We start from the raw sequence: 204,172 nt of genomic DNA, 5'->3' as shown, positions 1-204,172 counted from the left end.
GCTATTTCAGTGTTCATGTTTTGTTGATGCATCACATGCAACTACAATGCAAAGGAATTCAAAATGTGCAAACTACTTTTTCTAGCAGTTTTCAAAGACAGAGGGAGAAGTCCACTTTCGCAACAGAGCTTGCTCAAAGAAATGAATAAATAAAACGCTATTTCAACCTTACTGGCCTGATTTACTATGATAGGAATCTATCAAATCTTTGTGAGAGCTCAAGCAGCTTTACTTGTATGTTGTAACGCTTACACCCAGGGTACATTACTCAGTACTTGGAAGAGAAATTGGTGGCATCCAGAGACCAATTTATTTCTTTTTGCAAAGAATGCAGCTTCATACCAGCTTTGATGCTCAGTTTTACATAGCGCAGCATCTGCCAAATGACAGCAATCTCCAAGCACAGGTAAGAAACCCATGCCAAGAAAACACAGCAGTTATTTCTTCAACAGTTTTTAACAAACATGTCTTAGCTTTCCAACTTATCTATTAATATTATACAGTCCATTACTCTGCGTGAGCTCTACAACTTGAAAGGTCTGTCAGATTTGAGATATTTTAATCCATTTTCTTCCAACTCTCTTTTTGACATTTTGAAAAAAATACATTGGTGTCTTTCTTCATATATTATATATTAGTAGTTAATTGCGGAATAACCTACTGTAGCCTAGAAAATATTATTATTGTTCACTGTTTCCCCAAATGTTCCTCGCCCAGGACACTCCTTTAACTGTGATAAAGCAAGCACCAAAGAACTGCAGTGATCCAGAAAGTGCTTGCCAACTCACATGAGGGCCAGATTCTCATCTTTATTATAATATTATTTCTTTCCAAACTTATGTGTGAGACGAGTCTTTTGATATTCAGTAACCTGTTTACGGGAAATGACTTTACACAAAACATCAAATGAGTTGACAGCAAATTGAATTAAAAATATGATTTTTTAAAATGCTCATGAAATTCATATTGCTTTAAATATAAATTAGCAACAGTGCCAGAAGGGATGAATGTATTTCACTACTTGACTGCAGATAATTTAAATGTACAGTTTTACCTATGTTCCCTGTATTCATTGTACTTTCCTATGAAAGGGTGGAGAGACTTCTTAGCTGCTTTGCTGCCTGGTCCCACACATTCCTGGGAATGTCAGGAGGCAAAGGGGTGCAAGGAGAAGCCTTTGGACAGGCACACTGCCATACCAGTGCCAGACCAAACCTGACTATCCTGAAACCTCAGGATCTCAAAAGAAAACCGCCAACTGCACAAGATTAGGGGTATCATTTTGCTTTCCCAGCCAGCTCATCACCTTGGTATCCAGAACATCAACTGCACTACTGAACAGGCACGTATGCAAATTAAAAATGAAACTACATCCTTATATCCTCTGATCAACATTCACCCTATAGTATTTTCCACTCAAGGCAGTATCATGCACGCCGGTCAAATTCCAAATCTAATAATTACATTCTTCCAACATAAATTCTTCCCACAGTTTTAAACAGAGTCAATATTCTTTATTTTCTGCCCATAAGTACTCAGTGCTTTTAAAGATTTGCTGCCTGCTACCCCCAAAGTGAAGCTGAAGTGATACACGCAAATTATTTTGAAAGGCCTCTATGCTGCCAAGAGGAAATACACTCAACTTCAGAATCTTACCATCATTAATAAATTCATACAGGAAATAATAACAACACACATTTGATGGTTCACACTACTCTGATAGTCGCCTTAATAATCATATTCTCACAGATGAACAGGCTTGCATAGAATTATATCCAAAATTTCACTTAATATTTGAACTCAACCTCTTACATGAGAAATAAACTTCCCCTTTGCTTCCTTACTTTCCCACGCACACAACCAAATGCTTCTGGACCTCCTGTTTTTGCAGTGGAAGCAAACCATGAGGCAAGCCAGCGTGATCAACCAAGGAGCAACCTGACTGATCTCCACAGCCAGACCCCCTGCACTTGGGACAGAGTCCTCGACATCCCAGTACCCACACAGCCACGTGCTACCCACACATCGGCTCTTGTTTCACCCTAACTACAAAGTATTTAAAGACGTGGTAAAGTGCCACAGATGTGTAAAGTTTAAGAGTGCTTCAACATAGAGTGACAACTAAAATAAACCTCTCTGCATAAAATAAGCTCTGTGTATTTTTCTGCCCTCTATCAAATTACAGCATCTTCAAATTATGTTAGGAGAAGCCCTGTCTAAAATGCAAGTTGCTGTATTTCATCAGCTATCAGAGATGACTCGGGATTACGAGTACTGAAATAAAATGAACATCCTGTTCCAGTTCCTTTTAACTGAATTCTCTCCCTCAAACAGCATCAACAAGTGACTCGGTACAATGTCATAACAAACAGTACTTTTGCTGCAGCAATGTACTTGGCAAACAGCAACTCTCACAAATAAATCAGTCACGTTTTACTGTTGCTGCTAATCAAAAGATCTTCATTTTATCTTGAGGAGGGGAGTATAATAAAGGCAAGTAAACAATGTTATTTCTGTAATAATTGGGAAAACTATTCATCTGCATTTAGATGAACCAATAAATGATGTTTAGGCCTAAATCTGGCTTCAAGTTGGTGACACCAGTGTTCTAGTGAGAGTGTATCACTGACACAGATGCTATAGAGAGAGCATATCACTCTCTGATCTCACTGAGCCTAGCAAAAAGGACATCCTTCTCTCTTTCAGATTTTGGTTGAAGTAGCCCAAGTGCTAATGCCAGCCAGGGGAGGGATAAAATGGTTTATGGCACAGCAGCACCAGCCTGCTCTAGATCAGAACAACTGTGCAATGAATTAACATCATTTGGGGGCTGCTCACAAGCTGCACCTGTACCCTGTTCTAGGGGGGGTTTAACACACTAGATAAATATGGTGCATCTCCTCTAGGTGCTGAGGTTCCAAGCAGTGAATTTATTGCCACATCTCTGCACTACAAGTTTCTTACATTCGGGAATCCTAGCAAAATGCTCAAAGCCTCTTCACACGTAGCACCCTTTACTCCTGAGCAGTCAAGCAAGTTACCACATATTACGTTTTGCATCATATTTGGGGAAAAAAAAAAGAAAACAAAACGCAACCCATATCACTTCAACATCCAGTTCTTCGTAAATAATTCTGGATGAAAGGACATGCCATTTGGAGAATCCATTCATTTCCATCAAACAAAAATCTCATTAAAAATAAGCTCCTTCTCACCTGTAGCTAACTCAATAATTAGGTGTAGCTACATTAATTAGTTATAATCCAGAGATTACATGGGATAATAGCATGGTCTAATAAGGAAAAATGATGTTCAGCTTTTGAACATGTGGGTTTGTGGCAATTTCTTTAGAGGGGAGCTTGCTTTATAAGAACTATGGACACAAGATTGCAATTTTAATTCTTACCTGTGAGAAGTGAATGTGAAAACAGTTCTTAGAAGCCCAGGAAACCAACCTTGCTGTTTCTTTGGCCACTCTTTTCCAAACATCGGGTAGTCATTTTGAAGCTTGGGTTTGCACTGAGTAGCGGGAGCCCCGGCAGCCCTCGCTCAGCGAGGAGAGCAGCTCCAGCCCCTGGGGGAGTGCGGGGCACTGCTGACGCAGGGTTTTAATAGCCCACAGGTGAGACGCGGGCAGCCAGCACTGTATGGCAGATCATGGTCAGAGGGTTCATTTTCCCATCAGGAGTGATGCAAGCAAGGTGGCAGGGCCGTGACTGGATCAGCAGAGGTGAAGGTTTTCTTTCTTGTTGCAAACCAGGAGAATCAAAAAAATTAGCTTGTGTCCTTAACAACCTTCCCTATGACCCCTCACACACCACCACCCCCACCCCTCCCCGATCACTCCAGCTGCCCACTTGCCTACCAGTTCATCCTCCTGATCTGCACATTGGGGTTAGCCTAGTCATATACACAAAAATCAAGCAATACACAAAACCTCCCATTATTTAACACCTTGTTTCACCCTGACAAACAAAAGCAACATCTGTACTGCTTCCCCATGTGACCTGCCAGTTTTCTGCTAGATTTTTCAGCATCAGAGTTTCATCACATGAGACAGACTGCACAGCGGTCTCCCTCAAAAATTAAACAGGCACCAGGGCATTGGATTTCACCACAAAACAAACATTGAAGTGCTAGCAATGAAAAGCCAGCACAGAATTTTGGGAGTGTGATGCCATGTTTGAAGGTTTTAGTGGATAGAGTTGCTTTTGTTGTTGCAAGTTGTGACTATACCTATGTGCCAGTGGAAAGCAGATTCCCCCCTTAGCTCCCCCAGATTTGCAACACGTTTCTTTCTTACATCTAAAATCATGTGGTGGTGGTTCAGGCATTCCCATGGATAAGCACTCAGTTTTCAGCCCTCTCTTTTCAGCTTAAGAAACAAGGTTGTAGTCTCCCAAATAGTTTTACAGTGACTTCATATTTAACTCGCAGCCCAGCAGGTCAGCATACTTTTGATCATCTTTAATACGCTTACTCACGCGGTGCAGATATGACCATATCAAAGCAAAGGCATACTTGCAGAATGCCTTCTTTAGATCACATAGAAGTGAGTTATTTTGTCTCAAACAAATTATTCATTCAAAGCCTAACAAACTTCATGCTGCGGAACTATCCACAGAAACATGATAAACATACACCAAGTGATTTGAAAACACTTACTCTACAATGACGCTACCAAAGTTAGGTGTCATCTTAAGCAATTGTAGAAAGGCAGATGCTTGGAAACGAATGTGGTTTTATCCTGTAAAACTAAACATTTTTCCGCTGAAGAGAAAGACATACTGGTTTTAATTTAGATCTGTTTTGAAAAGGACACAGCTGTTGCTCATTCACTTACCCCACTGCTGCTGTAGTCTCCAACAGCCTCTTAGTGCAAATTCAGGCTGTCTTGGGATATCCAGATTTTGCCCAGGACCCTTGAATGGGAACCCCGTGAAGTGGGCTTCATGCCACCGGGGCAGTTAGCACGCTGGGATGCCGCTGTCTCACCCGAGACTCCCACATCAAATGCAGAGTCCGACTTTTTGATAGTTTGGAGGTTTCAACCTGTCCTAGAGCAGTAGTTGAGATCCTAAATGCTGCCATCAGCCCGAAGTGCTGTTCCTGAGCACTCACCCATCTGCCCACCCCCAGGAGAGCCTGGGAACGGCTCCCTGCTCTGCTGAAGAGTCCTGTTTTAATGGGTTTCTTCAACAGTTCCTTCTGTCACTGCTGAGTAGATTAAAAAAAAAAAAAAAAAAGATCAAACTGAGATTAATGACAGTAATAACGAACAGCTGACCTGCCGGCAGTTAAGCCAGACATCTTGCTTTCTGAAGGAGCCTGTCCTGCAGGTGCAAGGGACAGTTCTGGTGCTGTAGTTCTTCCCATTGAGTTACTCTTCACCCATTTACACATGTGCAGTTTGCTTTATTTTATAAATCACTGCCTCAAAACAAGACCAAACACCACAAACCGCTCTTATTTTCCATTTACAAGACTCAGTGTTTCTGCAGAGAGCAGAAAAATATTTATTTTTGTGGTAGAGGGAGAGCAGACTTCATTTTCTCCAGTACTAATCACTCTGGTCCTTGCATACAGAGATACAAATCTAGATTCTAGAAATAACCAGGAGAGACAAAACTTACGCACTCTACATTTAATGTAATTATTTTATAGCGCAGATTAGTAAAACATCCCTTTTAAAATCGGTTGAGCTAGCCTGGAGTTAAAACAAGAGACCGACATCCCAACTTCCCAGCAGAGTCTGGTCCCCTGGGCACGGTGAGGAGGAAGGACAGCAGGCAACCCAACCCGCTGCCTCCTCCACCCCAGCTGCACACTGCCTTTGCTCCACAGGGCCTTGGCCACGATACGTACCATGAGAACATCCAAGAACCCCCTAAATATCCAGCAGCAGAGCACTATCTCGCCTTCTGGAGAGCAAACAGCCACCGGCATGAGCCACAGGTCCAGCAGCTGCTCCATCACCTCCCTCCAGCATCGGTGTAGCCATAGGCACTTCCAAACCCAGACAGCCTGGTGAGACAGACCCTGGGCTTTGGTACTTGGAAACACTGTAGTCTTGGTTTAAGCAGGTATTTTCTTATTTGTTCAGCTCTTTTCCCCTCATCTTGGCACCTCATTGAAACGGGCTTTACTAGGCACTTACAGAGCAGAGCTGTAAAGAAACCAGATGGTTAATTTAAAAGCACGCCGCCCTCACAGCATTCCCCTCTGGGAATTTCTTGAAGTACACAAAAAAAAAAAAATTAAGTTGTATCACTTTTTCTACTACATCATTAGTTTTATTTCCAAATCCATATTCTGAGGGGGAAAACAAGTTTTGATATCCCTTCTGCATTCAGCTACAAACTTTGCAGGGGCCAAGGGGGCTACTACGTTACAAAAAGAAACATAAAGGCAGAGTTACAGTCCCACTTGCAATCCAAAGCCACTAAGATGCTACTGTCCCTGCCAGGAGTACATTTTGTCCCTAAAATAGTTGCTGCTGCAGGCCAGCGTTAGCCCAGATGGACCACACAGCAATAGAGGAGATCTCACATAGACCTGTACCAGTCTCAGCTGCAGCGCCCTGGAAGGGACAGCGACCGGCGGTGCCAAGAAGCTTCCATGGGGCTGGCAAGGGATGGGCTGAGGAAGGGGCAAGGTGCCGAGCCTGCGAAGCCGATACAGGGCAGAAGGAGTGGAGAGAAGGTCCTGAAAGCCCCTGGAGGTGGCAGGGGCAGCAGCTGAACTTGCTGAGCAGCAAGAGTTCGGACGAGCCACAAAGCAAGGCTAGAGGCAAAGGAAGGCAACAATCACCTATGAGCCTACCTGAGCTGAAGACATGGGAGCAAGAAGAATGTGGAGGAAGGATGGGACATATTTCCCCGTGGGAACGATGCATATGTAGACACAGAGCTATCTCAGTGACCCCCTTTCAGTAGGATCAGGTACTGTTTAGACAGTCTGAACAGCAAATCCTTTTAAGGCCACGAAGCCAACCGACAAACCATTATCCAACCCTTGTCTCCAGAAACTACCCATTAAAAGGGTACTCCACAGCTGTCACTCAGCATCCCGTGCCCCATCTCCCAGTGCTTGCATGATGGTGACATTCGAAAGAAATCCAGCTCCACACAGCACCGACCCACCAGATGTCAGAGCTACTCCAGCAAGTCTGCGGAATATTTACAAAGCAGTTTGCTAAATTATACAAAGGGAATAATTTGCAATGTAGTGGTGTGTTTGCATTCTGAATATCTGATTTCCTGTTCGACAAATAACCTAAACACTCCCAACCAAATGAAATGTAGACAAGACTTAAAATGTTTGAAGAAAAGCACTCATCCAGAAAATTAAGGTCAACACGGAACAGATGGTGCCTCTGAAAAATGTGGCTTCAACATTTATCTTTATGTAAAATAAAAATCTTTTAAAAACCTCCGGCTGTTTGGTGACAGTCCTACTTGAAATATTGAATCTCGCACTCCATGGATAATAAAGAAGCACTAAAAAATTATTTCAAAATACTAAATCTAAATAAAGTTCTCGCAGCTACTGTGCAATAAGATTTTTGTGGGCATGTAAATACATATCAATAAAAGATAGATTCAATCGCTTCTGTAACCACTATAAATATTGAAAGTGCTCTCCTCATTTCCATAAATATGACCCACGACTCCCAAGTGAAAAGCTTTTTCATTTGCAGCAGCTAGGAAAAAAATGATCCTTTCTTCTTTATCAAAGTCCTTTGAAAGGCTGAATTTGAAGCCCAGCACACAGGGAGTTGTGAACAACTTGTTACAAAGATGCATGAAATGCCTTCTCCAGCCTGGGAGGATTTGATCAATGGCATTGCAGGCGGATCTCTGCTACCCTGGAGGGCAGGCAATGTCACCCCGACCTGGGGAGGGAGGTGGGGGCTCTAACTGGGCAGGCCTGCAAATGGCTTCGGTCGTACGGAAATGAGCTGGAACAAGCAGAAATAATAAGAGACAGACCTGTCAAACACCCAATAAGTAGTGACACATTAGAAGCAAATCAGAATTGTGATAAAGCAGCTGAATATTGGCATAAGCAGCCGCGCAAGTGATGACACGGCAAGGTGAGCACCAGGCAGGGGAAGGCTCAGCAGGACAGCAGGTAAAGAGAGGGTAGTCAGAGAAAACACAGAGCTGCACACCAGGATCTTTCAAGTTCACCTGCAACTTGACAAAAATCAAACCCAAAGTCCGCACACTGTGAACCAAACATTTTTGGAGGAAGAAGAAACATCTGCAGTACCTAAAAATACAATCCCAAGGAGACCTCCTCTCACGCGTCCCTGGCAGAGCACCCTGATGACAGCGGGGCCCTCTGCCAGGCTCGTAGGTCACATCAACTGCAGCCTCAAGTTGCGCCAGGGGAGGTTTAGATCAGGTATTAGGAAACATTTCTTCACCGAAAGGGTGATCAGGCACGGGAACAGGCTGCCCAGGGAGGTGGTGACATCACCATCCCTTGGAGGTGTTTAAAAAATGTGTAGATGCGGTGCTTAGGGACATGGTTCAGTGGTGGCCTTGGCAATGCTGCATTAATGGTTGGACCTGATGATCTTAAAGGTCTTTTCCAACCTGAATGATTCTATGATCACAGGCTACACACATCACCCAAATTGCTGCACATACCACCTGAGTCCCTGAAGTTAATTCCTAAGGGGCCACCTCAACACCTGGACCAACAACAACGCCTGTGGTAACAACTACAGCTCACCAGCTGTGGACATCAAAGCAGCCATGGGCAGAGGAGGAGCTATCTACTCATACCACCACACACACACACAACCCCCCTAGAAAAATCAGAATTAGTACAGTGAAAACAGATTCCTGAAGCCTGTCCACAAAAACGTCAGGTCATTGCAGATCTACTACCACTTTTTGTTTGACAGTCACTAGACATCCAATAAAACAACCGTCATCAATGGTTCTCTTTCTTCCAACGTAGCTTCCAGCTGTTTGCATCGACTAGAAAGACCCAGATTTTTGTGACTCACGCCTTCAGCTACAACACCGATGAAGTTGCACAGAAAGCTTCTGCAAATCCACTTTGCTAAGAAAGCTACCAGGAGCTTATTGCAGCAATTTTCCCAAGCTGACATGCCCTCCTTACTGGCTTCCTGGTACTGACTTACGGATGTTTTGGGTCCCGCTTCCTCTAGAAATCACGTCTGATTCCCAGCACCACTGGGGAAAAGAAGCTCAGCAAGAACGTTTAGACTCACTGTCCCTAGCAATGGGCCCCCCCACCAGTAAAGCAGAGGCAAAATGAAACTAGGTTGCGCGTACCAGGGAAAGGCTTTCAAGACTGGCTTTTGCACAGGGGTCTCCGGCTTCAAGGTCGTCCCAAACCACATCACAAACAGCTCTGATAAGCAACAGCACAACTACAGCTCACCGGAGTCTTACAACTAGTAGAGGGCAGATCAAGTTCTCTTTCTCCCTCCCCCTACCTAGAGTTTTTTTAAACTTAGATCTTTCCTTTTTCTGTTAACAGAAGGTTGTGTTGATTTTGTCAGTCCTCTTGCATAGCCAAGTGCTGCTGCTGCACATCAAAATGTCTATCTGCATCAGGCTTCAACGCACTATTTCTAAAAATAAAATAAGTTGTATTAATTTGTTCCCCCAGCATCTGGTGCTTAAAATTATTTCTTGGCAACTTCTGTTCTTGGCTTTTAAACATTTTTCATATTCAGCTTAAGTCTGACAGCACTCTTGGTTATCCTTCTCTGCCTCGCTAATAATTTGGTTGATGGCATGCAGGTGGGTTTCTCATAATTAAAAAACCCATTTGCAAAGTTTGCATTAGGTGATCGGAAAAAATAGAGCACTCCACTCAAAGGTTAAATATAAGTAGGCTGCAGAGCTCCATGAAAATAGTGCATAATTTAGGGATAAAAATAGTTTTGCTTTATTCAAGCTAGGCTGGATAGGTAGATTTTTTACTGCAATCAGCCTAAACCTCATGTCTCCAAGTTACATGCTCAAGTTGATTACAGAAAATTAAATTTAGTATTAATCAACCTAGGAAGGAGGAAATTACAAAAATTAAGCTAATGCATAAATCATAGAAAATAATGGTGGAAATGGCTACAAAAGATCATTTAATGCATCTTCATGCTTGTTCCACACCAGAATCAACACATCCCCCTCCCCCAAGCCGCTCCTGACAGGTATTTGTCCAATTGTTTTAAAAATTTAACAACACCACAGGTCCCAGAAGCCACCAGGCACAGTCCTCCAGGGCTCCACCAGCCCCTCTGCCACAGACCTCTGCCCGGCACCCTCCAGCCCCCCGGATTTGGGATACACCACCCCGCCCTGCTGAGAACGTGCGGCAGGACCCAACCGAACCAAACGCACCAGCTCTGACAGGTCTGCCAATGGCTGCCCTTCCCACCTGGGAGGATGGGTTTTTTTCCTTTTCTTCAGCAATAAATAACCCCAAGCTTCACCGGCAGGTCCTGCACAGACGGCTGTGCACGGCACGCAGCCGGTGCTGCCACGGCCAGAGCCACAGCCTTTCCACCATGCAGTCAGGCACCGGTAACTGGCACGGGGGTGGAAGGGACAGCCTCGCCCCACCTGCTTTGGGGCACACAGGCACCCACAGACCCCACACAAGGAACTGGCACCGCAAGAGCCCGAGCCGTGCAACCGCAGCACAAAGCACTCCTTGAGGCAGCACTGGCAGGCAGTTCCCAAGGAAGTGGCAGCCTCTCCCAGTCACACCAGCAAGCTCTCCATGACTGGTGGGTTGTTTCCAGTTTTGGGCACAGAACTACAGCCCTTGGCATCTCTGGAAAAAGAGCAAACCCGACCACCTAACTATAAAGAATTTGAGCTTAGGAGTATATATTCTTAAACTTGAGGTAGAAAGAAACATCTGCACGTTGGCTGTGGCTTCCAGCTTTTCCACAGCATTCAGCATCTTCATAAATTATGAATTTAGCACCCAATAGATCTGCTCTACCACCTTAATCTGGTTTTCCAGATGAGAATCTACCACCTGCACAGGACTTGATCCAAATCATGCTTCAAGTCAGTGGGATCTCCTGGCTGTCCCAACAGGCATACAGCAGAGCTGGGCAGGCGTGCTTGCAAACCTCCCAGATAGCTGTCCAGTACTTTGCAAGGCCATTTTACCCTCTGGCTATGAACCTGAAGAAAGCTTAGTAGAGGGCTCTGCCCTACAACACAAAACTGCACGCCTGGGGAGTCTCAGTCAGTGATGTAGTAAGCCAATGTTGTCTTTTATATGTCAGTTTGACACGTAGCAGCTACTCAGCCCTGCAGTGACTGCACTCCTCTGCAGAGCCGATACGGTCCCATTTACACTTGTCTAATTAGGAAACGTTTAGCTCTGAAGGTATGTTTACAGTACAAAGACTTCCTTTTCTGAGCTAAATCCTGATGCTTCACTCCTTTCCCTAATCTTGCTCCCTAGGAAATGTACAAATCCGGACAGTCTTTAACAGAAGGGGCTGTGGGAATACAGTTTTAGATGAGGATCTTATAACTGCATTGCTTTCTTCCTCAGAAAAAAACATTAGCAATTTAAAGAAATTAAAAGCTAAAGGAAGTCCTGAAGTATTCCCCTTAGTTATTTCCAAACTTTTTTTCTAATCTCTTTGAACTACATCCTCTGAATTTTAGTCAACAGCTTGTTTAGGATTATTTTTTTTCCATTCCAATTTACAAGATGCTGTGTGTGTTTATAGATATTATGTATACACACACACAAATGTCCATCACAGAATAAATCAAAAAGCATAATCCTTGTAAAGAGGCATAACAACTTCAAATTCTCCGGAATCGAGAATAAAGGAATTAGTAGCATGATTAAGGCTGAAGTCAGAAAGTGCATCTCTGAATGAATTCCTGAAGGACTTTGCTGAAAACATCAGTCTCAGTTTTCAGGCAATTCCCCCTGGTTTGGTACGTGTCTTCCAGTGGGAACACAAGGGCTTTTTGTTTATTTGTTTTAATTGAAGCCACGTCCCCATGAGCAGTTCCCCCTTCAGCCAGCTCCAATCTCCCCACCTATGCAGAAGCAAACAAAAGCACACCAGAGGAGAGGCTGCTAAATCAGCCCGGCACAGCCCTGCGAGGTCTGGGTGCTTCCACGGGTGGGAGCAACCCTCTCCCCCCACACCAACCGGAGCCAGCTGGGAACTCCGAGCAGCAGCCAAGCCACGGCGGCAGGCAGAGCCCCCCAAGCTCCCGGGCCACAGCACCCGGAGCCCCCGCAGCCGTGCGAGGCTGGGGGTGTTCAGCCTGAAGAGCAGGCTCCGCGGAGACCTCGGCGCCTTCCAGTGCCTAAAAGGGCCAACAAGACAGCTGGAGAGGGGCTTTTTACAAGGGCACGTAGCAGTAGGACAAGGGGTAATGGTTTTAAGCTGAAAGAGGGTAGATTTAGATTAAATATCAGGAAGAACTTCTTCCCCATGAGGGCGTGAGGTGCTGGCACAGGCTGCCCAGACCAGCTGTGGTGCCCCAGCCCTGGAAGGGCTCAAGTCCAGGTGGGACAGGGCTGGGAGCACCCTGCTCTAGTGGAAGATGCCCCTGCCCAGGGCAGGGAGTTGAGACTAGATGTCTCTGAGGTCCCTTCCAACTCAAACCGTGCTATGCCTCTGAGACGGCCGAGCAAACACAGCAGCCTGAAGCAGGAGCCTTGCAGAGCCCAGCACCTCCAGCACCCGTGCACTGCCCTGGACCAGCTACAGACCCCAAGCCCCTCACTCCACCTACAGCATGGAGGGGTTGGGGTTACTGGAGAGCCCACCCTTGGGGGTGCTCCGGGCCAGCCCAGGCTGGCCAGGGATCCCCTGGCATCCCTACGCTCCCCAGCAGCAAGGGCCAAGCTCACCCCACAGCATCAAATGACAGGGGCAGCATCTGGCCAAGACACAGCAATCCATGGCTCTACCGGAATCATCAACAGAGCATCATCAGACCAGCAACAGGGAGCCACAGCCCTGCCACCTCCTCAGTGCCATGCACTGGTGCTGAACTAAGGGGAAATCCCTCAAATGGGCCAGCTCTAGCTCCAGAGCTGGCTGCTAGCGAGCACTGCGGCGAGAAAGCTGGGCACCTCCCCAGATCCCCCTCAGAAGCACTGCCAGAGACCACACTCAGCTCTGCAAATAACTGCTCAGCTCAAGGGTTAAAAATGAACAGCACATCTGAAAGGGCAAATCTATAGACACAGGAGAGAAGCAGGGGAACAACCTGGCAGCTGAGAATGCACGGGCCATGACACAGCCCAGGAAACTTCCTCAGAAACACTCAAAACCTCATTGTTTTTACCAATTCCTAGTCCTAACAGAGCACTTAAGAAGCTGCTGATGAAAATTGCTTTGTAGAACAGGAAAGGATCCTTTGTTTTGGGGGTACGGACACAAGTTGCAGAGGATGACCATAGCACAGCCAGGTCATTACCAAAACACAAGCAGTTACGCCTGTGAAAAATGCAAAGTCCCAAAGGGCTAGAAGAAAGCATTTGTCTAGTAAACAATCCCCTGTTGAGAGAAATCCAGGACATGGCTGACATCTCTGCAGTGCTGCTAAGGGTGTCATCTGTGCAGACTGCACCGATGTAGAAACACGGTTTCATCACAAGCAGCACTAGCTGCAGATCTCCTTACCAGAATCCACGTGATGCTGAGGGACAGCATTACTGGAGCACACAGGACTGCAACCTCCCAGGTTCGAGTTAAGGCTAAAGCTAATGGAGTTGTGAAAGCAGATTCTATCTGGCATGCCTTGGTCCAGCATTTATGTTTATTGTTACGGCACCTCCCCTTTTCCACTGTGGACATAGGGTGCATGACTACCGCGCATCCACGGTTGAGAGTATTTCATGGTACAGGACTGCTTTTCCACTTTTGGGACCAAGGTGAAAGATTCACGCTGACGACTGGCAGCAGGAACACCCGGAGGACTGCAGCAGAGGTACAGCAACACTCGCCGCTGCCACACTGCTGCAGCCTGCCATCAGCCCTTTGAGATGAGCTCGTGGGGAAAGGAAAGCAGGGCTGCCGGTGACTGGGGGGGTATTAGGACTGCTCAGCTGCAGTTTGGCACCGCACAGTTTGTGTCTGGGCACCTCAACGCCTTCCAGAGGGTTGGGTTTGGTTCTCCCCGCCTTGGCAATCTGTACTATCTAGCATGAGACTACCCTAGCTGCAAGCCTTACCTTTATCTCAGTAAGACATCTGTACAGAGACTCCCCAGTGACCTAACCGCTGGGCACCTATGAACTGCCTGGTTGTGTCAGAGTAATGCGTGACAACTGCTTGTTTACACTGAGAAATGCACCATCTCTGTCTCTCTGTACACAGAGGTGGTACGATCCAAACAGATGTAAGCAGGCTTCCAGATTCCTCTGCAAGCTGAGAACTTGCCATCTTGACACCGATACCTCTGAGGTAGTCAGAGGTATTGTCTTAGGTTCACTGGAAGATCAGAAGACCTTGAAAAATTACTATCGTTAAATTTACTTTAAGTCCACGCGACTTTTCAGGGCACAGATTTCCCCTGCAAAGAAGTAAAAATTCATTAATAAACCAAAATAGTTTCACATCAGAAACAGGGAGGCAGGAATGCTACTAACCTTGAACATGAAGACCAGCCTCTTGCTTCTTTCCTCTCAACTGCAAACCAGTCATCCACTTGACAGCAAGTTTTTAATCTTACGCCACTTACGAGCAGTAATCATCTCACTTACTTGGAATTTGTGAACAAGCATTCAGTTTATTAGCTTCAAAAAAGCTCAAATGCATAGAGCTACAAACATCAGGCACCTCAGCACACACCAACACAGGATTCTCCCCCTATTTCAACCTTCTTTATGCTGTAGACAAGACCACCAGGATTTGAGATCCGTGGTGGAGACACCCCAATGAACATTAAGTCCCCCCCACACCATCACTTCACTTGCTACCTTTACAGCTACTACCGGAAAGCATGTCTCACACCGTACTTACATCTCATTTACCTCTGGAACATGCCATATACACACTTGACAGGTTTGGAAGTCCTCTTGGCTTCCTTCTCACAAGTATATCAAGTGTCTTAATGCAGCACAGCATTAAGAGGTTGTCCATGCATCTAGACTATACATGACTTATTTAAATAGGTAAGCAATTTAAAGTCCCTGAGCTACACATCGCCACCTTACACCATTTCCCCAGAAGTCGCAGCACGCTTTCTGGTTCACCCATTAGCACTGTTCTTCCATAACAGCACCCATGGGTGATCTCGCAAGGTGTGCCACTCTCTTCTGTCCAAGACAAGTTTTCCTAGTTCTGTCTGGAAGCAGGTACCAAGACAGCACTTGACCCAGACTGGAGGCAAATAGCCCTCGGGTGTCTGGGCACACGGGGCTTTGTAAACCTCCCTTCAGAAGTCTGTTGTTACTGCTGCTTGCATTTAAAAGGAAGTTCATTATTTCAGACTAAGCAAGGAACTTCTGCCACTTAGAAGCAATTTTCAACAAGTCCTCATGATAGAGTACCAAAAGCAGAAGTATCAAATGTAAATAACTTGTAAACATTAGTGACACAGTAGTAAATTCAATTAACATGAACAACCACAGAAACAACTCACAATTTAGAAAGAGCCTTTTGTCAATGAAGTCTTTATGGCTTGACAGAAAGAAAGTTAGATTTGTTTTTGAAATGGTTAGTGCAATTTTTTATTTGAGAGGTCAGCTATAAGAGAAGTTAAACAGATGAATCCAGTATGACACCTCAGCTTCCGAGTTGTTTTTGAACCTGATCTGAAATATGGCACTGGACCCTTACCTAGAGTCAAGGCATTTGTGATCTTGGAAATCAAACCACAGCTATCTTCCCCCAGGAGATGGTGGTGGTGGTGTTCTTGAAGGGATAATTCCTATTTCATGTGACACAGAGGAAGGGAAGCTTAGCAGCTTAACAGCATCAGAAGTGCAGCTGTGCGCTTGGCCAGTACCTCTGCAATCCACACATATATATAGCTTCACCTAATACATAATTCATTTGGAAAAGTGAATCAAGGAAGGAGAAATAGGCAGCCTCATTGAAGGGATGGGTAATACAGCATTTGAAATTAGTTCTTTCCTGGAAACTGAGACTCCTGCAAAGTAACCTTGGGCTTTTAAATGAGTGGCTACAAACAGCGTATTCCCCAATATTGTCTGAATTTAGATTCTCCTCTCCTGCTATGTCATGCACAGCAAGAACAAATATCCAAGCTTCTATCAAAAGCAAAAAAAATCAGTGTCTTGTCACTTTCCTTGACAGTGATAATGGTGTTCATAGAGAATTTTTGAGCAGCGCACACCTTTCTGGAATCAGAAGTCAAGGTACAAGACACTCACTATGTCTTCCACTTTCATCCAAGCTATCCATTCTCCGATTCAGGAAACACCACTAGTTGCTGGCACCACCATTTCCTTATACTTATTGCTTTTGCAAGCTATATTCATTCCAAGGACACCTAGTTCACTAAAGCATCTTTGCTCTTCCCGCTCATTCCCCTTCCAATACGAAGAACTCCCATTAACCCTAATGGAAGCCAACATATGCACGCACAGGACATAATAGACCTGTTAAGGCTATATGGCTGACCAACAGAAACAAAAAATACAGACATGTAACTGAAATTTTCTTCCATTTAGCAAAGGGCACCGAGTTTTAAATGAGACTCTTCAACCCGTTACCCTTACTTTCTTACATCCACCTTCTCCCCCTACCCCCTTAACATATGGGGAAGACTCACTGTGCTTCCCTAAGCAAAACAAGAAATCGATCACATTGCTCCATAGACCAAAAGGTAAAAAAAAACAGCAAAGGACAAACTGGTTCACAGTTAACTATAAATAAAAGTGCAATAAGTGTTCAAGTAGAGTTTAGAGTTTAAGCAAGCTGTACAACCACATTTGGCATAGTCATCTTTTAAAGGCTCTGCGTGGGTCCCTCCCATTACTGACAGCAGGGAGAACAGGCTGAACACTGTTAGCTGGGGCTGGATTTACAGGTCCTCGTCCATTGCCTCTCCCACTACCTGCATAACTGTGGCCATGATTATACGTAAATGGAAATCCACTTGATTCAGGTCCAGTTTGTAAACCATTTCCTAAAAAGACAGGAAAAAAGGTTATCACGAGCTCCATGGGCTGAAATCACTGCTCCCTTACATAAGTTTAGCAAGCGGGAACGCATGGAGTTTACAGCAAACCCTGAACACCAGCAGCCACTCTGGCACCACAAGACCCCAAACCACAGCTTGCCTTTTCCCCTGCTCCCAAGTTAACCCCACTCCATTCCTACACTTCACTCTACTAAAGCAAGAAGGGTCAGAGTTGCGTGCCGATTCTTTCCCCAGGACAAAGACTGGAATCTCATGAAACTAAACTGGTGCTTTCAGAAACATGCACTGGCTTGTAGGTCACACACACACCAAGATTTTCTAGAGACAGCAGGGCAGAAGTCAAGGAGAAATCAGCAAAAGAGCAGGCTACACAGAGCTCCTTGCATCATTCCCCACTACCACGTAAACAGAAACAGAAAGCTGCCTTGGGAAGTCCAGCCACAGAAGCAACTCAGCTAGCACCAAGTTCTCATTCTCTGTTCACATTTTACTGGTAGAAAGAGAGGCAGAATGACGACAGGAAGGAAGAGACAAAATTAAATCATTGCATTTAAAGACTATGAAGCAGGAAGAGACAAAAAAAGACATTTAAGAAGATGTGCACAATCTCAGTGAAAGCAGCTGTCCACCACCCAAAGCAACACCACCAAGGAAGTACCTACACACTGAAAGCCTCACCCTGGCACTGAGGGAAGACTGGCCCAAAAGCACTGCCCTTCTTTGTTCAGAATAATTTATTTTCAAGGGAACAGACAGGTCTCGTAAGAGAAGTGAAAGAAAAGAAATTAAAATCATGGTGTTCAAGAGGAAGCAGCCAGTCACTGAAGTGACAGAGAGCTTTTGAACAGCAAATTACAGAATCAGTTTGTTGCCATCCACCAGCAGGGCTCAGCTATACAATGCCAGGTATCATGTAGGCAGGCCATAACTAAGGCTCCCTCTCAGCTCACACCCAGTCGAGTCCTTGAAGCATCTTCTCATTTAAGCTTCATTGTTTAAATACATCACAAAATGATCCAGCCAGGTCAAATATTGGAATTCAGATTACCACCACTTCTATTTTGGAAAGCTAACCCGGCAAGACAGCCGTGGTGACTGGCAAGACTAACAGAAGTAATCTTAAAAGCTAAGGTCTCAGGTGGTTTCAAAAACAGGATTTCAAGTGCTGCAAAAACTCTACAAGTATCACATCAGTTTAGGATGAAAAAAGAAGTCCCTTTATGTGATACAGGCACCTTGAATATTCTAATGTCTCCCTCTTCTAGGAAAGAAATCTTGAAACCATTATTCAGGAAATGTTCACATTTCTGTGCTTGCAGGTTCATGCCCCAATCTAAAAGACTTTTTAGACCATAGTACACTGTTGCCCCAGAACAAAGAATCCTTAGCAAGATAAATTTCTTTCTACCCCCGTTACGTGTTTCTCATCCTTTCATTTCTACAAAACAAAAAAACTTACCCAGTGGCCCGAAAGTACAAGAACCCATATTACTTGATGCAGAACTATTATTCTGTTCACCCTGTACCTTCGGAGAAATTTAAATGAAACAAAAAACAAGGATCAGAGAAAATTCACATTTTTACAGAAAACCGCTGATTTCCCACACCCCCCCCCACGTTCTTAAAGTCATTCCACAGCAAATTTATTTGCTACTCTAATTATTGGCTCATTTTTATCTATGTATCACTTCAAGTCCACTTTTCCAGAAGAGTCACATCTGATCACTGCCTAACGCGAAGTGTTCAGAACAAGGAGCACTATGACAGAAGCCTCAGACAAGTTTAACATACCAGTTTGTTCTGCCCAGTGTGTTCCAAGTTAGGCTCACTGAAGTTTGGCACTTCTGAGTACACCATGCAGAACCTGGGGAGAAATTAAGATTATGAGGAAGTTCTAAAAGCTGTTTAACAGACTTCTCAACTCCACAGCTCAAAGAGCATGTGTCTTTGACATATCCCATCACCTAGAAGTAACTTATCCAGACCCCAAAGTTCAGAGAGCATTCATAGGTATTAAAAGGCTCTTTGATCCCTTTACAGCTTGCGGTGAACCTGTCACATCTTCCTGGCAAGGGTGTTTCAGTCAAGCAGAGGCAAGTACATATTTACTCTAAAGGGTAAAATGGCCTAAAGAAAACAAAAGGTGATGAAAGGGCTCCCTCTGCCTCTCTTCCAGCTGTGCAATCTTGTCCAACGCCCACTCACAAGGTCACCTGAGGCACAGAGTCACCCAGCCTGCTCGCAGACTGGACTGCTTTAGCTCTCTAGGGACAGCTTGAATGCTCCTACACGCTCCCAAGTTACGGAGTGCCCTATTAACATCACAGCATCCAAAACAGGGAATGAAACTCAAAGCACCTTTTTCCATTCAAAGGGACCATGGGAGGAAAAGGCCCCACCAACTCACCACATGGAAACGATGGCAGAGGGGAAGAAAGATCTGAATGATTAAGCAGCTTGGTTAAGCAGAAGCAGAGCTCCCAGCCCAGGTGAGGGCTCACCTCAATCCAGCCTGCTGCAGAGTAAGCCAACACTTTTGAGGTGGTGGCTTTACACCGAAAAAACCCAAATCATGAAAACCGAAAAAAACAGGTCATCCCTCACAAACTCCAGCTGGACACTGGGCATTTCTGAACTATCCAAGATGAGAGGTGGCCACCCCAGAACCCCACTTTCCTGATGACTGCAAGGCCTCCCACGGCATTTGTGCAACAGCGGAAGTGCTCTTCTGGTTAGAAAACGTTGCTGTTTTTCCTGTTGCATGTCAAGTATGTTACTTATGTTTGTTCTTAGTCAGGAGTCGCCACTGCTTCAGTTTGTGGGAAGGTTAAAGAAGGTTAATGAGGCTTCCTTCTGTTTATATATGATTCACTGGAGTTACCTTTGTCTTCCTTCTTTGCACTGCCTCTCTCTCAAACATGATACACACACAGGGCTTCCACCAAAATAAACTGAGTTTATTTAGTCAGTCAAGCTGAGGCCTAGGTAAGCAATGCAGATTAAATCTCTTGTCATTTAAACTCTTCCTCCTTAAGTAAAACTCAGACCTGTGCCAGTGTTGGAGGCTGGTTTTCCTCAACATACCTAGAATCCAGAGAGGGTCTGAGCTCATTAACACAACAGCATGTGTAAACACACATCACAGTTGTCTGTACTGTACCTACCCATGACCAATCAACACAGTTTTTTGCTGCCCTAGCTTCCATTTACTAAGAGCCACCATGTCTCATACTTACCATGATGCTCTGCTGAGGACATCACACTGCAACTATGAACACTCAATACTTACTCCCCAATTTTATGCAGCTCGCCTCCTCGTCCTGTGTAAAGTGTCAGGCATCCTTTCCACAGAGATGCATACCTGGCCAAAGGAAGAAGCAAAGCAGTCTCTTAGCAAATAAGAAATACCACTGTTGAAAAAAAGTAGAAGCATGCTTTCTTCTAAGAGTTAGTAAGTATCAGCATGAAAGGACTGAAGAAATTCCCAGGGACCCCAAGTTCACCACACAAAGTTCCCCACATTTTGCTTCTAGCAAAAGGTACTGGAAGCTCAGCTGACTCCTTTGGGAATTCCAGGAAAGCAGCCAATCATTTTGAGATTGGATGCTCTTCCCTTGGCTGGAGCAACCCTTATGACTGGTCCTGCAGAGGAAAGGCATTTTGCCGAAAGCAGTATCTGTGTTACCATTCAGTGACAATTCTCAGTGCAGGAGCCAGGAAGAATTACCTTTGTTCACTGCATAATACAGATACTGCTATTGAATGTGTAAAATAGGAAGCGCTCGCTGTTTTAGTATAGGTCCTTACCAGATTTTCTTTTTTAAAGGCACGAGTTTGATCATCGTGTTCCAATTGACATAGAAATGCAGTGAAATAATTTTCTGATGGCGGAAACATTCACTTACAAGACAGCACGAGTGCACTCCAGTCTTTATAGTGGCACTTGACTTCAAGCATTGGGATTCGGGTTATGCAAAACTTTCTGCATAATCGCTTCTTTCAGTGAGGGGCATCATGTATGTGAAAAAAATAATGAAAATACAGTCCAGAAACCCAGGTGCAGTGCAAGAGTTAACAGGAATATGGGTGTCTTCTAGCAAAGGAACAGGGAGCCCCAGCAACTGCACTCTCAGGAGTCACCGATAACCTAAGACAAGTCACCACTTCCTTATGCTCCAGGTCTATCTCTGGAACATAGATAACAAACCTTCCTCTTGCCCTTTACTTTATCTGCTGAGCCTGGGAGCCATCCAGCCACACACAGTGCCTCAAACAGAGGCACCGGGGAGGAGTTCGGTTGGCAGAACAGGACCATCGTGCCAATGCAAAGATAACCTTCCCCGCACTTCAGCACAAGCAGTACAGCACAGTATCTACAGCTTGGGTACCCATCTCAGCAGCACTCCATCCAGAAGCAGGATTAATGCACTTCATAACACCACCTTTTACTTTAAAGTATGCTTTAACTCCATGCTTAACCTTTAATAACCAGCTAGTGGGACACTCTTGTAGCAGAGCACAAAGGACAAGAGCTACGAAATGATAAATGTAAGTCAAACATAAATTTCCTGGGACAAGACCCAGCAAATCATGCGACTGATAACCTCCAGCACAAAGTTATTCCACGTATGCAAGCCCTTGTTTTTGTCTCGGAAAGAGCCAGCCAAAAAAGCACTAAACTCCAGAACTAACATCCCGCCAATGACAAAAATCAGCAAGTGTCTGCTTTTGCAAAGGAATGCATCTACAGCTTGAAATTCAGCAGAAAGACATGCTTATATGGGGGGCCCAGCCAAGCCTTTCTGCTATTAACAGCGAGCACCCTGCACTGAAGTCAGAGTAGCCTACAGAGCTGCAACTTACCTGCCTTGCACTGGCAACATCACACACCCAAACTAATCCTGTCTAAGTATAAAATGGTGTTTTGAGAACCTCGTATGCCAGCATGAGGGCATTTCTCTTAATGTGAGAGCCAACCAGAATGTCTTTAGCTTTTGCCATTTCACTCACTAAGCAGTCCTAAGTGAGCATGCGATTCACGCAAATGAGGGCATGACTTAGCCACCCACCAGGAACAGCAATGAGAGCTCATAAATTTAATTTATACTAGCCAAACTGACTTTTGGACATGAAGGGATGCAGTGACCCTCCCATCTGTTGCACTGAAACACCAGCGCAACTACAGCCAGCTGGTCAGAGCAGAGCACAGTAACGCCGCTGAACAGTATCGCTATTAATTTGTTTCAATGTCGTCTGTGCACAGGGCTTTGTAGTGGCCCAGAGCTGTTCAGTTCCACCCAGCGCAGCGTTCCACGTGCTCTCCACGCAAGCAGGCTTCCCCAGAACCACCCCTGCTGAGGAGACAGCTCATTTCGTGTAAAAGGACATTTGCATAGGAGGAAGCAGCTGTAGTTTTGGTGGCAAGGGTGAGCCCATTTCACGCCAAAACCAAGAATTACACTCAAATGAGCAACTTAAGACCAGCTCAGTCAGCAGCACCACCCAGTCACCTTTTACCTACTTCTTCATAAGAAGAAATTAAGAGGACCTTACACACCATCTCTTGGAGTGCTGTGGGCCAGTGTAATGGATTTCTAAGTATAACTGAAATGGCATGAAGAACTCAAATGAAAGTGACTATTGTTTTGCTACTGACAAGTTAAGTGACATGAAAGAGGATTTTCAAACTGAATCTAGTCCCTTTCTCACTTAATAAACATGTTTAGGGGTGTGTGTGTGTTTTTTTAATTAAACCACCTCTGAGATAAATCAATTGCACCTAACCAAGCTAACATGCTCTGCAGTGAAGCCCTTGCATGAATTTTCAGAGTGAAGCTGACAAGGTTCTCCTCCTCTGCCCATCACTTCTCTTAAACCCACTGCAATGAAAAGCAACTTTTTCTGCACCAGACACATTAATCATCCCTTTCTTTCATTAAGGAGCTGCCTGCTAGAGTAAAGAACTGGCTGTAAAAATAACATGCTTGATTTACAGACCAGGACAGTCTGTTGCATTCGCCCCCCACACAACCCTCCCCCCAAAAGAAGTCTTTCCTAAGGAGCTGTGTTGTTTTTTTTTTAAAAAAAAAAAAAGCCAGGTCTCTTAACACCACCTCCTCATTAAAAATACAAGCCCCTCCTAGCCACGCTGCTGCTAGGCGGGGGAGGGGGGGGGAGGCGGTTTTAATGTGGCAGTGACCTGCGGGTGCCGCCGCGCCGGGGCCAGCCGTGCTCCCCGCGCCCCCGCCCGCCGCCACGGGGCCCCCGGGCAGCGGGGGGGGCGGGCCCGGCCCCATACGCACCCTTTGGTCAGGCGGATGATGTCCCCCGGCTGGATGAGGCCGCCGATCTCGTCCCACACGGAGATGGTGATGCTGCCCGTCTTGTCCGCCACCTTGCAGGACCTCACCTCGTGCCCGTCCTTGGTCTTGGTGACTCGCCCTGCGGGGAGAAGCGCGGCTCAGGGGGGGCACGGGACGGCCCCTGCGTGACACGCGTGGGCGGCCCGGGGGTGGGGCGTGCCGGACGCCACTTACCGATCTCCAGCACAATAAAGATGACATTTAAGTTTTTCAGTCCGGGTTTTATGTCTTTTATGAGGAAGTACGTATCGCTCGCCGCGCTCATGCTGCGGCCGGCTAGGGGGGCAGGACTGGCGGGGCGGGCCAAGCCCGCATCCCGCGGGGGAGCGGCGGCAGCGCAGGGCCGGGCAGGGGGGCACCGGCAACCCTCACAGGGGACGGGGACACAAGCACCGAGGGGCTGCGCGGTGAGTGTGCGGCACGCCCGACCCCCACCGCCCCCTCTCCCGACCAACCCAGACCCCACCGCCCTCCCGCTCCCGCCGGCACTGAGGAGCACATGTGCGCTGCGCTCCGCTTTATAGCGACCGGGCGGGCCCACCCCGGGCGCCGGGCGGGGGGGGAGGGTGCTGAATGGAACCGTCCGGGGCACGCGGAGCGCCGGGAGTGGGCAAAAGGCGGGCGCGAACAGGCGCGGCGCGCTGATTGGGCTGTGCCGCCGCCATCTTGCTCTTCTCAGGGCGCTGGCGGATCGGGACCGGTCCCCGTGCTGGGCGCGGTGCCTCAGCGCCCTCAGTCCCTCGCTTTCCCCCCCTCAGAAAAACAGCCGCGAGCGCGGCAGGGGGACAGAGGAGAGTTAGGGAACGATTTGCCGCCTTTACGCGTCATTTTAGGAGCCAGTTATAACGCCGAGAGGGGTCTTGTCACAGAGATCTTTTTTTTCCCGGAGAGCTGTCTCCTAGCAGTTCGGCCTCCTTCGCTGAGGAAAAAAAATACACTTTTAGGAGGAGGAGGCATCCATTGGGATGTCGGCTGGAGGGTGAAGTCTGATTTGGTCTCCAGCAGGCAGAAACTGCCGTTGCCTGGGCGGGAGGGCGGTGGTGCTGCATAGTACCTCAGAGCTTTGGGGGCTGCACCACGGCCTCACGCTCCTGGCACCAAATGTGCAGTAGATGGAAAGCCTAGGGGTAGGTATGCAGTACCAAGCTTTGAAGGTTTCAGTGCCAATGATGTGAGCCTAAATCCTGCTGAGAACTAAAAAGGCTGTCAAAGCGCACTGAACTCTTGACAGGACCTTCCTGTGGGGAGATGTTAAGTGTCTGAGCGAGGCTACAGGCAGGGTCAGGCATGAGGGGAGGGTAGTTTCCCCAAGGGGAAAGCCATCAAAGTGGTGGACCAGCCACAAGCCGCATCAGCCTTGTGACATCCTTGGCTGGCAGGTCCTCAGGAAACTGCTGCCTGGCAGAGAACAGCCCAAAGACATGCAGATGGTTCTGTAATTCAGCTCTCTCCCTTAGGAAAGGTAGCAGAGCAGTATATGTGCACTTTGTTCCTCCTTTTGAGAGCCAGACTTGGCTAGCTGGGGTTTCCTGTGCTATTTCTGTAAGCAGAAATCCATAGATGACAGTTGTGAAATGCTTGGCTATGCATTCCGCCACACTGGAGCTCTGCTCCAACAAATGTTGTGCAATGTTTATCTGTAGGCAGTGGAGCAGCCCTGCTGGGTGAAACTCATTAATAAAATGGGTGGTCAGAATAAAATGTGCTGTTTGTAGGAATCTGAGAGGAAGGCAGCCTGAGCCACAAGAGAATTTACTTAAAGCCCCCAAGAGCTTAATCCACTTCTGTCCCAAATCCTTGTTGGTGCAGATGGCGGGGATGACAGACTCCCTTGGTGGCTTCTCTCCAGACTAGCTCTATAACTTTAATCTGGTAATGTTGAAACCTTTAGGGTGATCAACTGTACATGAATGGCTTTAATTTAGTCACCTGGGGAAGAGTTCAAACTCCAGGAATGACAATGTCCCTGGCAAAGGTTGGACAAAAACACTTTTATCCATAGAACTGGTAGAATTTTTCCGTACAGATGTTTTGGGGTTTTTCTGCCATCCCCTCTACCTTTTGTCTGGTCCATCAATTTAGAGTCCTTGGGAAAGAATAATTTTTTATCCTGTGTTTTCAGCCCCAAGCACAGTAGCACCCTGTGCCTGGATCATTCACCAGGCTCAATTAAAACAAAACATGATTCTCAGTACTACGGTGTCTGGGACAGAGCAGCCAAAGGCCGTATGCTGCTCTGCCTAGTGGAGAGCAACCCCATGGAAAATCTCCAGTCCCGGCTCTTGCATTCTGACTTATTAGGAGAGACAAAAGGAGAAAGTGGATCATACAGCAAATCTCATTGGAGATTTGAGGACAATCCTTCCTTTAGCCAGAAAAAGCAGTTAAAAAAAAAAGAATCCTCACCTCTTAGGCAGAGAGGAAGTCACGAGGGTGATTAGCTCAAAAGAAGAAAACACTAAGAACCGCTTCACCGCAGATGTGCTTCTAGTGATGTGTCACTACTAAGTTTCAAGTGAACATCTGTCCTGGAAGGCAGGTGTCGGCGCTGCAGCTGGAAGAGGTGCAAAGGATCTGGGCTACTGGGCCGCCTTGCCGCTGTAGCCAGTGTATTTGCAAACATGCAGATGGACTACCTTTGCGCCAGTGTGTGTGACCGCTTCTCTGCAACACATTACGCCCGGGCCACCTGGTGCTCATCGGCTAGCATGGAGCCACCAGGCCTGCAGCAGGGAGTGCAGGGACCAACAGTGAGCCCAGAAGGAGATGGATGTATTTTATGCTAAGGTTAAGCTTAGAGCCGGTAGGACGAGGTTTAAACTAGAAGTGACAACACAGCGGGGTCCAAGCAATCTAGGAGAGTTCAAGAGTACACTGACACCAACTCCCTAGCACAGGTGATCAGGGAGCTAGTAAGGAAGACCTCATACTTACAAACAAGGAACAACTGGTTGGAGACATGAAGGCGGGGTCAACGTTGGGTGCAGTGGCCATGAGATGGTGGAGTTCAGGATGATAAGAGGGGAGAGTTAAGGCAAACGGCAGGACCACAACTCTGATTTTGAAGAGCAGACTTTGGCCTCTTCAGAGAGCTGCTTGTGATACAGTCGTGGAGAGCATAGGGGTCCTCTGAGCTGGCTTTCAGAGATCACCTCCTCCAGGCTCACGGAAGGTCCATCCCAACAAGCAGGAGATGAAGCACAGCCAGCAGGAGGGAGGCAGGCTCTTTTCAGTAGTGCTCAATGACAGCGTAAGAGGCACAAACTGAAACACATCAGATTCCATCTGAACATAGTAAATTTTATTTACTCTGTGAGGGTGCTGAAAAACTGGAGTAGGTTGCCCAGAGAGGCTGTGGAGTCTCCCTCCATGGAGGCATTCAAAACCCAACTGGACACTGTCCTTGGCAACTTGCTTTAGCTCACCCGGCTTGACGGAGGTTGGACTAGATGATCACAAGAGGTCCCAGACAACTTCATTGATTCTGTGAAATATTTCCTATCTGTCTTCTCAAATGCAAAAAGAGACATGGAGCTTCAGAAAGCTCGACACGTGGAGTAGGAAGGCAAGGTCACAGACTCCCTCTGTATCCATAAGGGGTTGGGACTGTGCTGGGAAGACAGAGCTGATCATCTTCTCTGTTGTTTCTGCAGAGATACGCGTTCCTTCCAGATTTGTTTTAAGACAGTGTTTACAGTATCTGTTCCGCCACTGATGAACAATTTTGCTCTGTTTGTTTCACAAAGAGACACTTAAAATCTTGCTCATATTTTTTTAATCGTCATTCCAGTTGCCAGCCCCTGAGAGTGCCCTTAGTATTATCCAGCAGTGATTGAACAATTCCTATTTACTGTGAAGGTGACCTGCAAAGCAAACCATTTTTTTTCTCCCTTGCTTCTTTATAATGTATAAAGAAATCAGAATTATTATTAATTTATTTTGGTTTTCTAGCATCTTCTTTCCTCCTCCTTTTTAAACCTCAGAACCATAAGGCTATCAAGTCTCTGCTGTGGGTGATGGAAGCACCAACTTTCTGACCTCCTTGCTGGAGGTGTAGTCAGTCTTCCGCAAACAGGAAGAGCACAGAGAGGGCTTTGATGCAGGTGTTATCTTCAGCCACAAGAACTTCCAAAAGACTCGCAAATACCCTGTAACAATGCATAAGCCTAAAAAAAAGTCTGGAAGCTGCAACAGCAGTATGCAATGGAAAGACAGAAGAGAGATGCATTGTCAGTATCAAGGGTTCCTGGTCTTAAAAAAATGTTAATGAGCACTGACTGCACGAGTGGGTCTCATTGAGAGGCAGCACCAACACTTTGCTTATGCAGTTCACAGGAGCGACAGGGAGCATGTCAAATAAACTGTGACTGCAGCCAAAGCAGGAGCCTTTCCATCACTGAGGGAGCTGAATGTCTGTGTGCCACTCAGTGTCTTACCACAGAAGCCAAATTTAGCCCTCAATGAATGTCTACAGCAAGGGTTCCACTGACAAAGTTAAATCTGTTTCCAAGCTCATTTGCTTGCTGCAGAGCATTTTTCTTCTGTATGGGAGATGCAAGTGTTTATAGGCCAAGACTCAAATGGAGGTTTCAGTCCAAAGCAAAATCAGGGTTGAGTTGTTAAAAGAGTTCTCAGCAGTCATAAGCCTGGCAGAAGTCCCAGGGCTGGGATTCCACCCTCCGGCTGTCATGGAGTTACGCCAGCAGAGACATTGGTCCAAACTCCCCTTTTTCTGTCAGTTGCTCAGTATTCAGTGCTAAAGAAGTCCCAGAGTAGATCTTCCCGCAAGAAATCCGCCAGTAAGAGCAAGAGCTGATGTTTAATATTTTATTATACAGAGATTAAAAATGTACAGAAGCCTGCAAACACCACCTTTAACCAAGCCTAATCAGGCCATTACCATACATCTGACAAGCTCCTAAATTAAGCTACAGGTTTGGTCAGCTATGTTTTAGTGTTAATGACACCTCAGCTCCCTGATGACACTTCAGTGCCCATTTAACGAGCTGGCAGCCAGACTGGCATTCTGGAGACCCCAGAAAACAGTGGTTTGGTACCTTCAGCATCTCTTGAGGACACCATATGTGGCCATCAGGGTCAGGATTTCACTCAGGAAATATGAATGACCCCAGGGGAAGCCACAGAGGCCTGAGAGGAACTTCAGCAAGAAGTCAGTGGGAAAGATGCAGTGGGGAATCCCCACTCTGTTGGGGTCCTGCTCCTGATCAGGGACACAGATCCGAGCTGCCTGTTGCCCCCCACCCCACCTCAGGGCAGTGTACCTGCAAGTTGCCTGAAGCAGGAAGGACTGCCAGGTGCCCGTCGCCAGGATTCCAGGCAGCTTTGTGCCTACCTAGCTGTTAGCTAAGAAAGCCAACTGAGTACCAGGGCACTGTAATGTACCACAGAAAAAAACCCCAAACGCTAAGTAAACGTCCTGAATTCACGGCATTCTCTCCAAGAGGAGCCACCTGTGCGTCCTGCAGCACCGACATAGCCTTTTCTTCCTGGGCTCCATGCATTTTAGCAGATTTTTTTCACCTGAGAGCCCAGTCCTGCAAGGTGTTTCTGAAAGTTCTTTACTTCCCTCTTTTGATTAATCCTGTGCACACCGGTAGGATGATTTACATGAAATCCCTGATGTGGGGCAATTCTAGGGCACCTTTCCTGCTCAGCTGTGAATTTGGGCTTGGACCAGAGGAATCTGGATCTAAATTTGCCCTGTACAGATGGAGGGCATAGCAGCTGGTGCCTCCTCATGTTTTCCATCAGAGATCCAAAGGACTATGCACAATAAACCTCAAAGATTTGTGGGCAGAAAGCCCACTAACACTCACAGTTGCTGTTTCTGGGGTCTCCAGCGAGTGCTGTAGCAAACCCCAGACCTCACAACCTTGCTTCTTCATCTGAGGGATCTTTACTCAAAAGGTTTAACAAGTGCAGATGGGGGGGGGGGGGGGGGGGCGGGGATTAGCACTGTCCCACTGTAGCTATGCCAGAATAACCCCCACTCTGTCACAATCACCTAAACCGGTTCAGTAACCGCTGTTTACATAGGGAAAATAGATACCAGCTTTACACCAACAAAACCTGCAGTGATCCCTTAAACTAGCCCTGCTGCAATCTTTGGTTGGCTGATACAAGAGGCAAATGCTTCAAGTCACAGAAGAAAGCAGTCCCTGTGGGGCGCAGAGCTTTGCCTTTCCCCTCAGTGGGCTGACTAACTTGCTTCATTCACATGGCTCAGCGCAGGGCTGTGAGCACTAGGGAGGTGTCTGATGTGGCTCAGAAACCCTTAAAATACCAGCAAGGCAAGCCCTTTCCTATTGGTTTTACCCAGGGGAGGCAACATTTCAAAAACACTTTGCAAGTGCCTTCTCCTTTTGCCAGCCCTGTCTCTGCCAGGGGTGATTCCTGTAGGCTAGCCCACCGGTTTGTCCCATGACGCCCCCAGGGCTGTAACAGACCCCCTTAGAGAAGAGGATCTCTTAACTGTTCCCACCCCAGGAAGGGTTTTGCTTCTGACTTCTCCAGTGCCTGGGGAAAAATGCAGACATACCACATCACCCTGTCTGCCGGCTGCCTGGCTCTGCAGAGGCTAATGGGCTGGAAGTTCAGCGTTGGTTTTGCATCATCTAATGCTGACCTTCAAAAGAAAAATAGAGGATTTATGTCCAGGAAGGGAGGCTTTGAAAATTTAATTTGGTTTGGATTTATTTTTTTGTAATGGGGATTTGCATTTCTTTTCGATGTTTGGTGTTTGGTGTTTTTTTTTTTGTTTTTGTTGTTTTTGGGGTGGTGGGGGGGTGGAGGTGGTTTTTTTTTTCTGTAGCAGTGTCTGCTTTTTCCTGAAAGTTTGTTGGTGGTCTTAACAAGATGGACTTCTACCTTTCTCAAATCTTAATAAGCAACAGGGCGTGTTAAAAGATGGAAAAACAGACGATCCCACAAGTCTGTTCCCTAGGCAGAGGAACCACATTTTGTTCGCACTGTCACAGAGCTGGATGACGATGTGATGGCCCCCACCCTGCCCAGGGTAGTCACCACCCCTGCTCCCTGACCTCCCTGCAGCGCTCCATGTGTGACCGCTGCATTCCTGTTAGGCAGACACACGGTGTGCCTGCCGTTTCGCTAACAAGTCAGAAGCGGCTGCAACACCTGGTGGAGAAAAGGGAGGTGCGGTGCTGGGATGAGTAACTGTGGGAATATTAGCCCTACCCTCCATGCTGTGCAAACAGCGCGGCCGTGCTGCCAGTGATGTGGCTTATAGCTGGCAGGCACAGGGCACAGAGCAAGCTCATATCTGCAGAAGAGCATGTAGACACAGTCTCAGTTGTTTAGTTCTGTGTTAACAGTGAAAAACAAATCCTAAGTGGACTAAACAAATCTCATTGTGGCAAAGTGCTTCATAAATTACTAATTCAGCCTCCGGCAGACTAATAGGGAATCAAGCTGTTTACCTCAAAGTATGACACATTTTTCTTCCTTGCCTTCTCCCTGTGGCACCTGTAGATAGATTCTAATGTGCAAAGCTTTGTGTCAGTGACTAATGAGTACCTAACAGTTGCTGCAGATTTCCATAGGCTGCATATTATCGCTGCCCTTTACGATATCAGGACAGGACCTAAGGACCATCCACCCGGGCCCAAAAGGGCCAGCAGATGAAAAAACATTCTTTCCAAACATCAAACCCCCAGTGCAGCACATTTCCAGTGCCACTGGCAATGAGAAGAGGTTTTGTACCCCAGGTTTTCCATTTCCACTTCCATTTTCTGACCATATATAACATCAACATTCCTGTCCAGATAGGAAGACAAAGGAAATTATTCCTTCTGAAAGTCACCAATGAATTTTGAAATCAAATGGGTACTCTGAGTGGTCCTTTGTGATGAGCGCCTCTGGGAAGGCACTGTTTGAAACCAAGTTGTAGTTTGGGATATTTTTAAACAAACAAAAAAAAAACCCAAAAAACAACAACAGAAAAAAAAAGCCTAACTCCTTGTGGTAACATGTTTCTAGGAACCATTATATGGCAGCCTGTGTTGTCACCTGGTGTTGTGTTAGGGTATGGGGAGAATGGAAAAATAAATGGAGGACAGCGAAAGCTTCCTAGGGCTTCCCAGGTTTTGGATGACTGACAGGTAGGAACAAATGTACCCAGATATTCCTGAATAATCCAGGCAGAGCAGCTCAGAATAGGACCATCCAATTTGGGAGTTACTCTGAATAGGTGTTGCACTTTGAATTCAGACACAGCTGAAAGGCATACACTCAGGAGGGCAACACAGGCGAGCTGCTCGGGCATTGCACAAACAGGGACTGAGCCGTCCAGCTCCTTATGATCCCACAGCAGCTCCGGGGCCCAAAAGCTGTGCAACAGGCTCTCAGGTTACTGGCCTCACGAGTCATCTGCCCCAGACCAGCTGGGTGATCATTCCCTCCTGGCATTTTACACCTACCAGCAGGTTAACCTTTAGAGGCCTGATTTAGTCCTCAGGAGCTCTGCAGAGAAGGCAGTGCCAGAGGAAGGCAGCACCTAGTCAAAGGGGATTTTACCCAGGCTTAAAAAAACCCAAACCCCATCCGTATCAGATGTCTCGGTGAATGCAGCGTCACTTTAGGAAAGAGTGGCATCATTCCTCACTAGCACTGCTGGAGAAATGGTAATCCCAAGGCATGAGATACCTTCGCTGCTCTTATTTGAAGGGGTTTACCAATTGTCTGCATTTCTGCTACCGTAAAACTTGTTCTCCTATAAAATAACTATAGTCTCTGTTCTGCTGGGTCTCCTTGACCAATAAAAGGCTTTAATAATAGTAAAATATCAGATACTGTCTTCACATTGTGTACCAAGGCATTCTATTCCCTTCCTATTACTTTTGTATATATATAAAGGACAGTTAAAATTTGGTTATTGCATGGACTGAATTTTTCTGTGTTTTTAACCGTGAAGACACCAGTGATGCCAATATACATCTACCTGTTGAGGTTACATTTGAAGATTATTTCTAAGAGGCTCATCTTTGCTGCAGGGTAGTATTAGATAGTACTTAATAAAATATATTTTCTGCAAAAGCGTAATTAATTATTGGAATTAAGCTTAACAAGCAAATGAAAATAAAAAGTGTTACGTAGCCGGAGGACCAAAAATTCCTCTAGGTTGTTCAGTTTGCAGTTGCATTATCTACTAATGCCATAGTTTCATTAAATTCTCCAGGCAAGCCAGACAATACCAAAATCGTACAAGAAAACTATTTTGTATTACAGATATTCCAAGCTTCTTTTATAATTTATAAAGAAATACAAGAGTATCAGTCCAATTGTTTTATGTAAGTCATCTTTACTGTATGTGGATGTTGACCTCCACCTGATACAATCTGGAGGGTTGTGTCTGGCACCTTGAACTCCAGGAGGAGCCAATCCTTAGAAATTCCACCCAGCCATTGCAGAAAAAATACCCTTAGCGTTTGCTCTGGAGGCTGAATGCGACGGCAAGAAAAATCTGGATGACCTTACTTCAAATTTGAAACTTGGTCCTTTTTTTCTCTCACATCTCTGGAACGATTAGACTAACTGTGGAGAGCAAGCAGTGTCAATGACAACAGAGAAAAAAGGGGTGTTCCTAAAGTGGCAGCCACCTGGAGGCAGCTCATAAAAGACTCCAGATGATGGCTGAGTAGCAGAGCTTTTGCTGGGCCGGTGACCGTGAGCCTAGAGCATGGGTCTTGCTGTGTTGATTTACTTCATATGATGAAGGCTCTAGTGTAATTGAAGTCTTTCATCTGTTGGGCCTGTTTGTACCCTGGTCTTTAGTGTGAAAGATTAAAGCCAGTACACATTTATTACCAAAGTTTTCTCTTCCTCCTTCTACAGCAGTGTTTTAGCTTCTGCTGCATTCTTTGATTTTTCCTGTGCAAAGAGGGACTTTTTCCAATAAATTAGACTGCAGGTTTGTTAAACTGCTGTTTCATACACTGGTAACATATTGTGAGGTAAACTAAAACAAAATCCTAGAAGAACAGCCCACTTATCTTGCAATACTGATGAAATGAATAAATTTTATACCTGTCTGGCATTCTTCCATTGGATAGAACCCAGACACGGTACATTAATTTAACCTCTTGAAATGATTGTAAATTAATGGATATTGTATTCGGTTAACAGATGAGGAGATATTACGGAAAGTGGGTAGCTGCTCAGTTTGGGACTTGCATCTCTATCTCCCCAGTTGTATTGCAATGTCTGCTATTTCTTTCCAAAGGAAGCAAACAGCAAACTATCAAAACGATCTCACCACTGACATGAGCAGTAGTACTTCATTCTCTGATGAAAAGTATTTTCCTGTGATATCCTTAGCACATTTTACAGGCGTGGGTAAAGTTACTCTGCCTCTCCCTCCCACGTGGGCTCACACACAGAGAGTCCAACTGAGAAGGTACTTTCTGGGACGTATCTGTGTGCCCAGAAGATCTTCTGTTTTGTCCAGTAGCTTACTGCCCATAGGATCATTAGGAGGCTTATCATCCGCTCGTCATTTCGTCATCCGTCTCTTATGACTGAGCTTCAGCTGCTGTGATGCAGAACTGAGAGACATGAGTACCTCAATAACAGGGTTCAGTAACCCCCTAAGTAAGTTAGATCCTGCTCATCATCAGATGCTACATGAAAGAAGGTGCATAATGATGTGCATCATGAATATTTTTTTATAGGTTTTCCATATTCAAGCTTATTTTTATCTCGTGTTACAAGAGTTTTTAAAATGTTTGTATAAGCTGGCCTTTAACCAGATGTTAATTTCAGAAGCTTGATGGCACCTTTCTGGTTTTGAAAGCTAGAAAGCCAGCCAACCTATAGTGGAACTATAGCGAAACTGCAACATTCACATTATATGAAGAAAAGTCTTCATGACATTCGCCAGCCTAGCAACCAAGGTGAAATCATGGCCAGTCCAGCATAACAGAGAGGTATGCGTCTCATCATCCCTGCCCATCTGCAATGCGCAGGGACCATCACGTAATACCAAGAAGACATTGCAGAGATGGAGGGGTTTGTTTAGCCTGACAGAAACCCTCTCAGCGCAGCCCCTGCCATGGCTGCCACTCCCAGAGAACGCCACTGAATTCCCAGCACCGGGAGCCACTCCTGCCGTTCCCCTCAGCCTTCTCTGAAGCCTGCAGAGCAAGGGAGCTCCCTCCTCTGATGGCCCTTCCGCAAACCCGCAGAGCCACGGTGTTGTTTCTCTCCCTGCTGTTTATTTTTCCAAAACGTGCCAACACGACCGGGTTTCTCTTCCAACCAGATAAGAAGAAATGGTTTTTCCTACCAGGTAGTGTTCACTTCCCTAGAGTTAGGAACTGTGACATTTACGTACATTTATCCCAATCAATACTGCTATATTTCTGAACAGGAATATCAGTACATCCTGAAGAAGATTAAAAAACCCCAAACAATAAACCAACCAACCGCTATTGGATAAGCCATTCCAGGTTCTCTCTCTATTAAAATTTTTATCCTTCACCTCCCCATTCACTGAATTTGGTGGTCACTACCCCAGAGAACACACTTGTCAACTTTGCAGCCTTCCTTAATCAGCCAGTATTAGAGCAACACATAATTAGCAATAAGTATTGTCTATTTTCAGCCAAATGATGCACCAGGGGAGGGTGCAGAGAGCTCACGTGGAGCATATGTCACACGGCCACACCAACCATCACTCCCCTCATCCAAGCAGCACGAGGTGTAACAGTGGCAGGAACCCCATCGCTAAAGGCACATCAAGCAGCTGAAATCAGCTGTGGTGGGTCCTGCAAAACACTTGCTTTCTTTAATGTCAAGACCTAAGAGTGGGAAATGCTAATTTTTACCAAAGCATGAGTAAAGATACGGCAAAACAGTTTCAGGTCCGTGGAATTCAATCACACTGCTTCATTTTTTCAAATGAAATAAAAAAAACCAGTTAGTTTTGGTTCAGCTTGGCATTAACAGGTATCTACCCAAGCTGCCAGAGTACTTCATAGGTATTACAATTCAATTATTTCATGTGCCCATTCTCTTACATAGACCATGTTCCCCCATTCGGTTTTCCATCCTGCTGTCCCCTCTTCAGCAGTGACGGGGCCTCATGTGGTTTCCCTGGCCAGGACGCAGCACAGGGGATGCTGCCCTGTTGGTGACCAGGGTCATGGAGGAGAACTGAGAACACGGGGCATCCAAGCTGCAGATCCCACGGGCACTGCCATGGCTCAGGCAGGGAGCTTCTCTGGCCGGCTGACCTGGCAAACACAGCTTCAGCATTTCAGACTCATGATCTTTTTCAGCAAGGAAAATGACTGTCATTGTCCCTTCCCTGGGGGAAGATAAGTGTCAAAGCACCAGAGCTCTCCATGGGACAAAATTAGTTGTTATCAGCTCTCCTGCCACAAGCGCAGAGCCGCTCAGCCCTGCCTGGAGGTCAGCACACGCCCTGCCAGCAGCCAAAGGGAACGGGCATCAGCAGTCACTGGGAAAGCGGGGTAAAAACAGAAACCCAAAACACAATCTGACACTGAATGCCAGAACACCATCAGTGAAGCTTCAGCAGGCTTCCTTTTCAAGACTGACAATTTTGCATGAATGCCACCAGACTGCGCGCAGCAGCGCAGTCCCTCCTGGGACTGCCTCCCCGCCACTACACACAGCTGTGCTAGGAGGCCCAGAACGCACCTGAAGCCAGCACCCAAAGGGTTAATTCTGCTCAGGGAAGTATCACTTATTTGAAGACTCCGTCACTAGACACCAAATACTTTCCAGGGCTGGTAATTAAACCAATTTGGACATCCAACAGGCAGTTCTCTTGCCAAGGTGCAGCAGCTCCTGGCAGACAGCCCTCCCAGCTCTCCTGCATCCCGCCGTTGCCATGGTAGCACAGAAGATGAGCACCTTAGGGCTTATTAGGCTCCAAGAAGCATTTCCCATGTGAATCAGGCTGCACAATCACAGGCACAGAACTGTTAAACCATCATGGTATGCAAATTAGCAATGGCCACAATTACACAAAACTTGAAAAGCTGGAAGAGCGCTCCTCATCTTTGCAGTTGGCTGTCCCTGTTTAGGGCTTTATCTTTTGGCTTCCAAAACACTCCAATAAGCAGTGTCTGCTGTGTGGGGACATCAGGTAAACAGACAAAGGCGCTCTCCTCCCTTTCCACTCTGTTACAGTAATTCCTTTCATATTTACACCCCATCCAATGTTTATTCTGAAGTCAGAAAGGAAATCCATCTGCTGTGCCTGTGCTAGGAACCCCATGGAATTGCCAGCAGGAAATGTAAACTCCAGCATGACCTCCTGGGTCTATAAAGCCCATTGCCCTGGATCACGCTCTGCTGTTTTAGTTTTTTAGAATTCCACAGATGCCAAAAGTAGTCTTAGTTTACATTAAATACAGGCAGGTCAAAGACACTCCACTGAAGCCAAGAGCACCACGAGTAGGGCCTACTCACAGGAAAAGGATTACTGGTAGAAATAGGGATTAAAAAACTGAAGTTGCTGGACTGTGAGTGTCTTTTTTGCTGTGTCAGACCTTGACTATGTAAACGGATCACTGGAGCTGAAAGAATCCCAGGATGACGTTGCCTGGAGATCACAGCCCCACCTACATTCCCCGAAGGTTACACTTGGGGCTTTTGAAGTTTCTGCCATTTTGGAAGACACCCAAGCCTAATTACAGCGGCGACTGGGTGCTGCCAAAAGCACAGAAGCTGCTGAAAACGTCTTCATACTCTTAATACTGCAAAAGTGGCTCAGCAAAGCTGGGCAGTTGCTCCAGGCTCTGGCTCCCAGCAGAGCAGTGTACGAAGGAGTAAGGCAGTGGCAGGCTGTGACGAAGCACCCGTGGCAGTCACCCTTTCAGGGCTGTCACAACACTCTGCACCAGAACAGAGCATGCACTGTTCTGTGCCTACCAGAGCTGGCTGGCATGAGGGCCTCCCAAAGCATGCAAGGGGTGCAACCTTTGGCAAGGTCGGTTTAGGATGACCCAGTGTGTTAATCTGAGATGTTTGCAGCAGAGGGGGGACCCTGCAATGTTGACTCATGTCACACAGCCACTACTTTGGGCCAATGACTTGCCTACAGCCTGGGATGCTGCCCTGCCCTCCACTTGTTAGCTGTGGAACGGAGAAGGGACTTGAGAGCGTGAGACAAAGTGGCGCTGGTCTCTCTCTCCTACTTTGAACTAAAATAAAGGCACCCTTTTACAATGCACCCACCACCAGTAAAGTCAGAAGTCTTCTGTGATGCCTCGTAGTCGTGGACACCACAGCACGGAGGTCTTTGCAGGATGGGGGCTAACTCTGGTTAGAACTTCCCTATGCATGTCACCTTGGTGCCAGCTTCTCTCTGACCGTACACAATGCACACCTCCTAGGGAGCGTGGCTTGCAGCTTGCTACAAACCGCCGTGCTGACAAGAGCACCAGTCTCAAAGGGGTGGGTAGGAGCAATGAGGAGAACACCAACACAGGGACAAAGCAGAGAGCCTTTCCCTAGCAGCCTCCAGTAGCAGCAGTGTTTCAAACCCCCACGCATGTGCAAGCTGATATTTCAATGCCTTCAGGTTGCTATGGACAACCAAAGATTTCTAAACTCTCTTACGAAGCAGAGCTCTGTCACACTATACACAGCAACAACGCTTGGCATTTTTATTACCGAGAGCTCTGTGTCAGAAGGTAAAAAACATTGTCATTGCTTTGCAACTGGGGGATGCTGACGGTATGATCACTCGTAGGTAAAAATGATCCCTCGGGCAAACCCCACCCGTTTAAATGCTCTAGTACCTGAAATGACCTACTCAAACATGCAGCCCCTTCAGATAAGCCACACAACATCTGGGGCTGAAGCACAGGTGAACCTTACAGAAGCAAGTCACTGGTGTAAGAAGAGGCTGTAGAAAATTACAGGGGGATTACTGGGAAGAAAGGCCCCTGGAGTGAAGTTTCCCCATACATGTAAACTGAGCTGCAGCAAAACTGCACATTTATTTACAAAGCAGCCTGCTGATTACACGGCTGCTGAGTGGCCTTTCCAAGGACAAGGACGTAAGAGCTGTGAAGAGAAGGCCAGGGACAGGGATGCAGACCCTTAACACCTCCCATCCAGCCATCTGACATCTACCACGTGCAGCTCATCCTCATCTCACACAGCTTCAGAAACCTGAATATTAAAAAAAAACCCATACCCACAAGTTCTTTCTTTGGCGCTATCTCATGAACATTAACATGGCATTGTTATTGCTGTGCCTTCTGCATGCAGGGAGTGCTGTTACCTGCATTTCAGACAGGGGAAATGAGGTAGAGCAAAATGAAGTGACCTACCCAGCGTCATGCAAGAGGTCCGTGGCGGAGCCGTGGCAGACGTAGGTCTCCAGAGTCTGCTGACAGTGTTGCAGTCTCTATCAGGACCAAGACAACTGTGACATTTGGTAGTGTTACTCCTATTTTAAGGTGGTGGAAAATGCCTGTACGGTCTGCAGAGTTACAGAAACTCACCCCCTGCAACCTGTTGCCTTAAGGATAGAAATACACTTTCATTTGCTCTAAAATGAAAACTGTGATAGCAAACAATGCAGGATGGTTAATGAGATTACCGTCTCTGAACCATTCTTTGGCTTGGCATGGAGGAAATGTCAAGGAAGAAGACCTAGGAGTAGATTTTGCTTATCCTTTTCCATCTATACTCAATGCATGTCCTCCTGTCGTTCAGCAGATCTGCAAAATGCCACCTAATTTATCTTCCCACCAACACAGGCACAGAGAGCACACCTCCGTGATTAATGGAGTTTTATACCCGAGGAGTTGGTTACACTGTAGCAGACAATGAGAAATTTGATTACCTCTAATACAGTATTGACACAAATGTCAATGCTGTAAGGCAAGCAATATTGTTTTGAATCAAGGATCCCTTTCATCATTATTATTTTTGTTTGCTTCTTCCATTTTAATAAGCTGTTGCTCTGTGTATTACCCAAATACTCCCGACTAAAACTGTCTGGGGACAATTTAGTTTTTATGTAACAATTAAGTAGGAGGTACCTTTAACCAAAAGGTGTTCACATAGCCCTATTATTATTTAAACACGCAATACTCCAGCCAAAAATTCCGGTCAGCTGATGCCTTTACCACACTGATAACTAATGGTTGTTTTATCAAAGTCAAATACAGCAGGAGTGGCAGTAATGGCTTTGCTTTGTCCCTGGAGAATTGCGCCGATCAAATCACTCAAATCTTGACCAGTCACAAATGAAATTAAACTTGGTGATCGCATGACTCAGGGAACGAGAGGGAGTCTGATCTGCAGGTGGGGATTGTCCTTTGCAAAGGGCCCACTACAACATGGACAGGAGGCTTCAGCCAGCCAAGGCGTGCGCTCCCGCGGCCACCCCTTCGCTTGGCAAGGGGACCGTCCCACCCAGCTGGGCGAGGGTGTCACAGGGCTGCTCTGCCGGGTTGTCTGGTGGGAGCAGCAGCTCGGTGAGGGGCTGAAGGGCTTTGCACTCATATGCCATTCCTGGTTCTGGACTTCCTTGGCCAGGCTGCCCATTTCAGACTGCAGTGCCTGACCTGGCCCTTACCTCCTGCTGCGCTCCCCACACTCATCCCTTCCTCCCTGCTGTGAAGGTCTATCCTCCCATGAAGGACGATGGTTTTGGCAGTGATCCCTGTCTACCTTTTCATGAGTGAATCTCTGTATCAGCTCAAACTGATAAAGAAAAAAAATTATCACAGGATTGGAGCGCTTTCATTGAAATGGTATTTCTCCTGCTGTTACTAGTTTGCTTACTGTTACGCCTGAAAATCGGGAGCGCCTTAGCTGAAAACAAAGCATGCCAGTAATGGAAAGCTGAACTGTTTGAACAAGCGGGTGAATTGCTCGTGCTGCAGGTATCAACCTGGTCAAAACAACCATCCTTTTTTCTTCTTTGGACATGATGGCCTCTGACTTGTTTCATCTGATAAACATGTTACACCTTCTGGTCAGCAGTTACTTAGGTGGCCATTTCTTCCTCAAGACCTAGATGTTCTCACAAACCGGTGTTATCCTGGATTTATTATTTACTGGTGACAGCAGATTTAAAAGCCAAAATGAAGGAACTGAGTCGCGAACTAGAACAATTTGGTACTACTTCAAGCTTGGGAGAGAATCAATTCTATAAATAAAGGAATACAGCCCAATAAACTAGATAGAAAAAGACTTATTTTGAGTCTGCCCAGGTGCTCTCCAGCCATGAGAAGTCAAGAGGACAGCTCTGCTCTTTAGCACCTCCTAAGCACTACATGACTGTATTCCGACTCCCACATTAAAAGGTGACAAAGATCACTACCCAAATAGTTGGTCATTAGTGTAATCTATCAAATAACCAGAGAGATGAGCTACGATCACACCAGTGAATATAAAAATTGCATGGAAATGCCAGCCTTTTCACGCTGCAGGCTACGAAACAGCCGACAGCTGCGACAAGGAAAAACATTCCCTTCCCCATCACTGGAGATGTTAAAAACCGAGTTTGACAAACACCTGCCTGGTGAAGGTAAAGCCAGTCATGGCCTGGGGGGAAGGGGGAGCCTAGATGACTTTGAAAATGTTATCCAAGCCCTGTTTGCTACAGTCATGCATGTGCAACACCTCACAACTGCAGTACTGACTGTTCAGAAGTCGGTGTCTGCTGGCAGATGAGATCACGGTTACTACAGTAACCACAGTGATTTTCTTTTTTAAGGGATAGACAGAGGAGGTTTTTCCCTTCAAACTGCAAGTATGCTCAGCTCACATGCTTTAAACACCTGCCGCTGCCAGGCTCTACAAACTAGCCCTGAAACGAAGAGTGGCAGCAGTGTTTGGTCCACGCGTGGGCAGTGGTGGCACCCCCCAGGACCCATGTCTGACATCGCAGGGCTGCCACAGAGCTTAAAAAAAAACAACAAAAAAACTCTCCACAAATCTCTTCCAGATGCAATGCTCAAGTTTAAAAGACTGCAAATGAAACCCTAACTGAAATAGCTACAGAAAAGGAGAACAGTAATAACCACGGAATTTAGGGTTCTCATTGGTAGGCCAGGAGCAAGCTTGGTGTGGGACTGGAAATTGCCGTGCACCCTGTAAACAAGATACATGGACTGCCCTCTACAGTGTATCATTAGACTGCGCTTAGTTGGCACGTTCCTAAGTCGCTAGGACTATTTCAAAATTCAAGTTGTACATTTAATTTATCCTCCCACTTACCCATACCACTTGACTTGACACTTGAAGTGTGAAAGCCTGTTCTGCCACATTTATCTTTCTTTACTTCAGCCATTTCTCCATTGCTTTACCTTTACTTTCCCTAACAGAGAAATAAATGTTATTTTTCCTTCAGTAATCTCCTAACTTCCCCCTCTATTGGTACTTATATTGCTGATAGGGATATTCTCTGATGCTTCTAATCCTCCAGTCAGGGAGTCATTACCTGGGAAAAACTTCCTCTGAGCCATCACACTTGGCCTAAAATTGAACTGATGGAGCCTTTATTCACCCCAGATGGAGCACGATGAGCATTGCATGCTGACCAATAAGCGCAAAGGCTTTCTAAACTGGTCCTCACGTGTGCGAGTGGGACTTCACACCTCCCACCACAGCACTGATCAACTGCAGAGATTGTCCTAAGCCTGTTTCTGATGCTGTGTAAGTCTGATGTTTCGTATGAATTTGTTGATGCCTAGCTTCATGCCTTGTATTCCATTTTCATTGCTTTATGTAAAACTCCGTGTTTTTCCCTCTCTATGAAAATCTTCCACTGGGATCTGCTTCTCTGTAGTGGGCACTTTTAACAGGATCACAAACTCCTTTTCCTCAACACATGGTTTCCCATCCTGTTATATTTATGTCTCTGCGTGACTTTCTCTGCCAGCACATTTGTTGAGAAAAAAACAGCCCTTGGGGGCAGATATTTCTTACATTTTCTTCATCCCTAAAATAATTGTACCTGCTTATTAAAAACCTCACTGACAGTATGATACAATAACCTTTGTGATTTATTTATCTTTCAGCAAGCTTTAAAGAGAGCTACTGCCTCTTCCCCAACTTTGTACTGTATAGCCCATCAAATGCAGCTCTGCGCTCTGATGTTTGTAACATACTACAACAAGAAATTGGTCTTTGAATTACATTTATTCTACCCTTATCTAGTTGATTTACTGGTTCCTCAAATATTTGCTTCCTTTTACTACCTTAATTGAACATTCCTCCTGCCTATATTTTCTTTCACCACTGTTCTGCACAGAACAACACTCTCCTAACAGCACTTTCATGCTGTCTTCCCCATTCTCTCTGTACATCACCACACCTATTTTTTTCCATCACTTCAGTTTTTTATAAAGCCAACTAAAAGATTTCAAGGGCATTAAAACCATCTGGGCTCCATGATGCTTTTTTTTTTTTTCCACCCAAGGAAGGTCTGCCTTCTGAAGGCACAAGCAAAACAGTTACAGGAGGTATCAGCATCCTTAAGGAACCTTCTTAAGGTCCCTTGCCCTTGTCTTCTCTATGCCCAGTATTTTTCTGATAACTTGGCACGCAAGGCAAAGGACCTATTAGTTGCTTGTGTCTTCTGGTGGATATGTCTTGAAACATGGCCAAAAACCTTACCCGTTTTTGGTCTGTTCCTGCTGTTCTAGCTTGGAGTAACTCAACTGTAATCAACATTCACTGGTGTAAGGGAGATCAGCATCTGGCCCACAACCTGCCCAAAGCAATGTTTGGTACACCCAAAATCAAGAAGTTTAGCCTTCCAGTGGTGTCACCGAAGTATTCGTGGGTCCCCTTGTATGGGGTATGACAGACATACTGACTGATGACACTGCTGCATAGGGTTCAATGCAAAGCAGCTCCTTCACTCTATGCCTTGCTAATGAGAGGCGATATCGTAGTGAATTTATTCCTTGACCAACGCAGTGCACTGATCCTGGCATTCCTCCACATCTGTCTGAACCAGCCTCAGGGGGCACCAGTACTTTTTTAGAAGAGGCTGCTGAATTCAAACCTCTGCCCTGTGGAGGAAGCTCTCAGCTTTGTGCTGAGGCTCCCGCAGAGACCAGCTTGGAAAGTGGGGAGAGTCCCCGGCAGGCTGGAACAGCAGAGACGTGGTTTTTCCAAACAAACAATGAAGCTTTGCTAGCTCAGCCTCACTATCAGGTGGATCTGTACCTATGAATAAAAAGCAGATGAAAAGATTTACATATTTAATCTGTTGGGTAGTGTTTGGTTGTGTTGTGGTTGGTTTGTTTGTTTGTTTTTTTAAATCAGGTAACTGGAGTGTGGGAACTCTTACCACAGACTAACAACCCAAAATTGTAAGCGAGCAGTAGCAACTGCTTGGATTGAAACAAAAAATAAAGGTAACAGGTTCTTCCACAAAAATACCAAACAGAAAAGGCAATTCTTAAATATATTAGAGAAGAGGCAGGCATGTCACAGGGCTGGTACAACTCAACAGCAAGAACTTCACTTGACGCTCTCTCCTGCACCATACCAACCTCTTTGATAAGTGGTACTTAGTGGCTTGCTTGGTTTAACTCTTCCCAGTTTTCCTATCTTTGAATGTCCCCTGTTTACCCTTAAAAGAGAAAATGGACATGGAGCACCTGCTTATCTCCTCACAATATCGCAGAGCGTGGCATGGCATGTGGTGGCACTCCTTATTCTATTCTAGTACATTACAAAGTTTCCCAGGGCTATTAACAAATCTGTAGCCCAATTTTGAAACCTCCTTTTAAAAAAATAAAAATAAAATAAAAAAAAAAAATCATCCAGTTAGAAGGGAGTTTAGCCCTGGAGAGCAAAAGAAAAGTTTTTCCTTTCCTGCTCTGTGCTGAAACAGAGCTGTATCTTGTCTTTTCTCTTTTTAATTTGATCCAAAGAGGGCAACTAATAATGACCACAAATAGGAAGGCTTTGCCTGAAGTTGCTAATAATATTCTATCACCTTATCTTTAAATTATTTTTCATGGATTATAACGTTTATAATTATGAATCCCCCCAGCGTCATTTTATCTAGTACAGTAACATAATCAAAATCATCCTGCTCTAAACTCTCTCTAGCAAATCCTCTTTTTACAGCCCTTGTTCAACGTCCTCCCTCATTTTCATTTTTTTGCTGCTGCTTATTATACTGAAGCCTGGCATCTGTAAATTGAACTGCAGCGTTAACCATTTTTTCAACACAGACCGTACCTATTCTTTCTGGATGTTAATGCTGTAAGTGTATTTCAAAACACTGGGCTGCCTGCAGTGAAATGCCTTGCATTCCCATTGTGTTACTGTAAATGCCATTATTACAAAGAAATGATTGACTTTGTTTAACGCACTGTTCAAATAGTCTGCAGAGATGTCTGCAGTGCCAGTATTGTTCCTGTGCTTTAATTATAATTTTAATCAATGACAATCTTCCATTTGTTTGTGCTATAAGCTAATGATTTTTTTTTCTATCACAGAGCACTGGAACAAAGTCTTAGTATTAATAATTTTTATTATTAAGTAGATGTGCACTTCAATCCTGCTCACTTACTCCGCTAGATACCCAGTTTCCAAAGCTGCTCCTAAAAACCCACAATACATCTAATTTCTTCTGCACATAACTGGGGCATCTGATGACTCATTTAGATTTGGACTTGCATCAGCGGAGAGTCACAGCACAGGGTTAATACAGGTCTATACCTTCGGGGCAGCGGAACCACCCAGTACACCCACAGCCAGGGTCCCACAGCTCTGGGCACCTCTCACACCCTTGTCCTTGCCCTGCGGTCAATAATCTACATCAGATGTCCTTCACAGCTTGTGGCAGAGTATACCCTTTTATCTCAGGTCTTCAGATTCCCACGAGAGGCAATAACAGTGGGAATAATAAGAATATAATAAGAATGAGGAACCCACCTCCTGTGCTTTTACCACTACTCCGTTACTATCAGAGGCAGATAGAGGAGGACTTGCTCTGCTCTGCCACCTGGACACACTGTAGTCACATAACATGGCACCAAACCTGAGACAGTAACTCCAGATGAGCAGCGGATCCTACTTGTTTGGGACAAAGCACTCAACTAACAGCACTGCACCTCTTCCATCACGCAGCAAGCTCATCTTAGGCTGCAGCAGAGTTCATGAGACTTGGTTGCCAAGGAGCAACGCATTGCTCAGTTTCTGAGGTCACTTCAACCCCACCAAAAGCTCTGCCAGGAGCTGGAAGCACTCTCATCCTGAAAGCAGCGCAGGAGGCATCTTACCCAGGGGCTTGCAGCAGGGAGGGGACCTACCTCATTAATCAAGTGTAGCCTAATATAAGGTTATGGCTTTAGTTCTCAATTGATGTCTAGGCATGCAAGGAGAAACACTGAAGCCTTATTAGCAACTACCTTCTGTGAAGCAGAAGCCCCTGTAGCAGCCTGCTGTATCTACTTAGAAGCCACTGAACCATGGAACGCCAAAAACAACAGAAAACACTTGTTTTGTAGGATTTACTGTATTAGTTTCTCAGAAGGAGATTCACCGTGTGTTTTGACAAAAAACTGTCTTTACCTGAAAATAAATATCAGGATCCAATTGATAGACCCCCTTCTATCGCAGGCTTAGGGGAGCAGGTAGGCAGCCGCTGAAGGTTCACTGCAAAGGCACGTTACAGTAATCTGCAGCAGCTCTAGCCTGACGTTTGTGGGCTAAATGTTCAAAGTGCCTGTACACATGTGCACAAACACAAACAGGTATGTGTTCCTCTGCAATTTGGAAAAAAACATTCAGGTAGATTAAAAACCAGCGTCGTAAAAACCTGCCTCAAGTCCGAATATAAAAAATCTGGGAAAGGACTTGAAACTCAGGCTGGGCTGACCAAGCCTTCAGCCTCACACAGCCTTAACTCTAGCAGGGATCTGAAGGACTCACAAGCCCTTTACCACATCTCCCCTCCGATGCAGCAGGCTACCGGGCAGGCTGCAGCTTGGCAAGAGAAAGCATGAAGGAAACCACTACTGATTTTAGAAAGCGATACCAGGGCTGCAAAACCTGGCCCCCACCGTCTGCTTGGTTGCTTGGCCACCTGTGAGAAGTACCAGCTCACCTGCCCCTGTTCATCTGAGAAGTCAGAGGGAAAAAAAGCCCTCTCTGCCTGGTTTTCTTCATCACTCTTCTTGGGATGCCTGCACACACTAGAGAGCCTGCAGGTTGGCTCCAGCAGCAAGCAAAGAAATATTACTTAGAAAAAAATTAAAAAGAGAGGCTCAAGCTGTGATGCTGGATTTGCCTTTTAAAAAATCCCTCAGCATGGCAGGTATTTGGATATTGGTTGTTCCTGTGCACACCTGGAAACGCAACAAATCTGCGTTACTTTTCTGCTTCTGTAATTCCAGCGAGCAGGTGTTAGACATGCTGCGAGGTCATTTGGTATTCTGTTTTTCTGCTTTTAGCTGGCTTGTGTATTTACGTTTCTTACCTGTGCATGAAGGGTTTTTCATTTCCCAGGGGGCTGCAGGCAGCTGCCTGTGCAGGGCCGGACCTGCTGAGCCTGCCTGGTACTGGGGAGGAAAGAAGGGACTTGCCTGTCAGGAGCCCATTTCGAGCAGAGAAAGTGTCCCAAAGTGGATTCACATGAAGGTTTTTCACCGGCTGCAGTGGGTGCTAGAGTTTTCCCACGGTGGATTTAATCTTCCTGTATGAGCTGTGCCAAAATGCTATGCTTTCAAATGTATCAAAAATAACATAAACATCACAGCAGCTGTAAAGCACAAAAAGGGGGAATCAGAACAAGGGGAGAGGGGCCTCTCTGAATTAAGTGAAGAACTATCATTTGTCTTCCCATCAAGCTTTTTTGGTCAGTAGCTCATGTATTTTACATTTGATAGCAAACATGGTAGTCATTTCCACCACAGCCATATCACAGACATAAATACACCAAGTCGAATACACTCACCAGAGGTAGGTACACTCACCAAACAGCTACAAGGCGAGCATTAAACTAGGGCTAAACCTGTCTGACATCGGGACGTGGAGAGCAGGCACCACAGTGACCTGAAAAAAGCAGAAGCTGCAGGGTGGGTGGGTAAGATCTTGGTGCCACCAAAACCTGGCGGGAGGTTGTAGTGGACCTCCTTAGCCAGCAGCTGGCCAGGCTTTCTGATCTCTGCCCTGCTCCTCTGCCCGGAGGGGCTGAGCTGGCTCCCTTCTGCAGCAATGGAAATGCAACCTGCTGATGCAAACAGGGCTGGGTGGCTTCCCGGCAGCCGGAGTGCAGTCTGGGGCACCCATTGCCCCCCTCACGTTACCCAGGACTAGCACAGAGCTCACGGGGAGCCTGCCAGGCAGCAGAAACAGGTCTTGAAAGCCAGGAGCCCCCTGTGGGGGCTCGGCACGGGCTGCCTCGCTGCCCGCCGGCAGTGCATCTCAGCCCGACAGCAGTGGCAGGAGATGCAGCCAGCGCTCCGGGCTGCGCGCCTGGGGCAGCCGTGCAGCACTCTATCACGGCTTGTCGCAGCTCGTGCCGTGCTGCTGCACAGCTGTGTTGCAGCATATGCCTATACTCAGTTCTGCATTATGCAGGGTTTTACGCGTCTATTCAGCTCTGCTTTACCCCCACGCAAGTCTCCTACTGGAACGGCTCCCTGGAGCACTACGCAGAGGTGGCTGCCACCAAGCCAGTTCCTCAGTACGTCTGCGGTGGTTTTGCACGCCGAGGAGCAGCCCCACCAGCCTCGGCCAAGGGCCTCCTTCACAACTTTCTTGCTAAAGTCTGCCTGGAGCAGAGATCGGCCCTGCTGGAGCGGGTGGCTTCAGACTCCCTTAGTAGCTCTTTCTAACCAAGCTTTCCTGGGAGAGGCTGCTCTCCTGCATTCCTTCCAAGTGATAGCAAAGCTGAATCAGATGTGACTTACAGGGATGACTATTAGCTTCCTAACAGCCCTACTGTTCTTTTTAAAGGCCACCCCAAACAACCATCTCCTTTTTTAGGAAGAGCAATTAGCACCTAAACCACTAACCGTACCCTGACTGCTATGGGTGCCAGAGCTGTGTGCTCGTGGGCTCCCATTTCACGCTGCCTATCCAGACAGATGAAATCGTTCTCGCTGCACAGTCACATTCCCCTATCGTTCTCAATTAGTTTGACTTCACTTCGATATTGGCAGAGAACAGCCCGTGCTTCTCGACTGCTACTAGGGCCGGAGCAGAAAGATGCTGATCTGATCTAGAACAACCACTGTGCCAGTCTTCTGCATTGCACTGCCTTTGTTTCCTGCAGAGGCTGTGCTCTTGCATTAAATACTGTCTTCCTTTTAATGTTGCTTAGCTGGGTTTAGCTCTGTGTAAAATGATTACTGCCTTAAAAATAATTTTACAAAAAGCAGCAGCAGCCAATGCTTAGAAGTGATACCTCACCTTCCTCTTTTCTCCTCAGTGAGACATGAATTAAAAGCCAACTCAGGCACACATAAAGGGCTCAGATCGTTTTCCCGGTGGAGAGAGGAGAAGATGCTCACCTGGAACCAGCGCAGCACACGGTTTTTGTGGGGATGGAGCAGAGCACCGCTCAAGTATTGCCTTCTGCGCTTTGCCTGTGCCAGCCCAACAGCACCAAAACATCACCCTCTACTTTTGTGGTGGCTGTCAGCCGAGGAGACGATGGTGATAAGCTCCTGCTGCTGCTGCCGAAGCCACTTATTGCTCACTCGAGTGAGAGGCATCACAGGACCTCATTTACCGGTGGGTAAGGTGCATCGGGAGCCCCACTCTGTTCCCGCGCACTTCAGGGAGTAGCTCAGACTCAAGTCCCTGAGCCCTGTCTTTCACATAAGAGTGTTCACAGCCTCGGGAAAGAAGAAACCAGTAAGAAATATTACGCTTTAGAACTTGAATAGGGTTCAGCTGGCTGAAGACAAGCTTCAGAGCCTGCTCCAAAGTCTGTGAAGCTGGTGGTAACGCAGAGACTCCCCGTGACTTCAGAGGGATGAAGTCCCAAGGGAAGAGCGAATCGGTAGCTGACCTGCTTGGCTCACAGCGCTGGCTGAGAAAGGGAGCTGTAGCACAAATCTCTTTGGTGCCTCAAGTTTCAAGCAAGTCCCCCGACACTGCAGATGCTACAGCAAAGATGAACATGAGGTCCGGGTCTCCCAGGGTTTTTTTGTTGTTTTGCTGAAAGCTGCTCTTACGGGGAGGGGAGCCTCCTCTGCTGATCTGATTTTGCCAAGTGTTTGTGCTTCAGAGTCACTTCATTTAGTTAACAAACAAATTACAAACTCATACAGAATCTTGGCATTTCAGAGCATCCCCCTGCTCATCTATACTCTCCTTGCTAATATTTGCCCATTCCCTTCCCTCTATCCCCAGCCACTCCAATGCTATCAAACCTTCCTCGTCAGACTCTTTTCTTCGACTTTAGGCTGACAAGCAGCATCCTTTGTTGTTCCCCCCTGCAGAATACCAGGATATAAGGGACAAACCACAGCGCTGATACAAATATCAAATTAGCAACAACAAACAGGAGCAGAACCCTTCACACAGGAGTTTCCACAGAAAAGAACAGGGACAAAACAACACGATGTGTTTCTTACTTGCACCAACACACACACACACACACCCCGGCTTTGTTAGCAGCGTTATTTTTACAGTCCTCAACCAAGGAACTGAAGCCCCCGAGCACACTGGTGATTTGTGCTGAGGGCAGAGAACAGCAAAGCAGGAGATCACACACCATCGAGACACTGAGGACAGGCAGAGCAAGCACTTTTGCCATCCAAAGTCTAACAGTTATCTAAGTGAAGGGGCTCTCCTTCACTGCTGGGATGGGCTAAGGGGGTTCACACAGCCTGGTTTGCTCAGCTGGTGTGAGGTATGGTTGTCCCTTCATGCCCTAACACCTTGTTCTGCACAAGCACTGAGCTGTGCCTTCAAAATACACATGGTAGAGGTAGGAAAAACGGTGTAAATTAACCCATTTCTTTTAAAAAGCCAAACAAAACTCTCATTGAAAAAAAAAACAAACCCTACAAAAAACCCTGTTCACAGAATATTATACATGATAGTAACATGATTTGTTACTTTTTAAGTAGGAGTTTGAAGAAGGTTGTCAGCTTACGGTTATCCTTTATTAAAATCCTGTAGGTCAATATGGGAACCACTACCCTTTATTGAACAGATAAATTATACATACCAACAAAAATTCATCAGAAACGAAAAGTCAAGGGCTTTTTTCTCCAGCTCTCCCAAGATCTTTGAGCATACTGTGTAATACACAGTATATGTGGTTTCCATTATGGAAAAAATGGTTTGTTGACTGTGGCAGGCTGTGATTAGGCTGTGATATAAAGCAGGGCCAGTGTAACACTCCGTGTTCGTACACCGTGCATCACAATGGGACCTCAGCCTGGGTTGCCTGTTTCTTGTGCCTGCTGTAATAACCATCATTAACAACAAGAGTGGAGTGGATAGAAAAGCTCGTTTCTTTGCATATAGTATACAAAGTCAGCCTATGAGTTCCATAAAAAGAAAGTGATGTTACACTGACCCATACTAAACATGAATGGAACTAACGAATGAGCTTCTCTCCAACACTGTATTTGATCAGTGAAATCTAAAAGCATCACAAACAATTCAACCTGGATAAACGGCAGACCTCTGTATAAATAAAATTGGTTTTGAAGATGCTCCATCACAACGCTTCTAGTACTTTCAGAAACCAGGTAGAGCATGTTTTTTCCAGGGTTTAGAATTAAACACAGTTCCATAAATCTGTAAGCTAGTTGAGCTTGCAAAAATGCAAGTTCATTTTTATTTTACCTCAACTGGTTTCTACTTTAATGCTGGACTGGCCTCAAATCCCTGAAAGCACTGAAGATACAATCAGCTGCTCTATCTGAGGAAGGCCAGGGACACTTCTAGATGGTGGAGGTTGCAAGAGACTGCTGCCAAACTATCTAAAGGACAGAGTAGTATAGCAGGTACAATGGGAATGGGAAGAAAAAAAATAAAAATAATCAGAGATGCTGTGTAGATGCTGTAGAAAGAGGGACAATGTTGGATCACAGGAGAGCTCATAGAAAAAAAAAAACCAAAGATGAGTAGACTCGTGAAAGATCTTGACATTGAAAAGAAGCATTCCTTGGTCATGCAGGAATTCAAAGAGAGAAGAAGTTACAAGGTCACTGCAGAAAGCTCAATGTAACTGTGTGTTCTCTGGATTGGAGGGAGGTTTTGTGCATACTAGGATGCAAGAGGAAAAGAGGCTGCAGCAGCCAGCACAGGAGATGTTGAAAGAGATCTTTAGGTGGAAGGAAAGAAAAGAAACATGGTGTTATCTGAGCAGAGCTGTTCTGATCTCTTCTGAAGAACTGGTGAGGAAGCTGGCAAGGAAAGGACTCTGCTGGGCTTGTCGCAGTGGCCACACCAGTGAATAGCCCCCAGTGACAGAGAGCCACTTGTCACCAGGGTGAAAGCTTTGGAAGGTCACAGAACCACAGCCTGGCTGGTGGGAAGGTGTGGATAACTGGCTAGCTGAAAAGGGTCACATAGACATAGTCCAGCTGGCTGGACAAAAATGCACATCGCTCTCAGCTTATCTGAAGTAAAGCAAAATACACTGTCTTTGGCTGTTCTTGTTACACAATAACAGGAAGATTTCGGTGGGAAAAGAATGTTGCAGGTGGGAACAGAAAACTACAGAAGAGAAACTAGGGGCGGGCTTGATATTTAGGCAACTAACCAATAATGAGCTTAACTTTTGTAATATGTATGAGCTAATTATAACAAGGCATAAAAGGTGACTGTAAGGTACAATAAACGAAGTCTGCTGATCACTCATATTGAGTGACTGTGTCTTCCCTCCATCGCAACAGGAAGGGACCTCCCAGACCATGTAGTCCCAACCCCCTGCCCTGGGCAGGGCCACCAGCCACGAGAGCAGGGTGCTCCCAGCCCCGGCCCACCTGGCCGTGAACCCCCCCAGGGCCGGGGCAGCCACCACTGCTCGGGGCAGCCTGCCCCAGCGCCTCACGCCCTCACCGGGAAGTTTCCCATCTCTGGCTTTCTTTGCTTTTCCTTTGTGAGCAGCTCCCATTCAGATGCTGTGATAAAGCAGGTTTCTCATTTGCATTTTCCAAAATGGGCCGACGTTTTGTTTGCTTTTATTTAAAATTCTTTCCTATGACCTTGGCTGGAGAAAGCCCACAAATTACTTCTGCTATTTGACTTGACTGCTCAGAGGAAGCAGAGGGAGGAACATTTCAGTGGTTCTCAGCCCGCACACGTCAGCAGCAGCTGCCCGGTGTCTCCCAGGTTTCAGCTTCAAGAACTCAGCCTTCCCAGCAAGCCAGTTGGATAAGAAAAAACACAGTATAGATAGGAAATAGAACATCGCGTGTATCTAATTACTGTTCCTCTGCTGCCCTAACAATTAAGAGCAATACAAAACGATCTGTGGGCTGTCACCCTTGCACCCTGACTCTGTGTGTATTCTGAAGGGTTGATTTCACACTCAGGGGGGCACACGGCACACGAGAAAACAAAGACCCCTATTTTTTCCAAAGCAGCAACTGATTGTGAAGGCCCTTGCAGCAGTTTGTTACAGCCTGTGTCACTGAAAATGCTGCCAAACATTCAAAAGAGACAAGCAAAGATCTGAAAGACCTGCAGAAAATAAAGCCAATCATCAGGGCTGGGATTTTCCAAGGGAAATTAAGTGGGACAACCTTACTGAAAAGCGGACCTAAAACGCTGTTAATATTGCTGTCTTGCTGTGACCAAATTAACTTTTGTGTGACTTAGAATAGACCTGACAACTCCATATGTGATCCGAAATAGTTTTGTAGAATGCCAGACTCTTTCATTCGCATCCATTAAGAAGGTTTTCTGCCTTCTGCAGCCTAACCACAGGCAAGGGGCAACGCTAATGAGGGAGGGGCTGAGCGAGGGGCTGAGGCTCCCAAGCACAGACGTCAGGTGTGAAAAAGCAAGGCTGGGTGTCACGGATGCAGTGCTTCATAGGAAGATGTACAAGATATATTTTCTATTGAAAACCCTACCCTCTTTGTTCAAGGAAGTCTAAGTGGTTTCACCTCTCTGTTGCAAACAATTCACTTCCTCCTCCTCCTGCTCCTCCTCCTCCTCCTCCTCCTCGCAGGAGGAAGCTGCGGGGATTTTAGGCAGAACGTTAACCCCAGAGAGGCCACCTCTGAAATACACCTACGTGCACGAGTCACTCACGGCTGCCTCAGAAACACCGGTTTGCTGGCTGACCTATTTCTGGCTTTGGCAAAGGAGAAGAAGAAAAACAACCCACCACTGATTTTGCAAGTAGTTGTTCTGTGGAATAAACCAGACAAAACCTGGTGTTTATTTTGCTTTCTGGGGATCTGTCAGAGAGGTCAGTGGAGAAGTTACAGAGATTTAGAACACGACATAAAGAGAACTTGCTTTCAGTTCAAGAGGTTGATACTTCCTAAAGCTACCCACCTGCCCCAGATTTCCCCTTCCTGCAAGAGTTTGATAGAAAAATAAATCTTATAAAGGCCAAACCCTGTGAATTACAAAGTGCCTTTGATTCCCCAGAGGAGGGGTTTAGAGCAGGCTCTCGAAGACTGACGATAAGTGATAACCCTCTGTGCAGGCTCCCAGCATGAAAGGTGGCCACAAGCATCCTCGAGCATCCTCTCTCAATGGCACTGTCTTCCTCCTTTCACAGCCCCTGCCCTTGCCTCCGCTCAGCTCGCTCCCACTCCTGCTGCCACACAGCAACGAGCCCTATCTTAGCCCATCCTGAAGCAGCTGGGGTGTCCTCTCCTGGAAAGCTGCTCTGTGCTAACCAGTTAGAGAAAAGCTGCTCCCGAGCCCCTGGATGGGCAACTGAGCTGATCTCTCCTGCAGCAACCATGGCTTTGCCCCGCTGGAGGCTCCGTGGAGGCAGAAATGCTGGGCTGGAAGCAGATGGGTACCTCTGGCCCCTGCAGACCCTCCATGCCACACCAGTGCTGGGTGCAGGACTCCAGGGAGGCACCGGCACAAAGGGGCTGGGGCAGGCAGAGGGGAGCAGACATCATTTCTGCCAGGTTTCAAAGGCTCTGACTTTTAATACTTGGTTTTGTGAAGGGTGGAGGCAGAAAAGCAGAGGTTGTTTGTAAGATGTAGTTTCCCAGACAGGTGCAGCGCTGCTGGGGATTACATTTACCTCAGGTATAAGTCATTAGGCTTAGCAAATGGAAACACTGAGGGTCTTGTGCATTAACCGAGAATCACGGCACTGGCTGCAGTCATCTTAGAAAGAAGAAAACAAGTGACATCTGCCCACGCAGAGCAAAGTTAAATGGGAAGCAGGAGACAACACCATGACAACACCCAGCAGCTAATTTATGGGTTTTTTATCAGGACAAGATGAATGCAAGAGCAGCCAGGCTGGGTGAGAGGAGAGGTCTTTCCAGTGCTCTTCCCTGTCCCTGGCAGTAGCCACCGTGTGGGGACTGGGAAAGCATGTAGCAAAACTTCCCCAGAAGATTTTAACTGAGGGTTTGAGGAGCTGACGCCTCCCTCTGAGCCTATAAGCAGAGGGCTGGAAATGCCAACGTGCTGACTCAAGTCCTGTGCTGGGAAGCATGGAAGTAAAATGCCCTTTGAGGCCAATCCGAGAGGAAAAGCTGAGGTTTAGGACTACAACGAAGCCTTGTGCAGTGGCCCTGTGGCAAGGAGGCATGCAGAAGGGGCAGGCACCAGGGCAAGTGCAATCATTGCCCAGCCCATGCTTTGCTCAGCAAGTGTCTCGGCCACAGCTGATGCAGCTGAGTGCGTGTCTCGGGGGGTAGGCGCAGGAGAGGGGCTCGCAGGACACCCTGCTCCTATTCCTGTGTCTGCCTCAGGAAGCCAAGCCCAGCCACCGTGACCTCCCCATGGTTAACACAAGAAAGCTCAAACGGAGCAGGAAAAAGTTGATCAATTTGTGGTGAAAGAGAGGCACGTCACTCACACAAGAAAAACCATGATGGGACAATCAGTTGTCATTAATGAAGCCCTGGATAAAAGAGATGAGGAAGCAGAACAGCATGCTCTCACCTGGCTCCTGCAATTACGCAGCCAGAAATATTAAGCATAATTAGGCAGAGACACCTATTTCTGGAGGTAGGAAAATGCAGCGGAGTGCCTAAAGTCAGCTCCTCTAAGAGAGCGGGGAGAGGGGCTCCGGAGAGCGAGCGCACTGCCTGGGAGGCACTCGCGATGGCTTGCCACGCTCTCCTCGTGGCCCCCAGGGAGCACGTCTTGCATCCAGGGGGCACAGCGATGCAGGAGAATCCACAAGCTTTGGCAGCAGAATTATTGAAGATTTCATAACCCAGGGCCTTTTCCCATGCCTGGGGGGAAAATGCTTGCTCAGCACCTAGCAATCAAGCCTGCCAGCCGGACCTGTCAGGTATGTTTGGTATTCGGAGAGGTGAGGAGGGAGTTCAGAGGGGCTGCAGAAACAGCAGTTTCTCCCTAGCCAGAGGCTGTGTCTGCCAGTGAGATGATGAAAGAACATCCAAGCTGAAAACAAAGGCGGCTAGGTGGGAAATTCCCCCCATTGTAAGTGTAAAGAGCATTTTCCTAGTAGGAAAAGGCAGGGAAAGGAGATACAAAAAAGTTCTCATCACCTCCTAAGCAGACTTTTTCTCAGCAATTCAGACCCAGAAACTCCCCTTCAAATATTCCCTCTTGGAAACTGGAGCTGTACAACCTGCAAAGGAATTATGCATCTCACCTAGGAATGCAAGGAACCTGTGGAGCGGGATGCTGGGAGGAAAGAGAGACCGCCCAGGCCATCTGTGCCATCACCAGGTGCCTCCCTGTCCTAAAGCTGCCTGTGAAGAACCCACCCGGCACGAGGCAGATCTGAGTAGAGGCTTCTGCACACAGCGAATGGAGATATCCCAAGGATCAGCATCCCTGACCGTCCTGTATCCTCTTACACGTGCTTCTCTTAGGAGAAGCCTACCTCTGCCATGGCATTTTCCCCCTCAAAGAACTACCTCTCCTTAGATCAGCACTGGCATTATAGTGCTGTGAAATACGGGACGTATCTGAAGGGTCCCCTCTGCTCCATGTTGGTTCCGAGTGCTGAGGACCGAGCACGGCATTCTCTGCCTGCTGGGGCCAGATCCGTCACCTGCGGCTGGATCCCGGCTGTCAGTCCCAGGGGGTGCAGTGCTGCTCCACCACCCCCCTGACCAAACCTTTCAGGAAGGTCTTGGTCGCTGGTGGTGTCTGCTTACTCACTGGCCCTCAGGGGCTTTCTGAGCTGATGTCAAACCAAATTCTCATATATATGTCACGCAGGAAATTAATCTGACCGCATCAGTGATTTAGTTTGGTCATTGCTGCCATGCAACAAACATGGGAAGCTGCTTGAGGAAGGGGTAGATGACCAAGATTTGAAGCATCTCGGGATTGGTACTGCCATATATCCTTTGTGACCGGCCAGCCTGTCCTGGCACACGCCTGCATCTACTGGCTGCGGGTGCAAGCTGGATAAAAAGACACTGGAAAGACAGATGAGGGTCATTTTGACAGAGGCTTGGTTTAGGCCTTACTGCTTCCTTTTGCTGCCACCATTTCTAGTCTGACCCACCAAAAAATGGACTATTGAAGACAATAAATGTACCACAGCCAAGCAGGGTATGGATCTGGGAAGGCAGAGGGACGAGCATTTGATTATGGTGGAATCAGAGAGATGTGGCCCTGCAAATATTCCTGCACAAAACCTGCTCCTGCAAGAATAAAAATCAGTATTTGCAGAAAACTCCTATGCTCTACATACATCACAAGCACATTGTGCTGGTCCTTTTCGTGGACCTTTTCCCCCACTCCCCCAAACACCCTTGTGCTTACTGTAGGGTGCAGTCCGAGGCTGATGAGTAGTTGAAGTCTGGCCCTCTCTTGGGTCTTCATACCATAGCGGCCAGCATGAGTCGGCTACCACAGGGCAATCCAAATCCCAGTCTGGATGGAGAAGGAGTCACAAGGGTCATTAGGACTGCTGCCTCCAGGTCATCCTGGGGCCTGGACACCCGTGCTGGCTCAGCCCCATACCATGGAGAAGTGTGGGATCACCACAGTCATGGCCCAGATGTACAAGTTATGCATGGGGTAGTAATTCACTTCACACTTACATGGGTGAAATCAAACACAGGGGTGCCTGGGGACCCTTCATGCTGTGGGTGTAAGTCACCCCACATACTACCCCTTCCACGTCCTCAGATGTTCTCACCCCCCCGTTCCCGTGCCCTTGTGCCTCCCTACAACCTCATCACTCAACCAAGTCTTACCCAGCGACTAAGACAACCCATTTCTCAGATTGTGCCATTCCCATGTAGGGCAGAAGGACCCTACAGACTGTTTCATGTCTGCATCCTATGGCAAAAACCTATCTGAGAAGTGATAAGATGAGAAAGTTCTTATCAGTTGTTTCCGTGACTGCAGATACCGCCTGCCCAGCACTGTGGTTGCTTTTCCTCTAGAGCTCACAAAGGGTCTAAAGCTATTTTTTTTCCCCCTTGGGAATGAAAATAAATCACTCTGATCAGTTGCTTTTCTTGAGGTGCTACAAAACAAACTACAGTGGAAATGTTATCACTGGTAACAGATTTGGCCTGCAGGACCGTGTGTTCATTTAGATTTTAACATTTAAAAATAGTTTCCTGTGGCACCATGTAAATACAAGGTATGGCCAGCACAAGCAGATACAAATTGTGTGAAGTTATATTACTTGAAGTTACTTATTTCTGCATTTGACAGCTACTGATAAAACCCTGCCTCATTACTCCTCCGTGCATTCAGGACACCAAAGCGACTGAGAGAAGGAAGGGCAAGCAAGAGACATCACCATCTTAATGATTACACCCATGCCTCTATCACACCTACCCGCCCTCCAAATATCTGGGAGGAATAAAACATTTACTATCTTGACAAACCAGTTGCTCCTGATTCAAGCACTGCCAGAATACATCAGTCCCTAAGAGCCCAGAGATGCCACCACTGCGATCCCGCTTACCATGCTGCTGTCCCAACCTGCTGACACAGGCTTGATGGGACAGCAAAATGGGGTCTGAATCCATTCTCTTCTTAAAAAAACCCAAAACACAACCAACCAAAAAAGTTCACCTTTTTCTCTGGAAGCTGTGAACTAGAAGGGGGAACCTGCAAATATTTTGTGTCATCCTCCAAAAAAAAAAAAGATTTAATACACCTGCTCAGCTGTATAAATAAGCTAATAATAAACTGGGGAGGAGAGGGGGGAGATGCACCAGAAAGGCTCGTGTCTGCTCAAAATTCAAAGCTTGGGGCAGAGAGCCTGCCTACCGGAGCAGAGGCACCCTGAAGAGCAGCCGGCCTCCCTGCCTTGCTTTCCACGTGCTGTGGCAGCGGCCGGCGGGATGGGGCCAGTGCCGCAGGAGCAGGTCCTGCTCCCACTCACCGCAGTCCCTGCGCCTGGCACCACTGCCCGCACGGCACCGGCGGGGCTCTGCTAGTCGCATGCTTGCTCGGCTTGCGGGCTGGCAAAACCGGAGCAGATTTAAGCCATATCCCTAGCAGAAGCTATCATTCCTCCAGATGCCACGTCCTTGCCCTGTAAGGCTATCACAGCTTCTCAAATAATAGGTTTTTCTCCTCTTCCCTCGTCTACCGAAACAATGCTTTCCTAAAATACAGATACTTTCCTAAAATAGTCAGCTTTAGCCTTGCCTGACACAAACCAGCTCTGGCCATGCAGTTAAACCTTGCTGGACTTGCAACAAACTGAGAGCCGGATCCAGCAAGTAGTAATCAAACAACTTGCCCCCTTAAAACAGAGCCACTAAATAGCAAAATGAAAGCAGCCGATGCTGTTAGAGAAGCTGAGGACAAGCGAGAACCAAGGAAACAAAGACAGCACAGCAGAGATGCTGTGCCCTACCTCGTGAGAGCCTAGAAAGCAAAGCAGGGAGCTGGAGAGGCCAAGAGTTGTCTTTGCAAGGAAAAAGCCTTCAGCACACAAAGCAAGGTGCGCTCAGAAATACAGGGATTTCTCCCTGTGCCCAGCCTGATCAAAGGGCAAAGGCGTGCCTGATCAAGGAAAAGAGGAGAGCTATTCTAGCATTTCCCAACAGCACCTAGTTGGCTTGTGTTCCTCACACCATGATTTTCTTGCCCATGCTCTGTCTCCCCAACTGATGGTGCTGCCTGGTATAGCTGGATGACATCCAGGGGCTGCTGCCTTGTAACAGCATCATTATCTTTAGGGAGATAATGGTACGAGAAGAGGGAAGGGGAGAAGCAGCAACATGAAAGACTGACAGTCAGAGCCCAGAACACATTTTCAGGCCTGGCATTTAGGAAAACTCTATCTATGATATGAAGTAAACTGGATCTAGAAATAGAAAAAGAGAAGATACGGAAGCCCGCATCATCAATCTTTGAGACTAGCTTTTCAGAGAAACTAGCTTTTAGGGTCATGGACTTATCTGCCAGGTGGCACATCTTTTTCAACTGAATCCTTACCACAGATGGGCTTTTAGCTGAACTTGTTAAAAAAAACCCCAACAAAACAAAACAAAAAGAAAAAACAAAACGAAACCCCAAAACCACACATGCAGTCTCTTACGTGTGCGTGCAGGAAGAACTGTCAGAGGCTTGTCGCTTCATCTCTTCTCTAAAATAGAGGTTCTTTCGTAGCCCTACAAGGAATCATGGTAACGATAGGACTATCTTACAACAAAAGTTTCTGTTAGTTTGCCTGTTTTTTCGTCTGTCTTACAACAATAGTGTCTTTTAGTTTGTTTGCCTTTTTTGTGTGTATTTTACTTACTTGTTTTGTGAATCAGAGTGGCTACCGAAAAACAGGGGAAGGGTTTGGTCTGAAGTATCCTACATTCAGAGCAGCAATGGCAATGGTAGGGCATCAAGAGCCCGATCACCGGTTGTCCTGGTTTTGGCTGGGATAGAGTTAATTTTCTTCTCAGCAGCTGGCACAATGCGGTGTTTTGGATTTAGTTTGAGAATAGTATTGGTAACACACTGATCATTTTAATTATTGCTAAGTAATGTTTATATTAAGTCAAGGACACTTCAGTTTCTCAGGCCCTGCCAGCGAGGAGGGGCACAAGAAGCCAGGAGGGAGCAGAGCCAGGGCAGCTGACCCGAACTATCAAAGGGCTACTCCATGCCATAGAACATCATGCCCAGTATGTAAACTGGTGGGAGTTGGCCAGGGGATGCTGATCGCTGCTCAGGGACTGGGCAGGCACTGCTCAGCAGGTGGTGGGCGACTGTGTTGTGCATCACGGTTTTTTTCCCTTTTGGGTTTTATTCCTCTCTCTCCTTTTCATTACGATTGCTGTTATTTTATATTTTATTTCAATTATTAAATTGTTCTTATCTCAGCCCACAAGCGTTACCTTTTTCCCCAATTCTTCTCCCCATCTCATGGGGGCAGTGAGCGAGCGGCTGCATGGTACCTAGTTGCCAGCTGGGGTTAAACCCCAACAGCTGTGATATACTCGTGGTTCCACAGGATCATCCCAAATACTTGCTGGAAGCTGCTTTTTTATTCACATTCTGTTTCTTTTTAGCATTTGACAAAAGACAGTACTGCAAAAACTAAAGGTGAAGAGAGAGCGGTCACACTCCTGGCCTCCAGGCTGTCCCCGCAGTCGGCAGGGAATCGCTGTACCTACCTGCTCCTTAGTTAATGCCTCAGTCATTCTTCACACTCCTTTGCAGGAGACGCCCGGGCTTTGAGACAGGTCTGCCAGCAGGTGCACCGGGACTCAAGCACACTGTGAAGGAATACAAACACCAACTAATTAGGTCTATTGTTAAAACGATTTGTTTCTTGCTGGGGCTGAGTCATCTGAAAGTGTTTAAAGGAGAGGTTTCATTTCTGAGGGCAGACTGCCATCTGCACTCGGGAGCTCCTCACCCTCCTCACTCCTCTTTAGATTTAAAGTACAGATCGGCAGCAGAGAAATAATAATAAAGTAAATATCCAAGGCCAAAACTCTGAACTCTTCCTTAGAAAGAGCAGCGTTGGGTGAGATAATCCATGATTTAGCTAGGCGGCATGAGCTCCTAGAATAAACGGCAGCAACGAGATCTGCAGCACACAGATCATAAAGGTTTATTTCCAAGGAACACCTGCCCCCAAGAGGGCACTGTGATATTAGAGATATTTCATGGCTTGTGAGCACGGGCCCCCGCGCAGCAGGGCGCAGGATGCCCATCGCTCCAGCCCGGCTGGCCTGCCTCGCTCCGCAGCGGTAAGTCAAGGGGAACACCTGGTTCCTGCTTTCGACGGATTTATTTCCCTTTTAGGGGAACAAGCAGGCAGGAAAGCAGCAAAGAGCTCAGTTTTCTGGAAAGCAAAGCAATAAATAGCATGCAAGGTCTTCTGCTAGTGGTGTGAGCAGACCCGTCCCGCTGCCCGCCCAGACTGCCCGTCCTTTTGTCTCTGCATGTGATGAGCCTCCGTTTGCTTTGGCCGTTTTCCTCTCAGTGTCCCGGCTAGGTTCTTGCTTGGTTTCTCAGGCAATTACTTCAGACCCCACAAAAGCCTGTCCCCTTAGATGCTGGATGGGGCCTATTCAGCAAAGAGACCTTTGGACTCTGTTAGCTGCCTCCAGCCTTGCTCCCAAAGGGCCTGCCCACCTTCTGCTTCAATACACACGTACCTGCACTAACTATCTGCTCCAAGGTTACCTCCTCCTGCCACTTAGAATCTGTCTTTGCTGTCTTTCAAATCTCAGCCTAAACTGTCTTGACAGCTCTGAGGCTTTTTGGCCTGCATGCCTAGCCTGACCTCTCCTTCAGCTCCAGCCCTGCCAGGCTCCATATGGGACTGGCTTGTCCAGGGCCAACCAGACCTGTGGGAGAAGCCATCTCAGTCATTAGTTGATCACCTTCAGGAAGTGTTTTAGCACACGGCTCTAGAGCAGCTCCTGAAATCAGCCTCTGACAATGTCTATACCATCTAAAGGCATTTAAACATCTGCTCCACAGCCGTAACACTTTGCCATCAACTTACTTTCCAACTCCATGTACCATAGGTTGTCGTATCCTAATTACAGGCCCAATTCTGCAGTCCTTAATTGGCCACAAATTAGTTACAATAGGTGCCAGACAACTAAATTGCTTTCTGAATACATAATGCTCCACGATGAGGTTCTCCACAGGCAGGTGAGTAAATCAGTGTAAGGAATAAATTTAACTATCTTTCGCTTGGGATAGTTAACCACAAAACACTTACCTGCTCTTCTAAGTTAAATATTTGGATTTAGCGAACGTATCTTGATGTGGTAAGAAAAGCTTCTAATTTCCCAACTTTTCCTTTGAGCCTCATCGCCACCCAATTCCAACTCCATTCCCACTAACCCAAGAGGCACTTGCTGCAGCTTTTGAAATCCCTGCCTTGCTTAAAGCCTCACGCAAAGCCCTCTCCCTCCCGTTTGACAGCCGACCATGGCGAAACGCCGGCTGGCTCTGCCTGGGAACAGAGGCAGCAGGCACGCAAATGCAGTAAGCAAGTCAAGGGGCAGTGGTAGGCGTTTCATCTCTCAGCTACGCAAAGAGATATGTTGATGTGGAGCAACAAGGAGAGCAGACGAACAGCCCCTGGTCTCAGGAGATGCACAGCATGGAGCCGCAGGTCCTTCCTTACCGGCTGCCCCGTGCCAGGGGAGTATCTCGGCAGCTTGCTGGGCTCTTTCCCTGGCCTCAAGGAGCGGCAGGAAGAGCAAGCTGAGGCACTTCGCGCAACCCAGCAGCCTGTCAACACCGCACAGCCCTCCCCTTTGGCTCGCGAGGAGGTTTGGAGGATGTCCCGGGGAAGCGCGCAGGAATCAGCCACTTGAAGACCAAGCCAAACGTCTGCAGCATGGGCCAAGGAAGAAAAAGCTTCCCAGCTTTTGGAAGGGAGGTGGTGGGCAGGAGCCATCTGAATGAAGACATTATGGAGACTAACAACTCCGGCCAGGAAAGGGGGGTGGCGAGCTGCCGAGCTGAGTCCCCGCTGTGCCCCAGCTCTCCCCAGCCATGCCTCCCCCTGCGGCTCAGCAGGCATGCCAGCACCAAAAAGGAAAGCTTGCTTCCCTGCACAGCCGCTTTTCCTTAGCCCTGGCACGCCAGGCACAACTTTTCACTTACCACGAGGATGGAGGCAGGAGATGTCACTCTTCTTCCTCCCTCTTTCCAAAAGAGTTTTGGTGCAAAGCCTCTCAGTGGCAGACCGCCTGCCAAGGCCTGCTTAGCCCCTTTTGTCTCCCACTCCACTCTAGTTTATTGCCTTCAGGTTTGAGTTTCTTGGCAGGTGCAGCCTGGCGATGCCAGCTGCAGAATCATGTTTGCAGACCAGCCTATTAGCCCTTTCCATCCTTCATCGCCTTTGGCACCTACTGAGGCACTCACAGGCTGTTCCAAGAGGTGCTGGTATGGCCAGTTGCCATTTATCCGTTCTCTCCCATGGCTTACAAGCCCATTTTGTGTCCCTCATGTGGTTTAAATTCTCATTTACGTGAAGAGATGTTTCTGGCACACAAGGCATGCTGGCCTCAGGTTTCTCTTTGGTGTCTGAACAACCTCGGTTGATCAAATGAACCTCCACAGAGCTTTCTGGTCTGTGTTCCTCTCATCCTGCTGGATCTCTAGGAGACCTCTGGGAGCCCCATAACCAGCTTCACCAGTTTATTCTGTTTGAGCAAGAGGCTAAGGGCAAGATCTGGTGGCAAACAGCTGCAACGATCACAGCTGCTTCTGAACACCGGGAGCGTGAGGTCCCGGATCTCCTTATCTGCAGAAGGGATAAAACCCCCAAGATCACAAGAGTAGTTTAAACCAACACCAACCCTTGAAACACAAAAGAAAGAAAGAAAAAGGAAAATCAGCACATTACCAAGCACAGCTTTCTGACTACGTGTGGCTTTGCCTTTCCCCATTGCCAATGCTGCTGTTGCCACCGGTGAGGAGCCATGAGACCATGGCCAAACCCAGGCTGCAGCTGCACGCACGCATGCTGAGCTTTCCTCAAATGTTCAGAGACAAGCCTTTGCGACTGGTTTTGTACCTTTGACTTTCCAGGTCAGTTTAACAGCAGTGCCTAAAATAACCTCGCAGACAGCTTGATTTTGCAGGAAGGGATCTGGGGCAATGACAGCAGTTCCGCTCCTGAGGCCGCTTGGATTCACATGCTTTTCAAGGGATCTGCCCCATTTTTCCAGCCGCACAGCTACTACACAGGCCAGCAATCAATTACCTTTAAAGAGCTCACTGAATGGGTACTTGGCAAGTAAGGGGCAAATAACATCACCAGAAAAACGGGAGTACTTGCCAATAGTGTCATTTTCTTTCCTGGCTCTGCCCTACCCCACAAGTGACCGTACCTGTTACAAGTGAGCTTCCCCTTGGCTTGTTCCCTCCGGTACTAACACCTACAGCGTGGCATAGCTCCCTGAGACTACAGAAGAGTCCTTGTCTGCAAAATTTTCACCAGCCTTCAGCACCTGCAGCATCCAGATGGATGGAAAACAGTGCTACAAGCAGCAGGTTCCTTTCCAGGCCAGCGCTCTCTCTGAAAGTAAAACAACCATATAAAAAAGAAATCACAAATCAAATGCAGGATAAAACATGGAAAGCTTTTGTTTCAAGAGCTTTCTTTAGCCATCGCTGTCAGGAAGAGTCTTGGTAACTTCAGCATCTGCTAGGAAAAGTTGTGGTTACCCTTCACGCTATCTACAACTAGGTAGTCAAGCAAAAATATTACTGTTAGTTATTTCTACTTCTCATGCAGCTGTTGCACACATTCACAGGGTGCTAAGTAATAAGGTCTGGCCATAGACTGGCCACGAAGTGGGGAACTGAGGGATTCCTTGCCTGGTCTTGAAAGTTACAACTCCTGGGCAAAAATATTCCTGCTTGTATAGAAACAGAGGTATTTAGAGAAATCTCGAGGCCTCTGTGCAAGTACAGAGGTTGTTCTACACATTGTAACTTACAGCTTCATGGCATAAGGTATAAAACTATGGTTTGTTTTGGCTTCTGGAACATTGGCATTAGCGTGAGTTATATTTTGGTACGCTCGTGCCGGTGGGACCCACATTACACTCAATGGCGTTCGCTCACACGTGAAATCCCTGCCCCAGGGGTCTCAGTCTGCCATCAGATCAGTGACAGGCACGCCGAGCCCCTGTGGCCGCTCTGCCCTGTCTGCCCCGAGCCAGCAGGGCTCCCCGCAGCCCTGCCCTGATGGATCAGGTCCCGGAATGCGGGATTTTGGGGGCGATGGGGTCGCAGGGGAGAGGGAGAAGTTCCCAAAGCGCACAGGCGCTAATGGCCCTCCTGTTAGCTCAGCTGTCTGCAGCGCTGTGTGACCGCCGGTATCTCAGTCCAATGATTGCACCCACGTACCACCGCACGGAGGTTCAGCAGGAGGGCAGCCACCCAGAAAGGCACCACGCAGATAGGTTTGGTTAACCCCTATGTCCAGAGGGCAGACTGGTGATGTCCCAGCTACCAGCCGCCGCGCAGCCAGGATTTTCCAGCAAGAGAAGACCTAATTATTAGTGAAAAAACCTACGGGATGACACAGAAAGTAAAAAAAAAAAATCCTTCTCTGTTACACCTCACGACTTATTTTTCTCCGAGCAAAGGTAGAGTATATGGTGTGTTCTATATGTGGTGCAGAAGGTTGGAGACCTTCAGCTGCATTAGCTTCTCAGCAAGGCTGAGCTGCCCCCAGGGGACACGGTACTGCGCAATTGCGTTGCACCCAGGACCCAGGCGAGGTTAACTGGGAGCTCCTCCTGGTTCTGGTGTGAGGTGTTGCCCAGCACAGCCTGGTCTCTGGTGAGCAGTCCAGCCCTGGGCAAGGCAGGGCTCACCCTGGCTGAACTCACCCGGAGCAGTTCGTTAGCTTATGCTGACTGTGAAACAGGGGAGTTTGCCTCTGGGGCACCTGGCAGCTCCCTGGTGTCCCTGTACCACACCGCAGTGAATTTCAGGAGCTGCCCACCCCCTTGGCAGAGGAACTAACCGTGTGTCAGGCTGATGCACGACCATGCCACCAGCACTGGAAAACGTCCCCATAATGAAAACCCTGACGGTGAGCTCCAGTAACTCATACCTCTGCAGACCCGCTCCTCCTGCTCACCTACCAGATTTAACAAACCAGTAATTGACGCCTGGTTTCTAATTACTCTCATTTACAAAAGCCATGGAACAGGTCAGTTCTAAAACACAGTTTTGATGCAAAAAAACGCACCAGAAAGCTCAGAAGCCTTTATATAAACGGGTGGTAACTGCGTACCCTGCTAAAGTGTATTGGTGTGACCTAAATATTTATACCACGGGTAGCAGTACTTGCGGTGGAGGGATGGAAAGCACAGGAGATTTTTTGGTGCATTTTTATACCAATAATTGTTGAGCCAGCAGCTAACAAGGCAAAAATCTGTTTCTCAGAGATCTAAGCACAGCACAAAAAGCTGAGCTCAGATATTTTTCCTCCTCCTCTGCCTGACAGCGTCCTGCCCAACCGAAACCTCTCATTCATGCCTTTTGCTGTCTGCCTTTGGAGTCCTCTGCTGCAGTCCCAGGCCGTGCTGCGAGCTGGGGGTCGGGAGCACAGAGATGCACAGTAACCATGTCTGCAGCCCTGGCAGCCGAGCCAGCTCACAGAAGTTTAGCCTTGGAGCATACGAGACAAGGAGTGTTTGCTAGGATAGCTGCTCCGTCCCCGTTTTCCCCAGGGCTTTCTTCCCTGTCTCCTTCCAGGCACTGCTCAAGCCCTTCAGCCCCAAGGATGCTCCCGCAGCATCTAGCTGCACAGTGCTTTTTCTGGGCTGAGGGGAGGGCTTACCGAGTCTGGAACTGTCCGCCTCAGCCAAACTGGCTGAAAACCTCCCAAAAGCAGCAAGCTCTCCCCCGGCAGACGGAGAGCCCCCAGCAATGCGGGACTCCACGACATTACTTCCTCACCAGCGCAACATGGTTCATAGCTGCTGCTTCGGTTTTTCCTCTCTGGTTTGGACATCACCTCTTCTGGTTATGTTATTACAGGGGGCTTTAAATTCCTGTAAATCAGGATTTTACCTATAGGCTTTGGGAACACTTCTATAACATGAAATCCTGTTCCTGTTTTAAAAGATACACAGAGCACAGCCATGCCCCTATAGATAGCACACACCTCTGTCTGCCGGAGCGTGTCCGGACAGCGTTTTCGAGAGGTGCTCCAGCAGTCAGCAGGGAAGGGATGCCTGCTTTAAGCATCTTCCTTTGTAAAAATGCCCACATCGGTTCAGTTATGTTCAGCCACCTCAAAGTCGCCAGCTCCTGTGAAAAGTCCAGCTGCTGAAGTCACTGTGGTTATGACTCACAGGCTAAACAGAAGTGCCAGGAAACCACATGTATCCAGCAAAATGGGCTGCATCTGGCCCACTGATTGCTCGGAGGGATTTTTTTTTGTTTAAGTAACAGCAGTTTCAGTATGGGAACTTCTGGAAATAGCTTCTTTCTGATCCATTTCAGAAGTAAGAAATCTGGGAGCATTTATGTGATGGCCCAAAGAGAAAGAGAGCTTCGATGGGCCACCTCTGTGTGCGTGTGGGATTCCCTCCGCTCACGGTCCATGCAGGCATCAGCCCCAGGCAAAGTCTTGGCCATCAAACGGGGCCTCCACTCTCCTCGGAGGAGGTAAGGGTGGACTGAGAATGTTCCTCAGTGACCAGCATAGAATCATAGAATAGCTGGGGTCAGAAGGGACCTTTAAATGTGACCTCGTCCAACCTCCCTGCAATAAGCAGGGACGTTTTCAACTAGATGAGGTTGCTCAGAGCCCCATCCAACCTGACTGTGGGTGGTTCCAGGCAGGGCAGCCTCTGTGCAGGAGCAAATCCTCCATCACGTAACGTACGTGCCGCCTGCCTGGCCTTTTGACAGCAGCCCTGACAGTACGTACCTGATGGAACATACCTGATGGCTCACACCTGGCAGCCGTGCTTCCACGGCACGTTGAATTCCCATCCTTCCAACTGGCCTGTAGAAATAGCATCTGGAGTGGGAAAAATGGTTTGGTTGTGACCCACAGCTTCTACAGCAGATAAAACTGGACATGATGACTATGTTCCTCGCTGCTAGGAGTCAGGGCAAAGCACTCCCACAGCACATATAGACCTATGTTTGCGTTTTTTCATTAAATTAATTTCCTAAAGTAACTTCAGAACACTGACAAGATGGACTCACGAGAATGATTTTCTTCTCTCTTCAGTTGAGTGTTATTCCTGTTTAGAACCAATTTGCAAAATGAAATGTGTATTCAAAAATTAAAAACAGCATTTGGGTTGGTTCATAGGAAGATGGACATTTTGTGGTCCTAGGCTCCTTTGTGCAGCTGGAAAGGAAATGTGGGCTCCACAGGGAGGACAGGATCCGCGAGCAGCTTGAAAAGCCAGCACAAACCAGAAACGACTGCTTGTGAGAGCCAAGGATGCAGCACCTGCAGGAAGGAGCCTGCGCTGGCCTGAGATGCAGCACGCAATGGGAGGGATGCTTTGCTCTGGGAGTGGACGTTGTGACCCAGCCCATCTGCCCTCTGCTCCTGCCCTGTGCTTAATTCAACTGTCACCTTATGGCCACTAAAACTGACTAAAAGCATTTAAATGTAAATTACAGAAGCTCTCCGAAGGACCTCTGGTCTCACTTCTCTGTGAGTCTCCAGAATAACATTTTGATAAAAATAGGGGGAGAGCAACTCCAAGTTCAAGCAACTGAAAAGCTGTTTCTTCTGAAAGATGCGTTTAAAGTTCCCTGTCTGCACCACACAAAGGCAGAGAGCCTACCTAGCAAAACAGCTCCCTGCACCATCACGATAATAAAGTAAATATTTACAGCCAGCCCAGGTGGTTTGCAGTTAGGGAGAGTAGAAAGCACGCCCTTGCACCACTCCATGCAGTTCTGATTTTAATATTACCAATACCTGGCAGAAAATGGGTATAGGTCCCCAAATGTGTTCCTCATCCCAGAAAGCTGACATTTAAACTCTCATCCTCCAAAAAGCCCCACTTTGAAAACTTAAATGAGCAGGCAGAAAAGGTAAAAACTCTAGAATATCCACCCATGGGAGTTCTCTGGCATGTGCCTGGGCCACCCATGGGCAGAGGGGACCCACCAGACACCCTTGTCATCTCACAAAGGCATTGCCATGCAACACTCCACACCATCACAATAGCTGGGTGAGCCCTGGAGCCCAGGGAGGCACCATGGGGGAGAACAGCGGCCACGCACCATTAACGCTTTCTGATCCTGGAGCAAAACACCCGCTTCGATTAAGCCCATCAGGATCACACATCATGCCAAAAACCGACGGAGGAAAGAAGCTACTTTGTGAGTTGGGCTACAGTCTGGGTCACACATTAGGAGAGGGCAGCTTCTCCAAGGTGAAAGCAGCCACCTCCAACAAACATAAGGGCCCGCTAGCCATCAAGGTGGTGGACCGGCAACGAGCACCCCCAGCCTTCATGTACAAGTTTCTGCCTCGGGAGCTCTCCATCCTGCGCAAGATCCGGCACCCCAACATCGTGCGCACCTTCGATGTTATCGAGATCAGCAATGGGAAGCTCTACATCGTGATGGAGGCAGCAGCCAGTGACCTGCTGCAGCTGGTGCAGGAGCTGGGGAGGCTGCCCTGCGTCCCCAAGGCCCGGGACATCTTTGCACAGGTTGTGTCGGCCATGCGCTACCTGCACAGCCGCAACTTGGTGCACCGGGATCTCAAGTGTGAGAACGTGCTGCTCACCGCCGAGGGCCACCGGGCCAAACTCACCGGCTTTGGCTTTAGCAAGGAGGCCAACAGCTACCCAGACCTGAGCACCACGTTCTGCGGGTCACCAGCCTACGCTTCCCCGGAGGTGCTGATGAGCATCCCCTACGATGCCAAGAAGTACGACATGTGGAGCCTGGGGGTGATGCTCTATGTGATGGTGACTGGCTGCCTGCCCTTTGACCATACCCACATCTGCCGCATGTCCCAGCAGCAGAAGAAAGGGGTGCAGTACCCAGAGGGGCTGCCCCCACTGCCAGAGCCCTGCCGAGCCCTCATCACCAAGCTGCTCCAGTTCAGCCCAGCCTCCCGGCCTGGCGTGGAGCAGGTGGCCAAGAACAGCTGGCTGAAGAGGGACATCTGAATGGGGAAGCCCTCCCCCGAGAGCCCAGGAGAGCAGTAACACTTCAGTGTAATCAATGCTGCGCTGGAAAAACCTTTTGGTGTTTTATTGATTATTTTGAGCCCTGGGGCACCTGTATGTGGGAGCTGATTGAACTTTGAGCACCAACAAGACCGTGTGCTCTCAGAAGTTGGTCAGATCCCTCCACGCAGGGGATACGCGAGCCTGCTGAGCCCTGTGTTTCAAGGCACAATGACCATGCTGAGTCAGTGGTAAGAGCAAAGCATGGGGCTGCTTACACCAGAGCAGCTGCCTGGCCGCAGGGGGGACCTGCACCCCCCATCAAGCAGGTCAGGGCTCTCCTGAGGAGCTGGCATGGCCAGGGCAGGGTGGCAAGGTGCAATGTGCAGCAACACTGTCCTTTAGGTTGCCTGGTCCCTGGCACATGGAATGAGCACTGTAACTCCAGCAGAGTTACCCCTCTCTGCTGCCCCTCTCCATCAGCCACCGTATGCACAGGGCTGCAGGAGGAAAGCCATCCTCATGCAACTCTTGGCTTGTCCTTATTTGCCACCAAACTGTGTTCCAGCTGGTGGGAGGGGAGAAGCAGTAGACACCAAATCACTACTGCAGAGCAAACATCACATTTTTTGTACCCCGCTGTTTAGATCTTGCAGTGATATTCACAGCAGGATCTTTGCAGGCAACTGGACGGTGTCACCGAGCCAAAAGTTTTGGTGTGGGTTTGAGATCCACACCTCACGTTCAGCTACATCTTTCAGATTTTGATGCTTACCAACATCTGAATTCTCTTCCAAAAGATATTTGATGAGAAAGACATGCCACTGGCCATGGAGAACCTGCAATGGGAAAGAGATAACAAGATATAAAGGAGAACGGCTTTGCTAACACCTCTAGTTTCAACACAGAAAGTTATCAATTATTCTTAGTGCAACCCCCAAAATCCTCTGCAGGTCCCTACTGGCAAATCCCATTTTCAAAGCGTTAATCAAAGGTAGGAGCTGACATCTGAAACATGCCTTCATTTCAAATCCCCTTTAAACAACCTCCAGTCTAGCGTCCACCGAACCTGCAGCCGAACCGGACCTCCAGCTGGGTGCCCTGCCAGCCTGTGGCGCGGGCGCCACGTGAGCCAACACAGCACGGGGCTGGCAGCGGCTCCCGCAGCCCGGCTACCTCGTACATGTGCATGTGGTCCTGCTGGAGAAAGAAGGAAACATCTTTGGCAAAGCAAACATTTTGGGTCTATTAAAAGCAGCAGTTTAAGTAGAACAAGATGTGGCAGCACAGCCAGCCCAAGGCTTTTCAGCATGTGGGCTACAGTGGATTTTGCCACCCCCAGACTGAAGATTTATTTTGTTCTTTTCCTTGTAGCTGCAAAATGAAACCTCATAGCAGTAGCAAAGTCCAAAGCATACAGACCAAAGGACAGGAGGGATGACTTGGGGTTCTCCATGGCTGGGGAAGCAGGCTTGGGAAGGGTCAGGAGGATGCTGGGTGTGGAAAAGGAGAGAGGTCGTAAGGATGTAGGAAATGAGGAGGTTGGCTGTCAGGGTAGTGAGGTTTTCAGCAAGGCTCAGCTCCCCGTTTCCTACTCGCCTTCCAACCACCCTGTCAGCCTCATTCCTCTCCAAATCCACCCCCTTCCTTTGGGAGGGCTCTCCAGTCCATGCCACAGGGTACCTTTGCATCAACATCCGCCGCCTCACTCCAGCCCTTGCTCACATCCAAGTACCTCCCCACAACCTGGAAGCACAAACCTGATGCCAGACCTGGTGCTACCACATTGCCTCTCCTTTTGCCTTCTTTTAATTTTCTTTTGTTAAAGACAAAGCTAGTATTAAATGAGTCGTTCTAAAGCCCAGATGCTATTAATCTCCCCTCAGCACCACGTTCTAACAATTGCATCGGCTGAGGACATGAGTTGGGCCACAAAACTAATGTTTTGCAAGGACATACCCCCTCGAGCAGTGTATTGGGTTTGCCTGGCAAGGGTTTGGTAGTGGGGGGGCTGCAGAGGGGCTTCTGTGAGAAGGTACCAGAAGCTGCCCCTGTGCCCGACGGAGCCCGGGCCACCGGCTCCAAGAGGGACCCGCCGCTGGCCAGGGCCGAGCCCATCGGTGAGGGCAGCAGCACCGCTGGGGTCCCGGGTTGAGGAAGGGGGGAAACTGCACCAGTGCAGCGGGATCGAGGAGGGGGAACGTGTGAGAGGAGCAGCCCTGCAGCCCGCAGGCCGGGGCAGGAGGAGGCAGGAGGGGCTCCCGGCGCGGAGCAGGGGCTCCCGGCAGCCCGTGGGGAAGCCCACGGCCAGGCAGGCTGCGCCCCCAGCCCATGGAGCCCGGGGGGGAGCAGACCCCCACCCGCAGCCCAGGAGGCCCCCGGCGGGGCAGGGCAGGGGGTGAGGAAGGGGCAGCAGGGACAGCGGGTGATGGACTGACCGCAGCCCCCTGCCCCGGCCCCGTGGCGGGGGGAGAAACCGGGAGTGACGCTGAGCCTGGGAACAGGGGACAGGTGGGGGGAACGTGTACTAAGATTTGGGTTTATTATCCAATTACCCTACTCTGCTTCGATTGGTAACACATTAAGGTAATTTCCCCAAGTCGAGTGGTTTTTGCCCATGTGGGTAACTGGTGAGCGATCTCCCTGTCCCGGGTAACTGGTGAGCGATCTCCCTGTCCTGATCCTGACCACGAGCCTTTCCTTGTATTTTCTCCCCCTGCCCAGCTGAAGAGGGCAGCGGCAGAGCGGCTGCGGTGGGTGCCTGGCACCCACCCAGAGTCAGCCCACCACAAGTGGCTTAGGAAAGAAGCCAGGGTACAAGTGACAAGTGATTTGAACGAGCCACGGGGCTCAGAAGGCTGCCCCACAGCCCTTGCCTTCGCCACGCAGGTGGCCATCACAGAATCATAGAAGAGCTGGGGTCACAAGGGACCTCCAGAGATCATCTAGTGCAAGCCCCTCTGCAGTGAGCAGGGATGTCTTCCACATCACACAGCACTAATGATCTCCAAGCAGTCGCAAGACTGTGAAAATAGTCCAAGTATAATTATGCAGATTAAAAATAAAAATTGCAATTAAAGACTCCAAACTAATTCTTACCTAATTTGCACCAATGGGAAATCAGGTTTGCAGGAGAGCAGAACCAGGGGCGGTGAGCAGGCTGGGGAGGAGGCTGCTCGGCTGTGCTCTGCAGGCATCCCTCCCCTCCTCGCTCTGCGCCAGAGGGACTCCCGAGGGGTCTGTGTGTGCTAAGCCCAGCTCTTCCCTGGCCTTACTTCCTCCTCAGGAAGGCAGAAATACTTTTTAATCTTCCTGGGACGTGCACAGTCGATGGCAGTGCCCCGGCACTGCCGTCTGGCAGACAAGCCCTGCTATCCTGGCCATCAATCACAATGCCCTGCATTTATGGGAGAGCCCTTGAACTTTGAACAAGCACCCGTGGGAGGCATAAACATCCACGCAGGGTCATCAATATCCTGATCAGTCCCACCGGCGTCACTCTGCAATGTGACTCCGTCCTCCTCAGGCTGCTTGTAGCATACTGGTGTGGCATGATCTGCAAGTGAAGGGTCCTGTCTAACACCAGAATAAATAACTTTCTGTGGGGGAGCCGATCACCGTGCAGCACAGGCGAGACACAACGCATATATTCTATTTAATCTTTCTTCAAGGACAAGAAGAGAAACGCGCAGAGACGGTGCGAGGCAGCTCGGTGGTGTGCCACCATCCTGCTGGCTTGCTGCGTGGGCTGAGCACGACCCCGAGCACGGTCCTGTCGTCATGCCCCATGTCACCCGACAGGCTCACCGGGAAGTCTTCCGTGTTTTCAGATGCGTCTTGAAATCAGTTTGAGGGACTCTGAGAAGGATACTCAGCAGAATAGAGCGTTTAGTATTTTCCTGAGATATTTTCTAAGCATCTTGAAGCAATTTTACCCCATTTAATCTGAGAAAAGAGTTAATAATTTCAAAGACATCTTCCAGACTTTTAGTATAGCTTTCCTCTCACTGCTTTTTTGTCCAAATTCAGCATCACCTTGCCTGAACCACAGTCTTTATTTCAGGCTAATGAAAGGAAGCGAGATAATTCATTGCATGTTGACATTAAAGCTCCCTTTTCAGCTAAGCAAAATTTGCTTTCAAGGGTTTGGGTCATAGCTGATGTGTGTGATAAGCTTTAGGACTCAGCTATTTAAAAGCCTACATGTCCCAAAGCTCTGGCGGATAAGTATATTCGCGAATGGTGGGAAACCACGGCTGGGTAACCGAACACCTGACGTATTCCTGCAGGAGCCGCGGGGCCAGCGCTGGCAGGGCTGGGTGCGAGGCGTACCCCAGCGCCCTGCCTCGCGGGGAAGGCAAAGCTTTCAACAGGCAATTCAGCAAATCAAGATACCTCACTCTGCTTGAATACTTGAACCTCGCCGTAATTGCAGCCTTTAGTGCTTAGCAGCCTTCGATCCAGCTGCCTAGCGTCCTCCCCTCTCTTTTCAGACCCCACGCTGCACCAGGTGATGGATCTCCGCGCTTTTGTGTGCCTCTGAAACCTTCTTCAGTGTAAGATCTCCTCCTCTTTTCATAGTCCATTGCTCTGTGGGTCTTTGCATTTGTCAGTTGGAAGAGATAGGGAGGGAGAAAGGGGGCAAACATTTCCCTGTCTTGAGCCATTTGATTGTATTAAGCATCATCATCATCATAACGATGATAAAAAAAGTTATGAGGTTCTTGCCAAAGGACAGGATCCAGAGGCTCTTTGTGCACATAATTTTCGTTGCAGACAAGAAGCTTTCTGTGAGTAATATTTTCATTTTCACAGCACTGAGCAAACATTAATCCTCGCGCTAGCACCAAGGGGTAAATATTATTCACCCCACGTTACAGCAAGTGGACTAAGTGGCTTACCTCAGGCCAGGAGGGTTTCATTTTACATGACAGTTCAAAACTTCCCTGGCCTCCAGTCTACCGGTCAGATCATGGCTTTTGTCTTGAAGTGATAATAAATTCAACAATATTTGATGGGCTGGAAAGACATGTGAATTCCCTCTTCCAAAACTGCTTCCAAATCAATCTCATTTTATCTCATGAATGAATGAAAGGAAATGTACTACAGAAGCAGATGGCTGAGCTTCTCTTCCAGGCTCTGAATAAGGAATCCAAATTTCTTAACCACATTTAACACCCCTGTTCAACACTCCGGGCAGCACGGGGTGTAAGGTGAGCCCAGGCTGCCTGGAGACCTCCACCCCTCGGGGGTCTCAAGGCTGGCTGGACAAAGCCCCAGGCAGCCGGGTCTGACCTCATGGCTGGAGCCTGGAGCAGGACACCAGACTGGCGACCTCCCAGGTCCCCTCCCACCCCAGTTACCCTGTGCTCCCACAAAACCAGAATTCTGCTATGAGGTGATGGCCATTCCTTCTCTCACAGGTACCCAGACTTCATGATTTTGACTGCAAGGGTGATCAATAACTATTTTCTAGAGCTGTGAGCACGTGGGACGGCAAGCCATGCCTGCCTCTGCCAATTACATTTTGGTTATTATTGATGTCTCTTACAGGTGACAACACAACATCAGGACCTAAAAAGACGGAGCATGGGTAGGAGCATGGTTGTTAGGTGTTTCCCTGTGAAGCTAAAGAGCTGCAGAAGGGTGGGTGGGACATCTGTTCTCCTTCCTTCCTTCTCATGTTATTAACAGCCACAGCAGCCACCGACAGATTCCTTGAAGGACTTAGGTGGTGTTATTTCTTCCTCTCAGCTGACAGATGTTCATTATATTCAGGCAGCACCTAAATGTCACAGGAACCCTGTTGGAAGAGGTCCTGTGTACAGATGTTGTTATCGATCATCCCTGCCTCGGAAGAACTCACCTCTTAGATGAGAGGCTGGCCACAGGAGAGGACCTTCCGTTGGACCACGCAATCCGTAGGTGGCCTCACAAGGAACAGACAGTAGGACACCATGGTGATCCCTGTGCCTCGTGCATCACCTAGCATCGGAGAAGCGTGTCTGGGCAGCGCAGCTCACAGTGTGCTTTACAATACAGGTGATTCCTGCTTAAAAAATAGGAAACTAATTGAATGCTTCTTAGCAAACCAGTTTGACACCAATAATGAGACAAGGTCAACAGCAGCAGCAGAGTCGGCATGGTAGCTGACAGGTTTGCAGATCATCTTGTGCCCTCGTAGGAGTCTCTTTACAAAGGGGCCAGATCCCTTCAGATGCTGAGAGCTCCCAAGTCCTACTAAATGGTTTTAAAGTAAACAGCAGCCGAGGGAACTGAGCACCACCAGACAACCCCATAAGAAATCCCTGACCACTCTTCCTCCACATGGTCGCTTTGCTTATCCTCCATGTACCATATTGATCCGCTGGAAGTGTAACTGCCAGCATTGGGGGTTTTTTTCTTTTCTTTTCTTTTTTTTTTTTTTAATAAGACTCTGCACAACACTGTCACATCAGTACGTTCTCCAGAGAGAGATAAAAGTGCCATTACCATTAAAACCTTAATTGAACAAATAAAAAAGCCTTTACTGCAGCTGACATGGCCTTAGCTTCAAGTCGGACATTGGGATCCCCAGCCTGCAGTAAGAAGCTGGAGTTCCACCATGTATGAGGCAGGGCTCGGCGGGCAGAGGCAAAAGGGAGTTTGCAAAAAGGAGAGGTGAGATTTACACAGCGCACTGCCTGCTACCTCCTCCACAGCAGAGCGAACAAATAACCTCACCTGGGGGACACCAACCAACCAGGCAACCTTCTCATTAATTACAAGCGAAAAAACCAAAACATACATTACTGTCTCAAATATAATGATACTCTTTGGCTCCTCATTTGCATGCTCATTAGCTTATTAATAGCATACTTATTATGGAAGCCCCAAAACACTGAGTCATGCACACATGAACCCAGTCATTCATCACAACAATAGCTTCCCCTCCATTCGACATATTTCTCCCCTGTCCAGAAAATGGCTCAGACTGTGCCATCCAGGGCAAACTATAATTGATGAATAAATCTTGAGGAAAGCAATTTTGCTTTATGTGCATTATACAGCCAATTATCTTTTCCAACACTGAGAGCTATGTTTATTTACTCGTGTTGGATCCGGGGAACTGCTGGAGGAAGGACCCATGGGAGGGCTGGACCTACTAGCAACCTTCAAATAAACACACATCGCCTTCACATATATACATATATTCCTTAAATAGGGGGAGAAATACCAAGAGCAAGTAACGGGTCTTTAAACCGCTGCATCAGAGTAGAAGGAAGCTATGGTTGGTGAAGGACCTAGCGGTGGGGTGGCCCAGGACAGACCTGAGGCCGGGGGCGATGCGCTGGGATGCAGCGTGGCACCAGGCAGGGCAGCGGCGGTGGCACGGAGCAGCTGGGAGCAGCGAGGCAGGGCTCAGCCCGCCTGGGTAAGCAGGCCAGTGGCTCGTGGGCATCTTGAGCTGATCAGGGAATAGTTTCTGATTCAGCGCCGTGGTTAACTATGAAGGTGTGAGTGAGACAGCTTACTCAGGGCAGAAAAATATCTAGGACATCCTGTGGAGGAAATCCCACGTGGTGACTGCTGCCTTTCCTGTAGCCACCGTGTATTCCATTTCATCTTCATGGCAGGAAAAGCAACTTCAGTTTTCTATCTTTGTTAGACTCTTCCGAGCGGCGCCTGGCAGGGAGATATTCAGTGGAGACAACTGTGCTGGTGGTTTTGGGACAGAGCATCAGTCTGTCAGCAGATTTAAATCTGTTACGAATGCTATTCTCAAGACATCACGCAGGATCTAAACTTCAGACCAACAGCTCAGCACAAAATTTCATTGTGAAACCAGAGCCTTTTCATATTTCGCCTATAACACTCCTAAAACATTTGCATTTTCCATTGCACCCCGCTCCGTTTCTTTGGTTTTACTCTACCCCTAAATTTGCTGCGTGTCTCAGATTTTCACATGGGGAAGGAACAGCTGCACCTCAGATGCTTTGCCAGCAAAACTCCACAGCCACACAGCCCCACAGCAGCCAGGGAGAACACAAAAATGAGCATCAGCTGATGAGCTGCCTGATGGCAGTGGAGCCACAGCGGTTCTGGTCAGTGGGTCGGTGGGTGTGTGGAGTTCCCCATCAAGCAAAAGGCTTCAGAGGAGACTCTGGCACTCAGGACTGGGACTTAAACCGAGTGCGTACGTTAAAGTGCTGACCACCTCAACTCTGCTGAAAGTTTAAATATTGCTGGTCTCCAGAATGAATGGTCAGATAAAAGAAATTGCCATATTAAGGTTGAAATCATCGCCCATAAAATGACCATCACAATGCTTAAGTTGAGCTCATGTTTCCAAGATCTTCCCCTAAATTTGCTGGCAAGAAAATCTTAAGTCAGTATACATGCCTGCAGAGCTGCACTTCGTGCCAGAATAGGATAGAATCTATCGCTAATTCAAGAGAAATACGAACAAATAGCACACAGAAGGGTAGATTTTGTAACGATGACATTTCTTCCAGTAGTAGACAGACTCAGGTCACTTTTACATATTTAGTGTCTGTCAAATGCGAAGGGCTGTTGCCAGCTAGCAAAGCGCACGCGTTCTTACTCCGGGCACGCCAAACATTTCCACAGCCTGTCATTACCCGCAGCTTTTATCATCTCTGCCACCAGATTTGCAATTCATTGCTGCAGCATAAGCAGACTGTAACAAATCACCTCCTCTCACCACCAAAAACCCCACTTCCACTCATAACATAATGACAGGACAAGAGGAAACTGCCTCCAGTTGCGCCAGGGGAGGTTTACGTTAGATATTAGGGAATATTTCTTCACCAAAAGCGCGGTGAAGCCCTGGGACAGGCTGCCCAGGGAGGTGGTGGCATCATCATCCCTGCAGGTGTTCAGAAACCACATAGATGCGACGCTTAGGGAGATGGTTCAGCGGTGGGCTTGGCAGAGCTGGGTTAACAGCTGGACTTGATGGTCTTTAAAGGTCTTTTCCAACCTGAATGATTCTATGATTAAACTACGGAGCTCTCAAGAGGGACCTGACCTCGCCAAGCATTGCGGCGGAGGAGAGTCCTGGGACATTCACTTGCCCCAAGCCTTCTGCCTAGGAGACAACACACAGAGTACCAAACCCCTGTGTGGTGGTTGCCCCCGGTTGCCCCCACGTTGAGGAAGGAGGGTCAGTACTGCACCTTGCAGCACCACGAGCAGACGTTGGAAAAATCAATGGTGGCACAGGCTAAGCATGGCCAGTAGAGAACTGCTGCTGTCAAGGATGGTCTATTGTGGTAAAGAGCTCTTGGTGTTACTGCTGTGTGTTTGTGAGCTAGCTTTCCCCATGGTTAAAAAAAAAAAAAAAGGTCTACAAAGACAAACTTGCAACAACCAGTGACACCAGGGAACAAACTATGAGGTTCAGGGCGTGCAGGAGGCAGTTTTTCACGTCGATGGCTGGTGGTCAGCTCAGCTGGTGCTGGGGCTGGGGAGGCTGGAAACGTGGTTGCTCGGAGCTCTTAGGAGGAGGAAGGGTCATAAGAAAAAAGCCTGGAGACCCATGGAAGGTTGGAGAACACACACGCGAAAAAAGAGCATGTTGCGTCCAAAGGAAGTTCAGCAATTTTCCCAGCTCATTGGATTGTGGGAACTTTGCTTTTCCAGGGAATAACTACGCTATTTTTAACATTTTTATTATTCAATTTGTCACGAGCCGTCTCAGGAGACTATCAACAATCGTTTTCAAGCAGCATCTGACCACAAACACTTTTCCACATGTGATTTAGAACATCTGGAGTGCAGCAGTTGGCTTTCGGAGCATGCCAGCACTGTGCTGCCTCCCCACATTTCTCCTTCCTTCCATCTTCACGTGCATCGTCAGGCTGTGCTCAGGGGGCTCCAGCAGCCAGGCTCCGGGGCCCTGGCGATACCTCGTCACGCCGCATTCGCTGTGAAGTGCGTGGGGAGAGCGGCCACCGCTGGCTTTGCGCAGAAGCATGGCCAGGGATCGCCGGCAGCGCATTCCCCGCGTCACTGAGCTGCATGACTTGCACGTTTTGCATCCCACCAGGACCGGAGATGCGACCCTTGGCCTGGAGGTGGGCCAGGCAAGGGGTCCTGCCAGAGCGTGCACTGCCCACCACAGCCGCAGACCGGGAAGGGGAGGCGCGCGCCTCGCGCCGCACCGGCTGTAGGCACTAGCTCTGCGTTTGGTGCACAGATTTCTCCCACAACCTGGAGAGACCTTTTTACCGGATTTATCTGGCAGGTAAATTGTGAATTCAGAAAGCGGTTCTTCAGCAAGCCTGAGGAGGGAATGGGAAGAGATGAAAAAGGAATCCAGGCAAATAGCAGAGGAAATGACATTATGATCCCAGCTGGAAGCTCTGTAATGATCTGCTTGGTGTCTGCACAGAAACCTGCATGAGAACGGGGAGAGGTTCTGGCCCCCGTGGAGCCGGTGAGACGTTTACCATCAGCTCGGGAGCAGGCAAAGGTTTCACACAGTCATTAATTTTGTGTTCCTCTTTAATTTCTCTGAACGATCCACACGGATGCGGTGCAATCATACAGTAGCCTGCAGGCACACAGTGCTGATGGACATGGCTCAGCGGTGGGCTTGGCAGAGCTGGGTTAACGATTGGACCTGATGATCTTAAAGGTCTTTTCCAACCTCAGTGACTCTATGATTCACCCCGCCTTTTGCCTTGCACGTCTGGCTTCCCCACACGCCTTCCAGAAGCTGTGCTCATTAGGACACACACGGCGGTGCCCCCAGTGCTCCCCCACCACATGCCACGCAAATCCCTGTTTGGAACAATAAAGTCAGCACCAGCGGAGAGAGAAACCTTGAGCTGCACTTTGTAAAAAGCGTGACATTAGAGCCAGATCTGTACCTACCACTTCTCCTTTCTGTTTTCAAAGAACAGCTGGAAAATTTGGGGGACATTTGTCTGTCTTATGCTGGAAAACCTGGGGTTTTTTTGGCACATGGTGCCTTTTAAGAGAGCTCACCCAGTCCTTGGAACCCGTCGTGACCGCGGAAAGCGCAGCAGCTCTCCTGGCGTGTGGTTTTGCATCACGCCCGAGCTGGAGTCACAATCCCAACGTCTTCTCCCCTGTCCAGCCTGGTGGGGCTGCGCAGGGACCCGCACCCCCCAGGGACCGTCTTATCAGCCCTGTGGCACATGGCCCCGGCGACACGGCTGGGGCTGCGGGCAGGGGACCGAGGACCAGACCGGTGCCGCGGGGGCAGGAAACGCGCTGGTTTGGCTGATGCCAAAACACGGAACCACAGCCTCAGTTTTACTTTTCCAGCCATTTTGGGGAAAGAAACAGTTATAAATACAGGTCTCATTTGTAGTTGCTAGGATCCATTTTGGGGGTTTGGGGTGGGGTTTTTTTGGCTTGGTTTTGCTTGGTTTTGGTTTTTTTTTTCCCAATACTGAGAACTGTTTTCAACTCCATTACTAGTCAGTTCACTCAAAAAAAAAAAAAAAAAAAAAAAAAAAGAAGAAAAAAGGAAATCTGTCCCTCTGTGTAAAATTGCATTTTTTCATAAGGAAAAAGACGCATCCTTAAAGGCACAGTGACCTTTGTGTCACATTGCAAGTGCAACAACCAAAAAAAAGAAGAAAAAACCCAAACTCCAACCACCCAAATTAAGGTCTCTCCACAACAGACCAAGCACTATCTCCAAAGTGGCCAGATCCCTTAGATGACAAGGAATTGCATCTAGTGCATGTGCCATGCCAAAGCTGTTTGCACATCACGCACATTTCTGTTTCTCTGAAGCACATACCAATGCACACCCTGGCTGAGGACACCAAAAGCAGCTTCCCAGGTGCCATGGTGAGAGCAGCGTTTCCTCAGTGCTGCCCTGCCACGTCCCAGCAGACACATTTCCCACTGATTAAAACTGTCATCAGTATTGAATTTGGCAATGACAAGCTCCAAAAGCCGCACGCTGGACCTCACAAGCCACCCGTGAAGCACAGGATGCCATGCTGACCGATCCTCTGGGTTTGGAGCCCAGGTCTTCCAGATGGAAGAGGCAAAGCAGCTAAAACCTGAGGCAGGCGGCTGCAGTTCAGCAGTCACTAGCAAACCCCTGATGCCTGGTAGCTCAAGAGCCTTTTCCAGATGCTTCTGACCCAAAACACTGCTTTTGATTTGGTCTTCCACCAGAAAAGATTTCCCACTCCTCCTTACCTCCCACCAGTTTCCAGAAATCCTCCCACCAGCATGACCCAACCCTAGCAGAGGTGGGCAGAGAGGTCTCGGGGGGGCTGTAGGACATGCTGAGGTAATGACTGAGAAGACATCCAGCACTGCCAAACTGAGCGCAAGGAGAAAGCCGCACGGAGGGAAGCCTCTAAGTAACACCATGGACCAGGATTAGCACAGCAACACAAAAATAGATCAAATCTACAAAAGGCTTCACTCCACCCTGGCTGAAGGAAGACATACGTCCCCACCTGCCGCATCCTGGGGTCTGGCAGCTGGAGAAGATGCTCTCCTCTCTTCAGAAAGGGTTTCCTCACCCCCCTTGTACAGAAGAGTCTGAAGATGGGACTGAAACTTGAAGCACTGATCTGGCTCACGGTTTCCCTTCATTTTCCAATTTCATCTTTTGTTTGTTTGCTTTATCCAGAGAAATCCTACCTCCGCCTCAACAGAAGGGAGCAAACCACCCAGGCAGGATCCAAACCCACATCCCAGGGGCACGCGTGTGGTGCTCGGGAGCCAAGCACGTGTGGGACATCCCGTGATGTCAATAACTCAATAGCATTCAAATCAAGGATGGCCGGGGAGAACAGCTCGGTGCCAGTGACGGGCTGACCGTGAGCTGGAAACAAGCCTGCTTCTATCTTGCAATGAGTTTGTGGTTGGTTTAAAACAAATGCCTCTTTCCTGTATCAGAAACAGCTGAAATCTTCTGTTTCCTGCATTATCCCCAGAACAGCTCATGACAACTCAAGAACCTGCCATCACAGGGCCACAATCCCCATATAATATTAAGATTTTTGGGATGCAATCAACACTTGGACTCTACCATTGCAAGCTCATCCACAACCTTTGGATGTTAACATTTAATTTTTAATAACAATCAATGGCTTATGGTGATTTTGATCAGACAGCATTGCTTTGAACACCTCCAGCTGGAGTCTCCATGGTTAAACTTACGCCAAGGTCCCTTCCCATAGCTACAGCAGCATACAGGCAGTAAAAACACACCTAACTGTATTTGCAGCTATTTCATGCTCCTTTGCATCTGAATGTACACAAGCTCCCCCTCCTTTTGGCACCACAGTTTGAAACTCCCTACTTTGTATTCTGATGGATTCCTTTTTTCAGGCTACGAGAAGCACGTACAGCAGGCTTGAAGGCTGCGTGCCGCGAACCAAGCCAGCAGGGACTTCATCACTTCAAGTGGATTTCTCGTCTAACAGGAAGAGACAGAGCACACAGCAACATCTGCTTTTCATGTTCCAGGCTTCCGTTTTGCTTTTTGTTAAGAGTTTTGGGAAAGACCGGTGGTACCGATACAGCCAGCAAGTCAACTCGAACGGGAACAAAGCATCTTTCATTAAAAACCATTCTTGGTTAGAAGGGAAATGAAATGTTTCCTGTATGTTCAGCTGAAACCAAGGTGCCAAGATGCAGTGGTAGATAATGGAAGGAAATAACCTAAAGGAATACATTGCTGCTTTACCCTGGAGACATCTGCCTCCCTCTACCACCGCAAAGGACATCAAGGGGCAGGAGGAAACCAGAACGTGCTGAGAACCAGAGTGGGAAACGGCACCCAGCACCTCAGGGGCACCCAGCATCGAGATACTGGTGGGGAACAGATTTGTAACGTCCAGAAGGGTTTTGCCAGCCCAGTAAAAATCACCCTTCACTGTGCAAACAGCATAATCTCCGGCTGCCGGGGAGCAGCCCAAAAGGCACGCGATGATTCTGAGGGTGGAGGCGAGACTGGCACCCAAGTCCCAGGTCTGGGCAAGGGCTGCTACAGAAGGAATCCCCACAGATCCCCAGTACTTTGCCATGTTTCCAGGGAAGAAAATTCCCTGGCCAGAGGAATATTTAGTTTTTATCTTTTTTCCAATAATTAAAAGACCATAAACAGTAGCAAAGAGATCCTTACCTTGGGTTAAGTGCAGAGTGCAGCCTTCGAAATCAGTTGAATTATTAAGAAGAGATACTCAGGTTCTTCAGATTTTCCTTTTCACTCACATATAAAGCCTTTTGTGTTTCATACTTCAAAATTTTGCTTAGTTCATCCACAATCAGTTGTCAATGTCCTAAAAGTTCAGGATGAAGGAGAGAGGGAGTCTGTTCCTAAAAATTTTATGACTCTATTCATCAATTGATCATAATGCAAATGAAAACTGCAATAGCCTCAAACTGTCCTGATCCCATTTGAACTAAGTTAAAGCCTGAATACCCAACTCACCCCTGGACGTGAGGGAACAGGAGCAGAACTGGTTCTAGCTGATAACCAGATTAAGCTGATATTCCCCTCAGCCCTAACCCTTTAAATAGCACTAGCTGACCACAGACAAATACCGCCAGCCATGAAATAGTGATGTGTTTCCTTAAAAACAACAAATTCATAGGAGCACTTCTTTTCCTCTTTGCATTACAGCTATTTTTTTGAGACCGGCCAATGCAAATCTGCCCAAACCTTATGTCAATACATTCTTACAATTATTTACAGCAACTATAAATTTACCACAATCCTTCACCCTCTATATACTCTGCTTCAAAAGAGCAGAAGAACTGAGAGATTCAGTGCTGCTGAGCTTTTCCGTGCAGGGTGTGTGGGTATATTTTATATATATATATATATGGTGTGCTTAAAGCAGCGACCGCTGGTACCTACGATGCTGCAGCAGAAGCAAGTGCTGCTCTGCCAATGCATTTTTTTCTTCCCATACACTAAACCTCCCTTTAGCTACATCTCTAGAAGGAAAGACTCCAGTTAGTCATAAAATGGGAAGTCTCACTGTAACTGGGACTGACATGCAAATACTGTTCTCTTTGAGGGAGGATGCCATTGCCTGAATTAAGTCTTTAGAAACTACTTAACAGACAATTTCAGACAGACAGGTCTGCAGGGCAAATTAGCAAATATCGTGCTGGAAGGGCTACAAGATCGTGCAACATGCCAACAACCTTTAGTCACATTTAACTGGAAGGTCACGGGGCAGTGACATAACACACAATTCTTTTAAACCGCAGGATTAAAAGCAGGATCCAGAGAATTCTGATCACTTTGAGGGGTTTTATGAACGTCAGTAAAGAACTGTCCCTCCCACTCACAGTCATATGTCTATGTAAGCTACAAAATACTCTGATCAGGATGGCTAGGATAGCCAGAACTCATCCGTTAGCGACGCTCAGGATCACTTCACATTCATGCTCGTCTATATCGCTGTAAGTTGGCAGCACCTCCATAAAACACTTCCAGTTGTCTTCGAAACGTGTGTTTGTTGGAATGATCTCATTTTGTATCAAAATTTTGCATGATTTTTTCCATTATTTTCCCAGAACGGTTTAGAAAAAGGCTCTCATTTTGGTAATTAAAACAAACCTAGATTAAAATGAAAGGATGCATTTTCTGAATTTTTATTTTAGCTTCTTTCTTCCCTAATTTGTACAACAAACATTGACATCAATGAATCAGGATTAAAATTGTTAAGGATAAAAAGAAAAAGATCACAAGACAAAATGTATGAAGTGTGATAGGTTTGGGGCTCAAAGCCGTTTTTTAAAAATCAGGTTAACCTGGCTATTAATACTGTTCTTAGGGAATCAGTCCAAATCCTAATGTCAGGAAAGCTGAGTTTGCAGAATTGTCAGAGACAACTATGTCAAGGAAAGGACTTGCACTGAAGAATTGCCCCGGAAAAGGTTGCGGTGAATCACTGAGGAAGACATGCTGCCTCTTACAGAATCACACACCAAATACAAATTTCTTCTCTCTCCACATCACACACCAGAGCTGCGCATATTTAATTGCAACCCAGCCACCTGCTCTTTTTAGATTTGACGACAGTAAGGAAGATACAGATATAGAGAAAGTATAGGTCTAGGAACAGAATTTTATTTAATTCTAGAAAGTATCATGCAACAAATATCTTTTTTTTTTTTTAAATGATCCTTGCCCAGCTTTCGGATAACAAAATTTACAAGTGAAAGGATGTGTAAGGTTAGCACCATAGGAGAAATAGTCTTCTCTTTACAACTCCATTCAATAGACAGTTATAAAAGAAAACAGAGGAGAAGAAAAAAAACAACTAGGTGACCTTGCGTTTTCATTTTCCACATCCTAGATACTTAAATTTAAACACCAAGATACCAAGACTCTCCTAGCATATCTAAATAATACACATTAAGCAAAACTTGTTCTGTACATTGGGAAATATTTGTGTCGAATGGTAACGATCACAAAGGACCAGCTAATATGCAAGGTGAAAACTGCAAATGTTCCAGGGAAAGAAAAGAAACAACAGAACCCGAAGTGAGGAATTTGTCCCTCTTACAGTCTTTTGCAGATATGGCTATCATGACTTGCAAACACCAAAATAAAAAATAATAATTTAAAAGGTATGTGTACTGGCTCTCGTTGGGACAGATCAAACATCCTAACGTTATCCCATAATACCCTAATTTCACAGGCCAAATATACAGCTGTACTTAATCTGAACTCTCCCATTTCTGACCTGCAAGCAACTACAGGAGTACATTAGACTTCCCATTTTTCCTTACTTTGGTCTGCATTTTCAAAATTCGCTCCTTGTGGTTCTTACTATAAGGTTTTCAAGATAGTGAACAGTTTTTCAAACCCTCCAATCTTTACCGAGCAGGAATTCTAACATGGGATTTAGGAGTTTTACATGCCACAGTGTTATGTGCTGTCTTCTTAAGGCGATGGAACAATTCCTGTGGAGCAACTGAATCCTGCATTACAAATCCGTACTAACATTGCCTTCATAAGCATCTCTAATTACAATACATGTAAAACCATTTCTCTGTTATTGAGCTGTTATAAGCTGACTCAGTTATTAAAGGAAGGCTTCAAGCTGAGACAATAAGGAGGAGGCAACCTTTTGTCATCTCTCGGGAGATACATCTTTTGATTACTCCCACCTTTCAAGGTCACACACGTGGACTTTTATCGGCAACGTTCAAACAACCGATTGAAACAATCGTTTATATGCAACTCATAGCAAAACAGTTTACTTTAATCCCAAAGCACAATGTGGTACAACCCAAGCCAGCTGGTTTTTTTCAGCCTGATAACCATTAGCACTAGAACATCTATGGCAGTAAATGCCGTTTGAATGCAGAGCGCCAACATCAGTGTCAAACTACCCAGAGGAGCCTTCGCAGCCATGAGTGCTACATCACTTCACCACCCGGAGAGTAACGAGACTCTGAACTTTTCTTTATCTTTCCTTTATTTATGCTTGGACTTCCAGCACTGCACATCAGATACCCAGGGACTTAATCTGTCCTATATCAGACTGCAAAAATACAATGCTTTCTCAACTGTCCTTGCATCAAACAAATCAAACGGTCACATCCAACAAACCCTTCACTTGAGTAGTTGCTTCTACCTAAAAATGCGTCTCTCCTCTTAAGGATTTCAACTAATGCTTCTGGCTTATAAAAGATTAAGTGCAATCAGTTACACTGGAAAGTTTATCATGCAGCTCTTGATTGTATTTTCTGTGCACGCATTTACATCAGGCACACGAGTTATATAAAATAGTTTGGAGTACAAAAATATGGTTATAACATAGGAGTACCAAACAGCACAGAATTAGAACAGTTTTATTACCATAATACCAATTTATATACAGACCCTCATTTTTTTTTTTTAATTTTAAGTATTCTTCCCGAACTGACAACTGTAGTGTACACTCTAAAAAACTGCAAATTAACAACACAAATCTATTTTAACCCCTACACTATGCAGTCTGCACCAATCTTCTCTCTTGCACACAAAAATGTATTATAAATAATTTTTCACAAAATGTCACGTATGTTTTATTGCACATTGTACATGCCAATATCTAAAGGAAAGGCTCAAACCTCTTGCTTGATAACTAACTGTTTAAATACCTAGCATTTACTTGTGTTATGAATACTACTGCATTTTTCAGGCTCTAATCTTAACTGATAATTTAAAAGGAAAAATAGCAGAACAGAAAATATGCCTCAAACTGTATAGCTTTTGCAAAAGAAACGTGCTTTTTTAATTTTACTGATTCCTACTGTATAAAGTCATTAAAAACATCTGACCTAATTAAGAATCCTGTGTCAAAACTTCTGCGGTTTTTACTACAAAATTATGCATAGAGCTGCTTGTATCATCATATATTCCTTCTCTTTTGCAGAATGAGGTGCTCCTGTGCTGCAGCGACTTACAGATGGAGTCACACAGGTCGTAGTGCTACCTACAGGGGTCCATGTGTCAGCCTCCACCTGCCGGGGGCCACCGCAGAGCCGTCAGAGCACCACAACAGGTCAGTACAAAAAGACACTGGGCACAAGTGGCCATCAAGCATCAAGGCCATGTATAGTTCCTGTTAAGCGGATCTCTAGACTAAGGAGTATGAGTAATTTATCATTAATATGCGGGGTTATGGTATGCTGCACTAAAATACGACCGCTAAACAAAAAGAACGATTTGTGTATGACAGAAATGGGCCAGCTGGTAAAAATGCCTCACTGGGTAAAAATCTGCATGTTGAGGGTTAGAACTCTGGCATGAACAAAAAGATTAAAAAATCGATCGATCAAATGTTTTGCCAAGGGTTTCTATAGCTATTAGCCATCAACAGCTCCAGAAAGGGATAAAACCAGCAAAACCAAACAACTAAAATTGCACTATTACAAAGAAACAAGTCCGTGAAAGGGAGAGCCACCAGCCGCCGTTACGGGACAGCCACTTCGAGAAGCCGATTGTTTTTTCGCTTGCAAGTTGGGATGTTGCCGTTTTTCTGGCTGCCTTGTATGAACTTCACACACACTTTGTCTTGCCTGAACTGGACCAGAAACCTAGAAGAGGGAACATGATACAATTTAAGTTAAAGGCGGAAAAAAACCACACGAGAAGGAGAAGTCTTTCCCTGATGGTTCTGAGCATCACCCCAAAAGGATGTCATTTTCAGGTCTGCATTAGTAATAAGAGTAGAGGAATTAAAAAAAAAAGAAAAAAGCCATAGGTTGTGGCATGGCTTGAGTGTCCTTCAGGTAGTATCTCTTAATTATTGTCTTCTGCTCGTAACTGTGGGCCTTTTACAGTAGTTAGCTACTCCTTTAGAAAGCAGGCAGATGAAAACAGAATTTCTAATGTACCAGGAATGCAGCAAAGACTATTTCCAACTGCTTCACCATCATCCAAAGGGACTTTGCTGTTTTCATGGACGGAAGCTGAATACTTCTACAGGAACATCAGGAGCGCTTGCCTTCTGGTTTACACTTAATATATCTGGTATTTTAGCAGCTCTCGCATTTCTGATCTGCAGTCAGCCTTTACAGCCCCCTGCTCGGCAGCTGGGGAAGTTCTCTTCCTTGCCAGCAATCTCCAAATTTAGCTATTTCCTACAGTCCAGAATAAATTAATGTGGATTTGACTCTTCACTTTTTACTGGAAGAGAAATTCCACTGAATGTGGAGAACTGCTTTAAAAAAAAACCCCAAACCAACAGGCTCCTGGGGAGCCTCAAGCTTCTCACTGGCGAGCAAGATCAGAAGCAACAAACAGGGCAGCACTGCCTTTTGGCTCACACGCAGCGGCCGCTGACCTAAAAAGTCCTTTGTAATACAGCAGATTTTCCCTTTTAGGATCCTTAAAAAGTCCTTCAGCAGAGGCCAAAAACTTCAAAGAATGTGTCCTGCCGCCGGAAGCCACAAATCAAGCTGCGGCCGAGCTCAGGGGAGGAAGCGCCCGCCGCGCAGAGCTGCCCTTCGCTCCCGCCCTCCTGCTGCGCGGCCCAGGCGCCCCATGGTTTAACTTGTCTGGTGCTGCTGGCCATGCCAGCACCCAAAAAATCCTCCGCAGGTCTCAGCGCCATCATCTCTTGTCACCAGCGCTGCGTTTTCCTCATCACATTGTTCCAGTATTACATATATAAACAGTACGCATGTGTGTATATATATCTATATGAAAAAATGTCTTATTAGACATAGCCCTGCACCAACAGTATTTTTGCTTATATCAACTCTCCTCCCAAAAAGCAGTGTACAGCAGTCAAAATAAGGTCACATTTTCTCATCAGTCCCTAGTTGTGCTTGTACCTAAACTCTAGCGGGGAGACGAGAGTCCCGCTTCACCACCAGCAGAGACGGAACTGCTAACAGCTTCAAATTATTTAGTCTGAATAAACTCAATAGCAATACACACTTCAATGTTTTTAATCTGCAAGACAAGAAACAAAACCACATCCCAAAATACAAGCCGCCTCCCAGAAGGCAGACCGCTTCCAGACCTAAGGCAGGCCAGACTAGTGCAATGCACGCTTAAACCTCATTTTAGTAGTTTATTCCTTTGTAGCCATCATTAAACTAGAAACTGACTGGGGACAGCCCCACTCTTTTAGAGGCTACAACAGACACCCTTCAGCAAATTAAATCCCAGCTGGTAACAGAACACCGGGAAAAGGCAGATATCATTTTCAAGGAAGGAGCAAAATCAGCCTTAAAATAAAAATCCAGGCAGATATAAACTGTACTCGCCATGGTGACTCTAGAACACAAGCAGTGCGCTGCAGCCAGCTAACAGGTTCAGGTTGTGCCTACAGAAATTTTATTTCACTGCGGTCAAAGGGTTCCAAATTTTCTTCTTTATTCAGAATGAATAAGGCCACCAAATCAACAGCGCTGAAATCTGGGGGCACTTCACACAGCAAACGAGCATGTAGCAGTGGTGGGTGAAGCGAGGGACTCTTACTCAGCAGGCTTTAGGGGCTCACACGCACGGTTTTATTCCACAGCTATAACCGCTGCAAGTGCAGTCCTTACCTAAGGCCAAAATATGAAACTGCACCAAGCAGAAGGAAGTACTAATTTGAGACACCAGCTTTTTATCAAACAAAGCTTTTTAACAACCAAAGAAGCCACAACGACGATAGGTGGATCAACCACCACCAGCAGGAATTTTCAGAATATGTTTTGCACCTTCACAAAAGAGAAGGCAGAGTTTTAAAGACCTGCAATACCAGCACCAGTGACACATGTACTCGGGGAGGAGCTTTTCATTCTGTTTTCACTAGAGTCCACTCTAACCAATAAACATCTCACAGGAATACGTGGGCTTTTCAGTCACACGCAGAACAATTCTCTCAGACCTAGTATCTCTGAATTAGTTCTCTGGCAGCAATTCTGCTTCATAGCCCTGTTTGAAACTACCTTCGGAAGAGCACATTTTCTCCAATGGCTTTCACAGAAATAAGAGCCAAATAAATGCTAGAAATAAGTACGCATTGACAATTGGGATCCTTATTTACAAGAATGGTGTTAAGAGAAAAGAAGCATTAGCTACACAACAGGGTTCTGTTTTTCTAACATTTTTAGCACGTTGCATTGAAGGAAATGCACTTTTAAGCAAACAAGAAACATACTCATCGGATATCTCAATGTTGAGCTTCTGTTTGGTTTGGCTGAGAGTCGTGCGGTAAAGTTTGGTGGCCATTTCAATCAGGTGGTCGCTGCTGAGCAGGAAATCTCCTTTACCAGCTGCTCCCGAACCCTGAAACAGACAGGAAAGTAGTTAGGACCACCAAAACCTAGAATACAAAAAACAATAAATGCCAGCCAAGCCGGAGGTTTTACAAGGAGCCTTCTCTTCCCAGTGCAATGGAACAAGAGCCTTTAAACTTGGAAATTAAATAGGGATGTGGTGCACTGTATAGGATCCAAATGCAATTCACTCTCGAAGACACCACAAACCTGTTGAAAAAATTATAAACCCCTTCCCACCCTACAGAAGGGTCACCCTCATCTGTCCTACACAAGGGCAGCGTTTCTGTATCCCCCTTTTGGCTACACTGCAGCACGCTTGCAAGATTTTCCAATAGGAACAGAAACCAGTTACCCACACCAGTACAAGGATGAAGGCGGCCAGTACAGACACTAATATGAAGTTCTTCAAATTCATTTAAACTAGAGTAGAAATTCTAGCAGAGCCGTGGTAAGAGTGCAGTGAAGCAAGTATAGCACTGAACTAAGTAACCAAATGAGCTGTGCCATAGTGTGGATTTCTGGGCATCCCATAAAGAGAGAAATATTCTGCCAGTGTGTTGGGAAGAATTGTGTGAGCAGCTAAAACGGAAAACGGTGCCACAAGGCATCTGAACCAGATTAAAGGCCCGTATTACAAACTGAAAACTCCCATCCTGAAGAGGTTACAGTGAAATACAAAGTTTGATTTTCACAAGTAAATCATCGTTCGTAACATAAAAACTGTTCTTACTTGGCTGCAGTAGTTTTAAATCAAAGTTTCTGCAGATACGGCAAAGTTCAATGAACTTCTAAACCCACAGGCTAATGATATTTATGCTTTAATGCTACAAGATAATTAATAAACAATTTTTACATCACTGCATGCAAAACAGTCGTATTATTGTATTATAAAGCCGTAACCAACCTCCTTGAGGTGCACTGCGAAGAAGCCATCATTTTGGGAGCTCATGGACACTTTGGTAACATCTCCCAGTGGAACCTCTGACTTGATATTCCCAGATTTTTGATCCGCGAGGAGAACGTTATTTTTGGTTAGTAAGAAAATCCTGGACGTAGCCTGTGAAAATACAAAAATGCAAATCATTATCCACGCAAAGAGAGAACTGGTCTTTACTGGGCACCTACTGAGACTCCAAGCAGTTCACAGAGTTAATAAGTTTGGCGCACATCAGTAATCATCAACATCTGATGCTCAGTAAAAGCTGCAGATCAGTTAAAATCAGGTCAAATTTATTTACGTGTCTAATTACAGATTGAGAAGCTTAACTCACTCTGGCACATATACTTAGGTATAAACAGTACCTTTAATGACTAGCTTACAGTTATAAAACTCGGAAACTGAAACGCAGAAACTATGCAAATCAGGATAACCTCATTTCTCGGGCTTTGTCAATCCCAGGAGACTCAACGCACCTTTCCAGTGAGAGGTAACTCGGGGCCAAGCCTCACTGCTCACTGTCACCCACCGAAACCGCGTCACGGAACACCACAGATCCAGTAGGTATTTTCAGTGCTATGTTCTCCTCCCTTTCGCTATTGAAATTATTCTTTAGGAGGATAAACATATTTTCCAACAACAAATATTTTTAATGCATGTTCTTAAATTCATCTTAGAAAATAATAATAAAGAGAAACAAGAACTTAAATCTACCTATAGTTGTTTCTCCTGTAAAATTTTAAATAATAAAATCTTAATTTTTTTTTTTTTTTAATCTTGAGAGCTGTAGCCTATGCAAGTACAGGAAAGATACTGTCTTCATTTAATTAGTTTTTTCTAAACCGGAAAATTAACTTGGCATCAACAACAGGCAACCTAATTTCCCTTTTACAAATGCATAAATGACTTCTGCATTTGAGAAGCTGAGATCTACTACTTCTAATATTTAGACAGATACAGTGAAAACAATGACATTTACTAAGGGAGGATAATACGCCCTGTTCTAATGAGTATAATTTAAATGCAAAACAAGTTCTGTGCTGGCAGAGTAAAAAAGTACCCAGCACATTTAACAGCTTTATTCAAATGATACGAGAAACTTGCCTCTTCATTCCAAAAAGCTTTTGGTATCAGTCAGAAGACAGGCAAAGCTAGCAGAGTATGGTACTCAGAGTTTTAAAACCTAATGAAATGTGATGATCAGGAGCTTGAAGAACAGTGTGAACCTTGAAAGGTTAAGTTTTCTAAATACTTGAACAAGAATAATATTCTCTAAATATTTATTTTCTTCAGTTGGCAAACAGGAGATCTGAGTTTGGTGCAGAGACTACATTTAGTTGTGAATCATTACGGTCCTGTTACCAGTTGGTGAGATGACGTTTTAGTTTGGAAAAGTTGCTGAAAACTACAAACCCAAACAAAACATTAGTAATCCTTCTGTAAATTTAAACCAGGTGTTTAAACTTAGGTAATTTTTAGCACATTACATTGAAGGAAATGCATTTTTAAGCAAACAAGGAGGTGTTTAAAATCACCAGTTTACATGGATCCAACATTTCCAGTCTTGTCCTTAAAAAAAAAAGCATTTTGAAAAATCCTCAGACTGTTTAGATGACAAAAAGAAAGTCTCCCACAGTTGATTTATAACAAACATGATCTACCTTTCCAGATAAAACAATTCCATCTTATTACCTTCCCATTGGCTCTATTGATCTTATTCACAACTTCGGCAATAATGATCTTTTCGTCCACAGCATCTTTAAGTTTTTTGTACTTGGGGTTCTTGCTGATTTCCAAGTAAGCCCCTTGGAATGGCTGCCCAACACTGCCCAAGAAAAAGACAAAAAAACCACGAATTAAATATGAATCTCAGGGAAAAAGCAAGCCTCCTGAAACAGCCACAGTCTGCTTCAGGCTTTGTGGGGCCAGGAGATGCACCAAACACCATCTTCAATGACTCTATAGTGCCAGAAGCTTCCTGAAGCTTTGATACACCCTCTGCCACGGAAAGCTGTTTGCTGCTTCATTTTTAACAATAGAACATGACCCAGAAACCGCTACTTACAATTTCCACCTGTTTCAATCGACAGCAATGCTGTTATTATTAGGTATTATATATCTAATATAGCAGTACTATTTTATAAGATTATTATATAGTATTGTGTAGAATTATTAATGATAATTAGACAACTGAATAATCATATAAGCGAATGCAAATGGGGCTTTTAACACAGCGTGCTTCACGCAGTGCGCTCTGTCCCCGGACCCCTGGTCGGCACCACCGTGCAGCCGTGTCGGTGTTCACCGGTGCCGTGCCGGCAAACCACGTCAGCTGAAAATAACTTGGGAACTGCTACAGAGTAGCACAGATATATCTCCCAGCACATTATCCCTGAGGAAAGGCAAAAAAAGAGGAGCAGTAAGAAAGAGTACGTGTATTAGAGACAGAATCCTGTATATATTAACAGCATGATGATGGCGCCTAAAGAGAAATTTATCACCGAAGACAGTAATAGGATTTTTTTTTTCCCTTGCTCTGGGAACGTTTTCCAATTAAACGGGCCAAATTGCTACGGATGTCTGACACAAGTACATCCTTGCATATACAATCAATTTTGATTTAAAATCACCAGTAACAGTCTCTGAAGTTTTCTTTCCTGTTTCCACAGTCGGACGCACTTTGACAGCGTTCCGCAGTGACAGACAGGAGCCTGCCCTCGGGACCTGCCGCGTTCCTTAGCCGTGACCCAGGCCTGCCTCCGGACCTTGCCTGCCCATCGCTCCATCTTCACCCACCTCAGGGGGGGACAGCAAGAGCTTCGCCAGCAGTTAACAACTGGCACGCACAGTTGCTGCTTGCTTTGTTTGGAAGCCACTTTAACTAATCGCTTTGATCAAATTACAGTCAAAGTAGTCAATGCAAAGCTTTGCCAAGGGGAGAGCCCAGGAGGAACCAGCGTCTTACGCAGACCAGCCCTCCCTGACTTTAGAGGTGTACCTCTGGCACGTGGGGCAGGGGGGAGAAAAGGAAGGGTACTGGTCTTTTAGTACTCAAAAGAAGTCCCTTTCTGTTCTTTAATTATATTAGCACAGAAAATTAGCCACATCCAATGACTCATTATCATAGTAACTAATCACAAACTTTATACAGTCGTTTCCTCCACCCTTAGGCCGATAAAAAGCCTGACAGGAGCTAATCAGCTCTGAATGCAAGACAAAACCAGATGGAAATGTTTCTAAATGAGTGCAGGGTGGGGAAAGCTCATGTTGGAGCTGGCGTTTTTGTTTGTTTTTATTAATTAACATTATGAAACCATAGTCACCAAAACAGTAGATTCCCTGTGGACTTTGTCCCTAATCAAATGATGATGACTTAGGAGCTAAAACTAAAGGAATCAACAGTTACCCCCTATCGCATGTTACCCCACTTAAGAATGTCTTGGATAAAAGTAACTCGGATACATATTTTGCTGTATATTATTCCATTGTTCGGTCTTGGTGTGAAAAGTACTAAAGCAGGGATATAAATAAAATTCTTTCCTTCCCAAGGAGCAATACGTTGATCAGATGTATAACGACTCAGAGCAAAAACCCCTGCTTGCTCCTAGAAAAGTCCAAAGGCAGTATCCTCTTTTCCCAGCAGGATAAAAAGACATCCTAAAGCAAATAAGGATCAAACCACAAACTAACATACCCAGCCGTTAAATAAGTGATCTACTGAAGGGAAGAAAGAAAAACATCTACTGAGCCTGTTACAGGAAAAAAGGAAACGTCTCAATAACAAATGACACCAAAGCAAACCAGTAAAGCACAGGAACAGCCGGCAGAGCTCGCCCCTGCATGGAGCCGCGCTCATCCACTCCTGCAGACTCCTGCCTCTCCCTCCAGCGAGCCTCGCTTCACAGTGCCTCACTCCTGCTCACCTCAAACGACGCCTTCTCAAGAAAACTCTCCCGAGATGGACAAGACCTTTGTTTTCAAGAAAAATACAATTTCTAAGCTCATATTTACTTTAAATGTCCAATTCAACTCCCTTTGAGGACATCGGATCTCCCTCGTCAGCCTTATTGCATGCAAAATTTGAAAAAATGTGCACTCCTGAAGTAAAATCAGATACCACTGCACCTTTCTGAAGAACGCTAGCTCCACAGATAGTAATGACAAGAATTTATCAGGTTTTAAGAACTCAATAATCCGAGACACCAAAAAGCTTATTTGCAGAGATTTCACATTTTGAAAAAGTCTCCAATTAAAAAATAAAGTTTAAATGGAAATTAACTTCTAAGCACTTTTTTTTTAAAGCATCCTTTCAAAAAGATATATACCGATGTACCTAACTCTTAAATTACCTAGTCTTCATATGAAAGTGTGACGCTGAATGTACCGAGTCCAAACATAGAAGAGCTCCCCAGCACGCCTCAACTTACAGTTCACTCGACAGTTATCGGCTGCAGGAACCAGCGTGATGGAAACTAGGGGAAAGGGTGAGAGTTATTCCCTTCTATGAGCTCTCCAAACTTTTACGATGTGAACAGGTCACGAGGGGTTAGAACAACACCATATTGTGTATCCTGGACAGAAGCGCTCAGCATCGCGGGATCAGCGGGCTGCAACAACCTCTGTGTTAGAAGCAAACTGAGCTGAGTTTCCAGGATTGTAAAGTAAAACGGTGGAGGGACATTGTCCAGCAAGGAAAATGCACCTTCCTGCTTAAGATAAAAAGCAAAATCTTGCTTAGTTTCCTAAATCTCTGTAAGGATACTGAACGTGTTGTACAGTAAAAGCGGTGGAGTCAGTCATTACCTGGCTGGATATAAAGCCTTCTTGTCCTTGAAAAGTTCACTTGCTTCCAGTTTTTCTTCATATATAAGCTTCTGCTGATCTGTGAACTGGTCTCTGTACTTCTTACACTACAAAACACGATTTATTACACACACCAAAACATTATCCTTCCCAATCTGATCTGAAGCAACAGCACCACAGGCTAATGTTTGCTTATCGCTCAAAATGCACATTCTTTGTATACTTCTGAAGTGACTCAGCACCATCCTACGTGCCACTGTGGCACACTAACAAGCAGCAGAGGTGTTTATCTCCCCACCCATTCTAGATACCGGTTTTGGTGTAATTCAGAAGTATCAAAAACATCTCACTTAAGCATGTTGCATTTGGACATGAGCTTAATCCATCAGATACCGGTCTCTGGAAGACTGTGCTAAAAGGGTTCACAGAAACGTAAGTATAGTTCCACGATTGTGGAAGTTTCTGTAAGCAGGGAAAAAGAACAAAACACAGCTGAGAGGATGAGTTTTGCAGGCTCAGAAAGAAAATCTGTTCCTCGACAACTCACAGAAAACACAGCCCACAAGGTTAAAACGTCTCATCAGCACTTACACAGGTTCTCACCATTCTCTCCATCCGCGGATCCAAACCAAATTTCAGCTAATCACAGTTCACAAGTAAAAAATTCCACCCCGTGTTTCCAATGGTTGTCTAAGAGCTAGTCCCAGCCCTGGCCACGGACACAAGTATTATAAGCTGCCAATTAACAGGCAACAGGCATACTGCTTTAGAGTCGAGTTAAAAGCTGATGTCAGGAAGCAATCTTCTCTCCCTAGCCCCAGGAAGGGGCAGGCAGGACAGCTGTACCCCTCGTAGGCCAAAGACAATAATCAAACCCCTACTTCTTCCAAAGAAATAAAACCATCCTGGCCGGAACGGGAAGAAATACATTCTAAAAATAGGCCCTTCATGAACAAAACTACTGGAAATGATGTGATGAAGCTCTGTACAGACTGGACCAGAATGTGTCCTACCCTCCACAAGTGGAAAATCCTCTTTAGCTCCTTGTGAGTTGAATCCAAGAAAAGGTAAGGTCTTGCTGGCCAGTTTTTATCTATCGGTGATAAAGAAGGCATCTTATTCTTCATTTCCAGGAAGTATTTTTGCATCTGTGATAAAATTGAAGCAAGATGTTTTATTAATGTTCAAATACCAGAGTTATGTCAACCAGCAAGGAAAAGCAGATGCTCTGTGATTAAAAGCACAGTTACCAAACCACAACGCTAAGCTTTCCTAAACCTGAATATGGATTTTAAAAGCCAGGTATATCGAGAAACACAGATTTAGATATCACAGAAGTGTGGCAAATGCTTAGTTAGCACCATTCCCACACCTTCAAAACACTATCACCATCCTTTCCTCACATCAGAATATTTAAGTTGCCAATTTTCCGTATGTTGAGCTTGGACCTTTCCTTACAAAGATGATCAAGGCCAAACTACAGCTGTTACTTTGCTATAAAACAATTTTAAACACAGAAAATCTACATGTGCTTTGTACAGATGTATACATACAAGTCTCTGAAGGGTAAATTCATAAATTTTTCTTCCAGCATTGGCTCTGAAGAATTTCCTGTACTCTCTACGGACCTGAAAAGTAAAACAAACCCTCAAAGTGGGTATGGAGAACAGATTTGTTTGCACAGGTACATTTTTATAAAGCTCTATGGAAGAAAATAGTATAAAAGCATACAAACATGCAAAGTGTTCCCTGAAACAGAAACACGAACTGGGCACACTTAAAATACATGAACCAGACCATGAACCAAGAGGTCAGAAAATTACCTCGCCTGACCTGAGAACAGTCATTTGCAAATTTCACAGAGAACTTGAAACACTTTCCTCTGAAAAGGCAAGCTATTCAAATATGGCTGAATTCACAGCATGACTCCATTTTCACAAGGCTTTTGCATAAAGTCAGACTGGAAAAAGTGAGGTATCGTCAGAGACACACGTTTTATTGTGTCTGAAGAGACACTGAACTGATGTTAATTACACAGTTAAGTGATGAACTGTTTCTAATTTTTCTCTTTGAAGATTCTTAATACACAGAGTTTTCTATAATAACAAAGGGATTTCCTTCCCCCCCCCCCCCCCCCCCCCCAAAACAGCCTTATGCATGAAAAAACTCTTTTCACACAAGCAGTCTTCATTCCAAAAGGAAAAAAAGGGTTTTGGTGCTTGGTAAGAGCAGAGAATCAACACAAAGGTCACTTAATGTCAGCAAGCTTGGTATTTGTTTCTAGAATTGGGGGGGGGGGAGGGGGGAAATATATAGAAAAAGTGATCACTGAAAACCATTTTTTGTGGGTGATACTAATTTTTAATACATGCATGTAAATGCAGGTTTCAGAGTACTGGTTTTGCCCTTCCTGTTTCTATCAGTGCTAATTAGCACAGTATTGAAATTCCTCCCTTTGGCAAACGCAGTCTGAGGGAGAGCACAACTGGTCTGCTGTTCGATGTGAAGCCCAGGCTCACATCACCTTAGCTGAAACATCCCCCAGCTTTCCTCAAACTTTGGCACAGTTTGCAACACACCTGCTACAAGTTTGGAACAAAAAATCAGAGAAAACATCGTGGCTTTGCATAATTTACCCCAGAGCAAATTTTGTGGTTTTAGCTCGTTCGCTGTGTGTTACCGAGCTCACTGTAACCAGCAAATCGAGGGAAACCCATAGAGGGAAAACCCCACATCGACTTATAAAGAAAAAGGTCCCTCGGCTTACCCTGGCACACCTTCTGCCCCATACTGAGGGTGATGCATTTTAAAATCAGCCAGCATTATGAAAGCAAGAATCTGTCACTGTTCTGGGATTAAAAAATCCCCCAGAGATAAATCGGTTTTGCTTAATTACACATTAAGATGCATCAACAAAACTGACAGCATTCATCTGTCACCATTGTATGCACATAACTTTTTCCGCTTCACTTTGTAAGAAAAAGTATTCTTCTTCACGGGTTTTCTGTAAAGTTTAGTGCTCTGTAATTAACGTACATCCTTTATTTATTATTCAGGGATGGAAATTAACACACTCAAAGCCACTCCAACCACAATCAATCCCAAATCTCACCACGTTCTCATAGACTCTCTTTAATGATGTTGCTTTACATAATTCTTCGTGAGCTGCAAGGTGTGCAAATTAATTTGGAACAAAGGGACTAACACCCCCACCCCACATCCTACTGGCGCTGCAGGGAAGCTGCAAAGCAAGCACTGGGAAACGCAAGCCGTTCCAGAAAAGCCTAAATCTCGGAAGTACCACAAACGCTATTAACATCTACTTCTTGTACAATCAAAAAAAAAAAAAAAAAAAGACACAGGAATTAATGGTTTAATCTTGATCACTTGTATCGACTTTAAATCTTCACCTGGAAATGTTATGGGTGAAAATACTTTGCCATCAAATGAGAACTGCCTGTGGCAGCAGTGATATATTGCAATCACAGCCTATGACCTTATTCAGAAAAAACTGCGCCTGCCAGGCGAGATGGAAGTGCTGTTTACACTATTTAAAAAAATACTTTGAAAAGCCACAGCACAGACAGGTGGAAACATACTCCTGCTGTAATGTGCCTTAAAGATTTTTGGATTCACCAGTTTTCATTGAAATGCTGCTGTTTGATATAAAACAGCCTCTGAGTTCTCTCAGGAGGGACATGTTCTTGTTTTGAAATCCTAAAAACAGACCTGCTTTGGCAGTAGTACCTAAAGTGTGATTCTGTTCTGCAGAAGGACTTCTTAAAATGGCTCCTTTGGATTTCCAGCTCTCGTTTCCATGTGGGTATTGTAATGGAATTTTTTATATACATAATATATTATATAGAATGATATGCTTTGTAACTATTTTCCCCATTTCATCACTGTTAGGGTAAGTATACGAGAATACGAAGTTGGACTTTGCATTATCAAGCGAAATGCTCCCTTTTACACGCCCGTAGCCTGCGCTATCCCTGTTAGCAGAAGTGCCACCCAGCCACACAGAAGGGATTCAGATTCCGCAGCTCTTCAGGACTGCGTCTGCACAATGATGTTTGGAAGCTGGATCATGTAAATCGTTTGGGCACAGACCCGAAACATCTCAAGATGCCATTTTCATCGTCTATTTACAGAGCAGAACTACATTCTTCCAGATTACAAATGTGTTTTCTCTTGCCAACCAGTCCTTGAAAGCAAGGGACAGAAACCAAAAGACCCTTGGACATCTCAATTTTCTGGAATTCATGGCTGCCACAAGCCATAGGCAAGTGCATGCAATGCTGTGGCCTAGAAAGGCTGACGGAGGCAAGAGGACGTTAGTTTTTGTTAGCTTTGCGCCGTGCCCTCGACGCTGGGCAGGGGTTGAGCGTGAGCAGCAGTGGAGGCACACAGCTGCACCCCGCTTCCCATTCAAACAAGCAGAGGTCACAAGAAGAAAATACATCCTTGTAATCTTTCGGGATAGGATCTTTGCCAACGTAGGTCAGGTTTTTAAGCCAACAACCGTCACACAGTCCCTTTAATCTGACATTTGCCTTTTGCTTCAAATTCCCAATAGGACAAAAAACACCTGGTGCCTCAATACTGCTGTAAATGAGGCGTTTTCAGCTCAGGAATGTTTCAGTAAAATCCATGACAAAATCAAGCAACGCAATTCTGTGTAAAAACCATCCCTGCTAGTGAGCCCACACAACCGCTTGTTTATTAAGTGTTAGTAAGATGCCACACTTTATTGAGTTCATGTTGACAGATGAGAGGGTTTGAGAAAGTACCTTCAGTCCAAGCCAGTAAGCCCAAATGACTGCAACAGCATGCTTACGCCTAGCCTCCTCCTTCAAGCGTTTCAACTCCCTTCGAGCCTAAAAGGTTCAGATAGTGAACAAAAGAGACAGCCCGATGCAGACAGCACAACGACCAGGAAAAGGCTTCTCCTAAACAGGACAGCCAACTTACAATCAAGACACGGAAAGGTGGAAGAACAGCATTTAACCTTGAAAACCCAACGTGTCAGTGTGGATTGGTGTGAAGCCACAGAGGAGGTCAAAAAAAGCCTCCAATGCTGCGTAAGGGGCACACAGAGGTCAGAATTTTGTCAGCCCCATTATTCACTGCCAACGTTTCCATCTCCTCGTCCGAGCACAGCTCGCAGCCAGCGGTAGGTATCTCCTAATCCGATTCTAACGGAGACCTTTGCGCAGCTGTGTGACCAAAAGGATGCGTATGAAAATCAAGACCTACTAAAATCTCCCTATCGAGTCACTTCTTCCACTCGTGAGTGCCTGGCCAGGGCAGAATCAATTCTGAAAGCAGGTATGTAAGGATGAATTACCGGCACTGTGGTGAGGGCTTTCATTCCCGAGGGTGTTTTTTATTTTGATCTTTATGTACCTTAAAAAAAAATTCTCTAGCCTGGTTAATAATCTTCTCCAGTCTGTCTTTATGGAATGAAGGGGTAACCCCCCCACCCCCCCCAAACCCAGTGCCTTCCTCATGGGCAAAGAGACAGGCACCCACCTACATTTCATCAATCCTTCCCGGTTTAGGCAAGCAATTTGCAATTCTAAACACAAAGGCAAGCGTGGGCAACTTCACAGCATCTCCCATTTGAGGAGATACCAGGACATTTGTTATTCAGTTATCTGATGATAAAAGCCAAGTAAAACCAAGAGTTCCAGTCTGACAGCACCGGTGACCGCAGCTCTAGCCACGCATCTGCCCGTGTCGGGATACATGCCATCAGCAGCGGTGCAACAGCGGTGCCAGCCTGTGCCAGCGGCGCTTCCCCGGCACAGCTGGGCGGGTTAAAACCTGGGTCAGGTGCGGGGGTTAACCTGGGTCAGGTGCGGGGGTTAACCTGGACTCACAGAATGTGCTCTCACTGCTCTGCCTGGGACAAACGCTCCTACTGCACAGTGCTGTGAAAACAAGGGCTCTGCAAAGCTAAGTTTGTCTGTCTTGTGAAAAGGAAGGAGTACTTCAGGTCTAGAGCTTTTCTTTTTTTTCTTTCTTTTTTTTTTTTTTTTTGGTAATGCAAGTTATCTGACAATAAATTTCAGAAACTTTTGTTTTCAGCATTCCCCTGGGAAAAGAGAAAACATCACACCAATTCTCCCTCTTATCGAATACTGTAATTCTTTTTCTAATCTTAATTCAATTTAGATTATTATCTTTTTAGATTATTATCTTTAGATATATATTATTCTATTTTGATTACTTATAATAATTTAAGGAATAAAGATGTAATTTTTGCCTGAAATTCCTGTGAGTCAACTGGTAAAAATAACTACTAAAATATGTTAAAAACTATCCAAATCTACTAAATATTTAAACGAGGAGCTCTAAGACAGGTAACACTATTGCATCCACTTCCCAGATGTGTCCTTTTTAATTCTGAAGGATATCTTAAACCTAGGAAAGAAAGTACCACTTCTGCAGTGCTGAGCGATTTTGGGGGTGAAAGGACCTCTGGTTAAAAATAAAATAACTTACCGATGTATTGCATTGAAACAACCACAGGGGAAACAGTGAGTCTGTCCAGTTACACAGCTACCTAAATATCAAGCTAGAACTGAAAAGTTCCAGAGTGTCTCTAGTACAAGGGAAATTCCATACATGTTTGTGTGGATTCCCAGGGCTGCCATTTCATTAGAAATCTAATAGATTTATATCAAAATAGCAAAGGTCAAACTCAGCACTATACTCCAGATGTAATTTGAGCACATTTCTCCATCTAGTTGGCAAGGTGTTCTGACAACATCCTACCACCACCCCTCCAACCTAAATAACAACTGGAAAACATTTTCAACTTAATGTATTTACTGAATATGGTTTTCAACTAGATTACAAATTTATTAATTAAAGCCAATATATTTTCGGCCTCTAGTGAACAGCATTTCCTATGTTCACATAACCCACAACAGCAGGCTGGGGATTAGTAAGAATCTTTCAGTGGGACTTTGCTTCTGAAAACAAACAGCTGATGCTCGAATTCCTGGGATTTTTCTAGGGCTGGAAGTTTAGAATTGCAAACTACCATCATTTACTGCTAAAAGATCAGGTCATAAAACTGCGCTTTACTTTTACTTACGGAAATTTTCTTACTGGTTCAAATCACAGCCAGTGAATCAATTAAACCAATTAAAATTAATATTTAGTAGAACTTACTAGCCTTGGTTTGAACTTGTAAATGAAGACTGTCCAGGGTGCAGAATACACAGCCTGGGGAAAACCTCAGCTGGATCACTAACACAGTGTCACTGAAAGCACTTCTTGGGAGGGGGGCGGGGGGTGGGAAACACAGCAAACCCCCCCAACCTCCTTTCCCCCTGCAAACCATGCTTTGCATATTTACATTTAGTTAAATGCATTTCCTATTTTGAGAATACGGCAGTCTAGTCGTTTTTAATCTAGTCTAATGGCTTGTTAGTGCAAATCACTAGTTGGTTGCCATGCAGAGAATTTCCTACCCTACAAAAAACTGACGTACAAGACATTGTCAGATTTATTAAGTGTGGCATGAATGGAAATGGAAGGAATCAATGATCATGCTCTATTACCTAAAAGTCAATTGTATTAGTCATCACATCTCACTATGTACTACCGATTAAACGTTGATACTGTTGGGTAATGAAGGGGGGCATGTGATATATGCATGAAGTACCTTATATCCAAGCCAGTAAGCCCAAATAACAGCAATAGCATGTTTATTTCTAGCCTCCTCCTTCAGTCGTCTCAGTTCCCTTCGCGCCTGTGATGCATTTGAAAATGGGATATAGAAAAGCTTAGGAAAGAAAAGGTTACTGCAAGTCCCCAATGGTGCGAGAAAGAAAGAAAGAAACAAGTCACTACAAACAGCAAATACTAAAGCATGTCCCAGCTTCCCAGACTGCACCAGCAAAAGAATGTTAGCAGCAAGAGAAACAAACAACCAAAACAATTTAAATAATTAAAGAAAAAAATCAGCAGTTTAAGCCACTGAAAATATGCCCAGATAACTTTATCCTGATGGGCCTTCTTCATTCTATGTAGGGACAACTAAGTGCACAATTTGTTGCCATTCTCTTACCTGGGTACCATGCCAATAAGCAGCAATTACTGTGGCAGCCTCGTTACAACGTTTCTGATGTTTAAGTTCCCGAAGAAGTTTCCGAGCCTGTAAACCATTGAAAAAGATTGTTTTATTAAAAAAAAAATTACTATCATTTCTTAATGATTTTCAACTAAGGCACTGCAACCTATAAATCTAGGCAAAACCAAAAAAACCAACAATGCCTCCAAATCTCCAAGCAAATAAATTCATAAATGCTGCGCAGCCTAACGTCCGCTGGTCCCGGGAGGATTCTGCACGCAGTGAGAGCTCGGGATGGGCAGTGCAGGGGATCTCAGCTCAATGGTTAGTTGTCTCCCAGATTTGCTGCATCACCCAAGATACCTATGTGTCTGTCTGTACAACGGCAACAATGCTTTTGCTCCACACGGTGTACGTCTTAGCCATTTGCACTGCAATAAAGAATAAATTGCCTGGCTTCAGGTCACACTTGAGGTCACACCAGGCTTTTACCCAGGGCAGCACTACCACAAACAAGCGTGTTCTCCAGTGAGAAATGGAAAACCGTAACTCAAGATGAGATGATGCTTTTACCCAGTTTTCTTCAAATAATGCTCATGGGAAAAGACAGCGTGTCAACAGTTGGACTGGAAGGGTATTTTTAACTCATTTAAACAAAATAAAGACAAAGTAAAAAAAAAAAATCAAGAAAAATAGCACTGTCAAATGATGCTAGCTTATTGCTGGCAAACTTTAAAACCCTCTGGGCAGGAGAGGGCTGTTCACACCTACAGCTAGTAACTGCAGCCCCCTCCTTCCCCACCTGAGAGCAAGGGAACTGACTCTAGAATTAAAGGCAGTCCTCTCTTCCCTGAACAGAGCAAAAAGCCACATTTTGTGAGGTGGCGGATGGTTAACAAGAAAACATTTTTCTCTGAAGCTGGACAGCAGTAGTTTCTTTAAGCACTGTGGCCACTTTCCTGTGAGCTGTTAACTGCATTTTCACCTGGTAGTTCAGCATCACTCCTTAAGCCTCTACTACAGGTGCAGGATTACCCCTTCATGAAGTACAAAGCTCTCAGAGAAGCAGCCAAGCCGTAGCCAGCTGAGGCAGAGGACAGGCACACAGCACAAGGTACTCGCCCAGCACAGGCTGAGCACAGGGCGCTGCCACCCCTCCGCCAAGCACACACAGCATCGAGGGCTTCACCCCAGCAACATACTGCCCAGGTGACCTAAACTATTGTCAACCTGCTTTCAATCTTGTTCATTCTTTGAGCATCCTGTTTACCATAAAATAACCTCCAACCACAACTTAGTTCTTCCACATCAGTCCCACGTCACAGTTTCCCTAAGCCCAGCGGCAGAACCCCGCTCCAGAGCTGCTGGGCTGCCCGCTTGCGTGTACCTCCATCTGCTGTGAACATCAGGCTCCCTCATTGACACACGTGAAGCGGGCACCTCTGGCCAAATTCTCCGGCAGAAGACGGCCCAAGCACAACCCAGAAGCTAGCACGGTCCCAGCCACCCACGGGCACCATCTGCAGGGACATGCAGCCAGCCCAGGCTGCACACAGATGTCCCAAACCCACCTCTTCATGGCAAACGCAAGCATTTAACAGCAGCCGTGGCACAGCCCCAGCTCGGTGGGAGCTGGCGTGGAAGTCGGGAGGCTCAGTGCATTTGGAATGTGTTTCCTGACCCGCTCCTTACCTCCCCGTGCAGACACAGCTGCAACAGAAAACTCACCTTCCATCCTCTGATGTAAGACTGAACTATAATAGCCGAACTCTTTATCTTCTGATACTTTTTTTGTTGCTGTATTGGAAGTAAATATGTGATACTTAGAACATTTGCAACTGCAAAATACTGTGTAATAAAACATTCATTACTAACATTTGAAAATACGATTAAGGATACAAGCACTAAACGTAAAAATTGAACAATTTTTCATCATGCAGATGAGAGTGTAGATTCTGTACTCAACCAGAGGGGAAACAAAGCACATCAACAACGCTGCACGGACAATGTCACCCTCTGTGTACAGAAACACTAAGTTCATGGTCAGCAGCAGCACAAAAGTGACATGGATTAAACACTAACAGTAGCAGCTTTATTTGTCTGTCCCACCGACAGGGTAGCATACAAACCATCACAAATGCTCAGGTTCGTTGGCTAAGCTTTTTGCCATCTTTTCATAAGACTTGTGCTGTTCCTATTACCCACAGTCCCTTCATAATACCAAATGCTGATGATAACTTAGGAACAGGAAAAAAGAGAACCCATGGATTCCAGAATAACATGCTGGAATTCAAGTATGCCAGTCAGAACGTTAAATTTCCCAGAGAGCCGAGCATTTTCCTCCTAAAAAGTCAGACCTCCAGTAGACCAGTGCCTAGTATACTGCTAAGTGAACAACAGCTGACAGACTTTGCAACAAGGCTTTTAGACCGCACAGTCAGCCCACTCAATGGCAGTGAACATCTCTGCAAGCCAGCATCCCCCCAAGGCCACCTTCATGCCATGGCTGACATCCGTCATGCCTTGCAAGGGAAAAGACAGGCAAGTGTCTGCAGATCCTTTGGCCAAGCCTCCAGCAGAAGGAGTTGTCAAAAAAGCTTGGTTCCTTAGGAAGGAATTCCTTAGGAAACACTCCAAATCACAGTGCCTAACAGTCACGTTGGGTTAGGAGAATAGTGCCCTCCATCTACAGGAGGAGGCTGAGGGAGTATTTTTATTGTCACCCGTAAGGAATTCTGAGAGTTTTGCTATGGTTTCATCCTCCATTCAAAGACAACTGCTGCCACAGTTCACCAGTGAACCAATAAAGGGCTACAGTTAATGATGTAAATATGGTCACAAATTTGTTTTCCTTTCTTCACATTAAACGTTGTGCCAATCTAGCTGTGGCAACTCTATTTTCAAATCATTAAGATTGTCTGAGATCATAATGAAGCCATGTGGGCACGATGCAATTCTGTAATCATGTTGTTTGTAGAAGCGGTGCATTCGGTCATGGAAGTTCAGAGAGAAGAGTTTTCACAGTAAAAAAGCATTTATTCATATTTCTTCCAAATGACCTGTACTTCTAATTATCCAAGACAACTGAACCAAACACTGATGGCTTTCAAGACGCTAAACAGAAGCGCTCATTGACTAAAAACCAGTGATTGTCATTCTACAACTTGCAGTTTAAGAAGATGCTTTCTTTCCGTATCCTATATTTCATCAAGCTTTCGGATATGCACACACTAGTAAAATGCAGCTGTGTAGTAATTGTTTTAAAACTTAGAAAAGATTTACTGTTTTTAGGTCAATGTTATTTACTAACTGAGGAAAAGAAACACGAGCCATCTAACAGTACCGTTCAGTTCATGACATGGAATACGCAGTCTACAAACAGATTTGGAACTGTTTTAGAACTGTTTCAGCATCAATACTGAACTATACGACTTATGAGCTATCATTAAAACAAATCCCTGGGATGCTCCCAAGCAGCATTGTTGAGCCTCAGATGCAAAGGTTCCAAAAAAGGCAAAAATACAAAAAGCCTTAGGAATGACTGAATTCCACAGAATCGCACATGTATATTACTGAACATTTTTTTTTCACACATTAACCATCTGTTTTGAAAGCCCTGTAACTGCCAGGCAGCATACCGCTCCAGCTGAATGAAACAGACTCTTCCCAGCTGGGCCACCAAGTCCTGCTCTCCTGGAGCTAACGGACTCTGGTGAGCTTTTTAATATTTTAAGCAGAAGCAGAATGTAAACGCTTAATAGTGCTCTACAGAATTGTCTTTATGCATGTTATTGGTACTGAAATACTAACATAAAATTGAATTCTTTCAGCACTTCTCCATATATATCAAGGAAAAATATTGTATGAAGGTTGCATGAAATACCGCAGCAAGGTTCTACGAAAAAATGTATTAAATGATGAAGACACAACCCCACACCCATTTAATAAGGACAGTATCTTACCGCGTATCTCCTGTACCAGGAAGCAATCACAATCTGGCTTTTTTTCATCAACAAGAAGTGTGTGCGGCACTTCCAACCTCTATAAATCTTCTCGATTAGAGTAGCCAGGTCCTCCAGCCGCTGCTTTCTCAGATCTTCTAGTTTGAAGAGCTGGGTGTGGGGGTTTGTAGGGTTTTGTTTGACATTGGAAGAAAAACAGCGAGGGAGAAGAGAGCAGAAAAAAACCCATAAGCAGTGCTATTGCAAGAGAAATCTCTCTGTCATTCAAGCCCCCCTTCAGATGCCTTTTGCTTTATTCATCTCCAGAGCTACAGGCAGCTACATCAGCAACGTTTGTGGCACAGATGCCGTTTGTTGCACAGAAGTTACATTAAATTCAGGCTGACAGCTACTGCAAAGCCTTAATTCACACCAATTGTACCAGGTCTAATATTAAAAAGTGCCTTTTTCAATGCTATCTTTCAAGGCAACACAGCAAAACACCATATCTAGAAAAATCTGTAGTAACCAGCTAGTGAATTACGCAGTTTGTAACAGGCCATCCTCATGAAAGACAGCTTGATTTTGCAGAAGACATTGCTCACTTACTGTTCTTGGGTTGCGGATGAATATCTTTGATCTGCCAAATGAAAATTCTTCTTCAGGGATTTCCAATTCATTAAACAGTACCTCTACTCCAGCCCTAGTAAGAAGTAAACGAGCTTAACAAACATGACCCCCAGCTCTAAAACTTCTTAGTTTACATATTCACAGATTAATTTACAGGAAGTATATGAAAGCATATTTTAAATTCTTAAATAGTGCTTGACATAAGAAGATTGAAAACCTAACTCATTTACTCACTGGTTATTTAGCTAAAAGCAAGAATAATCACTGTAAAGACTCAGAATAATATGATGAAAAAAGAGCAATTTTTATTTAACAGAATCAGCAATGGCTTATCTTTTCCTCCCACATCTATAATGAGCTTACTTAAAAAAAAAAAAAAAAAAGGAAGGAAAAAGGAAGAGCTCTCGCGCTAATGTCAAAATGTGAAAAAAGATCAATGAGTTTGACATATGCTAACGTTCTACACGCCACCAATTCTATTTTATAAATTTTACAAATTTTATAGATGTCAACAAAAAAGGAGTCACACAGATCTTTGCTATGACTGTAACAACACTGTTGCTGTCAATACTGCACTCCCACTGCTATCTCAATAACCTAAAGATTTAAATTGTAGCTAAAGATATTAATCTATTATGAAAGAAATTTAAATCATGCTATTGGTGGCCATGTGCAAAAAGGATTTAGAGAAGCTCATTTGCTGACCCAAGATGTCATCTATTTTTATACACGTGAATACTATGCAATTGAAAATTATATATTTAACACAGTTGATTTGCAAGAGGTATCATCTCATAGCTCTTCTCCAATCATTATGTAAAATTATTCTTGAAAGGACAGAGGAAGATTGCATGCCTGTCTTCAAAGAAGTGGGTGTTCCTATACTTTGAAAGTCGGTTATTAAAGATAAGCGTTCTTTTGATCTCTCCAGACCTCCTAGTCATTTTGATCCCACTCCAGCATCTCTCTCACCCTTTCTTTCAGGCCCGGATGAGTAAAGGCTGCAATATATTCCAAACCCAACGCGACTTCCTTGCTCACACACAAAATCTTTTCCATTAGTAGATCAGTTCATCACTAAAATCACCTCCTTTGCCAAGGAACTGTAATTTTTAGCCTACGGAAAATTACGTTTGCCAGTGAACGAACTCATCCAAAATCCAGAACAAGATGCTAAAGAACAATATACAGGTAAAACACTTGAGCTGCACTAGCCTACTTCTAAATTTACTTTTAAAATAACTGAAAGTTCAATAAATTAAAAAAAAAAAAATCAGAATAGGAGGAAGGCAGTAATTTCCCTCACTGGAACAGGACAGGTCAGAACACCGCTGTTTTCCTACCTGGCTGGCCCTCTCCAGTGGGGCCACGTCTGCTTGCACAGCATTTTGTACCGTTCCAGGCACGGCTCGTACGCCTGCCTGAAGGCATAACCTGCCCTCCTGACCCGCACATTCTCCAGAAGACCGAGGTAGCGGATCTGGTGGCACACCAGGGCGTCATTGAAAACATGCGCAGCCTTCTTGTCGTTGGGTTTGATGCATCTGGAAAAGGAAATGAACAGGGATGCTTGTTTGCAGCACTATGTGTCAACAACTATTATTGTGAGTTTAAACCATAGATTTCAATAGTTTATCCTTGGAAATCAAGAATTTTTAGTTATTATTATATTTAACGTCACCGAATATAAATTCACAAAAGCTTTGCCACAGGGTAACTGACCTGATATAGTTTGGATTTTTGGTCTGAAGATTTTTCATCAGGGTGGCAACCGAAGCCTTGAACTGTGAACCTGCTGTTGGTGGTCTCTTTAGATTGATCTTAGCGGGGTTACCTTCTGGGAACAAGGCTTTAATAAGGGAGTGATTGGCCTTCCACATGGCCTGGGAGAGGTCGCGGTACAGAAGATCATTATTTTTGTCAACAAATCCTTCCACCTGGTACATAACCTGAACAAGACAGAAGAGTCTCGTCAGAGCACATTTTGAACTGCAACACAGGCCAGTTCAAAATTGACCCAAGAAATTGATTTATCCTGCCTTCTCACGATCCAAAACAAACAAAAGATGTTTCAGCTTTCATTTCAGATTTGACATCTGGAAGACTTTTTGCCGGATAAAATTTCTGTGAACATGCTACCTGAGAAAGATGCATTTTCTCACACCACTAACAGTTCCTTGTGCTGATCAAGTCTGGTTTCTGTAATGGAAAAAATCCCTTCTCCCGTGTTAGCTCCAATGCACCACCACTTGACAATACTCCAAAACAACCTTTTTTTGGCTGACAAATGCTTTCCTCCCTCTATTTTGAATCACAGCAGCAAAAAACCCTTTTCCTTTCAAAGTACTAATGCTTACATTATTTGCCTAACTAATACAAGATATGAAGTATCACCTCCTGATACCACAGCAGCAAGCAGCTTCTGCAGACCTCAAGGGACTTATTTTAAAGGACTTTTAGCAGGAAAACGGCCCAACAACAAGAAGCACGAATGCAAAGCTCTCCGCTGGAGACCCAGGAGGCATCCAGGGGAACTTCAAGTAGATCTCAGGTTGCCACTAGCTTTTTGAATTTTTGAGGGTAGGGAATCTAGTTTGATTAACTGTGACAAGTCATCCAGCTGGTAACACGGATTCCTCAGCTTCATGATTTCTCAGTTCTGTGTAGATATGTACTATGTACACAGAATATTGAATACAGCTAATACTGACATAGCCATGTTTTACACAACAGCAAGCAACTGGGAACTCGGGCAGCGTTTTCCTTTGGAGCATGCGTCTCCGTTCCTGCAGGTGTGGCAAATGCCGCTACTGAAATAACAATTCATGTGAACTTGCTTATATTTCATAAAAGGAGGGTCAGACTTTTGTTGTCCAGTGACTAGATCAAAATGTTCTCCGCTGAGGATGGAAAAACAACATTCCTCCCAAAATAGGAGGAATTCACTGACTGCTCTGCTGGGTCAGTGAATGCCCATAACAATCATAGACCCTCACCGCCTGCTAAGGCACCATCTGTTCACAGTCTTCTCGAAGTACCGGGGCATTTCCAGTTTGCTTTGAATTTCTGACAGCCAAAGAAACCTAAGTATTAATCCCCAATAGATTATATGCAGTTACAAAATCTTCTTGGCAAATGCATATAACAAAGTTACTGAACGGCTGCCTCAAAGGCTGCAAGTATGGTGTTTCCAGGACTATTCTGAGTGAGCAAATTATTGAGCTATTCAAAATTGTACGACTGAGAAAATGTTAAAACCTAGGGAAACATTAAACAGTCCTAGGAAAATGAAACACTTCCCAAATATTCTTTATTGTGTGAAATTAACGGTTCAGCAGATTCGAACAAGAAGAATAGTTTCAGCCCCTACACTTGCTTTTACATTGGTTTTGTCTTCTTTAAAAGAATTTAATTATTTTCATTTTAATAAATAAAAAGTCATACTGAATCACACATCAAAAACTATAAGACTGTTATCTATTCATATTGCTTATGTCGCAAAAAGCAAACACATTTGCAAGCCCCCTGTATAGCTTTCTCTTCCATCTCTTTAAATGCAGACTGTCAGAATAAATTCAGTTCCTTCACATGTAAAGAAGCTCCACTTTCTCACCAACATGGCTAAGGACTTCAGCTAGTTCGGTGACAAAAACCTCATCTTCCAAAATACCTTGCCTTCATATGTGTGCAAAATTTGTCATTCTAAACAACGCTTCATTTCCAGAGACCTAGCAGGAGGAGATGTTCACCACCAAAGCACACGGGACATCCTCTCCCACTGATGGAAAGCGAACTGCCCTCGATTTCAGCTAGAGTACTGTGATCTCGGAAAACCTTCCACCCCAAATCATGAATCTCAGGCTTAAGACTGAGAAGATCAGGACAGACCTGAATTTATTATTATTTTTTTTAATCAGCTACTGACTCAAGGAATTCTCCTCCATTTCTGTAACCTCACTGAGCGGATGAAGAGCCTCCCTGCTGTACCATCGCTGGGCTTCCCGGGGTACAAGGCTCCCCACACACCGCGCACTCCCAGTTCCACCAGGTACCTTCCCAGCGTAATGCTGAATCCTGAAGCAGCTGTGAGGCAAGGAGGTGTCGTTGAGGAATCGGGAGCACTTGCTCATCCTGCTCTCAAAATGCTGGTGAGTGGCACAGACTTGGTTCAGTTTTTCTAAAAAGGTGTCATCGGTAACGGTTCCTGGTCTCAGGCACTCTTCGTCTAGCATGGCCAGGATTCCAGTCTGGTTCTGAAGTTTCAGGACAAGAGCTTTAGTGTCTGTTTCCATCAAGGCTGCTCACCTGTTTGACTTCTGCTACCCAGAAAAACGTTCCACGAGCCACCTCGAAGTGTGGCTCTTTTCCTCATCCCTGTTTCTAACGGATTTTTCATATCTGCATTTTTAAAAGACCGCTTCTCTGATCTTGAACTTCATGTTGGAGCTTCACATCATTTATTCAGACTCTAGAAACTCCAACTTAACAAAGTAGGCAGTTTATGGGAAAAAACAGCATATGTCTTCTGTTAATGGCTAAAAACTATTCTTTAAGGAATTCTACCTTCCTTGCAGCGCTAAGTCCATAGGAAGTCCTCTTATTAGATGCAAGTACTTTCCGTACTCAGTACTCGGCATTCAGTTACAAGCCATTGAGTTTTCTAGCGTCATTATAAAAAGAAATGTTTACAATGCTGCATGTGTATCTGCTATTGAAAACAGCACTAAATGTAAACATTTAAGAGTTGTTTGGGTATTTTTCTTTTTGTTGTTTTGCACGGGTGCTACTGAACATTCCTAACAAAGTAACATATAGCCTTATATATTAGTTTTTTGAAGTAAAATCAACTTTTACCATAAAAAAATCAGATGACTAATACAATGAGTGACTTGCTTTACAAAACCAAAGTGCATAAGGCTGCGTACAGACTCTACAGGTAAATTTAATCCACACATTAAAAAATTATTCAGATAAATTCTTGAATGCAACTTACATTTTCTATTAGGTCACAAATTATAGCGTTGTTGAAATACTCAATATGAGTCCATTCAATCCCCTGTAAGAAAAAAATAAAGAAATGTGTGAACAGGAGAAGGATGAACAGGGAGCTTTTCCTTTAGGCAATTATATTCCACTTACCTAAGATACTACTTTCAGATTTAATTCTATAGGCTTACCAACCTTTTATTTATTAAGAAAGAAATGCAATCATCTACTACTAACATGATCTGTGCAAAATGACCGCCCTTGAGCAGCTGCCAAACTTGCTCTCCATTCCTTTCCCCCACCCGTGTCAGCTTCCCATGCACTCCCCTGGCGCCTCGCCACGCTCCCCCGCCCCAGCACCCTCTGCCCACGCTCCCGCTGCCTGCAAGGGAACCGGCCCATTGCCCTGCAAGCAGCCGAGAGCAACATTTCTAAGCTCTTAGTTGTTGTTTTGTTTTGTTTTTTAATGGGAGGAAGAAAGAGGGCTAAATTTAGCTGAGACCATCTGAAAAATCCAAAGGTTGGCTGTTGTTCAGATATTCCTAATACCCTATTTTTTTTTTCAAATATCAGTGATAAAATTTCCAAGATGAGATGCCAAATGCATCAGGGGGTAACACTGGTAGGGCAAAGGACTGGAAAAAGAAAGGACAAATTTACTTTTTCATTTGCGTTCTGTGCTATACTTCTCGCAGTTAAGTTTTATCAGAGCATTTGAAATATCATTCAAGAACCAAATTGCAGTAACGATGTTTCAAGAGTTTCACCACTGAATGCAAAAAGAAAAAAAGACACGCCCAAATATTATCCTCAGGATTGTAAGGCAGGAACTTTATTTACATTTTTAGGAATGTTTATATAGCGAAGTGGTATCTTCCAATTTGAGTACAGACAGCATACACCAGTTTTCTACAGCTGTGATCCGATATTTCATCTGAGCTCTGTAGATCATGGGGGTAATCCTAAAATCCACTAAAACTTTAACTTGATGTTCACTTACAGGGTAACATCAAACACCAGAGTCTGGGTTCCAAAGTGCATCTCAAATTTACCCATAAAGCTCACACAGCTCCCTCTAATACTTAATTGAAAGAAAACTAGAACCAAAAATATATTTGCCGTTTCTTTCCTCTCACGTGCTCTTGTTTTACCTACCCAGTCCCCCTCTGGCACAGGATTAGCTGTGGCTGCTGTTGGGGTGTATCCTAGGTACCGCTGCGTAACCCAAAACACAGGCTGTAGGGTAACGGCACTAATACCAGGATGTCAGATTAGCCTCCTAATAAATTAATTAGCCTTTGCTCAGAACCACGAGCCACTGTGGCAAATGGACGAGCACTCGGTCTGGTTTTTACCTGGAGGACTCATCATGTGAAACAAACCCCAAGCCAACCGTTCCTGCTCAGTGTAACTACCACAGGGTCCTACACAAACATGCTCCACGCCAGGTCAGCAAAGCGACGGTTCCCTAAAAAGAGGTTCCAGCTTGGATGCCTGTGTACCTCACAGGGACAATGGGAAGAGGAGAGGACAAGGAAAGACCCGTTCACGTTTTACCTCTCGGATGTACTCCTCCTGCTCTTCCTTGAGGGTCAGCTCAATGAAGATCTGCTGCAGCTTCTCATTACAGTAGTTAATAATGAATTGCTCAAAGCTGTTGTCCTGTCAGATAAAACAAGTTTGCATTGGCTGTTGTGTAGACACCCAGGAACTCGGCTGGAGTGAGTTACTGCAGCAGCTGCAATTCCACAAGCCGCTCCATTAACTACTCCTTCCAGTTTTGCCAAGTGATGGCTGGAGTTGTATTTTATTGAGATTAGTTTGGAAATTCTAGACCAAATCCTTCCCTGCAGCTTTCTTCCTTGGGAGGGACAAACCCTCTGTGAGTGATATCCATGATGCCTCTGTATCAACTCCTTGGGATAAGCCATAAGGGCACCTGTGGTGTCAGGGAATAAAAAACAGTTTTGTCTGCACTTATCGATCCCCATATGTCCAAAGTAGCCTGCTGCAGCTTCGGATAAATAAAATTGTATCAGCAGCATTAGCTCTTTTCCACTCAAAGAATCCTGTTTCACTAGTGATCGAGGCTCGAGCTGCTATTCTGGCCACAGCTGAGCGGGGGTTTAGGGATTATTGGCTCCAGAGGTCACCCCACACCCTCCCTGCCAACAAACTGCTCGTGTAATTGCCTGCTGAAACGATGGGAATTAAAAAAGAACTTTATCAACTAAAAAATCCTGCAAAAGGCTAATTCATATAAAAGTGGGTTAGGGAGCAAGCACGGGCGTGACGCTTTGGAGCAGGGGCTGGAGCAGAGCCCAGGAGAGGGGGGCTGCAGCCCCAGCAGCCCACGCTGTCACGGCCACGTGGCAGGGGCACATAAATCACTACACCTTTGCACATGACCAAGTAAGTCTGCTATATAACACCTGTCAATACCTGTGAAGCTCAAGGTATGGTGACAGAATTTTTATGACTTAAGAGAAACTGCAATCACTTACATGGTTAAATTAAGGAGATCTGTTTGCTAAATGGTATTAAGAACACACAAGCAGATTAGAAAATATTGAGGCAGCACAGATTTCTGTTATCATTTTAGTTGTAGGTAAAGCAAAATCACCAAAGCTGATCACCAAACTTTCTCAGCCACATCAATCTCTGCCCCTCGCACCAATCACAACTGTCAATCGGAGACTGCAAGACTTGCATAGCTCTAGATGAGAAAGCTAAAATTTGGCATGCATCAAACCCAGCACGGCAAACAAGTCATACTTACTGCGTTCTGTTGCAAAAAGAAATAATTACATAAACTGCAGTCAGTATTTACAGCACTTCCACAACAACACAGGATGTATCTAGTTACATTTATTTAGTGTACTGAGCAGATCAGTCTTTTTATCAGGCCTGTATTTGTATGTCATTGAAAATATGAAGTACTACATAAACGTAACGTATTGCTTCTTTGTAGATGAGCATATCTTTAGGCACCGTCAAATAAACCACGGGATTGGGGCACATCACGGCGTAACACAGGGGAGCATTCCTGCATTGCCACGTCTCTAAATCACCCTCTATCTTTTGTCTCAAAAAGCCACATATATAACCTTCGGCAGACAAATCTCATTAAAGGGAGAGGAGAATGGGGAAGGGAAGAGGGTACTGGGGGAAGAATGAGGAAAAGTTTATTTGACACGCTCAGATAAAGCCATCGCTTTAGATACACTGAGTTTGAAGTAAAAGGACCCCAACTGACTCATCACCTTGACAAAGAGGAAGGGTAAAACACACTCCGTACCCTCCTGCCAGGCACACGCCACCCGGCGCAGCAAGACTGTTCCTCCGACAGCCCATGTTATTCCGATCGCAAGGACCGCAGGACTTTTCGCTCACGCATTATACGCAGGCTTTGTCTTCAAAAGAGGATGGAAACTGAACTGCAAATCCAGCTAAACCATCTAACTAAAAGGTCGTTAACAATATATTAAAGTAATTGCTAGATGCTTTCCCGATTTGCTAGGTATTTGCAATATTTATGGTTTGCCAAAGAAAGGCAAACCAAAATCCACAGAGTTCTTCACAAATCACTCCAAGCTATGAAATTCTACTTGCCATTGCCAAGCCACTGAAAATTGCTATTCCAGGAAAAAAGTCGTTGAAGAGCAGTAGCAATTTTGTTCTTTATGTACAATACAGAGCAAAAGGCTAACAGTTAATTACAGCCAGGGAAATGGGGAAAAACATTCGGAATTACTGAAATTCTCAAAACGCTTAACTCCAAACAGACCAGAAGATGTTCAGTGAATTAAATACACTTCAGAAAGAGGCATTTTTTTTTAAAGGTTTTAAGAAATATTGTATGAAAAACCAATTAAAGTGTTTATCTCTGGGAAAATCTGAGTAAGGCAACAGAGACTGAGAATTTATCTTCCCTTATTGTATACCTGTAATTTTGAATTATGTGAGGGCTTCACAAAGCATAGATGCATGCTCACAAATGAGTCGTCCCCAATATTTTAACGAAGGCTCCTAGGAATTAATATGACAGAACTAGAAGGGATCTAAAGGACTTTTGACATTGTTTTTGAGAAGGCAATAGAGAATGAATAGTGTCAGTGACAGCACATCACTAAATCTGTTCAGGAGAAACGGGCTGGAAGGACTCAGCCATCAGATACTCTCCTTGCTCTTTACGCTAACCATTTGCATTAAGCCACAGAAAGGGTTTTGACCCACACAGCAGCAGCACTGTCCGACCCAAAATTTCAGGAAGAGTTAGTAAATTCAAATATCCTTAGGAAATTTTAGGAAAAAAAAGTAATAGTTAAGACCAGCACTTCTCAAAGTGTCAGCTTCCTTTCCAGGCTGTGATTCTGCTACTTTAATTTTGAGAGCATCACTTCAATCCCTGCATTTTTATAGCAGCATTTCAAACTATCCCTTTGAAATCCCTGTGGAATACAAAGTATAACCTTTGGGGAAGAAAAAACCACTCAGTTTCTCAAATTAAATTCAAGGTGCTGCAAAACAGAATGTCACTTGAGATAGGCTTAATGTCATGTCAAATTTACAGATACAGACAAAGCAACCTCCCTCAGCTTATCCTCACAATCTTTTATCAGGTGCAACAATAAATTTAGACGAAGTGGAAAAATTCACTGACAAAAATCAAAGCCTACTTCACCATGTTTTTCACTTCACAAGTAACAGTGTCTTGCTCATGCAGCTTTACTCTTTACCAGTCTTCAAACTACTAGACATCAGGGTGGCAATTCATGAACAGCAAGTTTTCGAACTCTAAAAAATGCGGCTCCATGCAAAAATATAGTGCTTATATACACAAGCAGATCATGATGTTGCACCTACTCAGGTTATTAAAAGTTGACCATGAAAAGATAAAAAAGTTCTAGTTTTGAACCGCTGCAATGTATTGCATAAAGATGCTTGAAAGTCTAAGGGAAATATTTTTTGTCCCTTAATGTTACTTAATTTCTTCTTTGGAAGACTCCAATCATGCATATCATGGAATCATCAGAAAAAACACAGATGGGTGTTCCTGATCTTATACATTGTTATACTAGCAAATACCACCAGCAAAAAGACAAAATATTTTTTTGTTTGTTTAAAAAAAAAATTTGGCTAAAAGTCTCTTACTGATCTCAAGCAGAAACGTCTCCACATGCTGATGCTGAGGGCCATGTCTGGCATTAGATTTATGAACACAAAATACAACGGGCATTTCCCCATTAAAACCAGCTACCTCCTTCTAACCTCTCCCCATAGAGAATTCAGATTCACTTCTGAGCACCCAGGTGCCAGCGATTTCCAGAAATACTGAGGCAACTAGGATACCTACTCAAAACTGAAACCTGGGCACTCTTCCATACTAGTAGGTAGGAATAAATTCTTACCTTCCACCTGCCTACTAGAGTCCTAGTTTTAAGTGTTCTGTTCTCTTGTGTCCTCTCCACTTCACTGTTTTCCCCAAATCAAGCATATGTTGTTAATTCATATCCACAGACTCAGCTGTATCACCAGCATCACACCTACACAAAGTGTTTCTCAATATTTCTGCTTAATCTTTCATCACACCAGCTCTTGCTGACAGCCAATTCAAAAATCTACATGTTGTTCAGTCTACAAGCACACTGACAGAGGTATGCAGTAACACCTTTTCAAATACCTTGTATGAACATACCTAGAACCAAAAAAAATACATGAGAAGTATTTAAAGGAAAAGCATAATTTAAAACAAAACCCAAACATTGCGTGCTGTGAGACTGACAGTTGAAATCAACAAAACTAATGCCATTAAAATTATTTTTTTGACCAGTATGGGGAGGGGAAACATAGAGAGACTGATGCTTTTGTTCCAACACCTATAGCCCTAGAAAGTAACTTTTCTGCAGGCAGCAGAAGTCTCTGACCCCCTCCTAAGACAGGCAGGCGATCCCAGGTAGTTCTACCAGGCTACCAGGCTCCTGCTGGGGCTCTAGAGAAAAAGCCAGACGGCAAAAGCAATGGAGATGGACAACACACGTCGCTGACATGAGTGGTGGAATGAATGGTGAAACCAACCAGCAAATTTAATTTATATTCTACTGTGGTGTCTGGGAATAAGAATTTTTATGTATGACCACAGACACATACAAGTTTATGAGATGAAACCAAGAAATATAAACGCTAGAAAGTGAAAATCGGCAAAAGGGAGAGCGTGCATTTAAAGAAAAATTTAAAAGACACTTATTTCACCTTAGAAAGCAATAAGCTACTTGTGACAAGTTCTAACAATTTCTTTTTATTTGTTTGCGAAGTTAATGAAGATATGTTATCAATATCCCTTTTCTGTTTACATACATAAACATTTCAGTAATCAAACTTGTTGAAATCAAACTTAATTGAAAAATATCTAAACTAGAATAAGCTCTTGCTTTTGTGTAAGTATCTCCATAGGCAAAGAACCAGAGAAGTGTATCATTTAACAATACGTATTCCATGTATATGTAATCGAACTAAGTTTCAGTGTATCTAATGGAAGCAACGATAAATGCCGAAGCTTCAGGGATTACCCTTTTTCTGCATTTGTGTAGCACAACCAGCCCCAGCCCCCAGTGATGCTGCCAGCACATGCAGAGAACCAGGCTCTCCGCACCCCATCCTGCTCTCGGCCCAGGTGCCCAGGCACACAATCTCACCCAAATCTGGAAATGAGAAATGAGGGTGAATCCAGCGCGCACGGCGTGTGTGCGATCCACGGGGAAACCCAGGCACAACCGCTTCAACAAATCAGCCTGACAAATTCCAGACCTGGGACAAGAGGCATTACAAACGGGCGGGCACCTACCCTCTCATCACATCCACTCCGGCACGAAGGCAGAGGAGCTGCTGCAGGGCAACACATCACTCCCACCACCCGAAGCAGAGCATTTTTTGTGCACTTGCTCTAGCATTTCGAATGTTTCCTCTGTTGGAAACTGCCAGCCGAGGGGGTTTACGTCCTTTCGCAAAATAAGCCTCTCTAAATACTTAAATTAGAATGTGATTAATTACATGATGATTAACTTCCTGGGGTGCACCTCTGCTGCTGAGCATTCTAGCGCTTAAGGAAATTACTGCTTTAAGTGTTATTTTAAAATTTCCTCTCTATCTGTACATATATATATACACACATATAAAAATAGCACCTAGGAGCCCAACTAGAGGTCCTTCTCTGTAAAGCTCCCCTCTTTCATAACCCTTGCCAGCAGAGACAGCTGATCAATTACAGATTGAAAATTCTGTTCTCTTCCTTCACACTGGACCAGGCTTTGCCCTGCGCCACCAGAGTGAACAGAGGGGGAGGTACGCGCAGCACGCGTTGTGCTGATGGGCAGCAGAAACGGGTTGAACAATTTGGAAAAGCAAATCTATCGCAAGGTAGAGTGCCTAGAAAAGGTGGCTGGAAATTGTGGTCTGGAGATTAAGGGAACTCCCAAAGCAACAGACATCCATGGCTGAGTTAGAGCCAAAGTCAAGACATGAAAAAAGGGTCCCCAGAGGCTAAAAGAATTAAAAAAAAAAAAAAAAAAAAAAAAAAGAAGAAGATGAAAAGATCCTGATAAGCCAGTTTGTGTGCTTTTTTTTCCCTCCCCCTCCAACTCTTCTTTCTAGCAAACAACCAGACCCTTCCCCAGTAGAATCTTCCTTGAGGTGGGACAGGGCAGGAATTCTCGAGCCAGCAGCAATCCCTCAGAGCTCAGCTTGCTCTGAAACAAACGGTCAACAAGAAACAAGCTAACTGCCATAAAAAAATAGAAGTGCTATCCAACTGCATCACAGACTGAGAAATGGACCTGGCTTCACTGCTGGGTGGCTCACTTGGCTCTTTTATTAGTATTTTTATTTACTGCTCGGTTTTATGCAGAATGTAATGGATGCTGCCACATTTTTGCATGTCCTTGGGTACCTGGAGCAAAAGGAGTTGGCCAGATGCTCTGCCCAAAGAGAAGACATTCACATTACCTCAGGTCAACCTTCAGCAGGGGTCTGCGGGCCAAATGAGAACAGTCCCTCTGCTTTTGCAGCCTTTACTTTTGCAGCTCTATCCCCGGTGCATCCCTGCTTCTCACCAGGCTAAAACATGTGAACAAATTGCTCTGCCAAGGGACAGAGCAGAGGGCATTCACGCTCCTGAACCGCCAGCTCAGGGCCGGGCACATCTCAAGAATAAGCCTTGTTTGGCAGCCTTAACTTTCATAAAAGTGCACTCCAAGCCATTAGCTTGGTCACAGGGACCAGCTACACAGCGGCACCTGAAAATTCAGAATAAAGCCTTTAAGGTGACTAGTGCAGGCAGACATTCCCATCTCCAAAGGCTAGGCAGGATGAAATATTCACGCTTGCTCCATGACATCCATTTTTACATACCCCAGCCCTTGACTACACAGGACACACACACAACCACAACAGAAAATTAAATGTCCAAAGCGAGCAGAATGAGCCTTGTACCCTCATCTCTGTTGAAACCTGCCAGCCCTCATTTCTTTTTCATAAACCCCACTCTGACATTCCACAGAGATGCAAAAACCACTTCTGCCCCAAAATACAGAAATGGAATACATGGAATACACCGGGGCCAGCCCTAACCCTACCCCGAAGTCTGCCATCCAGCTGGTTCTGAAACTCCCAGTGCCACCAACCACAATCCCTACCCCACCTCAAATCACAGTCTAGACGGCAGACCGATGACGTATGCAGCCGCTCAGAATCACGGATAAACATCCTTGGAGCAATTAGTGTCAGGCTTCGAACCCATTGCTCAGGCTCCAGCAGCATTACACAACCCACCCGGTCCTGGAGCCTGCATTTTCACACTGATCCTAGTCCCTAAAGCCTTGCCCACAGACAATTCACACAAGACACCCCCCAAAATTTCAGCCTTTTGCTTTCAAAACACCCAGTCCTAGCATACAGCTTACCACAAAGAGCACAGCAGGAGTCAAAAATAAAGAGCTTCACAGCACCTATTTTGTGGATTGTGTAGCCAAGCTTGCTGTTGGCATCCGCCAAACCCACAAAGGCTGAGGATTGTCGATAGATTTAAATTCCCTAATGTGAATTTTTTGGACAGCCAAGCCCTTAAATCTGCTTTCTTGGATAGCTTTTGGGCTTGTCTGAAAAATGGGGTTTGTGCTTGATAAAAAGGCTAGCTGAAACCAAATCCCAAAGCACATATGCCAGCATTATCAATACTCCAGCACCTTTCCTTTGTTAAGTGTCGAGAAACCTCCAGTTACTTGGTAAATTAACTTCATCTTAAAGTACAGACAACTGCAGAAATTACAGTGGACAGTAAATAATCTTTCAAAAACTGATGAAAAAATCTCAATTATAGAAGCGTTGATTTGCATATAATAGAACAAGACTGCTATTGCCATCAGAAGATGAAGTGTAGGGTCTTTCAGGATGGTAAATCTGGATTTCTTTACTCTTCTTACAGGAGAAATTGTAGGATGTTCTAAGAAACCAGGAATAAGACCCAAGAAATATTGTCTGCCCTGCCCATTATGAAAGAAAAACATCAAAAATCCATGGCAAACTAATGTTTTGCCAGTGGAAGCAGACTATTCTGTAATGTATTCCAATAACTTTTAAGTGAGAAACTCAGGACAAATGAGGTAAACTAGAATATCGTTATTTTATTCTTTCAGCGATCGTGATGGGTAAGTGTAATACTAAACGGAAAAAAAAAATCACCCTTCAATAAACACACATCTTGCTACTTATTCCAACTGTATTAAGCATCACAAGTAAATATTTAGTACGTATATTAAAACCTGCTACTACACACACTTTCTATGTTTTTTGGCATGTTCCGGCTCCAAGGTACAAGGACGCTTCGGGTCAAAGAACATGCACTAATGATAAACCCACCTGATCCCTGACTAGAAACACGATGGAAGCAGGCCTTTTTACCTTCAGCATACCAAATGGCTTACGTATTTTAAATGCTCAAGTTTAAAGATGACAAAGGCTTTCAAATGCATTTTTGCCAAAAAACATTCTTTGTAGAGATGACGTTAGTTCTAACCTTCAAGAACAGACACGGAAATCAAAATCTGACTTAAGGATTAGGTTCAAAAGGGAACTGCCCATTTTTAGCCAGAGGTTTTAAGTAGTTTGTACTTAGATGGACATAGTTACTGCCATCAGCTGCACCTCAGCTAATACTTCAAATGTCTAGCCATCATGTTTACAAATGTACCATGCAGCAAAACGCTCCAAATTCCACTATACTTGTTATGCTATAAATCTTAAGACATTATTGATTTTTCCTTGAGTTACAGCATGATCCAATGTTAAATTTTCATTCACTTATTGATTGTTTTAATATAATTAACTCTAAGCAACATATTTTCTCTGAAGCCATTACTTAAATTCCCAATAATAACTGGGTTTTTGTAAGCATTTTCTCAAAGTCTTTAACAATTTTTGTGAGATTCAATCATTTGTTACAAAACTTGACATAAAAATGTTTGGCAGGCGTCCTCTTAACTGACCTTACTACATGACGTTCATTCAAGCAACCACAAGATGAGTTACACACTGCTTACACAGTGTTCATTACAGAATTATTTTACTCAATACAAGGATTGTGATGTAACATAACCCAACTACAACTAAGCAGAAAGTTAATTCTGTTTTGCCTTGGAAGAACGTTCTCAATTGAATCAAAAGCAAAGATAAACCAGTGGTTTCTGGTTATGAAATTAACCTGCCTGGAAGCACAGGGATGGCTAAGTGGGTGGTATGGCAAATCCAGCTGATTCAGGATTTTTTAATGGATTGTTTTTCTATCATTCACCCTCCGAATTACAGTACTGCCACACAGTCCCCAAACCAGTAACTGTACTAGTTACCTCTAGAAACCTAAACCAACCCAGTGACTTTTTCAAACATCTTTACATTAACACACGGCACGGTACAAGCCACGTATGCTGCTGGCATACTACCTGGCTCCCATTTGGAATGTTCAGAAACAATTCCGTTATTTCTGTGATGCCGCACCAAGCTGCTTGGCTAGCTCGCTCACTACAGGGCTTAACTCGGGAGGGGAAGAGTCTGTCTTGTATGAATGTACCGATAAATCTGATCCTCAAGTCACAAGGCAAACCCTTCCCACCTCTTCCAGTGGAAACAACACTCAGCATTTAAAGGAGCGAACAATAACCACCCATATTATTTCAGAGTTCTTGAGTTTGTATGAATTGGGAAAGCTACACTGTCATTCAGTATGCAAGGTAAGTGGAAAGAGCCCTGGTTTTTCATTTTTCTTCCGCAAAACTACCCCTCCTATGCTCAATACTTACTTACGACCTTCTAAGATGTTGAACTCCTACAACAAAAGCAAATTACATGCAAGAAACAACCAAGTCCCTGGAACACCATCCCACAAACCCAGTTACTCAGTTGGCTTGTCTGCTAGCACAAGCTTCTGTCTCCCACCTCACCCTACGTGTAATCAAACATGAAGGAAAGAGCAGGTGAAAACAGGACTCCTGCCCGAAGATGCCAGCAGTACCATTCCAGCGTCCAGCTTGGAATACAAAGGACATACTAAAGGTATGGCAAGGACCAGCTCCAAAGTGGTCTGGCACCAACCTCCATTCAGCCACCTGACTGCTTGCACTGTATTTTCATAAATACGCTCTGGTGTTTAATGCAAACAACACAGCGTAGCTCAGTAAGCCCTCAAAGCAAGTATTAGCTTTGGTTTTCCTCTTCATAGAGGTATTTTCATCTGCACAAACTTTGATGTTAGGCTTCTGAAATAAAACTTACACCACCCTCCCATGTATAATTACTCTTTTCTGGGTTATTTGTATCTTCTACATGGTTTGAACACACTCCCTGGATTTTCAAGAGGCATGTAGGGAAGTGGGTAAGAACTGCAAGTTTTCTACTGACTTTTCTCCCTAGCTAAGTTTCTATTTTAAACACTACACAGATTCCCAACCAAGACCTATAAATCTCTCGAAAAAACCCCTGTCAGAGTAAGATTTATGAAAATGCCCTCTCCCTGGTGTTTTCTAACCCGATTAAAAACTCCTTGTTGATTGTTTTTGTTTCAAAACCCCACCAGTCTGAAAATACTATGGTAAACAGCAGTGAGCCACAGATCGCTAGCTAGGAATCGGTTTGGAATATTTATGTAAGTGAATTGAGATGAAATGGAATATAATTCCTTGCTTAATCTTGACAGAAAAAAGATGTATAGTTTTTGTTGTGTTCTTTGAAGGATAGAAAGCTTGTTCAAAGACATGCACAAAAAGCCTCAAGGGCAGAAATGACACTGCCAGAGTTTCTCTTATGCTCAGAACGTATGTCACAACAAAATATATTTAGTTTACCCATTATAAACATTTATTTACCTATGCTGTAAACCCAAAAGTTTGCCTTTCATAAATTTTTGTTTCAATTGCCAGACATGCTAAGACTTCTCTCTGGCTTACTCTTCTACTGTTGGGGTTTTTTTTGTGTCAGGAATAACAGACTTCATTCAAATTACATGTATTCTGACTACAAGTTAATGAACTACTCTATGAAGCTTTAATAACAGCTCTCATGTTAAACATTTGCAATTATAAAGATCTTACCTCAAAAATTTCAAAGCCATAGATGTCCAGCACCCCCATTACCTTCTTTCTCACTTTTGTCTGTGCCTTAAAAAAAATATTAAACGTCCAGTCGGTCATCTGTACACTTCATACTTGGGAATCAAGAAAACAAATGTATCTCATAAATAGGCTGTCAAATTCTGTAAACCGTTACGCACAGTTAAAATGAATATTTTTATAAGCTCAAAAACAAGAGCAGACAGCCATTTGTTGAGCTGTGATACAGTTATTCACCTGTACCACATGTAGCAGCATACAGAAAAATGAAACGGGCAAACACAGTTTTACCGTCCACTTTAATTTAAAGGATTTCTATTGATTTTTTTAGTTGCAAACCAACAATACCTTAATGCTCTCATTGATTCTGGTGACCAGCCAAGAGAAGAGACGACTGTATAAATTCTTAGCCAGAGCATCACGGGCGTAATAAGCCTCAACAGAAGAAAGAAGAAGAATGTTATAAATGCTGAGCTAATCCTGAAGTTTTTGTATTACTGAACACAGTGAGAGCGGCTGGGACAGCAATGCCTCTGCCTCGGCAGGCACCGAGCCGGTGTAGGGGTGCCAGGGCACACGGGCAGCGCTGGCAGCTGGAACAGCAGCCACAAGCAGGGCACCTCAGCCCTCCTCCTGCTCATCCCTGTGTCCTCTGAAGACTCACCCCCCCCCTTCCTAACCCTACGCGAAGGGGCTTGAGCAGCTGCGGCTGGGGGAACGACACTGCTGCGAGCCTGCGCTGCTGAGGCACGGGTGGCAATGGCACAAGGGGACAGGCGCTGGCGGCAGCGGGCTTTCAGCAGCCCGGGGAATACAACTCACATGAAATTACACCAGTTGCTCTAAATGAAAACAGTCTGCCACAATACTTTCAGCACGCATTTTCTGCAGAACTGTTTGATTTTTTTCATTCTCTGCAACATTTTCTTATCCTTTATCTTTTTGAGGCAATTCGCACCCACCCCCAAAACAGCCGGTGTATCTGAACACTCAGACACTGCTGAAGCAAAAACACACATGCTAGCGATATGCTTTACTCAGCCTATCGTCGTCTTTATTTGGGCAGTTACGGATTAGTCACATAGAATAAATTGCCATTTAAAACTATATTTTCCTTTAAAATCAGGACCTCTTCTTACCTGAGCCACATTCAGCGTTGTGGAAACTTTCTCTTGCTTGGCTTCAACCGTTCGGAAGCTGAAAGCTCTCTCCAGTACAGACTGGTCTATACCCGTCAGCTCGCAGATTTCCTTGAGTTCTAGCAGAGTATAAATAAATTGAATCCTTCCCTATCATTGCCTTTTCTTCCCCAACACTATTAGCTTTTGAGTAGTTCAGGATTCTCCCAAAGGAGGTTTTCTTCAACTGAAGCGGCCCTCCACCCTCTCTCCCCACCGCCCCGCCAAGCAAAGATTTTAAAAATCTGCACAGCCAGAGGAAACCCAGTTATTGGTTTTGAAAGCACTTTCTATCTGGTTATTTCTGTGAAGAAACTTTTCTTCCACTTGCCACAGACTAGTTTTCAGGAAGAAAAACTTCCAAATGAAAATAAATGAACTTTGAAAATGTATGAACTGCAAAAACACAACCAAATGGATTTTTGGTGGCAGGCAGAGATACCCTACTCCAAAGGAACAAAACGCCTCCACTGCAGAATAACCAAGCACTTGCAGCAATGCACAGCACCATTTAACACTGCAGAAGAAAGCATTAACAAAGTGGAATAATCATTTTTGGAATTTCAAGCACAGCGACTGAAACTGCACAGAATTCGACCCATATTTGCATGCAGGTGAGTTTTAGAAACAATCATTGATTCATCTGTAAGGATACTGTATGTCTACAAAAACAATAAAATTAATATTGACTTGAGACAAATTAGTGGTTTTCCTCTCATTGTTAATCTTGTCTTACCGTTCTTATCTTTGATTTTACTTTCATCTAGGCCATTCACGCGAGATTCGGGCTTAAATTCAATATTTCCCAATTTCAGAACGGCTGCCACCACTTCAAAAACAGACTGTGTTTCATGATCCATAAAGCCAACAATCTGCATTGCATTCTGTGAAGGGATGGATAAAATTATGAGATGAAAGCATCTACACTTAAAGAGACCATAAACCTCACCATTTATCTGTTTTAGCATCAATTAGAAACGTCTTATGAATGCTTTTGCTACAGAACATGGTAAGATTACTATGCTTAGATAAGCGAGTTCTTCAATACAAAAGACAGGTTAAAGAAGAGCTGGTAATCGAGCTGGCATGCCAGTCCAGTCCGCTTCCAGGATTCATTGTTTATGGGTTCCTAAAATGCTGTACTTTTTTTTCAGCCACCGAATTTAGTTTATCATCAATCCAATTTTTCACCGTCAAACCAGCAGGTACTGCCAGCCTCTCAGCCCGCTCTGCTGCTCCAGCGCCAGGTAATGTTTACAATCTAAATCTGCATACATGGGGTAACAGGGTCCCCTATCCTTCTGGACCCGGAGCCCAATCAAGCAAAAACATCACGGTAAATCACCCTGAGAACCATCCCAGCCCTGCTTTTTTCTTTCAACTCGGTCAGCATCACCTGGCTCATGAAGCTCAGTCACTGCCATCATAAGCAACTACACAATATAACCTTTTCCATGAGCTGATCAAGGGGTCTGGGCTTTTTTTTCCCCCTTCCTTTTCTTTTTTCTCCTTTCATTTGTTTGCTGTCATTGCTATATTCCTACTAGAATACCCCAAAATCTTGGTTCTTTGCATTTTCTAGCTATAGCTAAGCTTCCCTGTGCCAGCATGCTACAGCCTGGCACAGAGAGAGCGCCCAGCCCAGCGCCCTGACCGAGGGTACGAGAGCCCTGCATCGGTGCTGAGCCCTGCATTGGTGCTGAGCCCTTCGGGCCTTGCACCCAGCCCCTGCTACTCCTTACCCTGACTGTTCTGAAGTTTGCAGCATCGTCCACTCCATTCACTTTGGCAGAATCAAGGCCCAGGTAGTTGTATCGGCTGAAGTCCCGCTCCAGTTTGAGTTTGCCTAATAAATCAAACAAAAATATCACTAGCAACAGCATTCTCGTTAGCAGCTCTTTTATCCCAGAACCAGTATTGTCAAGCACTCCTGTTATCAGTAGGATTAAACTTTCTCTTTTTATTTAGTTCTTTTAATTACAAGCAATAAGAGCAGGCTTCCCTTTTTTGTTTATAAAGATTGCAAAGCCAATTCTGACACAGGTATCTGGATAATACCAAACTATATAGTTACTTCAGGTATTTACTATAGCCACTACCACCAATCATTTGAAAAAATGAATCCGTATCCCACTTCCCACGAAAGAAGATCTGTGTGGAACAGCACAATAAGACTCACACCTGAAAATGGCACAAGGCCAACACTTACAGAGGAAGTCTTCCGATGCACCAGACAGTATCTGGTAGAAAATGTGGAAGTTTCTTTCACCTCTTGGCTGCTTAACAACACGAGACTTCTCCAGCAGATCTGAACAAACAAACAAAATCTCTCAGGTCCGGGAAAGCTTGTTGGAGCAAAACTCTTTAATATGAATATAATGCCCCATCGTTTTCTACTTCATTGCTTTGTATCATCAGCAGCAAATTGGATGATGATAAATAGTAGGCACAAACCTTATCACAACTTATTACATTAGTACATATTTCTCAAATAAGTTATTTGAGCAAGCCCAGTAGACTTCTAAACGCTGCAGTCTATGAGCTGCAAAGAAAATTCAGGTCAGGGAGGCAACGTGCTCAAAAGATGCCAGCTGATACACAGCACCACCACAGAATTAAGGTTTGGTGAGAATGATTACACAGGCGAAGGTTTGAAAAGAACGGAAATGTTAACAGGCTAAGCACATGAAAGGGGGAATCTGAATAAAGAAAGAATTTAAACTGAATAATCATGTAGCGTTTTGTGATCCTCAGGTGCATCAGACTATGAAATAATTCCCAGTGGGACTGAGAAAAGCTCCATCACCAGAGTGAGGAAGAGCAGCGCTCTGAAAAGCACCACTGCACTGACCGAGCAGTTTGATAAGAGGATTGCTCCATCCACCGCCGCTAGTGACGGGCACATTTCTAAGCCTTACCAACAAGGGCAGGCATCCAGGCAGACAGCCGAAGCGGACTGACTCGTAACACATGCAAACACTTCACACCCTGCATCATATCTCCCATGGAGGTGACAATACAAAGGTTGTTCAGCCTGCACCGCACTGACAGGCTGTGGTCCCAGCATGCCGGGAGAGGGATGTGGCAAGAACCTCAAGTGTCACTCGCTGCTTTGGTAAAAAAGACATTTTTCCTTTTTTTTCTCACTGGCACACAAGCGCTCCACACCATTTTTCTCAACAGCAAACCCACGGTTCCCAGTACAGAGTTTTCCTTAAGCTACAGATACTCATCGACATGAAGCTGAAGACGTTCAGTGCCTCACCCCAAGTGCATAGCAAAGGGGTCCCCCCCACGCCCACCACTAAGTACCCCCCCCGCAGCTCACCCGGACCGGGGGGCAGTTCTCTTTAAGCTGTGCCCATGCAAGAAGAATGCTCCGAAAGGGAAACTACCACAGCTGGGCTGTCACTCTTCAGAACTGCCACGTCATGCCCTTGGTGCCCACTGCCATTGCCTCAGCTTACAGCCCTTCCCATGGAACAGGAACCAAAGAGAAAACTTTGACGCACAAAATCACACACAAGCCTCCAGAGACCCTCCTCCAAACAAACTGCAGCAAGACAGCTTCAAAAATTATTTTCTGCTCTAATAATTAGCCAATGACAACAATGATAAAATTCAGACACTATAATTAATCTTCTGATTGGCTTATACTAGGACAAGTTTCAAATATTTTTACAGACCAGCTGAACCACATTATGCCATAAACCTGCAATTGCCTGAGAGAAGAACTGTAACCAGCGCTGGAGGCGACAGGGAATGGTGCTCCCAGCAACCAGAGCATGTGGCCGGCTGAAGGCGAACACCTCCTCCACATCTAATGTGTTGTGTGACCACAGCAGAGCTTTAGCCTTGTTTAAATAGACATCTGTGTTTTCATAACTCAACAACCCCACAGTCTCCTTCCTCCCAAAGGTGGCCCTGTGTCAGTAAGGGGAAGTTTTGCACACCCTGATGACAAAGGACACCCAAGATAAACCCAAACAAGTAGCTGTCACATAGTGCCAGCAGCTCATCTTTACATTAGGATGGGGCAGGTTACAGATTTCCACTTTTGTTTTTTCCACTTTACTGGCATCTTTCCTTTAATTTATTTTTTTTTTAAACACAGATAACCAACATCTGATGGTTGATGCTCTGTCAGAAAGGCACAGAACAGAAGGTACAGTTTTCACTGGCAGCCTAGTGGGCAACCTCTAACTTCACCGAAGGTGTGGGCTCTCCCTCTTGAGCTGTGGTTCAAACTGGTTAGTTAGCCTAACTATCAGATTACCTGATCCTCTCTAGTTCTTAAATCCTCACTGAAAGGGAGAGGCTGCGTGACCGTCCGAGTGTTAATACTTGGGCCAAGGGAGCAAGGTGAGCACCGGGTGGTTCAGAGCTGCGCTGGCTGCGAAGGCTCTCCAGTTAAAGTGTTGGAATGGATCGCAGCCAAATTTAATCTCAAAGAAATAAACAACTCCAGCTCCCGCAGCGGCTACACACACTTCAGGAAGTGGCTGTATCCAAAGGATGTTGAAGCAATGCGGTTTGGCTTATTTGGGTTTAAAAATCTTCTACATATAAATTTACTCAAATGCTGTCGTAAAAGCTCAGCTACACATCCTGGCAAAGCATTATATGTAAGCCTTCTAATTACATGCATGCCTTCAGCAGATTTAACAAACAGTTTCTTGCATGCATGTCAAATTAGTTATGTTAGAAGGATAACAGTCTTGGATTTTTTCACTGCGGTTTATCTTATTTATATATTTTTAGAAGCAACAAGGTTAAGTAATTAACAGTCAGATTTCCAAAGTCCCAACTTTCCATGTTCTGTCAGCCTTTGTAATAGAGGAAAACAGCTCCAGAAAGAACTTACAGAAAACCTGGTATCTACCTTAACAAAGCAGCTGCTAACAATTCTTTTTAAAGCTGTATTCATTCTCTGGGCTTTTTCTTTTCTTTCTGTTCACATGCAGGGTGAAATCAGATGGGTAGAAAACACCCCGACCATCTGCCCTACTCCTAAGAAAACTTCCTGCCTTTGTTTGCCCTAATTAGCATTTTAATAAATCAACCAAAATTTTTTTTCCTAAAGCAACTACTGCACAACCATTAGCTTTCGCGTTAACTCTCACATGATGACAAATCCTGTGAATCAGTCAGTAAAAAGAGACGACACAAAGATGCGCACCAGGTTTCTGCACGCATCCGCTGGGCAATTCTTTTTACAGTGGCCTGTGTGGACAGATGGTGCTTATCTATATGAAAACCCACACAAGGAAAAACCCCAAAACTCTAACCATATTACATTTTGTTATATAGTCTATGCAAATTATGTATAGGGACAACACAGAATTGTCTAGAGAGACCGTACAGACCTCCATATGGTGTATTTATGGGTTAGATACTCTTTTCTGCATTATCTGATAATGCTTCTGCTTGAACTGAAACATTTAACATGTTGTGTGTATCAAAACAACTGTAAAAAATAAATTGCTTTGGCGAGGTCCACCCTGGAAACACTTCTTAAATCATATTGTTTAAATATCCATCGCTTCAGAGACTCAAAATCCAGCTGTGCTCCTCAGGTTCTGAAGTTTGTTATCCCTAAATGCAAGAGATTTGTGTAAGCATCCTGCTAAACCATTTGACTGAACCCAACATGAAATAAAAAAAAATAAAAATTGATGCTGAATACTTCTGCAAACTCCAATGTCCAAATTTACATTATTTCTTTTCGGTTACTTGACCCATGAACTTGACCAATGCAGAAAAATTTAGGATATTTGCATTTCTGTAAATACACTAGAAATTGAATTAACATTCAAGAAAGGAATAAGTAAACACTGAGGCCAAAAATGATACTACCTTGGTACATTCCGAATAATCCAGCAAAAGGTTATTTTAGACAGAGTCTGTTCAGCTGGCCGTGACCAAGGACCATTTTAGATATTCACCCAAATTTACAGAACATTTTCTAGTCACAGAAGCTTATCTCTACAGCCCCATCACACTAAATTACGTTTTCTGTTTTCCTACCTTGGTTCTTCAGCTGTCATCAAAAAAAGGCACTGATGAAAAAGAAAATACAGTAGCGGTTTCTCAGGAACTTTTCCCCATTATCCCCCCAAGTGTATAATCACACTCTCTTGAATTAAATGTTTTATCATACAAAAGGTAATTGTATCAAATGAAAACTACTACCTGGGCAGTAAGTGCAGTGAAAATATAATGATCACACAATTTTAAGAGTATTAAACCCTGATTGCTCAAGTGATAAATGATGTTGAAAAACGAGCTAATCAAAACGTTTAGTATTGGGTTTTGGTTGTTTTTTTAAACACCTCCTGATTTAGCCAAGGCAGTTGCCTGAAGGGTGGCAGCTGTGCTAACAGGAACACCAAGGGGGATGTTGGAACAAGTTATTTTTTATTTTTTAAATCAATGAGTATCTCCTTCCATAATATTTCATTGCAAAATTTGTATAACATTTCCCTAAGCAGAGGAGCTCACTAACAGCATCCCATAACTGAAATCAACAGCCTGAGTTGCTGATTTCTCAGTAAGCGGGTAATTACCTTTCCCTTTTAAAAGGAACAAACAAGTTGTAAAGTGATGGCTATCACTTTGCAAACTTCAAAAAGTCGTTGCCTTCGCTAAACATCACAGACTTTTTTCATGTTGCTGCTGGAAAAGACAGCAAAACAGACTTTAAGTACACTGTGCTGGTTAAAAATGGCTTTTCCAAAGCAGGCATCACATCTACTGTACTTCACCTGCATTACCGCTGTCTCCTAGTTAATCATTAAATCACCAAAGGGATCGGGCAGATGAGGAAAGCTCACCTAATGCTAAAAGCTAGCTATCTTTCAGCAGGAAATTCCAGGTGAAAAGTGAAAATTTAAGGCTTACAAATACTCTGGGAAAGATACCGCAAGTTCCCCACTTTTGAAAAGGTCTGAACGACCGCAAGCATGAAACATTTTGGACTGTACTACGCAAAACCATTTCAACCATAAAATTACAGCGTACACAAAACCAGTCACAAAACTAACAAACCAAGCACGCACACAAATATTGCCTCCAGTACAAAACAGATGCAGCATCTGTGGACAGAGAGTCGTATTTTAGAGCCGCACAAGCTATTGCAATTAGCACCTATTACTTCAAAAACAAACATAGCTATTTTTACATAAAATACATATTATTCTGTAATTACATGGAATTAAAAGGTGGAAAAAACCCTACTATTCTCCTTTCTCCTGCTCTCATCCCCACTAACACAGCAGTTACAATAAATGGAAAACTACAGATAGTATAGACAGTTTCTGTAACTTGTTTCCACAATATTACACCCAGGTGAAAGCAAGTGAATTACTCCACACCCCAACTGCCTTTTCCTCACCAGTGCTCTAGAAAAAAAAAAAAAATCTCTGAGCACACAGGTGCTAACAAGACTCTTCACTGGAACGCCAGCAACCATAAGCACCCCACGGGAGGGCACAAAACGCAGGTACACCTCAATTCGGGGACAGAAAAGGTCAAGGCAATTCACCGGTTTGTAAACGCATTTACAAGCAGCAGCATACCTGTAAGCTGGGACCGGTGTTTGTTACAAGAGTGATGTGATGCCTGCAGTCACAGATGACAATACAGCAAGGGTTTAGCGTTTGGAAATGCTCACAAGAGTCACTTGGGGTTCCTAACCCCGCACACGTGGCAGAGGACAGCCCCTGAATGGGTGGGCTGGCTGCTAGCTAGCGCCAGGACGTGCACCTCACTCTACAGGGATTCCAGCATCTCCCGCCCATTAGGAGAACAAGCTGGGACCTTTGCAGAAAACTAACAAAAAGGGCTTACTTACGCACCTCAGCTTACCCAGCCTTCTCCACCCTCCCGCTCACCCCCACGCCTCAGTTGCCACCAATGCAAGATCAAACAAATGCAACACATGCTACCTGAAATAATTTTTCTTTTCTAGCCTAAAGCAAAAAAAATCCTGACTGAAGTAATATACTTAAAGTTTGCATAAATCACGTTTATCTCAAATTTTCCACTCTCGCATTTCTTTTTATGACTGTCCAGGATGACACAGCAACATGTCAAACGCCTTAGAAATCAGCGCAGTCAGAAGCTCGGAGCAGCCATGTAACACACACAGCAACGACTCGATATGTATTTTACGCTGCGCAAACATAAAATTATCTTCAGTTTAGCAACATACCAGTTCTGACCTAACCAGTATTACAAACTCCTTCCACTGCAACCCCTTCCATTTTATTATTCCCATTCTGTTTTACTCCAAAGATTCACCCTTCCGTTTACTTCTGTTTAAGGACGGGGCCAGGCTCTTCTCGGTGGTGCCCAACGGCAGGACAAGGGGCCACGGGCCCAAACTGCAGCACAAGAAGTTCCATCTGAACGTGAGGCAGAACTTCTTTCCCTGGAGGGTGGCAGAGCCCTGGCACAGCTGCCCGGAGAGGCTGTGGGGTCTCCTTCCCTGCAGACATTCACATCCCGCCTGGACGTGACTCTGTGCGACCTGCTCTGGGTGACGCTGCTTTGGCAGGGGAGGGACCAGATGGGCTCCAGAGGTACCTTCGACCCCGACCAGTCCGACATTCTGTGGTTCACGCAGCTTCATAGCATTTCAGAGTAGGACAGACCAGATCATTTCAAACGAGACCTTTCAGCCTAACAGGTCTCTGCTGATCTTTACCAGTCTGATAAAATTATTAGCTTGTCTTCGTTACCCTTCTTGCCACCAAAGTACACTGGATGTTCACCATGCCTGCTTCCAGCCACTCACAGTATGAAATCCAGCTTGGTGACACAGGCTGTGATCCAAAAAGCCCACTAACTTCATTGATGTTTGGAAATCAAGCTTGTCAGATACAACTATTAAATTTTAATCCGTATATTAGGATATCATATCAACACCAAACCAACAGATGGTCAGAAATTAAAGAATATTTATGCAGAAAGTAATCACACTTTCCCTTTTAAGGATAGGAAACTTCAGCTCTACTTGGCTTCCTACTTGATGAATTAAGACAATAAATCCCGAATTTGACTAACCAGGGTACATTTTAAGTGGTGTAAAAGAATTTAAGCCACCGGTATCTCCAGAATGGTGATGCCTCACAACAGAAACGTTTCTGTTGCAGTGCAACGCTGCAGACATGTGGGAAAGACCTAAGGCAGGACAACTTCCTTTAGAACTGTACAGAATTCAAACTCTCCTTCAAAGGGAGATGGGCGGGCTACCAAATTTTGTGAGCACTAAATCAAAGTTGATATATATTAATAGGCAGCTGCAGGAACTCAGTATTTACCTGTGACATACCCTGTCAAGCGTGGGATGCTTCACAGTCCAACAAGTAACACCTTTTCCACAACAGGGTTTATACATAAGGTCTTTATTCTTAAATTTAAATTCAGCTGCTTGCTATTAGATATTTCTTAATTGTGAGAAGACAGGGAGAATGCCTAAAATAGATGTCTTTTAGGAAGATCTAAAAATGTGTCTGCCCTTGACTACATATGTCATCACATCATCGTAATTACATATAATGTTATAATTAGAACATGCGAAGATTTATACAGCAGATAAACTATAGAGTAACTATTTGGATCCCCTTTATATATGACATAATATTTTAGTTAGATGACTCAGGAGAGTACTTTCAAAGTCAAACTGTTGAATATCCACTCTACAAAGGAGGGTTCATTTTTATGCATCTACTTTGAATGTGAAATAAAAGCAAACAAACAAACACAGCTAGCTTGCTAGAACCTTTTTGTTCACATTTAATTATTGATGAATACCCTGAGTACATTTGGACCCTAGTTTTGTTGACTGCCAAATGTCAAAGTTAATACATAGCCATAAACACTTAAATAGTGACTGCTGTGACTGTCAAGATCTACTCTGTCACAAAAATCATGTTCCTTCAGGCACGGTTCCAAAAGGTGACCTGGGCCAGAAAAAATGTTTGCCTACAAAAAAAACCCCCAAACCTTTATTTATGCATAAAATTCTTCACAGTTTTTTAAAATGTCTATACTATATATGGAAAGTACAGTTCACCTTGGATTATTCTCATTATTTCACAACTAGTAAAATGCCGATGGAGTCAAAAGTCAGTTTCAAGAAACAGCGTTGAATTTGGCTGCGTGGGCAGAGAGGTCAAGGCTAGGTCAGTGACACCTAGCATAGTCACTCACTGCCCTCCAACCCGTTTTAAAAATAAGAAAACCAAACAAACAGAGCTTTATATAGCACAGAAGAGCAATTTATTTAAAGCTGCATTTAAACCCTTGAAAAAAAAAAGCAAGTCAAAGCATCCTGGGCCGGCATTCAGTTCACAGCCTCTTTTTTCCCAACACTGAGCTGGTTAAACTTTCTGAATTGCTATGGATTTCATCACAGCATCTTCATGTCAAGGAACTACCTCCAAGGCCACCTCTGCCTCCCTGAACTCAACAGCCGTCCATCCCCTCGCAGCATAAGCCTTTTCCTCCACTGCCAGGCATGTTAAAACCAGTACAGAATGCTCTGAGTCCCAGCAAGCATACCCACCTGGTGGTGACCTCCGGCGTACTTCCTATCACCCTGACAAATCACAGAACAGCGATCTCAGACATCACCTACCATAAATCAAGTGATACAACTGACCCCAGGGACTCGAGTCAAAAAAGAGCCTGAGATTCCCTTACTCAGCTGCTGCCAGCCCCAGGGACAATGCACGAACCCACACACTTTATCAGCATCTTTCAAACACCACAGCACGTTCACCATTCATGCTTACTTCAAGTCAGTTTTCACTTACTCCAACATATGCTGAATAGCACCAAAATAACAGAATTAAAAAGCAGAATTTATTACATAGTACAGAGAGATTTGGTTAGACAAACACAGCTGATGTTTTCAACAATTTAACCATCCTCCTTTCTGAACAAAACATTTAAAGCTGTCGATATGCTGAAACCAAAAGCAATACTCACAGTTGCTTATAACTCCTCCAAGTGGGTCCCCCTTGAAGTCAAACTCAATATCCATGTATTTTCCCTGTGAAAGCAGCATGTTTTAAGACTGTAAGTTCCGTTTAAGAAACAGTGACTAAGACATTTCTTAACAAGTTAGTCGGTGGTTTTTACAGGCTAAAAGAGCAACCTGGCAAGTGACTATACACTTTGTCAAATTGTGAGAAACAGAAAATTATTCAAATTTCTCAAGACAATCGCACTATCAGAGCCAGAGATTTTCACGAGAATAGCTTTAATCAGGTTTGTAAGGCAACCCAACAATTTGCTCAGTTCCTAAGGTTATATGAAGAAAATGCACGTTATACCAGCTTTCACTAGAATGCCACGACCACCACCACAACCACTCACGGCCGTGCAGGTATTGCCATGCTTATTGACAGAAGAAAGCAGGAAGAAATGATCTTCCATGCAGATGTGTCTCCTCAGCGTACGATCTCCTCGGAGCGGGAATCAGGGCAGTTGAAGGACAGCCACTAGCTTTGGCTCGAGGGACCGGCTGGCAGTGCTTGCTGCTGGAAACCGTGGAGCGCCTGTCCCTAAGCGCGTGTCTGCTTGTAAAAGTGACGGATTTTCCCCTCTGAACTCTCCTTCATAACTCAGGAGACCAGAGGCAACAATTAACAGACTGCCACCACAAAACGGATTTCATTTGCAGCCGTACTGGCACAGCATGCTTCCTTAACTTCTGTTTGACTTTTCCACACCACAGAAGACCGCTCTGGTCTTTGCACCATTTTCATTTAGATGACAAGTGCTTAATGGAGTCACAGCTACGTTTAACAGTGACAAAACAGACAGAGCCGTACTGTGTAGAAAAGGCAAAAGCAGCGCAGCTCACTTTGGCAAGGAAATTTAGGAAGATAAAAACTGCTGGTAGGAAGTCAACCAAATCCCACAAGCCACACACAGGAATGATCTCACCACCCTCTGGTGCTTACTTAACAGTGGACAAAACCAACCTATTGATAAGAGAAGCCTTGTGTTTACGCTTCTTTATTCACTGCTTTTAGGAAGAGTTTTCTTCTTTTTCTTTCTCTTTTAATTACAGAACATAAAACCCAAGCACTTTACACCGAGTCCCTCAAAGCTACTTTCTGCTTTACTGGGTGTTTTGTCAAGATTGGCTTGACTCTGCTTAAAATCTCTTCTCCTTGCTGGCTCCTGAGGCAGGCTAGACAGGACAGTTCTTGTACTTTTTTGGTCGCAATTAATTCTGAGCAGAGTCAAATCTCTGAGATAAAGAATTAGACCAGATAATTAAATTTTAATTTCCTAAGGACTTGGCCAGCTGGATGTTTCCAAAAGTATTTTTAGCTTTGTGTTTACAAGCAAGGACTTGAAAGGCAAAATAGTAGCTGGTCACACTTTGTCCTGGAAAGACTTCTGTTTACAAACAGCACCTCTTCTCCTCTTCGCTGGCTCCTCCTCCTCCTTTCTGTAGCACGCCATCTCTGATAGTTGCATTTTTTCTACCCTTTCTACCCCAAAAAATTTTCTACAACGCCTCGAATTTTGGCCCTGACCTTGCGATGAGGAGCCTCTGCTCTGCTCACAAGCAGGGGCAACGACAGCCGCAGAAGGAGCATTCACAGCCATGCAGAACAGCATCAAGCACCCTCGAGAACCAGAACGGAAGGGGAGAGGAGTCTCCCATGAGGCAAAAAGCTGCTCTCCACCTTTTATCCATTTTCTTACACTCACAACACACCATTTTCCCAGTGTACTGGTTTCTTCTGTGGTCTGCGCTACACATCTCACTAAAACTGCTCTCCTGTGCACAAGTGAGCAAATGACAGAGTTGCATTCAGTCTGCTGACATTAGCAGGAGAAACCGGGATGAGTACTCACACTTCTGAATCTCCCAGCTCTAGCGTCAACTATTTTTTTTTTTTGGTTTGTTTTTATCCAATTGTCAATTCCTGGAATTTCACATTCAGTTTTGTGCTAAGAAAGCCCGAATTCAACCACTATGATTATAAAGAATATAAGCAAAAAAGTAACATTACAAATGTTGAAATGAAAACTGAAGTTGCAAACGCACAGAAATGTAAACATCCTAGAAAGAAAGTAAGAACCTAAAGTAGCAGTTTTAACAAAAAAATGCATACATATGGATGGAAAACGAGATCATGCAGGAAGATCGCCTTGCTAAGCAGGCCAGTTGCTAGGCACATGGCTGCTGACATTAAAGCCACCAGTGCCAGAAAATTAAAAGAATCCAGCTGCGCTGTAATTATGTTTTCATCCGGTCACAGACTGTCACATCCTAATTTGATTTTTTTTGTTGTTTTGTTTTTGCTTTGTTTTGGTTTTAGCCTCTACTTTGATTCTCAGTAGAAGTCTATGCCCACATCAGAAACCAACCAGATTCCTGACAAGCAGGCAAAACACCTTTTAAAAAGAGGGGGGTGACTGCTAATAACGCACTCCCCACACACTGGGGCAGGGGAACATGCTTGAGTGTACAGAATGAAATACCGATTGCTGCTGAAGGTGTCTGCCTGCCCCAAACACCACCGCCAACAGCTACAAGAAAGTTGTCTCCAAATGATTCATTCCCTCCTTACAGATGCCTTGCCGGCTGATACAAGGTAAAACAGAAACAGCCAACACACTCCCCTAAAAGGAATTCAAATCCAGCCTTGCAGAAAATACTTACAAATCTAGAGGAGTTGTCATTCCTCACCGTTTTGGCATTTCCAAAAGCTGGAGAAAGAGAAGAACAAATATGACAACCAAATCGATAAGTAAAAAAAATATTTAAATGCTAAAATATCTATGACTCTTTATATACTTAAAGGAATCACAGGCTTCTGGGGAACAACGCCCTGTTCAGCGTATGGGTATCAGTCCCTGGGGACAGACAGAGTGTGACAGGTGTGATCACAGATGAGAAGACACCCAAGGAAATCCAAACAAGTTTCTTCTCAACACTTGCTTTGTTTAAAAAAGTGAAAGAAAAACATACAAGGGGAAATGGTGCCAAGACAAAACCACACCTGGACTGAGCATATATCCTTAGGGTTCAAATGACATTTAAGATGTTATTACCCATATAACTTTAAAGATAGGAAATACTTCTTTCTTTTCAATTCACAGAAAGAAATACATCTCAGTTCCCAGAACTGAAGGTGGTAAAAGATGGAGGCCAGAACTGAAGAAATTACGGAATGACACTTAAAAATTGTTTGCATGGGACAGTTTATCCAATGCTTCAAAACTGATTTATTTACGCTATTCCACCACGTTTATCCTAGCTTAGGCTGAATATTCTTCAGCTGAAAGAAGCCTGACTTACAGTGAAAGTTTCACACACTCCCCCCTCAGCCTGACCTAAATTAGGTTGCTGAATAGTTTGGGTTTAATTTCTTTTGCTCAAGTTTTCTGACAGTATAAACTCTCCAAGAACAGACTTCCCAGGGCCACGTTCAGGTGGGCAGCCACCAGCTCAGAACATCAGCAGGACCAGAACGCAGACTGGAGGACAACTCAACTCTAAACTTCACACATTGTCAAAGCACATGGAGCCAAAGAGGAGTGTCCCCTACATTATTAAGTATAGCACTCCTACTCCAACAGGAGACTTTATTTATCCCAGTATTTATTTATATAGCATACATATTTTCAAAGATCAAGTCAAGTCAATGTTTTTTTGGACAGAAATAAATACATGCTTGTAGGGCTTCAACAAACTTGCATGAGTAGACTTACTCTTGATCAAAGAACTGAGGCCAAAAGGAAACGTTTGTTGCTCCTGAAGGCCCAGGATAAGTGAAAGAATTGTTTTTAAAATCTTTATGCCCTGCAATAAATCATCTTTTCAACAACCAAATCTCTGAGCTGCATTTTCTTAAACACAGTGCTGAACAGTAAAGTCATTTATAACTGCACAGAACCAAGCACAAACGTTCTATTATAAAGCACGAGACACATTCCTCAGTTTTCCCTGAAGCTCATTGTTTCTAAAAGTTAATTTACAGTAGCAACTGTAGTTAAAAAAAAATAATCCCATAAGATAAATTATGCATATGTAACATTTATGTCATTTTCTTGCACTGCAGCTCGACTGAAACAGAACTATATAACCAAAGACAAATAAATCTAACCACAAATGCTTAATTTCTGTCTAAAATGTATATAAGCAGCCAGGCTTGCTCAGCAGCCTCATGGAATAATTCAGTACCCCACCTTCCAAAAAGCTACATAGGCAGTTACCAGTGCACCGAGTAGAACAAATAACACCTTAGAGCGATAAGGCACTCTTCTGTAAGCTTAGTCTATTCCTCCTGCATTAAAACAAAGATTCGCAAACCAACAAGAAATCCAATACATTTGGCAGTCCCTGGGGAACAATCTAGCTTTGGCAAGAAAAACCTCCGTACTTCCCATACTATTGGTCTACAATTGTTATCTGCCTTCCAGAACAGCGATAAAAGCAACACAGCTCTTCTCTGTAAATCCCAAACAATGGATGATCGCAATCCCTCCATTCAGCTTGTAAGTGGAACGTATCTGATCATCAAAGGAAGGCTTATCCAGCACTTCTATTATTCTTAAATTTTAACATTTCATCCTCTCTTTACAAGTCTTCTCTGACATTTTTTTTGTGTGCAGTCAATGACCCCATTTCACCCATCCAGTTCACCACTGCTCTCGGCCCACTTTTGCTTTCCCTTCCCTTTTTTCTATTTTCCCCGCTCCGTTCTCATTGGTAGAGTGCTTGCTCCCTACAGACTCCAAATCATCACACAGACATACAGATAGCTAGGCAATAAATAAAATGTTGACACTCAACAGTCTTGCAAACACTGCTTATCATCTGGCCATAATACAAAATTATTGTACAGCAGTCATGAGAATTCGTCTCAGCACCACAACAGCTTAAGGAACTGTGGGAAAGACCAAGTCAGGAATCAACACAATAGATCTAAATAAGTCAACGCTAACCAAGGCACTTCTGAAGGCAATTATTAGACAATGGGACAAAAGTGCAAGCTTTGAGGATCATATATCCTATCTCCAGGAAAAAAATAAGATCCTGTTTCTGGCAGCCAACAGCTTTGAATTAAAATGACTAATAAAAAAAAAGTCTTTCATGGGAGAGCAGGAAAGGCAGTTGTCAGGAAGACGGGCCAACAGAGTCACCAGACCCAGGGAACAATAAGTCTCAGGAACCAACAGGCATGCATATGGATTGGCTTAAGGTTTTGCTAAGATCCATTTCTTCACCCTTTTTTTTTTTTTTTTCTAAAAGAAAAATAATGCTTTACAGAGCTTGTTTGTTTACTAGAGACAACCATAATACAATTTGGAAGGAAATGAATCAGAGGGGCTGGACTGAAGTTAAGTCTTTTGATACAGTCCAGCATCATCAAGGCAGGGATAAGAAAGGGTTCGTCCTCTGAGAGCAGCAGCAGAAGGAGGCTGGGCAGTATGACCTAACTTAGTAAGCTCTCCCTTCACGAGGGAAACAGTTTCCTTCTCAAGAAAACCTCCCCAAAACCGAATAAAATCTTGTAGCTGCCTTCACAGAAAGCATCTCCTGCAGTTTTGGACATGAAATAGCAGCAATACAACAGATACAGTTTTCCAAACCAGCTCAGCAGGAATGCTGATACGCACAGAGGCAATACGCACCTACGTGCTCTGCAAGATTCTTACCTTCAAGAACTGGATTTGACTGCAGAAGTTGTTCTTTTACTTGATTAACCTCTGCCCCTTTTCCGCACACAGCAGCTACATACGACATGACAAGTTTGCTCGCCTCTGTGGGGGGGAGAGCAAAATAAAACAGTGGTAAGTGTTGGCAAATAGGCCATAAAATGATTTGCAGACTTGATCTCCATCACATTTTCAGCACACCAGACAGGAACCATAAGCGCATTACATTCCAGTTTTCTTCTGCATCGTTGCACCACCTGGAAGTGAGGAAGGCGCATCCCTGCTATGAGACCCATAACAGCCCCACTGACCTAAATACCTAGAGCCTTCCCGAGCCAAAGCAGCCACCAGCAGACACGGCACGTTGCATGCTTTTTCATCTAGCCTCGCTAAGAGGCATTCCATAGGGAAAGGACGTTATCCCTAGCTGACAGGTCAGAAATGTTTTAATCTAGCCTGAAAAAATAGGCCCAAGCAGATTCAAGACTCAAAATTCAATCAGCTTTTATCAGCAGATACACAGTAACAGAAGCGTAAACATACAATACACGGAACTCCAAAGTACACGACAAGTAACTGAGTAATGGCAACAGCCGGTAACGTTATGCAGTCTGTTTCAAAGGACACCAACTAGAGAAAGTGAAGCATTCATTTAAACAATGAAATCAATCTGAAGGTATAACTTCTAACAAATTCTGGAATAATATCTGGACTCTCAAAGCTGGCTTCCTATGGGAGTCAATCACCCATATACAGACAGAAATATATATTAAATAATCCATCCAACCCTTATGTTTTTGCTGGCCAGGACAAAGAGAAGCTGAGAGAGGATTCTGTTTATAAACAGAGTCTGTGATGTTTAGTATGATGCAAAAGAGTGAAATTTGAGGCAAAATTGGTTGATATACAATGTAATTACTAACAGCTGGAACCCCTATCAACTCAAGCCAGTGGTCATAAAAAAACCATTACTTACTCTTCAGAGATCTGTTGCAAACTTAAGGGTTTCATTTCAGGAAAGAACAAAGAAGAAGTTATCCTTTGGATTTTGATTCTTTCCTATTTAAGCAAATTTGTCTGCTACTGTTAAATAATTAATATTAAATTAATTAAAAATTATATTTAAAATATTTTTTAAAATACTTGTATTAAAATATGCTAGAGAAAACCAAGCAAACCTGCCACAGAGGAAGCAAGGAAGGAGCAAGCACCATGGGCATGCCCATAGGGCCTCCCATCTCTCTTAACTGCGCCCTGAACCCAGCTCTTGTCTTGAAGAATCCATTCCCTTCGCAGCCGGCAATTGCTAAATTATTTGGAGTATTTCTTAAAACAGTCAACGCCTTTAAAATAGAGCTACTCAACCACTGAGAGAAGCGCACACTGAAGCAGCAAATAAGCTATTACAACATGCAGTAAGACAACGCACAATGACTTCAAGATAGAACATCGCTGAAAGAAAACAAAGGCCCTTTCTTTTATCAGCAACTCTTGTTGAGTCCAATAAAGACACCAGGAAGGGAATCATTACCTTAACATCTGAAAACATTTAAATACACCACTCACTCTGATAATGTACCATGTTTTCTTGCACAGTTACTATCGATTAGCAATATAAACGTGCAGCGGAACAAGAACAAAATTGGAAGCAAATAAAAAAGCCCAACTGATGCCACTTCAGTTTCAATTCTTCCAGCCCAAACGTGCTACATGTTCTGGCTACCAAAAATTTAAACCAGAGTCATACAGTACTAAGAACTTTGTTTCCCCCAACTCCAGGAACTTGCTCTTCATTTCTCACCCCCCTTGGGGTTTTTTGCAATGAGAATCTGACTCCTCAGCTAACAGCTCCATTTCAGCAACAGTAGTTCCATCAAATGTTGGGGGGAGAACAGCACCGATTCCAAGTCAATTGTTGACTTGAATCTCAAACCCTGCATTATTCTGTACTTACCTTTATAAAGCAGTAATTCATATTCTGTTCCATACAGCTACGAAAATTACAGATCAGCCAAAAATCTCTGTACAAACCTAAAACTACCAGAATATTCTCTACAAACAGGAGTTCAGAAACTCAAGCACTGCTACCCCTTTCAACTGAATAAATAAATGAATAAAAGGTGGACCTCGATTGTATGAGGTGCTTGGTAATTCACAGGTCCTGAGGAAGTCAAGACATTAGGTAATACCGGTACAGAACTCCTTGCTGAAGTCTGAACTCCTAGACAGACTCTCTAACAACCGTATTAATAAGAAGCTGATTATTTTAATGTACACTTTTATTGAATACACATGTGTTTTCACATTACTGAACTGAAAAGAAGGATTGTATTACAAGATTTCAAGACCTCTCAATTGGCTGCCACTAATCAGGCAAAGGAAAACAAAGACGAAACCTACACTTCACATTTTCACAAAGGGCTTGGAAAGCAACTTCTTGTTACTCACCTTCAGTCTTGCTCAGTACATGCATACAAAGCTCCACATTTTCTCAGATTCAGAGAACAAAATCTCTTAAATTACATGGAAACAGATGCATGCGTTCCTATCCCCTGCCTCTTTTGCAAGTCACCTCGGTTTTAAATTGTTATTTCAGAAAATAACTGGCTTTTTTTTCTTTTGTAAGATCTATCTAAAACATTCCGCAGTTATGCAAACCTCACTTGATTTCTGCCATTCCAGTTTACAAATTAGCAGTCATTTTCAAGGCAATTTCAGCTTTGCCTGAGAAGCAGAGTGTTCTGGTACACAGGCCAATCTTAGAACTGCAGCTGAGCGCAGCATGCAAAAGACTGATAAAATTTCCAAAGTAATTAGCTCTTATTATTTATTTTCCTTGGATAAATAGCATAATCCAGTGTAAAGGCACACATTTAATAAAAGACATGCAAAAGTATTAAAGGATTGTCTTCTACTCTAGAAGACCAAGAACATTCAGTTTTCTCCATCTTCACGTTTCCCACAGGGAGAGCCGCAATGTTTTCCAGCCCTTGCAATACTCCATCACAAACCAGCACTACTTTAGCATGACTTTGCATACTGATGAGGACACTGTGTCAACATGCCATAGGACTGCACCATGGTGACCACGTGAAAAAACACTGGTTTGTGTAAGTTCACACCAGCAGCAACAAGCACGACAGCATCCACCTTCTGCAATCACCAGACACAAAACGATACCGGTGTCTCTCAGCTCTCAGACTCTAGCATCACTTTGCAAGACTCCGAATAACTCTGAATGTTTTTCAGTAAGATCAAAGCTGCTTGTTACCTGTTTTTCCGGCTCCACTCTCTCCTGTGATAAGGATGCACTGGTCTTTGTCCTGGTCCCTTAAAGATCTGTATGCTTCATCTGACAGGGCAAAGCTGCAAAGTAAGAAAGAGTCAATTGAGAATTAGATAAAACAAATCCCAACAATAACTACAATCAGACGTTCACATCCAGGCAGGAAAACAAACGAAAAACCCCACACACATTCCCCCCTCCAAGTGCTACCATTCTGTGAGTGGTGAAGCATTCACTTTTCAGAACATAAAGACCGACAGAAGCGAGATGGATATTTCTTCTCAGTGACTTATTTGGACTTTCTCCAGGAACAAGCAAGCACAATCTCCAGATTTTTCTAAAGACAGCAAGGTCAAAACAAATTCACAAAATTTTGGGGAAATTCAGGTAGCTTTCTTCATTGAAAAAAACATCATATTCTTTATTGAACATAACATCAATGCAACGAGTTCTGTCTGAAGACATTTAAGAAAAAGGAAACGGGAGAATCCTGAGCATTAACAATACCAGAAGCTGCAATTTCTACTCTAAAAAGCATGAAGAAATATCAGAACCTTATAAAATATTGAGCAATTTAAGCATTTTTAAGCATTCAGGTATTGCTGAACAATAAATACGAAGAGGTGTTTCCCAATAGCTGTGTTCTTAACTCAGTAAGGGTGATGTTAAGTAGCAAAAGTATCTTATAGTAAGTATCTTATAGTAAGAATCAGCAACTTCCCTGTTGCTGCACCAAATTGTACAAAAATGGTACAAAAGAAGGTACCAAATCCTGTACCAAAAGTCTATTCATGGAGCTGAGAACATCATGACCCTGAAACTACTGGGCTGCAATCTGATTCCAGATGTGCTTTGTAGCCATGCAGCAATATATATTTTGGAGAACTGCAGATGTGTTACTTATATTTAGTTTTCTTTAGTAGCAATTTTGAGGCACAGCAAGAGTAGCATTGACTTTTATTTCAACTGCATTTTTCAGTTTGTGGAATCAAGGACTCTGAAAACTGAGCATTAGGACCCCTTGAAAAAACTTAAGCATGTAGTATCTGAAAAAAGACATCAAAGCAAAATCCAAATAAAAAGGCACACTTGCATGACACAACTTAGAAAAAAACGTCATAGCTAAACACGGCACATTTTTGTGTGAAATAAACATTCATCCAACAGACCAAGAACTTTGTTAGATTACTGCCCCTAGTAAAATATTTAGTGTTTGTATGTACTTAGAAGTGGATACTGTTGATTATTTAAAGAAACCATGTATGAAAAATGGAAATGAACTCTCAGGTCAACATAAAACACATAATCATTGCAGGTTCAATGTAACTTTTAGAAACTGATTATCTACAACAGTTCAGGAGCTTTGCATTCAGCTGATAACTACAAATAGATCAAGTACTTGTTTTGAATAACGTAGCCATATAGTGCTCTCACAGGCAACCACAGCCCCTTTATAGGTAAGAAAGCTCTAATGAGCCCAGTTAGGGGTAGCACGGACAACACACAACGCAAGTGGTGAGAGCCACACAGAGCCTTTCCTAAAAGCTCCTATTGCCATATATTGAAAGCTTCAAATATTAAACCTACATATAGCCAGATCAGTTCATACTTATTGCTACCACTGTCCCTTAGCTCAGGCATTTCTTCCTGGCTTCTTTCCCCCAGAAAGTTTATGGAGAGCATGTCATATTGTCCCAAATTCATCACCATGTGCACACACAACACCATTTATACTTGCTCATCAGTATTAGACTCATCTCGTATCACTTATTTGGAGTTTGATTTTCTTTGCTTGCTTCTTTTTACGGTTGCACCACGTTACCAGCTCAGCCATCCTGCAAGAGACCAGTGTACCAAGCAAGTGGCATTCAGAAAAGGTTGGAAAACAGGTAAATGAAATGCCTTTCGGCTCCTTCACTACTGAATACTCACACCTCCCCCTTCATCCCTAGTTCTTGCCAAGGATGCTCCTGTCACCGGCTCCCCCCTTTCGGTGTCCCTCTCCTGCAGCACCTGCCCACGTGGCTGGACCACCAGCCCCAGGCCCCTGGGCTCTCTCCTGTCCCGCCAGCTTACATCGTCTAAGGCGCTGCAGCACAAGATGGCTGGGCCAAACCACCGCGGTCTGAGGTCATTAACTCCTTCTGATACATACACTATTGAACTCAAATTAAGATTGATCTCTCAAAACTTAACGCTGCTATGGCAATGGAAGCATTTGAACTCAGTAGTTCAGCTGGAGGTGAAAATGTGTTTACGAGAAAGTAGCAGGCTGTAATGTTTTTAGCATTACAACAAAGTCTATTTGTGATGTGGCCAACACACTGAAGAACTAGCAAGAAAAAATAAGATTCTGCTGCTGCTGAGAGACTATGACACAATTTCTGGCATCCACTTCACTGTCCGGAATCCAAACTACAGCAGCAGTAACACTCTACCAGACTCTCTTACAGGACATATTTAGGAAATTAATGATATTTGTTGAACGCTGCTGCAGATATACTTGTAAATTGAAGAGTACGATATGCGGCACTCAGAAGAGCTTATTCCAGTACATATTAACATTCCTTTTTGCAAGGGAAAAAAAAAAAGTAATAGGATGAAAAGGAAAGAAATAAAACTGCACTAAGCATTCACCGGCCACGTGAGACAATATCAATAATGTTGTGGTTTCCATGGGTTTGATTCAGAACACTGTCTCAGCAGGAAGGTAAGACTCTCAGATGCCTTTCAGACTTACAGGCTAGATGGCTCACTCTGTGCCTGCTGTCCTTCAAACAATCTCAGCCATCAACTAGCATTTCACTGTTGAAACAACTTTCTTGGCAGAAGTTTCAAGCTGGAAAATGAAGTCAGCATCAAGCACAGAGAAAGTATTCTCTCTGTTGATATACTGAGTTATGAGTTAATCAGCTTAGTAACCATTCATCTTTTCTAATGCACTGAATGTTGGTTTCCCAACAGCCCCTGTCAGAATATGTTTTACTGTTTGATGTATTTATTAACTCTGCCTGCAGAGCATAGTTAAAACCACCAGATCCTGCTTTTTCTCCCTCCTCTGCAGAGAAACTAAGAGTCTAATACTGCAATGAGACCTTGACAGTTGGAGAAGAGAGTGGGATTTCATGCAGTTCTGGGTTTACCCAATCTAAACTTGGCATACAATTTCTTTTCCTCCAGTCTACACAATCCAGCAAAGCCTAATACTTCGTAAGTCTTGTATTATCTACTACATCAAGTATTATCTACTACAGACAAAAGAAAAAACAAGCTGACTCATTTCAAAAGAAGTTTGGCGTACGCATTTATCAAAAGCTACCTAGTAAAAGTGTTCTAAAATCTACCTCTGATGTTTCAACCACTGCTCCAACAATTCAAGCAGAGGAGGCATAACCAAAAGCGTATTTAAGAAGTAAGATTTCTTTGTCTTTCTGGCTTTGCATAAACAGCATTAGACACGTTTATGTCAGAGCCTGAACAAAGGCCTTTATCTCAAAGAAAAAGATCTATTCATTTGTCATGTTGACTTTCATGGCACAACGTCACACCTTGCAGTCCTTCCCATCCATTAGCACTTTCTATCTTTGCAACAACAACAAAAAAAAAACAACAACCAAACTTCGAGTCTTTTGGTTCACTCTACTCGATCCAAAAGTATAATTTCATGCTATTTCCTATTTGTTACAAACATGTAAAAGAATCTCATTTAAGATCATTTTAGTTTAACACATTTTAATGATCTCTACACCACAAGGATTCCTTCTATCCCTTTCCTTTCAGCAACGTTAAGAGACACAGCTCTGTAAAGTCAACATTTGCAACTATAGGTTTAAACCACATATCCCTCTTTGAGCCACCTCACAATTACAGAGCCTAAGTAAAATTTTAGAATAGTTTGTAGTTTAAAAACCAGTTATAAACCATGTGTTTTGAATTAGCTGGTGAGTGTGTCAGCAGTGTCATTGACCATACCTTATAATAAGCTCTCCTTTGATTTTTAGGTTTTCATGGAAGATGACATTCTTCTACCACAACAAACACAGAACTATTTACTGGCATTCTGTTTTAGCGAAGACTTAAGTATAGAAGCAATTTGAAGTCAAAACGCCACCCACACCTAGCTCAGTAAGAAGGTTCTGCTTTTTTTTTATAGCACAGCTCCAGATAGCTCCAGATGGCCAGATCTGTCACAAAGTCCTAACCCAAAATTTCTAACAAAGGGAAACAGCAAACAGGCCTCCAAGGGGGACTTCCAAAGAGCTCCAGTAATTTTCAGCAGCACAACAGCATCTCCACGCTCTGGCAAAACACTGGGGTCAGGAAGAAGCAGGAACAAGGTTCCCACCCATTCACCCCAAAACGAGCATCAACTGCTAGCACTTCATTTGGATGCTCAGGACAGCACCCACAATTACACTAGGGGTAAAAAACTTGCTCTTGTTGTCATAAATTCAGCTCACAGGAGCAGCTCTTCCCTTCTACCACCTTCTTCCTTTAAGCCAAAATCACGAGGATCAGTATTCGCCAGCTACTGGGTCTTCTTTCCACCATCATTTGCATCCTTCCCCTCCTTTCCCTTAGCACTCTCAATTAACAGTAATTAGTTAATACTATCTTCAGCTTCCTCCGATTGTTTTTCTCATGCACTAATAGAGTCAATTCCCTTCATCCCATCTTCACTGGCTGTTGCTTTGATACCAAGAGTCTTGGTCCCCATTTTAAAACATCTATTGCTTAATCGTGGCTTGCAGCTGTCAACTCATTTGCTACTTTCACAGGAAATTAAGAACACCTCTCTTCTTGACTGTTCCAACTCCTCACGAAGCACAGCCCTGGTACCACTTCATCTCTACTCAACTGTGTCTAAACACGCCGGCAGAATACTAGAAGTCAGTGCTTATCACAGACTATATATCACACCAGACTAAAAAGAACGGTACTAAAATGCAAATTGTACCTACGTTTTTAATGGAAATTTTACAGAAAATCTCATTTATAGTAATTCTTTCAAGTTTAATTAAAAGCATCATTTAAGTTCGTTCCTTCTTTTTCTGAATGCATAGAGGCGCTCAGTAACAGCATAACAGCAAAGAAATGAATTCTTCCTCTCACAACATGCAGTAGGAAAACATCAGAATCACAGTTTGGTATAAAAATTCCTAATAACCTGAGCTCAGAACAGTGGAAGCACATTTTATAAATGCTTTGAGGCTTTATGTTGTAAATCATCATCACTATTTGCCATTACGTTCCCCCCCACCCACTGAAGCTCAGTGGAACATTCACCATTCAGGAAAAAAAAAACCTGGAAGTGATTATTTATAGTATTAGCTCATAGTGCAGAATCATTTCATCTAATTGCCCTAAGGATAGAAAGCGTACTCCCATTTTCCGTAATTACAAACTGTCTCATGTTCAGCACTTTGACACACTTGAAAAGAAAAGGTTGATTAGCCTGCCATCGGAGTGAATAAAGTAACAGCTAAATTGATGAGCATCGGCTAGGATAGACCTTCACAGGCAAGCAGCTGCTCTTTGAAAAATGCCCATCAGGAAAAAAATGAAACAAGTTTAAACATCAGGATAAAGAGGTGTGCTAAAGCAGATGGAAAGCCTTTTCTCCTATTCACGTTCTGCAATTTTATTTTCCTGGTGTGCATAGAAACCTGTTTTATCAACAATACTCTGTGGCTAACAGCCACAGCAGAAGGGTACCTCCTGCACTGTGTTATTCACGTTAGCAACTGTGACATTATTAGATGCAGAATAAAGCCCAAAGCTGTGTAAATCAGCCATAATTTATGGAGGGAAAGGGAGAGAGGGAAAGGGAGGGGGAAGACGACAGACAAAGCCACTCTTGATTTTCTCAATTTACCACATTAGAACACAGGCTAATATTAAGCCAGAAGACATTTGTTTTCTGTTCCAGGAGACTGGGAACATAATATACCCTCCGATGCTTGTATACACACGGCAGGTTTAGCAGAAGATTTTGAGGCCAATATTTTGAGGTCTAGACAAAAAGAAGAGAATGTTCTTTCTGAAAATCTTGTCTTTCTCAGGATGAAGCAGATTTCAGACATTTTCAATGGACTTCGCCTCAAAAATCTCCCTACAGGGCAGCCCAGCCAATGCTCCTTCCCCAAACCCTGAGCTTGCACAGCCTGGTCTGTCCCCCAGCCTTTTCCTTCCCGCAGGAGGGCACACGTGTCCCCTCCAACCAAGTGGGAGGCTTTATCAGTTTGGAACGCTTCCTTTTTACCAACAGTCCAAAAAACTGTGATTTTTTTGAAAAACCAACAGTGGTCCTTCCCCAGCACTGCACACAAAGCCAAAAACGCAGCTTGTGATTTTCTGCCTATTTCAACATCTAAGGCATCTGTTTAGAGCTGCGCATTAGTGGGATGGAAAACAAGAAACGCCTTTTACCAGGAGCCTATGACCAGCTGTTGCATTATTTTCTTTCAACCAGTGCAAAACAGGATCTCTGAAGCTGAGGATGACCGGGCCACTTTCTAATCCAGACTACAAAAGAAGTTCTTCTTCTAAATTTTAGCAAATGCTACCAACCCCAGCAAGCGTGTCCACATCACATTCAGCGGCTCAGCCTCGTACGGCAGTGAAATACGCCCAGCAGACTGTCAGAAGAGGGAGCTGGGCATGGGTCCAAAGCTGGGTCCTCCAAAGTAATGCCATATGGTGGCAGAGCTTGGGCTGCTGCAGATCACCAAGCCACCAGCTCCGTGCCCCTGTCCCAGTAACACGTTAACCATGGAAAGCACGCTCGGGCATACCAAACTGAACCGACGTGGACCGGTACCAGCTGTGCACACCATAAACACCAGCAGCTGCAGGCAAACAGCAGGTAGAACTCGTGACTTAGTTTGCCTAAAGGAGGGAATGAAAATAGCAAACTCTTATTTGAGGCTGGTTCCTGTTGTCGGCTGAAGTGAACATATACATACACCGAGGCGGGGTGTGGGAAGCCAGTATCTCCAAGTTGTGAGCTTTTTGGAAGAGCAGCTTGGCTTGGATTCCCCCTTGACTAGCCCCACCCCTTGAAATTACATCAGCCCGCTGGATGCCACGTAACCATCACCTCCTCACCCGTACCAATGCTCAGCACGTGGCTCTAGCATCACCGACTAACTCCCATTTCCAAGGAGCAGCATTAACCAGATGGGTTTGTAACCTGAACAACCCCTCACCCCCTGTGCCGGGCTGCGTTACCCCAGGCCACCCACCAGCTCCGACACAATGACACAGGGCACAGCGGGTCCTCTCACAGGCTTTACAGCAAGTCAGTCTGCTGTCACGTGCACTGAAAGGACGTTAAGTTTCCTGGGGGAGAAGGCATTTCTGTTTACAAAAATAATAATTTTACTGGTCTATGACATCCTCGAAGGGAAGTACAGGAAATCTTCTCCATTGTTTTATTAAAAACCGTACTTAATTAGATGCAGTTTATTATCTAAGATAAATCAGCACTTGCACGCTTAATTTAATGACTGCCTAAACCAGCCAAACCCTTAGGCTCAGTGGTTTGACTGCAGAAGTATACGGTGACCCTTTCTGGTGGCCGTGGCTGTGTCAGAAGCTGCAGGCTCCCCCCTGAACTGCCAGCCCACGAGGAAAGCCCCTCCACCGCACGGCAGAAACGCCGGCGGTGAGAGCCATGTTTCTCCAAGGACCTTCTGCAGCTTTGCAGTCCCTGAGGTTGGGCTGGTAACATTCAGGATTTGTCCCGTCAGCAAGCGCATTCCCCACTTCAAATGGAATATCAAGGGGTCACAGCTGACAGTAAGGCCAGAGAGGTGCAAACCCATTCGCCATGCCCAGCCTCTCCCACAGTTTCACTCCAGGGCACACAACTTTTTTAAAATCCTGGTTTACTATTTCATCTGGATACCAGCGGATTTGAATTGCACCTCTGAGCTCTTGCATATATGTGGAAATGAAGGGTTGGTGGGACAGGGAGGAAAAGGGGGAGCAGGGGATCACAGTCGTTCCCTTTCTGTGCTGAAACAGCCAGACTCAATAATTTACTTACTTTTTTTTTTTTTTTTTTTTTTTTTTTTTTTTACAGAAATGGAATTAATTTCTGCACCCAATATAGCATGTGTCTGAAAAACAGGGAAGTTTACTGGTCAAACACGGGTTCAGTTCACATCAGCTTTGACCAAATTTTACGTAAAAGAAATCTTTTTCTGCAGAACAAGGCATGCTTTGAGTGTGCTGCTGCACCATGTAAATAGCACGTGAAAAGTTAACTCCCCCAAGAAAACTGTAAATTCATCGTGGCTTACATTACTAAGCATAATACGTATTCCATCAAAACAAAATGCTGAGAAACCACTATTCCTCATTTTTAAAACACTGATCCTGGCTAAACACAGGTCCTTACAACTACCCGTAACTATTTCAGAAAAAACAGGCTCAGAGTACAGGTTAAGTGAAATGCTTAGAAGACAAGACTCTTAATCTTAATCCTATTAGGGGAACAACAGCCATTATAGCTTGGCTCTTCCTGTACAGATGGGAACATATGTTATTTGCTTTTTTTTTTCCCTTTTTTTTTTTTTTTTTCCAAAAAGGATGTATCTTTGGCTCTTATAGTCTGAGCTTCTCCAAATCAGCGGCAGACCACAGACGGTCCATGTGAAAATGCGACTTCTAGAGAGCACGCAGACGAAACCACAATAGGGCTGTACTGGTTGCGGGGCTTTTCCAAGGCAGAGGGGAGGGGAGTGCTGCTCTGATTTCACATGGAAAAACACTTAGCAAACAGGCAGCGTTCCATGTTGCTGCCTCAAATACTGTACTCCCGCTTAGCAAAGAGAAAACTTTGCTTTTATTTGCAGCCTTAAGAAGCATCACCCTGAAGGCAGAAATAAGTAATTTCCCCCCGATGTGGTGGGAGCAGAGATACAGCAAGGCAAGTTTTGGCTTCCACAAGAAGCCTGCATTGCTACCACGTGCTCACCCAGGGACGTCTCTCGCTGCAAATAATTTTATTGCAGAAATATCACTACTCTCAGACAAGCTTACCTTACTCTGCTTCGTGAAAATGAAACATAAATTTATTCTTTCATTCTAAAGTAAGCAAACATGCCCCAGTCCTCAGGGGAAGACGAACAGTGAAATGAGGTGCCCAGTTGCACATACTCACTTCACAGAAAGGGACGTGCTTTCACAGGCCTCATCTCACAGAGCAACAGCATACCGCAGCACAACTGAACTCCCGAAAGCTCCATGTACCTCGGAGCTACAGCATCTCATGCGAAAAGACGCATCTTGGAGTGACTTCACATCTCTATTGCCCGGCGGGATGGGCAGAGAAACGTCACCACGCACTAGTGCAATAGGCTGCAATGGAAGGCCACAGTTTGCCGTCAGAAAAAATGGCAAGTACACCACCAAATCCATACTACAATCCTGGAGAAACAGGAGTATTCCTCATGGCTGTTCGTAAGCTAAAGTACGTTGCTAATCATCAGGTTTGAAATCCAGGCTCTGTAACACAAAAGCTAGCACGCGCAGTGTCCGCAAGTTTATCAGAGACAACAGTGACCAAACTGCAAATAAAAGTACTGCAGTTATCTGGAGAACATCTGGTGGGCAACATCCACGCCGTGTAATGGCAGAGGTATGTTGCTACTTCACTCAGAGGAGTTACTGAACCTTTTAATCGTGCAAGTCACTCTTGAGTCCTCTTAACAAACCAAGTAGTTTGTTAAGAAGAAGCCGTACACAACTTATTTTTTTGCCTCCCAGAACTCTTTTCCAACTGAAGTACGTCTTGTGAACCCCTGGATAAAGTCAGCACCAAAGCTTATCTGAGTTCCCGAGAGCTTGTTAGCTCAGGTAGAACGTCAAGCCAACGTGTCTACTCACTCTGTAAAATGGCTTTTGCTCAAGTCTGTGCGTGGAAATTTGTGGATATAAACCCCAAGTTTTCTTTCCATGAATGGTGAAAGCAACAAACAAAAAGCCTTCTCCAGCCTGCTCAAAAACTATGCTCCAGTGCAGCCCACGTGGACTGTTTCCAGGGACAATGTATTTCATCTGCGTCCACGGTTGTTCTGCTGATACTCAAGGAGGATGCCAACAGCACACATTTTTTTGGCCTGTGGATACATCCTCACTAGCAATTCTCTTGGAGTAACTATGACCAGTTGCAATTTGAACTCCACAAGGTTTAGCAACTAAAAAATAATTTCTGTAGTATATAAAAAGGAAATTGTATCTACAAGAAAAATGCAGATTTGAACTAATTTACTGAAACAACCACAATTAAACTGTCTTTGTAGTTCAGACCTTTGCAAACCCCAGTCCCAGCTCTGTTATCTATTCAAAACATAAGTAAAAGATTATACAGTGTGCTAGACAGTAAATATTAAGACTGTGTATTTCCTGATTCATAACACAAAAAAGTTTATCTTTAATAACCCAAACTGCATTAACCGTGATGTACCCAGAGTTGAAGAAGTCAGAGCCTTTTGCATAAAGCTGCTGACAAAAAGAGATTGAATGGAAAATGTTCTGCCGCTAAAGGTGGTACAAGAGCTGGAATTTTACTGATGATTCTTTAAGGCTTTAAACATTAGCCTTGTTCACGCTGTCTCTCAAATCATGACAAAAGCTCCTAGCATAGCGGATGGGCATTTCCTGGTGTGTTATAAATTGCTAAAAAAATAAAAAGAGAAAAAGACAACCATTAAACACAATGAGACACTTCCAATGAAAGGACGACAACCATTCTTAACCACAATTTGAAATCCCAGATCTTCAGAGAGTACCACGCTGCCAATTTGGGACAGGCATAATGAAAATTCTGGTCCACGAACACACAATGCTTAATCGGGATTTCTCTCATTTCTGACAGGGCTTCTACCTGCCCTCACTTTTCAGTCCGCCTTTAAGAAGTGAAACCACGGCTCCTTTATAAGCGCTTCTCATTCTTTTCAGTGTGCAAAAAGTCCCAAAATTCTAAAGAAAAGAAAAATGAAGCTGTTGGATCCTTTTGTAAAAAAAATCAAGTTACATTTAAAACCGCGTGAAATGTTCAAAAATGCTTTTATTTCCAAGTCCTACCATAACACCAGTCAATTTTCTAATCAGAAGAACTTCATTTTGTTAAGCAGCACAAAAAAGACTAGTCTTAGCACTAGCCTAGAGGTACAAATGAAGAGCTGGAAGGAGAACTATTTGAAATGTTGAGAAGAGACAAAGAGCAGTTATGCATTGACAAATCTGGAGAACTGCACTAGCAAACTGGAAAATTACTGCAGGTCCTTTCCTTTATTTAATTAAACGCCCACTTCATTCAGAAAAGTCAGTCATAGTGAATGGATTCCCAAGCTGTTTGTGTATATTAGAGGGATACTACTTAATGTAGACAATGTGAATTGATTTTTTTTTTTTTAAATCAGCATTTTATGTCCTAAAAATATCGATGGCATAATACGAACACTAGCCTGAACAGTCCAGTTCCAGGAAAATGAGAGAAATGGGACCTGGCAAAAAAGCTGCCATTAGTTTAGACTACAGGAGCGTTAACACGTTAATACACATCTCCAACTACCCAACATATATTAAAGTTAGGGTTTTTTTGGCTTTTTTAATCATTATTGTTATTATCTTTGCTCTAACAATCTAACCAATCCCCAAATTTTTTTATGCTTACAAATAAACACAGACTGTAACAAATACACTCACAAGCAAAAAACAGAAGAGCAAGAGATCGTCACAGATAACTGAAAACATTTGACTCTCCATCCCAGACATGACTGAAGTCAAATGTGAAAGTATGTGTGTACAGAGGTATGAGTAAATATTTGAAAACAGTTCTGAAAACAAAGTTATTTTGTTGAGGTTCTAAGCCAGCAGTTAATTCATGAAGGATGCCCCAAGATTATTTTCCTTCGTACACCATGACGACAATTACAGACTTAACAGAAGCATCTGGAACCGATCTCGAGCTAAGCGCTTCCCTTCCAAACTCGCTGTGTTTTAAAAGGCACCCAATTCTTGCATTTTTGCAAGCTTCTTAAAAAAGTCCCCTGGACACGTGAGTGTTGGCTGGGAGCACCCACAGCTCTCCAAACCAGAGACTGATGGATGAGCAGGCGCTGCCGGAGCCAGGTGGGTCCTGCCCGGGGGGCTCCGGGGGCTGTGACTGACGGCACTGCCAACAGGTACAGCCAGGGGCACCGAGATCCTGTGGGAGCTGGTGGATCTGGGGCTTCTGAATAATTCTGCCCCAGCAGCACATGCTCCCATAGCTCCTGAGAGACGCTGCGGGGCGAGACGCCACAGCCTGGGGTATTTTGGGAGATGGGTTTTGTCTTGATGCTTTTTATATCTCTTGTAGCCTATATATACACACTCCTTCCTAGCCTAGGGAACGTTTAAATGCCACAACAGCACAAAAATCCAGCTGGACTCCACCCCGCCTGATGTCTGGGCAGGCCTGTGTGCAGGTACCTCCACCCCACCTGCGCTACAGCTCGGCAGCTGCACGCAGCATTCTGCATTCTCATGCTGGAAATCCCACGTCCCAACGCCTACAGAAGAATGGCAGCACCAGTGCCATACACAAAGAATTTAAAGGGCCTCTTCATGTCTTAATTTAGGCAGCACTACTTAGAGGACCGACAGAACGGCTCGTTCCAGTGAACTTTGGAATCTAGTCTAAATGCCACTCCAGACCATTTTAAAAATTAAAATAAAGCACAACATTCATCTATACATCACTTTTCCAGGCTGTTCATACTTCTTGGGCATCGGGGGCATTTGTTGAGTCTCCTTACAACCACAATTCCTGCTAGAAATCGATTCCTGTATTATTATGCATTATTACAGAATTTCATGCGATCTAACACTGGCAGCAAACAAGCAACTACTGTTCTTGTCAATAAGACTATTTCACCTCTGAAGCACTGGGGTGAGATGGCTGCATTATGTGCTATCCAAACCAACGGAAATAGCCCTGCTCAAATTTCAGGGAAAAGCTAAATTTATTGTGGCATGCCAGGGAAACCTTGCTTTAAGCCTTCCAGTTCACACATCACATCCAAAATGCTCTTCAGAGAATCAGCCTTTTCCATATGGCCACATCACAACTGCCTTCCTCAAAACCCTTTTTGCTCAGAAGGACTTCGGAGGTCTCCTGCCAAGTGTAAAATTTAGGAAATTCTGCATGCCACGGGTGGCGTGCGAGCAGCCTGCAACAGAAGAGGCTCCTCTTGGGCATGAAGTCCTTCCGACCCTTGAAGCAAGCGTGATGCTTCACCCCCTTTTTACTTACACACTTGGGGGGGTTACATTTGTGGACACACCATATCCAGTACCGCCTCACTACAGAGGTTAAAAAAGTAGTAAGGCTGACCCCTTCCAAAATAAGACTCCAATATTCTGTGTCAGTACTTCCCCCCCCACCTTCTTTCAATGCATTCCTAGCATGGGTTTAACAATCAGGTACTAGCAGTCCTCCCTAATTGCTATTTATGATTTCTGTCAGCCATAGATGTTCCCTCCCTGCCCAGCAGTTAATTTTGCCAACTAACCTCTGAAATTATCGTCTTCCCTCGACTATAAATCTCCCCTGGAAGAGGCACTCTGGTGAGCGACATGAACAAGTCCAAAGACTGACTCTCTGGAGAAGTCAGGCATTGGGAATGAGAATAAAAGGTCTGCAAAAAGAGGATACTGCAAGGTGAACCAAAGCATATGGGGGATTTAAAAAAAAAAAAAAAAAAAAAGAAAATGAAAAAGCAAAAGCCAAACACCACCACCACCACCACCCTCAAAACCAAAATGAAAGCAAATTAAGATGAGGAAAGGACAAACTGAAAAGGAAATGTTAAAATAAACGTACTAGGGCAATGAAGGACACTAAACTACCACACAGGCTCTCACCCTACCATCCCCTTCTTCAAAAAGGGAGCTACCGTGTATCTTAAAACTCTGCTACCTATGGGGAAAAGTTTAGTTTTACATATAGGCAAAAACTATCCTTCACAGCTGGAGCTGTTTCATGTCCTTCAGACAAAAATATTTGCTTTAAATCAAGGAGGAAGAAGAGTTACTGTAACCTCGGTGTTTCTGAAGACATGCAATCCTGGAATACCAGCAAAAAAAGCCAGAAGCAAAAATATAACTTCTATATTTGCTGCTTGCGTTGGCTCAAAACTTGAAAAGGAAACAGCAAATTGTATCTATTGCCAGAATAATTGCAAATATCCACAGGATGTTGATTTGTCCCAATAATTATCAAGATGCTCATGACTGAAATGGGGAACATTAATAAGTTCCTCAATCTTGCATTTTAATAGGCATCAGGCTGATAGATTTATGCTTCTATCCTATATACAGGCAAGCTGGTTTTCAGGAGTTGCCTGCAAAAGTTTAAGTCTCTCTACGTTTGAAAGCTTTTAAGGCAGAACTATTGTATCTTCAGAAATACTTGACTTAAAAGAACTCATAGCAAGTAAAGAAAATATACAGCAAAATTGCCTAAGTGGAATTCAACAGATGTTGGATAAAAGCTTTCTCCAGGTGTATTTCTGCTGACCCAGTTATTCACTATAAATACTCCAGTGCATTGCTAAAAAAAAAATAATAAAAAAAATGCATATTGTCTCTGAACTCTTATTGCTCGTAGCTTGCCGTTAGTAGGTAGAGTTGCCAGTTTCTGTTTTGTCCCGCAACTTAAAATAACCTGCAATTCTGCTGAATGCGAGCAGGTAAGGTGTTTCAGAACATAAAAGGGAGCACAACGCCACATGCCACCCTGCCTCCCAGAGACAGAGGACTGCAAGCAGCCGGGAGCCGACCTTCAGGGGTGAAATGCAAGAAAGCACCTCCCCTGCAATCCCTTGAAGCAAATCTGTTACTGGTAGGAAAAGTGATAGGCACGATGGTTACAAGTAACCGGTACGATAAGCTATTTATTTCCTACTGCCTTCACTTCAAAGATGCCAGCAGCTGCCTTTGTCGCTGGTGGAAGTCAATGTAGATTAGCAAGATAGACAGCTTGGTGCTCTCTCATGTCTAGCTTACCCACCAGGTAAGCAAAACAGCAATTACATCAACTGAAAGAGTAATTACATCAACTGGAAGAGCAGAACAGAAGTGTAAGAACTGCACAAATCAAGCAGCAAACTGTTTGCACACTGAAATGTCATACTCTGCCCTGTCAAGTCAGGGACAAGTTTGATCCTGCCCTGCAGATAAAGACAAAACCAGCAAGATTAACAAAACATCGAGGGAAAAAAACCCCACCAAAAACCCCAACAATTAAAAAGCTTGGTAAACTTCCTATTACAGCTATGCAAATAGCCACAGACTATGAAAACAAGCATTCCACGAGACCTAGAAAAGTAACACCTTATTAAATGGTGCCACAACAACAGTGGTGTGTTTAGAGAGGAATGAACTATTAAAATAAAATCTCTTTGATCAAGTTTTATCAGGTACACCACTATCAAAAAATCACCTGGCCAGAAACCTTCGCCCAGAAATTCAGTTTGGCTGCCTATTCAAAGTACGTCCATGGCTTTACTCTGGTTTCCAAAGATCATGTAAAGAAAATAAAATAATAATAAAATAAAAACAAAACAACAAACCAAGTGTGCCCAAACCCTACAATTAAGTATTAACTAGCGTCACTGAAAGCATCAGTCACTCTCACAGACGCTCTTGAGGAAACACAGAGCAGATGACTAGCTGTTCGCTCCCCTCCTCTTTCAGATTGGGACTAAGAAAACACATGAAAAGGTTTTTCACTCCCATAAGTATGTGTTTCCCTCAAGAACCATATACGGGAAGAAAATCTCTAGGTATGAATTTCCTTCAGGTCATTATATACCTCTCTCTCTCTTTCCTTCCGTTTCCATTTGCTCACCAAGCCTGCTGTTTTACTGGGACCGCCGGCATTCCCAAGCACACCCTATACCGATCCCTCTCACTTGGAACACTTGCGTGTACCTCGAGCACAGACAGGAGGGCATCAGAAACTGGAAAACAACCAAACCAATTTCGATTCCGCATTTCCCAGGAGCTCCCACACGGAGCTGGAGCTCTGGGAACGTCCCATGGCAGTCTGCCTCACAGATGCTGATGCTTAAACCCTGGGATTCCCAAACCTGAGGGCTCTCTCCAAAAGGACAGACCTTGGAGAACACAAGCTATCACGCCAACAGGTGACAGCACGTTGATTTCTGACGGATGAGTTTTGGTGTATTACAGACCCAGTTTCTATAGGAATCTCAAACCAAACCACTGCTAGAAATTTTTTCTGCAATACATTGCTTGCATTTTTCTAGCTCGTACTAGTAACAAAATTAGATTATTTGTACAAAGGAGATGCCGAAATAAGAAACACACCATGTTTCACTGTATTTCTAGGCGCACTAAGTCATACGTCTTAGCTTCCTTATAAACAGGCAAGACTTCTGCTTTGCTCAGAATTGCCCAACAGGAAGGAAAAGCCTTTTCCCAGAGCATACTTAGGTGGCACAGCGGGCTCTGAACAGCCATGGCTCAACAGAGATCTACATGTCAAAGAAAAATAAGTATGTACAACTCTATAAATCAGCCTGGGTTTTTTTTACCCCTCCGTCAGAAGCACTGCCACAAATTACAATTCGCCTCCCAGCGTCTCTTCATTAAAGCTGCCGAGCAGCTAAAAAAAACCACCTTCAAGATTGCAAGGTCTCTGCGGAAGCGTAGCAACCTCCCCAAAAACGCCCGCACCCTGCTTTTAACAGGGACCTGCTGCTGCCAGAGCACCCAGCCCTAGAATCAGCAGCCGGCTCCAAGGCTGGGGTGCTGCCAGCTCTGTGCCAAACCCTTGGGGTTGTCTCAGCCCCTGCTGACCGGCATGGTAGGCAAGCGCCCCGTCAGTGAAGAGCCGAGGTTTGGCTGCAGCAGGAGCACGCGGCCAGCCTGCACGCCCACCTCACGGTCTACCAAGCAGCGTCCCAGTACCAGCTCTGTGTTCACGAGGGAACACCAGGACTGGCGTGAATCCTTAGGCTGCAGCACAAGGCACTATATGGTAAAGGGGATGAAAAGTTGTTTACTCAGAAATGATTAAGGCAGCCACGCGTCATACACATACAATATCTGAAAAACCTCTTTTAAAGATGGTGAGAAGTCTAACAAGTTCAGCAGAGACAAAAGCGACTCTCTTGATTCTGCAGTTTTCATAAGCATCCACAGACAGGCGGGACAGGAAGTAAGGTCACCATAAAGGAAGAGCAATTCATATTTTTACAGTTTAAAAAGAAAACATTTTATCTGTAAAAGAAACCACAACAAAGATTATTTCCTAATCCTATATTTTTAAAGATATTTTGTCTACTGAGAAGGTGCCAGAAGACAATATTTTCATACAGAAGTAATGCCAAATAAAAAAATTTTGTGGAGAGTTCATATCTGTCCAAGACAAATTAGCCTTACACTTTTCATGACTTGGCATTCTATCCAAACTTGCACGGAAAATCTATTACTACCATGCAGTCGAGACCTCCTGACATAAGTTAAAAGTCAACACTGTCTCACTTGAATCTACTGCTCCTAAAGTGGATTTCTAGTGTTCGGACTCCAGAGGTTCTTGCTCTGAGATGGCAGCCTGACCATACAATTATGGTCATTAGTGATGAATGATGTTTATGAAACATTTTTCTACCCAGCTAAGACTTTCATAATACATACAAGAATGACTGCTGGCCATTTCTCTTTTGGAAAACCAACTCTCAAGAGAGGTAAAATCCGATGTGTAACCAAGTACATAGTACTGACTTTCAGAACGTCAGACAAACTTGAACTTCCAGATTTCATTTCTAAAATCCTCCATCATATGACAGCAAATTTTATGCAGCTGAACATAGCCAGCAGAGCAGAAAGTTCTTTTAGCAAGCAACTGTGTTAATTTAGCAAGGAACTGTGCTTGCTAAACAAAACTGTGAAGAAAGAAAACCTGAACACAGCCAGAGTTCGGATCCAAGAGGGCCAAGAACTACCAGAAGCTTATTTGACCTAATCAATTAGCTGTCTGCATTTCAGCCGATGTATCTGGAAAAGTTACAGACCAAGTATGAAGGCAAAAAATTAATCAGAACAAAATAACCTCTAGAACTCTTTCCACACGTGATTTCCTTTTAACCTACAAGCTAACACTGAAGGAAGATGCACAAATTTATGGCCACGTTTAGACACTTCTCCAGTCGCTGGTCACTCGAGTCAGTCTCCTGAATACATGACTGTGAAGTCAGGTGGCAACCTCGCAGCACCCCTCCATCCCAGCATCGAGCCGAGGAGAGCCCAGCTGGCTTTCATCTCACCACTACCACGTCCAAGATAAAACAATTACTGCAACCTACAGACCTTGAAGGCCAGGTACCTCATTTTCAGCCATAGCACCCACACCCTGTTATGGACAGCCTTAACGACGTTCCACTGCTCTCAATAATCCCGAGCAGGCCCAGATAATAGGGGTCATGTCAGTTCTCCACAACCAGAAGGCAAGGGCTTCGCCTTCTTTGCAATATGCCCCCCCTGCAGAGGAATTACAGAGGGTGAATGAAAGTCAGAATAAGAGACTACACCTACCCCCCAGCCTTCCATTCCTAATTCCGTCTTGGAAGTTACATCCTGTGCAAATCATATTTGGCAATATTATATGTCTGTATATATGCTACATGTTTGAGCCTTAAAATTTGCACTATATATTTACAGTACTCTGGCTGCCTTCTTAGAATGGGCTCATTTCCACCCAGCACAGAGGAGAGGAGACCAAGCTTTTATTTTCCTACAGTTACCATTCAGGCATATCCAATATGTTTCTGCATTCATCATGAGGGTTTTTTCATTTTTTGCATTGTGCAAAGAGAAATTAAGAGTTTCAGATATCAAAAGGAATACTGTACAACTCAAACATATTTAACGCCTAGAGGCTTTCACAAGGCAATCTGGACTTTGAAAGGAACAGATTTCCTTGAAAACAGACTCCTTACTTTACAATGCAGTAACAAAGGCTATTGCTAACAGTTACAGGAAAACGTTCTGAAATGCACATACTAGGATCTAAATGCGTGAAACAGAGTAACTCATCTTGACTTCTCCTTAAAAGAAGGATGAACTAATAAAAATTCAGCGTGGGGGAGTGGTGGTGTGATTTTTGCTTTGTTTGCTTTAATCAACACAGACCTTTTGAGAAGAGAGACAGCTGGTACCATCTGCTTCGGGACAGAATGCAAACTAAACTTCTCCATTGTACTTACATGTGAGGACTGAGCTCATAAAAGTTTCGGTTTCTGTATTCTTCCACTTTCTCTGGAGTATAAATCGGTAGAGATCTGTAGGGGTTTATTGATATCACCACACTGCCAATGTATGTCTGTTGAGGAAAAACAAAAATGTTATCACGGATTTTTCTTTTTAACAGACTTTTGCTGCTTATGTATTATTCTCCCATTTAATAACCTATGCCAAAACAAACAAAAAGCCTAGCTGTAGCAACGAATAAATATGTGCATGCAGTCTGCAACACCTTTTAGATCTGTCTCAACAACCACTGTTGGGTACCGAGTAGCTACTTCTATGTAACTGAAAGACTCTTACGAACTTTTTTAACAGAAAGCCCAATCGTACAATATTTCTGTGACTAATTCAGTTGGGGGAGGGAAAGGAAAAAGGACACAGATGTTCACAAAGAACCAACTCCATCTGCACGGCAAATGTCACACGAGCTTTGCTGCAGCCCCTGGGCACTCAGAAAAACCATGTAAAGGCAAGGCTGGAGCTGAACTGCGCTCCCTCACTCCAGGAGGGGCTTCGCGCCACCTCTTCAAAGCCTCGGGCACAGAACAGCTCCACAGAGAAGAAACCTGAAGGCTCAATAGCCTTGGACAGGTTTCTGTCAAAGGAGAGGTCTACTGTCAGGATCCAAGTCAGTCAAAGTCCTGCCCGTGTTCCTTGGCAAAAAATGCCAAACCCCCATGCCACCCTGGCTGCAGATACTGACCAAAGATTAACTAAACCCCAAATATTTGGTATCTCTTTCCACAGCCATGAAATAAATAAATAACACCTGGTGAAACACATTTTTCCCATAACCAGGGACTGCCTGGGAGGTGCAAAGGCTGTACACAAAAGCCAGAGGTTCCCATTAGCTGGATTACATCTGCTAGTAACTACGGAAGGAAAACAGTGGGTTTTACATAGGTCTGTACTCTTGAAACGGCTTCTTTGCAGCGATACCTTAGCACCCTGCAACCACCATTTGGATCTCTCCCCACCACCTCCCTTATGGGGAGGGGCTGTAATACACATTTTCACATGGCAACCGAGGCACGGGGAGGCAGTTCCTCACCAACGAGTTGAGCAGAGCACTGAATTACCTCCAGAGCTGCAGTCACAAATTCAAAATATTTATTGCTGCAACCCTTGCCTATCTTTCACGTCTAAAGCAATTTTCTGCTAAATGCTAACCAAATTCAGTCCCAAGCAGAAACCTAAGAGAGCAAGATTTCCCCTTTTCCATAGCATGCATGTGCACAGGCAAGCTGGTAACTCACACAGCGTTTTCTGTCTCATTTAAAACAGAGTTGAACAAACTAGACTGCAGTGATAAAACAAGTAGCCTGAGGCTTCCAGAGACTCTCCTAGTTCACCCTTCTAGTGTTTACCACCCACGGGATGAAACCGAAGAAGCCACCGCTGACAATTCATGGCACAACTGCTGCTACAATGAAACACAATACTCCACTAATTGGGCTCAAGACTGGCCATTTCTAAACAACGCATACTTTCTCATCTTCTTTGGAACTGGCCAGAAATGTTCTGCAAAACATTTCCCCCCATGCATCCCAGCCCGGAACGGATCAAATAGCCAAGAAACAGGCTGGTTGCACGTCAAGAGCCGGTGCAGCACGCGGTGGAGGGGGAGCAAGCCCCAAGCTGCCCCACATCTGGACAGCCAGGCTGCAACTCAAAAGGACAACACCCACGTGCCTCGCACCGCCGCTCGGGAGGGAAGCGCCCCAGAGGCATTCAGACACAGGCTGCTGAGAACAATCCCAAAATAATGACCATTTTTGCTTCTTTCAAACACGCACGGGAGCGTGTGCTTATATAGATGTTCCAGTTTTGTGGTCATCCTCCCCCCCTAAGGAGGAAAGTGGTTTTCCATCTATGATCTCTTCAGCTGAACAACAAAATGCAAAAACTGCCTTTCTACAGCATTTACTTCGCTCTCTCAACACACGTGCCTTTGGCAATTGGCAAACCTACTGGTTCTTGGTAAGGGTAACAGGTACCCCAGAGTAAGAAGCTTTGTAGCCTTCACAAGTGCATGGATACCCCAGTCAGGGCTCTCTCCTGACAAAACATTAATGTGTTAACATGCTTCCTCCTAAATCTTAAGGATTTGTGAAAAGCTGGTTGTGAAATTGGTGCTCGAAAGTATCAGCAGAAGAGAAACAAAGGCCAGATCTCAAAGATCATATTTTGAAACAGGAATTCTTCGAAACTCAGACTTGTCCTTTCCAGCTGTTCTGCTACCATAATAGCATACAACTAAATTGCTCAGTTCCTTGAAGCGCCTCGAGATGCCAAGGTAAAGAAAGATGAGTGAAAAGTGAAAACCTTGATTTTTAATTTTGAATGCAGGCATTCAAACGAGACTTACTTAGAACCATCTCTTCATAGCTAAGTATTGCTTAGATTATATATTTTGGGAATTCAAGTCAGCTGTTTATTGTCAGACATGAACAAATACAGACCATTTCCTAAAATACCAGTATTTCAAAAGGTCAAATGACTATATTGAAACAAAGACATACTCATGTCCATTTTAAACACCAAGCCAAAGCATGCCAAGAAATCACTGTTTTTGCTGCAAAGCTGCTTACACGCACTAACACGTTTTGTCGTTCAAAAATGGCAATATCTCAATGCTGATGCCTAATAGCTAGCTGCTACTGGTGGTCTGTGAGGTTCCACATAACAGGGATAAACAGAGCCGGAAAATAGCTTTCCCACATAACATCTGCCTTCCCACCAGAACTCTATTATAAACAAAATAAATGGCTTAAATCCTTGAGCAAGCGACAAGCACAGAAACATTCCAGCGCTGAAAGCGGAACGCCCAAGAGTAGTGGGAGACCATACCGTGGCACTCCGGGGACTAAAGAGATCCTTCATTTTCCCCGTTTAAGGAAAAAAATGAAATCTCAAAGGAATAGCCTTGTGATGATGAACGCACAGAACGCAGTCAGGAGATGTGATTTCTTTCTTGGCTTTGACATGGTCTCATTATGCAAGTTTGGACAAGATCCGCTGTCTCCTCAAGTTCTGTTAACTAGAGACTCTTGATAATCCTCCTTCCTCCAAATTTCCACTTTATTGCAATAACTCACAACGGCAAATTCTGCCTCCTTGGCAGTCTGTCCAGAACCCAAACCAAAAGGACTCTCACTCATGGTTTATCAGTGCATCTGTCACGTAGCCCAGCAGCACTCTAGTGGGCTAACACTTCACCTGTAGGAAAGAGCATTCAATGTCCGTCAGGTCAAATGCCAAGATATTCTGCATTCTCCACCAAAACTGTGTATACAGCTCAGTCCTGTTCAGCTATGGCTTTAACACCCCAAGCAGGAAGAAAATTCTAAATCAGCATTCAACTGGAAAAGCCGGTAATGTCTGTTACACACCACTTGTCAGTACTGCTGGGGATGCAGCGCTGCTGGATTTTCTCCCCCTAGGACTGAAAGCCAACGTCACCGCTCGGGGCAAGATCTTACTGCAACTTCGAGGTTCTCTGCGCCTTTTCTAACCCACACAGCTTTAGGAGGGTTAAGAAGAGGCCTGAAAGAGCAGGATGATACCAGGGTCCCATTGTTCAGGAGAAACCCACAGGCAGCAGCCTCTTCCCAGCCAAGGAACCTTTTCGTCTGTGGACCTTTTCAACCAAGAGGTGGCAAAGCCCTTACGGAGAGCCCAACGCAGGGTCCCCAGCTGCCTCTGCAGCCAGGACGCACCAGCCCTGCAGTGAAACCTGGCACACAGCAAAGAGGCAGCGCAGGCTGACCCAGGGGGAACTTACAGAAGACCACCAGTAGAACTTACAGGAGAGTATTTCACATGCTGGGATGCGGTATATTAACAAAGCTATTTTTCCTCCTGGTAAAGTTAAGTCTCGCAATACCCCAAGGGCCCAGAAAAAGAGAAGGCTGCAGCTGCGGAAGCCAGGGAACGTTATCAACAGCAGCTGAAGCTGCAGCACAGGAGCTGCAGAGCTGGGGCTGTCATAACAGCCTGCTCCGTATCTTTAAAAGCTTTTCCGTATCTCTGGCACCCGCTGCAAAGCAACCTTCTGCAGAGTTAAAAATCATTAAGCATCTACAAAGACTTGCTGCAAACCTTCTGGAAGTGTACTCTACATCACTTTTGTCAGCTTTATTAAAAACAAACTTACTGCTTCTTACCCGTGGTAGCCTGTAACAGTCCAGAAAAATTCCTGCTGCACATTAGTCACTCCTGCCTAAAAATGCCCAACTGCTAATGCACCCTGCAAGCATGCCGAAATTCCCAGGGTCCAGTAAGGTCACTCTATTTATTTATTTTTTAAACACATTGGAGCACGGAAATAGAAAACAAAAAAAAATTCTAGCAAAGTAAGATCGCTAGTGTCGATACTGATTCTTCCATTTATGCAGACCAATTTTAATACTCCCGACATGCACAGTGCACATTTCTTTAGTACTGATTATGCTTCAATGTACCGGGTTCCTATGACTTTGAGGAGTTTCAGATCACTCCACTGAAACAATTCATTGAAACAAGAGACATTAAAGCAAGATCAAAGAGAAGCGTGACCAGATTTTACTGGAACAAATCCAAACCCAAGGCTTGGGCAGCACTGTTTTCTTTGCAGAGAGGGCTGTGTTTTGGTTTTGTGGGGTTTTTTAATGTGACATATGCAAAACTGTATGTCTAATATAATACTCATTTTCATTTGTGTTTCCCTGAACTACTGCGGCTCTGGATCTTGCCAGCTCATAAGCCCATGCGCCGCTGCATGCTCCGAATAGCTGAGGCCGAGGAGACGGCAGGCACAGAGGAAGCCTGTGCTGACATGTTCACCATCTCCTGAACTGCCTCAAATTCAAACAGAACCTGGCAAATTTCACACTTCAACGTTCCTCCATAATGAAGTTCCTCATTTTAATACACATTAGCAACCAGATCAGTACCTTATTAAAATATCATCTCTTATTTGAACAATCACGCTGTGTGCTCCAATTTGTTTTTCATTGTGGTTGGCCACAATAAAACAGCCAAACGCACCCTGCTTCTGGCCCACCGTGCTTTTTCAGGCTGGAGCCACTTGCAAAGTTGCCAGACGCTATGTTTGAAAAGAGTAAGGCAAAGAGTAATATCAAAACTAAAAGCAAACCCACCTTAGACCATTATTATTTCTGGGGCTTTGATTTACTTTATTCCTGCGTATCCCAGTGTGGGTGTTTGAATTGTTTGGTGGAGAGGGATGGGATGGGTACATGAAAAAGACAAACAAACAAACTAGGATTCCATCCTGAAATACTCCAGGGTTTGCCCGCACCGTTTCATGATGGCACATACAAAATAAACTCTACCTGTGATCCAAGGCGTGCAGCTGCACACTGCGTTGAGCCAGTGCTTGGCTAACACTCCTCGTGCTTCAGTGAGCTGGGAGCATGAGCAGAGCCCCCGCACACCACCTGCAAGTGACTATACAGGCACAACACAATCCCAGGATCCCAAAGTGCAATGATCAAGTGGAAAGAACAGGAACTAACACAAAGTTCCCTCAAAGAGGAGATTCTGCGTGGATTTTCCCTTACCCAGTATGGGCTGGACTCGTGTAGCATCACAGAGCACTAATCCTTAGCTAGCGAAAGGCACTTCTGTGTTTTGACTCCTCTCATTGGTATTTCCCAGCAAATACAGCATCTCTGCAAACTTCCAGAGCAGCTCTAAAGAGCTTGCAAAAATCAGTGAGCTGCTACAGATAAGCAAGTTTGTTTCCACCCCCTCCCTGGAAGAGGAGCCAATGCTAAAAATTTACTTTTCCAAAAGCTACTCTGCAGTAAAATGAAAATACAAACCACTCTCATACCTGGTCTTTCTCTCTCCATATAGAGACAAACTTCTCCTTCTCCTTGATACTATTTTTCCACAGCAGTTCGGACAGAGTCCTTTCTAGTTACGTTTGTATGAGTGAAAAAATATAATACTGGATCTCTGAACAAACACAGCCTGTTCCCCATGATGGTTAAAACTCTCTTGCTCAAGAACACCTCCTGGATATAACATTTTAGCCCCAGAAATAGAGTGGATAAAGTCTATGTGTCATAATAGAAAATAAGCAACCCTGGCAAGCTATTGTATGTGCTTAATAAAGTTATTAATCACAATAGGCAGCCTTGTAAAACCTGGGCGTGACAGTAAAGATTGTAAGGAAAACTACATAGAAGAGCACTGGAAGAGTTCCTGAAATTGGGAAGGTAGTGGGATAAAAAAAATGAAGGAGCAGAAGAAACTGAGGCAACAGTATCCACGGCTCAAGCAAAACCACCTTACTGCTAGGGAACAAAACTCAGCATTAGTCCGTACGACAGCCCTGTTGCAAATATGTTGATGGTTGATATAGCGAGTCAAGAAACAGCGCTCAAACAGGCAACACAAAGGCAGAAGCGCACAGCTATATCCCAAAGCAAACACCACAGCACAGGCAACCTACGTCAAAGAGGATAACACCACCGCTAAAATATTCCTCAACACGGGCTTGATCCTGCAAGTCCCTGTGCAAACAGCAGCAGTCTGAACAAGCTGTGGGTAACCTGCACCAGCCAGGATCAGGCCCTTAGTCGTACTGCAACCTGCTCTGGATCCAAGCCCTGAAGTAAGAACGGATCATTTGCCAGAGAAAAACACCCACATGGCAAGTCACGGCCAGTACTTGAAGTGGATGCATGCACACAGATTACAAGGTTTCTCTTCCGAGTTTCTCGAGGGCACAGAAATCTCTCCGCTGCTCACTGCACATTGCTGCTAGCCTCGCGATCACTGTGACAGATTCTAACATTATTATTGACGAAGCAGATTAATCACTTCAGTCATCTGTCTCTCTGACTACATTAGGATGTTTTTAGACAAGCAAACGGAATTCCTACACGGGACACAATTGCAGACAAAACCTGTCAAGTAAGCGATGAGGGAGTCAACCCAAAGCAGGCACGAGAAATTTAAAAGACAGTATTTAAATACCCCAGAACATCAGTGCTTGCTCACTTTTCAAAAGATAAAGACTTGGTTTTGTAAGCAAACTGTAGCTGGAGACTGGAGAGTGTCTGTGCCAAGGAACCATTGGTGAAAACATCAGCAAGAGCACTTGTTCAAAAACATTTCATTATTTCTGTACCAATAAAATGGGGAGGGGAGGGGGGTGGGTGCCCCCTGCCATGCTGCAGCCAAGGCTAACCTGTGTTCTTCAGGGTGCAAACCATGCTTTGACGGCGCTTGGACACTTCTGCTTCTACTTCTGTTACTTGCCAGTCTTTCATTACTCTTCCTTTTGTGTTTTTACTTCATATAACATGCACTGAAACCACTGGTAAAGGCCAAAATGTCATCACCACCTTAGTGAAGAAATGCACAGCATTTTGGGGCAAAGCCAACGCTGCAAAACACTGCAACAATCCCTGGGGCCTACATTTCCTACACCACCTCCTCTCCTTTCTCAGAGTGCCACATCAGAGGCAAAAAAACGAGCGAGCATGTAGGGAAGAAGACCCCGACACACAGCCCACAATACGCATACAATTTTCTGTGATCCTTACTAATGCTTTCTCGCTCCTTTATGCAGATATTGCATATGGTCCTACAAAGAAATGCCTCAAGGGCTCCGCTCAGCATCGTGGGAGCTGTACAAAAAGGAAAGGAAACAAAGCACTGCCTTGAGATACGTAGCTCTGCTCCCATGAAGCCCTTCAAGGTAAAAAGCAACCAAACTGCTGGCTGCGAAAATCTTTACTCCTGACTCCCAGCAAGTTATAAAGTTTGTTTTCCAGAGCAGGCTGATGTGAAGGGCTGGAGGACCGACACAATCTCTGTGTAGGTAACAAGTAAAACAAGATTTACAGGCAGGCAGAATACTTCTTCTTAGACCACAAGCTATCCCAGGAAAAGATGTGCCACGGGCACACAAGCCCTTCTTCACATCTGAAGGAGAAGCAGCAGGCTTCGAGGTCCTAGCCTGTGGCAGCTGCAACAATATTATTACTACAACTCAGCAGCTTCCCTCAAAGAGGGAAACCGTGGAGGCACTGATGGGAAAATTGCTCGAACTGACGCAGGCGTCCCCCGAGGGAGGAAGAAGGGAGGAAGAGAAGCAGATCGGAGAAAGCGCGGGGCCCCTGCGCTCCCATCACAGGCGGATGGATGGCTGCTCTGCTCTGGCTCTCAAGCCATCCTGCCTTTCAGAAATGACCCAGCCATCACACCTGCCACTCCTCCAGCCCCCTAAGGAACACCAGCAAGCCAGGCTGGACTTGCTGGATAAACGCAAGTAAGTGCATCAAGGTGCAAGAGAGCAGGGCCAGGTCTAGCAGGGGGATAGACTCTTCTGCACGTTGCTGCAGCAGCAGCAAAGGCACGGACCTGTTAGCGACACGACGTACCTGAAACCCCAGGGGACAACAAAAGCCAACAAAGGACTCCACCTGCCCTCAGAAACAATAGGCTAGAGACCAATGTGCCCGTGCTGACATGAGAAGGCAGTGGGACTGAGATTAAAAGTGAGTTTCAACCATCACTCACACACACATTACCACGACGATTCTCCCAGCAAGCTGCACATATGGTCCCCAACACCACAAAACTCTGAAAAAGCACAAAAATCCCCAGCACAGCAACAAAGTTCTAGAGGGACAGTCACACCAAGCTGATGCGGACCAAGGCCATTGGGCTCATCCACATAATTCTGTCCCCCTCCCTCTTCTTCCGAATGCAGCACCTGGAATAGCAGGTACGAGCGCAGCAGGGGCAAAGCCACCGCGCTCGGCAGCAATTTAGTAAACTCCCGAGCACCGTAAGGTAGCTGAAAAAGGGGTGAATCGGTAATCTAGACAGACATAGCTGAGTAAAGTCAAGTCAGAAACAAAAAGGCTACCCCTAAAAATATTAAAACAAAAGATCAACAGGAAGTGGCTCAGTCTGTGCAACAAGCACACCACAACAGCCGCGCCACCAGAAGGCAGCCCCAAGGATGCTACCTCAGACAGCTAACACTGAGCTATTACACTGGAATGCCAAATATTTAATGTTTCGGTGATAAAACAACATGTGTTCAGTGCCATAAGACTGTTCCGTCCCCAAGCAGCCCACAAACTCCACGCACAGCAAATACAAATTAAATGCTGACATCAGAGAAAGACTCTGTTCTGTTCTAAGAACAAAAAGCAAACAAACATTTTGTTGTAAGGAACAAAACGTTGACCTCTGCAAATTTGGGAAAACTTCAAGAAACAACATAACTGCAGGGAAAAATGTGCAGGGCAGCAGAATAAAGCCCTATCTGGCCCCCGAAGGCTGACTCCCGTAAGCCTACGCAGCTCTGCTCCCCTCCAGCCTCCTCACGCCTCCCTCGCCACTTCCACCGGCCTCACAAAGGAAGAAACCCAGTACAAAAATAAGCTTTAGATCAACACATATACTACAGTTTATCTCAAATCTCTACCATTCATGAGTCACTATAAAGACACATATAGACAGATGCCCCCCTCCCGTTTGTCAGCATCCAAAAATACAAAGGAAAAATAACTGCTGAGCTGGTTTGGCTGAGCATACTTCAGACAACTTTTTTTTTTTCTTTTTTTTTTTTAAATCAAAATAGAAAGTTCAGGAAGGGAGGCTCAACAGAATGTGTCAAAATTCATCTGTCATGTCCAACCTGAATTTTATAAATGTATTTGAAGTTTTCCATGCGATCTCCAGGTCACATGTTTTAACCGTACAAACTGTTCCCTGCAACCTTCAGATCATCAGCATTGCGGGGTTTTCTGGTTGCTAATTGCATTTCCCAGGAGCCACTGTTCGGTCTGTAAAATTAAAGAAAAACTCACAGGCTTTTGTTACTGATATCTACAGAAAAGAACTTTTGCAAAAAAAGCAACGCAAACATTATCGATGAAAATTTTAAGAGTTGCACAAAGAATATAATAAATAATTACAGCTTTCTAACGAGATTTCTCTTGGTCAGACATACACCAGACATTTCCAGACATGACTGAACTCCAAGATTCCCATTTCCAATTAACGCATGCGTGTTACCCAACGAGCCCTTCCCCTCAAAGCCACTCAGCACGAGATTACTGCAGAATCTGATGGTCTTTAGTAGAATACTTGGCCTAACTCCAGCTCCACCAGCCTTCATGCTTATTTTTTTAGGCACAGCCTCCAGCTTTGCGCTCTGGTATGCAACCCAACACCCAAGTCCATTAAACTTTCCATCAAATACACATAAAATTGAACAACAAGTAATCAAGCTGTAGTCTGTTCTCTTAACTGTTAGGAGGATGCTTATCACTCTGTCTGCACCACAGCATGAAACTTAGCTAATTTTCTTGAAGAGCTTACAGTGACCATACCCAGGATGGTACAAGAGGACCGTCAGGGGATCCACATCTAAATGCTTGTGCAAGGTGAGCTCTTAGGGAGAAGATCCAGAATTTCGAAGGGGTAAATGGAGCTGGCACTAGGATGTCCAACATCAAATATTCAGCATCAAACATAACTACTGTGAAAGAGACTAGAAAAGACAAAAATCGTATACTCTTCCAGTGGAATGAGCCTATTTATCTTGTCATCTTTGGCTGCGGGGGAAGATCTGGCACTGTTCACTGATGGCTCGATCTCACTCTCACATTTCAGAGAATGACAGAATAGTTCTGGTTGGAAGGGACCTTTAAAGGTCTACTAGCCCAACCCCCCTGCCATAAGCAGGGACATCTTCAACTAGATCAGGTTGCTCAGAGCCCATCCAACCTGACCTTGAATGTTTCCAGGGATCAACCACCTCTGTGGGCAACCTGTGCCAGTGTTTCACCACCCTCATAAAAAATAATATATTATTCCTTATTATCTAGTCTAAATCTAACCTCTTCTAGTTTAAAGCCATTATCCCTTGTCCTATTGCAAAAAGGCTCTCCTAAAAAGTTTGTCCCCATCTTTCTTACAAGCCCCTTTTGCTGCTTTACCTATCAAGACTGGTTAACACAATTAGGCAACGTCTGGCCAATATTACAGCATTTTCAAAGCTATCCATGTTACAGTTCTCATTCCTCTCAACAAACCCTTTTGAAGATTATAACTGCAACTCCGTTTTAAAACTAACATGTGTGGCACAGATACAGCCGTCAGCCTACAGGGAACCGCTTAGAAACTTAAAAGCCCTGCTTTACTGCCGTAGGAACATTTCAACCGTTTCATATGGCTTCAGGCTGACTTAGTTTTTTCAGTTTGAACACAACTTTTGGTAATGCCTACAATGGAGCACTAACATGAGGGCTGAACTTAACCCCACAGCTGAGCCATGAAAAGACAAATCCATCCCTATTGCTCTCTGAAAGGATCCTGAGAGGTCAACTTGTGTGTGTAGCTCGTTAGAGCTGAAGAAACCTGCAGTATAAGAAAACTTAATTATTAAGTTATTAAAAAGCACCAACAGTAGCTCTTTAATAGCCCAGTTTGGTTTCCGCAGGATTGCACGCAAACGACAGATTTTACATGGTAAAACAAACATTACTTCCAGGTGCAACAAAGGCTTCGTTGTGCTCATCTAAAAGCAGAAATGCGAAGTATTGTTTTCATAAGTGAAGTGTGGAGAGAAGAGAGCAGGTGGCCATAAGGAGAAGGAAGGGGGAGAAGTTTGCACTTGAAAATCAACGTGGTGGCTACCGTGAGCACCATTCCAGCTCCTGCTGGTTTAAAAGTTTTCTAAAATACGCAACAGTGGCATGGAATTTGCAGGCCAGCAGAAGTCAGCTAATACGCAGATAATAATCCTCAAGTGATTTGGTGACTAAAAAATCCCCGCGGCATCACGAACTAATACTTGGCAGCAGCACGTGGCACAGACATAAACATCTTCCCACCACTCATGTAGGGAATGTTTTAATACTTGCAAAGTTCTGCAACATTTCTTGCAAAGATCTGCAACTATGCCTTCATAGTGTGGATTCACAAACAGTACTTGTAAGACCGTTAAAAAAAAATAAGTAAATCACATGATCAAACAAACCTGGAGATAAAAACGGTAAAGGATAGCACAACAAGGGAATGATTCAGGGGAAAGACAAACCAAAACAAAATATCAAAAACACACCAACAAAACGCCTTTGGTTTTGGCAGCACTTCACTCTGCTCAGCAGAGCACGTTTAGGCTTTCCCACCTGCAAGGATCCTACACTGCTAGAGAAAAGTGACACCTCGCGTCACCCACCCGAGCACTTAATACAGCTCATTACATTGCTCGTCAGTGCCAGGCCCAGCCAAATCAGGAACGGGGGTGGGGGGTGGGGGAAACAACATGCTTCACTGTCACTGCCTGAACGAACTGTGTGTTTGAACACGGCTGTCAGCTAGCACGTAATAGCAGATAAAAATAAAACAAATTATCCATTTGTCATTCAAACCGATTTCTTTCAAGAAAAAGCTATCAGTCTAAATTAATTAGAAACATGTAATTAAATACTTTGCAATCCATAGTAGTTTAGAGTAAAAAAAACCCAAAAACCACAACCAAACCAAAGCAAAAACCTTGAGAAATCCACTCCCATATGACTCAGAGCAATCCTCCCTAATAGACTGCGTAGCCTAGGGTACCCTCACAGAATAGGTCTCTGTCCTTAATGCTTTAAATAAAACTTTCAAACATGACCCAAAGATTGGGCAAGGTCATAACTGTCACCCTCAGTCTCTAGGCAAACAGTTCCCTTTCCTTCTCTTCTCCTTCCCGTCTTCTTCAGCTAAAGGGGAATGAGATCACACAGTATCACTCACTTTTACCACAGGTATTAAGAACAGAGAGTTAACCCTAAAACTGATGTGAAACAAGTTGATTACACAAGCCACTGACTGAAAAACCCCCTCTGAATCCCAGAAGAGGCAGCTGCTGCAGCTGTTGGATATGGAAGACTGGCCAGAAGCAGGATGAAAGAGCAGCAGAGAAGTCTGGTACCTACCTGCCCGGTTCTATGTCTAAGGGTCATCGAGAGGGAAGAGACTGCATCTTCAAGGAACAAGGAAAATTTAAGACACACATTTTTGGAAATGTAACTCTGAAAAAGTATCAGAAAGATATTTTTTTTTTTTTTTTTTTAACAAGTGCAGAAGAAATCTTTCTGCAAATACAGATCGTTTTGGTTTCTTCTCCAACAAGGTTTGAATAGATACTAACATCCCTTGTCTTATTTTAATTTTCTGGTTTGTTTAAATTGTCGGTCCAAACTTAAGGAGCAAACAGGTGGAGGTGACAATAGTAGACAGGTGCAACTGTGCATTACCAAGCTAATACCTATAGAAAATGGAAAAGGCATAGTTGAACAGGGAAATTGAGCCTTTAAAAAAAATATCTAAGCATTAAAATAAAAAACATTTTTTAAAAAAATTAAAAACAGAAGAAGAAAGATGTGGCAGACAATGAATAGCAGAGGTACAAAAGCACAGACTATAACCAAGGGATAGAAGAAGCAAACAAAAATTACACAGATCCTCCCATATTGCAGGATGGAAAGGGAAAGTTATAATGCAACCACAAAGGTTCAAACGCTTAGCAAGAAGCAAAAATATAGTCACACTAAAAATCAAAAAGCAGGGGGAAGGCTAAGCTATAATAAAGTACAGAACACATCTATTTGATTGCAATAAGCTGCAGACACAATTGGTTGCGGATCATAGCTATACTTTGCTTTAAATATTTCAGCTTTACTCTTTAAAGACTTATCTTCCACCAGCAGTCTTGGAAAGTCTCTAGAAATCATTCGGCTGACACAGCCTCAGCAGTACGACAGATACAACAGTGTGCACATTTTAACAAAACTGGAACAAAGAGAGATGAAGCAGGAAATGAAAGGCTTAACGGGAATCACAGCTTGCCTCTTCACTCCCTGCCTGTGTTTCAGCTGCTGGTCCATAACACCTTTTCTATCAATCAACACTCAGAGATTAATATGCCTGAAGATTTCGATTACTTCCACATATATCCAAGCTCATTGTTTCTAGCTTAAAATGCAACTGTTCTAATAAACATAACTTTTTTTGCAACTCAAAGATAGCAGGCAACATGTAAGGTAGCCCTGGCATACTCCAGCTGTGCATTGTTTCTACATCAACGTGCTCTCACATCCTGGAAGCGCCTTCCCTGTATGTGAATTATTTACAAGTGTGATGTCCTCTGACAACAGGATTATCAAAGTTACTGTCACCACTAGTTCTAGAGCTGTTTTGTATGAAAATCAGAGGTCCGCCACGTTGTGCAATGGGGAAAAAGAAAAAGGAAAAATACCCCAGATGGAAAAGATCAAATGCAAACAATGCAGCACAGGAAAGAGTACAGCACAAGCAAGGTTTAAAATATCCCTAATATGACAGACTACGCCCAGGCATTCAGTCTATGTGTATCCTCACAAATAAACATGTATTTTAAGCAAGACAACACAGCTCCTCATAGGATGTTATCTGTTAACATATACTCACATATACTTCACTGTGATCAAAGCGCTTTTTCAGATTATTGATGAACGAATCTTCATTAAGTGGCTCTAAAAGAACCATATCTCCCACTCCGATCATGTTGTCTAAAAGTGACGTCTTGACCTCCATTTTGGCCATTTTCTCCTGCAAAGGAAGAAGCAAAAATAAAACAAAGAGCAAAGTTAGCTCAAAATCATTCTAATTATTCACAGGCATTATCCAGTAACACTGTTTAAGGGGTACAAGTTATAAACCTCATCGAATGACGCTGCTTTAAAATCACTTTCCTAAGGAAAATTCTCAAAGTTATTCTATCTACCCAGGGAGTCCACACAACTCCAAAAATTTAACTTCTAACAGTCAACAAAGCCTTCTGGTCCACTACACATTAAATATGAAATGGCAAGAAACAGGAATGAAGATTCCAGTGGGCATCACATCCAGATTTTTTGGACAACTTCAACACAGTACTCAAGTGTACACAAAACCAAGTTTTATGAAAAGCTTCCTCAGCATCTCCAGTGTATCAAATTAGCGTTAAATTTGTCAGTATCCTAACCTGAATTTCCTTCTCCCTCTCATTTGCATTGTTCCAACTCCGTCAACTTTTGAATGGAAACCAACTAAGGGGACCCGCTCAGAGGCAAAACTCACACTATTTTATCTTAATTCATGAACTCTGTACTCTAGAGTACCTATATTCCAGTACAGTACTGCCCCTGGTTACGTGAAGCTACCAAATTACTGCATTTCCTAGCCAGACTCAATTAAGTTATGGATTTATTTGTGATTTTACTGCTTAAGGGAGCATTTCGTTGGGCAGCAACGATCCAGCTGACAGTGGAGACTCTATGCCTATATGACTGGAGTGGCAAAAGGCAGAAGCCAGGCTGAAAGAGGGGACCAGGATCAAACGAAGTCATCAAACCTGATAAAAGGAAGTAACTGAGACAAAGAAGTCAAGGTCAGGCCAAAACCCGACACCTATTTGATGCTCCCAGCCTGTTCCCCTTCCAATCCAAATGCTAGAGAAGATTCAATGAGCTGCTCAAGAGCTCCAAGCACATAGTTACTGCTTTCAGTTTTCATGACCAGGCTGAAAAATGAAGGTGTTAGCAGCGGCGGCCGGCAAACAGGGCACCAGAGGTGAGAGAACAGCTTTGCTGACCACACAAACCGAGAACCAGCTACAGCTACACAGAACGACGGCTGGGCTGCACCGGTCGGCTGTCACCCCTCCGCCACGGAATGCCATCAGGCTGTCCTCGCTCTACCACTGCAGCATATTTTAATTCTCAAAATTTTTTCTTGTTTTTTAAAACGCCTTTGAACAGCTACTACCTTGTACAATCAGCGTTAAGTTGCCATAGCAGCTGTCCGTCACATAACTAAGTTAAAACAAGCAAAGTCTTTTATCTCTTGCTTCTGTCCACAGCCACTGCGTTACTACATGTCATTTGATGTTTTTGAGCAGTGAGTGACATCCGAGGGATGTTAGATCAAGACTTCAGCGGTGTTTGATGTTTTTCCAAATTCAACGAAGAGAAGCGCAGCTCCACAGGCAGCTGACGGAAGTGATACAGCAAGATCCCCAAAACCTGAACCCAGCCTGGGAATTACTGGAAATTCACATGGAAATGCAAAAACAGCACTGAACTATGGTAACCAACCAAAGCTGAGTCAACTCTGCTAAACAAACAAAAGGACACTTATTTTAAACAAAAACACTGGAGAAATACTTTTGTAGAGAAAGATACTTTTACTCTTAAAAGTTCACCTCTCAATCACCAAAAAAATATTAAATATTGACAAAATCTTTTCAGAGGTATCACTTCAACTTCTGCATCCCATTAAGACAAATTCTTTAAACTACCAGTCTTGTTTCAATGACCTAATTACTTCCCATACATCAACTAATGCTCAAATAATTTTTGAAGGCTGGAAAAAAAACCCCACCACACAGTCCTTCTCAAGTATGGAACTTATTAAATATTCAGTTTGTAGCCAAAAAAAAAAGCCAACATAAAAATCCTAATATGGGCAACTTCAACCTAAAATTTAAGTTTTAAGTAGTATACCTCATCTACCATTGTGAAATTACATACCACCTACCACACTTCATGCATCACTGCTCGGGAATTTCAAGACCAAGAGCAGCCAAACCCATCAAGAACATTCATGTATTCCCAAGCTCAGAGGCATGTTTTGCAGAAGAGGTGCACAAAGATGCTGTATCTACCACTAAAAGCTGGATCAGAAAGTTGAACACAAATATTATTTTATCAAAATATTTGAAAATTTCAATATTATGGTCAAGCATTTATTTTTAGCTGGTTTTTTTCTCCACAATAATTTAAGATCGTACTACAGTTAAAATATTTCTGTTAACTTGGAGCTAGAAAATATTAGAAACATTGGTGATCAAAAAAATCAGACAATAAGCCTAGACATCTCATTTAACGCTGAATTCTCATCACAATTTGCAACACCTTAGCCTTTGCAAAATATTGCTTAAAGATCACCTCATACACGGATGTATGACTCAAGAGCATTCTGCCACAGCAGCGCTGGTAGTCCCCAGCCATAACCCCTGATCAGGTTTAGCTAACGACAAAGGCAAATCCAGCCTGTGCGGTAATTTGGTTGCCTAACTCAGGTAACAGGTAGGGAAAAAATAGCACTGGTAAGAAAAGCCAACAACATGTGTTTAAACACAACATTAAACAATTAGATTTAATGTAATAATTGAATTTAATCTCCTAGAAGAATTTAATAGATCAATATCTACAGCACTTTCAAAATACCAAATACTAATTTTAAAAGTAGCTTTTGAAAAAGACCTCCAAAATCAGCACGCTGCACAGAAAAAAAAAAAAAAAATAACCAAAGCCTTGTGACGCTGCAAGACTAAGCTTCAGTCAAGATTTTTAGCAATACGCCACTAAGCTCAGAAACTCCATCCAAATCCACGTCCAAGTATTTTTGTATTTGTATTTGCCATATATTCAAAGATGCTGCGCAGCTGGAAATCTTTTCCCATCAGTGCTGGTGACAGCGTGCTCACCACAATTTGGGGAGCAGTATGGAAAAGTAAGCGGCTTCCGCCTCTGCCCATATTCATGCACCTTTAAAAAGATGATTTCTCAATGATGCAAATGATGAAAACCATTTTCTCAAGAACCGTTTCCAAGAAGCAGGACTACAAGAGGGACAGGACCAAAACACGGTCCCAGTGCCTGAGAGATGCGTCGTGACTGAAACCGCAGCTGTGCTGGTGGGAATGCTGACAAACAGGGAATCGGGTTTGAGGAAAGAACCAGAATGGGCTGTGTCCTTTAAAACAGGGACACGTTTAGTGATTTTTCAATGAAGACTGCTGAATGGGGGAAGGCGGACGGAGGTAAGCGGATGGAGGTGTTGCTGTGAGGTGCTGTAATTTCAAACGGGAAATTCAATTTAAAAAATCACCTAAAAATATAAGTGGTAATCCCTTGATTTACCTAACACCTTGCTTTTGTGACCGCAACATCTCATTCTGTTGACATCACAAAAAAAAAAGAGCTCTATAAAGATTCCAGTCACCAATTATTAATATGGCAACAAATTAGCTTGGCAAAAAAAAAGCAAAATTCCTCTAATGCTTGTAGTCTGTAAACCAGATTCTTCCTCAAACACTCCCTGATCTCTTCTCCTACACCCACTGACCACTTAAGTCTCCCAGATTTACACTCCTTATCCTGAAAGCAAACATGGGCAGCATTTCAGAACATCTCCCTTCACTGGAGTCATTTGTCAAATCCGTTCCTCCTCACTTCGGTCTTGTACCTCCACCTCCATTGAACAGAGCGAGATCGCTTTCACCATGTCTCCATTCTCAGAAAAACAAAAAAGACCATTCAGTAATCCTTCGCAGCTCGATCTGGTTTATGTTGGACAACAGGCTCGGAACAAGAAGTGCTGGGCACGCTACGTCTGCAAAATGCTTTTATCCACACACTAAGCATCACCTCGTAAAACACGGACTCTTGTATCTCCTACTCGCAATGCCCAGGACTGCCAGCCAGCCAGGCCAGCTGAATCTAAAACCCTCCCATCCCTCTGGGCCACAAGGATGGCAAATTAAACATTACACTATCCCGCAGCTGTAGCAGCCTTATCAGCAGGTCTGAGCCAAGAGCTAATGAAAACTATAAATAGAAGATGACACAGAGAATAGGCAAAACACCCCAAAGCCTTGTACAATTAAGTTCACGCATTCTCTAAGGGGGAAATGAAGTAATACCCCATTTATCGGCACACAGCGTGTTGGGGAATTGTCCAAGGTTTCCCACAGCACTCTGACACAGTAAAACAGCAATTGTCAGCAGCTTCCGACAGATGTGCAGCCCCTCGCACACTCCTGCATTAGCTGCGCTGGAATTACCACTGGCTGCAGGGGTGGCTTTGCTTTCCTCTCTGGCATTGCAGCAAAAGGACAATTCCCCTCCCACCAAAACTGACACAATAGATGGACTTGCATATACTTCAAGCTCTGAGTATTAAAAAAAAAAACAACAAAAAACCAAAAACAACCAACAAAAAGCCTTTGGTTTCACTACCACCAACCCGCTGCAGAAAATAACCACCTTTTTCTTTCGTAAGAGTTAACTGGGACAACCTGCTACATCAGTAATTCAATAGCAGAGTTCAGACCGATTTCAATTTCCAGGTCTGACCCTGGGCCCCCCTCAGGCTGCAATTACACCTGCCCACTCGTTCCCTTTTTTCTCCATCCAGGACCCACCAGCTGACACTGAGCGGGGGACACTGACAGGCCACTGCTGCAAAAAGCAGCTAGGGACACAGTGTCACTACCTTAGCAAAACAAAGCCAAAGGCACTTCAGCCGCCTTGTTCTACTCCTGACAATACCAATTCAGCACGAGGCAGGATTTACATCCACGCTGTCCCACTGCCCAGCACACCCCACGTATCACTGGCCTCTCTGACTGATGCCCAGAAGGCGCCAGTTCATTGGAACCACCTTGTGCTGGGTCACCAGGCAGGCTGCAGCTAAACTGGCCTAGTGCCCTTTTCACTCAAAGCTAGATTTCCCGATGTCAGAATGCGTGAAAAATGTTAATAACATTAAAAAAAAAATAAAAAATCTTTGCTTTCCCTCCAGACCCCCCCACCCTGTTTTAGTCTCTGGATGCTGCAGAGGAGCGGTGAACGCAGCATTCCCTACGTGCTGCCTGGCCGCTGTCTGCTCGGAGCACCTGCAGCCTCCTGCCCGGCTGTGACCGCTTGCAGGGGTTGCCCTGTCACCATCAGTGTGCTGAAGAAAAGACAATCCAGAAAACAATGCCACGCTGCAGCCCGTGATTTCTTCCTGCAAGATGGCCTTGCGAAGCCTGACGGACAGACTGCAGAAGCAAGGTTAACAGGTATCGCAAGAGCGGCAAAAGCACTCCTAAAGAACCGAACCGCCTCCTCTGCTTCTCCATCTTTGCTTTTGGTTTGGCCAACGTCCGAGTATCTTCTGAATTCCTTTTCCTCCCACGGTCCTACTGAACAAATCAGTGTTTTCCAAAGCGAAGAAGTTTATACTTCGGGGCTTTTGGGTTAGCTAATGTTTCTCACATCTCACCTACCGCAAGAGCTATTACTTAAAAAACCTTGTGCAACTTCTCTTTATTTTCTGAAAGTGTTGAACATTACGCATGTGTACCACATTCCTCGAGTACTTAACAACAAACAGTTCCGGTGAATTACAAAAGGAAAATGGGGCATTACGGGGTATATTTGTATTAGGGCTGCAGGAATGTTTGCATTCAGCATCAGCTAAATGGGAACGGCTCTTTAGCAACATCAGATTAGGACCCAGTGACTGCAATTTAGATGACAGACTTGCCCAGCCGAATTCCATCGGAGAAATGAACGCTCTGCTGGCTCCTGCTACCAAAGGCCACGCATTTGGCTAAAGATTGGGTAATCTGCAAGAAATAAACAGGCCACTTAAGGTACTGCTCGACAACAGCTGCAACCACATGAAAAACTATCATCTTTTAGCAGTTTAGTAATTAGACTTCATTAGGACGTGTACAAAATGTTCGCTGGGACATTATCTCCTACTGACATAAACAGTGGCTGAAACTTTGTTAACACGACTCACGTCCTTTATAAAGGCAGAGGGGAGAGGTCTGGTGGCTGTTGCTGGAGTTCTTTGGGGTTTGTTGGGGGTTTTGCGTGGGTTTTTTGTTTTTACATCAGCTTGGTCACGGTCTACATTAAGCAGTAATTAGTTGTCATGAATCCCCCAAAAGCAAAAGAGAAGCCTCTGCTCGCATCCTGTGTGATGAGGCTACCTATGCACCACTCTCGTATCACATCGAAGATGCACAGTACTCCTCACCACAAAACCAAAATAACCAAAGCCACGTGTGCAGAAGATACATCTCTGCCCTCCTCCTCTTCCCAAATAAAAGGCTAATTCATGAGCCTGGGGGAAGGAGCGAGGGGCTGTGTTTGCATTTCTCTAAGGCATCTTTCTGCTATGGATACTACCTTCTGTAAGAGACTGTGGGGTATATCTATTCTGCTATTTCTACTTTATACTCCCAGCAGTACAGGTTTTCAAATTACTTCTAATAATTATTTTGCAACCACAACACAGTAACTGCCACCAGTAATTGCACTCAGGGGTTGCTCTATTTCTTAGGTCAACTTGCAACCTTGCTTTAACTCCTCTGGGTTGCTCATACAGTCACGCAAGGATTTGGGAAAAACATTTGGGTCCTTCAACATTGCTAAGGCACCCTTCTTTAACACCTGCTAAAATGCAGCCTTAGAATAATCAAAGGGTGTTTGGTACCCCATTTTTACCCTGCAAAAGTTCCATTATATTTTGGATTATATTGGCAGGCTTCAAAGATTATAGATGTGGAATAGCCTTTTCTGTAAATGGTTATTCTGGAATCTGATCTTTTTTTTTTTTCCTTTTTTCTTTTTAATTTCTACTGCTTAATGGGGACAACACCTTGGGCATTTTCAATGCATCTAGAAATAAGTCTTCACTAACAAGGCTGCTTGTGGTCCAAAATCTTGGTTAAATTCCCACTGACTTCAGCAGAAACATGATCCACAGCGGTTTCTTACACTTAGACTTTTCTTAGTCACTGCCTAACCACAGAGTTTTATAATCATTCCAGGTCCACATCTACAGAAAGGGATAAAACATTCTGGAATAAAGGGGGTTTCTTTTTGGCATATACCTTGCTAAGATTCTCTTGAATCTTTTTCAGAATAAGGAGCAAAACATGACTGCAAAACCAAAAGCTGTCAAAGGTCCTGCCCCTTCCCCTAAACCAAAGCCTTCATTTCAGACTGACAGTGTTCTTCACACAACAGAATTTTTTCAGAGTTGTCAGTACAGAGCATGAATGCAAAGAAAACAACCTCATTTTTTTCAGGGGGGTGGAGTGGGGTGGGAACCCAAAACAAACACACAAAAACCCACCAAAAAAAGCCAAACCACCACAAAAATTAGCTTTTACTACTGGATACCTGAACTCCACTAAACAGGGGGTGCCCTTCTAAACTGATTATCTTCATCTTTCAAGCTGCCGCTTAACATTTTCTGCCCATTTTTTAGGATCCTGCCCAATCCAAAGGTGATGTTTGCATAGCTGTTGCAGAACAGGGGCACAAAACCCAAGGCAGCACTTATTTATTTTGGGGGATGTCCTTGGTTTGTTGCATGTCACACACCAGTAGCCTGCTACCACACCAGAGCTTGTGTCCAAAAGATCTCCCAGTGGCAGAGCTTCACAAAATATCACTTAAAACCAATCAGCCCTCAAAAAGTCAAAACATTTCTTTCAGCTGAGGTTTCACTCCTTTGGGAGCTGTAATCTAGATTGTCCATTTATCCTTTTATTATGATAGGACTTTTTCTTCCCCTTCCACACCAGCTTTCCTCCAGTCAGCACATGAACCACACTGCCCTGACAGAGGCAAAAGAAATCTGCTCGTGGCAGGGCAACTGGAGGGAACATCAATTTATAGCATGTCAGTAAGGTGGGTATTGCAAGATGTCTTAATACTACAGGGTTAAAATAGCAGAGTACACGCTAATCTTCTCCCCAAATGCCGGTGTGCCTTGCCTGTTAAGCTGCCAGCGATAAGCCTTGAAGATATGCAGAACATGGAGTAACAGAATAGGTAAGTAACGCTGTAGCTTCACTCAGCTGCCAAGAGCTGAAGGAAAAGCTGCCACTGAAAGTCATCACGGCGGCCACTGAACCAGACTGAACTGGGCACGGACAAACACAAAGCTAATCAGCTTCAGGAAACGGGGATGCCAGAAGACGTGCTGGTGGCCCTATCTGCCCACCACCAAGCCACCCATGACAACCCAGCACACCCCAACTCCCAGAGCAGCCAGCAGGCACCAGCGCACCCACGCAGTCACCCACAGAGCAGGGGCCAAGTCACCACGCACCCATATTCTCTCCCAAGCAGCAAAAACCTGGGTAAAGTTAAAACCTGCACGGCCGAAAGCACTGTGTATTTCCACACCGTTCCTTTTCCTTTAAAAACCAAAGGAAAAGAAGTCACCCAAACACCACCCCAGAGATCTTACTCTTCCCTACTGCCATTTCCCCCTCCTGGAAATCTCACTGACGAGCTCGTTGTAATATCCGTAAATAATATTTGGAATGGTTTTAGCCTAATATTTTATAAAAATCAGACACACTGTGCTAGCTGTACACAGCTGTCCTGGTCTATATGTCTACTCTCTCATACGTGCCTAACGCTGACTTTCATTCAAAGGACGGAGAAGCAAAGGCCACCAGAATACCTCATTTCCCATGTGTCTGTTAAAGCAGGCAGGAGAGGAGATCTGAGCATAAGCGTCCCATCAGAGACACGGGTTGCAAGGAGAACAAACACCTTCTTAAGTACCACTGAGCCACTGCAGGAGAAGGGCTCCACAAAATTCCCTAGCCACAGAAAAGCTTCAGATGGAAATTATTGCTTCTTCAGAAGTCAGTCCATCAGAAGAGAAAATCCTGCAGGAAGACAGCCTCAGCCAGCCCCATTTCTCCCAGGACTAGCTGCCAAGGTACAGAGCAGTGCAAGGTTTCACCCCGCCGTTTGCCATCACTGTCTGTTCTGCACATCAATTTCTCTTCAGCAAAACACTGCTATTTTAATGAAAAGCGGAGGGTGGGTCTTTAAAAAAATTGGATGCAAGTGTTGCAGGAAGAGGAAGCAGTATTTGCCCAAACCCAAGCTAAAAAAAAAAAAGCATCTCTTTAAGGGCTGAGGAGGTTTAGATTAAGTTATGTTCACTGTTAAGACATGTTTGCTTGTCTCAAGTGTTGAACTATATCCACAGTTTTGTCATTCTCAACAGCCATTCTCAGCAGGACGCCTGAAATTGCAGGATAAAAGCCATCAGTTTTTAAATCCAGGTACGCCGCTTGTGGATCCCAAGTATCAAGCTATTCCTGTGTGCCCCTTTCCAAGAGATATCTTGGACAACGGGAGCGGTTCAAGAAGCTACATTTTAACACACATGAATGCCTCTCATCCAGACATCTGTCAAGTTAGAAACCAGCAGACAGTGTTCTTATTAACATCTAGTGTGATCAACAAAGGCATTTCCAAATGAAATATAACACTTTGCAGAGTTAAAGAGGAACACCTTCCAAAAATATCAAGAGAAAGCACCCCCCTCCCACGGCAGAACAGCCGGTCTCACAGCCAACTCAGCATATAGTCACAGGTGCCGTGTTTTCCCTCGCGTTGTTCCAGCGAGAACCATCATCTGGCAGCTTTGGGAAGCAGACAGATCTACCCGCATGAGATACAGGCAAGCTGCCCCTGCGTCACACATCTATTACAAGGTACGAGGAGCTCCGGCTCTACCCCGGCTTGCCAAAAGGTTTTTCAGGGTTTCTCCTGGAGTGAACTCCGTTTGAGCAGAGCGCTGCACTCCTGGATCGATTGCGGGAGGCAACCTCCAGAGCCCCTTCGACATCCACAGTCCGACAGCCTGGGAACTGCACAACAGCAGTAGTACCTGTATCTCTTCTGCACGTTCCAGACCGGTGCCAAAACCACTGCATCATACGATCGTGACTACTATCCCGCGCTACTCCAGAGTGCAGTTTTTCAGCCTTCTAACGTTTCATGGGAAATAGCTCCTGCAGCGTGCCCAATCTCTAGCCTAAATTTATTCACGGTCAGGCAACATCCACTTCTTCTTGCTTGTGCTAATGCTATCGGGGTTTTGTTCTGTTTTAGATTTAAATGTGCTTTCTCCTTCCCAGGAAAATATTTAGAGAGGATTGTCTCATGGTCCTCATTCTGAATAGAGCGCAGACGGTACTGCTCATTTTCCTCTCAGGGGTTTCCCCATCCCCCCGAGCACCCCAACAGCCCTTCTCTGCTCCCACTCCTATATAAGCCCATCTTTGCTGAGAAGGGTTAACCAAGGCTTTACAAAGGATACCTGGTATATTGTGGCAGCAATATTTCCTCACCACAACCAGGAATATTCCCTCAGAGAGATGGGGATTAATTTTCACCCCCTTCATTACCCTTCCTCCTTCTCCAAAGCTTCCCCTGGAACCAGCACTTCCCTAGCTTACCCCATGCAACTAAGCCCAACTGCTCCATCAGTCACAGACCTCCTCTTACATGTAAAAAGTAGGAAGGGTCTCCAGATGTTCAAGTAACCAACTGGTTACTTGTTTAGCTTGTAGGTTTAACTAACCCCCCAAAATAATCTGCCTTTCAACCCTAACATCTTCCTCCTGACCTGTCTCCAAGCTTCTTGATGAAAGGGTAGAGCAGCTGGTATTGCTGCCCCAAGTCAGGCATCTGACGTACTCCTTCTTTCACATCGGATAAGCATGAGCTCCACTACAAAAAGCTCTTTCCTGGGCCCTCAAACACGAAGCTCTAGCAAAGCTATTTGGTGGATGGTTAATGGGTCCCCAGAGTCCCAGAAGAAACAGCACCTCCTCACCTCTCAGCCGGTGTCACCAGTGCCTCTCTGTTAAGCTGTTCATTTGCTTCCACAGAGGAACGATGCAGAGGATTAATACCAACTTCACTCCCTTCAACAGCTCTCCTAAAAACAGAACTAACTCCTCATATGCAGTACCATCCAAAGACTCCTTACACAATAAGGACTTTAAGGATACCTCTCTGATCTACAAGGACACCCTTACCTGTCCTGCAAATTGTCTTAACACAAAGGCATTAAAATCCAGATAGTAAGTGCAACCTCCTTGGCTCCTGCTTTCCCAAGACACAGAATTCATCACTTTATCACCCAGCGGTTTTCTCATTTCATTTCTTAGGTGCAGGTTCTCAAAAGTCAGTGGAAAAGACTAAAGCACAGTATCAGGACATTACATATGCTCCATTGTGCATAAAAACTGGTTACCTTGAGGCCAAGTCCTCACAAAGATATCCAAACACTGGTATGCTCTTGTGCACACGAGGAAGAACAGACTCCATGAAGAAAATGCATATAAAAGAGTAGAAACACTTCAGGATGTGACTGCTCTCTACCTGGTTTTCTTTCCATTGTAGTAAACCCTGCAGCTTCTTGCTAATGCAAAGTAACCCCAGTAGCACTTTAGAGCATACAAACTATGGAAATTATGGAAAATTTCAGAAAAAGCAGCAGAAAATCAACAGCAGAAGAGCTTCCATGCAGAGCGTTATTTGTGGGCCCAGGAAAGTTGTACCAATGCTGACCAGGCTGTGGTCACAAACTTTCAAAAAAAACTCCTTTCTGCTGACAGTAGGGAAAAATTAGTCTCTCCTTGCTGCCTGTATTTAGAAAACAAAGAAGTGTACAGCAAATAATTGTGACAGCACAGCACCCACCAACCCTTCCGTTACTCAGCACCTATTCCTCATAATTAGCTCCTCGTTTTTCTCCTTCCTATATACTTTTCCTTTCTTCCCAGTATCTTTTCTTTTCAAGGTGCTCCTGTGTAAGGATTTCTGCTACTGTAAGACCCTCGCAAGGACTGCTGCCTTTACAAGAGAGGGAGAACAAGACAAAAGTTTATTACCACACCCACACACCACAGCAGCTCGAGGCAGTGCTGCACAAAGCCAGGGACAAGGCAATTAATTACCTAAACCCCAAGATACACCCACTCTCCACCCCTGCAAAGGAAAAAATCCTTGTGACAGTAAATGTTTCTCACCCTCACTCCCTAGGACTCTGGATATTTGGATTCCTTATCTTGGGCCTGCAACTTGTTCACTGAAACGTTAAATCTGGCTGCTTAGGCTAGAGGTCACCTCCTGACTGCTTTCCTCCCGAAGGCTGGAGCGTTAGTGTTTTGTGTCACGTGCGTGTGTGTACATTTTTCCACCCGTGAGAAAGGATGCTGCAGGTCCATTACTCCTCCTAACCTGACTGCACAGAAGGATACCCCAACCAGCTTGCATCCAAAAAGGGGACTTGATAATCATCTTCTTCATATCTAAAACTGTATTTTGAAACCTCAGCCTTTCCCACTGAAACACTTTCATCACCACAGTGACTCTGCTAGCAGACTTAAAATATACCAAGAAATGGACAGAAGTTTACTTGCAGATACCAACTGGGAAATTTCCCAGTAATAAGGAGTTAGGAGGGACAGAAAGATTAATCGTCTGCACAGTTTTCTCTAAAAAGCTATGCCACTAGCTCTTCACGTGCAGAAATACAATTTGGATGGTTCTAGCCCTGTGGCTGGACGACACATTAGTCTAAAATCTCGAGTCTACAAGTAACTTCAAAGACTCTAGAGCTACTTAAAAGAAAGGTAAGCAAAAGGGGAGATAAACTGCTTGGGTTTACAACAAGTTTCCTCAAACGCAGAGCACAGGATCACAAATGGCAGGAGTCACTGAAAACGGCCATACATACCATAAAAACTGTCAAAGAGCCTGTCAAAGGCCAGGCTGGTCCCTGAGGATCAAGCCACCCATTTCACAGCTACCAGCCTCCGAGACACAGGATACAACTGCAACCAGCATGATACGCCAGTGACTTCTGGAGGATGGGGGACAGATACCAGAGGAAATTAAAGAAGAGGCCACTTGGTTAGAGAAAAAAAACAGCTTGGCAGGAGACCAAAGGCCAAAATGATGAGAAAGTGTGGAAAAGAGTAAGTCCCTACTGAGGTATGGAAGCTGGGAAACCCAGACTGGGTCACAGAGAGCCTTCCTTTACTTTCTAGTGAGCAGAGGTACTTCTATTCAAAGGGAGAAATACCTACTGTGGTCCTTTTACATATTTTTATAAATGCGAAAGGACATGGAAATGTTTTAAGAACCTCACTTTCCTCTTCCCTTAAGCCCTAAAACAGGGCTTAAGTCCAACAGCTAACGAAAGAGGAGATCCTCCTCTCCACGCTTTGTTCAGACACCAAAACCTGGAGCCACAAAAGCAAAAGAGCCAAGCTTCCACAGCCTACAAGCAAACTGGGCACAGCTGTAAAGGGTGAATGTTTTGAGACTAATGCTTAAACTCACCAGGAGTCACAGAAAGACCCCTGCTGCAGTTCCAGCATCCTCCTTAACAGCTACTTCACAGCACATGACAGAGAGTTGCAGCCCTTTGACTATCCCACCAGTGCAGAACAAAAATCTTTACTATTTTTCCCCCCCTCCTCATTCGAGGAACTGCAAAACAGAAGAAAATTCTTTACTGCTTCTTTCCGACACAGCACGCCTTGATGTTAGTTTATCCATCAGAAATCAAGCGCTCTGGTTTCCTTCTTTTTGAAGGACATGAATGGAGAGGTTACATAAGGCTGTAATAGGAGCTGTTATTTCCTTTCCCAGTGGAAGGGAAAAAGCTGTGGCTCAGGTTACAGAACTCCAGGGCTGGGCATCCCACTGCAGCCTTCCCAAACCCCCCGCCAGCAGAGCCCACCAAACAGGAGAAGCCACTCAGAAGGCTCTGAGAATGCAAAAGACTGAGTCCACTGCTACTGAGGGGGGCGGGGGGGAGCCTTTATTTTTGTCTCTCATCAGATTCAGGAAATTCCCCAAGCTTGACGCATACCATCGCTCAAGTCACCATTTTCCATGTCAGTTAGGTCTTCATTAGCACAATAAAAAGGATGAATGAAATTATAAGGTAAGATTTACGGGGCAGTCTGACACATGAGCCTAGCAAACTGACAGAGCGCTTGGCTTTGGCGGGCACGTTAGCGTTTGTCCCAGCTCTGACCACAGAGGGCAAGGGACAGGAGGAAGTGCAGAGCATCCAAACTGGCCTGCACGAGTACTAAGCTCTTCTCCAAACCGTCCCACTCACGCTTGCTTCACCTTCCTCTCCGATCCCCAAGCCACCGCTATTACTGCTGCCGAAGGAAGATGAGATCAGACTCCAACACGAGGCACTTCTGTTCCCACAGAGCTCAGAGAAACCAGATGATCTCAGAGGATCATGTGAAGCCAGTCCATGACACTTCCATGAGGCAGAGTATCTCCAGGATATTGCCAGCAGTTTCTTAAGAGTGCACAGTGGGAAAAATTAATGGCTTTGCTTATGTTTCCAATTTTTCTCTCCCACTTCCTCCTCTCATTTGCCAGACTTTTATTTTCCCTTCCCCCAGCAGCATTAGTAGGCTCGCAATGTACGTTTGCCCTTCTAAAGGGAATTACATCAAAACTTGCAAAATGTTTGAAAGGGCTAACACGTAGCTGAACTCAACTACCGTCCCCTGGCATCCTTTCCTCACAGAGCTCCTTCCCACAGACATGATTTAACACGGTCTCTCAAGAGAGAGGAAAAAAAAAAAAAAAAAAAAACAACAAAGAAAAAGGTGAGTTTCTGTGATCTAAGATGCTTTCAGGAGTTCTTTCCCCTTCACCATGCAGAGCATTCAACCTGTTTGTGGTGCCCAGGCACAGGCAGAAGATTTTAAGATGTCCATCAAACACACCACCTAACACCACATAGGTGTTTTCAGAAACACCTTCTTTCCTAAGGGCAGAAGGGGAACGGGTAGTAACCTAACACACCAGTAATCGCCAACAAAAGTAAACACCGACATGAGTGGTAACCACTGTATGTTACTCTGGGAATAACGGGAACGGTCCAACCATTCCACTTTCACAGAGTCAAGCCAGAGGCAGCACGTTGCATTAAGCACAAAATTAAAGACATTCTTAAACTCAGGCCTGGGACAACTGGAAATGAAAACACACGAAGAACATCGTTACCTTCCATATGTTTAAAAGCAGCCAAGCAGCGAACGCTACTTTAACAGATGGGTCGGACTATTTCTGTTCCCTAACAGTGTGCGCTTTTGGGGAAAGCCTTGTTTTTGACACTGGGCTTGACAAAGTGATGATTCATCCAGGGAAGGATGGGCAGCGTGTTGCCAGCCTTAATTCACAATTAACAATAGGACAGCCGGATATAGGAAACTCATGATTCGACACAAAAACTGCAGAGTCAGCCATTTTACCCAACCTTTACATTTTCCAGGGGTAATTCCTGATCTGGATATACTTTACTTTCTCCAGCATATGTTTTAAGAGTAGTTAGCTTTTATTTCATTACCGTTACGGTTGTCCTTTGGGACAGTGGTCCTTATTAAATACATAGCCATTGCCTTAATCGCATCATCTGAAATTGCAAAGGTTTAAATTACTGGAAGAAGCGAGCGGCGCACGCATGTAGGTGCAGATGGGACAAGGCGACAAGGGAGCACAGCACCTATGACCCGTGCCCGTCCTGCCCCTGTCCGGCACGGGGAGGCTGGCCGCTCCGAGGAACAAAGGGATGCCCTTCCCAAAGCCTCCTGCCCCGAAATCCCTGCTGCCTCCGCCTCCCCAGGCGCAGACGGATAATCTTAAATTGGGAGGCTCTCTGGGACAACGACCCGGCCCTGGAAAGCCCTTTCTCAGGTCTCTTCTCCCAAAGTTACCGGACGGCAGGATCCGTCCATCACCCCGCTGGCTCCCCGGACCCCCAACCCAGCCCGCTCTTTGGAATTAAGCGAAGGGCGCGCGCGCACGGTAATTATTTTAGACAAGAAGAAACAGACGCCACGGTCTCCCTCCAGAAAAAGCACCACGCACACACGTTCGTATTTTAAAGGGCAGGGTCCGGGCCACCCCTGCGGGTGCGCGCACCAGCACCCACGCCGAAGGGAAGCGCCCAGCGCCCGCAGCCACCGGGGGATGCTGAGCCAGCCACAACGCCCGGGAACCGGCCCGCGGCCGCCGCTTCGCCCCGGGAAGGGACCCCCGGGAAGGGACCCCCGGGAGGCGCCGGGGCTCCCCCGCTCGGCACCCGGACCCGGCACCGCCGCCCCCCCAACACCCCCCCACCACCCCCCGGCCTCCGCAGCGCCGGCCCCAGCCCCGCGGGGGGTCCCGGCACAACAAAGGGCCGGCGCGGGCGGGGGACCGGGGGAGCCGTACCTCTGCCGCCCCAGGGCGCTGCCCGCCGTCCCGCGGCCGCCCGACGCCGCCGCCCCGAGCCGCCGGCCGCCGCTGCCCTGCCCCGGCGCCAGCGGAGCGGGGCGCAGCCCGGCCCCTCCCCGCCCGCGCCTCGCAGGGGCGGAGGCGCCGCCGCCCGCCGGCCCCCGCCCGCCCCGGCCTCGCAGCGCCGCCCGGCGGGCTCCGGGGGCCGGTCCCTGCAGCCCCCTCCGGCCGGCTCCCGCAGCCCCCCGCCCGCCCCGCCGCCCCGCTCTCCGCAGCCGCCACCGGCGGGCTCCCCGCAATCCCCCCGCAATCCCCCCGCAGCCCGGCCCCTGGCCGTCCCGCAGCTCTGCACCCCCCGCCGCCGCGCTCCCCCTATTGCCCCGCACCCCCGGCCGCAGGGCTCCCCGCCCGCCCCGCAGACCCCCCGCCGGGTGCGGTGGCAGACATCCCCCCGCCCCGGTGACACCGAGCACCGGCAGGTGCCCCGAGCCGCAACCCAGCTCCCCCCTCCCGCATCCCGCAAACCCGCCGGCCCCCGCCGCTCTCCGCTCACACCCGGCTCCTCGCTTTTTCCCCACCTACATAACATAGTTCACCGTTAACCTGGATAAAACTCACCGAAAAGAGAAACCGACCCGTTTTAGCAGGACCCCCCCGTCCCCGGGCTGGATGGCTACAAAGATACTTTCGGCACTCCTCAAAACACACCGGCAGCTTAAATATAAGCACCCGAAAGTATTTACAGCGAGCTTTGACATAAGGAGCCTTATCTGCTCGGTCCTGCCCCTGATAAGCACATCAGCCGCCAACAATGCAGGGCGACCACCCTGCCGTGTGAGGGGGGGGCACCCTCAGGGCAGGCAGGCTGCACGCTGCCCCCCGGCCCTTCCCTGCCCGAGAGCGGGGCTGAGGGCAGCAGCAGGGGGCTCTCCCCACCCCCGTAAAAATGCCCCAAGGCACAGATGAGCCAGGAGAGTATTTAGGGCTCTACCTGACACTCACGCTTCCTGGCAAAATACCCTGCGTGGAAAGTTTCACTGTATGTGCTTTTTCCTAGAGAAACCAGTCACCACATTACCTTTTTTCTTTTTCTTTTTTTGGGGTTTGGTGGGATTTTTTTGGTTTGTGTTTTTTGGTTTTGGGGTTTTTTTTGTGTGTGTGTGTTTGCAGGTAGGCTTCAAACCGTTATTCCCATGCTGGGTTGGTTTTAAACAGCGATAAGCTTCAATTCAGCAACAAGCTGGCCCTGCGATCCATAGGCGACGGGGAAAAGGACCTGAACTGCAGGCGCACAACCTAAATGCTTCAGTATGTGGAAGAAATCCAGCTTACACCACCAGATTCAATATGATCAGGACCATACAGTAAAGATGCAAAATGCATTTAAAATCCTTTCTCATTAAAATACTTCAGTTATTTCAAAGTCAATACTAAATTTTCAGCTACGCGATATTGCTCCTTCAGCTATATGATATTCCATACACAGTTGTTCTGTGTATGGAAAAAGACTGTATTCTCACATGATTTGTCAAATCTATAACTATACAAATGTTGGAGACAGCTTTCGGATGAACCCCAGGAACGAGAGCCCTGCAGCCCTGCTGATGCTCAGGCTCATCACTGTTTTATTATCTGTTGATTTTCAGAGCAGATGCTTAGCTCCTAAGATTTGTCCAGCCCTATAGTTTTTCTGTCTGTAAAAACGATGGGCTGCTTTCATCAGAAGTGCTCCAAAAACTGCTTCAACAAAATATTTTTCCCACTGAAAAATTAAAGGCTTGGTCAAAACTCAGTTCTATGGAAACAGTGACAGTCTGGTGGAGGTATTCTCAGGAAGATAATTTAGGTCTGGGATGGTCCAAAAGAGACACAGGCAAGAAACATTCCTGAGCAGCACCAAGACCCGTCCTTGCACCCCATTCTCCATCGAGGTGGGTGCTTTGCTCGTGACTCAGCTTGCGGTTCGTTCTTTCCCAATTAATGAAGGGGGGGGGGGGGGGGAGAGGAAGTAATTTCCTTTTACTCCAAATCTAAATGAAAACTCAATTCAAGCCTTTGTAAGGAAAGCAGTTACTGCCCAGCTAACACTACTTATCAACAACGCACCCACAACAGTAAGGAGCATCACAAGGCAGCGACTGCCAACATTTCACAAAGTATCTTTTTCAATTTTACACATTAAAGTCATCATAAGTCATTGCATTGGCATGAAAACACACAATTTTCTACCTCAGGTGTCAAAATTCTTTATTTCATCCAAAAGTAGTGTAGCTTTCCTTCCACGGTCCTCCTGCTGTGCTTCAAAGGGGTTCAACAGCAGCTACTTCTCGGATGCACTCTTCCTGCCCACTTGATGCTCAGATTCTTGTCGATCCACCTGTAACAGCTGGTGATATTTGGCAGCATTTATAACACTGATAACATTAAGCATCCTGGTGAGGCTGCCTTGTCCTCCAGGAAACGAACCAAAAATACCCAGGGTTTTCCCCCAGCCTTCCAGCACTCCATTCCTTCCTGTTTCAGATCTGTGCAAAAGAAGATATCTCATTAGCCATCCTTATGCTTGAGCAATTTTCCATTCTCACTCTGTAAAATGCGAATTAGCAGCCTATCTCTGTATCTTACACTCCTTGCTTTGTCGAGTAAGCAAAGAAAGCAACATCAGTCCTGAAACCTGTGTCCTTTCCCTAAAGCAAGTTGGTGCAATGGAAATGGTATCGCAACTCAGACTAGAATTTTTATTTTTTCCTTTTTACTACATCTACTGGACTACCATAATTACCGCTGACACAATCTGCAGTAAATGAAAAAGAAATAATATCTAAACTAAACTAAAAGACATGCCTGGCCACAGATGATCAGGCAGATACCAAGAATTCATTTATTTAAGACATGGCTCATTTCTTAAAGCCAAATGGTATAGCCTGGACTATATAAGAGATCAAGGAAAATCAGTATTCAACCCACATTCAGGTCTCTTTTGACCGTTAGCTGTAACCTAGAGGATATTTAGGGGGAATTTCCAACTACTGAATCATTAAACATGCTTACTTTAGCACACGCACACATCATTCTGAAAGGGCAGAGGCAGAGGCTTCATTTGGCACCAGCCTACCGCAGTTTCAGAGAGAAAATGGGATTTTGGCTTCATCCCTGATTTGCAGCTCCTGAACCATGGACTCACCAGAAGCTGTGGCAGACATCTGTGTACACCAGAGCAGTTTAGGAGCTGCTTATTTACAGATGACCTTTTCCCTCCCCCTTTGGGTTTGTTTTTTTTTTGGACGTTTCCACAGGGTGGATTATAGTTTTTTGATTACAGCCTTAAGGCTTATGGCTTCACAGGCCAAGCAACCCAGAAAACCAACTGCAAAACTTGCTGTTGCTAAGACTGCAAGGGCAAAACTGCGGAGGTTCAGGGTGCCGTTTAAACTGACAGACCATGAATCAAACACACAGCTGTCCTTGGATTTGCCGATGACAGTCCCTGGGAATAAGAGGAGCACTAGTTAATGGCTAGAAGTACCTCCTAGCCAACCTTGCTGAGAAAAGAAGGCAAAGCATAGCTGAGCCAGCCACTTCAGAGAACAAAACCAGAACTACTGCGAACCGTAATTTGTACTGCCTGCAGGATTTGCATCGAGGCAGGGTAGTAATCTAGTCTCAGCTGCGTTCATGGCTCTAGGATGAAGTTAGCTCACTAGAAATACAAAACCACGTGAATTAGATAAAGTTGGATGGCAGGTAGACGTGCTCTCAAATGCATTTAGTTGGTTGAACCATGCCTTTAAATACCATAGTTAACAAATCAGTACTTAAGACAGTTGTTATTATTTACAACTTAAAATTAGATTTCAATAGTTTTAAAAAGGAGAGAGAAAAAACAAAATCAGCCCTTGCTTTTGTTATTTTTCTTTCAGACACCAAGGATAGTTTCATATTTGTTTAGATATACAGTTCTCATATATGGAGAGATTAACTATGTGAGATCAAATTATTCCTATTTACAGATGAGGAAATTGAGTCAGCGAGAACAACTCAACAAAAAAACAACAAAAAAAAAGCAGCAATTCCTTGACAGAGCTGAAAACACAATTTAGATGTTTTTAATCTCAAGCTTAGCCATTTTTCCTGTACTTGGTGAGAAAATTCTGCGCACTCACAAAATGTGGCAGCCATACCTCTGTTCTAAATCTGTGGGACTGAGCACATACCAGAAGTTGTGGGAATATACCCTGCAGCAGCTATAATAC

The 204,172-nt window shown here is 44.8% G+C and overlaps 3 protein-coding genes across 9 annotated transcripts; 1 reads left to right on the top strand and 2 right to left on the bottom strand.

Annotated features, from left to right (window-relative positions):
* Nucleotides 1-14,754: 14,754 nt before the first annotated feature.
* Nucleotides 14,755-23,994, bottom strand: NABP1 (nucleic acid binding protein 1). Of its 2 annotated transcripts, none has more exons than XM_037398100.1 (6): nt 23,699-23,994; nt 23,465-23,603; nt 20,452-20,523; nt 18,954-19,026; nt 18,622-18,688; nt 14,755-17,147 (listed from the first exon to the last, which is right to left on the bottom strand). In XM_037398100.1, the coding sequence occupies exons 1-6, from the start codon at nt 23,787-23,789 to the stop codon at nt 16,960-16,962; spliced, it is 630 nt and encodes a 209-aa protein (XP_037253997.1). In that variant the 5' UTR covers nt 23,790-23,994; the 3' UTR covers nt 14,755-16,959. The 2 variants fall into 2 exon arrangements, with proteins under 2 accessions (XP_037253997.1, XP_037253999.1); XM_037398102.1 differs by having other exon boundaries at nt 18,622-18,682; nt 23,699-23,989.
* A 45,855-nt stretch (nt 23,995-69,849) lies between these two features.
* Nucleotides 69,850-70,722, top strand: TSSK6 (testis specific serine kinase 6). The gene has a single exon (XM_037398806.1). It carries the CDS (start codon nt 69,889-69,891, stop codon nt 70,720-70,722), a length of 834 nt encoding a protein of 277 aa, XP_037254703.1. The 5' UTR covers nt 69,850-69,888.
* A 16,144-nt stretch (nt 70,723-86,866) lies between these two features.
* Nucleotides 86,867-199,983, bottom strand: MYO1B (myosin IB). Of its 6 annotated transcripts, XM_037396395.1 has the most exons (32): nt 199,917-199,983; nt 183,472-183,612; nt 168,954-169,069; nt 149,650-149,744; nt 146,379-146,483; nt 143,377-143,423; nt 140,676-140,739; nt 131,890-131,988; nt 131,423-131,526; nt 130,417-130,564; nt 129,642-129,760; nt 128,851-128,937; nt 128,485-128,550; nt 118,629-118,634; nt 117,407-117,511; nt 115,857-115,919; nt 114,916-115,116; nt 112,586-112,812; nt 112,207-112,407; nt 110,843-110,936; nt 110,255-110,404; nt 108,021-108,089; nt 106,290-106,376; nt 105,885-105,971; nt 102,997-103,083; nt 99,760-99,834; nt 99,220-99,354; nt 98,207-98,313; nt 95,096-95,228; nt 93,371-93,523; nt 92,346-92,473; nt 86,867-89,781 (listed from the first exon to the last, which is right to left on the bottom strand). In XM_037396395.1, the coding sequence occupies exons 2-32, from the start codon at nt 183,604-183,606 to the stop codon at nt 89,658-89,660; spliced, it is 3,417 nt and encodes a 1,138-aa protein (XP_037252292.1). In that variant the 5' UTR covers nt 183,607-183,612; nt 199,917-199,983; the 3' UTR covers nt 86,867-89,657. The 6 variants fall into 6 exon arrangements, with proteins under 6 accessions (XP_037252292.1, XP_037252293.1, XP_037252291.1 ...); XM_037396396.1 differs by lacking the exons at nt 105,885-105,971; nt 199,917-199,983; XM_037396394.1 differs by lacking the exons at nt 118,629-118,634; nt 199,917-199,983.
* Nucleotides 199,984-204,172: the final 4,189 nt, after the last annotated feature.

This window comes from Falco rusticolus, chromosome 8 (genome assembly GCF_015220075.1).
Source record: "Falco rusticolus isolate bFalRus1 chromosome 8, bFalRus1.pri, whole genome shotgun sequence".
NCBI classification, from domain to species: domain Eukaryota; kingdom Metazoa; phylum Chordata; class Aves; order Falconiformes; family Falconidae; genus Falco; species Falco rusticolus.
Note: the sequence above shows the minus strand (reverse complement) of the source record. Positions and strands in the feature narration are given on the sequence as shown.

Bases quoted from the DNA above. Each gene is read 5' to 3' on its own strand.
- NABP1 (XM_037398100.1), bottom strand. From the start codon at position 23,789: ATGAGCGCGGCGAGCGATACGTACTTCCTCATAAAAGACATAAAACCC. The intron at 23,604-23,698 runs GTAAGTGGCGTC...TTCTCCCCGCAG, and splicing joins CTTTATTGTGCTGGAGATCG to GGCGAGTCACCAAGACCAAG. The intron at 20,524-23,464 runs GTGCGTATGGGG...TCCTTTGGCCAG, and splicing joins ATCATCCGCCTGACCAAAGG to GTATGCATCTCTGTGGAAAG.
- TSSK6 (XM_037398806.1), top strand. From the start codon at position 69,889: ATGCCAAAAACCGACGGAGGAAAGAAGCTACTTTGTGAGTTGGGCTAC.
- MYO1B (XM_037396395.1), bottom strand. From the start codon at position 183,606: ATGGCCAAAATGGAGGTCAAGACGTCACTTTTAGACAACATGATCGGA. The intron at 149,745-168,953 runs GTAAGTACAATG...CTTACTTTGCAG, and splicing joins TATGAGCTCAGTCCTCACAT to CTTTGCCCTGTCAGATGAAG. The intron at 110,937-112,206 runs GTAGGAAAACAG...ACTTCTTACTAG, and splicing joins CACTGGAGAGGGCCAGCCAG to GGCTGGAGTAGAGGTACTGT.